The sequence below is a fragment of the Harpia harpyja genome, chromosome 8 (genome assembly GCF_026419915.1).
Source record: "Harpia harpyja isolate bHarHar1 chromosome 8, bHarHar1 primary haplotype, whole genome shotgun sequence".
NCBI classification, from domain to species: domain Eukaryota; kingdom Metazoa; phylum Chordata; class Aves; order Accipitriformes; family Accipitridae; genus Harpia; species Harpia harpyja.
Window position 1 is genome coordinate 33,012,915 of NC_068947.1, and position 288,358 is coordinate 33,301,272.

The 288,358-nt window shown below is 37.9% G+C and overlaps 1 long non-coding RNA gene across 1 annotated transcript; it reads right to left on the reverse strand.

Moving 5' to 3' along the window:
- Window positions 1–229,320: 229,320 nt before the first annotated feature.
- LOC128144774 (uncharacterized) lies at window positions 229,321–235,428 on the reverse strand. Its single transcript, XR_008236210.1, has 3 exons — window positions 235,349–235,428; window positions 235,087–235,233; window positions 229,321–229,392 (listed from the first exon to the last, which is right to left on the reverse strand). It is a non-coding gene; the product is annotated as an uncharacterized LOC128144774 (long non-coding RNA).
- Window positions 235,429–288,358: the final 52,930 nt, after the last annotated feature.

Below are 288,358 nucleotides of genomic sequence, written 5' to 3' on the forward strand. Positions count from 1 at the left end.
ATTTGCTAATACTTCAGCAACTTTCTCCCTCTCACTGGACCTTTATTTTTGAAATGTAAAATTTAAGAAGTTCCACATTTAGTCAATTTGGGAAGATGCATGACACTTGGTTTCCAGATATGGAAACGTATCTGAAAAAATATGACTGCTGTAACAATGTGATTTCATGTCATTTCAATTGTTTCTTAACAAAGAAAATATCTTTTTTTTGGGGGGGAGCCGAGAAAGAGTCTAAAAGGAAACTCATCCTTCTGACCCCAGTATCTATGAATTTTTGCCCTTTTCAATTTTTGGGTGGTTCAGATGGGAAATATCCCCAACTGGACCTACCACAGTAAATTTTCTAAAACTGTTAAGTTAAAACCAAGCCTGCTACACCCATTTTTATTCTGTAATGTTGTGCCTATAGGGACACTGGCACACAATTTTATCTGCAACATTATTTTTCTGGCATTTGTGACAAACTATAAACTACAGGACTGAATTTTTAAATTGAGTCTTTTCTCATTATGAATCAAGTGAAAGTAGGATTCTGCTATTGTAAACTAGCAGCAAACTTGCTCTTAAACCATATTTCTAGTGGCTCTCATTTTGTTGCAAACGTAAATTCAAAGAGATATATGTTTCCATCATCCCAATGCTACCACTGAATTAAAATATCAGCAATATCCATGAATTAAATGGGCCTCATCAACACGTTTTACAGCAGTTGAGATGTCATTTTATATTTTTGTTTACAAACAGCAATAAATATACTCATGTGTATTGATCTTTATTATCATTAAGATTTATCAAGCAGCACTTATGCTCCTGGCCTTGCACAAAAGTAAAAAAAAAAAAACCAACAAAAAACAACCAACCAAAAACCCATGAATCCTCCACATGCAGTTTCTACAATACCACCAATATATTTAAGATGTTGGAGTCCTGCATTTTTGCAAGGCATGTATCCAACTATGAATTCTTAGATGGGCATGAGTATGTCTGAGAACAAATTCAGCATTAAGGTACCACAGTATTGCTAGTGCCAAAGCTCCTGAAAGATACTATCTACCCAGCTACATGTATACACCTTTAAAGATTAGACATCAGACTACTGTAAAATGGCCTATCCTTAGGCAGGAGCAAGAAAATAAGGTTGCCCTTTACTCTTCTGTGGCTAGAAAGAAATAACAGAGAGAATTTGAAGGACTCAGTTCTAAGCTAGGACATGCTTAGACCATAGGTCTCTTTTCTGAAGGAAATTGGGACCAAGCGTCAGTGAACGCATCCCAGGAGGGAGATGCTCACTGAATGTTACAACACACAGTACTGACTTGTTACCTCAGAGCTGCATCAAATCGATGAGACAGCACACAAGCTGGACCTGAAGTAGAGGTTGTATAAGAACTGTCTGTGCAGGTACGTGTTCTTCAGAAGAGATGATAGAAGCAAGGCAGATTCAGGATTACTGTAGTACTTTCGAGAAACAAAATAGATTCTCTACCTAAAGATTAAAAGAAGAGCCAAGAAGCAGCCCAAATTGGAATGTAAACACATAGTCTGTTACTATATTTTATTTTTAATTCCTGTGGAACTTACTGATACCCACCTAGAAGTCTGGGAGCATTAAATTGAAGATCTATCTACATGTAAGAAAACTAAAGCCTTCACTCATCACCTGTCATCTGGATGAAGTTACACCTCAGAAAAGCAGTGGTTTTCAATAAGGCAAAGCTTTGGCTGAAGTTTGTTTTCCCAGATGTAGTGTAATCCTACTAATTTTAATGAGGCATGACATTCAAGTAACTAGAGGCAGAGTCTCATCATTAATTTCCGATTAGAACCACTTTATTCTTACTTTTAAGTATTTTATGTGGTGTTTCCTGTCCAAAACATTATACCAGCCCAAATTAAATTGGTTCAAGATTAATTTAGTTGAAGCGGTGCAAAACTCCTGTGTAGACATTCTTAAATTGTTTTAAACCTGAAACATCAACCTAGGTTAAATTGATTCCTCACAAGATTAAGCAAAATCAATATATCATCCATTTTTAACCTGTTTAAGACTATCCACTAAGTAAATTAGTTTTAAAAACCTAATAATTTAACAACATGTGCTGAGACTAGCGTTTATCATAATGATCACTATTGTCTTCTTGTTTCCTGGTAGTTGCCTGTGTGTCACCCCATGTCCATCTGCCACATTTCTTGTACGAACTGCCATCTCCTTTGAAACTTGTAACTCGGATCTTGTACACAATCTGGCATAATGGGGGTTCTGTCATTGAGAGGAACTCCCAGGTACAATCACGGTAATTGTAACATTAAAACAGTGCAAGTCTGGTTGCAAGTGTGGCCTTACTTTAAAACTACAGTCCTAAATACTGGATTTCCTGCATTTCACATTTTCTGTGCAGAAACATTAAACTTTCTTTCTACATTAAAAAAGGCCTGTTTAGACCAAAGAACATTTTGAATTGGTGGGAAGAGTAAAGTAAATTGCAATCTTCTTGTCAGGGTTTTTAAATTGCTGTCTCTAAACTACAAATCCATATATGGTGAAATTAAAAAGAAAAAAAAAAAGCGTGACAAGAATCAACATGAAGACTTAAGCTCCTAATGGATTAAAACAAATTACAAAAATAGGAGAAGCAAAAGTATCACCATTACCAAGTGCCTTATGTCCAGAGACAGTAAAATTACAAGTAACTAGCTGATTTGCAACTTCAAACAGAACAACATTTTCCCAAATAGGTGCAAGAAAGCATACTGTTTCTTTTAGTTGATTCTCAAGGTCTCATTCCTTGGCAAGTGAAAAACCACACCAGACAGCATGAACTGTGAAAAGGAATCATGTGAGTTTAACAGCTCCACTAAAGAAATATAAAATTGCTTTCTGGTTGCCACATTGTAGGTAATACATGGCACAAGCTTGAGAGGGGGAAAAAAATAATTAAATTCTTATGATAAAATCTAAATTTGATTTTACTATGGAATAAGCTGTGATTCAATTGCTCTACTCTTTAAAATACCACTGTAAGCAATGAGTTGTATCTTATTTATTTCATATTTTTGCAATCAAGAAGCGTTTTGAAGATATGCACCAGTAATTTTCAATATTGAATTAAGAAGCTCTTGTCTTTGATAGCCACATAATATGTGAAGGATACTGAATCCTTTTACAAGATTTATTCCAGTAAAACTTATCAGTCACCAAGAAATTCATACCATCAAAGATTTCTTTCGTGTTAAGATTTAAAGGCAACCAGCAACTTAAGGAAAAATGGCAGGACAGAAAAATATTAAACTACCATTTGAAATAGAAAGGTAGCAGGAAATGTTTTAGCAACTTGGTAAATGATGAGAAGAAGAGGAAAGCAGAATTTCCCAGTTAGGCAAATCTGTACTTCTTGTAAACATTATACAGACATTGCATTAAGATGTCTCCTGTCATAGCACAGAATGATTGATAACAGTTATTCAGGGTCCAGACAGCAATAGTATAGAGCAAAAAACATGGAGGGCGGGGGACGGGCAGAGGGCAGAAATCCTTTTAGATTGACCTTTAACTGATAAATTGATGATGTCCTCATTAGCAGCAACCCTGCTGCTTGCCCTCAATAAAAGATAATGTCCTGCTGTTAACACTATTCCCGTTTCTGTGATTTAACGCTACTATTACAGTGCAGATTCTATTTAAATGGATTAAGGTTTAAATTAAGATAAAATATTGTTGGGTCTGCAGTGTTTGTCTCTGAATCAAGCAGTGCGCTTTCATTGCCTGTGACTGGAAATGGGCAAGCTACAGGGGCATTTATCAGATGACATTAGCACCAAGGTTTTCACAAGGTAGTACCTATACAATACCCAATTTGTTTAGTATGCGCTCAGTAATATTTCACAGGCAGTTAGTCTGCTTATGATAAACTTTTTAATGCATAGTTACCTACAGTATCATCTTCCCTGAGGAAAAAACCTTTACTAGAATTCCAGTTTAGAATTCCAATTAGTATGCAATATTTGTGGGGTTCACAATGTAGCGAGATAACGAATCAGATTAACTGTTACATGCGACGGATGCACCATGCAATTTCACGTTTTGCATGGTTATCAGTGCCATCTACAATGCTAAAAATACAGAAGGAGTTATCATTACCTATCTATGACTTGATTTAGCAATGCTTTTCTTGGTTTCTGAAGAATCATTTTAAACAAAGAAGCCTAAGTCTTTCAGTTTGATCTCCAGATGTACTTACCTTTCAACACTGTATCCTGGGAGTCAATTTATATTTTCAAGATAAATGACAAAAGTTCTACAGAACAAATGTTTAGTGATCTCTCTCATTAAACGTAATTATAGAGTTATTTTAATTATTTAAATACAAGCTGACCCAGCTTCTAGGATCCTGTATTAACAGTATCTCTTAACATTCAGAAATTCTCTACATTAGTTTAAGTCTTCTAATACTGAAATAACGTAGAAACTATCAGTACAGAACAGAAAGCATTATTGTCACAGGAAACAGCAGCATGATTTTAAAAATCCAGTCTTCTATTTTTTCAATGCTCTTTGCTGTTTTCACTGGTTTATATGATCTACCACACAATCTACTACTCAGCTTTGATCACATGCACACCAACTAACTTGATGGATATAATCTCTTTCCACAAGACCTATGGTAAATATGGTTTAGAAGTTGAAACCCTCCCAACGGCAACCTTCCATCGCAGTGGCGTTTTTGAATATAAAAATCTGTTTCTAATTCAAGAAAATAAATATAAATTATTTTTGTTTTCAGCTAGGTGAAAGCAAGTGGACATTGTCCAGATCTCATGAAGACACAGTAGTATGGTCCCTGTGGGCACTAATCATCAGTGTGATCCTTTGTTGCTGCTGGGACCACCTGTGGAAATCACACCAGAGGCAGGTTTCCCCCTCGCCCTGCCCCACTCACTGGGTGGGGTGGGAGGTGGGAGCCAGGGGAGGGGGCTGGAGCAGCACAGCTCCAGCATCTTCCATCCTTAGAGCAGGGCTGCATGCAGGCACCAGCACACCCCTGCTCATGACCATACAGTGCTGACAGAGACCAGGCCAGCCACCCCCAGGCTTGGGTTGTGCGTGGGCTCCTCAGGTCCTGAGTCTCTCCAAATGGGGGACTCTCATTCCCCTCGGCTTTCTGCACGTACTGGAGGAAAGAGCAAGTGATTTCCACTCTGTGCCCAGGCTTGTTTTCTATAGCTTTATCAGCCCTCAGTCCCTCTGGTAATTAGCTCTCACATGTGCCCTTTCTCTTTCACTATGCTAAACAGGGCTTTAATCAAAAGGTTTGCTGTTTCATCCTGGATTCTTTTCAGGGAAAAAAAAAAAAAAATATTCACACACACAATTGCAAGAAGCAGCTGTCACTCTAGAGAGGTATGCAAGCAACATAAGGAGTGACTTGAATAACAATATCCAAAAGACTTGAATAATGTGCAATTATTCAAAGCAAACTTACAAATGGAAGTGATTTCATTTGAAAAATTCGGGGGGGTTACCTCTTACTGTAAATTAGTTTAAATAGTATCTGTGCTTTCTTCTAGTGGTTTGTATCTGACAGTAGAAAAGATTCCATGTCTGTTATCCTGGCAAAAAGCAGAGCTTGGATATGCTAGAATCACTTTGACAAGATTTTACAGGCTTCATAAACCCCATATCCAAAGTTTCTGAAACTTTGTTAAACTCCATTTTGCCGCTTTCTCAGGAGTGTCATATCCACATTAAATGGTCCAGTACTGCTACTAGAAGTGGAATAACTTTGTCAGGAGAAATGGCAACAACCTGTCCTTTGGTGCTGAAAACCTGAAACTCAGAATCTGCAAAACTTTAATTATCCAAAGTTATCATTAAATAGTCCTGGTTTAGTTTTGCAGTTGTTTTTATGAACTTTAAGTACACTTAGATGGGGACAGAATTATGTAAAATACTTTATTTTCATGTAATTCCATAGAAATGAGATTTTTAAAAAAATACTTCATGCTGATCACAGCTCTTAAAACTGCATATTCCATGTCATGTGTGTTCACGTTTAAAAAGACAAAAATATTTCTACTCAACATGCAGAACTTTGACTAACATATACCTTATTTTCCTTAAAATGCCTATTGTTTATATGTATAATTTTTTTGAAAAAAAATTTAAAATAAAGATGATTGTTTAATAAGCTATCCTTCGAAAAGATAATTCAGTGGATTATAAATGTACCTACAATTATTCAGTTATATACACGTGATTTCTTTCACACTATTTAACAGTAGGAGGTTATTTTGTAATTTTATGAACTTAGCAGGAATGAGAAAAAAATCTCTTTAATAATGTAGTTACTACCTCTGTCCTATTTCTGTAGGTATCCTTGTTATTTTTGTTCACAAAAAAACCCCTTAATATTTTGAAGTTACATCTTTATAGGAGCAACAGAACTGCATGGACAGAAGAACTGAAATGGAATATAAATGTCAAATACTATTACAAGTTAGAAATATAAAAGGTTGTGTAAAACAACTTTTCAGTGTTAACGTGAAGCCCAAGAGATATTTTAGGGTTGGTTTTTTTGTTTAAAGTTGATGAATATTGTCATTAGTGATAATTTTGGAATACTGCATTGAAAAATAACTAGTCTCCATTAAATTAATATTAATTTGTATCACTAGTCTTTTCAGGAAACATTACCGAGTTCAGCATGTGTTAGGGGGAATTAAAGAATATCTAAGCTGTTTTTATGATCATCAGAGCATGCCTTACATTAGATGTACCTCCTGGCTCTACAGAAATCACTGGCAAAACTCCCACCAACTCCAGTTGTGTTCATACCGTACAGTGCTTTATTTCCCTTACTGTTCTGATGTTGGCAGTCTCTCACTGAAAGTGTTACTCTTGTCCTTTCAAGCAGAGCTGGATGTAATCAGGATTTTCCTTAATATTTTGGTATTATTTTTTAACCCCATCAGCATGGGATGGGTTTCCAGTCTGTGGTTCACAATGTCATCTACCCACACTGAAACTCTAGAAGGCTTTTATCAGCACTTGAGTGTGATGCAGAATTATGGGTTGGGAGCATAGCATCAGAGCTACTAAAGGTCTTCAGATACTGTGATGCACTTTTTGTCAGGTATTTCACTGTTTTATGTTGTAAAGCAACAACATCCTCTACCAAGAACCCCACCGGATCATACCAGAAACCATGTAGCCATACATATATTTCTACCAGATTTGAAAATCCACGCTTCTAGTAAGGTGGGGTGATGCTGTATTAGCTTCGGGACATTACTCATTCATCAGCCCCAAGGCAGTGCCATCGTGGCAATGTCTTCAAGAAGACCTGTGGGCAGAGGAAGTGCAACGCCGCAAAACCATTCTTGCTCAGTTAAGGAGCTAATGTGCTGACAGCTGAAAAGAGAAGAGATGATCCAGTCACCATCTCTAGGAAAGGCAAAATTTTACAGGATTTGCTACAGGACAAGGAGCAGGCAGAAGTAGCTTACCTACATTTAGAGGGCTTTGTGGGGATGGAGGGGTTGGGATGTGGCAACATGCAAAAAAGGACAAACTTGTATCTCTGTGTCCATGTAAATTAAATATGCAAGAGCGAGGGAAGACAGGAAGATATATGACTTTTCAGTTCTTATACCTACATTCTGTGAAGATATTGTCCAGGAGCTCTTTGGCTTAAATATCAAACATACAGATGACAATAGCTCCCCTTTAAAATATTTTGGAGAAGAGCTCAAGAGGAATAAGAAGTTAAAATAACTTCTCAAACATCACAAAGCCGAATCTCCTGACAAAGAATGAAATTGCTCAAGTTTATAAGCCAATCCGTTTCTTAACAATAGTGTCAGATAATTTGGAGACTGAGAGCACACTGCTACGTTACAGAAAAGTAGCAAGATAAGGCAAACACGTTCTTACTGACATCCAGCAGCATGCGCCCAAATCATTACTGCATGCCCTTTGCACTGCCTGCAGACAGAATAAAACAGAAGAACACTGCAAAGCCATCTCAACAGAGAAAAACTTCACCCACACCCCCAAAATAGATCTCTTGGATCTCTTTTTCTCCCTGTTCAGATTTTTGTCCTGTTACAAACCACTTTGCCAATAAAAGGCCATATAACTACTATCTTAACTTCAACAAACCATGTTGATTACAGTGAGTAAAGAGTTAATCATAGATGTTTTCAGGCAATCAATCTCATTTTAGACCACAGGTTGGGGTTTTGGTTTTTTTTTTTTGTCTCCAAGTATTTGTTGCCAATAATGCAAAGGGAGTTGTGTGGCTTGGTTTTGTTGGGGTTTTGTTTCTTTTCACCTTCCTCTGCAAATAAGTGTCTTGAATCCTTTCTGGATTGCTCCAGTGGCATTAGTCATCTAATTCAGCTGTAGCACTTGAACTTCTAGTATGATGAATCCTTAAAAAACCCAACTTCATGCATATGCATGTATTTTGTATACAATACGTGGAAAACCAGCGGTATAATAATGCTGAAAAACAGGAATCAGTAGTTTATTCTTTGGACACAGAGTTCCACCTTCTAGTGAAAAAAAAATCACCTTATCTTTAGTTTTGGGGGTTTTGTTTTGCTTTTTTGTTTTGTTTTTTAAAACCACCAAAAAAAATGTCCTCAACTTGAGCAGGATCATGAGAGAGACATAGGGTCTTCTGAGAGGTAGTGTTACACAGGTGCAAGTAGGAGCTGAACAAGAAAGAGCAAGCATTTTTGGAGATGTAAAGGCGTTTGATTCTTTCTTTCAAGTTAGTCTTGAAGGTTTAATTCTGATACTGCATGAAGTGTTTCAAAGGTCACAACACTAAAAGCAAAACCAACAATCCATACGCAGCTTTTTCCTAATGCAGCAAAAGTCTCACCTATGATTCACACAGGCTTGTGAACACTTATGGAAAACCCCATGCCTCGTATATGAACACCTCCTGAGGGAAAATTAGTCATTTCACACAGCACTAATGATAGCTTGCCGGTGTTAAATTAATGGCATCCTTGGGGAAAAAGGTAATAACATTTTTTCTGATTAACCTAACTGGCTGCAGGACTCTGCTGTAGTTCTGTTCAAATTCATCAGCAAAACCATTTTTTGTACAGTGCCTTGAGTTGGAAATTTTGATTCTCAGAGCTGAGAGGGCAAATGGCAGTTTCTGGTGTTCTGCTGGTTTCTGTAATTACCTGTGATCACAAACTACATTTATTCTCATAAGATTTAGCTAAGATGTAAAATCCAATGATATTCCATAAATCCTCACAATAACTTTTTCCATCAATGAATCATTCACTTGGCCTTTTTAAGTCAATCATTCATCTCCAGTAGGAAAGACACTGTAGAAACCAAAGCTGAATTAGGAAACTGAAACATAAAGCAGTATGCGCAGGTTAGAACAATGCAGTTCTCCAGATAAAGACTTTATATGCTTATTCATTTAATATGCACTGCCTTACTGGCTACAGAGCATAACTTTACTTTGCCTCAAAAGATTTTGAGAGTCCTATAAGAAGAAACTGAATAAAAAAGAAAATCAGAGTGTGAACATTTTCTTTCAGAAAACTTTCTTCATTATACAGTAATAAGCTATTTATTGTGCACACTCTTTGAAAGGAGTAGGAAAAATATTCCTAAGGAATTCTGTGCAATATGATGCCAAAATTCAGTGGAAATGAAAGGAGAATATGCTACCAAAAAAGCCTAGGTTTTCAGAATACGGTAAGGACACATTTGTTCATTCTTGCGCTAAAGCATCTCTGTAGTACAGTTCTTTAACACTATGAACTAAATTTTGCATTGACTTATCAAGTGCTGTAATCTCTTAACTATAACATTCTGAAATTGTTGCATCACATGTTATCAAGAAACAGCAATGCTACCTTCCAGAAAAGAGAAGTGAAGATGAATCTTACAGCAAGGGTTAAATCCTGCTCATTTTTCTCCTGAGGACAGAGCCTCTGGGCCGCATCCTGATTCTTTTAGTTTGTGCTTGAGACTTCTTTAAGACTTTGCATATGCAAAGGTGAAATTAGAAGCCTCAGCAGTCAGCCCACTATATTTCAGTAATTGCTGTGATGGAACTAAGATGAGCAATGCTTAGTCTTCACTTGAAAGTTGAGGGGAAATTTACTTCCGTGAAATGCAGCACCACTGCCCAGGCTGGAACTTGTTGATAAGAGTCTCATGATGGTAAGAGTATCAGCTTTGTAGAGCAACATCAACTGTGGGAACAGAAATTAAACTAGAATGCTAATGCAAACTAACTCTGGAGAGGTGTACAAATTTAATTTTTTTATTAAGCTAATTCTCTACTAAAGCACCTTGCATTTTTCTTGGTAAGTCAATACAAGTCACTTCACATCCTATTACCCATGAGAACTTCAGAGAACTCCATTTAAAATTCATGGGAGACTACTATCTAATGATTCATTTCATTAATAACTCGTCTCCCTGGTTTCTAGGCCACAAATGCTCCAGACCCTGAAAGCTTATCCCTGTTGTTTGTAAGAACATTTTAATTGCCTCATTTTTGCAAACGTGGAAGGCTGGATTAGTCAATGAAATTCATGACAATAGTGGCAGAGAAAGCATTAAGCATATTCAAAGAGAATCCGCATGTACTGACAATACAGGATTGCTCCTGCAGCCATTGACAGGAAAGCAACCTCTATTTTAAACTATCATTTCACTTTTAAAATATATAGTAAGAAAGTTAGCAACAAAGATTTTACAGCTACTACTGTAAGAAAATGAGAACTGATAACTATTTAAAGCATGACAGAAAAAGAGGCTAGAGACAAAACCAACAAAACCAACAAAACCTTAACCATGAATTCTCAAAAGAACTTTTATTTCCTCTTTGTTATGTACTTCTAAAAGCAGAGCTTATGGTTAGCATGGAGACTATCTCAATTAATACCCAGTTCCTGATATACTTAAGACTGTTCCAAGTCACACCTTTCCATGTAAGAAGTTGATAGATCACAGTCACTGCACATACTTAATACCTTCAACAAGAAAGCCCCAAGTGCTTAACAGTGGGTCCTCCTGCCGACAGTCTCAGGAGGACCCCATGAAACACACTGTGTTCTTCAGACCCCCTCTGCAGGGAGTTCTGCATGTGGCCGCAGGAGTGACTCCTAACTGCAGAACTGGTTGGGGTTTGCAAGTACTTCCCACATGGCTCAGGCCAAGGTAAGGACATCCTTTTACTGGTGAATGTTTTAATTAACAAGTCAGACTTAACTACATGTTTAAAAACAGAATTACCACTAAAACTTGGCTTAGTGGAACATCTCCCATGTACATAGTCATTTCTATATGGAAGGTAGTTCTCCTGCTTTCTCTACCAGGAGGGACAGCACTCATTCAGTCTCAGTTTTTAAAAAAAACAGAGGTACAGAAAGCAAAGTTCAGTCATATTACTTCTGAGACAAGCTCATATCTGAGTTTCCACTGGAAGCCGGACACAGAATTGCTTTCTTTCCCCACTTAGTGGGACCCAAATCTCATGAGCTCATCTAGAGACTGCACATTTAGTATTTGTTAAGTCACAGTTTGCCAAGCTGCCAGAAGAACAGACAGATCTACCAGTGGCACCCAATGGAAATTTGGACACTGGCAAGGAGCCGCTCAGAGGTGGTATACCAAACATCCCTTCTATCCTTGTATTCATCTTAAAGAGGTGACAAGATCCATTTGAGGATACGGATAGCTTTATTGTCTTAGAAATTGAGTGAATAAGCAATGCTGTAAACTTTTCAAGTGGATGTTGTCTCAGGACGATGACTCCCAGGTCAGGATTAAGGTGAAACTACACCAGGGATCCTTTAACTCACAAAACTCAACTTTTACTTGCTCGCAACAAGAATTGGCATGCTCACCACCAAAACTAGTACGCTCACAACAAAAATTGGCATGAAACTATGTCAGTAAACTGTGTAACGTGTGCTAACCATGCATCACCAAACATATACTACAGGCCTTGCTTATCTGGGAATCAGTTCAGGGCAGACAATAAGGAGAGCCCTCCCGTTGGGTCAGGAGGTTCAGAGCAGGCCCCGCTGCTTTCCAGACTCCTTCTCAGCAAGGAGCCCGGGGGCAGCTGGGTCCACTCCTAGTCCCAGACTTGGTCAACGGCTTACGTCTAAAGGGATGAGGTGTAGGGATTATGGAAAAGGAAAAGGGAAAGAAGGAAAGAGAGAAGAGAAAGATGTCACCGGTCCTGGGTCCAGCGTTGGTCCAGTCAGCCGAGGGGTCCGGTTCCGGTGGGCTTGCGCACCTGGGGCTTCAGTTTGTGTCCTTTTATCATCCTTGCCCCTCCTTCGTGCGGGCATTAGGCTAATTAGGTGTCCTGAGCGGTTTGTGAGCCTTTGGGCTTGGGGGTCGCTTGGGGAGTAACTTCCCCTTCCCCGCACGGTGAGCTGCCCTGCTCAGCACATCAGAACAGGGAGCTGTGCACCCTCCTGCACACCCTCCCCCTCCTGGTGCTGATGGGCTTCTCTTCACCTGGGGTTCCTTGCTAGGCAGGGTTCCTTGTTATGCAGAATTAGTCATTAAGTAGAACTTGCCCCACCACAATGTTTGAGACATTAACTCTTTTAGTCTCTCACAGATGTAATTTAGATTTTCATTGGTGCTGAGCTGAGCTCCAGTACTTTGTATTTGGTCAGGAGTTAGATACGTTCTGCAGACTCTTTCTTCTCTCTCATTTCACAGAAGTTTCTGCAGAAGGTTATCTAACTGAGCATGTAAATTGTTGTTCAAGGAAAAGAAGCTGTAACATGTTACAGTTACATTTATGTTGTGAAAATAACCTGAATAAAAAGCCTTCCATAGTAAACATATTTGAATAACATGGAAACAGCATGAGGAGTATTCAGCTTCATCTTACATATTTAATTGAAGCTTCTCGTGATGCTTCTGTCCCCTATAGTAACTGAGCTAAAACTGAAGGAATTACTATGTTTCTAAACAAATCATTTTTGAAATAGGCAGTCTCATAACCAGAGGAGAGTCATTAAGTTGAAAATCCATGCTGAGCCGTAAAGTGCACTATATATTCCTTGATGTATTACCTGCAAAGTACTTATTAAAGCAAAGTATGGTAGAATATTCAATAAACTCTACATCCATAAAAATTACATTTTTCCACTAGTATTGAATGTTTAGAGACTTTTTCAAATGCGTTTAAAGAGTTTAATCTTAAAAAAAACAAAAACAAACCAGAAACCCAACCCAACCAACCAAAAAAACCCAACCACAGAATGTAACTATTTTTTAAAGGCAATACAAGTTTTGTGTTTTGGTTTTTTTCCCTCATGAAGAAAATAGAAAGCAGTGCTTTCCAGTACTACTTCACAGGAGCTGTTGTACTGTTTAACAGCAGGATCTTTATTATTAATTGATTTTTCATTTAATTAAGAAATATTGTTAAAGGACAATTGGTTTAGGTAAAATAAAGTAAGGTATAACATAAAGAGAATAAAGGAAAACAAAAAAACCCCTAAATTTTATTCTGGTTTCCATAGTTTGCACATCAAATATATTCTTCTAATTCATGAATCAAAAGAATCCCAAAACAATGTTACCTCACCTGGGATTGTTGAAAATATCAACAGAAACCTTTCCATTGTTATCTGCCACAAAGAAGAAAGTTTCTTTATTTTTCCCCCACCTTTGAGATGTGTCCACCTACTAATTGGAAAGTAACACTAATAAAGTTACAAGTCTTAGGTGTGCATTTCTCTTAAAACAAATAGAAATAGCAAAATTAATACATAACTGTAATACTTTCCCTAAACAAAAGATGCATTGTTCACTAACGCCTTTCAGGTAGGAAGAAACCAGTGGCTGTTATAATTCCCCCAAGTCCCAATACCTATTTGAGACTTCAAAGATTCTAAGTGATAGCTTGGAAACCACCTACTGTGCAAAGCATAAAACTATGTTTGTTTGTTTGTTGGGTTTTTTTTTTCCAAGTGTTAAAAACTTGTCTTAATCAAGAACTAAATATTTATTTTGTTAGAATCAATCTTTCTTATTTAATATGCTGTTGAAACATTCATCAGATCAGGCTAATAAATCCAAAGCTCAGTTTTGTGGAGGTTACAAATTCAGTTACTGTACTGGATGGAAGTAACCTTCCATCAGGCTAACAAGCACCAGGAATCGCTGCAAAATCTGATATCTGCAAGGGCTGAGTTCTGCGAGGAAGTTCTTCAAGAAGAAAGCAAGGAGGAATGGTAAAAAGAAAAAAAAAGTACAGTTTTTAATTTCTGTGTAACCTGTTCGATCACCAGAGATTATGATACCAACATGCTCTTCAAATCTTCAGAATACATGCAATACCCGGTAGTGATGCTTACTGCTTGACATAGTACTAGGAGTCCTAGGTGAATTTAGCCCTGCACTTTTTGAGTACTCCTACATGTAAATAAGACTATGAAGGTAACCTTTTAATTTTTAAAATTCTTTTTTCTTTAAGCTTATATCATAATTTTGTAATTATAGTCTTAATTTTCTCAATAAGCAAGAGACATGCTTAAATGCACCAGCTGATATAGCATTCATTACTTGTAATATTCTAAAAAGAAGAAAAAGCCCACCTATCTCTGTACAAGAGTTAAGATAAAAATACATATATTTATATATATAGGGATACAATGAATTAAGAAAGTGAAGTGTTAGAAACCCAAACCCAAGAGTTTAAATCTTGATTTGTCTTTAAAGTGGTTACATTTGAGTTATTTTACTTTTCTGCTTTAAGAAAACCCGTAAGACTGTCATCAAAGCTGGAGAGATAACTACATAAGATAATTTGAATGGTATCTTAGAAACATTCAATTATTTAATGAATTTAAATTTAATAAACAAAATTATTGTAGCCAATCTGTGCAGAACCTAAAACTGACCTTTTACTTGCAGCAGCAGACAGCACACAAAGAGCCACCTCTACACAAATAGCAGCAGCAAAAAGGCTTATGAGCCATTCCTCTTTATCCCCTTGTACCGGGGTCAGGAGCAGAGCATCAGTGCAGAAGCTCCTCCCTTTCACAGGTGTTCACTTTCACCTGAAATTTGCAGGGCACTTAATTTTGACTAACTTGCAGCCTTTTCCTTGACTCATTTTGTACTTTTGCCTGAGGTGAGGTGTCTAAACATGACTGTAATTTAGAATCTTTTATCTCCCAGAATTTAAGATGTATCAAGAGATACTAAAAAACAGTCAAATACACCATGCAAATAAAAGAAGTTGGGGGAGGAAGCAAAGAGACCAACTTGGCATTTCAGAGAATAGTTCTGATTTAGAGTATGGTGAAAAAACTAAGAACATTTTGTACCTAAATGTGTGCCTTTGTTTTGGAAAGGTGATATGGACTCGTAGAATTGACTTTTGCAAGCAATCCCTGGCTCAATCCTTAGTCTCCGTTGGTAGTCACCTTTTCCATGAACCCTATCTCTAAGCACAGAGGCCTGGGACACCGTGCTAGTGAAAGCTGATGCAAAGAAGGCCTGAGTACCTCAGCTTTTTCTGTGACCTCAGCCTTATCTGCGTCCCTTGCTACTAAATTACCTTCCACCCCCTCTCATTCAGCAATGGCCACACGTTTTTCTTGTTCAGCCTGTTACTATTAACGTGGCAGTAGGAGTTCTTTTTGTTGCCTTTAAGTCCCTTGACAAGTCTTAAGGTTAGCTGAGCTCTGGTTTTCCTAACACCATTTCTACACCCCCAGGCAATATTTTTAAATTCCTCCTCTGTAACCCAACCCTGTATCCACTTCAGTGTCTATGATTTTATTTTTTTTTTTTTTTTAACATCAGAGTTCTGTCACAAGCTTTAAAATGTGGATGTAGGAATATAGGGTTTTGCCTTCTAAAGAATCTTAGCCATGCTATTCACACAAATTAATATTTCAGTAAGCTTTTTGAAGTGTTATTCAGAAGTAACCAAATAATGCAAGCTCATGGAACTCAAAATAATTCTATCTTTACAGGAGTCTGGCTCTTATTCTTTGACACTTCATTGTGGGAAATGCCAATACTATAAAAGAGAAGAACAGTCTTTTGTATCTGCATCCTGGCTTTTGTTAGGAGGTCAAATCTATTTTAAGATAACTTGAATATTCAACAAAAACAAATACACCTTAAAAATAACTAACTAAATAAAATGAGCAGAAACACTCAAAATTATGTTAAGCTCATCTATACACGCTGGAATTCTTTTGCTGACGAAAGTTAATGCTAATTAAATAACAGTGAAGTAGCATTTATGAAGCCTAGAATATAATTTCCTTTGATTTGTACCAGCATCTTCAAATGATTACTACATCATAGCATTTTCAGAATAAATATCCACCTGTCTGTGGCTCCTGGTGCAACTTCCTGTACAAATTCTGATTACGTACAGTATAACAGTAGAGCTTTCTGGAGAGATGGCTCTGACCTATAAAATCTCCATATAAGATTTCAGTGGCAAGATTCGCATTGCCATGACTTTTACACCTGTGGTGATCATATTCATCTCACATGGCAGTAGTTCAGCATTTAAGAACTTTTGAGCAAACATCTGAGTAAAAGACCATGTAGCTCAAATCTCTTGAGAACATTGTCAAATAGAGGCAGATTAATTACGTAAAACCTTGTTGCAAGCCAAGCACTCTTTTTCAGTGAGCAGATCATGCACAAACCAGTAATGTAGCCAATACTTTTCAGACTGAAGGAGGTTGTTCAGAAATTTATTCTAATTATTCACTCTGTGCATTTTACATAAGATACTTGAAATATATGAATTTGCACATCTGACAAGATATTTGTTTAGTATTTTTTAAACAAGGTATTAGCAAATGATGAAGCAAATTAAATAACCCTCTAGTACACATTGTAATAAATATTTATTTCGGTTAAAATTATGAGGGGAATGACCATTTGTAAATGTTTTCAGAAATACCTGACTAGGTATTGTTATTCATAAACAGTAGTCATAAACAATAAATTCTCTGAACCGCAAACCACAGCAATTAGTGAAAATATTTATAAAAGACACTAAATTTTTGTTTTTCTAAGAGTAGAAGGAGAAGTATTAATTTGTTTTGAATACAGGATTATAAGCATGAGTGGTAAATAGACATGCAGACTGTCTCACACAAAATTCACCAAGCAATTTCAAAAATCATCTAATCTCTTCAGAATAAGTTTTACCTGGTGAAATTGTTCCTTGTTTAATAAAGTAAAACCTCCCTCATCATTTTAGCATGACCTAGTCATGTGTTATGGTAGAATTTGTGCTGAGATGCTCTCTGGATATTATCTGAGGGAGGAAAAGTCAAGGTCTACTTTTCAAGCTTCAGCAGCCAACAGAATTGTAAAAGTTGCAACTTTTACCTGTATCTCACCTACCCTGGTTCACTTACTGTATCACATTTCTTCAGTGCTCAGCTCTGAAGCTGATAAGGATTAAGCAATAAAGGAAAAATCTTTGGCCTCAGATAAAAAATGTTTAGTAATACACTGAGCAGACCTCATCTGTTAAGTCTGTATAAGTCAAACAACATCTATTTTTCCATCCATGCTCACTTCTAATTAAAGAAAGTCTCACCTTGTTCAAGTGTAGTGAATAAGAACTCAGAGCTGTTTGCTTCTTTGAAATCCCAGGTTACCACAGGTAAGGGACAAATCACACGATTAAAGTGTGTTAGATTGCAAAAACTAATTGGAAGATTCTGCCTTCTTTTATTGTGAATGTTAACAAGGGCAGAAGGAGAAGCGAACTAGAGAAAAATAGGTAAGAAGAACAGAGAAAACATAATGGCTTGTGTACAGCTCTTGTTTACTATTTGCAGTAACCCTGCAAATAACGGTGCTATGCAGGAGGAGACTTCAAAAATGCTAAGAATGAGACAGATGAAAAAGCAAAAAATCTTAACACAGTGGAATTAAATATTGTATTTTTGGGTGCATGTGTTTATGTGTTGTAAATAGCTCTTGCTTGGAGAATATCTTACACAGTCTGCAGAAAGACTGGCTTCTACTGAGAAATAGGTACACCTGTTCCCCATCAAATGTAACACTTAAAAGTTATTCACATTGTTTGCCTGTAGAAGGTGTAGGTAAGAGTTTATAGGGTTAAGGGAGACAGAGTGATTCAGAACACCTAAGGGAATTATCTTCACATCTCTGAACTGGTTGTATTAAAAGTAAAATTTAATTCCATACAGATAGGTGGTACAGCTCTGTCTGTGTCCCACAGTTGCACAAAACACGCTAATGGTTCATTTGGACTGGAGAGTCTTCAGATTGCTAGATGCTTTAAAAGATGCTTGTATCAGGTTCGCATGGCAAGGTTTTGGTAATGGGGGGGCTGCAGGGGTGACTTCTGAGAGAAGCTGCTGGAAGCTTCTCCTGTGTCTGATAGAGCCAATGCCAGCCAGCTCCAAGGTGGACCTGCCACTGGCCAAGGCCAAGCCCATCAGTGATGGTGGTGATAACACCTCTGGGATAACATATTTAAGGGGAAAAAGTTGTGGCAGCACAGAAACTGCAGCCGGAGAGAGGAGTGAGAACATGTGAGAGAACCAACCCTGCAGACCCCAAGGTCAGTGAAGAAGGAGGGGGAGGAGGTGCTCCAGGTGCCAGAGCAGAGATTCCCCTGCAGCCCGTGGGGAAGACCATGGTGAGGCAGGCTGTCCCCCTGCAGCCCATGGAGGACCCCACGCCAGAGCAGGTGGGCTCCCAAAGGAGGCTGTGACCCTGTGGGAAGCCCAGGCTGGAGCAGGCTCCTGGCAGGACCTGTGGCCCTGTGGAGAGAGAAGCCCACGCTGGAGCAGGTTTGCTGGCAGGACTTGTGACCCCGTGGGGGACCCACGCTGGAGCAGTGTGCTCCTGAAGGACTGCACCCTGTGGAAGGGACCCACGCTGGAGCAGTTTGTGAAGAACTGCAGCCCACAGGAAGGACTCACGTTGGAGAAGTTCGTGAAGGACTGTCTCCCATGTGAGGGACCCCACGCTGGAGCAGGGAAGAGTGTGAGAAGTCCTGCCCCTGAGGAGGAAGGAGCAGCAGAGGCAATGTGTGGTCAACAGACTGCAACCCCCATTCCCCTGGAGCGAGGTAGAGAAAATCAGGAGTAAAGATGAGCCCAGGAAGAAGGGAGGGGTCGGGTGAGCACCTGGTGTTGAGCCTGGGTCAACCCACCACAATGCTGTAACAGCTGCCTGTGAAAAAACTTTTATCTCCAGTTTCTCAAGCTACAGAATAAGTAACCAGCAAAGGTTTCAACAGAAGAAAAAATAAACATGCTTTTCTTTTAATTGTGGGTTGTGAAAAGAATATAAAGAATATAAAAAAATGAAAGAATGTAATCATTGTAGGCATGCCACTAGCAAAAAAATAATTCCTGTGCTAGGAATGGCATAAGGGTGTTCGGTGTTGTCAGTACCTGTGCAAATGCACAGCAGATTCAGGAACAGACCCAGTGGGGGTACGTGGGTCTCACTCTAGTGAAAACAAATTCACTACACATGTAAGAGAGCTTGTGTTCAACTTTTCAGCATTTACATTTACAATTACAGTGGCGTGGACATCACAGATACTGCATCTCTTGCACAGTAACTTTGGGAATCCTTTCAGACTGGCAGTTCAGTTTCCATCACTGAGAAGCAGATGCCTTAAAAAATGTTATTTCTCAATAAGTAAGAGGGACATAAATAAACCTTTACTCTTTCCATAGGAAACAAATAGTAATGTTATAGAACACCATAGTTACAGAAAAGATAATAAACTGAATGAAAATGAATTATTATAAGATGTATCTGAATTCTAGCAAATTCATAATTAGCACTTTCTCTGCCAAACCTAGAAAAAAATATGTATTTATTTTCAGATTGTGGAGCTGATGTGGAAAATTTCAAATGTACTTGTTTATTTATCAGTAATTTATAAGATCAAGGAACTGGAACTCCATCTGGGTTTGGAAAAAAAATCTGCCTTCATTATCAGAAGTTTCTTTTCTTAAATTATGGGTTAATTTTATAACATACTGTACATTAGAATGTATTGTATGTTAAGCAGAAAATTTTCTATCATCGTGCATATTTATATTCATTGTGTTTGTATTGGTGTGTTTATTTGTAATAGGGAGAAAGAATAATGGAATTATTTTAAATGCATTTTTGTCCCATATATTGAATGCAAAATATTTCATTGTTGTGCTTCAAGAGAATAACTTATTGTACACATTAATTTCAGTAGAGTCTGTCTTCATGCAAAACCACTTAAATATATCATAAATTAAAAAATAACAAAACTTATTTAAAGGTAAAAAGCTTAGAGCTGTTCTTGAAAGAGCAATGATTCTAAATTACTACTGTCAATCAAATGTGATTTCCATCACAAGATTAAATCTATACAAAAGATCCGAAAACATACTTCAGCTGCCAGTAAATGACCAATGAAAAGACAATATAAATGAGTCATCGAATTGTAAGAAAAAAACCAACGCACTGTGGGTGGCACTTTGTCTAACTCATAGATTCTTTTTTATTTTCTTTTTTTTTTCTTAATTAATTTCTTAAATGGAGGAGCTGACCATTCATTTAATCTACTTTTGCTGTAATGGGAAAGGTTTGGCTATTAGAACCCTTTGTCAAATAACAACCTTGAGATGAGACAGAGAGCTTTAATACTCTCAATATATTTGCTTAAGAGAAACACCATAATGGGATATGGGATAATCAGTGTAAAAAAAAAAAACAACAAACCAACCATAATTTTAGGTAAACACAAACCTAACTGTCCAAGAATATATTTTATGAGGCTAAAAGGCCATGTCCACATTAAAATCTCCTAAAGAACGTGAAGGTGTATTGTGATGTGTGAGGAAGAATTGATTTTCTTTTTGTAGTTGTATAACACAGAAGGCCAGTCAGATTATTCTCATTACCATAAAGTCAATAGGTCCTAGTTTTGGTCCAAGGCTAGTGCTAGAGAATACACAAATAGCTGCAGAGGGATGAGAAAGCAGGGGAGAATATTTCTGCTGAATAAGGTTTGCTTTAAATGAAATTGATATCTTCATTTTTCAAATTTATTTTTTGGATAAAGGTTCTTGGTGGTGGTGGTGGTAGTAGTACTAGTAGTAGTGTTAGATGGTTCCATCAAGACCTTGCCATGCTGTATTATGATTTCATGCAAAAAGAACAGGAACATTCATGGAAACTTGCTGATTAAGCACTTGATTATAAATTCCTGTTCCTACTAAAGTCATGAGATTTTTAGATCAACAGAGAACTGTTGAAGGTAGTGCATGCAATCGCTGAAGTGGAGAAGGAGGAGAGAGGAACAGGAAGAGGTTAGTCCCCATCTTAAGACTGTGGTGACTGAAAGGCAGAATTCCTGGGCAAAACTAGTCAAAATGAGAAAAGTAAACTGCAGAAATTTTGTGTATTTTTATTGTATTTAAAAAGCAAGAAGTAAAACAAAATTAGAGGGGGTTTATTTACATTTTAATAAGACAACATTGTCAAAAGCATTAATGTAAAAAAAGTAATTTTTTAAAATTCCGTTTGTGGGTTACTTAAGTAAAACCTGAAGTAATATGAATCACTTATTAAATAATCAGCAATAGTCCACCTTTTAAAATAGTCTCTTTGCAAATTTCTTGTAGATGGAACATTTAAAATTTGACCTCAGAAATTTGAGGTCAAGACACAATCTTGCTATTAATGCACTACACCCTGAAGACACCAGCATTGACTAAACTGTCACTGTGTTGGAGCCTGTCACTGTATTCTTGAAACTATCTTCCTCATGCTGACTTTCATAAGTTTTTGAGAGCACTCCTTTTATATGTAAAGTCAAGAAAAGCTATATATTCTTTATGTTACTGAAAAATCACAGCTGGTGAACCTCATGTTGGAGACCCAAATCGGAGGCAAGCAAAATGTGTTATAAGTTTTCAAAAAAATTTAATGAAATGTGTTTCACTTTACTCCTCTGTGAAAGACATACACTACCTAGCTCAAAGACATTACAAAACTTCATGTTATAAATATATACTACCATATATTTACATATATAGATGTAAAATATATACTATAGATATATATTTTACATAGGTGTGTTTTTTGTGTGTGCCTGTGTGTCTTCATGTGTATGCTTTGAAATACTCAACCCAAACTTCCCAACTGAATACAAAGTGCAGCTGGGCAACCAAACATTCCCTAACTATCAAAAAAATTTAAAATTGAGTAGAAAAAAATTTATTATGTGTTTAAGGCTTGAGCTTATCAATGTTATCAGTAAGTTAGAGCAAGATCATTCATGTTACAGTCTAATGTGTCTAGTGGAAGTCTAGCCATATGAAGCTATTTTTTGCTTGGGGTAAAATACCACCTATAGTTATAAAATCCAGGTTTTGAACCCTCTGTTGATTTCTGTCATCAGGTGGCCCTACTGAAATTAACCAGTCTGATCAGAAAGAATGCTACTGAACATCAGTCAAGGCTCACATGGTCTCAAAATACCTTTTAAAGAAGAACAAAGTAAGCTTTATATTTTCATGCATGAGTTAATAGTCAATGCTATTACATGTTGTTTTGCAATAGCATAATGATAACCTCAACCACTGAAAAAATATGAACAAAAAGAATATAATACAATTCTATTACAGAAAGGACAGGAGAAGATTATAATTGAACAGTAAAATAAAAAAAAATCAACAAACCCTGCTATAAGCATTTGAAAAGCTGCTAAACTGATAGGGATAACATTCTCAACAGTCTCCAAGGACGCAGAGATTGCAAGAGAGCTGCATTTTTTTTTTCAAAGAATGAAAAATCCCCAGACTTGCCCTAATGCCACAAATTATCTAATTAGTAAATCTCTTTTAAAACTGGGGGGGGGGGGGGGGAGGAGGGCAGAACCAAGAGTGCTTTGTATTGTTTATACAATAGCTATGGAAAGACAAATGAAAAATCCAATATATAGCCTTGTGACAAAAAAATTTAATGATTAGCAGCATTTACTATTGATGATACCCACTGCTTGCCTGGGCAATGGAAGTTGCAATTATATGACTAATTAGTTTTATAATACTGTCTTCACTGTCTCTTTCTCCTCATAGACCTTTTTCTCCAGAGTCAAAGAGCAGAAAATATTGTATATAATGTTTTAGCTATTGTATATAGTGCTATCGGCTAAAAAAATACAGGTTATGAGAGGTTTTTCATTGCTCCTCAGACAACAGAGATTAACTACAAGGTTCGCAGGTCACACACAATGCCTTCCAAATGTGTTATGGCTTTAATCCTTTCCCCCAGTGTCCCAAGGAGGAGGGTAAGAGATGTATAATGATACAGCTTGTTGCTCAGTTTATGTTTGAAAGTGTCTGATTGAATTCATAGTGTCACAGACTAGGTCAGCAATAATTAGCAGTATTTTCATAGAGCTCAGTACCAAACATGAAGAAATGGTCCTTGGAGCATCTCTGTTACGGGGGCACAAAGGGCATATACTGTGGTTATGCTTTCAGTGACATGTCATACGTACTGCAGACAGCAGAGATGTTTTTTGTTTTAGGGAAAACAAGGTAACAATTTACCAGGCAAGAAGATATTAACTACCATATAACAAGAAAATTATTTTTTTTTCCTCCATTATATTTAATTAAGCTAATTTAAAACCTATGCTGTAAGGGCATTGAATATGTTGTTATACTAAAAAAAAAAAAAAAGTAAAAAATCAAACCTGGATTGTGCTAGCTATATAATCTACAGAAACAAGTTAAATTAAATCTACACAAATGACAAACAGCAAATCTAAATGAGACTTTTAGGTCTGTAAGAAGTTCCATAGAAATAGAAGGCAATTACAGGCATCACAAACTACTTCAGAACAGCAGGAAATTAAATTTTACTTTGCTATTGGATTTTTGTATAAAAAGTGTCAGAATGTTCAAGCCTACTAGAAATGTTACATGGAAAGTAGATCTAGCAATGCAAAGTGAGATTCACGCAGCTTAACTGCACAGCATGGACCTGCTTACCTGCTATATTCTGAGGTCTGCTCTCATCATTCAAGATAAACAAAGGTTCATGTGTATATTTGATCCTCAGCTGATGCAAAGTGGAATAGCTCTGCTAGCTTCTGTGACACTATGATGATGTTTATAATCAAAGAATTATGACTCTATGCTTTTTACAACCTAGCATTTTTAAATACTAAATATGCTAGAAATCTCTTTAAAAAAGAAACTGCTTAGGTAAACCCACAGGCAATCAAAATACAAGAGCAACAAAAGTGATCTTGCAATAAGAATTTTCACAGATTTCCGTATCAATAAAATACTCATTCTGTAGTTGTTTCAGTTTTGTAATTGTTTTACATGAATACTCAAGCAAATTAGTTTATTCACAGGAATTCCAAGGAAACTTTATTACATTCGTCAAATACTAGGCAATTTTCACAGGCTGTTTTAAACATCTAAACGTGAGTATTTTTATCAGAAAGCTGAGATATCTGCTTATATGATAAGAAAAAAAGAGTTCCTTGCGCTAAATTCATTCAGCAGCACATCTCAGACACTGATTTTCAAACAAGGAGCTTGAAAGGCAGACATTGTCATACCAATTACTCACATAGAAAATTAAGCATAAAAGACATTGAAAAGCAAGAATTCTGCTTAACTTTCTCAGTTTTGAGTCACTGTCTTGACTTTGTCTCCACCACACCAAAGTAACTCCTGCTCCTCTCCTTGCTACTACATACCTCAGTCTCCCCTGGGAGCTCTCTGGGCAGGAGCCATTCGCCCCTTGCACAGCTACAGCACAGGGCTCTTTCCACTTCTGGCCTTTGCATTTGCACAGCAGGACCCTGAAGCCTTCTGGAAGCTAATGTAGTCAAGAAAAACAACAAAAACAATCACAGAAAAAGCACACAAACAAACAGAAACCCAAGGTCTACTTGGGAAATATTTAGTGGGATATTTTAGATTTAGCTCATCTTTCAAATTTGCAGTAGGGTAAGCAAACATTTCTTCCTGATTCCATGTGTTTTGTCCAGCTAGCTTGAATCACTTTTTTTGTGAATCATTTCAGTAAAACTTGAATTTGCAGCAAACCACCTTATGGACACTCTGGATTTTCACTTTGTAGATTTGGAGATTTTATCTTACCTGGGATGGTGTATTGTTGGCAAATTGAAACCGGGAATATAGTCTGTGTTCCTTCCAGACCTCCTCACCTTCTTTCTCCCAGCCAATCTCAGGTAACACTGTGTCCCAGTGAAAAAAAACCACAGTCTGTGTGCGTGGTGGCTCAATATAGAAACTTTCAGGACATCTGAACAGAAGAAAAAGGAAAGATCATGCTTTGGGCACTTTCAAAACATTCAAGTAAGCAAACATCACAACTTTCCGTTCCTCAAATATCAAAGTGAGCAAAATACTGAATTATATGCACTCCTGTTTTCCCAGAACTTTTAAAACACATTTATTGCTATTTCGTAATAGGAATAAAATTTTCCAAACAAAATTAAGGATTGAAACTCCGTGCTATGAATGACAGAAATGAATGACAGGCATCTTTCAACAATGACAGATAATCTGTGCTATAATTTAGAACAACAAATATGCCAAGAAAATCATGATCTGCTCAACTGACATTGATAATCAGGAAGAGAAGGAAAGATTGGAAAATGCATTATTTTCCATAAATTATTTGCTTAGCTCATGAGGAGAGAGACGTAACCATCACAGTGACCCTCTTGCATTGTAGTTCATGGATGACAGTTGCCATCATGCAGTATGCCAGAGTAGTAAAGAATTTGCCTAAAGTTCGTGTTACACTATTAAAAGAGTAAGACTAATAAATATTTATTATAATAAGTATTATCTAGTAATATTATTATAATAAATACAACACAATGACATTATCGGCTCGGCCACTTAAAAAAGTTCAGTTCACAATGGAAAATCATCCATGCCACAAAGTTTCTCTCTCCCTTGCTTTTGTAGCAGATTTTTAATAGTATTCTCTCAAGGATATACAAAATTTTCAGTTCATATAGTTGCATGTACCTGAACTGAAGAATATTAGTTGGATATAACAGAGCAATTTGGAGTCCTGCTGCCTTTTTACTTCCCAACATCTTCTGGTAAAAAGTCTTTATTCACTGGGCTTATTTACTCAGCACTTTTCAATTGCTTTGAAACAATGAAGTTTCTTTACATTTTGGTTTCAATTCTAGCAACATGAAAAACACTGAGATGATCATAAACTTTGAATTAAGTATTGATTACTATTGACATAAGGGAAGAAAGGCTAAATTTCATTTGCTGTAGCAAAAATTATCGAGGGAAAAAAAAGAAAAACAAAAAAGGAAAAAAAGATGATTTCCCAAAAGCCAAAAATTATTTAAGCTGCTGTTGATCTTATTGTCAAAGATTAATGAACAATGACAGTCTAAGAAAGCAAAAAAGCTAACATTAGCAAAAATCAGATTATTCTGTGGACTCTCTTTCACCCTCAATTGCTAATGGCTGTTGTGGGTGATGAAGGTCACTCTAACCTTATGTAAAAATGTTTTATTAACTTTAGCCTAGGACTATGGTATATTTTCTGCAGTCCTTTTTGTAACTGGATTATGTCTTTTTTTATATTTTTGAAAACAAGGCAAGGAACTGGTATTAGAGAATAGCTGTGACAAAGTGATCAGCTGTTGATAGGAGGAACAATAGAAAAAAAAAAAGTACTATTAATACACACAAAAGACCATTGAGATCTCTCCGTACAGGAACATTTCATATACCAACTGTGAATAAAGTATTCTGGATAAAGGACAGAATTTTTCTGCACTTGAATCTCTGTGGGATTTACAGCAGGACTTGCATTTTAAAATAACAATAGTAGAAAAGCCTTCTGTAAAGACAGAGTTTCCTTGATAACAAGTTGCTGCTCATCTGCCTTTTTGCATTAATGGTCAGCTACACCTACTTTCTTTAATAGTAATTTTAAATGGAAACTAGTGCCCTAATTGCTCCTGTGTTATTGTCTGCCTGAGAATGAAGGGTAAAGCGGCTGCAACTTTGATACTATGTTTTTCGCCAATGACATTTCCGTAACTCTTTACAAATTATTATTCAGGGATATCTGGTCTAATTTCTAATCTTTTCCTTTCTCCTCAAGGCTACCCTTGAATTATTTAAGTCCCAACGATAATTTCAAACTAGAGCATGATGCTATGTCATACCTCTAGTGCGAAGCAGGGAGCTTTACAAGAGTGCTGCTTCTGACAGTGCTAAATCTCACAGTTCACCCTCACTGCACCAACTGCTACCCTTTCCTACTGCGTTTCCCATTCTCCTTTTCTACTGCATCCCATGAGTTACTTCAAAGTAACTTAGAAGCTGCCTTCAAAATGAGATACTGAATGGTATCTTGATGTGCCTCCATGGTGGAATGGGACGTTACCATGCCTTTTTTCCACTAAGCTTCTCCTCAAAAATTGAAACATCTCCTTGAGCTTCTTCTCAAAGCAGATCTTACAAGGCATAAAGACTGTATATACTTTGACAGGACCAGCAATGGGTGAACATACATTAAGGGAGAGAAACTCAGGTGAAGACTGTAAAATTTAGGCTGCAATTCTTTGTACTTCTGGTCTACAGTGAAGTAAAAAAAAAAAAAATAAATTTTTTTTTGCACACAGAGTTTTCTGAATTCTACCCCAGAATATGATATGCAAAACTATTTTTCTATTTTAGTGTACCCTGTTTCACAAATTCTATATTCCAGTGTTTGGTCTTCCAGTATACTCTAAAGAAAAGTAAAATGGATATGGCTTACTTTTCTTTTTCCTTTTTGTAAAAACACAATTACCCATGCAAAATTCAACAAAATAAATAATATGAATTGAAGACAGGTAATGGAAGTTCTGCTTCATTATACTTGTGATAAATCATTACACTATAAAAATGAGGAAAAGTAAATTACATTTAAAAAATCAGGAGAATGAAGACACCAGTGATTTTAATCAATTTTTCAACTTTGCATGTCACTTTTAGACAATTCAAACTGTCAAGAATATCCCAATAAAGAAAACCTAAAATGGCAAATTACCTTCTAAGATGAAATTTTATTACTAAGAAACCATCATCACAAAATATTACTATCTGTTGTATTAAAAATTAATTAAGAAATGATTCATTTGTCGCAAGAGTAACACATGGTCAAAATCCACAATAAAATATAGCTTTAATTTATTACAGTTGAAATTAAAGATTTAGATTATACGATGGAATAAATAATGCTGGTGAATTAACTGTATGCAATTATCTGTTCAATTCTACATTGAAAGAGCTAAGAGGAATCAAGATCTTCAATATTAATCCAATTAAAAGCTTTTTATAAAATGATTAGCTGACCACAGATTTTAGCTTCAATTCCTCTGTCTTTAAAAAAAAAATATATATGCACAGTTCAAACTTGTGTGTGAGTATATAAACACACAGATATTCATATCTGTTTTCTTTTGCCTGTTTTGAGCTCTCCTTGGTGAAGGGAAGTTAACCTCAGAGTAAGCTGATTTTGATTATTCTTCAATGTATTTCATACAGTAGTGTTGCACAGTTCAAAACATCATTTGCTCTTCCAACGTTCTCTGTGCTACACATATCCATGAGAAGTAGAAACTCCAATAATGCTCAATATCACAGCTCCATTTAATGACTACCCTTTTTTGACATCTCACCAGTAGAGATTTATTTGACATGGGTCTAAAAACCTATGTTCATTAATTCCCAACACAACGGGAGGATTAACTTCTATTTGCTGATTTGTATGGATATATAACAGAAGACTGTAGAGGTAATGTAGATGTTGACCTGATTATATCTTCAGCTATTACAGCTCAGACATGAACTGTAACAAAAAAAAAACCCCAAACAAACAAACAAAAAGATCTGAAGCATTACTTAGACTGAGCTGCATAAAATGGAGTTGTATTTTATAAGCAAATACATAAATAAGTATTTAGTAAGAGTTTTCAGTCAACAAATAATTGTTAAAATGTTTAGCCCTTGAAATTGTCTAGGCTCTCCACAAATGATATGTCCTTCCTATTCTACACACAAGGGAAAAGAAAATTAATGGAAAGCTTTTATAACTATATAAGCTAGTTTGCAGATTAAAGACTTTTTAAATAATGGATACCTAAAACAAGGCATGAGGAGGTCAGCAGCTCTGTAATTGATTCAGTAACTTGGTATGGTGAAATAGAAGTATTTTAAAAACATTTGGCTAAATTTAGATATTAAAACAGCCACAGGGTAAACCAAACTATTCAGAGTTGAAATAAAGTACCAATTCTGAAAGGTACTTTTTCTTATTAACAGCACTCTATTAAGGCTAGTTTCCTGTACATTATACAAGAGGATTGAAATCAAGAGAAGCAGTCCCTGACACCTCTCAGCTGCTGCCACTTGCTCTTATGACCTTTCTACCCCACCCTTCTCATTTCAGCAAAAGTGTCTGGGTGGCCATGTGCCAATGTAAAGTGTATGCAAGTTAAAACTAGCCTGGGAATAAATAAATAGAAGAAATAAAAATCCAGATTGCTCTTTTCAGTAGCAACTAGTACTAGCTGAAGGTGCATGAAAGCATCCTGCATCCTTTACATCTTCTTTTTAAAATTATTTTTATTTGTTTGTTTTGGTATGTTCTTCTCATTGTTCATCTAAATGCTTAAATCCCAATTTAAGCAGATATGTAGCTGACAATTTATGAAATCACTTGTTCGTAAAAGCCACACTGAAATCACACACTATGATTCCAAATTTAAGTACTACTAAAAAAACAAACAAAACTTAACAAGGAAGTTTCTCACACAATTTTGATGTCTGCACAAAATGACTGGTAAATTTTTCTATTACCTAAGCAGGAAGAGAGCAGAATATAAATTAGGACTTAACTACAAAGCTGCAGCTGATCAGTACTTCTTCAAACCTAACCGAACAGTGCAAACTAAACAAACCACCTATTCCTGTTACTCAGCCCTTTCTTACCTTCTGAGTCAGAGAACAGTTGAAGATGTGTATTTCAATCTAAAAAACCAAAAAACAACAGCAAAAAAAATCAAAATATTCAACTAAATACAGAGTGGCACCTGCATAAAAATTAAAATGCAAGTTTCTGATTATTTATTTTAAAGCAGTAGTAGTTTTCAGACATACAGGTGAACTGATGTGGGGACTACACAGGTAGAAATATCTGGCATGTGAATGTGTATCTAAAGATCTTAAGAAAAACCTAGAAATCATTTATCATAAATGTAATAGTTGCAGTGCCAATTTTGATTACATAACATTAAGCAGAATTACGTGCATGAAAGGATGATTTTCTTTGTATACATTAAGATGAGATGTCTTCAGTGATCTTTTAAACTAATTGATGGGATAATTCTTTGTCCCTTGGGAAATAAGGTTTCATTTTTTAGTCATCTAATTGATCCTTCTCTTAGTCTGTCTAGAATAAAATTACCTAAAACTTGAATCCATTGAAGATACACCAGTGTGAGAATGGTGGAAATGAGAACAGCTTCATTCCTTTTAGCAACTATGCAGCCAGGTAGAAGTTTATGAATAAACATGGCTGCAGAAATGTTCAGATTATGCTAACACTACAGATGTGAATTTTTTAAAACCCAGTGGCACAAATTATAATAAAGAGGCACACCTGCCATTGATAGCATATTAGAGGGTCTTTTTTCTGTCTGTGCAGCAATTAAATCTCCAACTATTTAACACTTCTTCAGCAATAAGACCCCAAAGACATCAACTTGTATAGCTGTTCTCTGCATATAATGGCAACTTGGTTTAAGTACCTCTTGTTCATCTTGTAAAGAAGGTAGTGCACTTCACTTTAGTCTTTCTATAACCTCTTCCTAAAACTGTGGGCTCCCAGGAAGGAAAGTGAGGATTTTGCAGAATAATCTTACCTTGAGAAAATGGTTTCTTTTTAATTTAGATTAGAAACTCCTTCTCTTTTTGAACATGAAGGACACTAAATAAGCCTATAACATGTAATGTTTCAAAGCAAAACAATTATAGTATATGGGTTTAATGCTTTCTGAATTATTTTAAATTATCTCAGAAACTTAGGATATGATAACACTACTATAATCACTAGCTACTGAAAATTCAGTCAACATCAGGTTGTCCTCAAACAGACCAATGTTTTGTACCCAGAATAAATATTTCTTCTTAATGTTTAAATTATCTTCTGCGACTAAGTAAAGTACAAAACTATATCTTTGGTAAAACATTACAATATAGTTCCTAGGAATTTAAGTCACAATTATATACTATATTAACTTAGAAAATATGTTCTAAAATAAAGTAATTAATATTCAACTTTTTGTTTGTATTTAACTAAATTCATAACTCCAGTGTTTAATGGTGAACATACTCTGTGGAATAGCCATGAGATGAGACTCTGCTGATCCCATGCAATATTGCATTTATCTTTTTTTTGACCTTTGCAACTAAAGTCTTCCCCAATGGAGGTGTTGCTAGACTGGTGAAATGGCAGTTCATATACAGTTTTCCTCCTTTAAAACTGAATTACTACAGAACTTTAATTATATTGTAATAATGGGAGGGGGGGGATTATTAGTCCTCGAAGATGATCTGCTTTATCTTTCAATACAAGTACAAATACATATCTTCTTGGAGACAAGAGAGAATAGATGGATTTGAGAAACACTTCTCTGATCTGGCCATAGTGGATCAGAAATTGCATCCAAGCAGGAGCGAACAGTTTGAAACTAGAGTCCTCTGTGCACAGGTGTTCTGGAGAAAAGAGGAAACAACGTGCTGTGAAAGACTGTCTGAATGAGGGTGCTGAGGAGAGACTTACAGCTCTAGATTGGCAGTTCAAAACCATCCCCCACAAAACCTGTTACCTTGAATGACTTGATTCTGTAGCTTTGGTGGAACTCTTTCAGAGGACCTCACCATGGCAGAAAAAGCTGGTCTCCGTTCTTGTCCCTGTGGGAAGTAGGCTACAGAGGACAGGACTTGACTGTTCAGGGAAGGAGAAGGAAAAGAGGTTGATGATACATGTAGCAGAACACAGATGCTCTGGGATAGTGCTACCATGGTCCTACTTTTGTTTCCTCTTATTTTGACCCCAGTCAGGTAATTTTTTTCTTCCCCCTCTCCCCGGCCCAGTCAAGGGTTATACCTGAGAATTGGAAACAGGGGTGGTTCTGAGGGAGGACGGTGAACTGTACTGTCCGTGGCAAATGCGAGGATCACACGGATGTTGGCAGTTCAGTATTGGGTTCTGGCACCAAACGTCTGAGCAGATAACTTTGAGCTCAGCAGCGCGTGGATGGCCTAGCTCTGACACGAGAGCTGAAGGCTCTGAGGTGGGAAGAGATTTGGAGTGGATAGTTAGAAAGCGAATTACTCACAGGAAACATGTCTTGATTAGAACCAGACTGTAGTCAAGCCTTGGAGTGGGTGAGAGGAGGGCTGGGAGGGTCTCTGACTAGAACCTGGAAGGGTGAAAAGGAGTTTTTGAAAAGTATGACAGGGGATTGTGAGGATTAAGTAATTCTGCAGAGCTGTTAAGAGGGGCTTGAGCCTTTTTGGAGTGGCTAGAAAGCTCAGGGAGCTGCTATCAGGAAGGACAGGGGCAGCTGTTAGGAGTTACTGACCAACCCAGGAACCTTCATCCAGAACCTTGCTTGGGCTACATGCTGTCCCCTTCCACATCCTCATTTGCTGTCAGAAATGCAGTAACTGCCACATGATGAAGCCCTCACTGCTATTCCTTTAAAATTTGGTTTCTTAAACATTTATGCAATGACTAGGAAGTAGATTCACTATACCACTTTAAAAACTCGTCTCCAAACAAATATAGACTTAGTGTCACAAATCCAATGTTTTCTAAAATCACCATCCTCTTAATTGTCAAGGGCAGGAAGTAATTGTCACAATGATTCATCAAACTCATTTCATTTCAGGAATATTTTTAGGTGCTAGTGAGTTAAGTGATAAGGAATATATGTTGATATTATAGAAAGGTGAGATGTGAAGATTTGAGGCAGCTATTTAAAATCTGTGAGCTGGCCAGCACCTGTGTCATAGGCATATCTCCAAGCAAAAATAAGTGAAATAAGATTTACCAGATTTTGTTGTCAGTGGTGTTAGGTTTAGGGTTTACGTATGTGTGTCCATGTAAGACAGAAAGAGTCCTTGCCATTAATGGGCCGGGAACTGGCACTGGTCTGCCAATACAGACTACAGCTAGCTTTTTAAGGGTATAGTAGCCTGCAAATCCAAGAGTGACATTTTAGCCTCAGAAGCAAAATTTCACACTTTCATATATACATATGTAATCACACAAACAAGAATGTTTTATCTACTTGCTACTGTCCTCCCATTGACTTAATTTCATTTACAGTTGAAAATTGAAAAATATGCCAAGAAAAAAAACATACCTGCATTTTTAGTGTGTTTCTATCATACTTAGCAGAAGGCTCATAGAGGCATATTTTGCTCAAAGAAAGATAAGACTGTGGACATTTAAGCTAACCCAACTGTGTTTAATATTATTCAGGATCTAGTATGTAGTGTATAAATATTGGCTATCCATTGGATATGCATATTGAATGATCAAATTATCATAGAACTTGATTTTTTAAAAGGAAGGGAAAAATATGAATACAAGAAAGAAGGAAAACAGACACTGAAACAAAAGAAGTGAAAGAAGAAAGTGAAAAAACTGATGGGAAAGATTAGGAGAACCTTAAGGTGTGAGAAAAAAAATCTGCTTCCAATAAGGAAATCATGCTTCGTACTTTTGTGGTGTATTGATTTTCAAACCTCATTCCCAACAGAAAATTATTCTGATAAAGATTCTCTGTTCTACTCTTTGCATATGCTGTTACTGCTCCTTCTTAAAATAAACAGAAAACATGAAGTCATGTTACTGACTGTGAAAATATACTCTTCAAAAGATTAACCAAGCTGGTGGTTTTAGCAATCTAGTTGCATCATTTCTCCCATCCATATTTCTAGTCTTTTCTCTTGAACTATTTCAATGAACTGTTTCTCTTGTCTGCCTCCCTTTTCCCCCCCAAAAACCTGAAGCAATGGAAAACAAAAAATAAACAATTTTATCATCATCTTCTTCCTTTCACTTCATAAACATGACTTACACAGTTCCTCTGGGTTTTTTTCCTCATTAATGAATTGCCCAAAGTTAGGGGTTTTTTTCACTTTCCTGTAAAGAGAAAAATAAGTACACTTGTGTTACTGCAAGACAACATCACTGCTGAAGTGTTTCTGGAAGCACAGCCTGCACTAAGTTAAACCTGCAGCAGAATTCCCCTGGGAACAGGCTGCTCTCTAGAATTAATAAAAGCTCAGCCCCTGTTCTGTGGTCTACTACAGCCTTATTCAGAAGTAACATTTTGAATTCCTATTCACCATTTTGAAGCCTCAATCCAAGTCCACTTGAGCCAAATGGAATATTTCCTTTTATTCACTGGGCTTTAGCTCAGAAGCAAAAAGTTCCTTTTCAACACTGAATTTCCAGCTCTCTTAATACATTTTTCCAATACCAACAGCTTTTATACTTTCAGTAGAGATACAGCAGTTTCTTCTACTAATGCTGCTCCAGTAGAATTGCCTTTGACATGTCATCGTAAGGTACATATTGTAAATAGAAGAATTGGTAAACAAAGCCACGGCAAAGCTGTTTGATAGCATAAAATTTGCGCTAAGCTGTACATTTTGTACCAAGAAGCTTTACTATGGGAGTTGCAGCGCTCTAATTCAATTTGTGAGCATAATATTGAATATTAACATGAAGCTAAAGCATTGTTCTGGTGCATACTATAGTTTTACCATTCAAAAAGCTTCAAAACATGCAAGTTAAACCAAATCGAACTGTCATTTTAGAACATATAGCTGACTAATATCTATAATGAAATAAACTATATTAAATAAAAAGCACCCTTATTTCTCTATTGTCAACATTGAAATTAACTTGAGGGAAGCGAGCAATAGTATTTATATGCAGCTGTAGTAGGAATTTTACTTTACATTTGCATATTAAAAACTTGCATTCCAGCAAAGCAAATGGCTGATAAATTGCCTTACATGTAATTATTGAATATGCTTATGCATCTTAAAAGAATTCAGACAACTTTTAACATAAATCTGAAATTTCACCCAAGGATAATTTTTATACCCTTTAATTTTTTTAAGCATTTTTCTCAGAGAGATTTGTTAATGAATCTTGTCAAATGCTTTTAAATTAAAAAGTGTATGAAATTAAAATTTAACTTTTTTTCAGTCTGTTGCTCTTTTTCATTATTGACTGATATGACTTCAAAAATTGTTTAATTTTACACATTTTCAAGAATAGTGTTTCCTGAAAAGATCTGAAGTAGCAATATTTTTCCACCCAAGATTTCTAGTACTTTTCCTTGCCTTGTACACTGAAAGTTTGTGTTCTATACTATTTTTCAGCCTAGCCATGTACAGAGCTATGTTAGGACAGTATTTCTGGTATTACCAAGCAAACTTTACTACATATTATTTGCTATTTCTGAGAATCCAAACTGAAAACTTGATCTATCTGCTTGACTTCTCCTGCTAGATGAGAAAAAAGAAATACAGCAATGGCCATTTATAAGTTCAAACCAAAGATATACTTGGTGCCACAGCCTGTCTCCACATACTCACAACAGAGGCTCCTTTCCAGACATACTCCTCCAGACTGCATCTTCTTGCTTCAGAGTCCTCAGCTCAGCATTTTTGTTGCATTTTCCTTGATGGTCCCAAGGTCTTGCTTTGAAATTGACAGTGAATAATTTCCCTCCATTCACCTTCACCATCCCTCTCATGATTTTATAAACCAAGATGTCATATATCTGCCTTCATATGATTTATATGGAATTTTTATCACATTTTCTGTCATTTCCTTTTTTACAGCCAACAACATCCTAGTCAAAGTAGTCATGCCTCCTAGAGAAGCTGCTCCCTATCATTTGCCCTTACTAATGTAGCAGCTCAGAATGGGGAAATCAGAACTATGCAGAATGGCCAAAAGGTGGATGCACCATGGATTTATGTAGTACCCTAATGATGTCCTCATTTTTCCTCTATTCCTTTAAATCCTAGAAACCTGTGGTGGGTTGACCCTGGCTGGATGCCAGCTGCCCACCAAAGCCACTCTATCACTCCCCTCCTCAGCTGGACAGGGGAGAGAAAATATAACAAAGGGCTCATGGGTTGAGATAAGGACAGGGAGAGATCACTCACCAATTACCATCACGGGCAAAACAGACTCGACTTGGGGAAAATTCAGTTAATTTATTACCAATCATATCAGAGTAGGGTAAGGAGAAATAAAACCAAATCTTAAAAACAATTCCCCCCGCCCACCCCAGCTTAACGTTACTCCCTATTTCCTCTACCTCCCTCCAGGTAATGGGGGTTGGGGTTAGTTCATCACACGTCTCTGCTGCTCCTTCCTCCTCAGGGGCAGGACTCCTCACACTCTTCCCCTGCTCCAGCGTGGGGTCCCTCCCACAGGAGACAGTCCTTCATGAACTTCTCCAATGTGAGTCCTTCCCGCAGGCTGCAGTTCCTCGCAAACTTCCCTGGCATGGGTCCCCCACAGGGTCACAAGTCCTGCCAGCAAACCTGCTCCAGCGTGGGCTTCTGTCTCCACGGGGCCACAGGTCCTGCCAGGAGCCTGCTCCAGCATGGGCTGCCCACAGGGTCACAGCCTCCTTTGGGCACCCACCTGCTCTGGCGTGGGGTCCTCCATGAGCTGCAGGTGGATGTCTGCTCCACTATGGACCTCCGTGGGCTGCAAGGGGACAGCCTGCCTCACCATGGTCTTCCCCACGGGCTGCAGGGGAATCTCTGCTCCGGCGCCTGGAGCACCTCCTCTCCCTCTTTCTTCACTGACCTTGGGGTCTGCAGGGTTGGTTTTCTTACATGTTCTCACTCCTCTCTCCGGCTGCAGTTTCTGTGCTGCTGCAACTTTTTTCCCCTTCTTAAATGTGTTATCCCAGAGGCGTTATCACCACCATCACTGATGGGCTTGGCCTTGGCCAGCAGTGGGTCCATCTTGGAGCTGGTTGGCATTGGCTGTATTGGTCATGGGGGAAGTTTCTAGCAGCTTCTCACAGAAGCCACCCCTGTAGCCCCCTCCTGCTACCAAAACCTTGCTACGCAAACCCAATACAAAACTCCTAGCACTTAAGTGCGCTTTCTTGACGCTTACTGAGGGTACACATTCATCCTCTGGCTTACCTGAGCATTACTAAAGCTGCTACACATCTTCTTCATTATCACCTTTCCTTGTCCCAATCTCATTTAGTAAGTAGGTGGCAGCAGAACAAATAGTAGCTAGGTCTAGTACACAAAAACTAGATGTTGTTCTGATGTTGCTGAATAATGACTTGCCTTATGGGCAAAAATGTATACCAAAATGCACAATTCTTCGTATAAAGAACAACCTTTGAAAAACTGCCTCTGCTGTACTTACACAAGGCACACTTCATCTACCTCCATGAAGCTCAGCCAAAAATTCCTCACCAGAAATGATTTGCTCTTTCATGTATCCTCTCTACATGATGGAAATGCATGAGCTGTGAAAATTTTGCAACAGTTGACAAGCCTGGATGTGTCTTATTTTGATATTCATCCCAACAGAGTGACAGTATCTCAAAGCTGAGCCGATACCCTACACCTGGTATTAATCTCCACTGTAAAAAAATGAAACATTTATTCAGTTAGGAATTTAAGTAACTGGCCTATGTCATACCTAAGGAGACTGTACTGTTCTACATGTCTAAAATGGGGAAGGGAAAAAAATACAATAATCAAATTTGTCCCCTGAATTTTCTGAAATGGTGATTGAGGTTTTGCACGTACAGGCATTGCTTCTGATGAAAAGTTTTTAGGATGAAGTTCCTGTTGTATATCGTTGGTTTTTTTTTTTTCAATCCCTCACACTTCTGTGTCTCAGCTGATATTTTTTTCTGTGGCCTAAGGATGTCAAGAACTAATTTTTTTCACTTTCAGCATGACTACAAATCCTGTGACTTAAATACACAAAGCATGAATGGATTCTATTGACAGGGTCTAAACACAATGAGACAAATACAGACAGGCATATAAATTAATAAATACAGGGGAGGGACATTTTCAGGGACCTTATTAAATACTGAATAATGTTTTTAACTAAATGTCTCATACAACAGAATTATTTTGCTCTGAATGCAAACTAATCTTCAGAGGTATTTGTCAGGGTTTTTTTCTCTTTTTTTTTTTTTTTAACTTGTTAACTTGATATTTATTTAAGCTTTGATTCTTTTAGTTTTTGATTACATAGTCAAAACTGCTGGTGGTAGTAATTGCACATCCTTCCTTAGAGATCCCCAAGAAATCTCTAACCTCTTCTCTCTTTATTGAATGTTAAAAAGTTGTTGTCGGTATGGTAACTGATTTGCATTTCAGACATCTGTTTAAACCAGTGTCAAAATTACAAAATTTTATGATGTTGAAAACACACTCTTTTGGCTCCTTTGTTTGTGAGAAGCTGAAACTCAGCCACTTTAGGGTGGTAGCGTTTTCCATTGGTCACACATAAATTCATCTTCTAAAGGATGACTTTTACATCTTGATTGTTGAAAAGGATTTTTTTTTTTAATTTAGGTTCTTTCATAGGCTTTGTCTAGCCCAATCTGGTAAATGTGTCCAATACTCTATGCAAAAGCTAGTACATTCTCACACAAACAAATGCTTAGGTCATGGTTCATCTTGCAACCAAAAGCATAAAAGAAGTTTTTTTCCAATAATAAATAGTAATTCTAAGGCATAATTTTTCATGAATAGCTGCTCTCTGTAGAAGCTTTTGTGCTTGCAGAATCATTTTTAAAGAAAATAAAAGTGAACTAGATGGTGATTTGTTAACTTTGCTCATTTATTTCTTCTATTTTTCTGAGAAACTGGTTTTCATTCTTCTTGCAAACTGTCCCATGAACAGCAATAAGCTATCCTGTATTGCTCATCAGATTTAGTAACTTTCCCGACAGATAACTGGGAAAGTCCCCTCCCTTTTTAGAAGACCCCTCTACTCTCTAACAAAACCAGTCAATGCAACAACCATTCTCCTCTCCCCTATCATCAGAATATAGGGATGGCCATTCTGCTTCAGAACATCCTGCCCAGGACTCTTTTTTTCAATAATGGCAATAAATGTATGCTTAGCAAAAAGCAAATTAGGCTATTCTTTAGGTATTATTAATTATTATTATTAATTATTATCATCATCAATAATCAGTATTAGTATTAGGTATTTTTTTCTTGCCTCCAACTACTTTCAGGTCAGGAGCCTTATTAAAACTGTGTGAGAGACTGAAAGAGTTAGTGTCTCAAACTTTGTGGTGGGACAAGTTCTGCTTAAAGACAAACCCTGCACAGCAAGGAACCAAGGTGAAAAGCCCATCAGCTCAGACCTCAGCAACAGGAGGGGGAGGGCGTGCTGGAGGGCGCGCAGCTCCCTGTTCTGATAAGCTGTGCTGATACAAAGATCAAACAATGGCCACGTCTGCAGGGAAGGACAAGTTACTCCCCAAACGACCCCCAAGCCCAAAGGCTCACAAACTGCCTGACGAGTTTGGGTGCCCACCCGAAGGAGGGGCAAGGATGATAAAAGGACACAAACTGAAGCCCCGGGTGTGCAAGCCCACTGGGACTGGACCCCTCAGCTGACTGGACCAACGCTGGACCCCGGAACAGTGAAATCTTTCTTCCTTTTTCTCTCTCTGTCTTCTTCTCTCTTTCCTTTTCCTTTTCCACAATCCCTACACCTCATCCGTTTCAAGATATGAACTGTTGACCAAGTCTGAGACTAAGCGTAGATCCAGCCGCCCCTGTGCCCTTCTCTGAGGAGGAGTCTAGAAAGCAAGGGGGTCTGCTCTGAACCTCATGACTCAATGGGAGGGATCTCCTTATTCCCTGAATTGATGTATATGGTTACGCGGTTTACAGAAGTAGTCTTATGCCAATTCCTGTTGTGAGAAACCCTGTCACCTACTACGACACCTCCCCAGTTCAGTTTGCTTTTGTCATGAATAAAATCTTTAACTGCTTTTGTCATGAATAAAATCTTTAACTGATCGTTTGGTGTCATTTCACCTTAGTTTAGCTCGAGGGAATTTCAAATTAAAACACGACTCCCTGATCTGTCCAGTCTGGGTCGTGACAAACTGGCAAAGTTTATCTGTTTAGTTACTTGGGTAATGCCAGGTATTCTTTTCCTTTAATTCTAGTGGAAATCTGCCATACCAGTATTGTGTAATATTATCAAGTGTATTAATACAGCATTTGCATAAACTAGAAAGTTGCAGAACATAAGAAAGGTGCATTGCAGAGGAACAGCATGGACAAGGCACTGGTAATATGCTAAACTGGTCAAATATGTCTAACTATATTATTGTACATAGTCTAATAGCACATATTTCGTCTTAATTTTGGCAAACAAATCAGTTCTGTGTAGAACAACAGTGACAAGAATAAAAAAAAATGCAGTGGATGTTGACCTCTGGCTTATAATAGTTGTTTTGAATTAGTTAAGGTTCCTGTGGACAAAAACAGCACAGGCATGGATGTCATAACTCTTCCATGAAGCAATTTAGAGAAGTCTACAAATTATTGTAAGCAATATTAATTTTTTTCCATAAAAGGTGGAAATATTTATTTTACCTCATAACAAATCATTGTGTTTTCTTCAGCTGCAGCATCATAGAAATTATAATTCAAGATTTAATGCTCTGGCTAAACAGTGTATTCCTCACAAAGTCTGCCAAACGTTGGTGTTTCAATGATGTGAGAAATGTTTAAATTTCTGAATATGAAAACCAGTCCTAAATTTTGACATAAGAATTTTCAGTGTTTCTACATCTTGTTTCTTTAGAAATGAACAGTTTTTACATTCTGAATAGAGGTGACAAAAAGTAGCAACTGTACGCAGGACAGGTACAGCTTTGATTGGAAACGATGTCCAAATTAAACAGAACCAGTTTTTTAAGCTTCATTATAATCTCAATTAGGAACTGAATTTCTTTGTTTGTTTTGTGTCACCTAGAACTCATTCTAAGAGCTACAGCATTCTCAAAAAGCTGAAGACTATGCATTTCAAACATGATACTCAACAAAATAACAACCCCCCAAAATAACCCTCATTAAACCTTCCACTGTCACTGTTTTTTCATAAAATTAGATTCTTACTGACCTTACCATTCTTTCAAACAAATTATAAAATGTTGGCAAATTAATATCACTGAAGCTGAGCACTCTTTTTTCAGATAACAGGTATTCACAAGCAGGTTTTCCCCACAGTGGCCTGCTTGTCATGGATGAACACTGTCTCTGGAGGGAAAATTCAAGCCTCACGTTGGTTCAGATCTTGTTCCCTCTACTGAACTTTCCAAGAACAGTGCTCATAGGACATGGTTGTCATAGGACATGTATTCTGAATAGCTACCCACTGGGAAATACATCGTTGTCTTCTACTAACGCAGGGAATTTTCCTGTGCAAAGAACTTAATCACTAATTTATTGTAAATGCCCTAGAAATTATAGGCTTTCACACAAATGCTAATGAAAGTATGTGTCATAAGAATGAAAAGAAAACTGAGTCTCCTTATAAAAGAATGACATCATGTGCCATCCTCATCTCAGACAGTCAAGCACTGCTCCTGCAAAGTAACTCTATTAAAGACTAAGCTGTGCATGAGCTGTGTCACCACAGGGCAAGGTTTACATGGGCTTGTAATTCTGTAGAAAGATTTTTCTTAAACAGGATGAAAACATATTTGGAATCAACACCCACAAAACAGCAGTGTGATGCAGGAAGTACAGCAGAGAGGTGGTTTGCTGTCATTGCTTTCACAATTTCTTGCGGAGGAAGGACAGGACTGCTAACAAGCCCCCGTGTTTCTGGGGCAGGCATCAAACCCATGGGGAGGAGGGCATAGCACTGGAGTAGGGGATTGCCCCCTCTCTACAGCTGAGGAAATACAATTACCTCAGAATAGGGAAGAAGACACAATTACTGTATCAGCACTACCTCCAAAAAAGGGGCACCTTTTTGCCTAATGTAATGACATTTCTCAACATCTTGGGTACCATTTCTCATGGTTATTTTCACAGGCGACACTAACCTACAAACTCAAACTGAAGTTTTTTAGCAAACATTTTAGAGAACCTTTCAGCAAACTTCCCCTTCAAGAGATATAATACACCTTACCAATTAATTTATTGCTTTGAATATGTATAATTGCTTGCCTCCTTTATGCTGACTCCTCATAGTGAACGCTATTTATACAATGTATTTGTTTATGCAAATGAGAAGAAAGTGAACTTAATTAAATGTAAATCAAAACCACAAAGATAAAGCACAGTTCAGGTCTTTTTACAGAAATACGGAGGGCAGAAGCATAATGATGGCAGGGTTTATTGCTGTTTTTTTCTCTATAACTAATACCTTATTTCTGTAACATGAGTACGGGCTAGGGCAGTGCAAAGAAGTCAACATCCAGTGTCTGCATTTAGAGTACAATATTAAAATGAGAAAAAAAAATCAAGTAGTTCATGATTAGGATGAAGATGCAAGGTGTTTTTTCAGCTCTACTTTTGATTAAGAAAGATGATACCTATGTGACCAGAGGAAGGGGGGTGGGGGGTGGGTGGCGGGAGGGGCTGGAGCAAAAAGCTTATATTTACAGACTATATGTGACAACCAGATAATCATAGAATCATTTAGGTTGGAAAAAACCTTTCAGATCATCAAGTTCAACCATTAACCTAGCACTGCCAAGTCGACCACTAAACCATGTCCCTAAGCACCACATCTACACACCTTTTAAATACCTCCAGGGATGGTGACTCAACCACTTCCGCTGGGCAGCCTGTTCCAATGCTTGACAACCCTTTTGATGAAGAAATTTTTGCAAATATCCAATCTAAACCTTCCCTGGTGCAACTTGAGGCCGTTTCCTCCCATCCTCAAGTCTTTTTTTTTTTTTTTTTCCTCTGAGAGAGATCCTTTAAATCCATCAATAGTCTGACCCATTCATGCCACAAGAATTACCTGTAAGCCATACTTTATGGAAACAAGGAAAAGAAGAGCACAGCCTAACTAGAAAAAAGCAGAAGAAAACATTGTTGAGATCTCTATATTATTAACAAAGAATATTATGTACAGCAGCTAGGCCACAGCCAAAGTTCCTGCCTTGCTCACCTTCCACAAAGTCAAACATCTTATTGGAATGATTTTTCTCCAGTTGTTGTTGATCAGACATTTAAATGTGCATCCTGGAGAAAACTGATATTTTGACTTTCTTTTCATTTTAAAATCAGTAAGAAAAATATGGATTTTTTCTTCTTCTTTTTTTAATGAAACTGCCGATTCCATGGTTCTATTCTAGGCTGTAGTATGACTGGACCCCAGCTCCCAAGATTAACTGCAGAATAAATTTTTCAAGAAAATTATGATTTTGTGGAAATCGTAGTTCCATTCAAAAGCCAATGTGACAAAACCAGCTTTTGATGAGCTCTAAGAACCATTTCTTTTCAGCCTACTGTTTCTTTGTTCCTCCCTACTGTCTGTTCTGTGGAACCATGCCTGAAAGCTGTAATACACTTACCAGTCATACAATTTTAAATAGAGTTGTGCTATCTAACAGCTTTGTGAACTTGGAGGGTGTCCATGACTCCTGAGATAAGCAGTGCAAGAGACCTACTGTACCATTCTCTTTCTATGACTGTTATTTCTTATTAAGGTATATATTTGAAAAGAAAACTAATCTGATGTTATTTCTGGTACCTATTTCTGATATTAGTAACTCATATACCCACTAGTAATTTACAATTTTATTCTGTAGCATACAAACAAAAATTTGTCTTCTTAAAAAGGATTCTTAAGTTTTCTTATCTTTTTTGACTAAAAACTATAAGTAACCAAATCAGTCTTGTCAAGCATAGTGCATTTTACCTGTCACAGAGGGTGAATTTAATTGCTTTAATTAAGCTGGAGATCAAACACAGATCTGACCATATAAATGGAAACAACCCCATTGTTGTTAAAAATGACAAAGTGTGAAGGTCACAACTTACATATTAATATATTCTTCCATGTGACCTTCAGTTGTAAACAAAGAATATTAAATGCTCTTATTCATCTTCTGCTAATGAACATATATTACTCTGGAGTCTAATGAATAGATAAAACATCTCCGTTCATCAAATATTTATAAAAGTAATATTTTCTATGCTTACCAATTAAAAGGGTATTTTATTACACATTTAGAGCATGCCAGCTTCAAAATCCTTGGAGACTAGGTGCCTGAGAGTGCCAAGAAATGAAGACTAGTATTCAGCTCATTATCTTCACATGGCTATTTTCAATAAACAAATATGCAAATGTACTAAGAAAAATAATATTTGGCCAAGGGAATAACCAATGGGTTTACTTACTCCTTTTTCAATCACTGGTCTCGCAATAACTGATGATTTCAGTGTTCTCTGAACATGTGTAAATAGTAGCCCACATCAATGCTATATACAAAGAATTTTCTCCTACTGTCAACCCATTAAAGCCATCATCCAAATAAACATAATACAATACAATAATTTTGTTTGGTAAGTACGTACAAATATGTATGTACCTATAAGTAGTATTTAATATCATAAAAGCGTACTATATAATGTCTACATGGTATGTTTAGAAATATTCATGTGTATACACAGCTTGTATAGCCCGTCCTACTCACCCTTTGCACCTGACAAAAGTTAAATGTCTTAGGGACACAAGGGTTCACATCTCTACAGCAAGCTGAAATACTGATGGTAGGTGCTATCTATTCATACACACATACTAATACCAAAAAATGCAATAAATAGTCTGTGTGGTTCTTAGCTTTTGCAACCATGTCAGCTTTGGTTTTTGGATATGCCAGTAACTTATGCACAGATTTCAGCAACCAAATATTTTCTCTTCTGTTTTTGTTAGTTTGTATGAAAATAACTGTCACATAAATCACAATTTACTGATTCTTTAAAACTTTTAGATTACTAATAAATAGAGCAGAGAATATTTTATATGTGGAGTAAGTACTTTTCTTGGGAGAGGAAAGGCGACAAGCCTTTACAATTAGATTATCTTTAGTGAATGTCTAAGCAATAAATTTTGATAAACAACAGTTTAGACATCAATCTTGCTTCTTTCTGGTATCAGATGGTGGAAACTGCGTTTCCATAACGAGCGCATATCTAAAACACCCAAAACAGTCAACCTTAAGAATCTGTTAAAACTGACATATTGCTTTGGCTTTCTTGCATTAAGCTGGTAAGAGCAAACAAAGATTTATTGTGCAATTTACATGGGAAAAAAAAGGGTCAGTTTTTTCTCCAATGCAGGACACTGGTGCCCTCTGCTGTCAATTTCCTGAGTATCATGGGCTTGCTTTTTTTTCTCTCCAGTACCAGTCAAATTGGTTTCAAACTGCTATTAGTGTTTCACAATTACGCTTGGAAGCTATGGCGCAAATGTAAAAATAAGTGGTTTGTTTTTCCTTTTCAGCTTGTACTGCCTCTGTGAAGAAATAAATGTTCCAAAGAGCTTCATAATTTATCTACCCTCTGTAAATGGTTATCGAGCATTACATCCAAACATAATGCATAGCAAATAGCTAAACACGCTCTCTGGAATTTTTCTGTGTCCCCTGAGGTTTGTTCATAGCCTTAAGAAAGTAGTTGGTGGGGTGCAGGTTTGGAGCCTCTGTAAGGCCCTGTTCAAAACTTTCTCAATCCACAATCCTGAGAAGTCAATGAAAGCATTTCTAATGATTTTAACGTACTCTGGAGCTGCCTCAAAAGCCACTGCTGTCATGTGCTGCAAACTGTAGGGTGTCTGTCTGCCCATCTGCTTACCTAGGTAAGGTTATAAGAAAAACCCTTCAAATTTCAGGGCAGCCCCGATGCTGGCTAACTCCTTGGGAGGACTGGTGTAAAGCAAAAGGAAGGATGTGTGTAGGAGTGAATGAACAGTTTCATCCAGAAGGCTTTAACTTAAGAGAAAATTTAAGTAAACTACCACCTCTGCATCAAAATGCAGGGGTAGCGTACAGGCCGCGGTCTGCTACCTCCATAACAGTTTCTCTCTGATAACAAGGCTGATTATACATGGTACTCTGACAGGATGATGATGAATGTGGCAAAGACTGCCTATTCAGGTCCTGTTATCAGTAAAGTATGAAGAGTTAAGAAACAGGCACAAAGTTTTTGTTACTGCTGTGAAAGCAGCATGTTACATCTGGGAGCTGCTTGTCTGTGGTACAATGTTTCAATGACCTGAAAGTGCAGATAATTTCATTCTTGAAGTTATGCAAAGTGTGAGAATCAACAGGATGAGGTGGGTCCAGGAGTGCAGGTTTAAATTCTAGCTCAGGTGCATAATGGATGGAGATTTTTGAAAAATGGAAGAGATTGGCAGAGGAGATTTCTCCTCTATGAAATGCAAAACTGTATTATTCAAAGTGGTTTTGTTAGTTACTGTTCACCAGGTAGAGTTGTCCTACACTTTGTTTGACTAGAGGTAAAGACAGGTCCAGCAACCGAGAACAGCACGTCAGGGGCACTGAGAATTTTGGCTGTCAGAAGATATTAGCAGCCTACAGGCACAAAAAGGCAAAAAGGAATAACTTCCTTGAGTCATGAGTATGCACACTTCTTTATTACACAGCTGATTTTTTTTTTTTTTTATGTCTCAAAGAATAACAGTCTGGTTCTTTTGCTTAACTAGAGATAGGTGGAAGGAATAACAAATACAAAAATATTCTTTAATTTTTTAACATTTTTTACACATTTTCTTTTGGAAGTAGCACTTAAAGGCATTTCTGGGTTCAGATTTATTCTGAGATGTTTGCACAAGAAGCTTTCTTTTGGGCTGAATGCTGAGTGTCTTGGAGCGCTTCATACTATTCCATTTCTATTTTAGTATATTTATGATGAAAAAGCATTAAGTCTATTCAAGGTAAGCATCTACCTTTTACCACCTCACCTCATCAGAATCCCTACTTTTTCTGCAGAGTGCAAACATTTGCAGTATGTCTCTCCATATGAAGAGGCAAGGATCTTGAAATCAAAATGCATGATATAAGAGACAAACTAAATAATACCATCCTTGTATCTCAGCAAAACTAATTTAAATTTCCTAACATAGCAAAGCAGCTGTGAATTTACTGCCGGGAGGTACACTGTGGCACACTTAACACATTGCCAAACAGATGCCCCTATTTGGATCCTCAGGAGGCAGGAGTTGTTGTTTTTGTGCAACACATTGCTACCTTTGGTGCCCCAGAAAATTGTTATTGAGATCACTCTGCGTAATAGCCAAACTTGTCTAGGTATTCACACTAACAAGAGCTAGGAAATTTTAGATATTCTAGCCTGGAATACAGCTGCTTGCTTTTCTTAGCAGTCACCCTTTTTGTGAGGTCTTAATTCATCCCCAAAGTTGCTACTTACATCAGGATTTGCCATTCCTGAAACTTCAATTTGATTTCCTCCCAGTATCAGAACAGGCAGCCTCTTGAAATGTCTGTAACGCTTGCTGGGGTGACTAAAAATCATTTCACAGGTGTGGTATTTCCTGCTCTTTTTAGGTATTTCAGATGGGCTGGTGCTGGTAACCTCCAGAGCTAAAAGCATCTTTATGATGGAGGGGTGCTGGGGGGAGTTCTCACAGGTAGCTTCCCTGGAGCCTTTTTAAGAAGACCTCTGTGATCTCTCTTCAAAGAAAAGTTGGTTCTTACTCACAGTATGAGAAAGTGACAATTTTTTATTGCCAGGTCAATAAGAAAGGTAAGGTCCACTATCGCCTCTAACAGAAAGGTTCAGAGGAAACATAGTTCAATACAATGGACTTCCTCTGTAAACTCGGTAGGAGCATTTCGTGTCCTATTCAGTGAATTTATGAACAGTGTGACCAAATAAACCTGCAAGACACAGTTATTACTCCCTCATTGGTGTACTGTTATTCTTTATCGTATATATGCCCTACCCAGTATACTAGTCCATATTCGAAAAGAAAAGTAAGACTGTTAAATTAATCACTGTCCACCTTTGTCTGCATCATTTTTACATCTTTTTTCACAAAAAAATTCTTACCTTAAATACACCTTCCAGGTCTGTATATACAGTTCACATTTATTATTCAGAATCCTGCTTAACCATTATTGAGTGTTGGCTCATGTGGATTGAAATGTTTTGCTTTTACAGACTGAAATATGTTGCTTTGCACTATTCCTGTTCTCCAGAGCTACAGTTATTGGACATGGGGGTTTGTAGTTTGAACAAATTATTGACTCCTTTATTACTGCAGCATAAAATCTGTAACTACACTTTCCTTAATGCTCTCATGTCTCTCTCACTGCCCAAACTGCTAGAATACATCAGGCAATCCATGATGACAGAAAAAGAGGTATGTGAAGGACCAGAATTACAAATCTTATTAGGTGTCATATAGCTCAGGGACACAGCACAGTTTATACTTTCTTTCAAAACATAAAAGTCAAGATACAGTGTTTCAGCATTTCTAAATATAAAGTGCTCCAAAATGTTTTATAATTTTGTGATGTGTTGTTTCTTTTTTTTTTGGGGGGGGGGCAACATAATATAAGACAATTTCAGTCTGTTGAATCTTTAATAAGCAAGAAAGTCAGTCAATTTTGGATCATTACAAACAGAGAACCATTATGCACTTATGCAAGCCCAGATTGCATTCTTGTCCCCTAGCTCATTAAACTGATGGAAAATTAACCTATCCAAGGGAAAAAAAGAAAAAAAAAACAAGAAAAAAGAAAAAGCATTATTTTCTTCTGTACTAGCTTACATAGGGATCAGATAATAACTAGAATCAGTCTAAGACCAGAGGTGAGACCAGAGGGTGAAATGGTCTCTGTTAGTGTCAGCAAGCAGTTAGATCAGCTCATCTGTACTGTGAAACCTCATCTGGAAAAAAAAAAAAACAACACAAACCAAACAAAGAAACCCCCCAAAATGGAAAAAAAGCCCACCAAACCCTATTCTGCAAAGAAACAATGGGTAAGAAAGAAACTGAATTTCAAACTTTTCATTTCAATCTAACACGCCCAGCAGTTTCAGATCTTCTATATTTTATTAAAACTTCCTTTAGAGATCAAAAGCCCTTTCGTATGTCTTGCTGTTCTCACGTAAAAAAAAAAAAAAAAAAAGTCTAAGTCTGATCAGCAAGAAATCCATCGCATCCTTCAATTTATTCAAAATTTTCCTCCAGTGATGAAATTTCAACAATCACTTTTAGTGCCAAAGATTTTTAGGAAATGGACACTGGAGTTCCGTGGATTCTTACTTAATCAACACTGAGTAACACATATAGATAATTTACCCAGCCAAGTACAGCTATGCTGTGGGTGTTCCAAGTATGCATATTTACAATCAATCTATAGAGGGGAGAAGAACTGAAGAGTCATTTCAGAAACTTAATTTAAACAAATTTCCACAGTGTGAGTCACTGTGATACTTATTCCTCCTAGTGGTTGGCACTTATGTTTTGTTGTGTACATGTAGACATTTTTTAATTGCTGTTCACAACACTAAAAAATCTCTCCAGTCACACACAGCTCACCTGAACCTCTCTTCTGAACAGAGGAAGGTTAATCTGGTGAATGCTGCAGATCTGTTACTTCTTGAACCGCTGCTTGCATTAGCCGAATAGAGCTTTGAAAACACTGGAAGAATTATGATCTGGAAGAATTTTCATCATCATCTTCAGCATCCTTAAAGTGAAATAATTTTTTAGTTTAAAGTAGTAAACATCTCTAAAAAGCAAGGTCCTGTGGAAGTGCTATAAAGATTGCATAGCTGCAGCCCACTGCTAGATCATGGCTGAAAGTTTCTGAAATTGCACATTTAGCTTCGCAAGTGTTGAGCAAATGAGGTCAACATAGTATTCACTGATAAAAAAGCACACCTCACTTTTTGAGAAACTGATATACTTTGAGCAATGTTTGGTACAACCAGATTCATGTTGTATTATGCCAAACTTCATTCCTCAGGCAGAATGCCTCAAGTTGATAAGAAGTCCTTTTCTTGAATCCTATCAGTTTCTGGCTGCTTCAGATTTTATGGCAAACTCGAAATCTCCTACTGCAAGAAAATAAAATGGAGGTGGAAGATATATGAAACTGTAGGACTTAATCTAGTTCACTTCTGGAAGTTTAAATCAACTTCAGAACTTTAAAATTATTTCTTAAGAGAAACTATGTGGAATTTTCACCTATTATTCTTCTGGTTTGAGTTTAATGTAAACAGCAATTTAACTTTTGTAGCAATGGGAAACTAAGCAATAACTAATGATAACTAAAGTTAGCACTAAACCAAAAAGTTTCCATAGTAATATGAACACTGCAGGGGAATAAAAAAGATGTGAGGATATTCCTACAATTTACTGAATAGGCTTGGAGCATAAAAATGACAAAAACAATGATCAGAATAGCTGTAAGAATGTGAATTTTGAAGTGGAAAGAATATAAAATATCAAGTTCAGAGACCTGACTTTATTTACAAATCAGGGTTTGTAAACCCAGCATTAAATCCATGGGTACAAATCAGTTTGGAGGAATTTGATTTGACACCCTACAGCTGGGACAATGATGTAAGTGGTGAACACACACTGTATTGCATTGCAAACACAATTTGTCTTTTTTGAAACACACAGCCATGTTCAAATGTAATAAAGCCTACAGGGCCAGGTCTACTGAGATTTTAAAGAGCATGATACTTGCTATTACACTAATTTATACAAGCTCAAACTGAACTTCAGAGGAAGCTGTGGCTCAGAGGTAGCTCAGCAGGCTGTTTTTCCTCGTCAAATGCTTTTAGTTAACAATGGTGATTTGAAAATACCTAACTCATGGTACGAAAGGAAAGCTAACCCTTCTTTCAGAAGGAGCACATAAGTAATTGTACTATGTGTGGTATACCTATCTAAGACTGTTTATTTTGAAAGAAATTAGCTTTTCTCTAATTTTCTGAGATCAAGTAAGCAAAACCTCTAGCTAATGTTCCTCCTTTTCCTCAAGACTTTAATTCTTATGAAAATGAAATTATAGATACACGACTTAGTGACTAGAAAGCTAAATATACTTTCTAGTATGATTGTTTTTAAGGTTTGTTGCAACTGCTGCTGACACTAGATGAAAGAAAATTGCCTGCATGCATCATAGCCTACCCCAGTTCATCTCATAATCACCTTCAAGCAAGCAACTGAACATTTAATCCTAATAAACCGCTAGAGAGTGTGGTGGTAAAATCTTTTGGCTTCATTGCTCACAAGTGTTCTCTTGGCAGTAAAGCTATTTCTAGTTATCCTGCTGTGAAATGCATTGCTATTAAATCTTTCACATGAAAATCAGAGAAAAACAAAAAGAATGGTGATTATTTTTCTTTGATATTATTAAAGTTTTGAGTCGGTTATGACTTTTTCTTCTTCCTAGTTATCACTTACTGTAGTTACAAAAACTTTCTAATTTACAAAACAAATTAAAGCACTTAGCTACTTGCTCTGTCACAGTCCTCCTGAATGACCACCAACCACTCAGACAGCATGCCTTTGTCTCTCCTCTAGTGAAATGGTAATAATACTTCCTTCTCTCACAGAGCTGTTCCTTTACACTTATGCAGATAAAAACCCCCAAAACATAGATGCCTGCCTTTTCTGTTCTTTGTTGATTATCCGTATCTCCTTTTTACTGATTAAAATCCAGTTCAGATGTTCAAATCTAGCCAGTAATATGACCATATGGGACACAGGAGAAGCAATATTTCCAGGAGGTGTAAAACCCAGGCCATTTAAAGCCTTGTAGATCATGATGGATGGGCTTCACTGGGAAACTCATGGCCAACACGTACTGCAGATTTGGAACGCTGATTTCAGGTGCAAGGTACACTAAGTGAGTAGCGTATCTTCTACCAACTTTCACTTTCAGAGGAACAACTTCATTTTGCATTGTTCTAGTCCAGAGGTAATGGAAAGACTTGGCCAGTGGCGTGGCCTGCATCTAAAAGAAAAGGTTTTGCATTCCTAGACAGATACTGATACTAAAAGACCATAGGTCTCTGCTGTGATAGCATCATCATTAGTAGAAGTGGATTTAAAATTACTCTGGAACCACCTACAGCTGACAGATTTGCAGAAGAAGAGCAGTACTCCACAAGTATTCATAATGCCCCTCTAAGAATCACAGAAGCCTGCAGTCTGAAGGGACCTCTGGAGGTTACTACTTTGATCCCCTGCTCTGTGGAGGATCATCTAAACAAGGTTGCTCAGGGCTGTGTCCAATAGCATTTTTAGTATCTCCATGGATAGAGAACCTATAACTTCCCTAAGCAACCTGTTCCAGTGTTGATCACCCCTCAGGTTAAAAAAAAAAAAAAAAAAATTATTACATTGAATTGTAATTTCCTATATTGCCACTTGTGTTTGTTTATATCTGTGCATCTCTCTCCAACTCTGTCATCTCTGCACCCTCCCCACATTAGTTAGGTGGAGAGAGCAATACGGCCTCCCTCGAGTCTTCTCTTCCACAGGCTGACCAAACCCAGCTCTCAGGCTTTCCTCATACCTCCTGTGCTCCAGCCCCCTGACCATGTTGGTGGCTTGCCTGTCATGGCCCCTCTGCTTTTTAGCAAATTGAATGCTTCCCCAAATTTGATATGAGCCACAGGCTTGCTAAGAATGCAGTCTGTCCCATTACCCAGGTCATTAGGAATGAGTGGTACCTCCCTGTTAACCAGCCACTTAGTTGGACTTTGAGCCTCTAAGCCTGACAATCTAGCCAGTTTTCTACCCAGCTTGTCATTCACTCCTCCAGTCCACACCTCACTACTTTGGCTAGAAGGTGGGAGATAACAGAAGGAAAGAAAGAAACCACTGAGAACACAGAAGCCAGTGTCCCTGCCAGGGCCTGTAAAATGGCTGTGGATTAACAAACGTTGTTGTTTTAAACAAACATTCAGAGGTTCAGAAATTAATCTGAACTTTGGTCTAGTAGCAGAACAGAAAAGCAAAAATATCTCTTGATAGTTCTGTTATTTTCTGGTTCATTTGGGAGGGAAATACAGAAAGTCTCTCATTTGTTTTTTCCATTATTTCTACATCTGCAATATGATGCAGAGTCTCAGAAATCCGTGCAAAGATGCGTGATGTTTTATTAATCAGGATAGCAGAAATCCAAGGCACACAGAATCCCATGAAAAAGTTAACATTAAAACAGCACACCTTCAGAAAGAAAAACTTTGGGGTTTATTTTGATGTTCCAGATAAAGAGTTGTAAGTGGTCCATTTTTATCCAAACCGCTCCAAACATCACTGAAAAAAGCTGCTTGGACATAAGTATTTTATGACATGTCTACTTTAAGCTAGGAAGCGGAAAACCATTGAAATTTATCATTCTTTTCAAACTTTCAGTTTTAGTTATTTTATGTCCCAGGTTTCCAGTGTTCTGAAGTCTGCATGAATTTAATCACTTGTCAAAACTTCTCCTGAAAGTTTTGAAAAATGGTAAGATGCTGTAAGAGTTTGGCACTTCAGAAACTATGCAACTATCTTATACAATCTGACAATTTTCTAGCTCAAGCTTTCTGCTGAACACACAGATATAACAGACACTTCAGGAGAATATCTCTTGCTAAAAAAACCTGATTTGCCACAAATAGTAAATTTTGCTGAACAATTTCACTTTGATTCTCTTCTCAGCTGCTGCACTGTAAGTCAGAAACAAGCCCCCTAAAATTCCTGTCTTTCAGCAGTGAGAGGAGAATCAGGTCCAAACAGTAACTGGAGATTTTGCAAACACAAAATTAATTGCTGAAGTTAAAAAAAATTTAAAAATAAACAACAACAAAAAATCCACAACACATACTGCAGACAATGGAAGTTCTTCCATTATAAAATTTGGACTTGGCCTTATAAGAAAAATATAATTTGAGCAGAACCTTGTAAAAAGTAACAATGATGTTTTCTTACTTTTCGCATAATTGCTGAATATGTTTGGTTGTTCTTTTTCAAGAATGTTTGCAGAACAAAGACCATTACCAATACTAGCAAAAAATTGCATCTTCTCACACAGATTTTCCTTCCAGAAATGCCCCTGTATATAATTAGAAGGGGAAAATGGGGGAAGACAGGTCTACAGTAGAAGAGTGGATGTGCATGTTTGGAAAAGGCACATTATCCCTACCATCAGGGGAATCTAGGACATGTCAAAATCTAGAGCCTTTTGCTAAAATAAAGCAGTGTCTACTTGCAAGGTGGAAGCAGAACAAGGCAACCTAATCTACAGAGCCACTATTCAAAATGGCATAGAAGTTACTGTCAGAGACTAAGTGTGAGAGCTGACCCAAATTTGGAAAAGTATTGTCAAATTAACTTTAGCAATACAGATACAGTGATGGATTAATTTCCCAAATTGTGATTTCTTTTTGGAGGATCCTTTAGTAAGAAATGCATCTTAATAGCATGCAATGTAGAACAAATGACTGTGTTTGACAGGCATACAAACATAGACCCAATCTATTTGAGACCCATAGTAGATGAGGTGAAAATTAAGTCAATTTCACAGTATCTCTGCCTTATAAGACATTATGCTGTTACGTCAGTGCTATGTTAGCTTTATGTATTTCCTTCAGTACAGTTATATCAGAAGCAAAGCAGTGCAGCAGGACGCAGAGCCACTCTCTCAGGGTGTAGTTAGGCACTACAGCTGAGCTGATCTAGTGTCTTTTCACAGCCAGAACAGCAGGGCCCACTTCACCCTAGTCATCTCTTCCATCCTCCTCTCTTTCCCCATCCCTGACCGAATGCTTTCACCACTTCCTTGCATCAGCTGTAGTGTATGTCTAACACTGCAATAAAGTGGCTAAGCTGGAAGAAAAAAGCTAGTAGTATACTTCTAGGCAAACGAATCGAATCAGATCAGCTCTTGATGAAAAGCAGATGCATGCCACTGTGGGCACAAGGAGGAGAAGGGTGACTCAGGGGACAGGGATGAAATGAGACCATTGCTTTGAACCGCAGTGAGCTCAGGAATTGCAGCTGAAATTGCACCTCTGAATCAGAAACACCTAGTGTGTTTTTCTGACTCTTACAGGCTGAGCTGAAGGTGGGTGGTACTAATAGCTTGCTATAAAGACCAGCTCTGTAAATCCTGCTATGGGCATACTCTCACTCATATATCTGTTGTGAGTGCTTTAGATAATGATTTCTGTAACCAGTTATCCATGACACTGTATATTTGATATGTACTTAAAAGATATTGTTAAAAATCCGCTATCATATAAAGTAAATACTAAGCTCAGAGATTTATTGGATTTTTAAGTAGAATGAGTGTTAAATAGAGCTGCTTAAAAAGATCCCTCTGAAAGTGAATCTGCTGAAGAATTTTACTAACTCCAAGGGCCAAAGATCACAGGAATTGCATTTCCTAATGCCAGAATCCCTTTTTAAATATCTGCCCACCTACTCAGCTCCAGTCACATCTCGTTTATAGAATATTTAAGAAAAACAAGGTCCAGGAATATTCTGCAATTTTAAGTGTGCTTCAACAGGAAATACCTCTTCAAGATGACAATTTGCACATGAAAAGCATTTTAAAAAGCATTGGTAGCCATAGAAGGGCTTTCTTCCTCATGACTAATAAGAAAAATGACCACCATAAACTTGAAAACATCAAAAATTTGTGATATTCTGTGGAATTACAATGGCAATTTCCTCTTTCTTCCTTACAGAAATATAAATATTATCTTGGTATAATGATACTCATAGTAATCCATAAGACAATAAAAAGAAAAACAATGTATCTTACCTTTCACATGCTCCTTTTTCTTTCTTTCCTTCTTTTTCTTTTTTTTTTTTTCCTTAATTCCAGGGCAAGAACAATATCCAGTTAGGTACAGAAATAAGGTAGGGATAATGGAGGCAGAAGGAAGAGGAAGCAAGAAAGAGAAACAAGAAAATACTGAAAACACTGTCTGCAATTAATAAGGTGAGGGATGTACTGGTTATGAAATTATCCACAAAATGTTATAGCAATGAACTACATGAGGCATGAACTTGTATCTTGGGAGAGCTCCAAGCAACTAGTTTCAGTTTCTCTTTAACAGTATTCTCTTTAACAGACAATAACATGCCCAGCACTGCAGCCATTGCTAGACAAGACATTGCCAACTAGATAAACACACAGCAGGAAATAATTCAGCAATGGATGTTACTACAAATAAATTCCACAAATTGGTCTATCTGATAATTGTGACTGCTATTATTGACTTCTTCTGAGAGCATTTATGCCAAGGATCTTTGTTAGCAATAATTATTATTACTCTTTATTAAATGTCCTAAGGAGTTCTCAAAAACTCAAGATAATGGACATTCCTATCCTAAAGTGTCTCCAGACTAAAAGACCATTCTCAACAGACACAAAAAGACAATTCTGAGGGGTTGTTTGTTAGTCGTGACATATATTTTATCCTCATTTTCCTTCAGTCCTTCCCAGCGAGCAAAATGAGAAACACATAAGCAGAACTAAACAGGTAGTTCCTGGAGAACCAGAAATGATGCTTTTATACATCAAGAAGCAGCGACAGACAGAAAAAGGGATCAATAGAAAATAAACAAATCAGGAAAATTTACTGACTCTGGCATCACAGACAACCTGGAGAAATGTACTTAATCCTTCTCTCCCCACTCCCTTTTGTACATGGAAGAACCAGGATAGAAAGTAAAGCCTATTACTGTGTTACTTCGATATATATTTTACTCTTAACCCCGAAACATACCTGAAGTCTACAAAAGTGTTCAGATATCGTTTTTCAACTTTTGGCAGTTATTGGGACCTCCCAATAATTCTATCTCAGCATCTCAGAGAATTTAACCCTGTTTGCCCCAGCCTCCATATGTTACAGAGTTTGTTTAATAAGGGTGCTCTTGCTCACTAAAGCACCCACAGTCCTCCCAATCTACACAGGTCCACATGTTTGTAGGAAAAGACACAGGCTCTTACTGAGGAGTAGCAAGAGCATCAGTTGTTTAAACAGCTGTGTACCTTTCTTCTCAGACAGTGGAAAAGAAGTTTTAAAGACAGCTGTCAAAAAGACAAACGAAATTAAGCCAGATGAGAATTTATCTTTCTTTTCTAACAATTCCTTCTTATAAAAGCAGAACTTCCAGCTAGTTCCTTGAGGAGGAACTCCATGTGCAATACTGTTGTTAAGTATTCACTGTATGGATAAAATAGATTTATTCCAATCCTATTAAGTGAATTTATTTTAAACCAACAGGCAGCTAGATGGGACTCTCTCATATGATCTTATTCATCTTTGTATTGCATCCAAAATATATGCAGTGACTCTGTTTCCCCAAAAGGCTTTTTAATAGAGATGAGAATAATTAGAACTTTGGCTTTGCGTTCCTTAGTTTAAGCAAAAGGCTCCCATATGTAGAAATAAGAAAATATTAAGACCTCTATAAAAAGTAAATGCTTGATTATTTGATATAATTATTAAAATATATCAGCACTGGAAAAAATAACTTCAAAAACTTTATGGGGAATAATTTATTTTTTTGGAACTTGCAGAGAGAGGGGTTTTGGGGAGAAAAATTTTGTGATAAGTAGGTAGTGGGTAAAGACCACAGAAGGGGAAAAAAGATCGACTTGTAACGAATCAAAAATTGAAGGGGTAAGATTGTCAACAGGTTCAGATTCTTAAAGCTGTACACTTTGTGCCTAATTCAATTTTGGACTTCAGTCCTGAAGCCTTCACTCATGCTGGGCACAAAGATGCCTAAACCTTAAAAGTGACTTACAAATTTTATATTACATGAAACATTAGAAACTGAACAGTCCTGGCAACAGGATATGTAATCAATGATTTTTCCCTTCTTGGTTGAGTCCTTACCTAAAGGAGTTTGAGTTATTTTCCAAAGGTTGATGCTTCAGCTTCAGAGGGAAAGTAAGCACTATCCAGTGGAGATGCAGGTTCCTGAAAGATGAAGTCTTTGCCCCTTCCAGCTGGAAGAACAATTGACTCTCTTTTGGCTGCTATATGGAACAAAGACACAACTCGCCAATCCCTAGGGAAGGGCAATATTTCTAACACAGCCTGTTCCTCACCTTTTTATATGTGCTAGCACTAGAAGGCTATACAGTGAGGGACCACGCAAACTAGTGAATACAGAAATAATGGTGTCAGCACAGCGGTGTGATACACATACATCTGAATGGCCTGAACCTCAGCCAGCTTGCAGTTTAACTATATTTAGACAGCAGCTACACCGCAGCCATGCTCAGTGCTGTAGTTCTCCTTTCAAAATAGCAGGTGTCCTAATCGAGTTTTGCATCGTTGATCTCCCATTATGAACTTCATTAGTTCTCTCAGTGTTTAGCAGGGGAAAGATCTCCAACTCCATTCTGGGGCCAGGTATCTGAGCCTTTGCTTGGGTCACCCTGCAGTCATGGGAACATGGCTCATGTCAGACCAAGCCAACCCATATCTAGTCTGGCAAGTGCTTTGCAATAGCTGTCAGGTGGATGCTTTGTGAAGAGTTCAACAGGAGCATTTCACAGTGATATGATTCTAGATAAAACTATCTGAGGCTCAAGAACTTTCCTAAAAGACCACAATTCAGGAGTGCCGGAGATCATTCTTATTTAGCACCTCACTGAAGAACAGGATTTCCCTGAACTTCCATCATTCAATGTTACTCTCATACATAAAACACTTTTGCAAGTGAAGGAAACAGGAGCAAGATAAGTTACCATACCAGCTGATTAAAGAACTTTACAGGAGTCAGGCTTAATTGTTATTAACATCTGCATCAGCTTGTTTGAGACTAGTTCAAATTAATCTGTTTGAGGTGCAACCATATATTTGGATTATTGAACAAGGACTATTTGAAATCTGATATTAAGGCCAAACAAATTTTTTCTACTTCTTCCAGACCTTTGATGCAACTAGATTTTCAGAGCTTTCAGATATGTGAGACTTTAGCAGGTGTAAATGGGACAGGTAGACATTCAACTTGTTGGAAAATTGGGTTACTACAGTTTAGGTCAAAATCAGAAATGTGGATGACAGTGCGGAGTCAGGATTCTGTCCTTAGGACCTTCTTTTTTCTGCATACAGAAAATTGGTCAAGTTAACTTAGACCCTTCAGTTGTCCTACAGCATGGTCAGAGCAGATGTAAACTGTAGCAGTGACATTTTAGCCACTGCCTGTCTTAATGATTCTTAGCTAAAGAAAAAAGTTCTTGCGTCACCTCAGAGTAGATGTTTATCTGGTACAGGCTAGAGGTAGAGGTCATTTGAGAGTAACTCATAGCAGAAACATTTTCATCCTTCCTGTCACTCTTCTGCAATGTGTTTTTCCTTACACATACCTTAGAACAAATCACACATACAGGAGGGAAAAAGGAACAATAACAGTTGATATTGTCAGTAATGCAAAGTACAACTTAAGGTCATGGTAAGGAATACTAAGGTTTCTACTCAGTATCACACTTACCAATATGCTGAAATGCAGTTCTGGATGCTGACACTTTCATCAATCCTAAAAGGTAAAGTCATCAGTTATGATGAAGCAGCTCTGTTACTATCTGTTTAGCTTCTAACTCCTACAAACAAAATGGAATGAGTTACACTGACAAGGAAATGTCAGTATATCACTATTATGCAACATTTGCTGGCTATAAAACAAAACTGTAGGCAATCGTATGTTTTAGAAATCAATTTTCCTTATGTTGCATTTTATGTAATAAACAAGGAATATATCATAAGTACCACCTCACACATTGGTAACTGTTTCTCTATGGGGGATTCAATTTTCCATTTTATTTGTATATTAGTAGCAAACTGACAGTCCCTTGAGGGTATTCTACCCTGTCTCTCAGAGTGAAGAACATATTCCATATTTAAATAATACAATAGAGTAGTGAAATGCTTAAATAATACACACATATATACACACACACACGTATATATGAGAAAACAAGAAATATTCAAAATAAAGGATCTTTGGTACCTTTTAAGGAAGGGTCAGAAATATAGCCCCAAAATAGAAGGTACCACATTTCTCAGCAAGTGTATTCCCTGGTTCTGGACATACTATTGATTCTCAATTTTCTTAACAGCCTGTATATTTGTAACTGGTACTGCTAAGAAATTTGTCTCTTTCTCAACGCTACAAAACTACAACCTGGGACAGTCACCAGGGCATTGGGGAAGATCTTGGATTTCTCCAGGAAGATTCCAGGGGGAAAGAAAAGACACAGAGATAAGATTTTATGACCTGCATTTTACTGATCACGGATAAGTTTTCACTGACACTTGGGATTTACAGTCCTTATGATGTGCCCATCTCTTCCTGTGCACTTTCAAAGAAAAGGCGTTAGACCTATTTTACTATAGGTACAGTTGAAAGAGAACAGCTCTGAAACTATGAGTCATACCATGCATGATGTAAAAGTCATTCCCAGCTGAGTGACTCTCTTCTTATGTGGACACAAACATTCATATACTGTGCACATGAGTATGCCTATTTATTTTAATAAAAAATATTTAATGCAGTATATTCCCCCTTTTAAATTTTTCATTTTCAGGCTGTTCTTGTGGTTAGTGGAAACCACAATATGGTATCTAATTACATGGATATTCTTAAATAAGAAGTGTTTATGCTTTATTAAAATAAAAATAATTTAGAAGTATACAAAGAATTCCTTTTTCTTCCAATACACATGCACTTAAGAAAAGGAAATTTTCCAGTTCAGAGATCTTAATTCTGAAAATATATGAATGTTACATTGTTTAATGAAAGAAAGCATTATCCTAAAATAGTAGGATAATTGCCATGTTAGAAAATCTACCAGGCAAAAAACCTACTACTGAATGTAAAAGTCAGAATTTCATGCAGATTCTATGCAACAGATGGCTGAAACCCAGGCTAACTCTAACATAATTAGGAAAGGTGAGGATTTCAAAATCTTGCTAAATTGACTCTCTTTGCTTATGGTTGGATATATACCAATTCTGATACTTTGGGAAACTGATGAGCACCTCCTACAACTAAGGTCCTCAAAAGTGTTATTTTCTCTACTACTTCATAAGGAACTGAGTGCTTTAAAGGACTTCTAAGGTGCTAAGCCATTGGTTCTAAACAAATAATACAGTTCTACAGCAATCCCTGCAACAAGGTGTGTGGGTCAAGTGAGGGAGATGTTTCTGTGTGGGAGATCTAGGTGGACTGAGGTGTTTAAGGGATGAGAAGAGCTGGTTTCTGTGCAGGTTACTGAGTGCTCTTGGTAATACCACTGCTACTGTTTTTAGAGATGGCTCCATTTCTGCATATAGCAGGGAATGCTGCTGTGCTTGGGGCTGAGAGAATATAATTAAACACACTGATGTGCTCTAATGAGCTAATTCTTTGGGACCCTACCCCCACACAACGCATTTTTTTTTTTTTAATAGAACCACCCTTTTTAAGCAGAACTTGTTGGAAATATTGAATTACTTCTTCAAGTTTAGAAAAATGAAAATGAGGTTCATCTATGTGGAACTGACAGATAAATACAAATGAAGTCATCAAACTCAGTCTGTAAGCTTGGCCAACTATAGTCTGTCTGAATGTAAAGGTAAACTAAGGTTAATATTAATTAGAATGGGAAGAAAGCACTAAAAGAAAAAATATAGGAATGTATAATCCTATTTGGCTCACATATTACAGGTCATAAGATATGCTTTATTCTGTGTGTATTTTTTACTCTAATGATGGGGAAGGAAGGAAGATAGCAGGAAGTAGATAACAAACTGCAAATTAAAAAGGAAAATACATCTGAATATAGATGAAATATATCTGTAAAAACAAAGCAATAGCACCCAAGCCTCATTTATTTTGGAAAACACGTGTTTGCATCAAGAATATAATCTAAACAGTTTATTAGAATATGTATCTCTTTTCTGCAGCTGACTTTATCAAACTGCTTTAAATATTGTTTTCTGGAGGAATTTATGGTTAGATATGTTTTGACTCATTATTACTAGAAAAACGGAAAGAAAGTAATTGATTGTCAGAGTATTCAGGAAGTAATTTCTATTCTTATTAATACAAAAAGCTCAGGTTAAAAATAAAAAGATGAAACAGACTTTTTTTAAGCTGATAAATGATCTAAGTGAATCTGTAGTTGTTTTTGTATCATACAGTGTTTTGACAAATTATGATGCTTACAGACAAATAGAACATAGTTAATGGAAACTTTGTTATCAGAAAGGTGCAAGTAATCAATATATCACTTTAAAGGATAGTATTTCTTCAGACAACTTGTAATGGAGGCTCAATTACTAATTTTCATATGTTCTTACTAATGAACATATAGATGTATGAACATAATGTTAGCTCTGCTACTGATATTCATACTAATACCTACTATTCCTAGAGCATATTTTAAAAAATACCTCTTTGTATTTTGAAGCTTGTCAAAGACTGTGGTATTTGTTTTCCGCACCCCAGGCCACAAGCTTTTACTTCACTTTCATTCAAATATTGAGATATCCTTTTCACCATAAGTTTTATGAAGACAACTAACAAAGACTATAACCCCAGCCTTGACATTTTACAGTTAAAGCTAAAATGATCTAATGGCTAGTTGCCATTGAAAAGGTCCATTTTTGGCCTGGTATTTCTGTCATTTCCATTTCACCAGAGCTGGCCCCAGAATGACATGAGGCAGAGAATCAGTGCAGAGTGCACTTCTCATTTCTTTCATATAAAATTGATTTTTGTCTTGTTTAACTCTCTGGCTCGGTTCATCATGGAGTCAGAGAAGCACCAGCGGTGGTTCAAAGTGTTGTGGGCTGTAATGTGAAACCATACTCTAAATGACACTTATGGGCTTTAAAAAAAAAAAAAAAAAAGATAAAGAGATCAGTTTTAAACTAAGCCACATAAAGCAAAAGATATTACCAACAATTCTTCATGAAAGATACTTGAAATCAGATTCTTTAAGTCAAATATTTGTTCAACAACAATCAAAGGAGCAGAGGTGGTAAAAAAAAGTGTAACTTGCATAGAAAAAAAATTATCTTCTAAAACTGCATTACAGAATGGTTTCTCAAGCAATGTGCTTCTGGATTGTTCCATAAAAAGAGCTTTTTGTGACTGAATGAAATATATGCTACTCTATTTCTTTCTGCCCTTTATTTTCATCTTTACTGAAGTTTAAGTCCCAGTGAGTTATGTGTAGTTTTGTCTGAGTGAGAAATGCATGGTAACATAACCAGAAACAATTTAAACCTGATCCATTCTATTTAAAATCCTGTGTCAAGCCTGAGTTTACCTTTTGCCAGCTCCTTTCTGTTCCTGGCACACACCATATGTGTTCCATTATAATCATAATTTCAATCATGTTAGCATATGGAACAATTCAGTAGGGACAAAGGTTCATATGTGAAGCATATAAAGAAGGAAATATGTAGTAGTTGGCAGATTAAGTGAATTCAGCTGTGTATGCCAACAGTTTTCCAAGCCCCTCTTATCACTTTCTTAACTTTAAACTTAAACTTATTTATTACTTCAGAAATAATTTAAAATATTTTTTACTGGGAAGAATCTTTTAGAATATGTCCTCACTCAGCAGTCTGATGTGCACTATCATAAGCTTACCAAAGAAAACCATGTAATGTGAAATCGGTTGAACAAATCAAAATCCAATAAATGAATACAATTAACTGCAAATATAGGAATTTTCTGAGTTATTTTAATAAATCTTGCCATACTGCTGGCAAGAACTTTAAATCAGATTCAGCAGATTTAAACTGATGGAGTGGTTTTGACAGCAACAGCAGGGTTAAAGTATAAACCTGTAGTCACATAATAGATTTTGCATATAGAAAAATCACAAAGGTGGAAGACCGGTGGGAGGTGTGCACATGTTTCTTATTCAAGAGATTGCTTATTTTGTACGCACCATAAAAGTCACCTTAAGAGAGAAAAGGTGAGGAACTTACTGAAGGAAAGGAATGAGAAAAGACGTGGAGAGAGGTAAGGAAAAAAATGATACTGGATCCTATATTGTATTAAAAATGTAAATGATAGTTCATAAACAAACATCCATGTTTCTAATGAGGGTGGTTTTTTGTTTTATCATTCTAGGTTTATAATTACGTTGTTGTTAAACTGCCTTAACTTAGGTCCTTCCTGCTCAGTGGTTGCACCATGCATGGGCTGAAAACCACTGTTATGCATTTCTACATCTTTATTTTTAGGGTCTGCAGACCTGACTCCTCTCCACCATAAGATGGGCCCAGTCCCATTGGAATTGGATCAGAACCTCCCTCTCTTTCCAGCCTGAAAGATCATTACACATATAACTGTGTACCATTACCTTCCATCCTTTACTCTCAATCAGTTTAAGAAACTGATGTTTTAAGAAAGCCAAAAGCTGTTTTAGCAGCAAACTCTTTTATGGTTACCAAGGAAGGTTTTGAGTCTTTAATACAAAAATAGATTTTGAAAAGTCTTTTAGCCAAGCTGTGCTACATCTCAATGTATGTTGCTTCTTGCACCATGCGAGATAAGCTTTGGTTTTCTCCTTATGAATAAAAGCTTAGGACCAAGTTCATCCCAAGAGTAAGTCTCAGAAGAAACATGTAGCAAATGGTCTTCCTGTGTTCCAAGCCACATTTAGATGTTAAACCATGACAATGGTAAAAACTTCAGTTCTCAAAAGTGTTACCCAAACATAAAATATTTTCTTCAAAAATGGGAAGTCTGATACAGGTTAATGAGGTTGTAGAATTTACCAGTGTGAGGTTTGATTTTGTGCTTGCTTTTTAAAAACAAAACAAAACAAAACAAAACCCACAAAACCTTAAAGACTCAAGAGCATCAACAGTCTCCTAAAAGGGCTCTGTTTAATCTGTAATCAAAAATGAACTCACAACCTATTTATCTCATTTCAAGACACACAGACAAAAAAGTATCTGGCCGTTTTACTTTCTCAAGTGTTTCTCATCTGTTTCTTTGTCTGCAAATAAAAAGCTTTCTAGAATATTGTTTCCCTGCTAAGAACATATGTTTATGACTTCAGAATTGGATCAGATCTGAAAATCACTATGAATGTCGAAGTGGATTTTAATAGATCATTGAATACAGATATAATGCTCTTTTCTAGGATTTATTTCCATAGCAATAGTTCAATTCAGAAACAACATACCGCACTCAGTCTCTCTGTGTGTCTAGAGTCTATATTGTTCTTACTTAAATTAATTTTGAATTATTTCTTAGCCATTGCTTAGCCTGCCAGTGGGAAATAGAGTGTCCAGAAATTACCAGGGAAATTGTGACATCAGCTTTTGTATAAAATGCAGAGGCTGTCTAGTTCTCTTGCACTGTAAAGGAGATGTTGTTTTCTCTAATTCTTAGGAGGAACAAGAACTAAGAACTACACAAGAATTAGGTGGGAATTACACAAACACCTAAGGAGCTGGGACAGTCAGCTTCACACCCCACTGCCAGCTGTCCAGATCCACTACAGTGTGACAGTCTTCAGGAGTGTGCTACACATTTGTGTGCCCCCTGCCCACCAGCTGTGTATGACCAAACCAGCCAGGAACCAGACCGTGAAGACCCCCTTTGAAATACATTTTCAATTTGGGACTTTTAAGAAGAAATGTAGACCTCTCTCCTTCCTTTTCTTATCCTTTCTCCAATGCCGCATTTTGTTACAAGAGAAAGATTTCCAAATGCAGGAGTGAGCAGGAGATGCTAAACTCTTGATGGAAGTTAGGTAATGATGGTTTCCACTGCTGTTTTGAAGTGTTTTTGTCACACACCTTAGACTTTGGGCTTTCTTGGATTAAGACTGTTACTTCCCCAAAGGTATTTTTGGATACTGTAATGATCTGTAGCATCATTTCAAGTTTGAATGATGTATACAAAAAAACCCCAAACTCTCTTAAAGACATGGCAGCAACAGTTCACATTTGTCAGAGCTTGATTTTTGTTATAATATTCCCCGTGAATACATTGTAGGGTAAAGTCAGATTTAAGCAAGCCTGATTATACTCTCAGCTGGATAGATATGAACTAGGTTTGACCTGGAAGCCTTATAACTATACTAAGGCTACATTGCAGCTGAGCTGATATAACACAGAAAAGATGGGAAAGAATTGTATAACAGAAGATGTACCATTACAGTATGCAGTTACACAGCTATCCAGCATGGTCCATTTTGGATAATGTGTCTGGATGAGATTTCCAACTGCAGGCCAGTAGTTTCTCTAATAATATTTTGGAAGATTAGAAAAATTTTCTCCGTTACAGAACTGCTCAGAGAACAACGGAATATTATCTCTGACCTCAACTGTGCCTCAGAAATATACTTTTCTCCTTTTTACCTGGGCTTGCAAAGGAACGTATCTGGTACCACCTGTATTTGTCTCTCACAACATTTCAGCACAGACTAATTTTCCACAATAAACAAAATGCTTCTTTAAGGCTAGTTAATGCTTCTTCAAGGCTAGTTCCTCACCTGTTTAGGCAGCAAACAGCCAATTCTAGTCCTTAATTTATGGGGTGGGTTTGTTTGGGTTTTTTGCTAAACTAATGTTAAACAAAAATAAGTATTGTCCTAAACTGTTAGTTTGTAATCCAATGTGCATGATGGCACTTTCTGATTCAGTTTGTAGGAATCAAAGGATAGTAACATGTTAATGTACTGAATTAATCTTAATGTAGTAAACAGTTGCTGTTTTAATCCTTTCTTACAGACAAGTCTTGGATATTATGGAGCCTTCTTATATCATCAGAGAACAGTAGACAGTATGTGAGATTTGAATGAGACTTTTGAACAGATAGAGTATTTTGTTTTAAAGAAGGGCACTTTGAACACAGATCTAGTTTGAACTGTACCAGCTTCAAACAGATACAGTTTGTTGCAGTTTTTAATGAATACAGCAGTTATAGTCTCAGAAGATGACGCTATTCATCAACCTAGGAATACAAAAGCGTTGCAGCTGTTTAGAAAGGCAGAAGCAAAGCTTTTGGTATTTAGTATCCCTGGAGACTATGGAAACTGCAAGCTATATGTTCTGTTCCCACTGGAATATGGCCTTTTTTATTCTCCTTCCCAAACCACAGTGTGATATTGGTATGCATGCTGGTGTCTTACCAGAATACGGCTACATTTCAAGATCTAAGGAAGAAATCACCACAATAATTTATTGATTTATTTCATCATTGATGAAATAAATATTGATATATTTATTGATACATTGCATTGGCATGCCTCTAAAACAAAACAGCTACAGAGACATATATTTCGACACGGACTTTAGTTCATTGCAAACTTCATAAATGATTGGGCTTGCCCATTGATGGTGCTCAATGGATGTTCACAGCCATGGGAGCAGAGATTTAACACTGCAGAGCAGCTGGAATGCTAACACAGCAGTTGCTGATGCAGACAGGGGTACACTACAAAAAAACTGGCACATCTGATCCTAATTTGGAAGCAAACATAGGAACTTGAAAGTCAGAGCTACATCTACTAATGCATATTTCTGAACATGGCCAGTATCCAATATTTTAGTGGAAAAATAATCAGTAGTTCTGCAACATGACAGGTTTCTTCCTAAACTTATGGTAAAAAGCTGGTTTATGGCCTGAAGCACGAATATTGTCTCGCATAGAGTACTGTGCATCAGATGTAAGATGGACTATTCCATTTATCTATGTTATTATCAAACTCTTGATTGAGTCCTTTTCTTTAATTAGATTAATAATGAGGCAGGTTCAAATTTCAGAGCGTGCCCTTCACTTACCTCGTAGGCCAGTGAAAGCTGGGAAGCCCAAGACAGAGCCGTCGTCTGCTCCTCCTAAAGTCCACGAGTCACTTCAGAGACAAGAGGACAGTAGCAAGATGTTGGCAGAAAAAATAAAATGTCTTTTTTATCCCTATCTGAGAAACTATGTTTTTTGGAATACCATCCACTGAGCTTGTAAGAATTGGAAGACAAATAGAAGACAGATTTCAAAGGATGGTACGCACAGGCAAAGACCCAGCATGCAAGCAAAGACTGGATTTAAACAGATAAAAAAATCTGTTTGTTTGTCTCTTGATATTCCCACAGCCTATTTTTATTTTTATTTCTTTTCTGGGATATAACAGCTGCTTTCATGGTAGTTCTTTTTCTCTCCCTCCAGACTGCATTGCTGTCAGATGAACAATTACATTGTTTACTGGGTTTCATGTATGCCCATTATTATCCCACTGACTCTGTCTCCTGGCCTGCAATTATCTACCAGCTACAGCAATGGAGAGGAACACCCAAAAAGAGAACTGTGAAATTACACTACTCCTCAGCTAATACACAAAAACAGGAAAAGAAAAAATCTTCTTGTCCCCAAGCAGGAGAAAACAAAACCAACAGGCAATCGCACAACACCTATTCAAACACAGCACACACCAGGAAAATAAATTAATAAACAAATCCCAGTGCCAAGAGCTTGTGCCACTCTAATGGTAACAAAGAAGCTAATGTACATAATAATGAATGCTAAATCCCTTCCCCATTGTGTTTCAAAGAAGAGAACAAAAGTAACTTTACATACGTCAAGCACATCACTGGGAGAAATAACAGCAGCCTCAAATCATTCACTCCTCAAGAGACCGAACTTGTAAATTGGCCATCAGAAAGGCTAGAGTGGTGGAAAACACAGAAAAGAAGAAAAAGTTAAACCATCAGGGCCGAAAGATAGAAAAGTGTTACCATTTAATAAGCAACATCAGCAATTGCCACCATATAATGGTTAGAGTTATTGTACACATCCAAAAATATTTACCACTTCATATATTTTAAATCACAAACTGAAACACACTCAAATATGTACATAGCATTACTCTACTTATTAAAGTTGGGATCGTGCTATATTAACCTTATCAGTTTCAAGGAAGTTGTGTATTTCATTCTTGACAATGCCATTATAGGTATTTGTCTTTTGTCCTGCTGTGCCCTTGATGAATTCTGATGTTGCCTCTAACCTGTGTCAAGCTACAAGCTTACTAGCTGGGAGTACTTCTCCTCCCAGAACTACAGATACCTATCTCATCAGCATGAGTTATATGCATAGTTTAGGTAGAAATTAATTGCCAATATTCCTTTTTAAGAATAGCTTTCTTAATGTATTTTTACAGTGGTTATAATTTAGAAGTTTCTTCCACTAAAAAACCCCAACCAACCAACCAACCCACCCCCCCAGTTTGAAAGATACTTCCAGCACTTTCCAAATATTTATTTCCAGTGTTTAGTCGGGAAAACTACTGAAACTCACTGTTTTGCAAGACAGGAAGAACTGTCAAGGAAACATCTCTGTAGTTAAAAAAGGAAATAGTGTACTCTTCTATTAGCAATAACAACCACCAAACAAATAATGGAGTTGATGAATGAATAATGCAAAATGCTTTCTTTAAAATTAAAATTCATTCACCTAACCTAGGCTGAGTTAGGCATCTACCCTGAGTTTTCGGTGTCCTGTTTCACAAACACAGGATGTAACTGCCAGCACTTATACCCCAGAGAGCTTCTATCACTGGAGCACATGGAAAGGACATGAGGTTGCGTTATGAAACTGTCACAAGCAAGATACTGTATGTCACAGAAAACATGCTTTTCAGGTAAGCTGAATAGATGTAAAACCATTCTTCAAATTAATTCTTCAAAGTCTAGTTTTGTATTTGTCTAGTTTTTGTATTGCCCCTGGATGATGCATTGTTTTACCTTTGTAAAATCCTATCCCCAAAACAACATCAAATCTGACTTGCGAGAGCATGAAAATAACAATCTAGGCAACTAGTTTGGAGACTGCCACCCTTTGCAGCCTAATGCTCACTTAAACAACTATTTCTTAGTTATTGATACGTTCTCTCTGGAGCAAAACCAGTGATATTCAAGCTGCCCTTCCATTTTTATCAGTAAAAAACTAAAAGCGATTTACTTCTGAAAACTAATGTATTATATTATTCCACGCCCACGTTGCAAAACTTTGAAAGCTTGCATAAGAAAACTGAAGTTATTGGGTACTGAAAATCCAAACCTCATCTCTCCAACCAGTTAACAAGCCATTATCAGACATCAGTGAAACATCAGTCATATAAAACATGTGCTATAAACTTCATGAAAGGTGCACAAACATCAGCACTTGATAGCTTTATTCCTTTTCACAGCTCATAACATCTCTTCAGCTCAACAAGCCTCATGACTATCTACTAAAAGAATACCTGGGAGAGTCCGTATTGTGGCTTCTCACAGTGTGCATGGCAAGGCAAACCAGAGATTTCAGCTTGCATGGGAAACAAACTGCTTATATAGAGGGGAGAATACTCAGTTTAAGAACTAAACAAAAACCAACCAAACAAAAAAAAAAAGAAAACAAAAAGCAAAAGTGCTTATTCCCCAAATACCCACTAGTACTATCATTACAGTCTGGAATGACAGTTAGCTTGATTTCACACTAGAAGAAATGAGCCTTTGAATATGTGGGCAGATTTTGGGAAAGGAAATATCTCTTAAAGAGATGTTCTCCATCAATATATCTCCTTAAACTGCAGCTGAAGATAGATATTATGGATTTAATTCAACTTCTCAACAGCTAGAGAGTAAATGGGGTTATAAAGAGTTAATATACATAATTAGATCTTGCACAGACATTACAACATTTGTATTGGGTTTGCATGGCAAGGTTTTGGTAGCAGGAGGGCTTCAGGGGTGGTTTCTGTGGGAAGCTGCTGGAAGCTTCCCCTGTGTCTGATAGAGCCAATGCCAGCCAGCTCCAAGTCAGACCCGCTGCTGGCCAAGGCCAAGCCCATCAGTGATGGTGGTGATAACGCCTCTGGGATAACACATTTAAGAAGGGGAAAAAGGTGGTGCGCAACAGCAAACTGCAGCCGGAGAGAGGAGTGAGAACATGTAAGAAAACCAACCCTGCAGACCCCAAGGTCAGTGAAGAAGGAGGGAGAGGAGGTGCTCCAGGTGCCGGAGCAGAGATTCCCCTGCAGCCCGTGGGGAAGACCATGGTGAGGCAGGCTGTCCCCTTGCAGCCCATGGAGGACCACAGTGGAGCAGATATCCACCTGCAGCCTGTGGAGGACTCCACGCCAGAGCAGGTGGGTGCCCAAAGGAGGCTGTGACCCTGTGGGCAGCCCATGCTGGAGCAGGCTCCTGGCAGGACCTGTGGCCCCGTGGAGACAGAAGCCCACGCTGGAGCAGGTTTGCTGGCAGGACTTGTGACCCTGTGGGGGACCCACGCCAGGGAAGTTTGCGAGGAACTGCAGCCCGCGGGAAGGACTCACATTGGAGAAGTTCATGAAGGACTGTCTCCTGTGGGAGGGACCCCACGCTGGAGCAGGGGAAGAGTGTGAGGAGTCCTGCCCCTGAGGAGGAAGGAGCAGCAGAGACAACGTGTGATGAACTAACCCCAACCCCCATTACCTGGAGGGAGGTAGAGGAAATAGGGAGTAACGTTAAGCTGGGGTGGGCGGGGGGAATTGTTTTTAAGATTTGGTTTTATTTCTCCTTACCCTACTCTGATATGATTGGTAATAAATTAACTGAATTTTCCCCAAGTCGAGTCTGTTTTGCCCGTGATGGTAATTGGTGAGTGATCTCTCCCTGTCCTTATCTCAACCCATGAGCCCTTTGTTATATTTTCTCTCCCCTGTCCAGCTGAGGAGGGGAGTAATAGAGTGGCTTTGGTGGGCAGCTGGCATCCAGCCAGGGTCAACCCACCACAGCGTTCTTCCCTCTGCCTGCCCCTAACAATAATGCCTTCTCTTCCCCAAGGAAAACATAGACTTTTCTGAGGAAGGGGGTGCAAAAGGAATGAGAAGGGAAGGTAAAAATCTGTTTATTTCTTTTTCATGCACACATACACATTTAAAACACCTCACTTTTGAGTGTAGGAGGAGTGCTGGTCAGTAATAAAAATCACTTATTTTTCTTTCCCCCCAAAATGCAAAATGCTTTGGCTGTTGAGTTTTATTTTCTTTTAAATGAAAAGCTGGAACAAAGGTTGTTTAATTCTTCATTCATAAGAACCCTGAAGTAGTTCTAGACTATATCAGTAACCGCTATTGACATTTTTCCTGAACTGATCAACAGAGAAATAGTCAACAATGTTTAAATTTACAGAATTAATATCAAACTAACAGGTGGATAATGGCAAGTTCTTCCCTTCCAGGTATTCTTTCTAGTTGAAGATTTAGACTCAAATACCTGACATTCATTTACATTAATTTAATAGTCAGAAAGAAGTCTTGCAAAAATAATAATAAAAAAATTAATAGTTGCTTTGTATTTGAAGAGGGAAATCTCGTATCTGGAAGGACAATTATACAGTTCATAGAGCTCAATGATCACACCACACAAAAGGCATTATGTATTTTTCTCTGATATCTTTTTTCAGAGCAAAATCTACATTTGTTTCTGTGATACCTCATGATTTTTGAGAGGGATGGAATCATATAGTGTGACGGTTTGCTACACACCAGGAAAAAATCTTTTTGGACAATGCAAACAGTCACTGTCTTGAAAAGAACAGAGGTTCTGCCTGCACAGGAAATAAAATAAAACAATATTTATATTTGTCTCAATGCAAGATAGCTTTTTTCCCCATAACTACACTTTAAAATCCAAACAGTCTTCAATTCACTTATTGAGAAGGTGCAGAGGGAAGGATCTTATCATAGAATAACAAGCTGCTGCACCTCGTCTGTGCCACACTAACTGCCTTGTATATGCTCTTATCTTGTGGTAAATGTGAGTTCTATAATCCCTACTCTGAATTGCAGTTTTATAAATTTACATTGTATTTCCAAAGCCAACAATGTCTAACACTGGTAAGTATTTATTTTCTGACGTATTCTTATCATAAGTGTGGTAACAAATAACAAACTTAAATGCTGTTCAAATTGCTGCGAGATGAGAACAAGGATGGTTTTCTTCCTTGTTTTGGAAAATACCTGGTAGGGTGCTTTGATATCACCGCTTAAGGGTATTATTCATACTTGCAGCCTAAGACCTTTATGCATCATTGAGCAGACTTCATTTTAGCATCTGTTTCAAACCCAGAAAATATAGCAATAAGCCATGAGTGGTTTAATATATATATATTATTATTATTATTTGAGGTAATTTGTCATCATTCATGCTGAAGCTTTTCTAAAAAGGAAGAAAAGGACTTGAAACAGGTCATTTATTGTGGTGCAAGAAAAGCTATACAGGGCTTATTTTGATTTGTTTAGGTTAGTTGGCTGATGACAAAGCTCCTTGGGAATTAAAAAAAGTTGGCGGGTGACACACATGAGAGAACACCAGACAAATCTTGTTTAAAAGCCAAGGACAAAACATTTAGGTACTCTTCAGTTTGTATATATGAATTGTATCATTGGCACACACCCTGTTATCATGCCAACTAGAGCTTTAGAATACAAATTCTGAGCTCAGCTATTCAGAAAAGTAACTGAAGAAAATACAATCAGCGTCAAACCGAACATCTGAAATAATGAGACTAATTACTTCTTTCTGTAGGCCTAATTTATCAGTTCTGTCTGGTCATCTCAGGCTGCATCAGTTTACCTGCTGGGATACACTGAATTGTTGTGAGTAGTTCAGGTCCCACACTCATACCAAACAGGCACCTACTGAAACATGTTTGTCTGGAAGGAAACCACAGTTTCCACTCTACAGAAATCAAGCAATAGGATAAAAATTGAGGGTGACGATGGTGAGTAACCAAATCTCAATCCCAAAATGGGATTAGAAGAGAGTCATGTCTGCTAGTACAGATACAGTCTTTATTTCCAAGCTAGATAACAATTGAATAGGGATGATTTATGAATTTTCAGTCAACTACTGAACAGCTTTCAGAGGACAAAGTGGCTACGCTCCCAAGATTTTGTACTTTCCCTTAGTAATCAAACTTATTCATAAGCATATTTAAAGAAATATTGTTTGTTTCACTTAATGGTGTACTGATAATTATAAATACTACAAAGCTCAGCCTTCATAGGCTTCTAACTTGTGCTGTTAGCATGTAGGTACATCCATATGTCTCTCTCTCTATATGACTACATCCATATGCCAACTGTAGTACTAAAATTAAGACTTTAATGTCATAGCCAATTTAAAATCTCTTGGACACCTAGAATAAATCTACAGTGCTTACAAAAAAGTGTCAAGGAGTAAGTCTGAGCACTGGACTCATGACTGTCCATCTTGTTTAATCGTTAGCTCAATTCCTGACTCAGTTTTGGACTCCTCTAACTAACTCTAAGACAATTTCCTACAGAGAAAACTAGCCATAACTGTCTACAGCGAGCCAACCCATGCCATCTGGTTTCCAGCCTAGTAACTGGTCCTTGGCCCTCCTTTCCAAGACAGTGATTTAAAAAACCAAAACAAACAAAACCAAAAAAACCCCAAACAACTTTGCCCATGTGTGTGTTTACAAACACATGTGTAGTGTGTATATATATACATGCATTTTCCTGTCTTTCTATGTATATATATTTCAATTTTAAAATAAAAAGATAATGCCAGATTTACCTCTCTTATTTAGCAATAACCAGACCTGCCTACTGACTAATGCTGGATAAAGTAAAATTTCAATTTTTTTAAGACTCTGTCTTCTATTTAAATTGAGATTAAATAAAATGAAAATCCAACACATCTGGGAAAGAAAAAAACCCCACAACCAAACCCAACCTCACAGGATTTTTTCCCATCCTATTTATTTTTTTCTTTCAAAGGACTTTTTCTTCTTTCCATTTCTAACCTGCAGTAAATGCCATGCACCAAGATGTATAGTATTCATATATATGTGCCACTACTCCTAAGCACTTCAGGTGGGTGACATGTACCTCAAAATTAACACTGCAGGAAACACAACTTCTGCTCTTTTACTGGATCTGTTTGTGTGGCCACAAGCTGTCAGATATTTGCTTATAAAAATGATTGCTGCGTTCTGGAATTTTACTGTTTTCCCTCACAAAAAATCCACACCTTGGAGGATAAGAAAAATCAAATTTCTTTACTTCATTCTTTCTCTTTTTTTTTTTCCACCCCAGAAACACAAAAGCCAGGGGCAAAAAGAGCAATAGAAGGCACTAAAAATGTGTTCCATGTATATTTTTCCTGAGAAGACTAAATCAATGCTGAAGGAATGGTGCGTTTTTTAGTTTTGTTCCCCCCCTGGCCACCATTACATTTGTCTTTATCCATTTAGGGGAAAATTAAGAGGTGGGATCGTGTTATAAGATTTTTTTTTACACACACTGATGAGCAAACACAAGATTAGTAGAATGGCTGAAATATACCTCAGTTTAAGTGAAGTCTTTATTACAGAAAATCTAGTTAGTGGTGTTGTCTACTTCAGAATACACAGTCAGCTGAGGTCTCATTGTTAGATATGAATTAACACTATCAAAATTCTCTTTAATTGTGTGGTTCTGGTTGTATTGAAAAGGAGTAATGACCTTCAGCCCTGAGTTATGCCCACTGAGCATGGAGGTAGCACAACTGCATGAAGCCCTGGGTTGAAGTCTATTATTCTATGCAATAAGCATCACTTCTAGCAGCCTTACGAGAGGAACTGAGAAATTTCAATTTTATTTGGCCTTTATGTTTGAGAAAAAAAAAACCAAAACCAAACATGGGACTAAGTTATGAGATTTCTGTATAGTTTCAGTGATAGAATAAAAGTGTCATTCTCCTTCCATATGAAAGTTTCCAGGTTGACCTGGTACTTGGAATTTCTATAGGTATCATTCTTACAAGGGTATTAAATTTTGAAAGAGCAAAGGTATGGTAGAGGTGTACTGGACAAAAAAGTTGTTCTTTAACCCAGTATTTTTTCCTGTGTAAGGTTATCTTGATTTGTAAGGCTTTAAAGATCCTATCAGGAAATGGAACCTACACAGCATGGCATATCTGAACTGTTTTGAAAGCCATAGTTAATGATTATAGAACTAGCCCATGTAAAGGCCTACAAATACTTGTGCAAATAATTCACTAAACAATCAAAGACAAACAGCTGTGCAAAAACTGTGACCTCTCTGTGGCTTGTTTGCAAATGATAGAGAATTGTTTATTTAATCACGTTAAGTTCAGTCAGCTGAAATACCATTCAAATATCACCAAAGTCCCTCTGAAAAAACCCATACTGGAAGTCCTTACTGTGCCAATTATTTATAACACAATGGAAGTTGATGTACATGAATATGCTTACTTTAGTCATGTCATTTGATTCCATTAATTTTCAATAGGACTAGCCTAAGGATCAAAGTGATAAATATGAGAGTAGCATTTGCAAGACTGATGCTTCAGTAAGCAAGCTTTGGAAAAACTGCAAACCCATGCAATACACCAGTAAGGCTCCACCTGCCTGACTCCCGTGGGCCAGCTGTATGCTCCAGTGATTTTCCAAGGTGGATATGATGTTAACTACATGGCAGAGAGCATGCCGGGGTCATCACACAGAGAGGAGAGCAGTGATCCACGTCTTTGTTGTAGCAGAAAGAAAACAAAATAAGAAAAATGAAGTATCATGTCTATGTGAGTGCCCATTCTCACCTGTGACACAGTGCTTGGTGCATTATTCTGTATATTATTCTAGAGCTAATGGGGTTCTCTGAATCCTATTTGCAAATTAACTTTAAGAAAGAAGAATTGCAGGAGCCTGGGTATAGTCAGATGAGTGGGACAAACCAATACAGCATTCAGACAGCATTTTAGTGCTTGAATTTCATGCTTTTGAAGCTGTTAGACACCTGCTGCTGCATCAGCATTTTAAAATGCAAAGGGAAGGGAAATAACATTTTTTCTTCTTCTGGCAAGTGGCTGCTAATGTTGTTTACCTTAGTAGCAATTTCTCCATTTGCATCAGTAGGTAATTATTTGAGGAAACATCTTTCTCATCATTCTCTCCTTTTAAAGCCAAAGCAAGGCATTTACTTTTCAAACAGAAGACAAAATGTTGTGTCATGCAGTTTAGCTGTAAAGTCTTACAGAGAAATTAACTTGTATTAGAAGCAGGCCATTCAAGGCAGTTTTTGTTGGAAATGAACTTTGGAAAATAGCTGTACTGTAACTCAGTGGAGCTGTTTGTAAGAGATGGAAGAACTATGTTTTGATGTTTCTACTAACTGTGACGGAGGTAGTGGAAACATCCCAGATTCACATGTCTGCATGAGAACTGGTCCTAATGACAGCTACTGGGAGCATTCAGGAGGAATGTTTGTCCTTTCGAAGCCTCTGGAGACTCTTCTCTGACCGCTCATCCTGGTTAATGTCCTAACCACTATGCTTACTCCCTTATAATCTCTCCACGCAATTTCCCCCTAACAGCAGAAGGCAATACTGAAGAATATTGCAGTAGCTAAAGTAGCTGTGTTAGATCAGCAAAAGATATGTTACACAAAAGGCTGACCAACTCTTCCTTCTAGGAGGGTGCTTGCAGAGTGTCCTTATGCACTCCTGGCAGACGGGGGGGGCCTTTGTTCAGCTTGAAAATCTGGCCAGTACTTATTCACCTGGTAGTCAGGTGACTATCTGAATGTGAAATGCCATTAGGATTGTGGAAGTACAAGGATAAATTCAGCTATCTTTACAAGGAAAGGCTTACACAAGCAAAGCTGTTCTCTAACTTCTTCATTTACTAACAAACTACAAAGTTATTTCATTCTTCCACTAAAGTAGAAGTATCCCAGTTCTCTCAGTTTTAAAATTTTTTAAATAATTAAAAACAATAGAAGCAAATACTGAACATCGCCTTTTTGCTTTTGCTGGTAGAATGTCGTCATCTCTCTGTATGGCTCAACCTGCATTCCTGCCAAGACTTCTTTTGTTCCTAATTTACCTAGGACCTACCTACTTCTCATAGTGTTTAAAGATCAAAGGACCTTTGGAACGGAAGTAGCAATAATTTTTCAATTGAATTTGGGTGCATTTTGAAAGACTACCCTAATTTAAGCACTCTGTGCTATATTACAAGATAAATATAGTTCTCCATGAGAAGAGATGTAGGTCAATCAGTAACCTGCCCACATACAACATTTCACTCAAAAAAAAGAAAGAAAACAAGACAGAACACTAGTCTGGGTTTTAATTTCTCTGTAAATTGAAGAGTAAACAGAGACACACTGCCCTCCACTGCGCCTTTTGGCCTGTACTTTATGTGCAGGACCAAGTATCTTTGAGAGATGTGCCTAGGGATCTTGGTCAAGATTAGCACCCCTTCCTGATAGAGCTCCCCCCCCCCCCCGCCCTTTTACATAAGAAACAGTGTTTTCTCTTTGCAATTGAGACTGATAGATGTAGAGGAAAAAAAAGTAAATTAACTCTCTCCTTTACAGAGAGCGGAAACATAAGGAGAGTGATTTACTTCATATTCAGTATGACATTTGTACAGGAAGTAGAAAAAATCCACTGAGTTTCAATCCAGTGTTTTTAACATGAGACAATAAATTCCTGTTTGTGTAGGTTATATAAAAGTTTATGCACAGGCAGTTATATTATACATGAATTTCTCAATGTATCCAATGTGGTACGCATTACACATACCTATATATACACACAGAGCTCATTTTCCTGCACAAAAATATGCAGTCATATGCCTTCCTGTTAAAATCATGTGTATGATGTAGCAGCTACTTAAATTAATATTTCAAACCTTAAATATTTCAAATTCCAGACTGCTTCTTTCCAAGAGTGAGAAGAACTGAGCAAACTGCAAAAGCTGAATTTCATTACATCAAGAAATTCCAAAGATTTAGAGTACTTCAAGTGTGGTACCAAAATTTTAAAATTGCAAGGTTTTACAGCAATTAGCGTGATATTCAGCTGTGCTTAAAATACAGCAATGTAATTCAGGACACTCATCAATATGAAACTGAAAGCTAAAGTGTAAATGATGTTCCTCAATGAAATTTAATGGAAGGTAACCTTGCCTATTAACTCTTCTGAAAAGAAGAGATCTTTCTGCTATAACTACGGTTTCTTCAAGGTCTTTGGTATAATGCCTTGATTCAGAAAAAAAGAAACACATATAAAACTTGGCCACAACAGTACCGTAACCACTCCTGAAGTCTAAACTGTAAAAGTAAAAAAAACAACAACAAAGAAACCAAAAACCACAAACCAAACAGAAAACCCCAAACCAAAAACATATGCTGAAGGGAGCTTAAAGCATCCTGCAGAGTCCTGTTCATCAAGTTTAAGGGAAAAATGAGAAATGCTTCAGAGCTTAGCTACAAATCATCATTGGAATGAGATGGTAAAGTCAAGGAAAGAGTGTGCTAGACAAGATGCTAGGATCTTTAAAAAAGACTTAAGGTTTTCCTAAAAGACTGAAATTGAAAGGTCATGGTTATGACTTGTGAATCCTCTGGGTCTATTTTTATCTCACATTGTCTGTATTATCTTCAGTATTTCATAGCCTTTCTTACTGTGCTATAAGATAATGTTTAAAATCTCATGTTTCAGGTCTTCAGTTAGTTGATTATACTCTTTTCCTTCTGGTTGATCAGAAATGGTTTCAGTTAAACCAAAAAACCACCACCGCAACACTTGCCACTACAACAAGAGACTTTGGATGCCAGCTGGGTGTGAAATACCTGTATGACAAGTCAGTGCATTTAGTCTTCATTGATCATGAGATTTGGACCCAGGAGGAATCTCAACTCACGATGTAATGGTACAAATTTGAAAGGTGGAGTAGAATGAGGGAAAGTAAGAGGATAAAAAGGAAGATACTTCCATTATCAGTCATACTAATAAAGCCTTGCTGTTGCCAGATGTGACATCTGGTGCCATCTCAGCCTCAAAAATGGAAATGCATTAAACTGAAAAGAGTCACTTGGCTTGCATGAGCATAGTTTAAAGGGATATGGTATACATGATGTCAGATTAAATGACTGAAAGGTCCCTTAAGCCCTCTTAGGTCTTACATACAATTTGGGTATTGTAATAAATGTAACTGAAAAAAAATAATAAATCAAAGCCCAGTGCATCTTTAAACATTTTAAACACTTCAGGTTTGTGATTGACAGGCTTGCAACTGCCAACGATATTAAGAACTCAAGTAATATATTTCATTACATCTTTAAATTACACTCACGGATAAACCACATCTATAAAACTGATGAGTTAAATTATCAATTAATAGATTACCATCATACAAAAACTATAGAATTTGGATGTTAAATGTACTATAGCAGAAGGCTGTCACAGGACTAATGAGGGGTAACTGATTGAAACCATTTTGCAAGTCTTGGTTAACAGCTTTCCCTTCATATCTGTTTCAGGGCTAGACATCATGGATATACTGACTAGTCCTTTCCCCAAACTCCACAGCTCTCCGCATTGTGTAGTAAGTGTTAGAGATAACATTTAAAGATTCATTCATTAAGCTTTCTTCCTCCAAGGGATATAGGCAATTTTTGTAATCTCCCAGGAGAGTTTGGTGATGATAGTTTTTCAGTCTGTGATAAGGTAGGGTTAAACTGTTTTCCTCACTGCTGCTTTTCAGAGTGTATCTGCTTAAAGTGCGCAGTAATAGCTAAAGTGTTATATGACTCAGACTAGGAAGCAGGACCACAGACATACCCATCATTCTTAAGCCAAAGGCTGAGAGACAGAAGAATCAGATGTGTATTTTCCAGGGGATGCAGGAAAGAAGTCATGCTCAAAGTTTTTGTCTTCTAATTTTGCAGTGAAATTGCCTATGAAGATTCCCCCACAGTCTGTAAGTATGGACACTTGAAATTGCATGTCATTTAATTTGAAATGGGATGCAATTCATACCAGCAGATCCTGATTGTCAACAACTAGTGAAATGAGCTCTACATATTAATATGGGGGGGGGGGGGGGCGGCGAGCGGGCAATGAACGGGGTAAGAATTTACACTGTGACAAACAGCCAATAGGACTTGGTGTTCACAGTTTAGTGAAACTACTCAGAGATGCACAGCACAGGACAGTTTACCTATGACACCACTTGCTTTGGCTGTTCTACACAGAATAGAGGGATTTTTTTTAAAGCAAAAAAGCACATTTCAATTGGATTTAAGAGTGAATGTCAGTTACTGATTTTAAAAAAAATATGTAAAATAATATAGACTCCAGACAAAGTGATTTCTCAAAGTTTTGTTATTACCTTTGTTATCACAAACAGTTGTAGAGTCTAGGCAAAGCACCAGCCTTAAATGGCAACATGTAGTAGTAATTTTCCTATTGGAAAAGGGGAAATCTGTTTATTTGTCTTTCTATGAGTTTCCATTCTTCCTGTGAACATGGGGGAAATCAATCAAGTCCATAAAGCTCCCCATGTTCTTCACAAAATTAAGAAGTGAAGATATGACGTCAGCAGATGTACAAAATGGAACACTTTGTAAGAAGAAAACTAATAAAACTTAAGAAGTATAAACATGCTTTTAATTTCATAGATTTGGAAAAAAAAAATGAACATTGTACATTTTAGCACCAAGGAGGGAGATAAGATCAGTTTAGTAAATTAATTTTCTCTTTTTGTAGCAAAAAGAGCATAAACCCTGCTGAGAGCATTTGAGAGCTGATGTGATGGATCACAGTGCAGTAGCTTTATTATGATTGTATTATGCAAATGTTTTTATGTAGTCTTTTAAAATGTGTATGACAAACACGTTTTTGATGATTCACTGTACATAAAGACAGATTCTTGACTTCATGCAACCCCAATGACTTCTGCAAAGATATGTGCATCTATTAAGTAAATAAATAGATCCATTACAAAAAAATTACTATTTGTAAAAATGTAAGAAAAGGCGATCCAACAAAACAACAGTAGGTATTCTTGAACACTAATGACAGAGTTCATACTACCACTCCTCATTCTTATGTCTGCATAAATAAATACAAAACCAGTGGTACATAAAGCAGAAATAGGATCAGCCTCATACAAATCTCCAGAATTATCTTCATTTAGCATTGAAAAGTGGCTCAACACAGCCTCATGATCAGCAAAGCGCTTTTGAAAAATGAAACAGGTAACCTAGTCCAGAACACATTTTTCTCCCCCAGACCTGAGTACCCAATGTTGGGAAAAGAATAGTTAAACATGTTAGCACGTTCTGGGGACCCTACTGGGAAATAAAGTTGTATCAGTCCTAATTCTTATTATTCATTTTTCTTCTCCATCAACTAAGTTTAGGCATATCATATGTAGTCTCAAAACTCAGAGCACCTTAAACTTATTAGAGACACAAATCTGGAAGACGAACCCACAATCTCCTTGGTTAAAATCAAGGAAGAAGAACTCTGTGCTTGACTACTGAACATAGCTGATCAAAAGTTCCTCAAAATTTGAGGAGGTGTTGAAGATTAAAGTGCCAAAATTGAATGAAATATACTAAAGGAAACATACAGAAGGAAAAATACTAAAACATCTACAGAGTCGTCCAAGGAACTGGATGGAACAGAGGACTCGGCATTAATGCAATGACCTTGAGAGTGCTGAGGGTAGTAATGGGCAGTGGCTCTTGCAAGGACCTACACAAACACAAGTATCATATTTTTCACTTGCTCCCTGAACCCAAGCTATACCGTCACTTCAGCCCTTTAAATTATGAAGGGGAATATTATCTATGCTTCTTAGGTCCAACTCAGAAGTGACATTGCTCAATTCCCAGACATTTAGGAATCCATATCTGAACTGGAAGGGTGGAAAGAACATCATCATTAGTTAACATCCTTTAAAATTAGAAGTGCTGGCTAATATTAAAAGAACTGAATTTAGTGATACCTGTTCAAACTTCTGAGTATGGTGGGGGAAGAAAAACACAGAGACCTCATTTTCTCCAAATATCTGCTCTTATTCACAGTAGAGCTGGTAATGAATTTTCTGTCGCTATCAACCTGTAATAGATTTAAGTAGCTGAAAGGCTCCATATTCCATTACCAAGTCTTCCAGTCTCTTCTCAAAAGCAATCTGCCACATACTAAATTGAAAGTACTGTCTGATTTGCTGAGACATCAAAACTTTACAATTCCAAAGAGTTTTTAGAGTGACAGCTGTGATGAGCTGTTTGCTGCAGTGATACATTGCTGTAGAGGGGAGAGCAAGAAACAGGGAAAACAAGACAAAAAGAAGGTCACCAAGCCAGAAGCTAAAGGAATATTTAGAATAAGAGAGACTTGCTTTTAAACTTCGGTTTACTGACACCAACTGTGACAGCAAATATTTAACAAGACATACCCATGATGCAACTGGCAAGTCCTTCTATGCCCAAGCAGTGTATGCATAGGAGCGTGTTGCCCTAAGCTGTTACATATAATTTTGGCTGAAAACTATGATTTTCTGACCATTTGCTAAAGGAAACAAATGTATCTAAATTGCTGAATCTAAGGTATGCATTCAAATATCTCTACTGTTGTTTTCATAATCAGAGGTGGACATTTTAGAAAGTGAACATGTAAATAAATATAAAACCGATGCACCTACTTGCATTTCTAAGACATGTAATTGAAGTACAATAACACTAGACAGGATGTACAAAAGTACTAGACAGGATGGATTCTCAGTAGCAGAAAATGATCATCATGGGTCCTGGCAGCGGCAACATATTCAAACCCAGATTAGTGTTTGTTTATGTCTGAGCCACTTAGGCACATCCTACCATCAATTTTCTTCTTCTGTTCTCTTTGAAACCATGCCAAGTATCTGCAAGAGCTCACTAGACTATTTATCTTTAACAGGACTGCCAGTTCTAGTCCTTTCTTTGCAATCTCTCTTGTGTGGTGCCATTGCTCTGGGGACAGAGGTGTGTGTTGGGGTGGGGCGGGGGGGGAGACTTGCTTTTTCCTGTTGAGCAGACCATCTTTTTCCTTCCTCAAAGTGGCCTGTAGCCATTTATGCACGCATTTCATTGATCAGATAGGTCTTTCAGACCCAGTGGATGTCCTCTAACATTGTCTTGCCAGACTGTGACTATTTAAAAATCAAGTACTGAAGAGACAGAGAGATTATGCAGTTTATACAAGGTGACACATGGTGAATCTGTGCCACAGAGAGCGCTCAGGTCTTAGGCATTTCACCCTCAAGTGGTGTGTGTTCACACACAGCTTCTAGCTCTTACATAAAATGTAATTAAGCACATCCCACACTGAGTCTGAACTTTCCTTAAACTAAACCAGGAATTTCCAGCATCTTAATCCGGCTAAGCACTACCCTAGACACAGAACAGGAAAACAATCACTGAAGGGGATTTGGAGGCCAGCTGATCACACTGGGTGAAACAAAGACTGGTGCTTCAGTCAAAAGACATCTGGTGGTGTGGGATTTGTTTTGTTTGGGGGGGGGGGTTGTTTGTTTGTTTTTGTTGTTGTTGGTTTTTTTCCCCTCAATCTGGATTAACAGAAGTCATGGAATTAGTTTTATTATTTTAGGTGATGTTATCACAGAAACACAGCAAAAAGCCTCCATACAAACAGAATCAGAGAAGGCTATTTAAGACATAAGAGGAAAACATATTCAAAATGTGGGAGGCTTGATTAGCTAGTGAAGAAGCAAACTGAGCAAAGTGGGTTCTCTATGAAGGGCAGGAGTAGTCAGAGTATGGCTATTTAGTGAGATGTGTAGAAAGTAAGAAATAAGCTTCAGGGCACTAGAGGAAGCATTTTGTACAGGTACTTTAAAATCCCTAAGGATGAGATCAGGATTAGTTATACATCTTCAGTCTGTATATTTGTATATATACCCTAGTTTCTTCCTTTTCTCCTTTTTTGCTTTTCCCACTCCTTCAGATTAGTAAGGAACTTGGGTTTCTACCCAGCTTCAGTAGAATAAAGAACCCTAAAAATGTAGTACATTGTCTTTGTATTCAGTACACAGAGATATAAGTCTGGAAGAGCGAGAGTAAGAATCACTGTGATACTTAACTGGAAGAGACTTGCATGAAAGGACAACATTCGTCCCTGCAATGACTTTGATTTTGATAACATATGGCTAAACTTCAGTTTTGCAGCCTACAAATTTCTGCAATATTCTTGACATCCAAGAATAACTCTGCTGTCCCAGCAAGGTGGCGTGACAGTAACTGTGATGACTGGAATTGCTCTCCTCAGTCTGAGAGTGAGGTGCTTAGCATTTTCCAGAACCCAAGCCAGTTGCCCCTGTTGGATCCTGGACTCCCCACCCTTCACTAATTGCTCATTCATGACCAGTGTATCCATGATCCTTGCTGTCTTTGCTGTGTTTGGGACCACAGTGTCAGTAAGGGCATAAAAGGAGGCATTCCTGTCTGCATAAAGAGTGCTATACTCTATATCAGTTTTGTGTAGAGCTTTATGAACAAGTACCTCTCTCCATAGAAAACAGAAAGTGAGATTCTTTACTCCATTCTTACCACAAACAATACCTTCTTCTACCCTCTAAGTTGCAGTCTTTTTTTCCCCCAATCTTCTATTTTTCTTTTTTTAATTATTTTTCAAAATCTCCTCAGCATTTTAATAAAATATTATGCTGGATAAATAATTACCTCTTACACTGTAAGCTAGGGATAATTTTCCTGTTTTCATTCGGCTTCATAAAAATCAAAGAATGGGCACACATTCTTATAAAAGTGCCTCTGGAGGGAGACACAGCCCAAAAAGTAGCTTGTGCCTGACATAAGAATAGAATTAGTGTGTTCTCAAAAATCTGAGGATGTCTACTTTCAAACATGCATCAAAATATACACATTAGTCTAGTCTGGTGAGATGTGGCTGGGTCTGAAGTCTGCAAAATTCCTTTAACCCTTCAATTATCTTACACTTCATAAAACAATTTTGCTGCATTGAGTTATTTAAATGTTGCATTTAAAATAAGAATAATAATTAAAAATAACTACTTATTTTCTGAGTTCAAAATTAAATAAGCATTAACTAGAGTTACTGAAAATAATAAATCCTTTTTCTTCTTGAGATTACTAAAGTATTCTTTTAAGTTCATGTGAATATTAAATCACTCAGGATTAATCATCTGCATTTTGATGCTAATACACCACCCCTAACCTACAAGAGCTTTAAACACTGTATTACAAAATTTCATGTTATAAGAAGACATGCAGATTAAAAAAATACCAACCCTACAGCTGATTTAATGCATCAAGCAGAATCTCACTACAGGTTGAGAATTACAACAAACCGTAGCTAGGAAAAAATCCAGGAGGAAAATCTATAAATTGTGTTTTTACAGTATGAAGTTTTGCTGCAAAATGCAAGGTCTGACTCTGCTTTCATTAAAATCAATAAGAATTCTTTCCTACATATCTATAGATACAGGATAGTGGTTCTGCTACCTACATGCAAACACCCCCGCCCTGTGCTCCTAAAGAAAAAAAAAAATACTTTACAATATTTATCTTTTATACAGTTGGTGTAATAAGCCCATACCTCACAGTCCCTCTTTACTTTGGGGTGGGTTTTTTTTTGAAGATGGAAGGAGCATTTTGATGAAGTAGAATCTGGAACAAGTGAAATATGTTACAGAATACAATTGGAGAATGTATCGGTACTCTACTTGAGCATGATTTTGTTGTACAGTGTGCCAGTAGCCATTCCTAATTATTTTACTCACCAAATATCTAATTTATCATTTTCTTTGAGAAGCTCCATATTACAAATGACAGTGTGTGATGGGTTAACCCTGGCTGGATGCCAGGTGCCCACCAGAGCTGTTCTATCACTCCCCTTCCTTCTCAACTGGACAGGGGAGAGAAAATATAACAAAGAGCTTGTGGGTCGAGATAAGGATAGGAGAGATCACTCACCAATTACCGTCACGGGCAAAACAGACTCAGTTTGGGGAAAAATTAACTTGATTTATTACAAATCAACCGGAGTAGGGTAATGAGAAATAAACCCAAATCTCAGAACACCTTCCCTCCACCCCTCCCTTCTTCCCGGGCACAACTTCACTCCCGGATTCTCTACCACCCCCCCAGCGGCACAGGGGGACGGGGATGGGGTTTACGGTCAGTTCATCACACGTTATTTTCTGCCGCTTCATCCTCCTCAGGGGGAGGACTCATCACACTCTTCCCCTACTCCAGCGTGGGGTCCCACCCACGGGAGACAGTCCTCCACGAACTTCTCCAACGTGGGTCCTTCCCACGGGCTGCAGTTCTTCACGAACTGCTCCAGCATGGGTCCTTTCCACGGTGTGCAGTCCTTCAGGCACAGACTGCTCCAGCGTGAGCCCCCCACGGGGTCACAAGTCCTGCCAGAAAACCTGCTCCGTGGGCTCCTCTCTCCACAGATCCGCAGGTCCTGCCAGGAGCCTGCTCCAGCGCGGGGTTCCCACGGGGTCACAGCCTCCTTTGGGAACCCACCTGCTCCGGCGTGGGGTCCTCCACGGGCTGCAGGTGGATATCTGCTCCACCGTGGACCTCCATGGACTGCAGGGGGACAGCCTGCCTCACCATGGTCTTCACCACGGGCTGCAGGGGAATCTCTGCTCCGGCGCCTGGAGCATCTCCTCCCCCTCCTTCTTCACTGACCTTGGTGTCCGCAGGGTTGTTTCTCTCACATGTTCTCACTCCTCTCTCCGGCTGCCGAATACCGCCGTCCCAACTTTTTTTCCTTCTTAAAAATGTTATCACAGAGGCGTTACCACTATCGCTGATTGGCTCGGCCTTGGCCGGCGGCGGGTCTGTCTTAGAGCCGGCTGGTATGGGCTCTGTCGAACACAGAGGGAGCTTCCAGCAGCTTCTTACAGAAGCCACCCCTGTAACCCCACCCGCTACCAAAACCTTGCCACACAAAACCAATACACAGTGCTAGATGAACAATTCCTCTAACCTGTTATCCTATACTCCAAAGAAGCCAAACATAGCCCATATACCAGCCCATCCTATGAAGTCATGGTCACATGTTGACAGACTGTCTTCAGCAGAAGTACAGGCTAATGGAGCTCCTGCCTCCCACCATTCTTTACTACTCCAAATCTCAGCAAAATGCACTTTTGCTGCCACTTCCTGTGTCTGACACTAGGCACTTAACGTAAAGTGCTTTTTTGGCTTTTTTATTTATTTATTTCTTTATTTTCAGACAAGGAAGAAGCTAAGGTTTTTCCCCTTTTTTTAAGTTGGGAAGTTTCCCCGTCTCACATTCAAAATAAGCACCAGTCAATAGATACACTGGCACAACTGAGGCTATACTGTAGCTAATAAAAATGCTGCACCACCCTGCCCCAACACAACTTAGCAAAGCTCTTCATTCATTTGCACGTACTATTTGTATAACACATTTCCTGATGAATATAGGGAATTCTCAAGCTTAGAGATTGATTGATTTGCTATTCCCATCAATAGAATATTTACTAAACCCCCAATAATAACAATACAAACAGAGTGGCTACAAGGAGACATCTAGGGAGCAAGAAGAACAAGCAAGTATAAACAATGGTCTTTCTCTGACTAATAATTTCTCAGCCTCTGATCACATCTACTCTTCCACTAAGCTTATTGTGGTTCGTCTAAACCGTTTTTCTTCCAGGCATTTGTCCACTCTCCCCATGAGCCCTCATAAATGAATGACCTTCTTTTGTCAAGATCATCCACAAATCTATTGCTCATTGCATGCGGAACTACCTCCTCTTTGTCCTTCTGAATTTGGTTGCCACCGATTACCATATTGGAGAAAATGGGAGCATCAATCGCCACTCACCTTCTCCATGCCAGTAATGACTTTGTAGACAAGTATCATATCGCTTTGCTGGGCTGAAGAGTTACAGCTCATCCAAGCATTTCTCATAGGGAATTGCTCATCCTTCCTGTCCTCCACTGGACCTTCTAGAGTCACAGAATAATTTGGTTTGAAAAGGGCCTAATTAGTCAACCCTGCCCGCTCAAACCAGGTCTAACTAGATCAGGCTTCCCAGAAAATTTGTTGAATTTCCATTCTTGGAGGCAGTCAGGACTAGACTGGGCAAGTCCCTGAGCAACCTCAGTTTCCTTAGACCTGCTTTGGGCAGAGGATTGGACTAGAGACCTCTGGAGGTCCTTTCCAACACAAATTACTCTATGATTCTGATATATCTTTTTTGAGATGGTGAGACCAGACCCCCACACAATATTCAATATGGGAGCAAACCATCAATTTATACAGAAAGATAATTATATTTTTTTACTTGCCTCTAGTTCTTTTCTAATAATTTCTTTCATTAGATTTGTGGTTTTGGATTATGAGATCTGAGCTGATGTTTTTGTGGAATTTTCTATCATAGCCCCAAAACCTTGCTCCTGAGAAGCAACAGTCAGCTCAGAGCTCATCATTTTATATGTGAAGCTAGGATTATCTTTCCCCACATGCACCACTTCACAGTTACCTGCACTGTACTTTATGTGCAATCTTGTGACTAAACTGAAGCTAACAGAATTATGTATAGATTTAGGGTAACAACTGCAGCTATACTGACTATATACAACAAATCACATGTTTTTTCAGAAACAAATCCAGCAATTCATTTTTGGTGTGCCTTGGTAGTATACTGCATTCTCCTCACATTGTAACTTTCCCTTGGCTTGAAGTTCTGCAGTCACAAAAATTACGTATATTAAAAAAACACCACCAAAATCTAAAACATCACTCTGATACCTGAGTCACTAGGTCGGTTGCCTGCAACTTTCTCAGTCTTTTGTAGTGTTCCCTTAATGGGTTTTGGACATGTAAGAGGTCACTGTTTTGCTTGATTACCTTCATTTCTTTGTACTGTTTCCTACCATTAGCTCATACAGAATTTGCTAATCCACTCTGTATGACACCAGCCTCTTACTGATACAAAGTCATAGATGATCAGGCTTTTTTGCTATATTCGTTAGCATATATACTTTTAAATATAATCATAAGTCAGTACAGATTTTCGTAGGCATATACAAATTACTGATGTTCTCATAAACTTTATGTTGTGAAACAGAAAATCACTAGGGTTTCGGGGTTTTTTGGTTTGTTGTGGGGGTTTTTTTTGTTTGGGTTTTGGATTTTTGGTTTTGGGGGGGTTTTTTGGTTGGTTTTTTTGGGGTGTGTTTTTTGTTTTTTTTTTTTTCCCCCGAGATAACTGTTTAGAATTTTCCTAGTATAATCAAAACATCTTTGTCGTATACCATGAATGTATACAATGACAATTTCATAATTTTCCTATCTTGTTAGGAAGATAGAAAGCATATATTGACTGTAGGAGGAACAGGGAGAGATACACTACAGACAGGCAACATTTCCTCAGCAAAAATAACCTGAAAAGGAACAGTTTACAGAGTGACTCATTGCCTTTGAAAGAACTTATGTATTAACACTTTAATGTATGTAGTAAATTATCTCATCTAGGTTTGAGACTGAGCCCCCCTCTTTCCCCCCCAGGCAATCAATTCTCTGTATGCAAATAATTCCCATGTAATTTGGCCAATTTGATGCCATTAATTGCATTGAAGCGCAGTAGTAGAGAGAATAGTAAAATAAAGTTGCATTATCATGCAACCAAGATGCATAAAGATGTTTCCAAGAAATCTCTCTTGAGGTGGGCTCACCTTATCCGGCTGCCAAATGCCCACCCAGCTGCTCTCTCACTCTCCCTCCTCAAAAGGACAGGAGGAGAAAAATAAGATTGAAAAGCTTGTGGATTGAGATAGACTCAACTTGGGGGTTGTGGTCAGTCCATAACAGCTCCTCTCTGCAGTTCCTTCTTCCTTATACTTTTCCCCTGTTCCAGCATGGGTCCTTCCCACGGGCTGCAGTCCTTCAGGATAAACCTGCTTCTGAGTGGGCTCTCCATGGGCTACAGCTTTCTTCAGGATATGTCCACCTGCTCCAGCGCGCGGTCCTCCATGGGCTGCAGTGTGGATATCTACACCACCGAGGTCATCTCTACAGGCTGCAGGGAAATGCCTGTTCCAACATAGTCTTCTCCAGGGGCTGCAGGGGAACCCCTGCTCAGGTGCCTGGATCACTTCCCCCTCCTCCCGCTTCCCTCCCCTCGATGCTCCCAGGGCTGTTTCTCACACTTTTCACCTCACCACTGGGCAGCGTTTTACCTTTTCTTACACAGGCTTTCCCCACGGCTCTGCCATGGTGGCTGTGGGGCTGAGCCGTGCCCCGCGGTGGGTCGGTTGGAGCCGGCTGGAACCGGCTGTGTCCGGCTCGGGGCAGCCCCGGCCTCTCCTCACAGAGGCTGCCCCGCTGCCAACCCTGCCAGCGCCTGGGCAGCTACAGTCAAAACCTCAGATTTCCAGCTTTCTCAGAGCCTTAAAATCAACCTGGAACAACTCTTTTTTTAAAGTAGGTTTACTTTTTCAAACCAAGATGATGGAAAAGCCAGTACGTTCCTAACTCAGAAAGATATAATGCTCCCATTATAAGCAATAAAGACAAAACATTCCTGAGAACTCAACTCATTCACCCAGACAGGAAAGGTGTTCTCGTCCAATGTACCTGAATTTGTGCTATCATACAGAGGTGCCCTAGGGAATGACGAGATGAAAACACCACAGGCAAGGAGTTAGTGGAACATGTAATGACTCTCTCAGAACAAATACAGGCTTTGGAATAGGACTCCCATCCCATTAGCCTGCTCCTTTTTGTCAAAGGATTGAACGTTCCCAACCTCTGCCTGTGGCTGAGGCATACTGGGCGCAGGATCCACTGCAAAGCATGTCTGTGTGCTGCTTCCATGGTGTCTGTTGGGGTTTCTGGCTCCAAACAAAGACACAACAGCACGTTTGAGTTGGATATTCCTGGAAACTATTTTAATTTGCCCTTTTTGAAGAACCCAAGGAATGGGGACTGTGAGAAGTGCCACAGTCCTCTGGGCCAAACCAGTCATCAAAACAACCATTGTTCTCACCATGGGAGTGATGCTGATGTCCCATAGAATCCATACACCACAAAGAAATTCCCCTGCAAGGTACTGGTTCCCAGTCAATGTTCAAAGAGGCCATGATCACAAGAGCAAGTCAATGCAAGAAATAACTACATAGTTTTATTTAATACACAGCTCTGGGCTTCTTTTAAGAGGGATTCATATCCTGAATTCCTCTTCCAAAATGAAGGAATTCTGTGGAACTAGTCAGTCCTGAAAAACTGAAATGATGTGGGCGTTTTTAGGCAGCCATGAAATAAGCACTGCATGATTCTACCTGCTACAAGGCAAAGTGCTACTGATTCTTTACTGCCATGCTTTGTAAAGCAGGAGTAAAATACTAACCTTTTATGTAGTACTTGATTACACTTTCTTTGCAAAAAAGAAATGGCTTCATAACGTGCAAAGTTCCCCTCTCTCAAAAAAGGAATATCTAAGATCAAAGGGACTGATTCCTCACTATCTGTGTATAAATATTTAATCTGTTTATAGTAGCAGGGGGGAGGGGAATTCAAATCCCAAGACTAATGCATCAGCAGTAGGTTGCACAAACTCAGAGTAAGAAAATTACAAGGCAAAGAGCAGCAGAGAATCAGATCTATTCAGAGAAAAAAAAAAAAAAAACCACTAACCAGAACAAACAAAAAACCAACCCAAAACAAAACCAAAGAAAACCAAAGACACTCCTCCCCCACCCCAGTCCAAACAAACAGGGAAACTGAATTCTGACATTGTTCACAGCTTTACACTAGTAAACTTAGTGCAAATTGCCTGGTATCCTGCTTGGAAAGTAAAGACATCTCCTCCAAATGCTCTGTCTAGTGTTTTCCAATTACAGTTAACACACAGCTCCCGCAGGACCAGAAGTCCATGTGTAATACATAGAAGGAGGTTCAGAGATAAAACCTGCCACAGAGAACAATGTCCTTTTTCCTATTACAAGGGGTTTGCCAAGCAAGGATAACAGGTTCAGTCTCTGAAAAACATTGCTTTTCAAGAAAGTCACATTCACAAAAGGAAGAAGTAGGTAAATGCAAGCTACAGTCAACAGTCAAATATCCTAGGGAAATTTTCCTAGTGTCACCACCTATCAGCACACCTGCTGCAGAGCAGCACCCTCAAATCTGTAACGTGGGGCACACACCAAACCAAGCAGGTCTTACTCAAGACCAAGCCACTGGCCAAGACCATGTCCTATTGACAAAAATCTGTCCACAAGCTTTCGGTAAATGTACTAAATTAGGCTCTCACAGCTTAATTTACATGGATTTCATATGATCTTCCACTAATATGAACAAATGAGAAACAACTAACTGTGTCATGGAGCCAGAAGGTTAAAATCAGCCAAGAAAGAAGGTTAACATAGTGATACTTGTACTAACCAGCATGGCTTCAGTTTGTTAAACAGTAGGACACTTTTCTGCACGTTTGCTCCAGATCAATAACAAGGTGTTTTGGAGGAGGCCCAGTGTACATTCATCAGTTGTTGAATAGCCACGTGAAGCTATGCAGATATATAATTGATAGTGGTAGAGAAGCCTTTGTAGGAAAGAGTTACTGTGCTCTGATCTGTGACACCCCCCCCCCCCCCCCGCTGTTGCAACCTTCACAGCATAACATCTGCAGGTTTTTTTTGTTACATGGAATTATTAAGAATGAATATTAAAGGCCTTGTTTAGACAAGGATCTTAATGATGTACTGGAGATTACGTAAGTATGTATCATTAAACTCGTATCCTAATCACAGTGTAGTCAAAATATATATACGGGCAGGAAGGGAGGAAGGACAGCAAACAGGAGAATCCGGGAAAGAAACGTACAAGAATCATAGCAATGCAATGGCTCTGCAGGAAATACAATTTCCTACTCTAAGGCTCTACTTTTTAGGCTAAAAGAATTTCACCAGTGAGACTACAGCTCTGAGAAATTCAACAAATCTTTAAGAACTTGTGTTAATTTTTTTTATTCCTTTGATCATCTCTGGAAATACTTGCTATTGCAAAAGCCACACTGAATCTTCTGACTCTAATATAACTCAATATTTACTCTGTGTCTATACACATTACCAAATGTGCCTGCAATAACTTCTGAAGTTATTTTATTGTTTCTAAATCTTTATTTGCATTTCCTATTCAGTATATGAAATCCAACTTTTCTCTTCCTACTCTGACCTTATCCTATCACCAAATACATCAGCTGACAGATGAAACCCTCATACACGTTCCTTGTGCAGGAACAGAAGTCTGGCGGTTATTGTGAGAGGAATTCAATATCTACGGGGAATGAAGATTTCAAAAGGATGAATGAGAATTTGTACCTCAAATTGCGTTTTCTATTAAATACTGAATTCTCTAAAAATAGAACGACCCAGAATATAAGACAACCTCTGATTTTTGTGTGCGTGTATTGTACTGCATGAAGCTTACTTCTTGCCTCCTCTCCCCACCCCCCGCCCCACTCCTCACTCATCTACCCCCTACACATTGCATCCTTCAGTCAAGTTTTCCATGTCACATTTCTTGACCTTTCCTCCCTCCTATTACACATCTCCACTCATCTCACTTTTGGATAAAATGTATTCTCTCTTGTACCTAACCTATGTATTTAAACTGTAGGGCGTTAGCCCCCCTACTCCTGCTAATTTTCTGAATGTGTTGTTTAGGATGTGCTGGAATCATTGCCTATGACTGGCGAAAGCCTTGTTAGCTGGCTTTCCTGAGCATGAACCAGCATCTCCCAAATCATCTTTTCCTGACTCTTTTGGCAAAGTATGATTTTTTTTTTTTTTTAAACCATGTTTAAAATACATGAGGCAAGAAAGGGGAAAACAAACTGAACCAAAGAAAAGTTTCTTTATACTTAGATAAAGTAAGCTGGAGAAAGGACTGAAGTCCACTGCCTTATATGTCCCGTGGCAATTTGGTAAAAGAATCTGCTCCGTTGTTCTGCTTCTCTCATTAATCATATCACAATAGAACTTTGGTAGGAGGAGTGAAGTAGTCCTGTCTCAGACTGTTACCCTGTTGAATAGGGTTTTTGAACTCGATGGGAGACCAGCATGCTAGGAAGCATGGTATTTGATAAATACTAGCTACTTAGTACAGTCAGATGTCTCGACTTACCAGTACTATATGTGACCTGAACCTGACAGATTTGGACCACTGCTAAAGACCAAAGTTACTTAATACCTAAAGAGGAATGAACACAGCCTTTAGCCATTACCATAACAGGGAACATCAGAATTGTCTTTTAGCTTTAGACCAAGCATGCATGGTTGCATATCAACAAGAGCATGGCTATGCCTACATGGCATGAGTCTGTTGCATGTAGACCATAATGTCTTGTAGTGGCAGTGTTCACAGTAAGAAAAAGCATGCTCTGAGCTGTCAGCCTAAAAGGGGTGATACCACATGCTTCATAGGGTATATAGGTTGCCAAGCTCTTGGTGGGCAGTAAGGACAGCCTGTTCTACTCAGAGAAAGTGGCAGATCATTGCCTGCTCTCTCTGAAGCGGAGCTCACTGTGCAATGCTGGTGTGGTTTAGAGACCTCTGGATACAGACAGCAGCTGACCTGTTTCAGATTCCAAATTATATCAAGTTAAACAGCAGCAGAGAAAAACATCCATTTGTGAACCACATCCTTTAAGAGCCTAGGTCTTGCTGGAAGAGTTTCAGTCCCTCTGAAAACAGTTTTCTAATGATTTTACCCTCCTTGTTTTCTATCGGACAGTTTTATTGGAGTGCAGTGAGAAGTTATCTTTTCTTAGTCACAAATGTAGGCCTTAATTTTCAGTTGACTGGGCAAAGAGGTTGGCCTCACTGGAGGGCTGCGGATCTCCAACAGCTCAGGCTGTAGCTGGCAGCTCTAACATTTACAGGCTTTAAGGTTTTGTAGAAACTGCATTCGTCTCTGCAGATCCGTGTCTGTTCAGATTGATAATAATGAGAATGCTTAGGGTTATTACAATCTCTAAATAATATATCAGTTCTGGCTAACACATAGCTTCACTGTAGTCTAATAGCTATTTATTAACATAACTAAAATAAATTAGGAGGTAGCTTATTCATGCACTCAGAAAAAAAGAGCAGTTAAGATGAGAAAGATGAATGGAATTTATGATTTACCTATTTTGTTGAGGGATAAACAGATACGTCATCACAATTAATGTGTCTGTTACTAATTAAAAACAATGTTTGCAATGATCATTTCTGATGTAATTTTACATTTCGGTGGCTCTCAAATCTGTGAGCTAATTTTTGCTTTCCTTGCTTTTCTCTCCTCCTCCTTTATGTTTATGATTCCTATCATCATCATTACCATTAGCTATTTCCCATGTAGCACTACTTTGTACAGTACAGGGACTTATTTTTAAAAAGCACTTTATTATATAATACTCTATCTTATATTACTCTACATAGTAATTTCACTCACCAGTACCAAAAGCTACACAGCATGAAAAAAGGAAAACAGTGAATTAAGGCATTTTCTGGGTCTGTCTGAAGAAGTAGAAGCATTAGGATGGACGAAAAAAAAGTTAAAGACACAGATTAAGGACAAAAGACATACTTTCAGATGCACTGCTGCATAGCAAATCACAAAGAATAAATAGCAAATGTGGGAGTAGGTCTTTAACAAGTGTAATATGTAATTGACATCAGACCAATTATGACAAATCACCCAAGCTGACAATTTGCTCCCCGTAAATTTCTGTAATTTACACTACCTCCTGTACCAAAAAGCCTTCAGTTTTGCTTATTCAAAGGTTGATCTGAAGGTCTGTGGTATCAAGAGGCACTGAACTGGAGATTAGCAGTCCTCATCAGTATGGAGTGTCTTATTAAATAACATTAGTCCTACTTAGACTCCAGATTTTCTTGGGAGACGATGTCAGAAGCATAAAAGCAAGAAAACCATTAGGGCAAAATCTTCTGGGAAAAGGGAATTGCTATTGAACTCTCAAAGAAACATCAAGGTGGGAAGAAAGCTGACGGTTCCAGGAAATTTTCCAATCAGATTTTTTTCAATAGAACTTGACGGCAAATGGATTTTGTCTACATCTGGTTGATTGTCAGTTCAACCTATGGAACAAATTGTAACTTATAGACGACTGATGCAAAGCATGTGAAAATTACCAGGCCTGTTTCTGTTGATTTTAATTGGCTTGGATCAACTTTTAAAAGCTCAGCGATACTTCCCAGCTGACAAGCAAATGGTGCATTACCCTTCACCAACCACAGCCTATCTCCCTGTTTAGCCTTCTCTTTTTATTTTACAGTAAAAGATTTTCGGTGTTGACAGTCAAGACAACAAAGCTCTCATTACACTGGAGAGTTGGGAGAGAGGAAACTCCTTTACACAGCTCTGCCATTCAATCTCTTTAGTGATATACATAACAGCTTTGCTAACATCCTTGTTGGGTAGAAACTTTACTGTGTATATCTGCAAAGGGAATATTGTAATGTCTGAAATTGTATAAAAACAAATCTCACGGACCTTGTTCAGTTCTCATCGTTACTTGACAAATCGGCTAGTTGCAGATAATATTAACACTTAAAAGATGAATCTGGACCTAATTCAACCTGTTCCTGCTTGCATACCTTTTCAAGACATGAGGCTGGACTGGGTGACGTAACAGCAAATAACATTTGCCTAAAAGCAGTGCTTGCTGTAAGAAGTCATCAACAAGGAGAAAGAAAGGGAAGTAACAGTAAGATGTAGCATATTAAAAAATAATAATAATAAAAAAAATCGACACCTCCAACCTGGGTGGGTGGCAGAAAAATAAAAAAAATAATTAAAAAAAAAAAGAAATCAGGCTTCAGACCTCTGAACGTCCTGCTCAGAGAGAATAGGGACAGCCAGCAGAGAAGCTGATTTTGCAGATTTGATATAAACATAGTTAGAGGAGGTCAGAAAGAAAGGAAACACTGAGAAAGTAATCTTTGGAGGGAATTGACCCGAGAAGCCTACCAATGATGGATTATTGCTAGTGGTCAATAAGGATGGGTAGTAACTCCCTTACCTTACTTGGAATTCAGATTAAGCTGGAGGAAATAACTCCCTTCTGCTTTCCTGATGAGGGAATATGACTATCTGTTACAGGACATTGTTTCACAATGGATTGTTTCTTGCAGCGAGAAGCTAGCCTGTGATAAAACCAACCAACCCACCATATTTTCCCTTTAGAAAAAGACTCACCGTCTTTGTCAACTCTTCTATATTTATATTTTCCACAATTAAAATTATATGCCAAGTCTTATAGCATATTTGTACAGGAAGCTTGAAGCTAAGGCAATGGCACTCCAGTAACATAAATAACTTTAACATCCATTTTTTCGGTTGTAAAGAGTTTTCTCCAGTAAAAAAAAAAAAAAAAAAAAAAAAAAAAGAATGGAGGACACCAAGTCTCTCTGGAGCAATGGTGAGTTTGAGATTCAAAAGAATAACATCCCTGGGACTGCAGGCTGTCGGGAAAAACATGAATATACCATCTCCTGAGAAATACAGTAACCTCAGCCTGCCAAGGTTCTGTCTTCTTTTTCTGGCCCTTAGAGCCCTTTGATTTTTTATTTTTATATTCATTTAAATCTCCCATGCTTCCCTTTCAAACATTTTTTTTAATAAAACTTTCCAATTCTCTGAGTTTTCCAAGTGCTCTGAACTTTGGCTTATATTATAATGGAAGTACTGCCCGAACACTGAACTCCAGCAGTCTGAAGGGTGACTAGGATAAATATGGAACTTAATGGTGGATAACTGACTTTGATGCAGTTTCATCAATCAGACAGAGATAAACTGCTTTCTCCCCTTGCAGTAACCCTTTTTAAGAAAAATGTATTGATTTTTTTTTCATCAGATAGACATATTAACTAGCAAGACACACAATGCATTCTTCTGTCTGCACAGACATTTTGAGCACCGATTGATTTTTTTTTGCTCTACGGGAAAACAGTCACTATTCAGTGATAAACTAAAAAAAAAAAAAAAAAAAAAGTGCACTTCCTCTTGCTCTGCTGCCAGAGGCACAGAATTAACATTCATAAAACTTAATTTATGAAAGATAACAAAAAGAATACTTTTTCCCCCCCTCCGTAAACCTTTTGATTTGTGACCACAGGAACTCATGGTAGGAGACTAGATACATTTGTAAAATTAAGAGACGTATATTTGATTGCTGTAATCTACCATTAATGAGTTTATCTGTACAGTAATTGGGCAATACAGCCAACTCAGATCCCTTTTGATTGATCATTAAAGATCCCATGGCACTCTTCACAAGCGTAGAGTTATCCTCCCTGTCCATGCCAAATTCAATCACAAGTGATAATTTTCTTCTGCTTATCTATGTTTTCCCTGCAGTTTTATCTGGATAAGACTTTGCTTTTCATTTCCTGCGCAAAAATTGTTGTATAATGTTTCTGTATGCTATTAGAGAGATGCAGTTTTCCACCCAGAAGATTACAGTATCAGATGAAATGATTTTTGTATTACGGATATGACAAAGTGTTATCATAGTCCTTTGAAAGTCCATGGTACTTAGCTGTATGAGAGTAGGCCTATTTAGTAGACTGGGTTCTCAGCTGACAAGTGAGGCTATGATAGGACAACTGCTTTTTCCTGTTTTGATGACTCCAATTTAGAAACTTTGTCACTAATAGCAGAATTTGACCTGCAGAATCAGCATCGCTTGAGAAGGTGCTTAAGCAGAGAGGGAAAAAAAAAAAAAAAAAAAAAAAAAAAGACTACACTGGAACTGCAGTGCTGCCAGATGATCTGAGTATCATGGATACATGATTTTTTTCTTTTTTTTAATGCACCTGTACACATCCAAAAAGATATCCTTATACAGACTTTTACAAGTCTAATACAGAATGACAATTGTGTCTTTAGAAGAAAAGTTAATCATGTTGGGTAATAAAATTCTAGTCAATGCAATGCTAGTTTCTAGTGCATGCCATGTGGCCTTCAGGAAGGAAAGACTGGAAACAGGACTCTAGTCCTGACTCACAATACAGCCTGGTTGTTGAGAAGTTCTTGACTTCAGTACAGCCTCATAAACCATATAGTCTAAACCACAGTAGATTCTGGTAACTGACCTGGTAACAAGGTTGTAACTGACTAAAATTTTTTTTTTTTTTTTTTTGCCTGGCTACCTACCCATTGAAAGAAGGCAGAAGTTTTAAGTTCTGTTTTTAAATAAGATAGCCTCATGTAATTCCTGAAGTAGTATGACACACCCTATGGTGTGGTTGGTAACCTTTTCTGTTTCTTTTCCTTTGCAAGGCAAGAATCTTTTGCTAAAAGCATGTCTATATTATGAAAAACTAGTCTATTTAGAACATTTTTTATTCCATGTTTTCAGGATCTTTTGTTTTGTTTTCTTCAGGGCAAATTATCCCCAAAACTTCTATCAGGTCTTTTTTTCTTCAAGGAATTTTCACTGAGTACCACCTTATTAATTAAAATATCTCTAAAAATGTACAGTTTTTGTCTTGAGTGGTTGCCATGGTGCTACAGCAATGTGTCTTAGATTAACATACCAAAACCTCATCCTAGTCATGAAATGGCACCCCATGAATAGTTATACAAGACAGCTGTGCAGGCAGTGCAGAAACTAAGAACAGGAACAGGTTGTATTAGCACTTCCACCACAGAAATTCTGCCAAGCTGCGTGACAATTTAAGGGCCAGATTCTCAACAGCAGCCCTTGAAGAACAGGAAGATACAGGATGCTGAAGAAGAAAGGGAATACAACAAAGCAGAGGTGGTGTTGTGGTTTCTCACTTCTTTTGTATTACTGGGAAGGGAGGCAGGTTCAAAGACCAGGCTCATAAGACTAAGCAAGCCCAAGGGTTGTTTGACAAGCTCCTCAGCATTATTAAAACTTGCTTTGTACTATATTTATCCCCCTATGTACTTCCCACCCTAACTCATCAGCTGCTTTTGTACAAGCAACACAAGTTACAATAGCAAGCTTTGCCAGATGCACTTGAATCAAGTGTCAGAAGATGGAGAGGCAGAAAGAAGGGGAGCCTTCTCAGAACACCTTCAACCTGCTAGGAAGATTTAGAGAGCCATAGTCCCCTTTTTCATTAAATCAACTTTTCCCCAAGTCATTGCACAGTAAATCAAATATTTGTAGCACAGAGCCACTTTGCAACCTAAATGGAGATTTAGTAATAATTTAAGAGGTGAATACTGAAAGTGTATTTCAGAGAATCAGAAAAATAGCTTAGTACCCTAGCACTGCAGAGATCAACTTAAGATGCATCTTTGGAACTTACATACCACATGTGATTAGACCCCAAGTCAGAAAAAGTTAAGAAAGTAGAGTTTTCTCACAACTTTTTTGCTTTCTTTTACAGGCAGGATAACATAAAGGAAACAAGTCTTTTATAAGAACAAAATTGAAAGAGTTTTGATTAGAAAAAAAGTCATAAATTCAAGTCTGCTCATACCTCAGTGGATTATTCAACTTTAATCAGGATATTATTTAAGTCATTAGCAAGACAAATGTTCTGATTAACATGGAAAATAGCTTATGTTTATACAATAAAGTTTTAATACTGAAGGTTCTTAGAAATAAAATACCTGAAAGACATTTTCCCAAGTGGGTATTTATTTTGTTGGAGTGTGACCAGAGTTTTCCAATTTCTTGAAGATCATACAAGTTTAATCAGCTCCTGACTTTATTAGAAAGCAATGAGATCATGACATTTCAAATCTTAAGCTAAAACTGTATATTTTTTTTGCAAATTAAACAAAGAATTCTCAGTCTCAAATTTTAATCTCCAAACAGTGATTTACATCAAATGATGCCCAATTCTTTCGGTATTCAGCCCATAACAAACTGGTAAAAATTTAATAAGTGAGATTTAAGCTCTGGGGTATTGCTTCATAGCAAACCATATTAAAAAAAAAAAACAAACCAAAAACATTAGCCATGCATTTAGACTTTGAAATAGACAGTTTCTGAAGTAAATACCCAAAGGTCTTTTTCTACTGTATATTATTCTAGTCAGGGGGGAGTTTAGGGTTTCTTTATGGTCATACCTCCACCCCACCTCACCCCCAGGAGGGTACTTTCTGTACTTCAAAATTTTTTAACTGTAGTTCAAACTACAGTTTTGCTTTAATGAAGCTCTAACACCTGTATACAGTTTATACTACACTGTTTTAAGTTACATCTCATCTAAATGTCTCAGCACAGAGTGTGGTGATAGTCTCAAAATATTGAAACTTGAAACTTATTGAAATTGATGGAAACAGACTCTCAGGTGGCACATACCATCCTAAAGACATGGTGCCCCAGGTGAGTATTACAAAATTATTTTCTTGCTGCTCATTAATAAAACTACTTTCAGGAAACAAGGTCTTAAAAAAAAAAAAAAATCTACCAGAAACATTCCCCTCCTTGCCCCCCCCCCCCCCCCCTTATTCATGCCTAGAGGAAATAAAATAAAATAAATAAAAAAAAAAAGAAATATAGCAACTAGATTACTTAAATCTTCCCAGGACTATAAATTATAGGGATCACATTATCATTCCGTGATACATACCGGATTATAGTAACCCATTCTGTTGACTATAAGTTAAGAACTTCTGTCCTGTCCCTTCCCTTCCTCTATTTGGTTCCAAAGGGGAGTCTCCAGATGATCTCATACACACAGGACAGACTCTTCATGATATGACAAAATTAGTGCTTGATTTCTCAGTTAAAGTGAAAGCTGTATTTGATCAAAATAATATTAGGTATATTTTTAATGAAGTTAAATAACTCATAGCCACTAGAAAAAACACAGAAAAAAAATCTTAGGCATATTGAAAAGTTGTACGTGCAGTGTAATAGCTGCTCTTTACTTTAGGATTTTCAGAGTCTGTTTCTGAATCTAGCAAGTTCATTCAGCATAACTTTCTCTGTATAAATAAAGGGCCTAAGCTCCAGACATGGAGGTGTTAGAAAGGGGATGTATTTTTGCAGTAAGTTTCCAGCAGGAAACATGCCTGGCTCAGAGGAAGTTCCTCTCCAACATACTCATGCATCTGCCCATATGCTGCGCTGGTGAGACTGGATGCTGGCTACATCTCTGGGGGCTGATCACAGGGAATCTGGTTTTTAGAAGTAAAAGCTAATACTAAAAGTTTAGATGGGTTAATTTTATTTTTTTCACATATACACAAACACATAAAGACATTGTGCTGGTGTACACACTCACCCTTTGCATATTTGCAAATTCATTGGGGGGAAAAAAAATGTTTTGTCCCAACTTGTTAATAGGGTATAAACATACCCTGTCTGGTTCAGGATGTCCATGAAACACAGTTTGCTGGATTCAGGAAGGGCATCTGAGCAGAAATGTCATTATATGATTGCTCCATTCTTACTTAAGCCTGGTTTTCATCATTGCTGGGTAAAGGGTGCTGGGCTGGATGGACTTTTGCCCAACCTGGGGTTTTTATTCTTCTGTTAGAGCTGGTGCTAGTCCCTCAAAGCAGGCCAGAGCTGCCCTGGGTTATGGTAGGGCAGGGACAAGCATGGGCTGCTTCTATAGATCAGTGATTTGTAAATGCCTTTTTTGTACATCACTTTTTTCAGAGGGAAAATAAAAAAGCTTTAAAAAAAGGCATGTCTCTGACCCAGATATGTTGAAAATCATGTTAGCTGATACTATATGACTCTAGGAATCATTCCTAGACTTTAATGCCACCTGTGGACACCAGATCTGGCATGTTGTTTAACCTAATTTGTTTAACTGTTTATATTGAGATAAACTGGGGAAGTCAGCTCTAGAATAGTGTTGTAGCATGAATTCAGTAATGTTCATAAAACGCAGAGTGATCGCTATGTCATATACATATATAAGCACAGTAGTAGGAAGAATATTCACTAGAAATCTTGACTAATGGAGTAACAGTTATATTTCTTGGTACATTACTGATTAAACTTCAGTAAGTGTTCCTCTAAAAAAAAAAAAAAAACAAACCACAACAATTACCATTGCATTTATTCATCGTCATTTTATTAATACTGAAATAAGTGATTTCTTGAGATGCCTCATAAATTATTAACTAGAATAATTTCTCAGTTTCATTCACTTTTGTTAATAAGGGTGATAAAGAAAGATCAGCCAAGATTCACACCCTGTATTTCCTACTCAGTAGGTCTTAAGTACATTTTTCTCTATGGATTGACTGAGGTGGAGAAAGGTAATTAGGTGTCTCATTCAAAAATCATATATCTGGGGAATAGTTAAGCTTGGATATATACTGTGGGATCTTGTGGCTCAAGAATGTTGGGAGGTTTTGTTATTGGGTGTTTTGTTTTGGGCGTTTTTTTGTTTGTTTGGATTAAAAAACAAAAACAAAAACCTGTGCACAAGATTATGTAATTTCTTTATTTGCTCTGTCTCTTTGGCCTCTGCAGTAGCTCGATAAAAAGCATTAATGTGTGAAAGTAAACAAGACAAATTTACGCACACAGCCCTTCCTACTTGTTCTGCAGTGCTCTGACGTATTGCACATATCAACAGAAAGGCTTTATATAGTTCACTAATTGTGTTTTTACTTAGGATCATCATTACTATTTATATTGTATCAACAATGGCTAGCAAAACCCACCTGTGGAGTCCATTCTGTTAGTTACTGTACTAGCAGTATTGGCTTAGGCAGCATTTTGCATTTAAGCAGAGTCAAATAAATGATGCTGAGAGTGAAGTTGTCCAGCTCCTTACAAATGAGACCTAGTTATGCCTATTACTTTCTACCTTTAAAACCAGCTTTTGTGCCTAGGGAGCTGGTTTTATTTGAATTCACTGAGACAGAAGTGGTTAACTTTCCAATTCACTTTTGAAGGCAGATATTGAATGCCCTTTAAATGCTACCCTTGCTGTCATGTACACATTATGAGAGGATTAATGCTTAAAATTCACCTGTTCATCTACACAGTCAATGCCTACAATAGCACCTACAACAGTCTGTGTAGCCGGCTAACATCATTGATACTTTGACATTCTAGTGGAATTTTCCCCACTTCTAATGTATAAACTATACTAAGCTCTTTTAGATGTTAATAAAGAAGATATAAGGAAGCAGAAACAATAGAATAAGTTACTTAAAAACCTGTAATTCAAGACTGCTTTCAAAAATCAGAGTTTTGTTTATATACTTATTTAGGAAAATAAATACTCTGAAATACTTCCATACTCTGGTATGCAATTCTGACATGCTAGCAACTTATAGCATAACACCATCTGTTCAACATTTGTTTCTTTTTTTTCTTGAAAAGAGAGAAAAAAACCTGACACATGAAATTTTTATATTGTTGTGTTACTCTGTAGGAGAATATAAGTATTGGATTTTCTTTTTTTAATGTTCTGAAATGCAGTTCATCAGACCAGAATCCAAACACTTGTCAGAAAGGATAGCTTTTGCATGTTTTTATCTGGGAAGCACTGAAGCTATTGATTTTTAAATTTAAGAGTCTTGTCTTTTTGGGGGCACACTTAAAAGGGTATCAAGACTGCTGGAACTTACAAGGCTCAGTTTAAGCAGAGAGTAAGTTGAAATAATATAGTAATTATATTTAATTGTAGAAAACCATAATTTCAGAACCTGCTATGCATAAATCACATTTCATATCTACAAGAAAAAAACCAGTCTCAAATTCACAAGAGTCTAATTCACCAGTTCCACTGTGATTCTTCCTTAAATTATTAAAGTGTTCAACAGAGACAAGTAGAGGGAAGGAATGTTTCTTGTATTTATGCCTCAAAACCCTTCAGAAGATTCAGCAGAATTGTCATATAACCCACACCTATGAACTATATTACATACAAGCCTGCAGTTTACGTAACCTCAGCCTGCAGTGCCCGGATTTAACACACTGAGGATGCAGCGTTTAGGCTAGGGAGGGAGTCTAAGGGAAGTGATAAGCTCCCTTAAGCACTAGTGTGGCAGAGGACCAGGAGCTGGTAATTGAAGCGAATACATAAAAGCAATCATGAAAAGATTATTGAAATGTTATAAAGGCTGTGCTAGAGGCCACAACACATTTTAAAAAATGAATTTGTTAAAACCAATATTACTCGGGCTATTTACAGAAAAACATACTGATCAATAAGCCAGTGATTCAAATATTTGATTCTTTCTGCAGAATTTTTATGAGGGGGTGAATACCTCTTTGAGAGATTTTTAAGATGCTCAGAACACCTTCCCTCACTCTGAGAGCCCAGGACCTCTGTATTACAGGTGGGTTTTTCTTCCCCCCCAGTAACATCTTCTAATTGCCAGTCATGAGTTCCCATTCACAGCAGTGGGTTAATGCCATGCGTACCCCAGTGCAGCAACTGTTAAGTATTTCCTGGTAATCACTAGACACTTTTTCGTGGTTCCACTTAAATAAGATCATCTTTAGAAACCTTCTTACACAAGAACAATCTACCTGAGGAGTTCAACCCAAGATTAACATTTAGCCACGAATATTAACCATTAAACTAGGTCTGAGAAGATGAGATAAAATCTTCTGTTTGTAGTGAAAGGAAAGTCAGTAAGAGGTCAGATTTACACTACCTCTTGGCTGGCTCGCCCCTCTCAATCAATCATGAGAAATTAAATGAAGTCTCACTGAAAAAGAGTCAATCTACATGATGTTATGCTTGCAAAATGATAGATTTGCAAAACTATAAATTTGCAAACTAGCTATTTGGCTGGAAGGGGAAAAAATGTTGAATAAACTACACCAGGGAGTTTTGCTACTCAGGTACACCACACTTGGAATTAATTGCCAAAGTAGCATTTAATACAGCAAAATCAGCACTTCTGCACTGGTGCAAATCTGTGGCATAGTTATCTGCAGAACCAACCAGGAATTTTAATTCTTTCCTTCAACAAAAGCAACTTCAAAAAGTGTTTCAAATGAGGAAGCATCATAAAGTCAGTCTGCTTTCCTACTAACAAACTGGAAAATTCCAGTTCATTTGTATGGGAGTCAGCAGTGCCTATCTAAGGTTCAAATCAATTTCTGTGGGTAAAGAGAATTTCCCTGGCACATCAGATCCCCTTTATTATTCTAATCAGTTTCAGCTGCAACAGACTTGAAACAATACCAATTTCTGAAGAATCCAAGCATGAGAATTAGACATCTGGCAATGAGTATTTAAGTGACATACACCACTCTTCCCCAGAAATGTCTGAAGAAAACCAGCCCAGCAAGGGAAGAAAAGGTTATTAATTCTTGTTTTTAAGGTTGTGTAATTGTTCAACGTGGTATGAATTAATACATATTAAAAAAAAGTAAATCCTCATAATGCTAAAAGGGCTTGACAGTGGAATTTGACTTAGGACTAAACCATTTGGGGGTTGAATAATATGTTTTGTCAAAAAATGTCAAAAAGTGATTGCTCAATGTCAGACCTGGCAATATATTATTTACTTAATACTTGCAACACATTATTCAGCCAGACACAGAGCTGTTGAACAGTGGAAGAAAAAACCCCAATGGTTTCTAAATGTATTTTTTTAATGAAAACCAACAACACAATTCATAACATATTCAGCAAATACTGTCTAACCAGCTTTCCTACACGTGCAGATACCTATGCTTTCTATTTCCTAATAAGAATCCTTACAAACCAACTTCTCATTTAATCAGTCAGATTACTTAATATCAAAAAAATATTAATTTGTGTATTACATTTTGAAAAAAGAAAAAAAAAAAACCCCAAACCAAAAAACCACACCAAACAAACCCAACAAAAAAACCAAACCAACCAACAAAACCAAACACAAACCACAGAAGCAAAATGGAACTTTTTGACTGCTTAGGGGAGAGCCAAATCTAAACTGAGAAAACCTTAATGGTGTGCCAGCACTGTTAACAATAGTCAAAACACTGGTGTGTTAGCAACACTATTTAACCACAAATCCAGACCAACACAACACCATTCAGGCTGCTATGAACAAAGCTGGCTTGCGCTTGGCCACAGAGAGAGTTCTTTGCTTATGTATTTGAATCCAGCTATCTCCTGATAAAGATTAAGGCTAGTGCAAAACCCATGCTAACATATTAAAACAAATATCACAACAATAAGAGGCAAATAACAAGGTTAAAATGCTGAGCGTCTGTTGACCTCACAACTCTGACTTTTAACAAACCACCTGATGGTTTTATAAAGCTCAGGACTGCAAAGGAAACATTTAGAGAAATCAAACAGTACACAGAAAATCTGGAATCAATCAAAACCTCAAAATCTTTAGACTTACATTTTTCTTTCTGCAGGACAACTCCAGCCCTACTTAGTCCTTATTTTGTCATTTTAGCAGCAGGGACAAGAATTAAAACTCACTCAAGCAGTTTGAAACCCCAGGTGATATCAGGACTTACGTTACTGCTGGAAAGATGCCTTTGAGCTTCACCTCCACCACAGGTGTGCTGAGCACTGCTTTGATGCAGATGATTTCAATAATATTCTGACCTGAATATAGTCTACGGGACTTTTACCACTGATTTCAGCAGAGCCAGGATTTCATGTAGTGAGTTAGTATAACTTAGATTAGTCTTGTAACTTACACAGAAGCTGATTCAAAATACAGTGAAGTCAAAGGGAGCTGCATTGAATCAAGTTTAATTCAATTACTTAATTGTCTTTAATAGTATTTAATTAATTTTAATGAAAGCTAATCACACTTCCAAGGTTTTTCTAAGAGGCAAAACCTATTTCACTCTAAATGCTGTATTATGCTAAGTTTGATGATATTATGAGATAGCTTTTAGCTCTTTGTGTATAAGTTTATGGTAAGGTGTTAGTTTTTTTAAAGAGTACTTTCATTTTTCCATGAATAAAAGGAAAAAAAACCCACCAAACCTAATTACTAAGTTCTAGACACTTAGTTGGGTTAAGTGGGTAGGATTTCCAAGACGTCTGGCTTCCCATAGTGACTAAGGCAGCTGAAGCACAAACACTTCTAAACAATCTTACACTATTTGCCCATTGGATGTCCCTTATAGGTCTAATATTCATTTCATTACAGTTCAGCAGATCAGCAGCAATTAGCTACCTCACATGTGGGTGGACAATCCAGTTTTCAGTTACTGGACATTAGAATAGATATTGTATTGTTCTAACTTCTCTATTGTATTCGTGTGCATAGCAACATTTTTTTTTCCTTCTTTCTTTTCTTTTTAGACCCACTATATATTAAACCTTTTGGTTAATCATGTCAGAAAACAGAATATTCTAAAGGTTTTCTGAAAATATATTTATTTATTATACTGTTACAGAAATCATGCTATAAACTAACAGAGATTAAAGCTTCTCATTTAAAAACACCTGATACTAAAATACTCCAGCTAAAAAGAAAATAATTTGAAGCTGTGTTCCACAGAAAAGGCTAATACTGGAGAATGTGACTTAGCTCCTATGAGCAACTTAGTAAGGGTGTTTAAGAGACAACAGCTTAATATCACTGGTAGATATCACTGGTCTCTTCTGTCAGGTGGCTGGAGATAGGGCAAGAGGAAATGGCCTCAAGTTGTGGCAGGGGAGGTTTAGGTTGGATATGAGGAAAAATTTCTTTGCTGAAAGGGTTGTCAGGTATTGGACCAGGCTGTCCAGGGAAGTGGTTGAGTCACCATCCCTGGAGGTATTCAAAAAGCAAGTGGATAGGGTACTCCAGGGCATGGTTTAGGGGGCATGGTTAATGGTTGGACTCGATGATCTTGAAGGTCTTTTCCAACCAAAATGATTCTATGATTCTATGATTCTATTCTACATAGTAAGAACAGAATGCTCTCCCAGATCAGAAATACCCTTCTATTGATTTCTATGCCTCTTCCCATGCAAGTCCAGAATCTGACTTTGCCATTAGTCCTTCAGGACTGGGGATGTCAAAGTACAAGTATTGTCTTAGTGTACAGACTTCTGCTTTCCCTCCTCCCTGTGTATTCATACACTAAGCACAAGAGACATCAATCATTTCTTGAGGTTTCATGGATGTGCTGCACTGTAAGTGTTAAGCAATAATAAAGATGGTAATATCAGCTATGTACACTTTAAACATCCACCATACAATTAATTCAGAAAGTAAATAAAGCCGTATAAATTAAAATAAGCTTTTATGATTAATAAAACATGCAAATATGGTAATCTTATTAGTGTGGTGAAAGGCAGAATTTAAATTTCACAGAGAATGAAATCAGAGAGATTTATTTTCAGATTGAAAGTAAACGAATGGGTTTGATTTTTCTCTGCTTATCTAAATTGAAGTTTCTCCTCCTGAACTGTGCAAAAATTAGTTAACATCTGAATCAGCAAACTTATAGAACTCGTTGTTATCTTCCAGGCCCTGAAAATGTTCTGGCTGATGGTCCTTGGGCATTTTTGCTTGCTTTCAGCATTTAAGATGTTTTTCACTGTTTCAAGAGGTTATTCATCCCTCCAGAGAGGCCTGTTCTGATCTTTGTCACTACAGGATTTTAATTCCTGTTTGAAGACCAATTGGCCCAGGAAGTTGGTGTCAAAAGGAATGGATAAAAGTCTTATGCAGTCTCATTTGGGGAGACCTGTGTCAGAAGAATGGGAAGAGACTGAGCATCTCTAGGCGTTGTTTTCTTCAACTCACAAAAGTTAGCATCCGGTAGCAGGAAGGAAAATACTTCATTTGCTGCTACAACGTATCCAATAAATGTATTTCTAGCGTGAGCCACTAATTTCCTTGTAGAAAAGCACTGAAAAGTCAGACAGCTTCCAAACAGAAAAATGCTTCAGGAATCCCTTTAGGATAGAAAAATCCCCAAAGCTGGATGGTTACTTTTTACAAAGCTTCATTTGCCTGACGTTGAAAAAGGCAAAAATTAGGCCAAATTTATCACTATTAAATAACATACCTATGTTATGAATTAACTTTGGCTATTTTACTAGCCCAGACACAATAAGTCATGGGAATCTCTACTGAGTTTAAAGAATATTATCTTTTTATCATATTTTCTTTTAATATATTTAAGAAATAGCAATGCGTTTATTTCATTTTTTTAAACAAAGATCAAAATACTATTCAGTCTATAGAAAAATAATTATTATTGTAAAGATGTAAAGTAAATAGTGTATTTTTAACATTTCTGCATTCACATGTTCACATTCATTAGAAGAAGCTTCTCAGCTTTTGTAATATATAACAGGAAGAATCAGTAGGGGATAGCACTTGCTAAAGCAGGCTTGTCTTTGAAGTTCAAAATAACTTGATAATTTGGGTGAATGATTTTATTTTATTCACAAAAAAAAGTGAGTTTAAAATAATATTCAAAATACATAATTTTAAAAATGGGTGGGAAAAGTTAAAACACTCTCGCATGAAGTACATGCAATATTTTGTCATGTACATTAACAATTATATAATTACAGTCTTAATATGGTAAAAAGGATTTAGTAAGAACATGATCAAATCCAATTAAAATTGTGGCAAGTTAAGGGCAATCATGTGTCTAAGTACTTTCCTGAGTTTGTAACTAATGTAACGCATATTAGCTTGTGCTCCTTGCATTTACTTATTGCCTTTTATTAATGTGTTAATAGGTTTCTATTAATATAAATGAAAGATGGATAGGAACATTCCCATCAATAATTAAATGGAAAGTACAATAATTCACAGTACTTTAGGTTTAAAAATTTATCATTTATATCTTAAAAATTTATTTATAAACATTTTCATAATGTGCAAGCATAAAATGGATTCTCCCATTAATTATATCCCAGTAATGAAGCAGACATGAAAAATATTATTGATATTATCCAAGTGAGTATGCAATGTTTCTTGAAAGATTTACTTTGGTAAGGCCTGCCACAGACTTCACATGTGATCTTTATACTGTAATTAGATCCAAATCTCAGAAATTACTCAGGCAGCTAGCTGTCAGTAAAATCAATGTGAGACAGTTGCCTAAAAAAGGAGCTGAAAGTTTAAATACCATCATGTCTCTGACCCTTACCTCTATGAGAAAGTTCATCTAAAAATTACACATTCAGTTTAATCTAATTAAAGGCTCCCTTTTTAGTCAGAATAAAAAGATAGATGAAAAGGCTACCTCGTTGGAATTTCTATCCATTGACCCCAGGGGAAAAAAATACTTAATTAGCCCATTATTTTTTAATGTTTTTGGTTAAAGGTGAGATGAATCTCACCCTCAGTGCTTTATTTTTCTACCTTTAACCAGGGATAGTAAGACAGGGCTTTTGTGTCCTGTGGTCAGGTGTGGAGAAATCCTTGCCTGAGCAGAGGAGGGGTCAGTCTGCCTATGCTGCTGATATTGATCGAGGGGCAGAGTGTCACTTCCCTACCTCACAGCAGTAGTTTTCACTACAGATGGAGATGTGTTTAGAAAATATGTGATGTTCATATACATTCTCACATGCTAAAAGCAGAAAAGGTTTTATCCAGCACTTGCATTTTCCAGGATTCCCAAACCACTTCATGAAAAAAATTTTCTAGGATATTCCACCTGTGGAGGACACAGATGAAAACATTGGTCTCCAGACTATTAAATGGGGAAGATCCAGTTTCTCCCTCCAGGCATTCTCTCTGGTCCTGAGTTCATGCCCAAGAAGGAGTCAGAGTAAAGGGAGCGTGATCCCTATAAAAGCTGTGACTCCTTATAACACTGTGCTTATGGGAAGCAGGTGCTGTGATTGTTCTTAGCGGATCCTGTACCAATTTGCTCCTTCATGAGTCTTTTCCTTAAAAATGTTTTTCTTCTAAATTCTGGTTAGCTTCCAGTTCCTAGGATCTCCAAACCTACAGGTGCAACAATGCGAAATCTGATTAGATATTAGGAATGAGGAAGATTAAACACTGCAGCAGGTTGCCCAGGATGGTTATGGAACCTCCGTCCTGGGAAAAATTCAGTACTTATCTGGGTATGACTCTGAGCTACCTGATATGACTTGATATTTGCTTCTAAATTCAAAGCTAGCTTTGCCTTGAGTGGGAGCTAGAGCCAGGTGACCTCCAAAAATCCCTTCAACCTATGTTGTTTTAGGATTCTATGTTTCTTTGTCAACTGTTAGTCTGTTATCCAACACAGATCACTTTTTAATTGATAAGTTAAAAAATGATGAAAGCTGTTGACCTTTGAAATCACTCCATAATCAAATAACATTAAGAACATCACTGCTTGACTCTAGTACACATAAACCTTAACTCATACATAGCTATGGCTGTGTTTCAGGAAGGAGCATGCAGTTTCTTCTTTCTCCTGATCCCCGTACATTTTTGCATTCAGCTGATCCCTCTGGTGACTCAGAGTAGCATAGGATTTCTGACAGCTATCCAGTGAGATATTTCAGAATCTCTTCTAATTTCTTTATTTCAAACATATCAAAACAATTGTGTTTTTTTCTCTCGTACAAACCAAAGAATTCCCAGCACCTTAACCTCTTGTAGAATAAAGTGCACCATTTGATTTGAAGATGTATTGTAGGAATTTGGGAAGAGTTTTATCTTTTTTTTTTTTTAAGATACTTTCAGAGTAAGACTTCCCCCTGCCCTGCCCTGTCATGGCTAGCAGAACATGTAAAGTGAATCTAAAATAGACTTTAATTTTACAAAGATAGAGCAATTGCATTTCAGGGACTGCCAATTTTAAATCTCCTCAGTGCCTCCAGTCCTTCAGGTATTTGGGGATTCTGAAGTTTTCAGAGGTTAATGATTAGAAATATTAATAGGCTTTAAAGGAGATTTTATTTCATATGAAATTGTTGCTAAATTGAAACAATCTGCAAGTCTCAAATTGAATTAAAAAAAAAAAAAGCTCACATTCTACTTTGCAAATTCAGTACACAGCCAAAAAGAACTGAATTTAATCCAAGAAAATAGAGATCTGTTTTACTTTGAACACTGATTAAAGTTCAATTTAAAATATCAAGGATTTTATTCCTGTTCATTAAATAATGACAAAGAAATGCTAACTTTTGTGATTGCTGTTTTGATTATGTTTCAAATACATGGCCGGTTGAGCTTGAGATGCTTGCCCTCCCTTTTTAGCATTATATTTAAGAATTGAAAGCTGACCAAAATCAAAACAAACTTGGTCTTTTTTTTTTTCCTCCATCATATACATTTGGGTGTTCTTATAGCAGCATGGTTCTAAGCCAAATGTGATGGAGTCCTTATTGAATCAATCCCTGTTGAAGAGCCCCTTTCACTTTCTGTTGTCCTTGTAGATCACATTTCATTTCCTTCCTTCAGCAGTTTGAAGGTCACCAGTGCAAAGTGATGATTCCAGAGACAAAATTGTTTGAAAGCAAGTTCTGATAGGGATTTACCCAAAGAAATATGTGTTTTCCCTCTACAAAACACTTGAGATGCTATTGAGACTCACTAGTATAGAACTGAATAACTAAGAAAAATGAGATTGAAAATTAGGAGTTCTTTAAAAAGGACCAAATTAGATGCCTATTAAGCCACAATTCAAAGAAAAATACAATAGCCAAGACTAAAATTCCACCTTCATTTCACAGGAGAACTCAGAAATAGAGAGTAACAAAGAATAAATGAAAAAAAAAGCAGGACCTAGCATTTTATTTATATTGATTTTTGCCTAGGAAGTACCTAACTAGGCTAAGGAAAATCAAAAGCACAGAAAAATACACTACTGGCAGGATAAGGACTTAAGAAGGAGAGTTATTCTCACAATTGTTTGTTGTACAGACCCATAGCTAGATGCAAATAAAAACATTTTCAACGGGGACACCAGAATGATAGGCATTGTTAATAAATATATCTTTTCTGTACTCCTAATCACTGAGGATGATTTAATACTTCCAGCTCATTAGTAACCTAAGAGAATGTTAAATAATATGTATAAGGCAAAAAAAAAAATTTTGTATACACAAATATTTTAATCAGCAAATATAAATAATTTAATCCCCAAAGACATAAAAGTACCATCTAAGGTATCTGTTTATCTCTCAGAAATATTAGAGAAATTTCTGAAATTTGGAACAATGTCTTTAATGCTATTCAAAAGAGGCAAGAAGGATGATTTTCTTACTATAAAAGAAAACATTGATATTTGATTAATCTGATTAATTCCAACCATGAACTTGAGAAGATTTTTTGTTATGTTGCATTTTTTGGCAAAGTTAACATGAAGGATAATACAATTTTCTGTCTCTCTACTTCTTGTTCTCACTTATTTTTTTCTTTCTATTTCTTTAACCCCTCCTCCTTTCACTTGTTTGTGAGGCTGCTCCTTGTGAACTTTATCACTGATATAAACGAAGTTTAGAAATATTTCCAATTTTTTGGAAACCAGCATGTCATGAAAAACACAATCTCAATGTCACTTGACGCTCCATTTAGCAGCACCAAGGGATTAATATAGCATTAAAGTCCATGTTAAAGAATTAAGAATTGACTGACAGATCATGCAAAAATCTTTTAAATGGATAAATCAAAAAGCCTTCTTTCCCTCTCCACATTTTTAGGTGAGCTTTGTGCATCTGATATCTTTTTCTTCCTTTGGTGCTCTAGATGTATAAGATTAATAACCAATAAAAGCTGTCTGTAAGACAGGTAAATTGGAAATAATTAAGAGGATATGGCAGGTAGACAGTATGTAGCTTCATACGGAGATAGATGCTATCCTGGGAAGCAATTACCCTGGAAAGGATTTAAGGGCTGTGAGGGTTAGGCAGTAACTAACAAGAGTCCCCAGTGGAATAAGGTTGCACAAATGGCTAGAGATGGATGGATACACAAACTGAGTAATGAGAGGGATGAAGGAATGATTTCACCACAGTCTGTGGCATCAGTAGGACAAGTAATGTAACAATACACACCACTCTCTGATCCCCGTAAATAGTGACTATTGAGTAACAACCATAAGAACAATTCAGGGCCTGGGGAAAAAAGTCTGTTTAATGATTGACTGGAAGACTTCAGTCTGAAAATTTCTAACAAAAAAATAATGGTAACATTATTGTGTAAGTATCTGCACACATGCACACGCAGAGACAAAATTAATGGATATTAATGAACTCTTTAACATACACAACAAATGTGATTTATAAATTATGAACTAAAATAAATAACAGTGATGATAAATGTTGTGGTTTAACCCCAGCTGGCAACTAAGCCCCACACAGTTGCTTGCTCACTCCCGTCTCAGTGGGATGGGGGAGAGAATTGGAAGAGTAAAAGTGAGAAAACTCATAGGCTGAGATAAAAACAGTTTAAGAGGTAAAGCAAAAGCTGCACATGCAAGCAAAGCAAACCAAGGAATTCATTCACCACTTCCCATGGGCAGGCAGGTGTTCAGCCATCTCCAGGAAAGCAGGGCTCCATCACATGTAACGGTTACTTGGGAAGACAAAACACCATCACTCCAAATGTCTCCCCCTTCCTTCTTCTTCCCCCAGCTTGTTATTGCTGAGCATGACGTCATATGGTCTGGAAAATCCCTTTGGTCAGTTGGGATCAGCTGTCCCAGCTGTGTCCACTCCCAGCTTCTTGTGCCCCCCCAGCCTACTCGCTGGTGGGGTGCGGTGAGAAGCAGAAAAGGCCTTGACTCTGTGTAAGCACTGCTCAGCAGTAAATAAAGCATCCCTATGTTATCAACACTGTTTTCAGCACATATCCAAAACATAGCCCCATACTGGCTACTATGAAGAAATTTAACTCTGTCCCAGCCAAAACCAGCACAGTAACTAACCAGTGAAAGCCTGGAGCCTTCATCTTTCAATAGCTTCATAATCAGACAGGGCCCTCCTGAACTGTAGACTTCAATAAAACATATACTATTGGATTTCACATAAAGCTGACATTCAATGGCCTAAGCACACAAGAGTAAGAGAAAAGCAGTCCACATCGTCTCATGTTCTTTTCTGTCCTTAACCACTATGAAGCTGAACACCATTACACATTCAGAAGATTTTAGCGGTTAACATAGACTTTCTCAGAAAATGCCTGCCTTAAAAAAAAAGGGTAAAACATGCACCATAGTTAAGTGAATAATAGTGTGAGGTAGTATGAGGCTTATGATGACGGGCCTAACAGGTATTTTCTGGGGAAAGGGTAGGCATCAGTGAAAAATATGTGTTAATAAATGTGCAAAACTCTTCAGCAGTGAGGGATGTGATCCACTGGGAGGGCAATTTCCTTGTCAGAGTTCCCCGGTGCCAGAGGAGGTTGGTGCTGCACAGGACTCCATGCCACCTCTTGCCTACCTTAGGGAAGGAGGATCCCTAGGCTTTGTGCTCCTCCCACGCCAGCTGCCTCCCACTGGCACTCACAAAACATATAAGGAAAACACGTCTCCAAGAATTTAATGCTACGTTTCAGTTTTAAACTGACAAATATTTCATTTTCATATGTATTGGAAGTCAAGTTCAAAGAATCTGCAGATACTAACCTCACCCATCTTGGAACATAAAACTACCTTTAAACCATTATTTAGGAAGAAGTCTCCTCTTTTCCCTATATTTCTCTTGGCTTTTCCCAAAGAAGCTCAAAACCTTCTCTGGCATTATAAGCTGAGATGCAGCCTGTTGTTGCCCTGATAAGGAGGCCTGGTAGAATGGCATTCTGAGCCAAGCTTTGAACCTGATTGATGAACAACGTTGATTTAAAAATAATTCCTACTGCTTTTTTTGCTGCACATTTTAAGTGGTACTTTTCATTCAGATAATTTCCATGATCTTGTTTGTGCTGCAGTTCGGGGAGCAGTTTTTTGACATGTGAAATGGGTGGGCACTGCATTGAAGGGGAAGGAAGAGCAGCCTGGCATGGAGTGGAGAGCTGCAGAGGGCTTCCTAGGTCGGTCTTCCTGCTGAAATCGCCTACTAAGGAACGATTGCCTCACAAGTGGAGAAAAAAGTGAATTAATTGATACCTGCTGTAAGGCCTATCTAAAAAGCCACTGCTCAGTGATTCCATTATTTTCCCAACGAAACCAACTGGTAGCAATGCGGCTAAAATGTTCACTGTAAAAATGTTATGGAGTTCTAGTCTTTGAGATATGGAACAATTCATGAAAGGAGGTGCAGTAATACCTAAAGGCCAGGATCAAGGCATATATAAATCATGCAAAAGAAAGGTAAACATGGCTATGGGTTTTTAGATTTCTTTCTCTGTCCTTTCTCTTAATATCTTTTTCAGAGATTATTTAGAATTTAGGCTTTTGCGTCCACATTCCACCTTTCCCTGAATTAGCATTAGTGTTGTGCTTCACAACTACCACTAAGTTTCTATTGCCCTTTCTCTGACTGTACATCTATTGTTGTGCTCTTTGGCAAGCACAACAGAAATTGTTATCAAAACTCTTCTCCTCTATTACACATGGAGCACTCATATGAATGTTATCTTTTGCTTGATCTACAGAAAGTTATTCAGCCTCTAGACAGAGACAAAACAGAACAGAAAATGGTCTGCTAAATTATGAGAGAGACATTTCCCTTCTCCCTACTAGTCTACAGCTCTAGAATATAACCACACCTTTGTCCTTGAAACCAGTGTTGCTGTCCCTACACAGAAGGAGTCAGACCCCTTTTCCAAGGCGACAGGAAAACTGGTGTGAGTTAGGCAGTACATTTGGATTATGTAGTTTCCCCTTTCCAGCTGCACTGTACCCAGTCTGTTCACTACAGCAGCCAAGATGAATTACTGAAGAGTAGCACCAGACACCACTGCCTTGCTCCAGCTCTGGCACTCACAAGTCTTTCCTCACTAACCAGGCAGAAATCTACCTAGTTATGCCACTAAGTAAATTTTCCAATGGGCTAACTAAATTAGTTCATAGAGAGGTCCTATGAGCATGAGAACCAGTCCAGTGTAATTGTCACCTGTGCATAGTCGGGATGAACGGTGGCCTAACCAGGACCCTCCATTCCAGCAGCAACAAGAGGAAAATTGTCACCCTGCATCTCAATGAATTATATCCCAAACAAGATTGATTTAAACACAATTCCAACTTCCCTTGGTTCTTTGCTGCAATTTTAAGTGGTATTTTTATTCAGATCATTTCAGTGATCTGAAACTATCACTGAATCATGATGGGAGTGGTGTAAGCAGATCTCATTCCCTGCTGCTCTTGTCTGTGCCCTTGTCATCATCACATCAATTAAACAAATACAACCGCTTGTTCAGCCACAAAATGAGAAATGGACCTGGATTAAAGATAATCCAGCATAAATTTAGAAAATTGTTGCTATCATCGATTCTTTTCTTTGGTAGGGAAGAGGAGTGTGACTCATAAAGGGTCTGTAATAAAATGAAAACAAAGGTGTTTAAAATAGATTTGCATCACTGTAGCCCTTTTAATATCTCTTACACTTAAACTTGACTCTTAGTGGACTGATCCCAATGGTTTCAGAGACATTTGGGGCGGAAAGGGAGGTAGAGGTATCCAAAGCTGAATTTTTGTCATGTCAACAATAAGAAGATTAGACCTTAAAGCAAGGGTTTTGATCCTGCTGTAATATGCAGTAAAATTTACCTTAAAGTTAGTTCTCTCCTGAAGTCACAGAGATGGAGACAAGAAATATACCCAAGTCAGATTCCTTAAAAATAACACAACATTCACATCATGTGTTGTTTTGTTAATTAATAAATAACATAAATAAAAACCTTTGGTTGACTTCTGATAACCAGAGATTAATGGCCAAAGTAGCTTTCAGCATATCAATCCATGATTAAAAAAATTAGAAAAATAAACATGGAGCCAGCACTGTTTTAATTAATTCTGGCAGCAATTTTTCCAATTTCTGGTTGTAACTGGAGTATGTGTGCATGTGGATGTGGGTATCTGTGTGTATGAGAAGGAGAATCTAAGATACAGTCACTTTACATTACCCTGTGAGCTGTGAAACAATATTTCCTGCTGAGGCTTAGTGCTTTATGCCTCTAGCAGATCTCCAAGAGCTCAATATACCAAGATGACACTAACTGACCAAAGGACAGGTCTTATCAGCCACCCATTCATTTTCCAATTGCTACTTCCTACCTTCAATTGATTAAAAAAAGCTAAAGTTTTATCTTAAAATTACTGTTAATTTACCTTGCTTAGAACAAGTGGGAACCAAAAAACCTGATGGTCACATCAGTAACCCTGTGATTCAGCTGATTGTTAAAGAAAAAAAAAATGTGTTTTGCTTCGTCTGAACAGTCAAAATAATGAAAGACAGTTATAAAGACTGACAGATAAAAACAATAAATTGTGGAAGTAATAAAATTGTCACAAGGGAAAGACGAGAAGGAAGATTTAATGAGACAGAATGGACAAGCAAGTAAATTATTTATTTGAAGTCTCCATTCAGACATGACATGCTTCACTATCTTTCATTAAGCCTTGAACCCATGTATAAGCTTGACCTGCTGCAGTAGATGTCCTCACTGTTCTGTTTTCTTCCCTAAATGCATGACATTTATTGCAGACTACTCATGAGCAGTTGTTTTACTGATAATTTATTGTCTTCATAGTGTTGGCCAATACTGATAGACTCAGCCCATGCCGAACAGATGATTAACTGGTGAAAAACCTCTCTATAAAGAATGATAAAGGGATTTTTTTCCTGCATAGAGATCAGAGGTCTTCAAACAGCACAGTTCAGCTGATGAGCATACAGTCAGAAGATATGAAACTAGATTTCAACTATTTTCACCCAAATTATTTATTCTTGGGTAAAAATATATCCATCTGGATTTGATGGGCCAAATACATGCCAGCAGCTCCAAGAGCATAGGCAAGCATATAAATGGTTTATACTTGAGTTACTGAGAAGTCACAGAATATACATGTTCTTGGCCTTCTGGGATGGCAAGATGGATAGAGATTGATACTGTAGATGTAATGAAAGCAGTGGTCTTCTGGCTCTGTTTCCATTTCATTTGGTTCAGATACCTGACGGGCAACCTTTCATTAGCAGAAGGCTGGAGTGCTCAGCTAGGCTTTAGTATGTTCTTTTGACTGAAGAACTAACTCATTCACTGTCTTAGATTTCGAAGCACTAGCATGCTTTTTTTTCATCTAGCCTACTGGGGTATGAGAAAGAAAAGGTGGCAAATTATTTTACAGGCAGGAAATCATTTAAATGAGCTATAACTTATTGCATGCTGAGTGTTTCAGTCACCTAGATTGAGGGGACAAGCCAGAGAGAAATTTGCCGCTTCATTCTGTTTCATTTGATGATTGCCTGACTTTTCTTTCTAGCTCCGGGAGCTACATCCGTGAGACATTTTGCCAGTGGTTTGAAGGATGGTTGGGAGCATGAAATCTACTGAGTAGACTGAATCCCCATTTCCAGGATTTCATGGAAAACTAGTGACCATTTTATTTCTGCAGTGCCTCTTGTCACAATGACTTTGCCTAGAACACCTTTATGAATTAAAGCAATTCTAAGCAATTTCCTTAGCCCAGAAGCATGGTGATCTGCCAACACAGAATACTTCACAAATTTTACATAGCATGTTGCTAGTCTTCAGTGAACCAACTCTCAAATCAATTACGTCTGCTGGCAAGGAAGCCTTAAACGCTCTAAATAATTTAAAGTGCAAACTGTGTGGCATACAATTCCTTTCATCAGCAGCAAGATTGATTTCTCCTTGTAGTATCTCTGCCCTACAGAAATGGCCTTTTTTAGTTAAGTTTTCAAAGTTATCACAATAAAGCAGTAAAGTCTGCAGTATGTAACACAAGTTACATCTGTTCTTCTCAGATCGGTTAGACAGTGATTAGTCAAAGTAAAAAATTACTGAAAAGGCAGCATTAAACACTCTTTTCCATTCTCCATTATAGACTTGCAAGAGCAGTTTGTAGAAAATACTTTATTTTAAACATTGATAAAGTTTAGCACTTATTCAGAAGGAAATTCAGAAGGAAAAGTAGATTATTTCAGAGTACATGTAGCGCTTATTCACAATAAATTAATTGCATTTCATTTTGTTAATATGCTTGCTCAAATATCCTAAGCAAAGTTGATATGCCAAACAGATCTATATGGGTCAGCTATATAGATATGCCTTTTCTGAACTTATGGGAGGACTGTGAGCTCTTTACCTGAACCCAGCAGCCAGTAAGCTTAGGATGGTTTTACTTTTAATGGTTATGAAAACATTCTCCATTCCCCTTTCTCCTTCCCAAATCTATATATCAGAAAACACCTCAAACTAAGAATGCCTATGCCAGTGTGGTTTCCCCATGGCTTTACTTGGTGCTTGAGTGTGAGGAAGGAAAATTCCAGAGGTACTAGGGGTTTATATAGCATATGCTTTAGATCAAAGTCAACTTTCTGTGGCTACTTTGACAACATACTGCCCTAGTAGGGAATCTGCTTCCTACAACTAATCTAAGCAGATTTGAGGAAAAATCATTCTTCTTTGACATGTACTGAAAAAAAGTGCTGGTTTTTTTTTTTAAACCCATAAAAATTAAACTAGCTTTTCAGTTATAGAATATGCAATTGGTTTCAGCAAATAAAAGACACATTTGAAAAAGAAAAAAAAAAAAGAATAGTTTACCCACTTAGCTTTAGGATTACAGTCAAGGGCACTCTAATAAAGTACACATTTCTCTGCTTATGGAATAGCCTTTTAAAGCTGAATGGTGAATATGTTTTACAAATACGACCTGGGAGTTCAGAAAGAAATAGATTTCATTAAAATTGAATCTGTATGGCTACCTATTCCATTACTAGATCAGAAGGCCTGATATTGTGTATGCATAGATTTTTTTAAAAATTAGGGGGTTTTTTGCAAACCTTGCAGATGTAAAAGGAAGTCCTTGGACAAAGTCAGGCAGGAATTTTAGCAGAGAGAACCTCATTTGCGCTATGTATAGTGGTCTTTATTTTTAGATCAGTTTGCCTGCAGAATACCATAATTAGAATCAAACCTGAGGTATCCCATTGTAGATGACAATCTTTCCATTGACTTCAATCTTTGAATCAGGACCTTTTTCAGTAACTTAACAGTAGTTCAAAAGAATAAAAACCTGAATGTTTAAAAAACCAACCCAAACCAAAAGGGGTTATTCAGTCACTTTTGCCAGGCCTTCTATTTTATTTTCCTACTTGCCTTCTGTTCGATCTTACGTTTTTCAGATGCCATGCTGCAGCATCCACAGTACCCTTTTAGGCTTAAAACACCTGAACAATGAAATGAGAAAGAACAAAGCTGATTTCTTTTTCTGTATGTACTGACATAAAAGTCTTCTGTCCTTGATTGAAAGTCCAAAATCAAACCCTATATGAAAGCCAAATAATGAAATATTTAGGAATTACACAAAAAAGAAAATTCAAGTACAAGCCAATGCTTCCATACAACCATGTATATGAAAGTCATGCTGCATGTCTTCCAGCTCACCTCACTGGGTCAGCTGAAGCATGTTGTCTGAAGACCTGTGACCTCTGTTTATTCACCATAACTACACAGACCTTCCCTTCATCATTCTGCATAAAGGGCCAAAACAGAGCATTGTTCAACAGCAGAAAAGATGACACTCTACATGCCTGCAGTTTTGACTTTCGCATAGATATACAGACTGCCTAGATCAATGCTCTGCTATGCTGCCACAGCAAACCTAGTGTAAGTTAGAATCAGACTTCATATTCAAATATAATTTTAGCCATATGTGTCCTTGGGATTGCAGAAGGAGGAGTTATTCACATTTGGCTCAAAGGTAGAGCCTCATAAAATTATTGCTACTGTCTTTTGTTTTTCTGAGAGAAGGAAGAGGGCAAACCCATAAAATGAGCCAGCTGGGCTTCCTGCCCAGTCCTGGGTACCCTGTTTTAAATAAAATACCTGTCAGCATCTTTCTCAGTGTGAAAGGGGACTTCGCTATCTGAAAGATGACTGCATGTTTGCAGCGCGCTCATCATCTAAGTCTGAGAAGCTTATTAATTTCAGTGGATTTTCATTAAAATCAGGACCATTTCAATCCTGTCCCAGAGGGGTTGATAGATCCATAGCTGTTTCCAGAAACTGGTTTTCAAATGTTTGTTAGTGCAAAGATTGTGATCTTGGAAAAGGCTGCAATGGAACAATCCTAGTTTTAGAGAGGAAAAAAAAAACCCTTTGGAAGGAGTTTAGTTTATTTAAGTTTTTTGTTCTAGTATCATAAACACATTATTTTTTTTTCCTTTACTCTCATTATTGTCTTAATTCCTTTATTTATTTTTCTCATTCAAAGCAAATTTTCTTTCTGCTTAGAAAGCATAGCCAGAAATTAGTATAATAGTAAGTCATGCATCTGGAAGGCATAACTCTACCTGTATTAGCCAAGAATGTCTCTGAAATTAACCAATATAATTTGTAGTTCATGGACAATACCTCTTTACCTCTAGTTCACAGTTGAGTCCTCTGAGAGAAGAATTACCTCTGGTAGAGAAAAAAACACCAATACACTTGTAAGCTACAGTTTTTTACATCCCTGGTCTCTTCACTGCTTATCACAAGATGAATACTTTAAATTTTAGCACAATAAGAGAAATGCCCTTGCTGTTTTGGTTTACTCTATTGTTTAATGAGATTTCAATAACCAAGCAGAATTTGAGTTGTCTGATGGGAAACCAAAGAATGCCTTACAGCAGCTGGATTAGATGTTCATTAGAAAGCAGTCTTCTCAGGACGATACACAAGCATTTATTTGTTCAAGGAGTATCTTTCAGATGAGCTATAAAATGACTTGAAAAACTGGCTATCAGAGGTTTTGCAGGTGACAGACGGTCTTAGTCTCTACTGGCGAAAGGCAAAGAAAAGCAAGCATTCTGCTATTGGAGAGGAAGAGGGAAGATGGCACTCTCGTGCAAAAGCTATCTGCTTGGGTTTGTTTGTGGGTTTGTTTTGTGGGGGTTTTTTTTATTGCTTGCTGACAGATTCAAGAAGTTAAAAAACTTTTTGATTGCATTTTGAGACTTATTTAAATATATACTTACTGAGACAAAGGCTGTTCAAATGAAAATACTTTAAAAAATTAATGCCTTATTCCAAGTACCTAATTGCTCTAAGGCAAAATACATTATTTTTAGCCATTTTTATAGAAATACAGTAATTCTGAGAGACTCAATGGGACAATTTAAGTGCAAATTTTGCTCTTCTTGCCATGTACAGAATTTTGCTGTGAAGAAACTCAGATTTAGCTAAATAGGATTTTTTAAAAAGGTACTTAAATTCTTCAGGTGATAAGAATAGCTTCTAGTTGATTTTTTTAGAACAAAAAGGTGCCAAAAATCCTGTAGTGGACAATTGAACTAGAAGGGGAAAACTTCTTCTTGGTTTTCATTTAGTCACTATCTTCTTAGACAGAGTTAAAGTTACCCACTTTCAATCATTGCTAGCATAAATGTTTCCCATATCCATGCAAATGCCCTCTTCCTCTGACTCTCACTAAGCTTCTGTAATTAACTTTCTCTCACAGCAGCAAATTTGACAGACTAATTAAATGTTTTGCAAAACATATCTTTTTTCCAATTTGAATTGTGTTGTGTTTCAGTTTCATTGACTATACTGACAGTGTGTAAAGCAGCATTTGATTTATCTTCTTTATCTCATCCTCCTTTAAATTTATATTCATACAAAGCCTGACTTACCCACCAGTTGCATTAATTAGCAGGAACTGCATTTTCAAAATCATATAGATTAAACTTTCTCAAAATGCACAATGGGTTTAGAAAGTCTTACTTGCAAATTGTCTTTTGTTTTGTTTCATCCTCATAAGCAGCTTTCTGGAGGTTTTAGCTCCTGAGACACAATCATAAGAATCACAATCCATAGGAAGAAGATAGTGCATTATGTCATCAACTTTTACAAACACATGGTTGCTCAAAATGCCAGTTTTCAGTCAAATTCTTCTGCTTGTTTGCTTTCACCGTAAATAGTATTGCTGTTTATACTCCTATAACCATAATACACATGACTAAGGCAGCAAATACTGTTCTCTTAATCTACTTTTCTGCTAATAAACAAAAACATCTATGTTTCTTTTAGAATCTACTGCTTAACTACATGGTATACACATTACTGAGAGCCCTTCTCACACTTAACAATGCAGGAAATATGTCAGGTGCAGCAGTCAACAGGGGAAACAAAATGCTGATTTGAAGAAGTAAAGCCAAAAGAAAATAAACTGTTGTGTAAATTATTAATCATTTGCTTCAGAGCTTTGCTGTTTTTACACATATAGACTATGGTTTTCTCACTGGGGATTCACCTGAGGTTGTCAGAAGAAGCCTATAAATCCAAACTGACAAAATATGTGTGATCTGACCTCAGGTGTATTAGTAAAATTAGATTTCATGGGGATAAGTTCCCCTTTAAATGGGAACTGTCTATATCTTTTAAGTCAATAAACTCCCTCAGGCTAACACTACCTTTCCTGCTCAACCTTCAATTCTTCACTTGAACTTCAGAGACAAGGGATGTGAATTACTGCTCAGAGGAATAATGATTATTCACCACAACCATCTTTCCTAAAAAACAAGTTGTCTCACTGGACAGGACATAAATATTGATAAAAGCCATCATTGCAGGAATCAGTGGCAAGATCAGAGAAGTGAGAAGTATCCACAGCCTCTGTAGTAGAGCTTGCCTAAGGGGAAATGATACTACCTTGGCCATGATGAATCTGTGTATCTATGATAAAGGTAGAAAGTAAATCTCAGTATTCAAAAAGGGAGTAAACTACAAAGGTTATTGATATTGTCTGGTGTAATTTGCATTTGTGGGGCACCCATTTACTTTACCACATGCTCCATTTTAGAAGTAAAATGGAGTTTTAAACAAACAGAAAAATCAACAACCCTTTCATTCAGCTGGTTGGAGGGGAAGGAGGACTTCCACTTGAAAGGCTAGACTGCGTTTAAATCGCATGTCTAATCATGCACCTTACAGCTAGGTTTAGCACAGCAAGGCACACATTGCACCTTGCACAGATTGCAGCAGAAGGACCATAAATAAGTGGCTGCCCATTGCCCTTCATCTCCTCCCATCACATTCTCATGTTTCCTTCTATGGGCTCTGGATCCCAGGAAAAATTTGGAGCCTTCTCAAGCTGAAATACAAGTAAGAAATTCCCTCAACTCACCTCTGCACCGAATATCTCCTCCCCCCTCTCCTCCTCAAAATGCTCGCTAATACAACGATAGGCCAGAGACTCTTACAGGTTTCCCCGTAGGAAAACAAAACACTCCAGCAGGAGCTGTTACTGAATACCTAACACTCTGATTGACAAAATATTCTTCAGGGAAGTGGAAGACCCAAGTTTAAATCTTCTCTCTTTTATCTGATCAAGGTATTTAATCCCAAACTTTGTAACCTGAACAAGTTCTGGGACTGAATCTTCCCCTTTCTACACCTGGAGCTGTGTGATGTAGTGTATAACTGATACAACTCTGAATAATTTTGGAAAAAATGAAACACTGGTTATCAAAAAATTTACAATTAAAAAAATTTCTACCTCTAATCACAGAATTAGGATCATGTTATGTATAAATGCTATTGTCTAACTCCATTAGCCCCACAGACTAATAATTTATTGTGAAAAATATCTTTTTCAAGGCTCATTCTTTGCTAAATCTGTAGAAATAAATGGCAAATTGTGTCTTCATGCCATTACTAGGACAGAAAAAGGCTGGATTTTTCTGTCCTCTCCACACTGAGCTGCATACGCTGGATGCTATGCTGGTTTGGAAAGTGAAATTTAAAAAGTAATAAATACTGTTGTATGTTCTGGGTAGCTCTACAGGGAGGAGGGATTCCAACAGAGATGACATCAGAGAGTTATGAGCATCTCTAAGCATCAGAAATTTATTCTAACAAGAGTAAAAGTACCATGAAACAGGACAGTAATGACACTGTGTCAGCTGTGTGAAGTTACTGGAAAACATGGGATGCTTGCGGTTTTGTTGCTCCATGGAATAATCTTCCTGTCCTAAATTTTGTTCTGAAAATCCCATAATTTTTTTCAGCTTCTTCTAAAGACTAGACAACCTTTTGTCAATTGGAATATCATTTCATTACCAGGAGTTCAGAGGGGAAGAAGGGGGAGGGACTGCCCTCCCTTAAATGAGTTTGGCATGGGTGGGGAATACTAAATTACAGGGTGTTTTGAAATGAAAAGAAAAAAATTCTAGAGCAGAATATGGGAGACCTTCAGAGCCTGTAAAACCACTGGAGCAGGAATTAGAGGTTTGATAAAACTAGCATATCATTTACTTCATTAACTTAACATTTTGCAGTACAAAGGGATTAATGACTAACAGTAAAAAGCATCTCAAAAGGCCTGGCAATATGAAATTATATAATGATATGGGTATATAGGAGTAAAATGCTATTGGAGTCATGATTTATACAGATTTTGGTTTTGCATAGGCAAAATGTTTCATATATATTGGAGTTCACGTATAAACTGGGACAACATGCCACATAAAGCTCTTATAGGGACAGAGTTTCAATAAATGCTTCCTTGTCTTTAGTTTGTTACTGTACCATGACTCAACACATACAGATGACTTACAAAAGCCAGATATATAGTAGAAGAAGGGTGAATGAGCACACACAAAAAATTTATCATGCATAAACATAATTTAAGGAACTTAAAAAAGCCACAGGTATCATAATTGCAGTATGCAGTAAGCCAGGTCTGAGTATTGGAATCACCAATTATTTTGATTTTTGTTCCTAATTATTTTCAAATGCTCCTTAATCATTCTGAAACAAAAATATATAAAGGTAATTACTTTACATATAACAGCAATAGTATAAATACCTGGATTTGGTCCAAAGTGATATTCAATTCAACAGAAGAAATCTGTACAAGAATTTTCTTTATTTCTGAAGCCCTAATCCCAGCTCTTGGGGCTAATACTCTTGGTGTTTCTGTATTCCAGACATTGCAGACACTCTAGCAAATGACCCACTGATAGGAACTTCTCTGTGTTTGTATCCTTCTACCATTACTAACTTAGGGAAAATATTAAAGCAGATGTTAAAATTTTACTTTTAAAATTAATTTTTATTCTGTATACAAAGGAGTAAAAATAAAGTTTGGGAACAACAACAACAATAAATTAAATGTTGGAGTTTCCCACAGGACAAAAATTCTGAATTTCACTCAGAAATGCAGGTATTTCCAATAGTGCACAAGACCCTCATCCAACCTGTTGCAGTTGACTTCCTAAGACAGAAAGGTTGGACTAGATGACTTCCAGAGGTCTCTTCCAACCTTTTTAAAAAATTATTATTCTATATCATAAATATAAGAAATACAAGCAGAAATGTTTGCACAAAATGGTTGTCAGCAGAGAGCCACAGTAAAATCTATTACGTAAGTATTTTTTCTGTGACATACCTTTCTCCATTTACCTTTAAAAACTTTCCATAGACAGAATCAAAGGGTTTAGATTGTGGACCATAGTTTACCTATGTTTTATTTAGGAGATCTCTCCCTATTTGCCACTTGGAGACCAAAGTAGCAAAAACAAGTGTTAGAAGAAAAATGGAAGAATGAGAGCTAAGACCTACTACTGAGAAAGTAGATTTGAACAGATGAATCTGATAAAGAAGATACTAAAGTTAAGCTGAGATACACTTCAAAAGCAAAGACAAATTTTAAAGACTGTGAAAAAAAGGACTGAGTAGAAATTATTAAAATGTATTAAAAAAATAATGCGTTTTGGATGGGTTTAAAGGAAGTGAGATGGGAGCAAAATGGTATCAAGGCATGAGACAATAACATTTTTCTGAAACAATTTATGATTACCTATTCTTTTCTCCTTCCAGTTGTCTTTTTGATTTGTTGTGAAATGTTGAATATTGTGTAGACAATTAAGCTTTTTGATGAATCCCTCACTTCGGTAGTTAAAATATAGTCCTACCTTTCCAAGTTTATAATGGGCAATGATATCTTTTTTTTTCTTCTCATTTTTATTATCTTTTATATGAAACTGTAATAATTTTAGTGTACCAGATGCACTTGCATTTCCATAATAGTTTTGCAGATGTTAATGCTAGGTGTAATATAAACCAAAACATAGATTCAATACACGGGGATGGATCAGCTGTCTACTCTATTTACTTATATATGCAGTTGCTGTAAGCATAAAAGAGAGTTTGATCCAAATGTTTTACATTTGCATTGAATTTTCTATAAATTCGCACAAACACACTCATTGACCTACCTGGGTTTATTTCTTGTTAATATATGGTTACTATTTCTTAATCCATTTACTATTTTAAATGAGGAAACTTTATTGGGGTTTCTTGCAGTTCTCGTCTCCTAGCAACAGAATTTCTTCTTAAATTGACTCTTGCCATTTTCTGTGGATTGTGTAAAGCTCATGTAGCCTTTTTACAGCATTCCAATATATCTTAGCACTAACTCAATTTGTATGTTTGAATTTTTATAAAAAGATTAATTTAGTTCCTGAATTGGCCAAGTGACTATAACATTAGGTGTAATAAAAACTTAGCTCTTTACTACATTAGCATTTCAATAATCTATTTAAATCAAGAAGTGAGAAAAGAAGGTATTCCTTTGAAAATTTACTAAAAAAATTTTGGCAATATGTTTTTAAGCATGTTTCTGAATACCTATTTACAGGATGGTAGAAATTATTGTTTCTCTGCAGTTTCACACAAGGTCAGGTCATCTTAACTTAAGACCCTAATTCTTGGTCTAGAATAACATCTTGCTAATATATCAACATATATACCACTATGCTTACAAATGCTGCAAGAAACATGCTGTTCCGAGAAGAGCCTTGGAAGTCCCTGCTGGCAGTCGTTGTGGAGCAACTTGACAGACATCTCTGTCTGGAACAATCCCAAAGATGTACTGTGTGGGCTAAGTAGAGCTCTGCTCGCTTGCTGCATAAAGTCAAAATCATATGTTTAGAGTGAAATAAAATTACAGGAAACTAAGATGATGAGCCTCTGACAATAAACTATGGATTTAGTATACAGAAATTTGTAACCTATGCTATGGTACAGTAAATTCCAACAGGTACTCACTGACAGTAAGAGGTTAAAGAGTTAAACACAAGGTGTTACTGAGTTCAAGCTAAAAGTTATATTGGGCCCCGCTCCGCCTTCACCCTGCATGAGACCCTCTGAGACATGACACAGTACTAATTTTCTTTTTTAACTGATACTTGTGTAAAAAAAAAAAACCACAAAAGGCTGTGTGCTCAAGCACCAACCTTTGGAAACACACTTCCTGTGAGTGTTAAAAACAAGATTTAAAAAACGTAGTCATCCAGTAGATTTACAAAATATGCAATAATTAAGTGACACTTGAGCTACATGCAAGCAAATCTGTATATTCCTAATTGATTTTCTTTTAAAATATGTCCTAAGTTTTTTTTTCTATTGACACTCTTTGGCCTGATAAAATATATTACTTCTATTTAATTTAATTACATTTTAACTGTGCTTAATATGAATGCTTGTTTTGCATTAAACATATCCTTAGGCCATCAGTACAACAACAGTAATGTTAGACCACTTCTGACAAATTCCATCCAATAACTTACAAAACCTAAATTGACAAATAATCTTGATATTCAGCTTTGCACTATTGTACCAAAATAAGTTTCACACAGCCTCAGCCCATAAAATGAATTGAGAATTCTTCAGGATCAACCTGATATACAAAAAGGCCCAGGGACAGTTCCAGTAGACAAATACATTGGTACTCCTCTCTGTCTTCATTTCCCCATCATGGTCTTCTCCCCGTACAAGATAAGAAGGACTACCAAGAGAAGGGCACCTTTTATTCTTGGGGTCACTTGGCGCAAGGCTGCCCTTGTGAAGGAGTTGACACAAATCACCTAGAGGATCTGTGTATCACTTTGTTGAAGCTGAGAATGTGTGAAAACAAACACCATATATTTAATGCACTAAAAGGAAGAAGAGCCATCGTACACTTGGTGATTGTTGTGTGTTGGTGTTCTATCACTATCAAGTCTTGCTACTTGATGATGTGACAGTGTCATCTATTGTAGTACTGAGCTTTGCATTCTGCTCAAGCTATATGACCCTTTAAACAGTAATGGAACTAGTTAATTGAAGTAATTAATTTCAGAAAGACAGAGAGAGCGAGCCTTTCCCAGCTAACATGCAGGTTTACAGACAGAGCTGTTAGCTGTCATTTGGAAAAGATGGAATTCTTGTGGAGTAAAGATTAAATCAAACAGCTTAAGGTGACTTTTCCTCTAAGAGGCATTGTCATTCTTCCAGAGGCTCCTGTTTGCTTTAACTTCTGCACAAAATGCAAATGGTTTCATTTTATCTACTTGGGAGACCCCTCAGTTCACACATATGTGCCCATAAAATTGCTTTTGGTGACTTGTGTGAGCTTCCCCCATTGCATATATCAGCATTTAATATCTGCTTGTTAAGGGAAAAAAAAAAAAGACACACACACACAAAAGAAAATAAGAAGAGCATAAAGAACAGAAAGAATAAAGGCTGGATTAAAAATGAGTTACAAGAATATCTGTCTTTCACATTACATCTTTCACAAGACTCTACCTTTTCTTCCATGCAACTCTGAAAGTAAATCCAAAACAATGACAAGCATTAGAGATCATATTGGCTACAAAGTTCCTGATAGCTAGACAGTTTTAAACAACAAGCTGCTAAGTGCTTTGTCCTGTGCCTCCAACCTGAGGAGCAGACTGAAGACGATATGGTTCCAGTTTTGACATATGGCTGTGTTTACAAATGGATTCAGAGGTGTAGAAAGGAAAGAAAATTCAGGAGATGTTTCTGGGCACTTGTTGCATATGAAGCCAGTTCTTTCATCCACATATTCAGGGCATCTGTCTTATTCTGTGTGAGTCTCCTTGAAAGGAAACATTAAGGATTTTGACAGAAAAACTGAAAAGAATGGGGTAAAAGAAAATAGAGCAGATTTCTTAAAATATAATTTAGGTGTTGACCAATGGACTTTGTTCTCATTTTTCTTCTACCTTCAGTACTAACACACACACACATGCAATATAATGTAGATATTTATCCATGTTATAGCTGGATGGTTTTGCATCAGTGTGATCCTCCAACCTGTGGTAAAAACAATTGGAAAACATTAATTCAAATCTATTTCAATTTGCAGGATTTATTGCCATCATATATAAGCAACAAAATGTGTACATAAGCTGTCAGCCTAAAATATAGTATGGAGACTGCACTTCATCAAATACATGTGCCTTACATGTCACGTGTCATAGTTTGTTTGATTTTGTCCATTTTCCTTGCTGATGGGCAATACAGATAGATTACCCCACAGGTGCTAGCATAACCCATGGAGTCACAAGGGAAGGAAAATAAAAGTGCGCAGATGCTTTCTTTGGCCCTAACAGTGTATATAACTAGTAACAGAGCCAATATGGGAAAGAAAGTGCTTTAAAACTTTAATATGACAACCATTATTACTTACCCTATATTCACTTAGAAGTATCTTCCATATTTTCAGGGACGGGTCAATACCTAATACTTTTGCTTCAAAGTAGTCTTTACTCTCAATTTACTCTCAGACTAGTGACTAGAGGCCATTTCCTTAGGTTACATTTTTTCTAGTACAGGTAAATGGCGTGGTTGTATTCTTTGTGAGCAAAAGTGGTGAGCAAATACAGGATTTCTCATGAATAATCTTGTGGTTAAAAAACTAAACAAATGAGTGCTTCAAATGTATTTATAACCCACTTGCATTCACTAAGCTTTCTGCACCATATGCTTTTCTGAATTAATGTGCTCAGAATACACTGATGATTCAATTCGATTGATTGGAGTTTGAAAAAGCCTAGACAAATGGTATCCATTGCAAAACTCTTTCTGAATCCCAAATAGTCTGGAGCTGGGCAACACTGTTCTGGGTGGAACTGGGGCCTACTTAAAAATTCCATAAAACTGAATAGCCTTGGATCTTTCCTGAAAAAACTCTTTTCTGCCAGATCATCAACAGAGGAGACTGGGCTGGGGTTTTTTTTGTTTGTTTTGTTTTATTGTGTTGGGTTTTGTTCTTTTTTAAAATTTAATGTAAAGTGCTCTCCAATTTAAATATTTCCTATAAACATACCTGTTTTTGCAAAGACTGTATGTTGGTTCTTCATCAGTGTCACAGTTTAACCCCAGCTAGCAACTAAGCACCACACACCCACTCGCTCACTTCCCCCCCACCCAGTGGGATGGGGAAGAGAATTGGGAAAAAAATGGAAAACTTGTGGGTTGAGGTAAAGACAGTTTAATAGAACAGAAAGGAAGAAAATAATGATAATGATAATGATAATGATAATGATAATGATAATGATAATGATAATAATAATAATATGACAACAATAATAAAAAAAGAATTGGAATATACAAAACAAGTGGCACACAATGCAATTGCTCACCACTCGCTGACCGATGCCCAGTTAGTTCCCGAGCAGCGATCCCCTCCCAGGCCAACTCCCTCCAGTTTACATTCTGGGCATGATGTCACATGGTATGGAATACCCTTTTGGTCAGTTTGGGTCAGCTGTCCTGACTGTGTCCCCTCCCAACTTCTTGTGCCCCTCCAGCCTTCTTGCTGGCTGGGCATGAGAAGCTGAAAAGTCCTTGGCTTAGTCTAAACACTACTTAGCAACAACTGAAAATATCAGTGTGTTATCAACATTCTTCTCATCCTAAATCCAAAACATAACACTATAGCAGCTACTAGAAAGAAAACTAACTCTATCCCAGCTGAAACCAGGACAGTCAGCAACCTGGCCAGTGGGACAGACTGTGCCTTAGCAACCTCGCTAAAGAGAGATGAACAAACTAGGCAGAGTCCAGCCAAAAGCCACGGCAATGGCTCTAGGGCACATGATGGATATGCTGACTTTGCTTAGTATGAGGAAGGAAAGGCTAATGGGGTACTGCTGCAGTCTCTCACCACCCAAGGGATGTTTGTTATGGAGAAGATAGAGCCAGACTCTTCTCAGAGGTGTGCAGCAAAAGGGTGACAGGCCCAAGTATGCAGTGACATTGTGTAAGAAGACAATTGTCCCCATCAGCTGTGGCAGAGCAATGGAACAGGCTGGCCAGAGAAGCTGTGGGTTCTCCATCCCTGGAGATTTTCACAACTCAGCTGGACAAGGCTTTGACCACTTTCTCTAACTTCAGTGTTGGATATAAATTTGAAGTTGGCCATGTTCTGAGGAGGAGGCTCGACCAAATGACCTCCAGAGGCCCCCTCCAAACTCAATTATGCAACAATTCTGTTGAAAGTGTTTAAATTTAGAGCACAGTCTTTTGGCGTGTGGTAAGTTAGACAGATCAGGGATTTGAATTTCATTTCACATATGCCAGATAACAACCCTGCACCACTGAGAACAGAGTTGTTCAAGGTAATTATATGTTAATGAATTTTTAACCACTGTGAACTATCCAGTTTAACTGCTTAGCCTGGAAAAATCAACAAGTGAGTTTAGTAATTTTTCTTTTTATTTTCTGCTCAGCAAATTAAAGTAGGGCTTTTTAGCCTTTTTTAAATTTCTTTTTCTAAGAAGACTAACCAAAGCACTCACAAAGTTCATCTCTTCTGAATCTGACTGGAACTTCAAAGTCCAGTCACATTAGACCTTTAGCTTTTAGGTCTTTCCTTTTGCAAGAACAACAATATTTGCAACTTGATGGCAATGCAACCAAACCCTACCTTTTCACTGTGGGAACACAGCTGCTAATATCTTTAGTGTAGACACAACCTGAATGCCTACTGAATGAGAAGATGTCAATAGAGTTTTATGAACATTAGATTGAACCGGCAAACACTTAGGTTCATGATTAGAGTTTCTGAAATGGGAGTAGCATCATAGTGTTACATCTGAGTATTCCCAACAGACATGGTTGAAAAAGTGCATATGTTTTCCAGTGCTGAACCTCAGGTTGCAGTCTTTACTGGTTACTGATTGTCTCTTTGCCAACCAAATTCTTCATCCATAAAAAATACTGATAAATTAAATTGTGACAGAAGGAGGCAGGAAAGTGAATTAATAAAAGTTCACGCTTCAAAATATAAAAATACTGGGTTTATATATTTATATTTATACTGTTATAAATTATACTTGTTTATAAATACCTGTAATACTTACAGATATTATTACAATGACAGATACAATGATATAACTATTACTATAATATTTATAAATAATGTTTATATATTTATATTATTTAACACTATGGAAGTAATTATGGTAGCTCTATGTTTGCAACACTTGCACTTCCAGCAAAGATGATGATGGAAGGATAGGAATGCACTTGCAAATGCTATTGCAAATGCACAATTTACAGGAGGATTTTATATTCTCCTTGCTAAATGTGCCTGAAAATAGGCATGCTACTGCCTTTCCACTCTGTGGATTTCAAAAGAGGTTTGGATTTTTCTTTTTATTGTCTTTATATGAAAGGAACGTGTAAAAGATAACAGGGATTATGATCAAAAGGAGAGTTGTGGGTTTTTTTCTCAACAATAGCAATCACCTTCTATTGCAAAGCAGATGACTGCTTTATAAGTCTTTCAGCTGTTAAAAACTTGGATTATGCCATGAAGGCTCTGTTTCTAAGCCTTGTTTTTGCTAGTTCATTTCATCATAGCATGCCTCAAACAAAACACATATTGCATATTTAGAAAAAAAAAGACCAACACCAGTCCCTGAATCAAAGGGAAACATTTGTGGAGATTCAAAGGACTTGATGATTGCTTCTATTATCTACTGTTTGCCATCTTGGTTAATTGGTTGAGACACAGGAGAGAAATGGATTGGCAGGTTATCTTTTCTGCATAGGGCCAAAAAGTACTGAAGGGCTCTATATAATCTGAATTAGACCCCAGGGCTCTGATCCATCAAGTTAGGTGACACCACCATTTTGTGCTGAAAGCTGCGTTTGTAGCTCAGATTGCTGTTATTCTGAGAAATTACAGGCATATAAAAAGGCAAGCATATTGAAATAATTTTCAAGTGTCTATTATATGTCATTAATGTGTGATTAAACAGTATCTAATGTTTGCCCACCTCTTCTCTTCCTCCTTAACTTAGTTGGGCTTAGAGACTACCAGCTGAGCTCAGAGGGTCAGTGATATAGGCAGAGGTGGAGTAGCACGCTGGGCTAGATTCTGCTGAGGATATGATATTCAGTGTAAATTTATTGCAAGTTACTCTTCTTCCAAGAGTCTCTTACTTTAGTATTGTCTTTTTAGGATGTTGAATTTCCTCCATATGTCTTATTAGAATCCCAAGGGTTTGTTTTCTAGTCCTTCAGTAATTTGGTAATTCTGTTTTAAAAGGCAGTTTTAAATTCTTATCTTTAGTAGATTTTCCACATAAAAATTATCTGTGTCTATTTTTCTTTTGGAATGTCTATTTTCTAAATAAACCTGGTACTCATTTATATTTAATCAAAACATTTTTTTCTTTTTTGTCATTATTTTGCGTTGGTTTCCACTATGAGTTTTAGCCGGCCTAATTAGAGATTATCAGTCTACATGATTTTCTCCATTTCATCCCTTCCCTTCCTACCTTTCTATGGTCTTTCAAACATAACTACAAGTGATATATGCTGAGTTTATCCATTACATTTCTTGAAGACCAGCTTCTGCCAGCCTTAGTTCCAATGGAGAACATTCTCTTACAGGAGGACTCAGGGGAATATGTGTGTGTGAGTAACTGTGAACCTTTCAGGCCCTCTGGTAAGCAATCTAGTCCTTAATCTGTTTGCTAATTCCCTTAGTTATCATTACAGATTCCTTGGTTTTACAGACGTCTCAGACTGCTGTAATCTCATGTACCACAGATACAGAAATACTGTTTTGTAATTGCTCAGATATGAATTTAATAGTTCCTTCATATTTTGCCTTCCCCACTAGATGTAAGAGGCTGATAATTCTTACAAAGTTTAAATCTATTTCAGAAGCAATTTATTTCAGTAGACTTTAGTTCTTTATTTATTAGTCCCCAGCAGTTTAAGATTTAGAAGCTGAAAGTGCACTTTCTATAAAAATGGAAGATAGATATCTATAATACATCACAACATAGCCATTAATAAAACAAGTATGTGTATTCACACATACAAAATACCCCTCTAAATTTTATTTGTTTTATATACACAAATGATACACATGCACAGACCTGTTATACTGCTATATAAGACTGTCACAAAAATCTAAGTATGTATCAATATGATATATTAAAGTAGATCATTGGTATTTACTGAATTTATCCTTGCCTGGTTAAAATCAAATCATTCACCTTCTCTGGCTTAATTTTATATTATTGTTGCCTTTGACAATGATAGAAATATGCACAGAAAATTCCTTTGTAAGGAAAGATTTCAAAAAACCCAGAGTATATAAATTAACCATGAAATACAGTTCTGTCTCCTATAACATCTTGTCTTTGCATAGAAAAGGGGAGACAGCCTGCATCAGCACTTTGCATAGTTAGGGGAAAGCCGCTCCAGAGCTAAAGTTCAGTTTCATATATCTAACTGCACAAACCAAATGTGGGATTCATATACTAGCAAACAATGATGCTTCACACAATCTTGAAGCAAATTGTAATGATAGGCTTTGTCTGCTGCAACTTCATCATTATTTTTGGATTTGACTGGGCTGTGTAAACATCATTCAATTGTACTTCCATAAACTAGTTTCTCTCTTCACACGTTTGAGTAATTATAATCTATAAGCATTTCCATTGTACCATGGTTTGAAAACTGTCCATATTCTTGCTATTATTTTTAAACAATATTTTTTTTACAATTTTCAAAGCTAAAGTTCAAACACTTAGGTGATATCTCTGAAGAGAAAGACACACAAAACCCCCGAAACACCTAGAACCATGCTTGTATGCATCACTTCTGAAACTTCTTACTTAAGCACTAAGTTTCAGTAAATCTGTATCTTGCTACAAATGTATTCCCTAAACATAGGCTTACAAGACTGGTCACCCTTCTCTAAACAAGAAATATTTATTCATAAAGGAAGTATGTATTTATTTGTTCTTTTTAGATAACAAGTATGGAAAATACAGGCAATCAGAACACTTCTCTAATTGTGTATTAGGATACTGTTGTAACTTCAAGCTTGTATCCAGACAGCAGCTATCAGCTGAAATACCATACTCTAAAAATAGCTATCACTGAAGGAATCACTCTTGGGGATCTTCAAATCAAAGAAACTGAAATGTGTTAGTACATAAAAGGGAAAAATCCATAATGATAGAGAGATCATGCACTGAGTCCACAGCCATCCCTGTTCTAGCACTGAGTTCTTGTTCTAGATAAGTTTTGGGGACAATATGAAGACATCATCTTTTGAAGGAGCTATAACAGTACTTAAGGTTATACAATTTGTAAAATTATTGAACTGTTTACAGATTTCCATTTTCAAATGTTTGTCTTTCTTTTAAAGTCCCTGCATAACTTCTCCATGCCTTTATTTCTTTTCAAAAGGTCTGAAGTCTGCTATCTCACCTACTGACACTATCTGGCTTTTCATCAGAGCAAGGACACAGATGCAAATATTCACATGTAATTATTAATTCTGGATGTCTTAATTTTCCATACTCTATATGAAAAGCCATAATGGGACCTGATTTCTTTCAGAAGATTCTGGTTGTCTGTCTTCTAAAAGTCAATTTCTTTTAATATACCTCAGAGATCCCCAAATTGAGGCATTTAAATCTCTTATTTCTTTTTGAGGTTCTCAGCCTAGAGACTCCTCGTGTCTCTAAACTTCATATTTGCGTCTGTCCACCCAAATTCACAACCAAGTTTCAAACTGGATATGGTATTCTACTTCAATGTCTGTTCTTATCCTTAATTAAATAACTGCTGCATAACATTGGTTCAAAGTGAAGATATATATTTCTTTTCTCTGCATTGCAAAATTTTTCTGCAATTTAAAGTTTAAAAGGGGTTTGAACTTGTCAGTTCAGAGGTGACATAGAAGAACAAATAGTATTTCCAGATTGCTGATATTAACACCTGCTGAAAAAGAGTGAGGAAAAATTTTGCATCTGTGTAAAAACTGCTTGCATAGTAGTATATAACTGAAGGGGGGGAGGGGAATCAAATCCCAACAGGTCAAAGTAGAATTTTTGTTGTGTTTAAGGAAGGAGTTCAGTTTCAAATAGGAAAATATCTAACTCTAGCCTGAAAAAAACCTATAGAACTAAAATGAATCTTTTCATTGATTTCTTTGACTGCAAATCAGGTGAGAAAGGGAAGAACCAGTGCCTTGAATATACTTAATTTATGAGAAATTTGGCCTCTATTATTTTCAAGTGATGTTAATCCAGGCAGTTCCCTCGTCCACGAGCTTACCTTCCATCTAATTTAATTATCTAGTACCACTTCTAGTCACTACTTACTATAATTAGGATAATTAAGAAAAGAATAACTTGAGAGAGAGACTGATGTTCCTCACAGAAACTGTTGTATTTTTGTCCCCTAAAGAGACTCAAGAATGTTAGGGGTTTTTTGTTTAGTTGGGTTTTTTTGCAGATCCAATTTATGTACCACCAATGTGTATACAACTACAATAATTGATTCCTGTATTGCCTGCTAGGTTGTTCAGTTAGGTTCTCTTCTCCCATTTTGATTGACTGAATGAATGAAAAAAACATGGAGTACCTCTTTACAGAGATAATGAAAAAAATACAATGATACACACTTGTTTCTTCTTTACAAAAAGAGTTGTATATACATCAGGTCTTGTAAATGCATTTGTATACAGCCCCAGATACATTTATTAAAGAAAAAAACCACTCACGGTATTTTTGAGCTTAACAATGACACAAATCCCAAATACATGGTATATTTCAACAATGTAATATTAAGAAATTGCTCACCTTCCAGCCTTATGTTTCAGGTAGTATTTTGGTAGAAGCAGCCACCAGACAAAGGCTTATGAAAACCTTGCCCTGGTCTCCTTCCCCCCCCCCCCCCCATATTTACTTTTCTTAGCATTTTGAGGGTCCTACTCAGCTATGGTTATTGCGCTCATTTGTTCTTGCTCCCAGGTTTTGATAGCACATCTTTACTTAGCAGATAGAAATTATGTAGTTCTGGGCTTTTGTGCTCCACTGTGCCAAACAAAGTGAAATAAAGTAAAGAGGGTCCACCACTTGGTGAGTCTGGCAGTCTTTCAGGGATCTAGTGTTGCAAGATTATTTTGGTATCTGTCTTCTAAAATGATTTTTCTTCCCTTTTGTCTATCTTGAAGCGTGACTGGGGCAATACTTGATGTGCATTTTCTCCCAAATTTTCACCTACTGCATTTCATGAAGAGGTTTTTGAGAATTACAAAAACAGTAGAATTCATGAGTAAAGGGAAAGAAGAATTCATCTGAGCATTTTACTTATAAGCAATGATGACTTAAAAGAAATTTGCTTTACAATAGTCATAAAATTAGCACAACACAATTTGGCATTCATTTGGAATGCTACGGGAGAGTATGATAAGTAAGACTTGAGGCACATTTGCAGAGGTCTATTTATTACCTGTATATAATCAGGTTTGTCTCTAGCCTATGCTACCAAATTTTTTCTCTCTTGACTGCAAAGAACCTGATCTGAAATCCATCCAAAGTCTCTGATTTCACACAAATGTGTTAATTTAGTAAATGAAAGCAATAATATACTTGGTCAATTGCTAGTCTTATCTATTTTCTGAAAAAATTAGCCAATCTATTTATCATGTATATTGGCCTAAACTTCTGTCTGGTGATTTCTGTGATTTGATAACTTATTCTGCAAATCTCATTCAGTTTAATAGGAGGCAGTAACTTCTCTACCAGATGGACTGGAATATTAGAGAGGGAAATCTGGACTATTATGTTAGCCACAGAATGAACATTTCCTGAAGAACAATTATATGTAATTCCTGATAAAGGCTTATAATAGCAGGCTAAAGTCTGTCTATATGTATGGTGCCATCTTTACCTCTAAGAAGTTGAATCACAAAGATTCATTCTTTAAATATGATTAGATTTATAAATGGTCTGGCCTGTTTTTTCTTCTCAGTAACTTACACTGCAAATATGAAAATGCAAATGTCATAGTCTCGAAGTACATCAATTGTTGTGAAGTAATGAAATCACTAGATTACTCAGCATTCACAGTAAAGATTTTTGTCAAATAATCCAACGTCTGTGTGATTTCCTCTCTCAACAAGTTAATTTCTTTTTTTTTTTTTAATTTATGGACAAACCTTCATTATTTAAGAGGTGTGAAGGAAATAATTTTTTATCAGAAAATATTGTAAAAAATATTTAAAACTCTAGGTCCTTTTCATATAAACCTTAAAAGCATATATTATGCTCGTCCTATATTACATCATAAATTAATACTTTACATAATTATTTTCATGTAATAATTTCAAAATAACACACACAGAAGACCCTTTCTTCATACCATCCAACAAATTGCAGGTCAAATTATTACATCCAAGTTTAAATTTTTTTTCTTATATTATTTTAAAAAGAAAAAAATTATCTTATCTTTATTTATATAATTCTTATTAATGTACACTTACTAGTATAAAACATACGAAACTCAAACATGATTGATTACTTACATATCTCTGAAGACAAAGCAGATGCTTAGCTGTGGTAAATTATTCCTGTAAGTCTTGATAACCTTCCATTGACTTCCATGGGTATTGCATCAGCCCTTAAATGAGTGAAAAGAGAAAAATTTATGGCTCCCACAACAATAACCTCAAGGTTATGTGTGATTAGTTGTACTGAACATACTTATAAAAAGGAATATTCTATTAATCCTTTTTCTCCCTTCAAAAAAAGGAAACAAGCAGAAAAAAATTTACTTTTAAACAATTTGTTTAACATTGTTAAAGTGTTATCAAGATCACAACAAAATTTAAGAACTGTGGCTTTAGGCCACATATTGGATTTACAATACAGGATGATCCTTATAGATGGACACATGTGCACAGAACAGTGTAAGGGATATAGTTCTTTGAACAGAAGTGTTTGTAAGGATGTTGTTCCTTGTTTTTCTCTTTCCATAATAATTTTTTTCCTGTCAGAAATTGGTGTTTTATTTTCATTGAGGAGTCAACCTTCATATATATATGCTACCTGATACTACTGCTACCTAAGAGAACTGTTTCCTTTGGTCTTTTTAATGAAGTGTTTAATAAGAGAAATAACACTTTAGTTTGTTTATTTGGGCTTTAAAATATATGTCTAAAAGTAAAATTTCCTTCCAGTTTTATAGCTATTATTCACACAGCAGACATGTTGAGCCCAAACTCTCTCTTTCTGGGAGGTTCCCCATTGTCATGAGGTGTTCTCACTCTCTCCTAAGTCCTTATAACCTTTAATAAAGCTAAGTAATTTACTAAAGATTCCAGATCTGTTAACCAATGATCCATGTTCTTTGCTTTAATTAAAATTTCTGACAAAGTTTATTGGAGAAATATATTGTTAAAGTAAAGGAAAATTTCCATTGTGGAACAGCTACCCAGCTTGATAAATCACATTATAAGAAGATTCCCCTGATACTGCAGGTGTAAATATGCATATGGCAGTGATTTACCAGTATTTGTGTTCCAACTGGGAAAGTAAACAAATGTTACTGGATTTCTTCTTTCTCAAGTGTTCTGTTTAGTGGTTAGGAGACCGGCAGTTTAACATGAATTTTTTCTTCCTTTCCCCCCCAGTAGTCTTCAAATGTGGGGTTTCATATTGATGTGAACCAGTGTAGAAATTTTCAAGAAAAGACAGGCACTCTAGAAACTAGCTTAAGGCAAGTACGAAGGGCAACACACTAGTGAGACACTCATCTTCGTACCTGAGGTGGTACAGCACCATATAGAGAACTTAGCTGCTTTCCAGAGCGGGACTAGAAATTCACAGCTGAAGCATTGCCACTGCTGATCAATTATTATCATTTTCCTACTTAGTACTATCAACCTTGCCCAACCTCCTACTCAGCTAATTGTACTGATGCTTCCAAAATTATTGCAGTCAAAATGATCGAAGTTGAGTTTAACTAGACTACATTTGCAACCCTAAAGCATTTTGCTGGGCCTGGGCTTGAAAGGGTTTCATTGAGGTTGTTAGCTGATAAGGATACTAACCTCTAGCAGGGAGAAAAGATAAACCATGATGGGTAGGCTGCAGATTGATGTCTTCATTCACCATAGCAAGATCTGGAAGAAAAATTGTGGCAGCAATAACTGAAGACTCCATGCCCAAGAGAGAAAAGTGTTATTTAATATGAGAGTTACATCACAGACACTAAAAGATGCTCTGTAGCTAAGAGGTAGGAATCTGATTTGGGTATGGAAGATACTGATTCAACCTTCACATCTTTTCTTTCTCATTTTGACCAGCTAAGTTCCTCTAAATCATGTTTTTTACTTTTTCTTAATGAAATTTCCTTTGGAAACAAAGTTTAAAAAAAAAAAAAAGGCAGCTTTAGTGTGTCTTTTGACCAGAAAGATGCTCAGGTGTTAATGGAACCCACACATAGGAATGTAAAGAATTTCCTAGCTTTGGCTCTCTACAGTTACTGTAGAACATACTGACTCTTGGAACCTGGCTTATTTATGACAGAAAATCTTCAAGATTAATAAAAGATTAATCAAAGGTACCTTTATATCAAAGATTTCTCCTGTGTTCTTTAAGTTTTGAATCAGACATTAAGTCTAAAATATTTAAGTGTCTTTTTGGATAATTTCTCAAGCAACTTTCATTACCTTCAAGTGAATATCTAACAAAAAATATTTTATAACATTAATTCAGGAATAACTTACATTGACGTGGTTTACAAAACATAAAGCTGTGAATACATGCTTTTTAATCAAAGGATCAAATGAGGTCATGTCATGCTTAGTGGAATCTGGTACTGGGGGAGTACTTGTTCTGTACTATAGGATGGATTCAAATGAAAAATGTCAGCTATAAGTACTATGTACTGATTTTTTTTCTATATTATTGCTTTGAATTTTGTCCCTTTTGCTGATGAGCTGCAGGTACATCTGACTGGCGTGGGGTCCTCTGATCTTTTACCAGGATGTGCAAGACAGAGCAAGGACTGGACACCTAAAGAGGACAGAGTGGCAGGGCTCAGGAAAGGAAGCATGCCAGGAAAGGTGTTTTGCAACAGAAAACCTAGAGTATACTTAACAAATTGAAGACATCCAGAGACACTGAGTATAAATTTCTATATATGCGTCTCTTTGGGTCCAAACAAATGAACTTCTGTCAACTACAGTCCCTAGAAAGTGGCCTTACAGAAAATGCTTTCTTTGAAGTGACTATACATAAAATGATCCCTGTGCATCTCAAATTGAATCAGTAAAGCAGCCTCAGAGAAAGAGCCCTTTTTATCAATTCTCAGAATTTATAGGTGTGAAGTGCTACCAGTGAGTTTTGAGACTAAGCCCATAGGGTAATATGGGTTTAGCTGAAAAAGCCTTGGAAGGAGACTTTCAGGGGCCTTCAAAACAAAAGTTCTTGTTTCGGTTTCATCGAATGACTTGAGTGCTATGTATCAGAGCATTGCTCAAACACCAGCATCAAGGTAAATAAAGTGTGTTCTCTCTCACTGTCTCTGTCTTCTGCTGAAGTCCGTAGGCATTATAGGTATCCAAGCCTTTCACTGTGACAAATAAAACCAAGCATCAGTCACTAAAAGATCATTAGAAAACAGGTAGCTCCTGCAAGTCCATCTCACAAAAATAATTTTTCTGAGTAACGGTTTTACTTTGAAGAGCGGCCAAGAAGTGAATGCAGGGCTAATTGGTTGCAATGATAATTGCCAGCAAAGTAGATTTGTTAGTAAATACTCATGCATTCCAGAGGAGCTAGTCTGCTGCTCGAGCGTGGAAAATCTATACACATAACTCCTCTTTATGCTACATCTTAAATATATTATGACTGATCTTCAGTTTTAATGATATTTGTGAAATGGCAGAGATGGCACAGAGTAGCAATAATGCAATAAAATACCTCTGTGATATTCATTTACTATCTACAAGAGGGGATATATGCAGTGTTTCATCTTACCATGAGTTTTATGCAAAGTTAACTTTTAATTCCTAAAGCAAAGCAAATACATTAGAGGGGATAGTAGCTGCTGGCAAAACAGCTCTTCCCTAACAGTTCTTTATAATAATATGAAATTTCATCTCTTACCATTGTTAAGTGGGCAATTGCCAAACACGACCCTTACGCTTTTTTTATGTTGCTGTGACTGAGAAAGATACTAACTTTAGGTGTAAAGTGAGATAATTATCTTTCACAGCTCTGAACAGAGGTGAATCCGTAGCAGTGTCCTTTACAAGGTACAGCAGGAAGAGACGTCATCTGGGTAGACTGTCTATGTTTAGTGTGAAGTGAGGAAGGAAACTTCTTGTCATCACACTCAGAAGCCAAACAAAATCAAATCTAACTGGTAAATATTAGTATTTAAAACTGAGATTTCCTAAAAAAAAAAATTGAAATCAAGATTTTTTCAGCAGATCCCTTTTTCCACAGCTTCATATGACTTTTAGTTCTCCAGAGCAGCCAGGCTGATGGGCAGTCTTTTATTAATACATGAGACTGATATTTTCAGAGGATTTCTTTGCACATAGGTTGACTGAACATGTTCTGAAATTTTCTGTCAGCTGCTCAGGAATGCAGAATGACGTCACCCTGGCCTATGAAGTCCCTGTGCAAACTGAGTTTCTTTGGTTAAATCTTGAAATTATTCCTTAAGCAGAAAGATGAACTGTACTATTGTGGTGGGCTGACCCTGGCTGAGTGCCAGATGGCCCCCCCCCAAAGCCGCTCTATCACTCGCCCACCTCAGCTGGACAGGGGAGAGAAAATATAACAAAGGGCTCGTGGCTTGAGATAAGGACAGGGAGAGATCACTCACCAATTACCATCACGGGCAAAACAGACTCAACTTGGGGAAAATTAATTTATTGCCAATCAACCAGAGTAGGGTAATGAGAAATAAAACCAAACCTCAAAACACCTTCCCTCCACCCCTCCCTTCTTCCGGGCACAGCTTCACTCCCGGATTCTCTACCTACCCCCTCCCAGCGGCGCAGGGGGACAGGGAATGGGGTTTATGGTCAGTTCATCATGCATTGTCTCTGCTGCTCCTTCCTCCTCAGGGGCAGGACTCCTCACTCTTCCCCTGCTCCAGCGTGGGGTCCCTCCCACAGGAGACAGTCCTCCATGAAATTCTCCAATGTGAGTCCTTCCCGCAGGCTGCAGTTCTTCACAAACTGCTCCAGCGTGGATCCCTTCCACGGGGTGCAGTCCTTCAGGAACAGACTGCTCCAGCGTGGGTCCCCTGTGGGGTCAAAAGTTCTGACAGAAAACCTGCTCCAGCCTGGGCTCCTCTCTCCATGGGTCCACAGGTCCTGCCAGGAGCCTGCTCCAGCATGGGCTTCCCACAGGGTTACAGCCTCCTTTGGGCACCCACCTGCTCTGGCGTGGGGTCCTCCACGGGCTGCAGGTGGATATCTGCTCCACCGTGGGCCTCCATGGGCTGCAGGGGGACAGCCTGCCTCACCATGGTCTTCCCCACGGGCTGTAGGGGAATCTCTGCTCCGGTGCCTGGAGCACCTCCTCCCTCTCCTTCTTTACTGACCTTGGGGTCTGCAGGGTTGGTTCTCTCACATGTTCTCACTCCTCTCTCCGGCTGCAGTTTCTGTTCTACTGCAATTTTTTTTCCCTTCTTAAATATGTTATCCCAGAGGTGTTATCACCACTGTCGCTGATGGGCTCAGCCTTGGCCAGCGGCAGGTCCATCTTGGAGCTGGCTGGCATTGGCTCTGTCAGACATAGGGGAAGCTTCTAGCAGATTCTTACAGAAGCCACCCCTGTAACCCCCCAGCTACCAAAACCTTGCCACACAAACCTAATACAGCTATATTCAAACTGAATGCTCTGCTTATCATATTTCAGAAGGGTTTTAAAATTTTTTATAATGAACAATTAGGAAATCATATAATCCATTTTCTAATCGCTTTTTACATGTGACATAGATGTGTGGGAGAAAGGTGGCATGTACTCAGATGTTGCCTTAGGTTAAATATCATTTGAAATGGAATTACTGATGCTTAAGGTGGAATATTAATGGCATTCAGACCTTTAGGATAATGCATGAACATTAATACCATGCAGGCTTGCAAGATCATTAGGACTTACTGCATTAAGGGAAAACCCACAAAACCCTACTCATTCAAGAGCTCAGTGGCCACCAATTTATTCCTCTTACCTTAAACTACAGTCTGTTTGGAGAAAGAAAAGCAGTGGAGGAAAAGATTTGTTTGTGGAAAACCATGTACTCAAAAGCTAAATAACATACAAAGTCATTTGAAAGATTCTCTCAATCTAATTTCCTCTGTTTCCATACATCAAAAGTAGATTACAGTTTTAAGATGCATGCTACAATTACTCACAGAGCTTATCTGTAAATGAAATTCAAGAACATGACGTGAACATAACGTGCTGCCAGAAGACACCGAGAAGCAGCTAATCTGCCTCATATCACACTTTCTGTCACTGTTTCCATTCATAAGAGGGACTGCACTTTCTTGAAGATGTGTTGTGAGCACAGTCACGCTTTCACTGTGATCCTTGACAAGATCTCCCCCACCTCAGTGTAAAGCTTCACATTTACGTTAACTATTATCTTCTGTGTTAGAAGTAAAATAAACCAAAATAAAGCCTGTCTGGAAAATATTTTTCTTTGCAGCTTTTATCAGAAAGGTATTGCATGTAAATGCACATCCTCAAATCCTTTGTTATCCATAAAAATACATTGTGAAATCATTAAGCAAATGGTACCATATTTACTCCTCATGTTAAATACAAACACTACCAAGAGCATTATAAAGAAATTTTTCCAGATGCATTTTCACAGAAAATTGAAGAGGGGAGCACAGACTGCGATAGCATACCTGCGTTTGCACACTAAATAGGAGATAAAAAAGAATGGCAGAGACCTGAGCTTTAGTATGTTTGAGGATCTTAAGTACTTTGAATTTCCCGGAGAATTTGCATTGTTCAGTACAACAACTGAAAACCGAAGCTAGTGCCATTTCACTGCAGTTATTATCTATGGTACCGAGTCAATGATTAGGCTTTGATAGTACACTACCACAGGGTACAGTTACACACCTCTGTGTTTTGCTGTTTATAAATGTATAATATGGTGTACACATGTATATATAGATACATATATGTATACGTACATATATGTTTATGTATATGCAGGACTTTCTTGCTTGTCAGTGCCTTCTGAAATGCTTAACTGCATTTTCTTTAAATGCTGTCATCAGAATGGAGCCCTTCTGGAACAAAATGGAGAGAAAAAGTGTTCAAACGAGCTCCTTTCCAACAATTCTAGTTTAAGGGGATTCCAGCCTCCACAAGTATTCTGCTGGTCTCAGGGAAATGGTCTGTTACAATACAACCCAGGAAACATTATTTAGGAAATCACAGAAATATGTCACTACCAGCAACTCCAGTCCAAGGACAACAAATAGCCAAACTTCAGTGATGCAATGTATTCTCAACAAACCAGCTGGCATGTTTGATTTCTCTTTCTAGCATATTTCAGGTGTGCAATTATTTAACAGGAGCAAAACCACAGCAGAAATGGCAAATGATACAGATCATACCAACTTTTTAAACTTCCATAATATATTTTTATGTAATAAATGCCAAATAACCAAACTAAAGCAAGGTAAGTATCTGCATTATATCTTGCATGATGAACTACTCAGAGATTTTTTTTTTTTAAAGAATTATATCTAACTATTTTTGATAATGAATATTCCACCATCAGTATCATATCTAAGGACCTCTGTATCTCCATTGCTGTCACATAATACTAAAGCTAGAAAATGTTGTTCTTGGTATCTGGAGAAGTAACAAAAGGCTAACTGAATTTTTTTTGAAGGAAAACTCTGGTGCAGAAGAGAACTGAATTAAAGTCTTTTAAGCCCCACACCAGCACTCATTAGACTAATCTTGCTCATTTGGTAGGGACTGGCTGTTCTCAGGTATTGTAAAAGTTCAGGAAGGATTGAGGTTGGATTACTTAACATTTAGTTTGCACCAGCTTTTAGAAAATGAAATTATTAGAAAATACATTGTTACAGTGCATATATACACAACTATTCAAAGCTTACTCTAACAAACTTTGCATATAAAGAAAAATCGGCAACAGTTTTCCACAACTTTTGAGCATACATTAGAAGTTGCCGTGAAGTAAGTACTGCATTCTACATTTGTTGATATGTTTCTCCTGCAAATAGTAATCTGGAAGAATTAAATTTTCATGTTATTTTTCCCTCCGCATTTTAAGATTTCTGCTGACAACCATGGTGATTGCCAGTATGATGTTTTGCAGCAGTCTGAAGACACCTACTCTCTGTAATTTGCTCTATTGTAATTATTATTATTACTAGAAGTTTCTTTTTAATGAAATTACAGGATATAAGTCATGGTAGCTTGATGAATCATCACAGGAAATTTTAAAACATTTCTTCTGTACCCAGCTGTTACATGACAAGCAATCCCAGAAAGATCCCAAACTAGATCTCTGTGAACAGTGCAGTATGATTTGTGTATTGAAATACATCCTGAGATTTTCATGCAGCCAGCTTTTTTACCTCCTGATTTTTTTCTCAGTCATATGTTTCTGGTCAGGACTTGCATGAGTTTTTGAGAAATGTTCTTATTGTTTTGTCCATTGCAGAGAGCAACCATTGATTATCTGATTCATACATGTTCACACCTGTTTCATAAAAGCAGCTAATTAAAGCCTCAGCTGTCCTCCCCTGTTCTCAAAGGCTAATAATCTATTCACAGGAAGAAAGTGATGGGAAGAAGCAGAGAAAAGTTCTTTGGCAATTTCGACTTCTTTGGTAAAAATAAGCCGGTTTATTCTTTGCTTGTTCCACCCTCCCTCACCTCAACATTAGTTTGGGGAGAGGAGAAAGAGGAACCCTGCAAGCTGCAAAAGCACATCTGAGGTTGGGGAGTGTAGAGTAAATGGTTTCTGAATCAGTGAGGTTGTGGAAAAGCCAAATTAATTAATTTGAATCTTCAGGTTTTGGAAAACAAAAATGGAAAAAGTATTCCCATACCATCAGAGAGAAAGGTTGAGAGAGCTTCTCATATGTGTCGAGAATATCACCTAACTCAACAGGCATGATTTAATAAAAAGTGTTTCTTTATATATCATCTTCTTATACAGCAGCTACTTCTGATGTTCAAATAAATTAATTTGCTTTTCAGGAATGTTAATATGGATTTTTAAAATATATATTTCTTTCCATTTACTTCCTGCTCTTCATTCTGGTTTTGATTGTTATGTGTATTTGTGGTACTACAAGTAGGCTATAGCAAAAAGTTTTACCTAAGTGGAAAAGTTGCAATTCTTCCCTCCTACTAAAGCTCACAGCACTTCTTTAGGCAGGAACTTGGATAACTTTTTTTTTTTTTTTTAAACAGTGAAAAATTAATCATATAAAATAAACAGTCAGTAAATTGTCTTGCCTATTTCAAATACAAACTGCAACAACCAGCCCTGCACCAAAAGTGAATTCTACCCTGCCTTCTCCAAATTAAAAACATCTACTTCAAGTTCATTCTTTTTGTTCTCCAATTTTGTAACAGGGCATTAAAAGGGAATTATTCCCTTCAAGATCATGAACTCCTCTGTCAAAGTGTCAGATCAGACTATTTAAGTAATCTTATTCTAACAGTGCAAATTTATTGTTTCAACAGTTCATTTTGGTTTTTATACATTGAATTACTTCAGGTATTGTAATGGTCTTTCATCACTTGGGCATGCCAAGTTAAACAATACTAAGAGAAGAGTGTGCCCTTCAGACAGCAGTCCAAAACTAGTGCAAAGCAATACCCCCTTTATGGAGGAGCCTTCTGCTCTGGCACATTCTTTTCGCATGCAGCATTCATTTCACCTTTAGGTTTACTGGTTGTATGGGACACTGCAAGTATAGAATGCCTCAAAATACATTGTTCACAGTCTTCCCAAGCAAGAATCAGCCTTGAGTGATTTCCACTTTCTTTGGAATATGCTACTGATTGTGGTAGAAGGGTTTCTGATTTCAATTGTCTCTTCTGAGGAGAACTTATGTCATGTTTTTTGACTAAGGATTACTGGCTCAAACTGCTTGACATAATGGTCATTTCTATACAGATCATGGTATTTTAATTGCCAGGGCATGAGGCACTTTAGTATAGATGAGTATAATTCATCTTGACTAGTCTCTCAGCTATTCCTCTAAATTGCCTCTAATTTTCTTAGAGTTAATTGTGTAGAAGTATGATGTAAATTCAGTTGTTTTTGTCATAGCTCGCCATTGCTGGAAATCCTCCAATGGCTGACAAGTGGTTTTAATGAAGCACCTGACCTTTCACTAAGTCATCTCCAAGCTTGTTAGCTTTCATGCTAATGACAGAGTTTGAATAGATATTGTGTTATGCGTTCAGGGGCACATGCACACACAGTGCTACATGAAAAAAACCCATCACCGAGCTTATCATTTAAAGCATTCCTTAGCTGGCAAGATGCAGAACTATGGTTTCAAGGCAACCTTATTTAATGTACAGATAGAAAAAGAGGTGAATTACAATTTAATTACTGTATTAATCTCCATTTTTTCCTAGAGGAACCAAAGGCTTTTTCTCATAACAGTATTTTTATTGTATCCCACAATTACTGTGTGTTACTCAACACGATATATTTTCCCTATTTGTTGTGGTTTAACCCAGGTAAGCAGCTAAGCATCACACAACCACTTGCTCACACCCCCCACAGTGAGATGGAGAAAGAGAATCAGAAAGGTAAAAGTGTGAAAACTCATGGATTGAGAGAAAGACAGTTTAATAAGTAAAGCAAAAGCCGTGCACACAAGCAAAGCAAACCAAGGAATTCGTTCACCACTTCCCATAGGCAGGCAGGTGTTCAGCTGTCTCCAGGAAAGCAGGGCTCCATCATGCACAATGGTTACTTGGGAAGATAAACACCATCACTCCAAATGTCCCCCCACTTCCTCCTTCTCCCCCAGCTTGTTATTGCTGAGAATGATGCCATATGATCTAGGACATCCCTTTGGTCGGTTGGGGTCAGCTGTCCCAGCTGTGTCCCCTCCCAACCCCTTGCACACCCCCAGCCTACTCGCTGGTGGGGTGGGGTGAGAAGCAGAAAAGGCCTTGGCTCTGTGTAAGCACTGCTCAGCAATAGCTAAAACATTGCTGTGTTATCAACATTGCTTTCAGCACAAATCCCAAACATAGCCCCATGCTGGCTACTATGAAGAAAATTAAATCTATCCCTGCCAAAATCCATATAATGCCCTTATTTGAAAACAGAACTATAAATTTCCTTGTAGAATTTTAGTATTTTTAGTACTATAAAATGAGGGTTCACTTTATTTGCACGATATTTCCAAAACATGAGTGTTGGTTTTTTCAATGTATTTTTCAGATCAGAAATTGAGAGAAAGTTCAATGATTTACTATCTCGAGATCAGATTTTTTAGGATTTTTTTTTTCTTGCAAAGTAGGAAGCAGGGTAAAAATTTGCTTTCAAATACTCACTGAATTTATTAGCACATCTATAGGTTGGCCTCTGAAGTATTGAAATGGTGTTCAAATAAAAAAACAGCTACTACTCATTGAATATTTACAAACTACAGACAGACTCAGATGAGTTAACTAGAAGCATATAAATTACGTCTTTGTTTCAATCCCTATCTGTGGCACCCCTAACCTACCTTGGTTCCTATGTCTGGCTCTGTAGAAGGCCACAGTACTAATGCCATGCTCACAGAGCAGCTGAGCTCTTTTGGTTGAGGTTTTCTTGGAAGACTTCAGCCTGAGGCAGATCAATGTAGGAAATTTAAGGAGCGAACAGAGGGCTCTTATTTTACAAAGTGTTAGTGAGGTAGCATTAACAGCCACACATAATTAAAAGTCAACATTTTTTTTGGCTTTCTGTGTTTAATTACTTCTCTTTTCTGTTCTGTACCATAGAGCAGCTTGTCTCAACAGACAGGGGATGATATCTTTGAAACTACCTGGATTATTTCAAAGTTCTATTAATTTCCTTTTGCAAAAGCTATCAGATTTTCACTATTCTCTTTCTTAATCAGTTAGTTATAAAGCTAACCTAGACAGTAAAAAGTGATAAAGGGTTATGAGAGTCACATAATCCAGGTAGTTCAAAATCTTTTCTATTAAAAGGCTTTTAGCTACAATATTTCTGTAATTTCAAAATGCAACTATTAAAATGTTTTTCTAGATTTGATTTTTTTTCCCTGAAAAGTCACACAAACAGGAATTTATGGCATAGACAAAATGATGGCCTTACTTAATTTTATTCTATGTTATAATTTCTAAAGTAAAAATTAATTGCACAGAAATTTTAAATAGACTTTAAGTGTACATTATAATGAGCAAAAATGATCTACAGATAAAATCTGACTATTTCTTTGATTTGGAGCTTCAGGTATACTCACTGAGACAAGAAAAATTCCTGATTAAATAAGGCCAAAGCTAATTTAGTTCAGACATTTTCAAAATCAGAAGGAGAACCAAACGTTTATGTGTGACCATCCTGAACTTCCTGGCAATCCAAACTGTCTTAACTGAATGGGGGAAAAAAAAAATATCTTCAAAGGAACAAACACAAGGAAAACCCTATTAATTAAAAAAACAGAACTGGAAGGACAGTTTTCAAACTATCACCTTGGTTAATATGAGTTTCAAAATGTTCCTAAAATATCCCATTGTTAAATAAACAAAACCCTGGTTTTTATATTTTTTATTTATTCATTTACATTTAGCTTTAGATGTCATGATCTTAATGAAATTATTAAATTAGGAAAGTGTCTAACATGAATCATGGAGGTTTTTTATTTTCATTTCATGATTTCACTTTTCTAGGATGGGTCAGGTTAAAGAAAAATCAATTAAATAAATAAATATATCAATTAATGCTCACATTTTGCCACTCCATCTAGAACTACCTTTGAAATAGGCAAAATGAAAGGTGTGATCCTGATGAATGAGAAAAACTTGCATCAATATTTCACAACTTGTCAGCCCGTTATAGTCATTGACAAATGAAAGATTTAGTATAATGTTCTTCTAAAGTAAACTCTGTATAACACATGTTTTTCCTCCTGATATGACAGAGTATTAAAATGTCTAGTGTGTGTCATGGTATTCTTCAGTCCTCATAAGCTGAATATGTCAGAAATAACATGGACAGAAGGTACTTAAACAGAAGGGCCACAGGCAGCCAGTATGCCCAGTGGATTGCACATCTGAGCCGCATCCGTACCCAGGCTTACACTTGGCTATGACACCAGCCTGCTCTGGGACTTTGGGCTATTCAACCTCATCTCTTTTTTTTTTTTTTTCACTTATGTAATTGTTCTTGTCTACTTATATTGTAAAGGTTCTTTGGCCTAGACTGTCACTTATGGCATTTCTACACTACTAAAATTAGGAGAACACAAGTAAATATCTATGCCACTGTGCAATACTAAAATGCATATGATACCTCAGAAGACATATAACTCATTTCTATAGTTGTTGAATCACAAAATCTGAAAATAAATTGCAAGATCACTAAAATTATTTTTCCCAGTTGTGTGCCATCATCCTCAAAAAATGTATATGATGCATGCCTACGGTGGCACTCTAAACCACATTTTTATTTCAGTAGTTCTTAATGATCATTTAAACTTGATTTACCATATAAGCATGTAATGTGCCATTTACAGAAGTAATATATTTCCCACTAAACTTGGTTAAACTCCTTTTGAGTATAATAGAAACTGAAGAAACATGGCACCTTCTAATTATGCAGCACTTTGCTAGCCTGAAACCTAGAATAACCTTAGCAAGTCTCTATGATTATATGTGTTCTGCTGGGAGGGAATGAACATTGTGAAATGGAAGTTTTTGAAGTCTGTCTTATTTTTTATGGTGTTACTTGAACCAGACATATAAAATATAAGTATATAATAGTAATAATTTTTAGAACCACCAAAATATATTGTGCCTATATATATATATATATAAAAAAACCCATAAGGTTAAAAAAATCATTTAATTTATACTTATATGTATGTGCATTCTTACACACACACACTGCTATACACAGACACACATAAATATAAATATAAATAAAATATAAATATAAATAAATATAAAATCCAAGTAGTAAACATACAATTAATTTACATTTTCCTCTCTTAAGAGTAGGGTTGCTCATCTCACAAATCATATTTCTGTGGGAAATGAAAGGTGTACTGCTGCCAGCATTTTGTAAGAAATAATGACACACTTTACTACCTGTAAGTGCTGACTGAGTGCTTCTGCTTTTCCTTCCCAAGGTGACTGTAACACAGATTGATGAAAGATTCGGCAGGACTACAAAGGTTAAAGATGCAGACCCGAAGCTAGAAGGCAGCCCTGACACTGATGGAATACAGTACAATGAGAATGCCCACATTATTGTCCTATCCTCTGATAACCAGTGTAATATGAAAACTGACTACAGGAAAAGGGAACAAATTAAATCCATTAATCAAGCATATCTGTGCTAAACAGTTGCTCTAAAGAGATGAACAAATGAAAAATTTACTGTTTGTTTCTATGCTTGCTAGCACTGGAGAAGAAAATTAATTATAAGGCTGTGGCTAAACTATTAGTTAAGTTTTTTCTTGAGAAAACTATTTATTGCTTTGTCAAAGAACAAATGAACCTCATTAGTGAGATTAGTTTCAGCTGATCATTTTGCATTAGGACAGTCTAATAATATCCCTTTAAAGATACATTGAAGGAAATAACTTCAAAGAACCAGAGTCCATTTTGTACCTCTTACTGTATTAGACTTAAATCAGAAATGTATGATTTGTCACCCAGCTAAAAACCAGCTCCATTTTATTCATAGTGCTTGGGTAAAGTGGCTGTTAAGTTGCCTGTAGTCAGCTCTTTGTCAGGAATTCACAAAGGGGTCTCTCTAGTCAAGGGGTTTCACAATTCACTCACAAAACTCCACTCTTGATGTGCATTATCTGAAACCTAGCTCATTCTTAAAACAAAACAAACCCCCTAAATAGGGATTTATTTCTTTTTAAATAAAATGAAATGACAGTCTGATTGAAACTCAATGAAATTCTTCCAAAAGCTTCTCTTGATAAAGGGAAGCGAGATATATGGAAGTTCTCTAATCTACAGAGCAAAGAGTACAGGCTGTTTTCCTATATTGCTCTGTCATCCTGCTTGAAACTATTATTAAAGTAGTCACAGCCTTTTGGAAAGCAAGCAAGCTAGCTCTCTATGAACTGTAAGCCTTCATAGCAAATTATTACCTGCAGAAGGTCAGAGAAGTTATGTATCTACCAGCAGAAATGGATGAGGGCTTGCAGTACAGCATTTATGCTGAAGTTTCTAATCTCTTTTTCAAAAAAGGAAGTTCTTCATGGTGAAAGCCTCTGGCTTGCAATGGGCTCTGCTGCAGTGCTGGGTTTCTCATGATGCAAATGCCTCCCATGGGGAATCGAACTGAAATCATGGAGATAAAACAGTCAGACATCAAACAGTAATTAGCTTGTCACTACTCAATTGACCTGATTCCCACTGGAACTCTAGAGGCAAAGAAGTAGCTGTCAAACATCATAGCTAATGAAGTCTGCTTCCATTGCTTTTATATCTCATGAGTACCAGCCTTGGTGGGTAAACCTATGGGAAGAGCTTACAAAGCTCTTGGTGCATTTGAGAAGTGCTTTCTCCCATATAGGGTTCTCATGTCTCATACTGCAGTAGCAATCCGCTATTATTCTTCACATTTGCAGCACTGATATCATGTATTTTCCTGCCCAACAATTTATTTTCATAAACCTTGAATAAAACTGTATTTTGCCTGTGTCCTCTGCTGGAACGGACCAACAGATTAAAATGTTACTGAGGGGAAGTAGGAGAAGGAGTTATAACAACACGTGGAAACACATAGATATGCCCAAATCCATGGACCTGACTTTCTTAGAAGCCCAACTAAGAGTTGCCATATCCCATTATTACTCATCTCCTGATCCACCCAGCAGCACAATTTGGATTCTTGACTGCTGAAAAACCAATATTTAAAGATGAATTTTGTGCAACTATGAATGGTTTCCTTTATGTTTCGCAGCTCCCCGTCTGTCCCCCCCCGCCAAAAAAAAAGAAAAAAGACCTGTTAGCAGATTAAAGCATTTCATTTGTAATATAGTTTGTTTAACTATTAAAAAAATCTGGAGCAGGACTGAAAATCTGACCCAGTTTCTCCATTATCTTCTGTCGAAGTGATTTAGCCGGCTTTCTCTTTCTCGAGTACACTGTGAAATGCAACAGAATTTAATCCAACAAAAGCAGCTGCAAAGAGATCCCTGATGGCCACTCTTGAAATTTAACTTGAATTGCAAAAATGCATTTAGTACAATAGGGACTGGTGATTCCTAGGGGTAATGTTCAAAACTACCTTGAAGAGTTAACTGTAGACCTCACACCCGTATCCTATGTCCAGGCATTCCTGCAATTTAAACAAGACAACCTGTCTTTATATTGTTTTTTAACTCCATTTAACTCCATTTTGGTAACAAATCCATCCAACCTTAAGCTATTTTAGCAGGAAAGAATGTATCCAATAGTATGGTGTTTCAGTGTTTGCCTTTCATAATCCAGCTATGTGGTAGGTGTCCAGAGGTTATCGTTAACCATATTTCTCTTTTCGGTATATGACAGGATAAAATCTTTGACATTATGTCCTTAGCCGGAGGTGGCTGCATTAGCCTGTATTCCCCTTAGTAACATTTGACAGATTGAAGTGTGAATGGCAATATCTGGAAGGTAAAGTGGCATGGGCAAAAAGGCCCATGATTCAAAACCTCCCTTCTTGTTTTTCCATTGCTGGAGCACTTAGACAGCCTTAGTAAGAATTTAAGTCATCCTTTGTGGAAACAGCACTTTAAAGGTTATCCGGAAGAGCCTTCTCTTTTACTGCGGTAAATCTTCTGTGAATAAGAGGCAACTGGCTACCATAAAAAGACAGTATTTTCTGCAGTCTGTACAGTCTCTGATGTGGCCTATAGCTGCACTCATGATTTTGAACGATAAAAGTAGCTTCTACTTTTTGCATGAAGGATGTGTGGTATGTTGTATAGATGATGCAAAAAATAAATGGAGATGGCATGTAATAAAACTATCTGAAATATCTATTTACTGTGAGAGAACTTTACAAGTCAAGGTAGGTGAATAAAGAAACATAATATTAGCAACAGTAAGTATTTGTAAAACACTGGAAATAATAATTTGGACTACTGATGTTTAGCCACAAATGATAAAAAGCATGTTTGGATTCCCTTCTAAATGATACGGGAAGGGGGGATGTCTCTAAGTAAATGAACTAGAAAATGGATAGTGGATGCTGTTCCAGCTACAGCATTTCATAGAGTTGAGCAGCAGCAAATGATGGATTCACAGATTATCATAGAGCTGAATAGAATCAAGTGATGGATTCACAGAATATATATGTATATATTAATAAAATGGAAATAACATGTTATTTACTCAGATTTCATATTCGAAGTAAGAGATTAATGAAAAATTGAGAGCCTGCAAGCATAGGATATTTGAATTTTGAAGAATCACAATAGATTACCAAAATAACTTAGGGTTGTTTTAAGACAAATTCCAAATTAACCTTCCACTGACAGTGCTGTTGTCTGTGATATGAAAGGTTGGAGTTAGTGGTCTGAAATAGGCAAATCTTGAAACTCAGTGTCTCATTTTAGAAGGTAATTCTTTCATTGTTTGTGTGGGATGAAGAATTTTCTTCTGTTATTTTTGGATGAAATGCTTCAAAAAGTCTCTTTTTTTTCAAGGCAGAATAAGAGGAAAAATTTAGATTTTTTTTTTTTTAATGCATTCAAAAACTATTTCTTGATGGATCTTTTTTATAGGCTGGATTTACAGATGATTTACAGCATGCTAGATTAGACTTTGGACTTCCTGGAACATTTGAATTTTTGTCCCTTGCCTTACCAAACTAATCTATTGTAGTCTCATTTCAGAAAATTATGTTGACATGAACTCTTTTTACAGGTTTGTTCACTGAAAACTCAAGTGTTTATTTTATATTTTTTCCAGATATAATTTGTTCTGGTAGAATGAACTCTTTTGAGGCTTTCTTCATAGCTTTCAAGATAATTTTATATTTCTTAATGTGTTACTCTGATGTCTAGTGGGTTTAGCTGCCTGCTAGATATGGAGTTTTCAAAAAATCATTTATGACTAAATTTTTGAGACTATCATCTGATAATGTGCTTGTATTAGTATTTCGTCAGAAAGTTCAAGTGACACCTAGAAGCATAATCAGTCTGAATTCAGAGATGCATCATGTGGCAACTCAGCCTCCTCCTTCCCCAAATATCCAAACCTAATCAGTTTTTAATCTTCAAAAATTTCAGATTGCATTAAGCAGTTAGAATAGAAAAAGCTAAAATCCTTCAATAAGGTCTCCGGAGACTTCATCTCCCCTGAAGAAGGGGAAGATTTTATTGCAAGGGCCACAGCGGTGTTTCTGGACCTTCCTAGCACCACTGCATGCCTCTGTACAGACACAGTAGGAAGATTTCTCCTCTTTATGCTCTCAGAGCTCTCAAGAAACTCTGTGAGACCCAGGCTTTGGTCATATGAACTGAACTAATTACCTTAAACTGCAAACACACTGTGACTCCTTGCAAACTCTCATTCCTGCCAAGATCAAGTTCAAGCTTCTTCCCCAGTCAAGACTTTTGACCACTAAACTGTTCTTTGTTTGTTATGAACAAATTAACTTTTCTGTCTTCAAGACTCATTAACTTTTATTCCTTCAGAAACAGCTAATCCCTAACGGTGCTGACCTACCATATTTCTTACCTTATTAAACTCATGTATCTCAGTGAGTCCTGAAAGCTGAATTCCTTTCAAGTATCAGCCATTTATTAATAATCTTCTGTACCACATAAGTAGTTTGCTTACTTAATATATTTAATTCCAGTTTTGACCAGTGAAGGCATTTCTCCTTGCAGTGTTAAACCTAGAGTAGAGAAACACAAGAAAATATGAAAAACAGAAATTACTTTCTTGGGTCTCATAAATGATTCTATTCTAGTTTGTTCAACAATTTTAGACAGTTTTTATCCAGCTTGTTTATTATTTTAATAATATAAGAAGCTGTTTCTCATACATTAAACGTTAATTTCTAAGGAAAAAGTAATGTTAATATATGCTAATCTTCAATATTAAAATAATTTGCAGCTGATGTTATCAAATGTATGATAATTTCAAAGACCATCTGAAGTTCCAAATTCTCCAGCTATTAAGCCAAACCCAAAATCTAGAGGCATGTCAAAAAGGTTTTTGTTAACCAGATTCATTACATATGAAGGAGATGATAGATAACAGATAAAAAGAGCAAAACAAAACCAGATTTTTTTTTTCTCTTAAAACTTCATGTTAGAAAGTACAGTTCCATATCTGATGAGAAATGAATAGAATTCAGAAAGAAAAGTCAAGTAAAATTTCTCTTCATTTCTATCAATATTTGTTACACTTTAAAGAGTTTCTCTTACAAACAGAAGCTTTGTTCTCTGGTTAAGCTAAATTACCAGGGACAAGTATTTGATTGCAGTTGCTCCCATTTGAAATGACTCAGGAGATTTTAATGAGATAGAATAACAATAGCAAAGATTAGAGTATTACAGTTTAAGTCAGTATATGTCATGAGGATTTACATTGAAGCAACTTAAATCAGGTTGTGGCCACTGATGATCTAGTCAAAACCTAAATAAAACAAACAAACCTAAACCAAAAAAACCCACAAACAAACATTTGTAAAAGGAAGTCTTTTAAAAAGAAAGGAAAGTTACTCTTGCGGAATTTCTATTACCTTAAAGAACCTCCAAAATATATCTGATTCTACCTAGTCATAAGGCCCACTTTTGTAATTTCTACCTACTTGTTGAGCTCCAATTCAACTGATTCAATAACTTTCATTTAACAACAGTATTAAGAAACAAGTGTAAGCAAAAGAGAGGTGGTTGGGGGCTAAATTTCCGATCACCAGACAGGTTTCAGATATACCTGCTTCTCCCATCTGTCATCTATCACCTATTCATATCGCCAGGTTGCATTGTTCCGTACTAAAATTGAGTGAATCTGCAACAAAGTAAAAATAATTTTACCTATGTCTCTGAGATGAATGGAAACTAGCAGGAGCTCAGCGTTTTGAAAACTTGGACAGGTGCTTAACTACAAGTGTGGGCTTGTTTCTGAAAATCTTAATCACAGGATTTATTTCTCTGCTGTAACATGTAATAGAATAAATGAGATTATGAAAACCATAAACTATTTCATTTTCACTTGGTCGGATTTCTAGACAGGTAAAATAAAGACAAATGTTCTCCAAGTCTGGCTTCTCATTTTGATATTCTTATTACAAATAATATAAATTGTATAAGAAGCCGTCCCTCAGATCCGAGGGAAAGGGCTTTCACATAAGGATTTGCAAATTTATGATTATCATTGTTGCCTTGTGTGTATTTGGAATGGTAGAATTTCAAAGTTGTTTTTTTTTTTTTTTTACTGGAGATAAAGATCCTCTATTTCCCTATGGGATTACTAATTCCTTTTCAAAGTTCACCAGCCAGAACACCCTACCAAGTGGATGTTACTCCATATATAACCCACAGCCTCTTACTGTTGCAAAATCAGTTAGTAACAGTTTTGACAGCTTTTCCACATTTCTTTTTATCTGACATCTTTCAAACACTACATCTTGTCATGTTAGACTACCATAGTATAGTTGGTTTAGCTACTACATCGACAGTGATATCATTCAGGACACAGTCAAGACTTGTATCTGCTTTCTGCTGTATTATGTACCTTACTCTGTCTAATAATTCAAAGCCCCATAATTTATAAAGTCCTTCAGAACGGACAAGACGGTTCCTGAAAGCATGCTGCATCTTGTAAGGCTTCTTATGAATTTCTCAATTACCTGTCTGCTCACTACATCATTTTCCCTTTAACAGTTGGTCTGTGTTTTATGTTGATAAGCCATGATCTTGTACTAAAGGGTCCCAATGAGCATTATGCTTATGTGGCCATCTCCTTATTCAATAGAGTCAATATCTTCATTAAGAGAACTGCATTCATAAGCACAGTAGAGGCCACTGAAAACTGATTATCCCTGCAAAAAGGGGTCTACAGAGTTTGAGGGGACCTACAGGGAAATCAAGGAAGCACAATTACAGTATATTGTACCTTGCAGAAGAGAATATTGCAAACCTCTGCAGGAACCCCTTAGAAAAGTGAAGTGCTGAGAGGAAATAGATGATAAAAAATGGTGTTTTGACATGGGCCCTAAGACTTGCCCCTTTTTTAAAAAAAAAAAGAAACAAAACCAAAACCTTCTATGGAAAAACACTTTTTAAAGTAAATTTGTGTGTGAAACGAATGAAATGTTCAGATAAAGGTGTGAAATAGAAACTCTAAGACACTTGATTAGAGGTTCTTTAAAAGAATACAGTATTCCAATACTATCTAGTAAGTTGACAAAAAGATAAATGGAACTTGTCATCCCTTCATTTAAAGCATTATTAATGATTTAGGTTGACAAAATTGTAAAATAATGCAATTCAAAGTTCAGATATAAGAGAAAAAAATAATTTGAAATTACACTGCACAATAATAGAATAAAATGCATAGAAATAACTACCCTACATTTGGAAGCAGTAATTTATCATTTTCACAGCATGTTTAGTTTTGTCCTTTTACCAGTTGATGTACCCTCCCTGAAGTAAGTAAGGAACAGAAGTTTTCCCTTGGAGGAAACAAAACAAACCAAAAACCCCCAATACTTTAACTGTGTTGAACTGTAAAGGATTTACCCTGAATGCATAAATGCCTTCCTGGATCATTTCAAGAATAAAGACTTCATATGTACATGTATTTATACAGGCCTTGGGAGCTGTTTAAAAGTCTGTAAGACTGTTCCACAAATGTTGATCAAGCAGATGTTGCCTGGTGTGCAGAGAAAATGTGGGATGGCCGCCTGACACCAAAAGGCTGAATGGGATCCAATAATGAACTTCTGTCATGGCAGCAAGGAAGGAGGTGAGATGGTATCTAATCTGAAGACAGTAAGCAAATGTAAACAAAGAAATTTGACAACTACTTCTAATGTTGTGTCCTGGGTTCAGCTGGGATATTTTTACAGGAACCTGGGAGGTGGGGGGGCATAGCCGGGGCAGCTGACCTGAACTAGCCAAGGAGCTATTCCATAAAGTGTGACATCATGCTCAGTATATAAATGGGGAGTGGGCTGGGGGGAGCTCTCTCGACTTTTGGTGGGGGAAGTGGCGGAGCGTTGGGTTCCGGGTGGTGAGCAGTTGCACTGTGCATCACTCTTTTTGTATATTCTTTCATTAGTACCGTTGTTGTTGTTGTTGTAACTTCTCTTCTTGTGTTGTCCCAGTAAACTGCCCTCATCTCAACCCTTGAGGTTCCGTGGGTTTTTTTTTTTGTTTTCTCTCCTCCGTCTCCTCCCTATCCCACCGGAGGGGGGCGGGAGGAATGAGCGAGTGGCTGCGTGGTCCTTTGTCACCGGCTGGGCTGAAACCACGACATGTTGTCGCAATCAGACACAAGTAAATGAGAAGTATTACATACACAAATACCTCATTGTTCTAAGAAACCATTTCTGTGTAAAGCAAACAAGCAATGACACCAGAATGCTTGCAAAATGAAGGACTGTCACACAGGCTTCTTGAAAGTATGGCCATGGACAATGGCCTATGGCTGTAAATACAGGTGGCTACTTATTGATCCACCTGGACACAAGACTTAGGGCACAACAAAACCAATGAAAAAATAAGGCTGTATATATGGCTTAATTTGTTCTGAAGAATACTGAGCAACACAGAAAAGTTGAGAAAAATCTCTTGTCAGAGAAAACTTGAATCTTGAGGGCTAATTAGGAACAGCAAGAACTTCTGCTCAAATTGCCTATTACGTGAAAGAGCAGAGTTGCATATCAACCTATGAAACCTGTGCATATCTAAGAGTATAGACTGGGTGGTCTTTAGACTGAATGCAGAATGAAAACAGTTGGTTGGGCTGGCACCTTGCTTCACCATCTGGCATGCAGAATTGATTACTCTGATACCACATAGTACTATGTATGTAAGTACTACTTTGGTTGTCAGTAAAGGAGAATTACATTTTTATTGCTTGTGTTTGGTCTGATACCCTGCCCTTGAAGCTTGGTATTCATTGTAGATGCAACAGTGAATCATCTGTAGCCAGCAATACAAATGAGACTATTGTTTCTCGCTCATACCAATGGAAGTTGGGAGTCTTTATCTCCAGCTTTTGATTCATAGATAGAGACAAAAGATATTGTGAATTTAATACGGCAGATAATGAAAACAGAACAGCACTACATCAGTGCTGACTTTCATTGGATATTTTACTGCAATCTCTACCTCTTACATTTCTAACTTTTCAAACAAATTAAATCAGTTCCTCATTTTGAATACCAGTTGGATTTTAACAGTTAAAAGATGACATGATGTTCTTATATTCTGAATAACTCTAAGACCCTCTTGCTCCAAGTATTATTTCTATAACTGTAATTGCTTGAGGAACATAACTTCCATTAGAAATAGGTAAGAGTTTGTGTAACTGCATCCTGGATTAATGCTCCTTAATGCTGGAAGGCAGCTATGGCTGCCTCATCTCTGATTCACATTGAGTCACTGCACCTTCTCATGGTTTCAAAGTCAAAACCTCCCAGCCTAGATGTGAGATATATTTAATCTTCAAACGAGCTTCAGAACAGCCAGTCTCTCTTCTGTCTTTATCAGCATGAGCTCAGTGACACCAGGCTCTTCATCAACATTGACACTGTCTTCTGAGTGAATCTCTAAGAAGTGAAATGAAGGGAACTTAAAATAAAATATGCCTACCTGGGTAAGTGGCAAGAACATGAAGATTAGGGAACAGCATGCTGCTTTGTTAGTCTCATCTATTTTGGATTAGGCAAAATAGAATTGGTGGAAGTCATTTTTCTGTAGAATATTGTGTAGAATCATGCCAAGGCTATAAGGCCTTTGGTCTGTGTCCTGACACTGAAGAACTCTTCTTTACTGTACGTTTTCCACTGTTCGCGCCCATAATAAAAAATGCCCTACAAGGAATTTGAACATATGTCCTGCTAAGATTATTTTACAGAAAATGTGTTTTAAGATAAAGGAGTATTTTCATCCTAATTGCTTTGAATGAACTCCATTCCAAATCTAACTTAACGTTTCTTCTAATCCTGAGTGATGTCTTTGATGATACTTTTCTCTCTCTTAAAAAGGGAGGAATATCTGTAAATATTTGAAGTAATTGTGTTCTCCCATTGTTAATCACTCCAGAAATTTCCAATAGCTTTATTTTCTTTTGTTTTCTAAAGTTAATTGACCTTTTCATACTAATGAATTAAGAAATAGGTAAAGACAGAAAATGGTTTTGAAGTGAAGGAAAAAGTAGATTTTACACAATAGCAGTTTTAGAACTGAAGTCCCTTCATTTCCCTGCTTTTGCCGGCATAACTACTCCCCATGCCACATAGAAATGTGTGAGGATGTCCTCCAGGTCCCATGCCGGAGGCTCCTCAGCCTCTGCATCCTGTTGCTTACTCCTGCCATAAAAACAACTCAATTATTGCACCACTACTCCAGTGTCACTTGAAATTACTTTGATAATGTGAGATCCACAACACCTTCTCCCCAAGAACCTGCAAAAAACAGTGGGTACCCAAAGAGACGACAGATAAAACTAATTCCCAAGCACCAGTATTAGCATGCATTCGTACTGGAGCGAGATTAGGTTTTGTATAAATAATGCTCCCCTTTTATATTATGGAAAGGTGGAGATTCGTCAAGGAAGTCCAAGAAAGTACTTACGTAAGGATGAGATTTTGGAAGTCATAATTTTGCAAGACCAAACTGCTTATCTGTTAAGATCACAAATCTTTGCAATCAGAATAAGGAGGAAATAAAACAACAATTTATTTTTGCATAGTTATTTTATAAATTTGAGATCAGATACTGGAAGAACTGCAGGATTCTTTCATGAGAGATGTAGCAAAACCTTGAAATTTTTGTTTTTAAAACCTCTTTTTCCTTTATGAGAAGTTAGAGTGTCATTCGTTTCCTAAGACTCAAAGAAAGTTGGGGTTTTTTTTCTGTCCTATATACCAGCAAAAAGTTGGAGCTAATCAGCAGGGACAAACTAGGTATATCTTTCCTGCCATCCTTCATTTTCTTCAGCTTTGTATTCTCACACGTATACATACCTAGATTTATATAAAATCTTGGAGATCTGCAGTGCTGAGTTACAAATCATGTGGGTAGAAGTGAAATATTCTCCCTTCTCATCTATAAAAGCCAACTTGCTAGGCTTCATATTTAGAAATGTATGGGCAGAAAGAGGACACCTGCTGTCGCTGTGGCTTAAAATGTACATTTTTAACTAAAACTTGTTTGGAACTCGGATATGGGTTGCCATTTGAAATGTCGGTGTGTAACTATTTACTATGATCTATTTTACTACAATATAAAGACTAGACTTTTAACGCATGTAGGCATAATATTGCTTGTGTAAAGAGGAGATAGGTATGTAACATTACCTAGAATTCAATGTGCATTATACTGCCCTTTGCTAAAACCCCACATACATTCTCTTTTGAAGAATAAGCTAGAATTTGTTCATCTTACAACCATACGAAACATCAGTAATAATCCAACAAGCAAAATCCAGTGTTAGCCTATGTAAAATCCTTTACACAGAAAAAACACATAGAATTTTATTACAAAATTTCTTAGCAAATATGCATTTAATAGTCCCAGAATATTGCAAACAGTATTTGAAGTATAACCTTTAAATTAAACCTACTAGATAATAAGGCTGCTTTATCCACAACTTTCTCATTCAGCTTTGTCCTGTCCTTTCTTTTAAACCTCAGATTAAAGCATTTAGCTGCTGGCTATATTTAAGCTCTAAAGCTTTCTACCTTGTAACAGTGACAAAAACTCCCATCTCTGTCAAAGAAATGTTCTGATGGGCTGAACAATATTCCAGCGATGGGTCTCGACAACATCTCAAACTACACCTGAAGTGACATATTGCACTTCATTGCAGATGCTTGTCTTGGTTCTCTTGAATGAAACTGCACAATTTCCCAGAGGCAGAGGAACAACATATTTGGGGGAAGGAGGCTGGTTTGGTTTTAATTCATTATTCTGTTACTTTTTAACCTTCTGAGAGCTAGCTAGTCATTTAATGTCACCAAGCTCAAAGATGAACATTTTCAGTGCTGTGCCTTCACCCAGGTTTCTTTTCAAGAAAAAAAACAATGTAAAAAGAAGCACTGCTTAGTGGATTAATAGCTTCAAAAGACATATGTGAAAAGGGGTGACAGAAAGTGAACTTTGACAGCAAAGATTAACACTACTGTCCTGAAATGTTCTCTCTTGTTCTATATAATAGTTACAGTCAGTCATACTTAAAGTGCTCGGTATGTATGTTCATTTTTTTTTTTGTACCATGTGTTGAGCACAATAGTCATACTCTTGAAAGGGGTGAATGGTGAGGAAAGGGCCAACAGGGGAAACAATGCGGTGGATGCTAAAAAGCTACACAACACCAAGGGAAAACAGAACAAGTTCACAAAAGTGGAAGACCACAATAAATTATTAAATATACACTTACACGCAGACATCCCTGGGTCAGACAGTCCCTGAGCAGCAAATCGGTGGAGACTGGGAGAGCGTTCTGGGATGTATCACTGTGTGCCTGCTCTTTTCTTGCCATCATCCCTAGGCAGCATATTTGGTCATTTTCTGAGATAGGATACAGGACTAACAGGATTCATCTAATGGATAATAATATTAGAGCTCAAAAACATTCTCAACTATGGCCAGTTTTATTTCATATATACACTCAGGCTTTTACAGAACATTACCCCATTTGTTTTAGGACCACTAATGAAGTACACCTTGTTCTTCATCTTTTCTGTAGCTTTATCTTCCCTCAAAACCAGCTTCAGAAAGGAATTGGTATAGTGAGCTAAAGAAAACCCACCAGACTGCAAGCTCTAAGTAATTTAAAGAACAAAGCCTTACAGTTCCAATGAAGTTCTCAGAACTAAAACAAAAATCATAATCAATGTCACAAAACACTAGAGTTTTCTCCCTTAACCTATATCGGGAAGGAGCAATAAAAAGAGTTCTTGGCAGAACAGTTGATATAATTCTATGGATATTTTTCTTAACAATACTGAAAATTTAAATAATTTTTTGGACAATTAAGATTTGAGTAATAATCCACAGAATGGGTCTTCAAATACCCATGGAGTACCAGTGCATAAGCCCAGAGTGATAGTTGCAGTAACTAAATGAGAATGTATTTTATGGGTCACATAGATGACAGAGTTGTCACTTCTTACAGAGTAACATTATTGATATAATAATTGCTATACTACCTTAATTCCATATTTAATTTCAAACATTTAGGTTTAAACATTTAAATTTCTTATTCTAATAACTTGTATAATGGGCCATCAGTATCCTTGATAATTATTCCTATTAAGGTGAGTTCCAAAGGTCTGCCTAGCCTATCACCCCAGGTGGGTGGTCAGCAGAGGATGCCTGGAGAAGCATTCAAGGACAGAGCACTCAAATTATGCTGGATTCTCTGGCAGATTCCAATTTTCTATAGCTTATGGACTTGCGGAGATGGATTAAATATTAAATACCAATATTTAATCTTTATGAATATCTTTGTGTTTAAAATAGTTATACTAAGTAGCCCTTGATTGCTTTTCCTTTCATCGATGTTTGTGATCATTTTAGAACCAGTCGAATGCCACAACATCCTATGGCGACGTGATGCACTCTTTACCTACCCGTTATGTGAATAAGCATCCACTTTGTTCCATTTAACAATCACTTCCTCCTTTTTTTTATGAGAAACATCATTCATTTTCTTCATTGCAGTCCTGATTTTACAGTCTTCTACGATATCTCCCCTTCAGTGCTCTCTCTTTGAGTCTGAAGAGTCCTTGTCTATAAAATTATTCTTCATACAGAAACCATTCCATAACTCCATTTCCCTTCTATCTTTTCTAGTTCTACTATTCCATTTTTAGATAAATGACCTTGACAGCAAAAGATAATCTTATGGATAAGGTATTAGACTAGGGTCCTGGAAAAAGGGATTATATTCCTGTTTGTGTCACAGATCTTATGCATTATTCAGTCTTCTTGTCTGCTTAATTTTGAGTAACCATTCACTGCTAAGTGAAAATATTCTTCAGAAACAGAGAACATTTCTGCTTCCAGCATGTAGAATATAACCACTACAGGATAATTTGATTTGAAATTAATACTTAAATAACACTATGGCATGGGGTTAACTTGGGTCTTTTTTAAATTAATTGAGACCCTCACATCTTTGGATCAGACCCCTAAAGAGTCTCAGAGGTATTTCTGGGTACCTCATTTCTCCAGTGTTCATCTCAAAAAAGCTTTAGAAAAAGGACCACTTTACAATGGGTTTGTACTTAGCCCAGAAAATCAGGCATCCCAATTCACTCACACATTTATGGCTATTGACTCCTTTGTTTAACCTGCAGTTGAGGCCACTGTGCCAGACATTGCAGAATGCTGGTGACAATACTGTACCTTCAGAAGGAGCTGTACTTCAGCGTCTCTGTGTCTCTTTTTTTTTAACAGCAGCTTTTCAGAAGCTGAGTTTCCAAACTATAAATAACTCCAAACTATGAGCAAACCTGTGATAAAAATTCAATTGTCTGGGTGATTATGTAAGTTAAAACAAACTCATCTTCCATTTAGGTCGTATATACCTGGGTAGTATAAAGATGTATAAACCAGACAAGCAAACAAACAGTTCTCAGCTTCCATGTTGCAGGTGAATTGCTTTATAAATGAGAAGAACCAATTGATTTCACCGAATAGAAGCACTGTTTAATAATTTATTTTATAACCTAAAAATGGGTAATGTTGAGAAATCTAGAGAGAACATTGGATTTTCTTTTTGTAAATGCGTGATGATTTCTCCAGTGATATCCACTGATTTCTGATGTTCTATCATCCAAATGACATCTATTGCATCACCTTTCATTGCAGACCTGTCATTTATAAAAAATACAAGGCTTTTTTTTTTTCTATCCTAGATTTATTTCTATTAAGTAAAGAGAGAAGCTTCAGCAAGAGCTCATGTGGCATGATGCCAGAAAGGTAAACAAGGAGGATGTCAAACTAAATGAAAGAGCAGTTGAACTCCAAACCCCATATTAATACATTGCTTTCTAATAAGTGGATAATATCTCTGAATTTCTGTGCCTTGCCACAAAGCCTTAGGCATCTCAGCTGGAGTCCAACAAGCCCTAAGGCCTTACTCACACTCACAGATCCAAACTTAATTTACGTACAAAACAGAGACTAAAAAAAATCCACTGTAGGAATCAAAAACTTTTTATAAATTTTGTGGGGGATTTGCAATATTTTCCAAAGTACAATGTTCGGTGTAGTTAGTAAAGGCAGGGAAATACTATAAAACTTATTTCTCTCTCTTTCTTAAGCATTTATTCACATGTACATTCAAATATGCTGTGGCATAATATCAGAACATGTCCTAAATATTTAATAGCTACTTATTTTATTGGGAAAAAGAATTCCAGAATCAATTAAAAAAAAATTAAAAAAAAAAAATCAATGAAATAAATACATAAGATAGGATTATATTCAGTTGGTTTCTCTGTGGCTGTATAATTTGAAAGTTTTGTTTTGTCTTGCTCAATGCACAGAAAATGTTTTCAGGTTTCCCCATGCAAGCTAGCACATTGAGTCAGAGGTCCCACTGTCAGGTCCAGCCCGTCCTTTACTGATGACAAGAAAACAAAACAGGAATTCCATTTGCACTAAGTGATTTCCTGGGTCACTGCAAAGAGACATACTACCTTTCCCAGCAGGTTTCAACAAAATACCCCAGGTACTTCTTTGTGGGAGGAGGTAAGGTGCAACCAGGCTTTTTCCCCAGTATGATCAGCAAGTCAGCTTTATCCATGGCAGCAACACAATGTTAATACACCACAAGCTGCCAGTATTTTGGGCATCAGATTATATAGACAAGAAAGAAAAGGAAAACCGCATAGTAACATCTTCCAAGGATGACTGCCTTCCTCACATACTCACTCCAACCTCACATCAGAGTGCCATAGTTTAACCTTTCTATTTTCCTAGCTTGCATTTAATTTGATTTTCCACTTAGGGAATGACTGCACTTAATCGATCCATGTAAGCCCATCTCAGTGGAAGAAGTGAAGCCTCCAAAATTCATCAGGGAAAAGCTAATAAACTTATTAGACCCAAGCATTTCCCAGACATAGCCCAGTAAAGTTTATTTCATTTTTAAATGAAAGATACTGAAGCAAGGACTATTTCAGGGAAGACATAAATAAATAAAATACTGTGGATGACTGGTTACAGAACTATAGAAAATAAAAAAAAAAGCTTGGGTATAGTCTTATATAAGGTAAAAGCTTGTGATGCAGCATGCATTACAAATGAACTGCACTAAGAGAATAATATTGTTATCCATTCATTTTATGTAACAAAACAAAACATACCCTATAAAAGAATAACTACTGGCAAAATTCCAATATTTTCCATGACTTATTCCAAGATGACCCAGAAAGTGAAGTTTTCAAGATAACTTCATTTGCAAATGTTGCAGACATTATTTACTATTTCCAGGTATATTATTAACAACATCATAAGTATCAGTAACAGGCATATTTGTTGTTACATCTGATTTTTTTCCAGACTTTTGCTTTTGAAAACACATGTGTTTAGGCATAGAAAAGGTACTTTTAAGAAGGAATCTTCCTGAATTAATATGCATGGTCTATATTTGCAGAAACAATGTTTAAGCAATTCCATCACACTTCCAAATTCTGCTTGAAAACAATCTTATTCAAATTAAACTTTGTTTTGTCCACACTATTGTTCCATGTGTCCACATATCAGAAGTCTTGGAGATTTTTTCCTTTTACAAAAGAAAATGTAAAGCTTGTGTATATCTTTCTTTCACTATGACTGCACAAACACAGAGGTTTTCAGCTAGCTGAAGTTTTGCCCTGCAAGATTCTGCACAAAGAGCTGTGCATCATGTTTTCTAACAACATCATTCAATAAGAAACTTTTAATCAAAATTACTTTGTTCCATGATGGTTGTATTTTATGATTTTAACTGATCAGTACAAACGGACCTGCTCTGCTTCCAAACCAAATTCACAGACAGCATGAACACTCTTAAAAGTCCTTCAAGAAAGCAGACAAAGATTGTGTGATAAAAACCTAAACTGGGAAAACCTCTCACCCTTGCTAAGGCATACTTGCTTTGCACAGGATTTTGTTCTTCGCTAGTTGCCAGACTCTAATAAGCAGTTAAGTTGATCTGCCTCTCCTCAAATCCTTGAGTCTTCACAGCCTACAAAATATAACTTGCTTTGCAATAAACAGAAGACCCTGGGGTTAGCTGTGTTAAGAACCTACTTTATAGGGGATCTTCAAGTAAACTCAGATACCATCTCAATTGCTTTACGAATCTTTTCAAAGGTTTCTAGCCTTTTTCCTATTAAACCATACAGCTGGCTCACAAACCAAAATTCTAATTCTGGCATCCATCTGGATGCTGTAGCTCATGTACCGTGCTGTGGATTCCCTTCCTTACCTGCAGCTGGAGCTCAGTACATCTGTCAGTGCGCCACGTCTGCTTGTTCATGAGTGGAACTTTCAAAGCCACTGTCCAGATCACCTGCTGTTCTCACCTGCTACTGAGTATCCATTATTATTCATTATCTATATTAAGACCAATATTATTAATGGAGTCAATAATAATATCAATGACAGTAAGTTGAGACAAGGGGAGTCAAAAGAATCTCAGTAGATATAATAAAGGGGGATGAACGATGATGTTTAACACTTACATTGTTGAAATTAGCTGAGGCAAAGACAGTCCCTGATAAGAAGAACTGGCCCCAAGAACCAGCCAATGAGGCAGAGACAGTTCCTGATAAGAAGCAGGAGCTGGTCCCAAGAACCAGCCAAGACTGGTCTTGCGGCTTGGCTGAATACCAAGAAAACACTGAGCCTGCGCAAGAAAAGACGTTACTAGCGGTGACGAAGAGGAGTCATCTATCTTCAACTCTGCAACCACCAGATGACCACCATAAGGAGGCACTGCGCAAGCGCAGTTGAGAGGAGACTATGGAAATGACTTCTTGGAGCTAATTTTAATATGAAGCAGGGATAGGTCATGCATACATATAGGCGTATTGTGAAACTCTATGTATATGTAACACTTGATTGTATAAATTTAAAGCAAGCTGCCGAGTCAGGCGCGCATGACTTTGGTGGGACTACCCCCCTGTGCTGCCCAGCGTTGAATGAACATACCTACTTTACAATCTTACTGATTGTGAAGTCTGTTTTCCGCACGTCAAAGTCTAGAGATGCAACATCTCTATAGATTATTTTTTGCATGTCTTTCATTTGCTCTATAAGTGCAGCATCATCTTCTGGGTACCACTTACCTTTCATTTTGTCTCTCTATTTAGATGAACACCTTGAAAATTCATCAGTCTTGTTTATATCTTAATTGCTCTCCTCTGATTATTGTTGCACTTAAGTCGCTTCCAATGTCTTCCTAATTTAAAACAAAGAAATTTTTCATTTCCCTTTCAATTTCAAAACTTAAATTTATACTTAGACATTAGAATCATGGCCATGTGGATAACCAGAGAAGCACAACAAAATTTTTGGCTGTATCCATTGACTGTTGATGTCTGGTATCAAAAAAGTTTGGGATCTTTGTAGCAAGTGATGATTTATTAAACTCTCTATTTTCATTTATCTGCCAGTGGAAACACTTACTGAATTAGCGTGAACAGTCTAGTTCCTGGATATGATCTTAATGAGGATCGATGGTCATAATCAGGAACAACAGAATCAAAACCTACTCATGTACAAACAACTAAACCCTTTCCCAGGCTGACGAATAAATATAACTTTCCTGAAAGATTTACTTACTTATCAGATCACTTATGCTGAAATTTCTGTGATAAAATAGAGATGTGACATATGTCCTAGACCAAACTGCATGAATAATTATTTGTGTCGCAGTTCAATAGTTTAAAATATATATTCTGTTCATGGGATACATAATATTAACATATTTGTGAGTTCATCATATACTAGAGTCAGGCTTCATACAATTATTTAAACACGGAGACATGAGTTGATAAAATTGTATGGTGGGGGCCCTATACAAAAGCGACTGAGGTTACAAGCAAAATTTGATGGAACTTTGGATTAGACTGTATGAGACCAGATCTCAGTACTTACCAGAAGAAAGTCAGTCTTCCTCCTTTCCCCTTCTTTGTGTAAAGGAAAGACATTAAAATAAATTTATATATTTTCACATTTGCAATACTAATAGACTAGGATATTGCCATGAATGTGTCTTGTCTCTGCAATTTCCAGGTAAATTATTTACCTATTCAGACTGTTGTATATGTTTGTTTATACATATAAATATTGGTTTGACATCTCTTATTTTAGCTTCCCAGTTTGCAGCTCTTCACTTGTACAGTGTGAGGACTTTGCGCCTTTAATTGGCTCAGCCTCTGATTCAATATTTGCTTGTGTTAGCTCTGTGGAAACAAGGTATTGCAATGCTTCACTTTTATCTGTAGAATTTATTTTTTTCTGTAACAGTTTTGGTCCTTTTGAGGTTCTACAAAGGAGTTTCATCACCTTTTTTTTTACAGTGCACAGGACTGAAATATCTATGGAAGATCTAATAATGAGATAAGTTTGCTATTATACTTATTTTTCACCTTGAAAGATACATTAGCTGAAAGTACGTTTCTAACTAGGAACACAGTGTGAATAAATACATAGTGTGTTATTCCCCATTAAAAGGGCACTGACAGTTATGTATTCTGTATGCACATATATCTACATATAAAGCACTTATATCTATTTTTAGGTTCTCTAGATTACCAGATTTACTCACCCCCAATCCAGCCTAAATTTATTGTATTCAGAGTATCATAAACCTGCTACCACAGGCACAGAAACCTGTTTTTGGCAAAAAGGATTATGTCCACATTAACAAGTAATTTGGCACAGATCAAAGCACCTGGTGTTGAGACTCTTCAAATCTTCATTGTATAAGGCTTGCAGAATTGACCTTAAGAGCAGTTTAGCCATGCAGCCACTCCACCTTCCCACCAGCTGGGCCAAAAATCAGCCTTACACTTAACTTGTACTCCAAGGCTTGCTGAGGTTATTCCACGATCCATCCTTCCCCACCGGCAGGCACCTCTGCAGAGATCTTCAGGAAGCACCACACTGTGCTTTTCTTTAGCTCAAGTAAATGACCTTAACACACCACTGCTCCCCTCATACCACCATTGCTTGTGTAAGGCCTGAGCCAAAGCACGTCTTTTTCTCAGGAGCTAACACAGTAGCTGCAACTTTCCAAAGGACACAGTGGTACCTGTTGCCTGTCCCTCCTCACAACATCGCCTTTGGACATTATTGACCACCATGGACTGCAGGTGGAGTCGTAGATAGGAGGCTGCAGTAGCTATGGCAGAGGGACACCTGGAATGGACTGAAGTCTATAATTTGGGACTTTCTTTTCCTTTAAGACAAAAAAGGACCAAATGCCTCTGGGAGTCCTTCCCACTGCGGCTGCTTTGACCAAAGTTGAGCAGAAGGTTGTGGGCTTGGGGCAGGACTACATCACCTTTGGCACGTGGGAATGATAACCCATCAATGCAAACCTTCTGGGACAAAGAGGTACATGAAATTTCTTTGTCTTTATCTGTGCTGTGCCTTCATCAGTCTTTCACAAGGTGTCAGGAAGTGGCTGCTGGAGGGACCAGCAGCCTGCTTCTGGCCAGCCCTGAGGCTGGAATCCCACAGCAATGATGGGGTTCTTCAGGAGCTGGGAGTTCAGACATGCAGCTGGCTTGCTGCTGCACTGATGTCTGAAGAGCATTTCAAAGTCTCCCCAGTAGCCGCACATCTTCTAAACCACCCCAGGCTCTTCAAGAATTTTATGCTATTTTTCTTGAACGTAAAGCAGCATTACTTGTTAGTCTTCCCACACCCAGCAGCATCATGCAGTCTGCACCCTCTGGGTGAGCCCCTGGTTTACCCTGTTGCTTGAGCAATGCATGGACCTCCAGCAGCACAGAATTTGGAAAGATTAGGAAAATTCCTCAGGTGCACTGGTTGTTCCTCTCTGAATCTTCTGAGAGGTGAAGAAGGGCTACAATCAACACAATTGATAAGAGTTTATTAGTAAGACTACTTTCCCTATAATTCACTTCCTTCTATAACAGAATTTGTTTTAGACTAGATATTAGTATAACTAGATATTAGTATTACACAAACACACACATAGCAAGGTGTAGGCTGTACTTTAGCAACTTTGGCTATGTGACAAAATGTCATCAAAACATGACTGATGAATAGCTAATAGATGCACTGAAGGTGAATTCTAATTTCTATCCAGAAATTCAGTTTATAAACTGTCCCAAAAGAAAAATTTGCTCTTTGAAACATATAAGTGTCAAATTTAATGAATGGTCTCTTAACTTTCATAATACTTCCTGAAAACTAGATTAAGGTATAGTAGAAAACCCTGCAAGAATCAGTGAAAGTATAATAATTAATAGTGGAAATATTACAAAGTCCAATCAAATACCCTTCTAAAAATACTCTCTTTGCATCATTAACCTTGTCAGTCATTCCTTTAAATAAATCCTTATTTAAAAATAATAATAAGAAGGAAATGTACAAGTGTGTACTCCTGGAGTGACTTCATAAATTGATTAATTTTTGAAACATTTGACTCTGATTAATGAGAACAAGACAGCTGAAATATGTGAACTGAAGATATAAATACACTCTACCTATTTGTACTGCCATTTTTCAAGCTGTCTTTTCTGAGGATTGTTTAAAATTAAATACCTTATACCTTGCATGGAATCTGGCAACTCAAGGATTTTTTTTTTTTTAAATCATAATGACAAGACCTTTTATTATTGCTTTTCTGAAAATAAAGGAATTGTTGAATCTATAGCTCTAATTTATCCCACATCACATGTATAGTAGTACATATGTGAAAGTATAAAATTATTTCAGCACCACCTGACTAACACTGGTGTAGATCTTGAACCTACAATGACCCACCAAAGGTGAATCCCTCCATTTGTACTCAAAGGGAGCTGAACTCTGTTCAAGGACTCCACTGGGGCACCAAAAGAACATGAAGTTCCTTCACCCTCAGCTCATTATAGTGCAAGGGTATTAGCTATACTACACATTTCTATACTACTGTCAGTGTGCGAGAGAACGACAGATTCCAAGAACCACATCAAAAGATGTAAAAAGAAGCTAGCATATGCAGTTAAAAAGGTAGAGGTGACTCAGTTTCCAAGGGTTTACTTTAAATATTTAAAGACTGTTCTGACTCTGGAAAATATTTAATATTTAAAAATAAAGTAATCTTTTTTTCTGTATGTGTGGTGTGTTGAATCTGGCTGAGTGCCAGGTGCCCACAAAGCCGCTCTATCACTCCCCGCCTCAGCTGGACAGGGGAGAGAAAATATAACAAAAGGCTCGTGCGTCAAGATAAGGACAGGGAGAAATCACTCACCAATTACCATCATAGGCAAAACACACTTGACTTGGGGAAAATTAACTTTGTTTACTACCAGATGACCTAAGTATGGTAATAAGAAATAAAACCAAATCTTAAAACACCTTCCCCCCACCCATCCCTTCTTCCTGGGCTTAACTTTACTGCCTCTTGGCATATTACTTTTTTGTTGTTGTTCTGAAGGCGATATATCAGGACTAAATCTACAATCATATTCCATAAAACCTACAAATAGAATTATTCTTATTGGTGACACAGATGGCAAAAATAAATCTATATTGAAATTGATGGCAGTTTTGTGTACATGAAAGCTACAAGATATAGGTGCTTATAATTATAATCTTGAAACCTAATTTCATTTTCTGTGTCTTTGTAAGGAATTCAAAGTCCTTTGGAAGGCATTTGGTATTTAAATTCCAAGGGCTGCCCAAATCCAGTAGCTGAAGCTGAAACTTGAGATGAAAAAAGAAGTGAAAGATTTTCTGAGAGAAAAGTAGTTTGTGCTTCAGCCTTAAATGATCCTGATATCTGATACAATGGAAAAGCTGAAGAAGAGATTAGCCATTTGAAAAATGACCATTTCGGAGCTGTTCATTGATTTCTTAAAGGTCTATTCACTAAAAATACATTTAAAGCATAAATGGCAAAGATCCTACTGGTAGGTCATTACTTGGATTCAAACTGCTTGTAATCTGATGCCTCAAAACAGTAAGAAATATTGCTACCCTAGTAACGAGTTAGCATTTGCTATGATTGTGTGTGCCAGCTTGTGACGACACATGCAGGCAAAGAGGTGCTACTAAGAGAATTCAGTATAACTGCATGTATATAAGTCTAAAATTATGTTACACTTTACAATAATTTTAATATTGCTGAGGATGCCTGGTGGATAGTAGCTGAGGTTTTTATTTTACAGAAAGATAATGCTCTATGCAGCAGAAGTAAGGAAGCATCCAAAGGTCCAGCAATTAGGGCTGCATGCTCCATGCCAGTGCTGGATTCTGTGGCATGGGAAAGAAAATATGGTAAAGGGAGAAGAGACAACAATTTATTTAAAGCAAATTACTGACTTCTGGTATATCTGGATTGCTACATTATTATATCAGGATCAGATTATTATTTTGTGGTCAGCTGCTATTCAGAATACTTGATATGTTGAAGACAGATGAGGTCCTAGAAGACGAGGAATAGGAAGTATAGTGACATTCTTTTAGAAAGGACAAAAAAGAAAAAAAGAAACAAAATATGGGCCAGAGAATTAAGAACAGACAGCTTAACTTCACTCCTTAGGAAAGTTCTGGGATAAATAACCAAACAAAGTACACAAAACTTAGAAGATTACAAGAAAACAAATAACAGCTGTCAAGAGCAAAGAATGTCAAATCTTTCCAGAATCTTTTTAAAACAAGTTAAGACGTGCAGGGGTAAAGGGGAAAAAAACCCCAAACCATAAAATCAAACAGCAGGGATGGGATTCAGCTGCTTAAATATAATATTCATTACCATGAAGGCATCCAAGACAACCATACTTGGCTGGCAGATATGACTTACAACCCAGGGGAGATCTGCTGTCTTCTGGCTGACAGTTGGAGGCCAGGCAGGATATTTTATGTTGCCTAAATTGTTACTGGACATCTATGCATAGGGAACTGAATTAATCTCAAATGTTGTATGCCTTGACTTTCAATACAGATTTCTAGGAAATAGGTTCTAGGTGAAAACCTGATAGAGTGGAGGCAAAAATGGCCTTATGGCTATATTTGGAGAACAGTTATCTACAGGCATTGCCTAACCAGAAGCATTGAATCAAAAGGGGTCCCAGAGGGCTTTGTCATTGACCTGATTATGTGTAAGATTATCCAAGTCAGTAACAGATAAACCAAATGGAATTTCTCAAAGCTTTGTGTTATTTGCAAACATGCCAGGTGATACTTCCCTTCTATTCAGCACACCTGGAGTACTGTGTCCAATGCTGGGCTCACCAGTACAAGAGAGAGAGGGAGCTACTGGACAGAGTCCAGAGAACGGCTACAAAGAAAGTTAAGGGACTGGAGCATCTCTCCTATGAGGAAAGGCTGAGAGATCCAGGACTCTCAGCCTAGAGAAGGGTCAGGGGGAATCTCATTTGTGGCACTACTGGTATTGACCAAGTTCCATCTTGCAAGGACTTCAAAGTGATAAATATAGCAAATTATTCCCAAAATTACTACGCAGCCTGTGAGGACAATTAATTTTTCTGAGAAATTACAAGGTAGTTAATTAATCTGAGTTAAAGTTAATTAAAATTTTACTACTTTAAGAAAAGTCTTGGTCCATTTAGCATATGTTAGTCTTTTTCCACTAATGACCTCAAAAAGAAAATATTATACATTCTTGAAGTTTATTTTTAAAAGCTGTTGAAGTCCTGTATATAATCCTCCACTCCAGAAAATTAAGTTAAGTTTATTATCTGTTATTATTAGTTAATTTTACTTAAACAGAGTAAGACTAAATACTGCTAAGTTGTTGTGACATCAGAGCTATTAGTCAACCAAATTTGCGTGCAAAATTTCTGGTGTTTGTAATATATCAAGAGGCTGAGGGAGACTGGCTAAATGCATTAGAAATGTAATGCAGGATGTACTCAGCTCCATTCACATGGAACTTAAAAATTACATGGCTACATACTACCTGGGCAACAGTTCCTGAAAGACTCCCTTTCAAACCATTCCCTCTGCTGGAGGAAGCAGCACTATCAAGAAAAATGTAATCATACATGCCCATAGAGCTTGTAGAAATTGTGACTCAGAGATTGAGCTCTCCCTTTTGCCCTTATAAAGCACGTTGATGTCACTAATGTTTCAAATTAAGGATCTTATGCACCATCAACATGCTTTGTCTGTTTAGCAGTGCTGAGGAGAGGCAAAACACCCATATAATCCAGCTTAACTGGCTGGCACGGTCTACTTGCTTTAGTGTGTAGGTGAATCTGCTCTTAAAGTTGAAAGAAAATATGATTTAAGATACTAGGATAAATCAGAACTGGTAGAGAAACATTACATTATTCTTGGGCATTATTAGTATAAAAATTTTGAAAGAATTTAAATAGAGAAAACCACTAGGCAAACATAATCCTCTAGAGTATTTAGGATATGAAATAGTTCTTCAACCACAAAAATGTCAAAAGGATGTCGTAATCCTCCTGAAATAATTATTATAAAACAAAAATACCTCTAAACTTCACACAAAGCAATGTTAACCCTCATGTGTAGTCCTACCATGACAGAAATATTTTGAGAAAATGGGAAGGTGGTAATAAATCAAGTTAATTCTAGAACATTCTTTTTAAAAAACAGTATTTGGATACCTGAGAGATGCCAATCATCTGGCACCCTAACTGTCATGGTTTAACCCCAGCCAACAACTAAGCATCATGCAGCTGATGGCTCACTTCCCCCACCGTGGGATAGGGGAGAGAATCAGAAGAGTAAAAGGGAGAAAACTCATGGGTTGAGATAAAGATACTTTAATAAGTAAAGCAAAAGCCACGCGCACAACCAAAGCAAACCAAGGAATTCATTCCCTACTTCCCATCGGCAGGCAGCTGTTCAGCCACCTCCAGGAAAGCAGGGCTTCATCATGCGTAACGGTTACTTGGGAAGACAAACGCCATCACTGCAAACGTCCTCCTCTTCCTTCTTCTTCCCCCAGCTTTATGTGCTGAGCATGACGTCATATGGTCTGGAAAATCCCTTTGGTCAGTTGGGGTCAGCTGTCCCAGCTGTGTCCCCTCCCAAACCTCTTGTGCACCCCCAGCCCACTCGCTGGTGGGGTGGGGTGAGAAGCAGAAAAGGCCTTGACTCTGTGTAAGCACTGCTCAGCAGTAAATAAAGCATCCCTGTGTTATCAACACTGTTTTCAGCACAAATCCAAAACATAGCACCATACAAGCTGCTGTGAAGAAAATTAACTCTATCCCAGCCACAACCAGCACACAAACGTATGCTACAACTTCAGGAATACAGACCTATTTTTTGTAAATATTTATGTGCATAATACATAGACTTAAAAATACTATTTCTGAGAAAACTATGAATAAACATATTCTGGCATTTCCAACAAAGCCTTCAACATCCTTTCTTATTTTATCTTAAGTCACCTTTATCCTTTCTTATTCCATCAGTTTACTTAAAGTATTGGAATACACTGAAGGAAAAACTGTAATTTAAATTGCACAATAGAAGTGGAAAGAGGGGGTTTTTATTTTGCTTTGGGTTTAGATTTTCAGGTTTAGTTTATAGGACAGGAAACCAGAGAGAAGCTTGTCTGAAACGTGTGTATGTGTATGTATATGTTTTGGTTGTTGGTGTGTTGGGTTTTTTTTCCAGAGTAGACTGGATTTATTTGAAATATACAAGCCAAAAGTCAGTACTTTCAAAGATATCTGGGTAACTTAGAGGAGAAAGTTAGACCAATGGCCACCAAAATTTAGGCCTGTAATTTTCTCAGGTACTTTTTAACAAGTTATAGTATTGTGCTGTGTTAGGTCTTAGGACATCAAAACATAAAACTGATTCACAGTCTTTGCTACTAAAAAAAAGAGTGTTAATGTACTAAATTAATAGAATTGAAAATTGGTTTAGAAGTACAATCACAGATAATGCTCATCCTTCATGAGAATGCAAAAACCACCATGGCATTTGACATTTTGGCTAAAATAGTCTTTTGCTGAAGAAATGGCTAACCGTAGTTAATTAGGGTCAGTGACTGCAGACAAACATAACAGAAATTGCTTCAAGTGTGCTCCTAATTTCTCCAGTTCCTGGCACTGGCAGGAACTTCCCCTTCCATCTCCAGGGCACCTTGCACACCCGTGCCTGCCCTGGCAATGGGACCAGACTGTCCCACCAATCCCAGACGAGCCATTTTGAACAATGATTCAGGGGGCTGAGTAGAAGTACTAACTGAAGACTTCACCATGTTCCAACCTTAAAGACTTCCAAAGCAATATGACACTTTTAGACAAAACATTACACAGAAGATAATTACTATTATTGATAATGATCTCACTCACACACTCAAGGACCTGCAGTTGAGTGTTGGTAAGCCAGACTGAATTCCAAGGCTATAGGAATAGGTATAAACTAGCTCGGAAAGTTCAGTGTAAACATCAGTTCAAGGTCTAAAGTGTTTATGACTTGAAACAAGCTTAGCTAATGGCTAATCAATGGGCTGCATCCTGAGAGACAGTGTTTTTACCAGGATATGCATAATAGTAAACCTGTTATGCAGTCTTAGGGGAAAAAAAAAGAGGTTAAAATATATAGTCTAAAATGATAAACCAGATCTAAACAGCACAGTAATTTAGAGAAAAAGATCTCTCTCTTCAACAGGGGGAAGTATTTTCCTGCATGCATCATCACAGAATGAATCTTTACCCTTCCCTATTAATAAAGCAGAAAAATAATAATTAAAAAAAATTGTTTGTGACCCATATTTAGGCTATGTAAACTTAATGTCTAAAGCAATATGAGTTATTTTCTGCTTGCTGTATTTAGTAATATGTTTAGAAATACATAAGAATGACTTAATGAAACTCAAGCTTATTGAATGACATGTTTTGAAGCAGCTCACCAAATGCATATGAAGTTACAACAGTGTAGCTTATTCTGCTTTATATAGCAAAAGTTGGTTCTTTTGGTCTTTTGATGGATGCAGTAGATAAAGTTAAAAGCAAGAATCAGAAGACAGGAATTAGAAATGATACAGGCAAGGTGAATTTGCATATCAACTTGAGAATACAGATGGAAATGAAGGTGTATTTAATCAGGCACTTTATATTAGCATTATTGATTACCTAAAGGGTTCTGGCTGTCACAGGCAAATGTCAGATGCTCTAATTAGATTACTGTACAACTTCTATATGAATTAATTGCACAGGGGATTGCATATAAAACAAATGTAGTCTTTGTTTTTCACGCTTCTTTTTTTTTCCTCAACAGATCTTTTACATCTTCTGGACGATGACACCATGAAATGCAGTTTCTGAATGCAGATTTGTTTTGGGATGTTCAATAATTTTATGTATGCAGACAGTGTGATTCCTATCTCTGGTTTACCAATGGGTCTATAAAGCCTCACAGAAAGATTAATTACAGCTCACATCAATTTTGGCCTCTAGATGTCATGTAAAGAACATAACACCAAAGAGGAAGCAGAAGAATTTTGATTATGTCCATCAGAGAAAAAAGAGAATAACAGATAGGTAGTGGAATTTTAAAAAGGGTCGGGTTTACTGTTTTCCTCTTTTTAAATAACTGAAGTTCTTAAAATTAAATGGGAAGTAGGAAGAAATAAGTTCAATGGAAGAAATGTTACTGATTGAAGAACTACTATAAATCAGCAAGATTTGAGAAAATAATAAAAAACATTCAAGAACTCACAGATGTCATATAACTGATATTCAAGGTTTAAAGTGGTACAGAAAATATAATAGCTGTCAAGGATGCAATAGAAATATAATTATATACCTGACCTTTTGCATCAAACTCTGCCTGCAGTTCCAAGCATTTCTCAAAATACTTTTGGTAACACTCTTAAAAACAATTTTCCAAACATTGTGTTTGCAGTTTTAAAATGCACAGTGCAAACACCATAAAAGCACTTAACTCCATGACAGCACTTATCCAAGGTTCTTAAATTGCATTAGTCATGCAAGTACCATATAAAATAAATAAATAGAATTATATTCATTTTTGCAGGTCAGTGAATAGAAAGAAAAAGTTATTGATACGCAGGTCCAAACTCTAATTCCAAATTGATAGCAAGGCCAGAAGAGGAACCTCAAAATCTTTTTCCCACTGACTTGAACATTCATTATCAAATATAAATAGAAAATGTGACAGGAAATCAATTTAGATTCTGTAAGGGATCTTGCATGTAGGGATTCTAAGAGATCATGTTTTTCTCTGTCGCAAAACGCTTTGGAAAACTGCAGATGCCTGCAGACTTAGATGCCACCAGTGGACATCTTCTCGTCTTTATGCAGGCACTGTCCATCCTAACAACAGAAAATACCTATGTTAAGCAGAGACCCAAAGAAAGTGTCCATCCTAAAGGCTGAGTCCTGTACAGCACATGTAAGACAAGCCAGTAGAGTAAAGCTGACCTTATCCTTTAGTCCACAAACCTGATATTTATAAGCTATGCAATCCTAGGGTTCTCCATTGCTTCTCCACTCTGTGGCTCTATCAGCCATAAATCTCTAAACCTGAAGTCCAGCAGCCTGTGCCTTTTCCTGTCTTACATAATTCTCTGAAGTTTATCACCAGGACTATCAAACTGCCAACACCAAAATTTCACCTCACAGCTTCTATTCCCACTTCCAAGCGCAGAAGCACAGAATAAGCTAGGATCCAGCTTGTGCCAGTTGTTCGCCTCTTGGTTATGGTTATTTCAAAATGACACCAGAAGTTACAATAAAATGCTACTTAGAGTATGATAGTACTTTCATACTGCTCTAAGTGTCCATTTTTATTTTCCTCTTTCCTCCCACTAAAACATTTTTTTTTCCTTTTGAGAGAATAAATGCATTAATCAAAAATAGCTGCAACAGACTGACCGTGATGATCACACCAAATAGATATAATCCTTTAAGTGTGCCTTTTCCAGGACTTAAAGAATAATGAGATTAGACTCCACTTACAACCAATACATTCTGCTTGAAATTTCTAAGTGCCTCAAATGCATAAATACACTCAGCCTTGATACACAACATCAAGTATCTTTAATCAATCTTTGGTATGTTTACACACTTGTAGCTTTATTTCACTTCTATTAACAGTAAAGAGTGGAAGAGAAGCATTTCAATATAAGGTAACTCTTACCTAATTGGACCCTGTTCCTCACCTTGTCTTTTTGCTATGTTATTCTCTGATTCTGAGGAACATTAAATGTTAAGTAAAAAACACCTTTAAGGAAATTACCTCCAGCTTCAGCTTCTCGCAGTTGTGCCCCAGCTGGGTCAGCCACTTTCCAGTGCAAACTCCCAGTAGGAGTCAAGAGTGCAGTTTCAAGCTTTTCTTTACCACACAAACAAAAAATTGTGATTGGTTTTGTTCTCATGCAGACCATTTCTGCACCATAACAGAAATCTCATTTCTCAATTTCTGTGTATGTAACGGTGTATAGAAAGAAGTTGCCCCAGTCCATTAAACAAACACGATATGAACTAGCTTATAACAAAATGTAAATGAAATTCTATATGACAAAACAGTAACACTTCTGCAAATGCATGGGTTAAATAGTAACAGCTCGAGGTCTTTTGGGGTCAAAACCGCCTGCTCAGGTTGGCATGCTGGGAAGTCTCAGGTTTCTGCTAAACTGGTCTTTGGCACATCACATCTTTGTAGGCTGAGTTCAGAAGCTTTGCAATAATAGTTTACGAGGGCAAAGGATTCTCTACAAGCACAAAAAGTATGGGGAAAAAAAATGAAAGGATTAAGCAGGAAATTATTTTAAAAGTGTGGGTTTTCTCTTGTAAAAGATTCTAACCTTCAGAAGGAAATAGTTTCTAGAAAATTAAACAGTGAAATACAAATGTTTTTTTAAAACCAGTTAATATTTTGTGTCTTGAAATTAATTAAATTAAAATATATTTCAGGCATACAAAGTGCCTTTTACTCAATTTAATCACTGGTTAATTTGATCCTTCATTTAATTTGATCAAAACCCCAGGAATCAAATCAGCTGTATTAAAAATAGCAAAACTTTCACTCCTTATTTTGATTAATTTTGATCGCCTTAGGCAAGTAATATCATATAATTCAATCACTGGTTATAGAACATTGCCATTTTAATTAATTATGAAAATGAAAAAAATTGAGTGAGAACAGAGATAAAAGCCCAAGGAAGAAAATGTATTTATAACAAAAGGACAATTACAACTCAATGTTGTGTTATTAAGACATTGTTACTAAAATATTAGTTCTACCATTTGTCATTGTAACCCACTTGCTTTTTGTTCAAGCCCAATACACAACTTCACCTATGACTATACTGTAAGCATAGGATGATCAAAATTCAATAAAAAGAAGTGCCACCTCTTGAGATTTTCTCGCAAGGAGAAGCCACTCATACAATGATATGCAGCATTTTAGCCTTCTAGGGAATTTCAGTCCTGCCTTGAGGCAAATCTCCTCGGACAGGCTGTTGTCACCGATTCCCTACCTCTTCAGGAAAAATTTGCTGTCAGAACTGGCTCAGGAAGCAAATGAAATTATTTAAAGAAATCTGAGGAGAGAAGAGGGGGAAGAAAGTATCCAGCAGGTCTTTTCATTACTTTCCATCCCTCTTGCTCTATTCTCCTTCTCACCACCCATAGTGTCTGGTTGGAGAAGCAAAAGAGGTAATTCTGGTGACTCAGAAGAGAAAGGCAGATTCCCTGAAGAAGGGTTGAGGCTGGTAGCACTCAGAATAATGTAAAAGACTGCTGCCATAATTAATTGCTGGTCAAGCAGACTAATATTATGTAGACAAGTAATTCTGTAACTTCTTTTCATAAATATGGCAGGAATGCCAAAATAAGTGATGCGCACAAATAATTCCAGATCCAGGGAACCAAGATAATGATAATAATAACAACAACCACCACGACCAGAATGTAGGGGGGGGGAGCGGGGAATGTAAAAAAAAAAAATTGGGGAGATCTTGTTTCCTGTTTGTTCTCTTGTTTTTCTTTTTTCTTTGTTTGTTTGCTTTTTAGGATTAATAACCTTGACTCACCAGTCCATGAATATGAATACATTTCTTCAAAACTAGTGGAAATCCAAGACAGAATTTATCAACTCCCAGTTAGGCACCAGTCAAATTTTTAGAGTTTAACATTTTGCAAATTAAGATCTGTTGAGATCTGGGCTTGAGGGGAATTATGCATGACTCCCAGCTCCTCCAGATTTTATTGATACACATGATACTAAGAATAATGAAAGGATCCTCAGTGCATTAAGGCTCCAATCAGTACCAACATGCAAAGTGTTTTGAAGTGACTTACCAAAACATTGAAATATTTTTTCCACCCATTTTACATCATTTTTTGACTCATAACCAGTACCCCATTTTCTTGAATAAACTGAGTTACAACTCCCATGCGGCATAGGTGTAATGGTAGTAAAAAATTTTTAGAGTGGTTTTAGGTAGAAAAAGACCCAGACCAACAGAGAATAAAGAAGTTCCCATTATTCATTTTCCTGAGAAAAGGAAATACTCTGGAAACATCTCTTCAGGCTCAATAAACCAATGTAAACCCACAAGATTTCATAGCTAATTATTTTTTCTTTCTTTTATTCTGAATTTTTATTCCATTGCTTAATCCAGATTGCAATGCAAAAAAATTCTGAATTATTGACCTATCGCTCAGAATTTCTGAACCATATAAAGGCCTGGCCAGGCAGCAGTGATCAAACATATGTAGTAGTAGCAGATTCTACCACATAATGTACTTTTTGCGACTGGCTGAAAAAAAATTCTTTCACGTTAAATACACGTATTTAACTTTTACTTCATTTTATTCGAGTTACCATGGTCATGACAGTATATTTTCTTGTTTAGCCATGCCAGCTACTCCCTGTACCTCCTCAGAAAGCTCCTACTTGTTGAGATTGTTCTCTTTCCACATTCCCATCCCAACACTTCGTATTTAAGATATTTTTTTTTCCAGCACAAGAACCATCATTCTGAGGACTGACTGTGCTAGGTTTTCTGCTGTTGATCTTTCTCATAACCTAAATGTTACTCGGTTGTTGAACTAAATTGCTGAAAGGTTCCTACAAAGGAAACAATCCTTCTTAGTGACCTTACAAATTAATTCTGTGTATTCCGGCATTTTAAATGAAAAGCTTTGATAGCACGGGGAAATTCTCTCAAGAAGTCAGTCTATACATCCAATTCCATCTATTCTGAATTGTGCAGCTTTACCTGTATTTGCTCTGTACTTCCCTTAGGCTCAGAGCTATTCTCCAGCACAGCGTACACTGCATTCCAGCCAGTAAAATTAGTAATTGTTCAGACAGGCAGGAGATGATTTTTACAGACAATCTATATTGAAAGGCAATTTCAGGCCCTAAATTTCATTTAGAAAAAAACAACATAAAATGCTCAAACAACATTACCAAGCTTTTGCAGTACTTTCTTTTTGTGTTTGGTTTTTTTTTTTTTTTTTTAATGTGACATCTATAAAGATAACTAAGACAACAATGATTTAGTCTTTTTTTTTTTTTCCAGTAAATAACCTTTCAAAAGTAGGAGAACATAGACTGTGATTAAGAACAGGTTTGTGAGTATAAAAGACAGTCTAAAAGAGAGAAGTAACGCTGGAACACAACTTCGCAAGGTTTTGAAAAATAAAGGAAAATAATACATTTATGTCAAGATTTTTTCCTGATTTCTGCATGTTTTCTCCCACCAGCAGATACTGTTATAAAGAAAATGGAATAAACTTATCTCCTTTCTTCTTTCCTATAACGTGCCCTGTTTCCTGCCTTAAGGAACTGTGATATTTTTAGTTTTCCATGTTTAAAAACAAACTGTTGAAATTGATTCTTTGGTGAAAACATGGCATAATTTTCATTTTAAGAATTTTTAAAGTTGTGAAAATGCAACAAAATATGGATTTAAATAATTTTCAAATGGACTTTTAGTACTCTTCAAATTTAATTATTCTAAGAACAGTATCACTATATTAAAACCTAATTACCTTATACTCTTTCTGGCTTCATGACAATGTTCATAAAATGCTTAATATTCATGTAACATGCTACCTCACCCTGTAATATCACCATATTTATGGAAAGAAATTGTAATCCTCTTTACTGGCTCAGGTTAATTCCAATAAAATATTAAATCCATTTTCTAATCTAAATGAGTTCATTAGGAGAGGCATGGTACTGAGAATACCAAACTCTCTACAGAGTTCAGCTTCATTACATTTCAGCACTGTGCATTTCCAGAGCTGTTGTACTACATTTATGAGGATTTATCTGTACTGTTCCAAAAACATTCATCCTAATTCTAGTCCTTCTATGCATGCTAATCATGAATATGTTAAGTGGAAATACTAAGCTAGCAGCCAATCTCATCCCTAGATGGGTTCAAGTTATGATTACAGAAGCAAATTTGCCATAAGCACTCGTAAAGCAGTGCCAGAGAAGAGGAAATGAAGGTTTGGAGATTCTCCCACCCTCACCCCACCCCTTTTTTTCCTCCCCCACCCCGTTTTTTTTTTGTCTCTTTAGTATAGTGGAGGAAAAGGATCTTTGATAAGGAGGAGAAATGTCAGAAGACACTTAGAGGGCTATTTCCAGCCTGATGTAAACTATTTACCTTGCATTAAACCTTTAAACATTATGTGTGGAACAATTCTAAACAATATAAACCAAACTCCTTTGGGTTGAGTCCTGGCATCTTCCTTAAGTTGAAGGGCACCTCTCCACAAAAATAATCCCACTGATCCTGAGAACTGCTGGTGAAGTACAGCTAGCTCAAACTTCAGAGTGTAAGTGAAACTGTTATTTTTGTTAAACTAAAAAGCAGTGGACAAGATTATTTTTACCCTGGCTTCTACAGCATCGCCACCAGGAGTAACTCTCTCAGATAAAATCTGTATTTTTAAGGAAGAAATCATAAACTAAAATGCAGACAACACAAGCTAATGTCAAATTATTTATATCCAAGTGCCATGTATTATATGTATTAACTGCCCATCAGTAGAAAAGGATGACCTTTTTCTTCAAACCTTTTCCTTTTCTCTTCAGAAGAACTAAAGCATGATTGCTTTGCACAGTAAATTTTGTTTGATCCATGTCATATACCACCAGCAAGGCACTGAAGCCTTTAATGGCAATACATATATAGAGATACACAACATGGACAATAACACAGGTCAGTAGGTACCTTTTTGATCTAAATGTGGCAGCTCTGTCCTGAATTGCTAGAGCACATCTATTCTCGAGGAGAGCAGCACTCTTTTCTTTTAAACTCATCGCCAGAGTTAAGAGAAGCAAAAGGAAATAAATTAGCTCTGTCCTTTACCTTTGAAGAATGGATGTGGGTGGCTGGTAGTCTGAAGGACATCCACAACGAGTAGCTTGGCCAACTTTAGGTGACTGGCCGCTGGTTGTCACTGTTGCTCCACAAAAGAGGAGCTGCAGGGGAGCACTTTCAAAAGTAGTCCTCGCAGCCCAAAGTGGTTGATCCCTTTACGTGGGCTGAGGTAAAGGCATCCACTGAATTTTAATAGCTTTCAAAGCTGGATTGGTTTGTTAGAAAACAGCAGCTTGTCAAAGACAAAGAGATCAGATAATGGGAAGCTGTATAGTGTTACGACAAAAAACACAGCAGGGATGAATATACACAGAAGGAAATTAAACAGAAGTGCTAAAAAAACCAAATCACATTTTAATTGCAACTTGTTAATTCCCTTCTAAAGTCCAGTATGCAATTAAAGATGTTATTTTATACTGATTTAATGGCCAGTCATTCAAAACCTCCTAAATACAGTGCTACTCACCCCAAATATTTCTCCTCGCTTCACAGTTGTTCTTAGTCTCTTTCTATAATCCCTGCATATTATGGAGCTGAACTCCAACTATGCAACCCTCAGTGCTTCTCTGAGTAGTGTCAGAGGGAAAGTTGCTTAAATTAGAGTATCCACAGACTCCAGTTACTAACACAAACCACCCAGCGGTGCTATTCATAGTGGCAAGCAGTGAGTTAATACAGTTTGCAAGAACAACTCATTAGTATGTAATTGCCACAGAACCAGACCAAATTAGTTGTGAAGCTGGTCTTCCACTTGTTCCCTAAATTCTTCCGAATAACTTTTCTTCCAGAGATAGACAGATGACCAATTATTTTATTTAGGTGGAAAATATTATTTTTAAAGTCAGTGGGACAAGTTTGCAGGGATTCTTAGCAATATGTCCCACTTTATCCTGTTTAAGAATTTTATTCTGCCTCTAATAGAGGGATGTTACACCACAGAAATGGCTGTTTCACAACAATTTGCTTTGAATTTTCACTTTAAACAGAGCATTTAATCAAGGAGCATTGATTAGCCTGCATTTTTAAAGAATATTCTTGAAAATATGAACACAATATTTTACCAAAAGTAAAGAGCATTCATTAACACTCACATCCCCCTCTAAATAGCAGTGCCTGCTTAATTAGAAGGAATATACATTTCGCTGTGGTATGTTTATATTTCATTTTAGTAACCCATTAACAGATAACTAATAGTGACATATCAAATATACTTCATGGGTATTTCCAATGTTGTCCAGTAACATGTATCTTCAGATAGCTCCTCCATGCAGTTCATTTTGCTCAATTTTTTTACAGTTTTCTCTAACTTTTAAAATAATCTGTACTAATTTCCTTCACACACTGTATATTTCTACAAGGCCAGACAATTTCAGTGACTGCTATTTCCGCTTGTAGTGATAAGCATCCATTAAATGTACAAAACCTCCCAAGTTCTCAATGTTAAAACATGATTTCTTTGAGCTCAAAAGGTCACAAAGCACGAAATCAATTAAAAAAACCCAGAAGGCTGAAAACAAATGTGGTAAGTGATGTAATTCCCACAATGACTGAGAAAAGAAAGACTAGGAAAGACTGTGACTAAGCTTTCTGTCCCATCACACACCAATTTCTGCCCTAAGACAAAATGTCAGCTGCAGTTTGTCACAGGAGCTGGGCTCCCCAAGCAATCCAGCCGTGGTACATGAGTTAGTGGCTTGTTAAAAAGAAACCTTTGATTGTATAGTGCTGTGGAATAATTTTTGTGTTCATTTAAGAGGAGCTCATAATCTGCCCAGCATATAGGATGGGGGTTCCCTTTCTGCCTTTCTGTTCTGTGCCCTGCCTCTATGATTTTTAATACTTCATTCCTGTTTTCTGAAGCACAAAAGAGTCAGCGGAGCTGCAGAGGAGTATCAAATTTTGCAGTGGCTTTCAAATATGTCTGAGTACCCAACAGAGTATATTAAGGAGATTATTCAATTATTGCATAAATTGGAGTCTTCTTTTGCAGCCTACTGTGATCTTAGAATCTCCATTCCTTAAATTAAAAAAATCCTAAAAAGGTATTTTATTTGTAAGTGTAGGAATAGGGGGAAAATTACTTCAACTCCAGAAAGCTATTTTAAAACCCTTTGTAAAGTATGTGAATTACAGGTTATTCACAACCTGATTACTTTTCACTACATTCAATAGTAGTTAGCTGTCTTATGACACTATGGGGTTTCTAAAAATGTCGTCTTCTATTTTCAGAGAGGGAGACAGAATTTCTATAATCAATCTTCTTACTGTGATACTTTAAGAAAGAAAGAAGCTACTGCATAGAGATGAATCAACTTTTATACGTTTATTTGGAGGGACTCTCAGTAGGGGTTTATAAACACCTTGCCCAGCAGCTCCCTGAGGAGAAGGTACATCAAAACCAAGCTGTGACATCAAATTGAGAGAGAAATCCACACCGAGGCGGATTTCAGAGCTGCAGAACTCCTGCCCAACAGGGAAGTGATGAAGGGCTGCAGAGTCCACTCAGGTTCCAAGCCTTGAAGCTAGGCTGCCTGTCTGGGGGGAGACAAAGGAATTTTGCTGTCCAGACACCAGAAGCAAACGCCCTTGAGACAAAAAAGCTGCTGTAGTCATATTATTGTGGGTGTAGAGATGCTTTTCATTCTCAGTGTTTAAGGATTTCAGTGACATGAATGACACGAATTAGTGCTTGGTGTTTTGGCTTGGCTTGTTTATCCTTTTCAAGAGAATATAGAAAGGAGAAAAAAAAAAGCCCCGGAACACTAAGTGCCACTTTAGTTTAGGCTAGGCCGCCTTTGACATTTTTGTCCAGGGATACACAGACCTTGATTTTATTAAATGTGGCTACTGATTTCCAGAGGCTGATTAATGACTAGCTCTTTTGTAAGATCTTCTTTTAAAGCAAACATGTATCAAATCTTAAACCCTACTTCAGTGAAGCCATTAAGCAAATGCTTAACTATTTCACTGTATCAGGAGCAGAGCTGGACAACTGATATATGTAAGCTAAAACCCACATGGCAATTCAAGTATGAGGTGAAAATGAGCACAAAAGCTTTTCTTAATAGGACTTTTTTTGAAGAACTTCTGCTTTAAAAGAACCGTTTAAAAATTATAGCTAGCAGACAATCATTTCTATTCAGAAAAAATCTGCAGTCAAAAATAACCATTAAAACCAGTTAAGATTAATCACAATCTTTTTATCAGTTCAGTATTGACACTGATTTCCCAAACTGCTGATCTCCTCCCTCACCCCAAACATTTGGCAACACATCGCATACTGCTATATACAGTGACAAAGCAAGACTCCCATGACCCTAAGCATATACTGGTCTTGCACGCATATCTTCAGGTGCATGCCACCACTCCTCCTGCCAGCAGACTCTCCTGCATCATCAGACATGCACTTGTTTGCATGTTTCTGCTCTCAGAGCACCCACAAAATGAGAGGACAAGGAGGGTATTTAAACCTTCGCCTAGCTTCTGGCAAAGTGACTTACAGACCCTAGCAAAAGAAAAAAATCTTCCTGTGGTTACTCTTTCTGTTTCTCTTCTCTCTAAAACATACAAGTAATTTCAAAGATTCAGGTCACTATTGAGGGTGTTTAGACACTCTTTTGCATTTCTACTACAGTAATTCCTCTGTATAGTGTTGAATTGTAAGAGAAAAGACCTTTCATCTTTAACTCTAGATGTTAGAGCAGAAGAAAGAACAAAAGAAAAAAAAAGAAAAAAGATGGTGCTTCTGTTATTTTGCTTATCCAGAGCCTGCCAACCAGACAGACCCAGAGTATCAAAGCTTTTAGCTTTTTTTTTTTGTAGCTGAAAACTACCAGCTTCTTAAAAGCATTTGACCTGGGGAGAAGACATTTCAGTCAGCTTATGGTACCTACAGAATCCAGCCAGAATAAGTTGAGCAACCAAAATGTGAGTGAAGAAATCAGTAGAGCAGGAGAGTGAGGGAGGAGGGTAGGTACAGATGGAGTAAGAGACTGCCTAGCACAAAAAGAGGCATATATTTCAACCTGGCAGGAATGATTTCTTAAATAGGACTAATCAGTTAAGCTATCAATTAAAGATGAGGCTTGACTGCAGTCACTTATGAGAAAAAACAAGGTATCTTTATGAGTTGTCAGTATATTACTATTTATTTTCCATGCACAAAAAAAATCTGACACATAGTCCCAAACAGCACAAGAGGGAATAAAGGAGAAACAGACTCTATGTAGATGTAGGACTGTACAAAAGGGATGTAAATGAGGTAGAAAAAGGTACTGATGGCTGGCACCTGCATATCTCATTATGCACTTGTTTTTTCTAAAACTTTATTCAAGAACAGAAGCACCACTGCAAAGTTCTTGGGGGAAAAATAACAACAACCCAACAATAAATGCTGCATGATTTTCTGCATCAAATCAATCTGTTTTGGAAGGTTGCAGTCAGGTTAACCACCGCTCCTACTCGATCTTCTCAAAGCTAAAATATGCATAAACAGTGAAGGCACAGAAGAAACCATCATTAAGATGGTCACAGAACTACTCTTTCCAATGCATTCACTGATGTGAGAGGAAAAATACATAATCAAAGAGGGGGGAAAAGCGGCACAGACAGTGTCAGCCAGGTTTAACTCTAAGCAACAGAGGACCTTAATGCTGTTCTAATTTTCTAGATTTACTTCCTTAATATTTTGTTGTAATTCATAGTGACTTCTGAGATATAATGGTTAGATTTACACCACTCTATCACACTTTTCATCAAATCCATTAGAAATAGTTATCTGAAACAAGGACAGATAGTAAAAGCAGGTAGTCACATAATTGCCTTCACTATTTTCTAAAAACAGCTGTTTTTCAAGATTCTTCCTTCTCTATTTATTAGGTACACACAAGCAAGCATAACAATAACATTTTTATAGAGTATTGTATGATTTAACTTCAGTGACACTCATTGGAACTTGTGGATTCTTGGGTATACTAAATGCTATTGAAATTACCTTGTTTAGATATTTATCAAAATTTACTTGTAATTATTACTTATTTTGGGCTTGTTTGGTTTTGGTTTTTTGGTTTGTTTTTTTTTTTAATCCTTGTTCACCATAAGATATCAAATGCACTGAACTATGCTTTTGGAAATTCACGTGAGATTACATTTCTCCTATTAATATACATTTCCCTAATTTTTCAGGTAAATGTATATTTTATACACATAATTGACATTAAAGTCTTTCAAAAGGACCAAAGAAACACAAGATCTTATTGTGAGGTGATTGTTTTTCACCAGGACCTTACCAGACTCCACTGAAAGGTAATGTTACTTTTGATATTGTCTACAAAGTTGGCATTTACCAGCTACAGCATTAAAAAGAACCCCAAGGCAATGTCCCACCCCTATGCCTGCTTACGTACCAGCTGAGAATTGTACTCCTATATTAAATTAAGTCATGAATAATTCCCATCCACATGGGATTAACACTGAAGGAAATTCCAGAGGGACCCAGCCCAGAGGGCCAGAAATAAAAGGAAACTCTTAAGCAGGCAGAGCAGAAATGCAGACTGCAGTGGCATTACCAGAGTCTTTCCTTGCTGAACAAACCTTAAACATCTGCCTCTTTGATGCTGGACCCAGGACGGTCACAAGGTGTAAAGCATCTAGGAAGGTGGCATTATACAAAAGATGCATCGCTCTGATCAAATTGCATCCTTTAAAATGCATGATTTAAAATGACATGTATCTAATTATATTATAATGTACAACAAATTACTTAATAAATAAGATATAAAATATTAAAAAATAGGTGAGGAGGATAGGACATATTAGCTAAACCCCTCACATCTGAGAAATACAGTAACATAAAAATGTAAAGTCTTTTCAACACACAAAAGTTATAAAAAAGGGAGAGGACAGGAAAGTGAGTGAAATTCCACAACGTAATTGTAAATTGTATAACTGTGAGAGGAAATCAGAAGCTAATACTTCAATTATTCTTTATGACTCTATCTAGACTTAGGAGCAATATTCTTCTTGAAATAGTTTGCATGGACTTTAAAGGCAACATTGCCCAAGGAATACAAGACTTGGTCTGGAAGTTGATTGTGATAATGCTTCAGCCTTTCCCTGCCACATGGCCTTGGCAAGTCACTGCACCTCAGAGCATTTCTGGCTCCAGACCCCTTTTTGTCTGCCATGTACAAAACAAGCTCTTCAGACACACAGTGCTTAAGAGCCATTACGAACACAAGTCCAGAAACCAATCTCAGCTTCTTTTCATAGGTGCTGCAATAATGTTAAATCCAAAAGCAAGTGAAAAAGAAATATTCTTTTTGCCTATTGTTCAGCAGTACTCTGAGGCTTTGCAGTTAAGATTTGAGACTCAAAAAAGCAAACTAGTCTAGCAAAGTCTTCCAGTTATTGATCTTCAACAATTCTAGCTACACACAGTTTATTACAAAAATGAATTATATAAACCCATCAGCTCATATTTATTTTCATGATGATTTTTTTAAAGTGATTGACACTGAAATAACAGAATGAATTTGAAACATTAACCTTCCTAAAGTACTAGTCTCCTGTAGAAAAACCCCAACCTGTATATAGTGTATTACACAAGCATCACAGTGATATATCTTACTATGCAAAAAGATACATACCAGAAAAAGCTAGAAAAAGCTAGACAAAAATGTAACCTGACTATTTTCTCAGACTGAACTCGTAAGCTTTTTGCTAAAAATCAGAAGGCAGACTTAGTGGCAAGCTTCTGAAAACTTGCACAGCTCTGATAAGAAAGGACATCTCTCATAAATATTCATTAAAAATTACCTTTTCTGGATCATGAATTTTTCAAACAGACACTGGTTTGACCTCTGCAAGGAACAAAACCCAGCCCATAGCAGAAAGTCTCCATTTTCTGAAAAAAAAAAAAAAAAAAAAAAAAAAAAAATTGGTTTTTCTGGGTGAGCATCTACTTTGTACACTACAGGAGGCTCTGCATCAATTACCTTTGTAATCCAAGCATCCAAGCATTAATATTAAATTCAAATTACAGTCTTTAAATTCTGAAGTGTTACCTTCTTATTTTCTTGAAAAATTGATTGTGAGGCAAGACAATGATTTGCATTTTAAACAATTTTCTAAACTAGCATCACCATTCCTCACACATCTTTCAGTTCAGTTCAAACAAGACAGTTGTAATTGGTAATCTTAAAACACTTCATTAACATCCCCTGAGCTGGGAAGACTGGAATATGTTTGTAGGTCTTCTCAAGCTGCTTTGTCCTGCTAGCTGCCTGGAAACTGGGGATTCCCTTTGCATTAGTGTTACCACACCGGATAAAATATGTAGCTTATTCAGTGCCATCATCAGCTGGCAAGAGAAGTATAAATGGGTGCTGTGACAGCTGGAACCCACGTGCGCTGTGCTGAAGAAACCCTTGCTGGGTATACTCTCTCCCTAAGGACTGTTTCACAGAGGCATTTCCATCTAACTTTTGCTAATTGCTGGTAAAGGCTTGTGATACCCATTTTAAGCAACCTTAGGTTTTAAACCATCATCATAATGTTGGCAGCTTCAGCTTTTTGCTGATCACACTTACCCTAAGATCTACTTGATGCACAGATGAAAAATACCATCAGCCAATGCAGACAGAAAAAGTAGGCTTTATATCTCAACCCCATACACACAGGAGTGGCTCAGAGAGAAACAGTGAACTACCCCATACAACTGTATTTCAACTTTGCCAGTACAGAAGAGAGAAACACCATGCTTTGTGTGGCCTGCCATATAAGCATCATCATAATTTCTCCTTAGAATCTCATGATTTTAGGGTTACTTGAACACTAAGGATAGAAATGAGAGATTTCCTTGTATTATTTCTCTTAGTTATAGGAATCTGTGTAGGAGATGGGTTAAGCAAAAGATACAGATCATTTTTTTCAGATGCTCTATTCAATTTCTCCTCCCCCCAGCTTCTATGCAGGCAAACCTTATAAATGGAGATCTAAATGTAACAGAACTGTAGCTAACAGGGAAAAAATTAGGAGGCTGGAAACTTAAGATTTTGGCATGCTTTCATAAAATTTGGCTTAGCACACCATTCTCAAACGAGATAATTCATTTAAGCAAAATTGCATGATTTATTGCTTATGATGAACATAAAATCCTTCTAGTGCAGAAACTTAACGGGACATGCTAGCAGGGTTTAAACTGTGCATTCATAGAACTTCAGCAACAAAAAAATTATATGGGAAGAGAATGAATTCTATCTCTGCTAGCACAGTAGGGACAGACATCTGGCTGCACAAGCATACTAAAACCTAGGCACAGTAACAGCTACATTCTAGCAAATGCTTGATAATGTTCAGCATGGAAGGGGAATTTTAGAAACTTTGATCTTTCTTACTTAACTCTTTGTTTTTACACGCATTTCTTTAATTTGTCTATGACAGAAAAAATATGTACACTTTGAATGCTGAAGCAGACTGGTTTGTGTGGTATAGAAGACAGAAATCTGTCAGGGACTTTTATTACATTTTACATTTCAGTGCTTATGTGGAGAGAGAGAGAGAAAAAGGAAGTGAAGCAAACTGGTTGCCAAAGATTCAAGATGTGGCAAATAATATATGCTTCCCCTTTCAAAGGCAAGGTGCATATACACATATAGGCTATTCATTATGAACAACAGAATTGCTATTTGCCTGTTTCAAATGGAATCCAAATGTGCCAAGCACAGCAAGAATACTGAGAGCAAAGAGTGCTTAATATTCTAGCCCAGCTCACTGAAAAAAGCACTGAATTGACAGAGCAGTGTTCTGTAGAGCAACATGATGTGTCTGCTTTAAATGGAGAATAATGGATTTAAGTTTAGTGTAGAACTAAAGGGCTCAATTACTATTCATGAATTCTGAAATGTTCTACTACAGAAACTCCTTTTGCATGAAATGTTCATCAGAGTCAATGTGTGGAACTACAAAAAGTAAACCTTGCCCCCTCGCACAATACGGTACTTACCTAGATTTGTGCATTTACTAAGAGCATTGCTGTGGCATTTATCTAAAACCACCTAGACTACAGAACAAACTATTTAAAATAAATATGCTTCAGAAGATTGTTGTAGGGAAGCTGCTCTACTAGTGCCATTTTCTGTTGCTTTTAGACAACTGCTTTACTGTTTGCCTAGCCTAAGATCGGCCCAATGCTTCAGGAAAATCGTTTTCATAAAGTCTGAAGGTAGCCTTTTGGCCAGAAAAGCGAGAAGGCTAATTTGCAAGCCCTTTGAAGGGTTTCTGTAACACGGCTGCATTTTTGTCAGAAATTGTATTAACCCTGAAATTGCATTAACCCTGAAATTGCAGAAGTTCCAGAAATTGTTTTGTGTCCTTTCTGTAATTATTCAAAAACTTAGTCCTCATTCAGCAGAAAGTCAGAACTAGCACTTGCATCCTGTACAACACAGCATTTCACTTGAAAGAGACTTTATCCCTAAACTCAAAAGCCTCATCAGCTTCTACAGTTTTATTCTGTAAAATTTTTATACAATATGGGTTTTGATCAGTTGCTAAAATGTAAGCAGAGAATTGTCTTCTACCTTGTGTTGTCTATGCAGGCATGTACGATGTCTCATGGTATTACTCTTGAAATTTAAGCGCATGACTGTTCAGATATGGTTGCCCTTTGCAGTTTGCAGTACCCATTTTAATTAGGGCTAATCACAGAGAAAATTTTTACTCAGAATGAGAAAAAGGTAGTGCAACATATCTTTAATATTAGAAGTTATTTGTATATCCCTTCTAATTATGTTCAAGTAATAGTCTCCCTTAAAAATTCATATATCTTGTATTATTTCTTTGTAACTTAGGGCCAAATTAATCATCTATCTGCTTGGAAAACATCTGCCATTCAATATTTATTAGCATATAAAGGATGGTAATTCTTCAAACATTTGTGTTTCCTGCATTATAATTGAGATTAGTACAGGGGTTTGGGGGGTATTTTGGTTTTTGTTTTGTTTTGTTTTGTTTTTCCCCAAAACACTATCTTTTAAATAGTTGAAAGTTTTGTTTGTTTTCTGGGTGTACAGATGACTGTCAGTCCTGAAGGCATCTTCCAGGGGCTTTGTGTTAACAAGCTACTTCTGTTTGCATATTCCATCCCTCAAAGTAGCACATGCATAATTTTATCATCATTGTGTGCCATCTGGAGTATGTTGATTGAACTGCAGTTTTAAAATTAGGTCTAAGGAGTATTTTGGTTGCTTGTATCTGGGAGTATTATATATTTCAAGGCCTCTTTCTCATACAGTGTGTGAAGTTTGGTCAGGACTTTGCCAGCATTTGCATTAGAGTATGAACTTCATTGTGGAAATCTGGCTTTTTTACCCTGTCTGCTGTCCTCTTCCTCCACAGTGAGCTAGAATCCAGTAGAGATGAAAAACAAATCTTATGCCTATCACAGAGATGATGTCCCTAAATTTTCGTGATTGCTTAACCAAGTAGCACAAGCTATGAACAAAAGAGGTTGTGTTTGCTGCTTTACGCTTCCAGATCTGAAGAAGTAAAGGGAAAGTGAAGTAACAAACCACCTACAAAGAAAATGTAGTAAACTGATGACACTCATCCAGGGTCATTTGACAAAGAAACTTGAAAGCTATGCGAGTTCCCTTTTAAGTTTTAAGCCATATTTTGAGGAAGAAGGCCAAGAGCAGGTCTGGAAAGAGAAATAACTACAGGAGCAGAGATGTCTTTACTAATTGAAAGTTCATCTGAAGAAGGAAACTTCACAGGAATAAAGGCTTCCACTGCCAGGGAAATGCCACAGGGAACGAATCCCTGACTCCTTAAGAAGCCACAGCCTAAGGCCAAAGAATAGAAAGAGCAGATGCTCATGATATGCAGTCGTTCTTTAACTGAGATCTGCATTTCCTAGCACTAAAAAGGAGCTCTTTTGTTTTGTTTTGTTCTTTTACATATTAAAAACTATAGGTGTCTTTATTTGGTTCACAACCATATATTCGTAAAAGGTGAAACTGCAATGCATCTGCATTGCTGGCACACTAGACAAGGTTGAGTTGAAGCCTTTGATGGATCTGGGTATCTATGGGAGCTGGATACAAGATCTTGTTTTCCTAATGGGCTCACTCACCCAGGCTGGTGGGAGCCAAGCTTAGAAATCTTGTGAGGGTGTCTTCCTAGCTGAACTTCTGCAAGGCCATGTGGCAAAATGGTTCAACTAAAATTTTAATTTTTAGTGAGGTTAAATTTCAAAATGCATCCATTGCAGTTGATCAGACAAAAGGCAGAAAGTCAGACTGGTTATACTTAGTTACTTCAGTAGCTAAGAAAACATGATTTAGAGAAGGCAGTTTTTGCCATCACAATGTAGAACTGAATAGGGATCACTGTGTTACCTTACTTAAATTCTTTAATGCATCTTGGTTAGACAGTGACAAAGACTAGACTCAGACAATTTATTTTACGCAATCTAATGTCACTGGGACTACAGTTGAGATTACTTTAGGTAGCAAATTTTATCAGGGTTCATCCAATTGAAACAGTATAGATTAACTCTGTTGCCATAGAAACACATGATTTTGGCATAGCAAACACAAGAACAGTACATCTAGCCTGGTATTTCACTTCTAACTAAGGACTATCATCTGATTCTTCAAGGGATGATTAGAATAAAACACATATCATATGCACCTTTCCATAAATCTGAAACTATTAAAACACGGCATTCTTGGAGTTACCTAAAACTGGTGCAAAATTACTTCATACTATTCTATCCACACAGAAAAGCACAAAAATTGCAATCATAAAATGTATGCGAGTAAATTAACTTCCTGTAAGATAAGACTTCTGATCTCTCCTTTTTCCTGACAGCTAGTTGTCCATATTTATTTGGAGAACTTTCAGACATCTTCAAGTACATTTTATAAATACAAGTCAACCTACCTGCAAACAGCATAAAGTTAAATTACATGTTAAATAATGTTAGTAGCTGAACCATTCTTCTCTCATATGTCTTTAAAACTTGAAGTGGTGTTTTTGAGCTTGCTGATTTCCTACAATTTAATTTATTTTACATCATTATTCTAATAGGTATGTCTAAGAAGTTTCCTTTCTTGACCACAAAGTATTATTCCATCTTTCCACATGTAGGCAAGACACACACAGAAACTCACAGATGTTTAAACCAGAAGGAACCATTTTGGGAATGTGGTTTGACATTATGTGCAACAGAAGCAATGCCACTTATTTCAGCCATTCCTGTGTCAAGTTCAGCTCATGGCTGAACTACACTGTATCTTTCAGACAGACACCCACTCTAGATTTACAGGCTCTGTGTCAAAGAGGAGTTATCACATATGTTCTTAATCTGTTCCAGTGGTTAATCACTATAACTGTAAACATTTTGAGTCTTACTATTAGTTTCAACTTAGCTGCCTAGTTTTCAGCCACTGCAAGTTTTTATGTCTTCAACTACTAAATCTCAGAGATGCATAACATTGGGCATCTTCTTCACAGGTTACTGACTCAGAACAACTTTTTATTACCATTTTTTCCAAATAAATAAACATACTTAGCATGTTACTAAGTATATGCATAAAGATTAAGCTAGTTTAGTTTTTCACTCTCCAGATTGTCATTTTAGATTGCAAGCAAAATTTGTACATATACACATTAGAAAGAATGAGATACTGGTAACAGTAACTCAGTGGAACTGGTTTCTACATTTTATCTCTGGAACATATTCACATTAAGGAGACAGTCATTCTAATGAGAAATGTAACTTGGAAACTGCAAAATATTAAGACAATTTTCACTGAACTAAATGTACTCTTTCACCTTATATTAGATGTCGCTTTCTTTTCCCCTTGGGCAAACCACACCAGTATTAAACACAGATGGAAGCTCACAAGTGATCAGAATCCCACCATCTCTATTTTTCTGTGCAGTCTGTTATTACTGTTCTTATACAGCAGCTCTGGTTAGAAAGCTCACGTATATTAATTATACTGTATTTCTCATTGCAAGTACAGAAAACTTTAGGCAGAGAAAATGTTTTAAAATGTACTATACTTTTTAAGCAAGATGACTCATGTATGTAACTAAACACATCAGTTCCACCTGAAGTCAGTGATTCTTATTAAGCATGTGTTCTGTTTAGTTCTATTGGTATTTGGGGTCTGGAACAAATGATAACTGCTCAGTGAAAAATATATCAAAGACCTTTAAGATGTATTCTGCTTTAGTAGGAGACTGGAAATGTACATTTTTTTAGGAGGGCAGATACATGGCTTTTTGATAGGATAAGATCTCTTTATTCTAATGAATAATTATTATTATCTTGAACATTTTTTTCTTAATATTGTAGGCTCCCTATAAAGTCTTTTTCTTTCATGCCCCCCAAATATTTCCACAATAAGTAGTATTGTGGTGGGCTGACCTTGGCCAAGTGCCAGATGCCCACTCAGCTGCTCTCTCATTCACTCTCAACAGGACAGAAGGAGAAAGTAAGACAGAAAAGCTCATGGGACAAGACAGACAGGGAGATCACTTACCAGTTTCCATCATGGGCAAAACAGACTTGACTTGGGGAAAATTAATTTAATTTACTCCCAATTAAAAAAGATTTGGGTAATGAGAAATAAAGACAAAAAATTAAAATAACACCTTCCCACCCTTGCCCAGGCTGAAGTTCACTGCTTCATTCCCCATTCCTCTACTTCCCCCAACCCGAGCAGAGCAGGGGATGGGGAATGGAGGCTGTGGTCAGTCCACAAGAGCTCCTCTCTACCGTTCCTTCTCCCTCACACTTTTTCCCTGCTTCAGCACGTGAGTGCCTAATGACAGGTGGCAGAGCCTTGATGTTTTTTCTCTGTTGGTTTTAAACATAGTTTCTAGTGAAAATCTGCATATAAAGACATATTTTTAAGACTGTTCTCTTCCTCATTCTGCTTTCTACTCATGAGCAGGGTGACTACTTCACATCTGCTTGGGATCAGAGAATGAAAGAGGATGGATGGAAGGAGGCTGAGGGTTGATAAGACTGGGGACATTAGAGACCAGGTTCCATAACACTCTTGTCACCAATTCACGGTTTTGCTATGAGTTTATCCTGTGGTATATGCATTATGGTTAAGCTGTAACATATATGTATTGTGAAACTTCAGTTTTGACTACAGGATCAGAATGTCTTTTCGTTTTTAAAGATTACCAGCCTGTAGGAAGAAGCTTAAAACTGTTCAGTTGTTTTCTAATAATTAAAAAAAAAAGGTAAGAAAACCCACAGATTTAATTCATTTTTTAAATTTTATGATGAATTTATTTTACGATTAAAATTATGATTTTACAATTTGGCAATGGTTTTTGAAGTTCCGCATGTGCTATCCAAGAATTCTTCTTCCTGTCTGAAATCAGTGGGTAGACTACCCTCTCACATACACTTTTAAATGTCTGAAACTTATTCCTTCACATCAGTAGAATTAGTCATGTACACAAAGAAATTTAGATCTGTATAAGGCAACATTTTCTTACTTGGTGTCACTCCATTTTAAGTCAAAGGGCATTTTTCCCTCGATCAAATATGAGAATGCTTGTGTCACTGCTTTATTTCCATTCAGTTATTAGAAATGGCACTTAGAGCTATATATTCTGTCAATTCTAGGCACTTGAACTCAACTACTTTTGCTTTTAAGAATATTCATGTTGGTGTTCAGGAGATTGTAACTTGTATTTATACACAATACCCACTTCTAAAAAGTAAACCTCAATAAATTTCCACAGTAGAAAATGTCCCATTTAGTACCTTTTTTTTTTTCACTTTTCTTTCTCCAGATAAAATGTGGTACTGGTAGTTTGTAAGTTGACCAAAAGGTGAACACTTCTTTTCATACCTTCCTTTCTGTGAAACATCATCCATGCTAGATAGCAGTAAAAGCTGCTGTTCAAGAAGAAAGGCATGAATTGTACTAGTGATGAACAAACCCCAAAGGGTAAGCTTGCTTTGGATGGCTTCCAGAAGTTTGGATCTTGACACAAAATATTTAAGCACTTCAATTTTACTGTGGCATTCTAGAAATTTCAGACACAGTTGTTCTCATCAGATACTTAATATTGCCTGTTCTAAGTCAAACTGAGTATGCCACCAGAACAGCAACACTATTTCTTCAGTTCTTGCTTCTTAACATGGCCAGGGGTCCTATTTGTGTACTTTTGCCAACCAGCAGGAGCTCAGCCTTGTTCCGATTTGGTTTCAACTAGCTGTTCTTCATCTGCTAACAGAGATGAGGCAGTGCCTGGGTTAGGTTGGCAACAATAATATTTTCCTACACTGCAAAGGATAAGCGGAGAAAATTACATCTGCACATTGCTGATGTCAAAGTTCAGAATATCTCACCAGCTCCTACAGATCTATTAAATGCTGCTAAGAACAGAACAGAAAAATAATCCTTACAGAGCTTTGAAAATGGAAGTACTCATAGTTTTGTTTGTTTTAATTGTACCTGTTAGGCAAAGGAAAATAGACTGGTTTAGTGACGGTCTCTCTGTCTTGCAGTCTCCATCAGATAGGACATTATGTCACTGCGGGCAATGGCAAAAGCAAGGGACAGGTCCAAGCTGATTTGAATGGAGACCTGCCCTCCATTTATTAGCAGCAAGCAACCAACCCTAAGTACTACTAAACCTGATGCAAATCCATGACTTCCAGCTTGTGTCAAGTCCCGGATGTTGGCTTCATCTGAGATGCTGTAAGCAGTTGCTCTTTTGCTTCTCAGTGAAGTGGACCATTTGATCCTGGATCGGAGTCAGACATAGGAGGTGAAATCTCTGCACTTCATAGGAATTAAAATGTCATTGTGATGTGCAATATTGGCATTATCATCTCCAATTGCTTTGATGCTGGGAGACTTGAGACTCCAAGATGCGTATCATGAATTCTTCAGCTAAGCAACTGACCTCTGCTGAGTCAGGCAGTGGCCAACCCATTCCTAGAAGCACTCTTTAGAGCATCCTACTGTTCAGTTGGTTTGAATGAGATCAAAGAATTGTGACAGGTAATGTGTCTGCACCATGTGGATTAAGATACCCTTCTAAACACGAAAGAAGAGAATTCATGGCAGCATTCTTCAAAGATCTGGGCTAGAGGCACAATGTCATAGGACACTGAAACAGTTTCATATCTCATCATGACTCCTCTTAATCTCTCCCTTCATAAAGACTACAGGCATAATTTTTCCTTTCCTCACAGTTATAACACCTGCAACAATTTGTCATCCTAATGACAATATCCTTCTACGTTTCTGCAATATAGTGCCCAAAACACATAATTGCTTTAGAGGTGTTTTCACGATTATTTTTTTTATTTTCAGGGGAGAGAGAAAAAAATAAATCTTTATTTTCTTCTACATGTTTAGACCAGAACAGTTTCACTTTTTTCTCATTTTTTTCTCAAATTTTCTGGACTTTTTTTAACCATTGCCTTTTTAAATCAGACACACTCAAAATACAAAAAAAAAATAGACTTAAGTTTGATCAATTTCAGATTTAAAAATAACCTGATGCTAGACAAATTTTAGAGCAGACCTGTCAGAATGTTACGCATGCATGTTTCTTTAGATCGTATACGTTCTGCCTTCACATGCGTTTACCTATCTCACAATTGCGTGCCATCTAGATATGCTGCATCCTTCAATTCAGCAAGGCATCTTTTAAACTAGATTGAACTAAATTCTTCATGACCATTCATTTGCTATTACCTTCAAGCATGCTACCCACTGGCATGACACTTTTTAAATCTTGGAAGCTAACCCAGCTAATATATATTTGAGAATTTGACAAAAAAATACCATAGCTATTGTATTCTAATGACAGGACAAAACTAATTACTTTGACACAGAAAAGTCTTTCACCAAAAGGTAAGAAAGGACTGCTTAAAAACCAAACAAGCAAAGCAGACACCTACAAAGTGGATCGTATCACCACTTAACCATTGGAACTGTGAGAAGTTAAATGATTTATACTTACAAAATATTATGTCCTTGTAGACAGCTCAGTAGTTTGCAACAGGCATTCCTCTAGTTTGTTTTTCACTCCGCTTTGAACAGAAAAGGTCTGTTAAGCATTAGCAAAACCAATTCATTTCTTCTAAGGGTTTCTACTGTTTTATTCCTCATTCTCCACTGCAGCAGTGGGTCCCCAGTGGACCTGCACAGGTGGGCATCTCTCAGCCTGACGGCTTCTTAAATCAGTCCTCACTGGCAAAGGGACAACTGACAAGAAAAACACAGTAATAGTAGGAAGCCTACTACGCTAGGAGTTGGAACACAACCTACTAGCAAGGGTTGGAACAGGTGACCTCCAGATTTCCCTTCCAACCTGAATCTTGCTGCCTTTCTTGGAATGATGTTTTCCAGCAGAGCACCTCCACCAGTCAGGGGCAGATGCAGCTGCAACCATCCAGGCACCTCCGAACACAATCAGTTCCAGAAAGCGTCCAGGCTCTGTCTAAATACGAAGATGTCCCTAATGCTGCTGCTGGTAGTAGCACTTAAAAGAATGAAGAGGGATTTTTGAAGGGGCATTCTGCCTCATTCTACTGTTCCTGTTAGGCTCAGGACATGTTATCACCAAAACTGCCGCAGTCAACTTCAGTAGGCTTAAAAGAGATTTATAATTTGTTAAAGGTATCCCATTTTGCCACTGATTTTCTCACTACTCACTCACACATTTGACCACCGCAGTCTGTGAGTCTAAGTATTTAAAGGCTTATGTAAATATGTTTGCTTTTTAATAGCCATGTAGGTATATGACTGTCAGCTTCATGCTCTCTTGCTGTCACTTACCATAGTTACAGAAAGTGCGATGTGTAAATTTTGTAAGAAACCTTTATACACAGGAATAAATCCCTTTCTCTCCTCACTGTTTCCCAACCCCTTCTCCATATACAGTGAATTGGAGATACTCAAAAGCTGTCTGAACATGGTCCTGGGCAGCTGGCTGTAGGTGGCCCTGCCTGAGCAGGGTGGGGTGGACCTGATGACCTCCGGAGGTCCCGTCCAGCCTCAATCAGTCTGTGATTCTGTGAATTTGGAGCCATGACACTTTACATCTGGTGAGGACTTGTGCCATAGGACTTTCAGACTGTGTTGAGATATGCTGGTTTCCACCCCCCTGAAAGGTGAAAACACTGAACAAACGAGTTGTCGTGGTTTAACCCCAGCCAGCAACTAAACACCACGCAGCCGCTCACTCACTCCCCCCCACCCAGTGGGATGGGGGAGAAAATCAGGAAAAAAAAAGCAAACCCCGTGGGTTGAGATAAGAACGGTTTAATAGAACAGAAAAAAGAAGAAACTAATAATGATAATGATAACACTAATAAAATGACAACAGAAATAATGAAAGGATTGGAATGTACAAATGATGCGCAGTGCAATTGCTCACCACCCGCCGACCGACACCCCGCCAGTCCCCGAGCGGCCAATCCCTGCCCCCACTTCCCCGTTCCTATACTAGATGGGACGTCACATGGTATAGAATACACCGTTGGCCAGTTTGGGTCAGCTGCCCTGGCTGTGTCCTGTGCCAACTTCTTGTGCCCCTCCAGCTTTCTCACTGGCTGGGCATGAGAAGCTGAAAAATCCTTGACATTAGTCTAAACACTACTGAGCAACAAGTGAAAACATCAGTGTTATCAACATTCTTCACATACTGAACTCAAAACACAGCACTGTAACAGCTACTAGGAAGACAGTTAACTGTATCCCAGCTGAAACCAGGACACGAGTTTAGCAATATAATTAGACACCTCCTGTAAGTTTGAACACCCAGGAACATAAAGTACTGCAGTCTAAATACCTGTAAACTCATAGAGAGAGCTAAAACGCTGTTACTTAAGTCAACATGCAGAAAACATAGTGCATTTCCCAGCAGGAGAAATTGCTTATAAAGACTTATATTTGTTAAAATTGCTTCAAGCATTCTCTGAGAATCATAAAAAAGCATAGAAGTGACATTTCACTGGATTCTGTCCATATAACTCTGTATTGATCCTGGTTAATCTTTAGATGTTACCCTTCTTTCGAGGTCACAAACTTAACAGTGATATCTACGTTGCTTATATGGTAGTAAAGTATTAGAATCCATGTAACTTCACTGGGGTTTTTAAAGAATATTGCACTTTGCCATGGCATGAGCCAATTACCATACTTGACAGACTATTTTGGAAATGTTTGGGTTGATTTTTCATTTCAGTCTGGAACGTGAATACAGCCGATTTATGTACACAAGAATTACTGCAAAAGAAAATTCTGACATTTTTTTCAAAGCTTCTTCCTTCTGGAAGGAAACATTTTGTGTGACAATTCTATCATTTCATTTTACAAGAAACATCTGGAGAAATTATTTTTAATCTATGTGAAATCATATAGCTAGTGTTGTGAAGATAAAAAAAAACCCCTATAGTTCTTTATTTCCAAAGAAACCACCTTTGTCACTGATGTGCTTCACGGCACAACTGACAAAACTCAGGAAAAAGAGACATAATGGCAGATATTCTCAGTCCGTTTAAAAACAAACACACACATCCAACCTTGTATGAAAGCACTTTTGCCCTTGCAACACCTCATTTTAGACAATAATACTTGTACATTTTCTTCACATTAAAGAAAAAAGAAAACATGCTTAGTAAATTTAAACACTTAAGTCTCAATTTGATCTCCTTCATGTGTCCTTCCCCTATGCAATATTTATTTTCAGTCTTTGCTGTTGTCCTGGTTTCAGCTGGGATAGAGTTAATTGTCTTCCTAGTAGCTGGTACAGTGCTATGTTTTGGGTTCAGGATGAGAAGAATGTTGATAACACACTGATGTTTCCACTTGCTGCTAAGTAATGTTTAGACTAAGTCAAGGATTTTTCAGCTTCTCATGCCCAGCCAGCAAGAAGCCTGGAGGGACACAAGAAGTTGGGAGGGGATACAGCCAGGACAGCTGACCCAAACTGGCCCAAAGGGTATTCCATACCATGTGACATCATGCCCAGCATATAAACTGGGGTGAGTTGGCCAGGGTGGGGCAGATCGTTGTTTGGGAACCAACTGGGCATCAGTAAGCGAGTGGTGAGCAATTGCATTGTGCGTCACTTGTTTTGTATATTCCAATTCTTTTATTACTATTATTGTAATTTCATTATTGTTATTATTACCATCATCATTATTATTTTCTTCCTTTCTGTCCTATTAAAATGTCTTTATCTCAACCCACAAGTTTTACTTTTTTCCAATTCTCTTCCCCATCCCACTGGGGGGGGGCGCGGGGAGCAGCTGTGTGGTGCTTAGTTGCCAGCTGGGGTCAAACTATGACAGATATGCAGCTCTGACTTACCTGTTGAGGTAGGCAAAAAAGGATTCACAAAAATATTTGTGGCTTCTCATGCTGGTCCTTCAGTAGTCCTAGTATAAAATGCATTAGTTCTCCATGACAAACTCCATCTCTGTTATTTTAAACAGCATCCCGAAATCTTCACCAGGAACTAGAGGGGGAAGAAGCACCCAAGGAAGGTTATATTTTAGAATGAGAATACACTCAAGCTGAGAGTCCAAGCGCTTTTGGACCTCTTCCCACAATGACATCTTCTCAATGGAGGAATCAAAATAAATTTTTTTAGGCTAAGATGAGGACGATTCCATAGAAACTATTCTAACAATGTGATTGTGGCTTTCTATTCTCTTGGTTTCCTACAGCAGTATCCCAAATGAACTATTATTGAATGACAAAAATGTAATTAAAGTCCAGAAGACTTGTGTGCTTTATCTGAAATCTTGATGGAAATATAAATTTAAGGACATTTTGCAGGTTCTCTCTTTTATTTCACACAGTATTTCTCTCAAAGGGTGCTTGTTACAGCAGTGCTTCCCGTTCTGGCCCCACATCCCTGAGCAACTCATCAGTGGTCCTTCAGGGATCAATAGAAGACTTTTACTTAACTGTGAAACTGAGCCACCGTTTACAAAGAGGGGTCCTTGCAGGACAGTGGAGGTTGTTTCCAGGGAGTTTTAAAGTGGAAAGAAGGAAATCAATATGTAGTTTTAAAAATAACTCTGTTCAGAGAAGAGAGGAAACAGTCATATAATGGGACATTTTATAATTGTTTACTGTGTGTGTTACAGTATCAGGCAGCAAGCATAGGGTTTTCTATGCCACGCATTAAGCAGAAGGCATTTTCCCAATGGAAAATATGCCAACAACTGATATATTAATTTTTAGCATGTTTCAGAAACAGCAATAATTTTAAAGAAAGAAAGAAGTATTTAAGAAAAATTGGAAAGAAATGCTAAAAGGCATGTAATTATCAGCTCCAGTTTCAAACATTGCTCCTTCTAATGAGTTATCTCATTTTAACAGCAGAGGACAGCCTCACAAGTTTACATTAAGTGGTTTGTATTTACCTTAACTGGTTTGTAGAGTCACATTGTAACCAGCCATTCAGCCTGGAGGCAGGTATCTCCTACAGTGGGGGAACAGCAGCAGTTAGCACCAGGTTTCCATAGATTGATCAGCTGTCACCTGGTTGTGTGAATTTTGAAAAGTACTTAATGCTTCACAGCTCTCATTTTGGAAAATCAAGTAATCTCTGTTTCCAATTCCCTATCCTCCTGAAATCTAAAAATCCATTGCTAGATGCCCAATCAGCCCCCAAATTCTTTTGAGAATCTGCCCAGAGTATTGCTCAGGTTACAGTAGTATACCTGAAACCTGTTACACAGACATGAATAGGCAGAGCCTTTATTAAAAAACTGATTTATTTTTGAGATCTTGGCATAGGTTAGTGCTGGCAGGGAAAAGAGGATCAAATATCTTAAACCAGATGGTCAGTGGGAGCTTCTGTTACAAAGATCCTTGCAATGACATCTTCAGCTAGGTTGGGTGAGACCCACTGAACTGCTGCTCTGCTTGGCTCCGATAATCCAGCTGGCCCATGGTCTTAATGTAACCACTCTGGCACATGCATAATCCATTGCAAATGGCTACTTTAAACTGCATTAAAAACACCTCCCAAGTATATTCCATAAAAAAGACTGTCCTCCGTGACCTTTTCTGCCTCTGCAGGAACAGTTTCTATTGACTATCTGGAAGTGTCTTTTCTCTGTACAATTTCATCAATTTTGCAGCTGGAACCCCCTGGGGGAGTGTCTGGAAGGAAGGTACAGATTCTCCACTACAGATGTTGATCACCACATTCAAGGACACAAATTGGTCCATGCACAGCATATCCAAAGAAATTTTTTATTTGTTTGGATTTTTTTTCAGAAATCTTTATTAAATTTATGTAATTAAAAAATTTATCAAAACATCATCAGAATACAGCTGATAAAAAGCACCTGTATCTGAGAAACCAAAATATTTCTGCAGTACAGACTGCACCACAAAATGCAGCAGTTACCCACAGAGCACAAGAGAAACTTTCTCCCATTGCCAATTTCATTTTATACTACCTTCTATTTTTTTCACCCTTTAAAAACTTTTAGCCTCTTTGTCATTGAAGAAGAACACAATGTCCTCAAAATAAAAGCCCTGCAAAATAGCATCAATGTTAATATTTAACAAAAACCACACATTCCTAGTTGTAGGGTTTTTCTCTTTTCTTCTTTGCTTTAACAATCAGTAAAATGTTAGTTTAAAAAAACAACCACCAAACCAACTGAAACAAACACAAATCAGGGAAGAATGGGAGAAAAAAAAATTGCTTTAATATAAACAAACAAAAAAATCCTGAGTAAAAATTTCTAAAATACCAAAGTGTCTTAGAAGCTTCATTCGATTTTCAAAAGACACAAAGTAGTAGTAGTAACCTAGGACTTCCAGTGAATTTAAGGAAGCACATTTAGACAGACATGTACAAACTCCTCTACTGACGCCCCGCACTAACTAGCTGCAGATCACCTCATTCTAGAAGTTACACACCTGCATTAATATTTTGTTTAGGGAGAGCTAAGGTACCATGATAGAGCAATTGGATGGTTTCTAGTTTGGACATTGCTTGCATTCAGCCACAGGAGATGAAGATCGCCTGCACAAGAGCAGACACACTTCATGCATTTTGGGAACAGTCATGCCTAAGGCTGAAGTCAGTAGGCTTCAAGCCTCTAAACTGGGATGTGTTTCCATAAGCGGTTTATGCTAATCCAGGTCCATGCTGCTGGTGAAAGGGACGGTTCAAAGCTTTCCCCTGGGTATGTTCCTGCCCTTTCCACTTTGGTCAGCGCTACTTGTGTGCAGCCATGTGGTGGGCTGGACCAAACAAAAATACCCACCTATGGATCCCACACTGCTTAAACCAATGATCTAGTGGGCTTTGGGACACAACTATGAAAGAGGCATAAATATGCTGCTTTTTTTTTTTTTTTTTTTTTAACAGAACACCACGTCTATGTTTCAGATACCAGAACATGAGAAAGGAAATAGACAGGAAAGGTTTTCCTTTACCTTGGCAATCAAACTATGCAGTTGCAGAACAAATCCATACTTTCAACTACTATGAAAACCACCAGCATATCATGGTTAACCTGGTTGTACAGCTAATTGGCTTTAAGAGACTGGGAAGGCTAGTTTGAGAGGGCTGCTGCTGTCACTGATGGATTTTAGCAGTCTGACAGAGACAAGCTTCTGCACCGTTTGCAACTTGTCACCTGTGTGTTAAGCATTGCAATAATTGCCTGTTTTGCCTGTTCTAAATTTGTATATATTGTTAAAAGAGTGACTGAGTCATGTGGACCTCTCTGGTGGAAAGAAACCACAGAGCCTCCTACAAGTGCTGGAAGAAGGGAGCAAGTACAGGGAGAAGAAGAATGATGTTGACATTTAGAAAATGCTGGGAGAACGGGGTGCAAAAAGCCTACTGTTAGAAAGAACTTCTTGGTCTCCCAGATGGAGCTGTGTAGGGTTTGTTACAATTCAAAGTCAGCTAAAATCCAGCCTGGATACACAAACCTTTCTGCAAGTACACTGAGGTTGGGGAAAAAGTTGGTTATAAAGCCTTTACTCTCCTTTTCTGCCTAACCTAACTTGTCTGGCTTTCTCTCTTTAAAAAGTTAAACCAACTAGTTTATAGTCTAAAACCCCATGAATTCTCTTTAATGTAAAAATCTTTTGATCTTCCTTGGGAAGCTTACTGTCAGAAAAAAAAAGGTCTAGACAGTTCTGCCTGCTGGTTTGGGGCCTCATCATAGTTATCTCCTTCCTGTATTACCAGGCACCTACCAGTTGTAAGTGGTGACCCTCTGTCCCTACAGACCCTGTCAGGGTACATCTGGTATAAGGAAGGAGCAGAAGAACAAATCTAAAAACAGAACAAAAGAGAAAGATGAAGAGTGAAGGGAATATGGATCTATGCAATCTAGGAAGCACAGCAGACAACTGGACAAAATTAACATAAGAGCTTTGTCTCCTTATGAAGTCAGGTGGAGATACACTAAAGAAAACTGTCTTTTCTTAACATAGCCTTTCAGATACTCAGAGCTGTTTACCAGTTTATAGATAAATTAGTCGAAAACAATTATCAGTCTAGCCTATAAAATTTGAAAATATTGCTCTCTGAGAAAGAGTTATTTTGGAAAGTGAAGAATTTAATCTGAGAACACCAGGAGAGGAAGAAACTTGAGGAAGAATTTCGTGAAGCCCTTTCAACAAACCTGAAATCCAGTCCAAGTCCTGTTGAATTAGAGAGGTTATGAAATCATAACCTGAGGTCAAACAGTAACGGCATTACAAATCAAGATCTGAGAAAAAGAGTGCTAGGAGATCTTAACTAAGATTAATGAAATTATTAAACAATTAATTAATTAATAAAGGAAGGCAGTATCATAAAGAATAGAATGAAAACAGATGGACAGAAACTGATGGCCCTGGTTAGTAAACATCAGGGCTTATGGAACAGGAAAAAGGAAAACAGAGTTGAAGGCTAAAAAGAGGTGTCTGCAAAATAGTACTGGAATGAGTTGATATATGAGTTGATGAAAGGTTACTCAAATTCTTGATGAGGAAATAAACCCTGAGCAGCACTCTATGCTTGGACGGGGTTGTTATACTTGAAATGAAAACATTTTGCAGAAGCCTGCAGTCAAAGATTTGAAACTACCTAAAGAGAAACAAAATATGTATCGTATGCACAGTCAACAAAGAACAAAATTTGTTTATGGGAACTGTTCAAGAGAAAGCCACATTCAGAAGCTGTGTTTACCTCCTTGAATATGAAAAAGCTTTATGACTTACAATTTAGACACTGATACATAAGTTAATATGATCTCCTGTATTTCATTAAAAGGTTTTGATAGAAAAAGAGTCATACTGAACATGGAGAGATAAAACTCAGATCGTGCAGTGGGGAAAACACTCTTACTGTGAGTGAACACGAGCTAGTTGCAAAACAAAATCTTTAAAAAGTGGTTTGCATTGTTTCAGGAAATAGTATCTCTCCTTGGATTGAAAACATGGCAGACTCTACAGCTCATTGAAAGAAATGCTTTGGAAGAAAAGGGGCAGGCAATGAAGATTTTAAAAGTAACTAAAAAGAATGCAAAACTACAGAAAGGCACAGAAATAGTTACCAAACAGGCAAAGGACAGGAAGATTAAAAAAAATAATAGTCGCAATAAAAAAGAGTAGCAAAGACAAGAGCAGAAAGCGATGCTGTGTGTGAATACACTCAAAGGCAATTTAGATCAATGGTCATAAGAGTCCCTTATGTGTTCAATCTTCTCTTATGAGACAGTGAGTAGGTTCAGGTTCAATGTTATTCTCCTTGTTACCCAGAAGATGAAGTATTTCAAAATACAAGTCTCTAGCATGTGAGATCACGCAAAACATCAAAGTATATTGGAGTTGGCGCCTTGGCTGGGGTAAGAACAGGCAGTGGACTACAACTGGTATTTTTAAATTCAAGCTTCATCTACATAAACTCTACAAGCCTGTATGAACTAGTATCAGTGTGGCAAGGCTCAGACTTTTGTTTGGCACCATAAAATTGGCATCCTCAAAATGAGAACACTGAATAACTTCTCAATATTGAATAATTAATTATTCAATAGAAGGCTTAAAGGGAGACTGCCTGATTATATAAGAGCTTATATTGTATTTTTAGAAAGAGCAGGGAAAAAGTACTATTGATATCTGGCCACCTGATCTAGCTTTTGCAGACACGAGAGACTGCATGTGATACTATTCAGAACAACTGAAGCTGAAATGGCAGGAAAGACTAAATTTTTTTATGCTGCTCCTGACTTCTGCACAGTGAAGAGAAACCACTTTCAGATTCTTCCAGAAATGAAGATGGAAAAAGAAATGGACATTCAGAATTTAAGATCTGACACAGAGCAGGCAGGGGAGGAGATGCTGCAGGAAACAGCCAGGAGAGCGCTAAACCCCCTGAGGTACCTCGGGTGCTGCAAGACAGGGAGAGCTCACAGGCTGCCTGTGACGCCTTGACATGAGGCTCAGAGTGCCAGTGTCGGCTTGCTTTTCTCTTCTGTTTGCCGCCTTGAGACACGGTCTCCCACGTGCCTAACCCCACCTGCCGAAGGTCAGGCAGTCCCGCTCTGCCTCCCTCCAGCTCCCGCTTCTGACTGCTCCCCTGCTTTGCCTCATGTGCAGAAACAGGGTTTTCTCCAGGGAGGCAGGTCAGCACAGTAATCTGGCAGAAAACATGTCGCTTTAGCGGGTTTGCTTTCCACCGTGCCAATGAGCCAGCTGAGCAATCCCAGGCTTGCAGAGCCTCCCTTACAACTTAGTTAACCTAATTCATTCATTAAAGACCCACCTTATTAGTTCTGACAAAAGGTACCCTGAGAAGATTCAACGATGTACAACAGTGCATTTTAGCACAGTCTTCGTACGCTGGCATATGCCCTATCAGTTTTGTACTCAGACTACATCACTGGAATAACTATAGCAAGATCTGTATCTAGAGTGGGGAAAAAAGACATAGTCTCCTGCCAAGAAGGGAGTGGGGGGGGTGGGAGAGGGAGAAAGAAATTTAAAAAAACCCAAACTACCAGGAATCACAAATCTGTTGCCTAAAATGTCAAGCACTCATTCCAACAGCTGAGATTTTTTTAAAGGGTTCTGCACTGGCCTAACTTTTTTCCTCATTAAAATCTCACATTGGGATATTTCATGGATAAAACTTACCCTTGCACAAGAAAATGTGAGCTGTAATAGATAAGTGGCATATTTATTTTGGAGAAGTTGAGAATAAGCATACCAATTCACTGCTTATTAGAAATTGGTTTATCCAAGGCCTGGTCACCTAAGCAACTTAATTATGCTATGCATGCAATCTCCTTCCACTGAATGCTCAATATTGATCATTTTATGTGACTGCTATATACAGAGACATAGACGACGTCTGGTGTCTGAATGCGTGCCATGTCTTTCTAAGATAGATGAGGTTTACTATTATTCTATGCAGAGAGTAAAAAAATTTGTAACTCAAACTCTCTGATTTACCATTGTGATCTTGTATACTTTCTTCCCAATGGCTATGTACAGAATATAATTACAACCCATCTTTTTTTTTTTTTTTTTTTCCTGCTAGGAAAAATGCAATTTGGCTGAAGCTAAATGTTTTGTGAAAATTAATCAATTTCAATTAAACATTTGCTAGGATGAATTCTTACATGCAGAAGCCTTGGACAGAGAGCTAGGAAAGGACAGGTGTCCTGGTTTCAGCTGGGATAGAGTTAATTGTCTTCCTAGTAGCTGGTACAGTGCTATGTTTTGAGTTCAGTATGCGAAGAATGTTGATAACACTGATGTTTTCAGTTGTTGCTAAGTAGTGTTTAGTCTAAAGTCAAGGATTTTTCAGCTTCTCATGCCCAGCCAGCGAGAAAGCTGGAGAGGCACAAGAAGTTGGCACAGGACACAGCCAGGGCACCTGACCCAAACTGGCCAGTGGGGTATTCCATACCATGTGACGTCCCATCTAGTATAGGAACTGGAGGGAGTGGGGGCTGGGGATGGCCGCTCGGGGACTAGCTGGGTGTCAGTCGGCGGGTGGTGAGCAATTGCACTGCGCATCATTTGTACATTCCAATCCTTTTATTATTGCTGGTGTAATTTTATTAGTGTTATCATCATCATTATTAGTTTCTTCTTTTCTGTTCTATTAAACCGTTCTCATCTCAACCCACGAGTTTTACTTCGTTTCCTGATTTTCTCCCCCATCCCACTGGGGGGGGGGGGGGAAGTGAGCGGCTGCGTGGTGCTTAGCTGCTGGCTGGGGTTAAACCACGACAACAGGTTGCGGAAAGAATCTCTCAGATCCAAAATAACAACTGCTTGAATCAGAATGGGCAAAGATTAATAAAACCTCTCTGCTCCAAAAGAGGCAAAGCAAAAAATCTGGTTCAGCCATTCTCACTCCGTGCATTAAATACTCAGTAGTAGACAGTCTGAAGTCTTTCTTCATAGAATCATAGAATCATAGAATCATTTCGGTTGGAAAAGACCTTCAAGATCATCAAGTCCAACCATTAACCATGCCCCCTAAACCATGCCCTGGAGTACCCTGTCCACTCGCTTTTTGAATACCTCCAGGGATGGTGACTCAACCACTTCCCTGGGCAGCCCATTCCAATGTTTGACAACCCTCTCAGTAAAAAAATTTTTCCTAATATCTAACCTAAATCTCCCTTGCCTCAACTTGAGGCCATTTCCTCTTGTCCTATCTCCAGACACCTGACAGAAGAGACCAACACCCACCTCACTACAACCCCCTTTCAGGTAGTTGTAGAGAGCGATAAGGTCTCCCCTCAGCCTCCTCTTTTCTAGACTGAACAACCCCAGATCCCTCAGCTGCTCCTCATAAGACTTGTGCTCCAGGCCCCTCACCAACTTGGTTGCCCTTCTCTGGACACGCTCCAGCACCTCAATGTCTTTCCTGTAGTGAGGGGCCCAAAACTGAACACAGTACTCGAGGTGCGGCCTCACCAGTGCCGAGTACAGGGGAACAATCACCTCCCTGCTCCTGCTGGCCACACTGTTCCTGATACAGGCCAGGATGCGATTGGCCTTCTTGGCCACCTGGGCACACTGCTGGCTCATATTCAGCCGGCTGTCAACCAGCACCCCCAGGTCTTTCTCTGCCGGGCAGCTTTCCAGCCACTCTTCCCCAAGCCTGTAGTGCTGCATGGGGTTGCCGTGACCGAAGTGCAGGACCTGGCACTTGGCCGTGTTAAACTTCATACAATTGGCCTCAGCCCATCGATCCAGCCTGTCCAGATCTCTTTGTAGAGCCTCCCTACCCTCAAGCAGATCGACCCTGCCTCCCAACTTGGTGTCGTCTGCAAACTTGCTGAGGGTGCACTCAATCCCCTCATCCAAATCATCAATAAAGATATTAAACAGAATAGGGCCCAACACCGAGCCCTGGGGAACACCACTCGTGACCCGCCGCCAGCTGGATTTCACCCCATTCACCACGACCCTCTGGGCTCGTCCATCCAGCCAGTTTTTCACCAGTGAAGAGTGCACTTATCCAGGCCACAAGATGCCAGCTTCTCCAGGAGTATGCCATGAGAGACAGTATCAAAGGCCTTGCTGAAGTCTAGGAAAATAACATCGACAGCCTTTCCCTCATCCACTAGGTGGGTCACCTGGTCATAGAAGGAGATCAGGTTGGTCAAGCAGGACCTGCCTTTCGTAAACCCATGCTGACTGGGCCTGATCCCCCTCTTATCCTGGAGCTGCCGTGTGAGTGCTCTCAAGACAAACCATTCCATAATCTTTCCCGGTACCGAGGTCAGGCTGACAGGCCTGTAGTTCCCCGGATCCTCCCTCTGACCCTTCTTATAAATGGGAGTCACACTGGCAAGCCTCCAGTCCTCTGGGACCTCCCCTGTTGACCAGGAACGCTGATAGATGATGGAGAGTGGCTTCCTCTGTGAAAACCTAGTCTCACATTCATTTTACTGCAAAATGAAACAGGCTTCAAACTTTCAATGTTTCACAGAACGGATTTGCTTTTCCACTTTAACAGTGCCTTACTTAGGCAGTTGGCCAGCTTTTTGTCACCACACAACCAATGTCTTATTTAAGAAAATCCTTTCTACTGTATGCTAATTGGAAAGATGTAGCCCATACTAAACCTCCTTCAAGTCAGACAACAAAAGCAATGAGTACAATGCACGGTTACATTTCTGCTTGCAGTGGCTTCCTTAATATTTTACTTATTTAAATAAATGACCATTCAAAGAATAATGATGAACTTAGATAAGCAAAGGAGCCTCAGGAAGGATAGACAGAATAGTGAATCAACGAGGTGGGACAGATATCTTTTCCAGTGAGCTAACATATAGGTATATCTTCCTTTTTAAGATGCAAAGGTCCCATTCTGTACTGCTTAAACTGTGCTGTGTAGACCTAGCCACCAGGTCAGATAAAAAGCTTATTGGCATCAGTCCACTGCTGGTACGACCGTGGCTAAAGTACTGTATTGTCTCAAGCTAGGAACCCCAACCTAGAAATGCCAATATTCCTGATAACTTCTATTAACTCTTGCTCTGTACACATTTACAGTAAATTCTAGTTCTTAACACAATGATGATTTTAAAAGAAAAGATAACTGAATCTAAATCAATGCTTTCCTTAACTCAGTCTTTTTAAGTGTTTATCGGAAAAGTAGCGTTTTAGTTGACTTTTCTTTTTTTGAAAACTACTGCGTTACCCTAATAGCTGTAATGTTCATGCGATTAAAAGGATCTATTAAAAGGTTCAAATGTTTAGTACAATAATTTCTGTAATAGTATATCTTAAAAAAGAAAGAAAGAAAAAATAGAAATGAATAATTTTACTTCTTTTTTAAGGTCATAGCTAGCACTGCTAAGCTAATGGCCTAGTCCAATATGAGTGCTGGGGAGGGGGGGCTGCGAAAAAGGGAAGGAACCACCTACAAGAATGCTTATTAAAATGTGAAAACAATTGATCGTGCCCTTTCATTGGGTGCACTTTAGCAAACTTCTGCATTTCACCTTCACTCCTAGGCCAGACAAAGTATGAATTTGCAGCATAACTGATTACCTGGTTGATCACACAGTATATGAAACTGTAAAATCCACGTGGTTGTACGCTTTAAACGGCACAGGATGCAGCTACTTGCATAATTCCTCATTGTGCCAGTTTAGCGCGCTGTAGCCCAGACAATCGGTGCACACTGTGCTATTCACCCTGTATCACTTACTTGCATGCTTCAAATACACTCACACATGTACACGGCTACGTACAGAGATATGCTCACACAGTTCCTCAAATGATGCAAAAAGGCACTGCTTAATCATTCTTGCTGAAAGGAAAGGAAAGGAAAGGAAAGGAAAGGAAAGGAAAGGAAAGGAAAGGAAAGGAAAGGAAAGGAAAGGAAAGGAAAGGAAAGGAAAGGAAAGGAAAGGAAAGGAAAGGAAAGGAAAGGAAAGGAAAGGAAAGGAAAGGAAAGGAAAGGAAAGGAAAGGAAAGGAAAGGAAAGGAAAGGAAAGGAAAGGAAAGGAGAAAAGAAAAGTAAAGAAAAGAAAGGAAAAGAGAAAAGAGAAGTCGTCGAAGAGGCATATACATGAACCTGAAAGCACCCCTCCCGTGCTCCCGTGCGCTGCGGGGAGCACCGCCCTCCCCCTGGGCCTGGGGCGGGAGCCTGCCCCTGCCCTGCCCCCCTCACCCAGCCCCGCCCCACGCCCCGCCCCAGTGCCCCCTCGAGGTGGTGGCAGCGCCCTGCGCCCCCGCCGCCGCCTCTGCAGCGCTCGCCCTCGCCTTGCTTGCCCTCCTGCCCCATCCCTTCGGTTACTCAGGCACGTCATGCACGCCCCTGTCTGGAACACAAGGCGGGCAGCACAGCCCCTTTCTTCAGCAGGCTGTTCACCTGCGACCACCCCTTTTATCCTAAATCAAGACACGTAACCTACGTGAGACCAATGCCTATCCAATGTGTTCCCACCACAGGCTGAGATGTTTCATTCTTTCTTCTGCATCACACTGGTGCTCTGGAATGATGTTTCCCATTTCTGGGTGCTGCGCTGCTCTGCTCTGATGAGATGCAGTAATCACCAAGTGAGGCACGTATGTGCTGTGTCCTGATTGAAGGAGTAGAAACATTAGCAAAGGTTACGGTCGTAACATCCATCTGGGGAACAGGCGAGGAGGGTCGTGCACAAAGTACAAATAAAACATCATAATAGGTTCATACTAAGTGAAACCTAATCTAAGGCGCACATGGTTTAGCGTTCTGTCTCGGGATAGGCCAAGGGAAAGTATCCAGAGAAAGCAAAAATGAAACAATTGCATAGCAATACCTACCGAAAATAGGAGGGCGTGTTGCAGATTGGGTTACAAATGTGTTCCTCCTCTACCTTCCCCTCTCTCACATTGCTTGTTTGGAACCAGGTATCTATTGACTTAATTTTATGTCCCCATGTTATCACACTGAAAAGGATGGCAAGCAATTGGTTTTTACTGATCTTCTCCCAGCCATTCATCAGTCTGCACATCTCTGCTATATTCTGGCAGGTCTTTCATTGTATGCTTTTCAGAAAGAAGGAAAGTTGCTCTTTCACACCATCTGATGGAGTTCCACAAATAATCAGGAGTCTAAGCATGACCTTTAATAGCAACATCCTAATGAGCTCCACACTTCCCAAAAGTGGGTCAAAGCTCCTCAATACTTTTCTGAAGGGGTCCTAAGCTTTAGCCAAGATAAATCACACAAATACGTTGACAAGATGTACACTGAATGCAAGTTTCTCAATTTTCAGGGAAAAAACCCACTACTGAACAGTGGTTGAGCAGCACAATAATGTCTTTGGAGAAATAAATATTCTAAGTCATCTAAATAACCACATCTATTTGTTAAAATTAGGAAACTTAAAGAAAGAATGGAAATTTAATCAAAAGCAACAGCCTGGCAAGTATTAATAGAGGTTGAATTTCCAAGATGCAAAAAAGTCTGTTCCAGTCAACAGTATGTCATAAAAAATGACTGAAGAAGTCAAAATATTGCTGAAAGCTGCCTGGTTTTCCTGACGTTGTGGGAGTAGTAAGCAAGTGATTAAACCTAGTTTCCCAAAGGTGTAGACTTTCACCTTTCTCTGATATTGGTAGGATCTAGGCATCTAAATATGTATATAGATCTGTTTATAAGTGTTTTTTTAATATTTTAAAAAAAATAAAATAAGCCCTCAATTGGTTTTCAGAGGGCTTAGAGGCTCCCTTACCTGCTAGTTAGCAATACTCTCTCATTTCCCTATAAACAGAAAGATACAGTGGTGTCTTAGTTTCAGCTGGGATAGAGTTAACTGTCTTTCTAGTAGCTGGTACAGTGCTGTGTTTTGAGTTCAGTATGTGAAGAATGTTGATAACACTGATGTTTTCAGTTGTTGCTCAGTAGTGTTTAGACTAAAGTCAAGGATTTTTCAGCTTCTCATGCCCAGCCAGTGAGAAAGCTGGAGGGGCACAAGAAGTTGGCACAGGACACAGCCAGGGCACCTGACCCAAACTGGCCAACGGTGTATTCCATACCATGTGACGTCCCATCTAGTATAGGAACGGGGAAGTGGGGGCAGGGATTGGCCGCTCGGGGACTGGCGGGGTGTCGGTCGGCGGGTGGTGAGCAATTGCACTGCGCATCATTTGTACATTCCAATCCTTTCATTATTTCTGTTGTCATTTTATTAGTGTTATCATTATCATTATTAGTTTCTTCTTTTTTCTGTTCTATTAAACCGTTCTTATCTCAACCCACGGGGTTTGCTTTTTTTTTCCTGATTTTCTCCCCCATCCCACTGGGTGGGGGGGAGTGAGTGAGCGGCTGCGTGGTGTTTAGTTGCTGGCTGGGGTTAAACCACGACAAGTGGTCTTATACAGTAGTTTATTTTACCTTTGGGACATAAAAACCCTTTTGCTTAACAGAGTTATAAAGCCATCAAGAGATCTAAACTGATTGGCAAAGATATCAATGTTTTTTCTGTCCCCAGTGGGTGATAACAGGGCATCGAAATAAGAGCAAAATGGCATGATAATGGAAATTAAATGCCAGCAAGAGCATTTTTAGGGGACATTGCTATTCGCCCTGAGTAGGAATTAAAAAAGAACATGCTGCCTTTCCTAAAATTATTAACCACAATGCGTTACTGTATACAAAGTAAGACAGTCATGGTAGGAATTATCCTCTCTGTAACCAAACAGATCATCTGGTCAGGGCTTTCCTTCCTTGCTAGCTCTAGTTTACACCACTGAAATCACGAGATTCAAAACCTTATCTCTAGGATGCCAAGGCAGTAGAATTGCAACCAAGCACAGCTCAGTGTTTGCTCCTTCTGGATACAGACATGCCAGTCACCTGGTAACTCCATTCGCAACCTGCTCCAGAACAAGCACAAACTGCACTGTAATACTAGATTATGATTTCATGAGATAGCGGGTTCACCATCCTGTAATACTAAAAATCCTTGAAGCATTGATAGTAAAATACTGGCATATTCTAATGTGTATGGCTTTGTGGATAAACAATATTATATTCTTTATATGTGTATTGGGTTTGCATGGCAAGGTTTTGGTAGTGGGGGGGCTACAGGGGTGGCTTCTGTGAGAAGATGCCGGAAGCTTCCCCTGTGTCCGACAGAGCCAATGCCAGCTGGCTCCAAGTCAGACCCGCTGCTGGCCAAGGCCAAGCCCATCAGTGACAGTGATAAGGTATTTAAGAAGGGGAAAAAACCTGCACAACAGCAACCGCAGACGAAGAGAGGAGTGAGAACATGTGAGAGAACCAACCCTGCAGACCCCAAGGTCAGTGAAGAAGGAGGGGGAGGAGGTGCTCCAGGTGCTGGAGCAGAGATTCCCCTGCAGCCCATGGGGAAGACCATGGTGAGGCAGGCTGTTCCCCTGCAGCCCATGGAGGTCCATGGTGGAGCAGATATCTACCTGCAGCCCAGGAAGGACCCCACGCCGGAGCAGGTGGGTGCCCGAAGGAGGCTGTGACCCTGTGGGCAGCCCATGCTAGAGCAGGCTCCTGGCAGGCCCTGTGGCCCCATGGAGAGAGGAGCCCAGGCTGGAGCAGGTTTGCTGGCAGGACTTGTGACCCCGTGGGGGACCCACGCTGGAGCAGTCTGTGCCTGAAGGACTGCCCCATGGAAGGGACCCATGCTGGAGCAGTTCATGGAGAACTGCAGCCCATGGGAAGGACCCACGCTGGAGAAGTTCATGGAGGACTGTCTCCCGTGGGAGGGACCCCACGCTGGAGCAGGGGAAGAGTGTGAGGAGTCCTCCCCCTGAGGAGGAAGGAGCGGCAGAGACAATGTGTGATGAACTGACCCCAACCCCCATTCCCTGTCCCCCTGTGCCGCTGTGGGCGGGTAGGTAGGGAACTCGGGAGTGAAGCTGTGCCTGGGAAGAAGGGAGGGGTGGGGGGAAAGTGTTTTGAAGTTTGGTTTTATTTCTCGTTACCCTACTCTGATTTGATTGGTAATAAGTTAACTTAATTTTCCCCGAGTCGAGTCTTTTCTGCTTATGATGGTAATTGGTGGGTGATCTCTCCCTGTCCTTATCTTGACCCACGAGCTCTTTGTTATATTTTCTCTCCCCTGTCCAGCTGAGATGGGGGAGTGATAGAGAGGCTTTGGTGGGCACCTGGTGTCCAGCCAGGGTCAACTCACCATAATACAACATAGACGAGTTATTCACAAAAATAAATATCTCATTACTGTAAAATGCTGAACACCTCCATCACAAACCTGTCACAAGTAGGGTTTCAGAAAAGGAGACAGGGGTAATGGCAGGCAGCTGTAACTCTCCAGTATTGAATTCCATTCAGGGACAGAAAAATCATCATTTAATGCCTATTTCTCTATGGTATGCAAAACATAAAAAATGAACCTAACAATAATGGTAATACAACACACAAGAACTTACAGTACTATAAATTAGAGCTTTAGATAAATGTTATGTGAGTGACTGCTCAAAGAGTAGTAATTCTCAATGTTATTTCTAAGCAATGCAGTTTCAGTACTGACCCAAGTGATCTGGTTCTTACCTACTACAGTGCACAAAAACCTTTTGTGGAAGATCTATATCCAAATTCTTCACAGGCCCCTACTGCGCTAAAACTCTCTTTCTCAAGAGATTACTCAGCTCATGATGGATGACAAAAAAGGTATGGATTTCTCCCTAAGCTTCTCTTCAAACCATGGGCTGTCAATCACTGAGGGAAAAAGCAAGGGAGGGAGGGAGGTGGAGAAGGGGAGAAAAGGCATGCACATTCACACACACGAAGGAGCTAGAAGGCATTCCTTGTGACGGATACATAAGACACTGCTTTCTGAAATCAAATCTCCAAATTCACCCTGCCCCTTTTCATCTTTCATTTGCGTACTGTTTGTCATATTCTGTTTTCCCATCTGGTGGCAGCTGTGTACGTCTAATGAATCCTCAAAAACTTTCAACTTTGTATCCTTCTTTGGTTCCTTAGTTCATTTACTTTTAACTTCTTAAAAGCTTTTCTCAAAAGCAGTTGCTTAGGTGAGGTTTCCACTTTGCAGGTGTAAGGCAGGTATTACTGCTACTCTCTGTGTTACTTGCCCCATTCTAAACCCCATCTTTATAGCTTTCACATTACAGTAATAGGCATACACTGTATGGAATAATATTCACAAATGACCCCATTGTTCAGTATGCTGCATCCCATACATTTACTTATGGCAATAAATCCAATCGCATTACTTCAGCTAAGGCAGATTTATACCTGCTTCCTATCAGTCAATGCATTGACTTTAAAATTTTGTTCTGAGTTTTTCATTACCTGTCTGAGACGTCCCTTTCATACCTATCAAAATTGGTCTCCATTTATACATACCCTCAGTCCTTACTTTCTAATAATAAATCTCAAATTCATCAGCCCCCTTGCCAGGTATCTCATCCATGAGTAGCAGAGCATTCACCTGTTATGCCCCTGAGCTGTGGAATTCCCTGAACTGAAGTCTCATCTCCAAATCCCCTGAGCTTTTCTAATCCCTCTTTGATTTGCACTTATTAAAAATTACTTTTAATATTTGATCCACTACTGACACATGCTGTAGGCTTTACTGACATAAAAATACTTCTATTTTCTTTACAGAGGATGCACTGACAATGTCAAGACTAGAAATGCCTTTTTATTGGCTTTCCATATAGATTGAAAGACTTGCCTTTCTTTGTCTTTCATTTCTGGGGTTAAGCGTCAGTTCATCTGCTTAGGCTGTGGTGTCCAGACCCCAACTCTGTGAAAAAAGTAAAAATTCCTATTGTTATTAGTAACATATCATGAATAAAATGCAGAGTACTGAGTAGGCACATCATAAAAATCTCCTAATTTGTAGTAGAGGCCCTTTACAAAACATTAGCTAAATAAAACTTGATATCCTTATGGCTTAATTGGGCGCTATGCTCAAGGAAACTGAAGCAGAGAGTCAAAAACCACACCAGAGCATTAGCAAAGGGACTCAGGCATTCCAGCATCCAAACCCTGGACTGGGACAGGACAAGGTCTCTTTGTCAGCAGCAGGTACGTCCCTGTCTTTCCCACCCACACTCGGTCTGCATTTTATCACTTGCGGAAAGACATGTTTTATTACAGGAACCCACATGTTATTTCAGTACTCTGAGGTGAAGCAAAAGCAGCTCTGAAGTGTATTAGGATGGTAACTCCTGAGGGCAGGTGTAATCTTGACTCAGGATCTGCATCCAGGTGACCTAAGCTTCATCTCACCCCTTCAAGGTGAAGTAAGTGATAGCTCTGAAAACCCAGTGCAAGCAAGAGCTGAATAGAAAACACGTTTGTACTTTTCTTTGGGTTTTTTTAATCCTTTCAGATATGTCTGATTCCATATATATATATGTGTGTGTATATATATGTGTGTATATATATATACACACACAATTACAAACTTGGGATAAACTTGTGCTGTATCACAGAAAGCTAAAAGCCTATTTAAGAATGGCTTGCAGAAGGCAGTTAGTAGGATGTTGTCTGAACAGTTTGGGTAAAGCCAGTGGGGATCAAGGGCAAAGGTTAATATCAGAGGGCGACACTGTATAAAATTTCACAGCAGGTAAAGCTCGGAAGGGCATATTTGTGGGAAGTGCGTATGAGAGGGGGATTTATTTTCTGATCATGTGAAATGGCTGCACTTCCAATTATTTCTATTCCCTGACTGAGTTTAATAGAAGTCCTTAGTAAACTCTGAGTTTGAGTGATTTCTCAGGCCTTGCACATCTTACTGAAACCCATGCAACAGGGCATTTCTCAGCTCCAGCTACTCTCTGAGCGCACACTTGGCATCCCCTCTCCAGCATCCCACAGCCAGGCCGTGGGAAAAATTGCCCAGTGGCGCTTGTTGCTGTATTAATAGAAATACTGAATAGCACTGGGCCAAGAGAAACCCAGACAGAATGAACCAGCAAATGATGATGATTTCTCTACATTTACATCCCCCTCCAGTTAAACAGTTTATAACACAGCATAACAGGGTACATGTATTTCTCCTTGCTGATTGAGTTCCAGGTCAGCTTTTCTGTGTTTTGGCCTGAGATTAGTATCAGGTTGCCAACTTGACTTACGGCAATACATTTACTCCCATAAATTATTGGTGCATTGAATTTGCTTTAGTGCTCTGGAACTTCTTCATTGTTCTACGGTTTCTTTAAAATCAGCATTAATGGTTCAGAGAGTTTCTCAGTAAACTCTTTTAATACCCTTGGGTGCAAGTTATCTGGCCCTGTAAATTCAAAAAACTGTTTAGCTCCAACAGTTGCTGTTTAAGGATCTCCCAGTTTATTGATCAAATAGAAAGTAGTCCTTATCACTGTCAGATATGAGTATATCATGTTGGTTCTTTCCAAATCAGAACAGAAATATTTAATGGGTTCTTTTGCCTTTTCTGCAACGTGGTTGACAACAGCTTTACCATCCTTGTCTAGTATCAGCTTTGCACCACTATTAGCATTCCATGTTTCTGCTGCACTGAAAGAATTTCCTCCTCTTTGTTCCAGATTGTTATGCTCTCTTTAACTTTTCCACATGTATCTGTAATTCCTAATTAGCAATGTACATTCCTCCAACAGCTTCCCAGCTTTCCAAATGTTTTACACTAGTTTTAATGAGGAATGTTGTTCCCTTCAACTGATGAAGATTTCTTAGACCATTTTGGAAATGTAATTTTCTTTTGTAACTTTACAAAAGAAAAAAATTAAACCTTAACTACTGTTGTCCACACTACAGTTCTGAAGCAAGCCTATTACTGGTTGAAGCCATAGCCTTTTTGTGCTTAATGAATAGAAATATATATATATTTATTTTCATTCAGTAATCGATTTTCACTTCAATAAGAATTTCATATTTTACTTACATCATAATGTATAAACATTTCAAGCTGAGACTGAGTGCTGGTCTGAACACTTTTTCTGTGAAAAGGGTTTATCTATGGGAATTGTTTTTATACTAAATGTAAAAGTTTTAAGGAAAAAAATGCCTTCTGTGGAGTATTTTTAGTTAGAAAATTAAATGGCTTTATTATATTAGTTTGTTACAAAATTACTGAAATTCAAATAAACAAACTCCTCTTTAACAAGGATGAAGCATGTTAATAATTCTTGCTTTTCCCCCCCTGCCCCAAACCTAACAGAGGGTTTTTTTACCTTGCTGGAGAACAAGGTTAAAGATCTGAGAGTTCCCGGTGTCTGCTCTGAAAGCATTGTCAGGAAGGACAGATCCAGCCCGAAGGGCTAGGTAGGTCCCTGTCCCAGCCGCAGCAGCTCTCCCACCCAGCACCTGAATGTGCAACTGACGGGAACAGTGTGCTTTTAGCTTTCTGAGGCTATTGGGTCACACCCCACTTTACTCAGGTTTGGGAGAATGCTGGCAAACACAGCTGGCTAGAGGCAGGAGTCCGTATGACAGAGGCCAGACAGGATTTTAATCAAAGTGGGACTCCTTCATACTGCACTGGCTTTTCCTCTGCCTCCCCTTCAGTCTACTCTCTGTTTCGTTTCATTTTGCTTTCCACTAAACTTACTCCTTTCTGCCTAAACTTTCCTAAAATGCCTCGAATTCAGTAACCATCACGCTGCTCATTGCTTTGGCAAGACACTCTCTCCTTTTTCTGTTGTGTTTATTTAAAATATATGGTGAGGAGCTGCCTCTGTCCTATCACATGTAACAAAGGTAGGCCGTGTTCTTGTTTTCTTTTCAGCACTTCATGCAAAAGTGAATTTGAAGTGGTACTATAGAAGGGAAAAGAGGCAACAGATCTATTTGTCTCCTTTTTTTTGGTGAAAGACAGGAAAGCATAGCTCAGGTTTGCATCACTCTTCACAAAGGCCTGTTGAAAAGACTCCTTTACACGTTGAGCTGGAGTACCTGCTTTAAACTGGCGATTGCAAGGTGTCATCAGAAGACAACTTCTTACTGTGGTCTTAATTTCCCACAGCACCAGTCTACTTGCTGCATCAGGGAATGCAAGAGGGAACACCCCTGATGCTGGGTGCCCAGGGGCAGCATGCCACCCCTCAGGGTTTCATATGCTAAATGCCCACCACTGTGAGTTATGGTGTTTCAGGGATCTAGCTACTTATGCTGGGGACAGTAGGCAAGGGACAACAACATTTAGGGCTTTGAACTTACTATTTAAGAAACAGAAGGAGGGAAACTGTCTGTTTAGTTTAAGTTTCTGGATGGAGAAGCTCCTCCAACCATGACAGGCAGCTCAGGAGTACATACACAAGTGGCTGTTTAAAAATTTAACAAGTAGGCAGAGGAGGCTGCTGTAATAGGATGATCAAAGGCAAGAGTCAGCATCTTGACAGTGAATAAGTGGCAATAGCTACGATAGGGTTGGACTCTAAAGGACCTGGAAGGCAAAAGCAGTTATTTCTGATGCAGCATAGAAAAAGGAAAGATGCAAGAGAGGGATAATGAAAGAAAGTGATCCTTTCAGCACTATCCTCCACAGCTACAAGTGGAGCAGAATGCTATTTGTCAAGGCCAGAGTGAGGGATGTTGCTGTAGCTGAGACAGAGGAGAGGCCGAATGAGTCGGATATAAAATCTTCTGTATGGAAAGCCTTTCAGAAGTGCTAAAGAAGGAGAATCTGTGAGGCTGAGACCTTGTGCCGAAGCCTCTCTAGTCAAAGCGAGCAGACCATGGACCTGGCTGATGGGTAGGGGTGGGGGCAGCAGGTGGGAGCTCTTCTAGCAGTACTGAGCTTGCCTGATGGCTACCTGCCTGAATGCAGGTGACAAAGGCAGGGAGAGATGTGGGCTTGAGGAAAATGTGTTACTAATTCAATGAGAGAAAGAGGGAACTAATTAATGTTTGCAGAAAGCATTACCTAGAGTTAAACAGGAGGAGGAAGACATAAGAGCTTTTGGTAACCAGCTGAAGAAAGCAGGAAGGGTGCAGCAGGGTTAGGTCTCTTGTTGGTTATTTTAATGCTGAGTATTCAAAGCCCAGTCACTTCAATTACTTCATTCCTCTGGCTGATCCCTCACCTGCTACAAGGGATTGCAACAGAATAGTCATCTTGGGGTGGGGACCACCAAGGTTGTCTTATGCCAAACTTAAGTGGGGCTGCCGGAGCAGCAGGGAAACAAAACACTGCCAGTAAGAAGTCCATCACCTGTACTTATTTGGCACAAGCAATTACCATAGCTTAGCAAAAACAGTCTGCAGGTTGGAGACAATCTGGGAATCCCCTCTGAAAAGTAAACTATTGCCTTTTCTTTTTAATACACCATTTTAATTTTTCTAATCTTCTGCTTAGTCATTCTAAAAAATTCCTCTTCCATTTAGCTATACAACACATGGCACAGTGGGAGTACTCTGTGGTTACAGACTAATTCTAAAACCAACTTAAATCAATGTGAATGTAATTTACCATGTATATGCTCTAATTTTCCTGTGTCAGTTGTACCCTTTATTACAATCAGGGAAGGATACAGTAGTTCCCTATTTTTCCACACATTACAATTTTAAAATAGCATTGTTATCCTCTAAATATGTATTACAAATAGTTATGATTCTTACAGAAAACTAATCCACTTAGAACCCTAAGATCCATCCTGTGAACATACTAAGCTTAACCTTGCTTAAGTTTTTGGGTCTAGAAGTTCTTGCTTGTAATTATTGCAAAACATTACAGTGTCAAGAGGGAAGATGAGGAGAATAATTCTGTTTATACTTTGAAAGAAAGAGTCAGAGGACGATCTATTGAGAACAGAGGCAAGAAAGCCAGCAAAAGTACAAATCCCAGGACAAGTATGGATGACAGAATCAGGGAAAATTAGCAGCTCAGGAAAGGTGACTTTGGCTAGGAAACAAAAATAAAAGGCTTGGAAATCATTGGGAAAAGTAGATTACCAGGGACTGAAGTTAAATTTTAGAAAATCTGGAATGGAAACACAGTTGATACTCTCCAGGAAGAGGCAAACGGGACACTAGCACTTAGAGTGGGAAGAAATGAACCAAAGGAGAGTGAGCATGAAACACTGATGAAGGAAGCCAGAATGGTTTCAAACAGTCTCAGCCAAACCACCAAAAAACAGCAGAGAACAAACCAGAAATATCAATATCTACAGCAGGGAGGAGAGAAACCTGCAGGGGAAGGAAAGATAAACTGGGAAAGTTACTTCTGTCAGTCTTTCCATGGAATAAATTTTCAAGAAACTTTGCAGAGACAGATGAAATGAGAGGGGAGGAGAAAAGTTTTAAGATGTTACCTGTGGACTGCCATCTGACCACCAAGTTAGAAATGTTGTTAGAAAAAAAATAGAAATGTGAGAAAACAATGTGACATTGGAAGAGCAGTGTTACCTGCGGTTGCTATCGAACCAGACAGTACTTTATTATTTTAATAATTTCACTGTCAGTTTCCCTGAAAATATTAGCAAATTTAACCTCCAAATTACCAAATACTTACAGAAAGAGATGGCAAGTTGTAGAAGAAAATCTGGACTGAAAATGACCTTCTGCTCTTCTGCATAGAGATACAATGTGATCCTAGGATACTTCTACAATTTCCCAAATCCGGTTGCTGCTTCACTTCATAATTTCCACCCATTTTTACCTGCATTAAAATCACAGTTAAAGTCAGCTTGAAGATAGAAGCACTATATTCATCTCTCTTCTCAAATTTATACAATATTCTTAGAAAGGAAATCCCCAAACCCTGATCTGTCTACCTTAGCTTTTGCTGCCTCTTCTGTCCCTCAGGAACAGGCTGAGTGCCAGGTCCTGTTGGATAATAAGCAGGTAGGACTAGGACTTATTTTCATATATGTAGTTCCTTCTTATCAATTACTGACAACTTGATGTCTGTCTTACATTATGTCTGTCATCATCCAAGAGTATTTCACAAGGGCATTAAAGTGAGTATTATCTCCCAAGTCTCTAGCAATATTGTTTGTTCATAGAAAGATGCTGCTGAGGAAAAGAGAATAAAGAGGTAAGTTTAAATCTAATAGAAAAACTACATAACTGGGAAAACCCTATGTATTATCCCTTCAAATAACTATGAGAACTTTCTGAGGTAAGACAAAAGCCAAATGCCTGGGTCACTGTGCTCGTAATCATTACATCAGAAATTAATTTGCACATAGTCCAATTGCACTTGAACAAAAAAAGTTTATCCAAACAGGTAAGACTGATGTGTATAAAAGTTCCCCAATGCTACAAAATCCATTTTTTAGAGGCCCAAACTGTAAAGTGACTGATGTTGTATTACCAGTCTCAATGACAGGTGATCTGAATCCTGCACAGGATCTCAGTAGCATTATTCTTGTGAGCAAAACAAAATTTGGGAAAGGCATAAGTCATGCTAGCAATTAGTAAACTATCAAAATAACATTCAACTCAACAAATATGACTCTAAAAAATTCATAATTGGTAAAATGTAACAATAAAATCCTAATTTAAAATATACATTCATAGTTTTAATGTATCAGAATGAAGTCTCAGATTTTATGTATCCTGAGTTGTAAATTTTTTGGATGTTCTATCAAAGTGAGCATGTGAACTCTATACACAGAAGACAACAATGAGAAAAGACTGGGCCAAATTTATCTCCTCTTGTAGCTTCACTGAAGCCTATGAGATGCACAGAAGGTCAGTGAAGTTCCCTACAATTGAAAAGAGCAACCCATATAGATCTGCTTGCAATATTGGAGCCAGCTAGAACTGTTTCTGTAGGTGGAGGTTTTGATTTGATCAACTGTCAAAAGCAACAAGTAGAAAGTAGCTGTAGCTAAAATAAAGTTACATGCATTATTTCACATAAGGCCATATACATTACTGGAGGGAGGGCAAAATTACTTCCTTTCTCTTTAGGCTAGGTTTCAAACAGCAAAACCAAGAAAAATCGCCACAAAAGCCCTCTCTACTTTATCTAGTTTCACTTGTATGAACTATCTATCTGATGCAGAAAGTGAAAGTGATTGTACTTTCTTTTTATGAAATGAGTTTGATTTAAAGTAAATCATCATTAGGATACAGAATTTCAGTTAAGTTACAAGTAAAAGTTTAGTTAAGACAGGAAAAGCTTTTCCTTGAATACTGACAGAAAACCTGAGAGTGTTTCAGTACCAGGCACCATTACAGAAAAGCAAAAGAATGTATAGAAATTAAATGGGACAGTTGTCTCAAGAGCCTTTGCATTAATTTTACTGTTAGGTCATCCTTTTCCCTACCAATTCCAAGAACTGTTACAGAGCAAAGCTGCGTGGGATGCAGAGGAAGAGTTTCTTACCTTTGCTTTGGGATGTTAACAAAACAGTTTGTAATGGAAAACACTGAACAAGAATTTCATAGACAAACATTCCAAGATGACCTGTGACCAGAGCTCACTGCAGCGTTTAGATCCAGGTTCTAAACATTTTTACCCTCCCAGTTCAGAGCAGAAATCTGAACATGCTCATCTCAGATGCAAACTCTAACCAGCACGAGATCTGTATAAAGCAGGGGAAAACAGAAGAGGAGAAAAAAAAATATTCTCTCTCTATTGCAGCTTCTCTCTACTCAGCATATTGTGCCAGCACCTCTAAAAGCAAAACTTACAAAAGCCAACCTTCCTCGTTCAGGTATACATGCTCATAAGCACATTAAACAACGGTAAGTCCAGCCTTTTGATCACAGGTCACCACAAAGTGCATGCCAACAAACTTCCCCTTCTGTAGTGCATAATAGTATGCCATTCTTTAAACTTTTCAAATGTTTTTCAGAAGTTGCCAGCCAGAAACAAAACCGGAGGAGAGAGCAGTATGCTCTTTTAACCAGGAACATCCTACTGTCCCTGGTTAGGCATGTGCTTATAAACAGAGCTGTTTCTTTGCTCAGATACAGGCAGTGCATGGCATGCAGAAATATGTTCCATGCATTTCATTAGTGTCGTGTCTAGCAGCAAAATTTTCCCCTAGATACAGACATTTGATCTGACTTGCAGGCATGCACATATAAAGACAGCTTCATCAGTCCAAGTATGCTGCTACATACAAAGGTCTGAGATTATATCTTCAGACATCGCTGAAAACAGCAGAAAAATGGTACTGGAGTAATAGCACATGATTGAAGAGGTCATCCAATTTGAATACACTGGCTATGCCACCCAGAGTCACTTATATAAAGCACAGGAAGCATTTCCCACAAACTAGTTTTCAAAAAAAGCCTGTGGCCCAGGATCAAGCAAACAAACAAAACAAGTCATAGTGGGCACTTGAGAAAGCATGAAGAAATGGTATTAAGAAGCTATTTAAACAGAAAGAGAGATTTTGTGTGATTCACGCAAAATTTAAAAAATGGAAGATTCCAATAATTAAGTTTTACAGAGGTGTAAGGGGCACAACTTTGACAGAAATTATTTCCAGTTCCCCGTATCTTCTCTTCCTGAGAAAATGCTGATGTTTTAATGCCCAGAAAGACAGCAAGTTTTTTGTTTCACTGAAAGAAAGTGGTAGGTGAAATGAAGCACAGCGAGGAGCAGCTATTTCCAGTTCCAGCACTGAGAGTACCAGTGCAATACTGCTGTCCTTTGCCCTTATTCTCAGAGAAAGCCCCTTGATCACAGCCATCTACAGCATTAGTTCATGGAGTTGAAAACAAGCAAAGAAATCCAGGACATTTAAGGAGCAAAGAGTAGGTTACAGAGAAGTTAGAGAAATTTTTGAGCCGATCCTTTAGTATCAAGCAGTAATAACATTTCCTCATCTCCGAGTGATGGTACTTCTCTGCATAACAAGTGGTACAATAAAGAACAGGCAGCCAGCGTGTGTCAGAGCAGAGAAATGCCTTCAGAGTTTATGTTCACACACAAGAGATGAGGAAAAGCTTGGGTCACACACACTAGATCCAGGCATTTAAGATGATGCTTGTTCATCAAACAATTTGAATAATGCTTCTTTTGACATGTAGATTGCTTCTTGAAAAAGAGCTGCCATATCCTTTTTTTCTTCTTTTCACACCACTAGAAGTGGAAAAGCAATTTCATATCTGATTTTCTATTGAATTCTTTTCTTAGTTTAGTTACAGCAGGCAAAAAGATAAAGCACTGAATTATCCAACTCCTCATTGCTTATCATTTTGTAAGGAAAAGTTTGTTTCTCGAGCTACCGCAGCCCATCCTCTTTTCTGAAGAAATACTGGCTTCTTTGGGGCTCCTTTTTCCCTCTTGTTCCTTTCTCTTCACATGAAAAAGACCCTGACAACAAAGGTGCAGGCAAACAAGCATTTTCACATCTATAAATGTAGTCAGAAAATAGCACATTTCTCTATAAGAAGATACTGAAAAACACTGCTTACGTGTATACAGAATGATATGATTAATAAAAGACAACATACCTGACTTTTCAAATTTCTTTACTAATAAAGATGGGTGCTCTGCTTTGTTTTCACATGAACACGTCTCCTGAAAGTTACATCTTTAAAATATGTCCATAAATCACCATCAGGAGCTGAAGTACCTGCCCTTTGTCATTTCTAGGGAAGAACCTCTAGCTGAAAGAAACAAACAAAAAAATCTTGACAAGAAAATGATTGTTGGAAAGTTGATTTCCTTCTAGCTATTTCAGTAAGTTATCTGGAGAGACAAAGACCTCTTTGCATTAAATATAATGTGTTTTGTGCAAAGAACTTGAAAGAACCTTATGTTAGAAGTCCGTATACATTGTACAACATCTGACCTACAGAAACAGAAGGGAAAGGAAAAAAATGCCTTATAAATAATCACGAAGTTTAAGGCCACATCTTTGAAACATTGGAGGGAAAACACTGATTGCTTACATAAGAATCTGGCTAGTCTATAAACTTCAAAAGTATTGTTTCTTATATTACTTACAACTATAAAATGAAAAGCTGTAGCTGAGGGTTTTTACAGGAAGCTAGAAGAGTTGCTGAAGTTTAAATGGCCTTAAGCTCAATTAGATGCTTTGGAAAACTCCTGGTTTGATATGGTTGCTTCACACTAGCTTATCAAACTAACTGTTACCAAGGTTTAGCTAATTACTAGTTGTGTACTTATTTTTGTGCCGCTCGGGTAGCTTTCGCAATTGTTGAAATTAGGCCAACTTCCCTTGCTTGAAAAGTCTGAAATAATAAAACCAAACTCTACCAAGTATGAACCTCAATGTCAAGCTGTGAATTTATAGTTGTGTAAAGTGAAAACAACTAGGACCACTACTTGAACTGCCTAGGGCAATAGGGGAAGGGAAAAAAAAAAATTAACTAGAGCAAATAAGAAAATCACAATGAATCCCATAAGGAACAGATTAAAATTATTTTAGATTGTTCTTCTTCACCTAGGGACCACAGTCCATCACCACCAAGAGGCTTTCTGTGCCAGACAACCCGCGTGCTTTCCCATGCACTGCTGCCGGGACCTCCTGCAGTTCTGGAACCTCCTGCAGTTCTGCCACATTCCCCTGTGCCCATGGACATCCCCCTGCCCGAGCAGCCCAGCACACAGACTCTCCCTGCATACTGGAGCTGCGGGCAGGGCAAGAGGCAGAACTTGGTATCCCCAGTGCCGCCGTGCGTGCTGTTTGGCCAGCCAAGCTGAACAGGTAGCCACAGAGCTCTCAGCGCAGCATTTCTGCACATAAATCGCAGGCTCTCTTCTCTGCTCAGGAGGTTTCGACAACGGGCACAGGAACCTGGTATTCTCAGAAGTGCTGCCTTTGTGTAAAGATCGGTCACAAGCGGAAGGGTGGAGGGACTGACAGAACAAATGCATACATTTTGTTGCCATGAGGAAAAAGGCTTTAGAAGGGGAGAAGAAATTATCAAGTTTCTTGCATTCTTCAGTGTTATAATACATTTTTGTCCACTCTCAGCTATCAGTTCATTATTTCAGTTCCAGTGCTACCTGCCATGTTATTCAAGTACCATACAGTAAATTTGTGCTAGGCAGCTTCCCTCCTTTCTGCTATTCATATTTCCTAAGGAGACAGTGCAGTTCTTACAAGACAAGGCATTTAATTCTCAGCCCTGCCATGGGCTCCCAGTGTGACCAGAGACAGGCCACTTAACCTTTCTGTGCTTTGGTTTCCCCACCTCTAAAAAGGGAAGAATAACAATGCATTTCTTACCTTTTATTCATTTTGTCTGTTTAGACTGTATGCTCTTTTAGGGTGGAGGTTATCTGCACTAAGTTACAGTACTGCAGTATTTATCAGTATAAAGATATCAGTTTGCTGGTGTAAAATGGTTCAGAATTTTTATTTTCATAGATGAATTGAAGTTCATCACTATCTGAGCAAGTGCAAAATGTTCAAATGCTTTCTTAAAAAGCAAGTAAATTGCTCCACACTGCCTATGCTTACAGATACTCTGCTGTCAGCCTCTAACAGTGGTGTTTAAGTAGTGCTGTGCCTGGATTCCTGATTTCTGACAGCTGAGAATCCTACAGCTGGAGAGGCGATTAGGGACTGCCTTGTCTACGAATTCCCCAGCTTGCTTGTTCGGCACATTGTTAATGTCATTTTAATGTAGACTTGCCACTGTTACGTTCTTGCTTGATGCAGTGGTGGTAATATGCAGAGTAGCCGTAAGAATCACAATATTCCTTGTTTCAGCCCAGAATGTGTGACAATTTGGGGGCTTAAACTGTTAGACTGCTAACACTTGAATCCAGCCAGCTACTTTTGTATTACAAAAAAAGAAAATGAAAAAGTGTGTGTACCAGCTTGCTAAGATTCCTGACTCCCTATTAACACACACCTAGATTCAGAGACCTTCCACCTTCAGCAAGAGAATTTGTGACTTTTTTTTAAGGGGGGGGGGGGATGGACACAGTAGTCTATATTGAGACTTGGCGTGGAAAATGGTAGAATTGCCTGGTAACCTTGTGGCAATGGAAAAGCATTTATCTTTTATGCTATCATCGTGCAGTCATGTCTACAGGCTTTACTTAAGAGGCCACAGACACTGTGGTTTTGTTCTCCCCTGTGTGAGACCCTACCCCTCCAAGACAGCATAGGACACCCATACCTGGCCTTGAAACCCATTTTAAAGAGTTCAGCAAGGCTGATTCACCCTTCCTGGTAAATTTATACCAAGACCTTGGGGAAGACAAGGGGAGAAAGTGAGTATGAGGGGCTGTGATGAAGAAACATGACTCATCCAACTACCAGTACTGTTGAATTATTAATGCGCTTTCTAACAAAGGCTATAACATGGATGGCAAGAGCATTAGCAATTAGATATGTCACCACTACAAAAAATACTTTTTCCCCTATTCTCAAGGCAGCTGGGACTTTCTTACAGTTGGACTTTTAAAAAAGTTCTCAGCCTGTACTGAGCTCTTTTCCTGATTTTTTTTTTTTTTTAGTGTCACACTCAAGATTTATTCAACATACAAATTTACTAGTACAATCTGAATTTTGTGCCCAAGATTGTGACTTACATTTGCAGAAATAGCAAAGTTCCAAATCACAGGGACAATACAGAAACCATTTTAGAAGATTTAACTCAATACTGTATACTGCTGGTGGCCCAGGTTTCTAGGAAGTCAGGAGGCTGAAGGTTCATAACTCCATTCAGCAACAGAAGGCTGCCTTTGAAGAGCAAGTAGGAAAACGTATATTTTAAGAATTTCAAATCCCAGCTTTCTTTTTAATCAGCCAAGAGTGTTGTATTTTTCCTTTAATTCTGTCCTCTGTCAGCTCTGAGTAGCTTCTTTCAGAACTGAGCAGACCTGATTAAGTGACAGAGGTAGAGCAGAGGTTCTCGTGATATTCACAAATATTCACAAAAATCAGAGGCTTAGAGCTGGGTTTTAATTCACACTCAATGATTTTAAATATTATTCATCCTGATTTATAAGTGAAAGTGGGTTTGTATCAAGTTTGCTACCATTCATATTTTTCAATGTAAAGCAGTCATAGCAAAAGGTGATTTGGAATCAGCTGGACTGCAAAAAACCTAAACAAATCTGCTCTAATATTAAAAAACTTCATTTTAGTTCAATGAAAATATTTATTTGTATTTTATATAGAGATGCCTGGTTAGATTGACCTATTCAAATTTTTACCTGCTTCTTTGATCAAAGATCAATGATGCCACTACCAAAGGAAATAGTTTGGATTTTTTTGATCAAAAATAATCAGTATTAATAAGCATTATGGTTTGATATAGTAATAATAGTTTTACAGTTTTACATGCAAACAGAGGTTCATTATTTGCTACAAAGCTGAAAAAAAGCAAAATTTTTGTAGAGTGAGATCACACACACACATTCACACGTGAAATATTTCCATCCAAAAGACCTGTTAGTGTTTGTGAGGATGTTATCCTGAAGTCCTGCCTCTTCAGGGCATCCTGGAAGCTGGGAACTCCCTCCTTAACAGAGAACAGTTCCTTTTCTCTTAACAGGGAAAATGAATGAGCCTGCAGTTTTCTTCTCAATGCAAACAGCAGTGTTAGTGTTATGTTACTTCAGGCATAATTGCTAAACTAGTCCTGTGGTCCATAATCACCAGAACCACAACCAAAATCATTTGCTATCAAAACAAAACAAGAAAAACAACAAACAGAAGGCAAACATGTATTTCTAAATATTTCATTGTAACCACAAATTATCAGAGGAAAACTGTCAAGGCAAGAAGCAGCAGAGAAAAGCTGTTCATTTAGTAAACAACTGTAGATGGTAAAATGTAATTATCACAAAAGCAAACTTTACTAAGGGGATAACTGTGAGTCTGTTAGAGTAAAAGGTCTCTTTACATTTTTAATCTGACAGGCTGAGAGTTCTCTGGAGAAAATAATTCTTAATAAAACCACAGGTGCAGGAGGTTCTTCTTAGCCCTCGTTCTCCATTGTGCCTCTCGTAACAAGCTTACAAAGTAAATTACACTTACTTGTTTGCAGTAGTGCCCACATGTGGAAGATGAACAAAAGCCTTGCTCAGTATTCATTGGCAAAATAATATAATCGGGTTTTAGAAAATAAATGATTCTTGACTCACAGGCTGAACTACTAATCTGGATTCCAATCCTTCTTCCAGCCTTTGAAAACCGTGATAACTCTTTAAATTCACTTTTAGGCATGAAGTAAAAGTGGCCAAGAGGAGTAATAAAAACCAAGTTCATTCCATGACCAACTTTCTAACCTTAAGCATACAGCTATGATACAACTAGATATGGAGGGTAACAGAAGTACCACCTCTTTAAGAGCAACCATACACACACATGTAGGCATAGTTTCTGCCTACATTTTCCCTTGAGAGTAATTTTCTCAGAAGTATTTTTAATACTGTAGATAAATTTATTGCTACATTTTAAAGGGGAAACATAGTCTTCAGTTTCTACATTTTTATTTAAATATGGCCATCTCCATCTTTGCCATGCTGCTTACAAAACTGTTATTGTGAGCTTTATTGGCTTTATTACTAATCAGTTGCCAAAAACATACTATATACAAAATTTGGACTGTGAAAAAGATATCCTAGCATGGGACTGGTGAACAAGAATTTCTAGCCAGGGTTCTCTTAGCTTCTGTCACCCGCATGGGTACGGACCTGTACTGAAAACAATGGGGAGACTCTCACACAAATGTCAAGGATCAGAGCTGGAGATTGCAAAGGGACAAAAAATAAGGTTGATAAGAAATGTTAAAGATGCTTATTTGTTTTCAGCTTACTAAAAAGAATCCAAATGCAGCCCGTTAGGACTAGGAGGTTTGGAACAACCAGAAGCCATCTGTACTTCCACTTGCTTCCCTCCCACGGGAATAATTCTGTAAATACCTGCTATGCATGTCTAAGTCCAGTCAGGTTTTTGAAGGTCCAAAAGGTCTTCTGAGAAAGGCTTGGAATTGTTTCATCAGTTTAGCCTGTTCGTTTGGGAACAGGCAGTTTGATGCTCTGAACATCCGCATTCATCTCTTGCTTTCCCAGTCCCCAAGGACCAGAAATGCGTTGAACCAAGAAATTAGTGATGTTGCCTGTGTAGTTTATTTAAAGACCAACCCGCTCTTGGCAAGTGACCTTAGCTCAGTAACAAATGTTTGATTAATAAATCTGGTGACATTGCTTCACATTTCTTGCTTGATTCAACTGCTTTTTTTCAGGCAAAGCTCCCACTGAAGTTAAATGGAGTTATGCTCTGGTAAAGATGGTTGCTCTTAATTTAGCAGCTCTTCCTTTGTCTGTGGATTAGTGATTTGTTTGTGGCATTTTAATCACCTTTTCTGATACAATTAAGGAGCCACCATTGTCTTAAGTTTCAGGGCCATAACACCCTATTGATTTTGAAGCAAACTCCCCATTACTTTCAATAGGAAGCTCTACCTTTAAAAGAAAAAAAAGAAAAAAAAAAATCAATGGCATATTATGGCCCTTAGAAGGTAGATAGGATGGGAGAAATAATTTGAAGATGTTTCAGGCATTACAAAGGGATTTTGTTTCAAAACATGAGGAAATAAGATTACTGCCTTGTCCGAATTTTCCTATTGATTTCCAGGCACAAAAAATGTATAAAGAACAAATATACAATGTTCATATCTGTCTGAGGGAAAGATAGTAAAACAGGTTGAAGTTATAGTGCTAACCATGTCCAATGCACAACTATAACGGCAGCTGTATGCTGGTGAGCTTTGCAAGGGCAGAGAGTGACTGTAGTTCCCTCCAGATGAGTTATTGCACAGCAAGACTTGGACAGAGAAAATATCTTTCTTCTAACCCATAACCACTGGGATTTTAAAGTTTGCTGGTTTGTTTTTTGTTTGCTTTTTTGGGGGGGGGGGTCTTTTAAAATGGAAATAAATTGCTATTAGTGCACAACATTTAGGTCTAGAATACAGTTTTTTAGCAAAACCAGAAAAAACAAAATCCTAACAAATATAGAGGAAACCTTCAACTTGTATTACTGTAAGATTTTTCCAAAGGAAAGAATAAAAAAGTACTACACTGAAAAAATCTTGCATGCTCTTTCTGCAATTTCATCTCTTGTTGGTCCTGTGAGGACATTATAATGAGGAGCTACAAGACTCCAGCAGAGACTGGTTCTCTTCTCCAACAGCGTCTCTGAACCTCTCTCTCTCAAAGCCCAACAAAACTTTATGGTGCATTAGCCTGTCAAATAAAATCTCTAATATACGCTCTTCAATTCCTCGTTCATGTGGTGTTTAGCTTCACTACAAAATAACTGTCCTCATTGGGTTATTCTTCACGTTAGTGCAGGTAATTTATTGTGATCGCTAGCACTGTAAAACTATCGGAGCCAAATGGATGATAGCTATCTATCCCACCCAGGAATAGCAGACTCGTATCTATCCAAGTGTGGAGAACAAGGAGAGGCAGCCTGGGTCCACCTGCAGCCAGCCGTGCGTGTTGTATCAAATAGCGGTTAGACTCATTAGTAAGCCCCTGTTGATACCTTCTTCCTCCATTTGCTGCTATTTCCACTCTAACAAAGACTCAAAGAGGGGGTACACTTGAGCACTACGTAAGTCCTTTGCACAGCCTACAGCCTGAACGAGCACATTTAATCCCTTGCGTACAGACTGAGGTCAGGCCGTCAAACTACAGCTGTATCTCTAAAGCTGAAAATTTCAGTTGCAACTGTCTGAAATGAAGAATTGAGGTCTCTAGATGGGACTATAATAGACACACTCTGTATATTGACATAGGTAGGTCCGTAACATATGCTCAGCAGTAGGTTGCATGTTACCTCTGACAATGTCAAACAGTATTATTCTCTCCACTTCCCTTTCTTTATTTGTGCTTGGATAGAAGATATTTGATCTTCCTTCCTTAGGTAGATCAAATTCACATTCAAATTACAGCAAGAGAGGAGAGATGTATTCCTTTCCTGTCCTGGTGCGGTAGTAGCAGTCAGAACTTGGAAGGAAAAGATTCCAGTCCCTGAAGAGTTTTCTAAGGATCTCGCAACTTTGCTCCCCTCGCCTCACCCCTGCAATCAACTGCAAAAAACTTAAAATTGTGTGAACTGTACAAAGGAAATGAAAAAATTAAATAAAGGTATTAGAAGTTTGGTCATTTGGTAGGGTTTTTTTTTCCTTTTCATTTATCCAAAAATGTAGTGAAACAAAAAATGAATCTAAATGAACAACTGATTGCTCAAAATGAAAGCTCTGTGCAATCAACTCCACCCCATGAAAATACTTGAGCACCCCTGTGAGTCCCTGTGATGATTTCTTTCCCAGTCCCAAGGGAGAAAATCACTGCATTCAATATGGCACTTTCTCCCCCTTCTATCCAGCTGCTGTGACTCTCCTAGCTGCCCAGCAAGGGCACCCCCCCACACACACACACTTCCATGGGACAGCTTCCCTAAGAAAACATACAACTCCCAAAATGGGGGAGAGAGAGAGGGAAATTACTTTTCTAACACAATAGTGATGAAGCTACCTTTACAGACCTTTCTTCAAATGCTATGTGCTGACTATTCAAGGAGAAAAATAAAAATGATTGAGATGTTATTTTGTCTCAAAGTGAGGCTGAAAATGCAGTAACATCTCCAATAAAACTCTCAAGGGGATTTTCAGCTTGCGGTCCTAGCACATATTCATGATCAATGAATAATCCATAGATTCTAAGGTCTGTACAAATTCATGCACATGCTACTCCAGGACTAGTCAAAAAATAAAGAAAGAAGCTGTCACAATCTATTAGCTTATGGATGAGCTTTTGAACGAGCTTTTAATGACAGATATACAAAACAGATTATAATAGTTCTGAAAATGAAGGTTAGTCAGAGAAGTAAAGGGAATTCACACAATATACATTTTAAGACTCTTTTTGCATTTACCTGAGAGACTCAAATGGCTCCTGCAGAGCAATTATGTCAATCCAGAAACATAGTACATTTCAGGACAATTCTGTTCTAAGAAAAAACACATGTAAATATTCAGAACATTCCTCACACCATGAGACCCCAATTCAGAATTCAAACCAAATGCATTGCACCCAGAGACTGGCCTTTCCTGCAGCTCTACAACCAGCTGAAAGCCAATTATAATGTGTGATCCTATGGAAAGATGAAACTTTTTTTTGTTATTCAAAACAGAATTCCTCTGGAACTGTGGCTGTAAAGTGACCCCTTGAATTTCTTCAAATTTTAAATGCATCTCCTTCCTTGAGTAGTAGTGTTTAGTATTTAATAAGAGGGAGAAAAGGTAATTCCACTTTCAAAAATATTCCTGGTACAGATGTTGAATTTCAAAGCACTCTACTTGTTTCTGCTGTTATCTCAGAGTGCGAATGTCACAGAATAATTCTGCTGTTATTTCTCCATGTTATTTCTTGAGTTAAAAGACCTGACTGCTATACATTCCAAGGTTGCTGATTTCCTGTGCAATTCTGCTTTCAAGCTTACATAATTTATACCACTTTGTCTGCCACCTTCATACCCAGCTGTCGTCTTCTTAAATATTAAAGTAATATATGCAACTTTTAGGCATGCTTTATACTTAAAACAATATCATATAGCACACAAAGTCCTTGTGTTGTCAAAGGACTACAAATCACAGACCAGCTTTTGTTCTTATTTCAGTTCTGTTTGGCTCGAAGCTAAAGTACCCTGGCATATATTCTATTGTATTGTTTGCATTTGAAAATCATAGAGAAGCATTATCAAATGTCTCTGTAATCATACAAGATGATCTAACTGAAAGAAAGATCATACCAGGTATTGTCAGAAGCAAAGGACACGTTAGTGAAACCTGATAAAACAAACAAAAGAGGCAGCAAATGAATCAGAAGAATTACCCCATCATACAGTGCCTGTCACTGAACTAAGGTTACACAGCAACAACAAAACTGTCTTCAAATAATCCACCTAGGTAACATCATTGATTCTTCAGTTCAAAAAGATGCTGCTCTTTTGGGACTAGATATAAACGCTGGTGTTCAGAGCATCAAAACTGTTTTCTCCAGAAAAGAGCAGTCAGGTGGATGAAACAATTCTGAGACCTTCTCTCAAAAGACCTTTTGGCCCATTAAGGAGCCAGATGGTATTTGCTGTGCAGCGCGGGGATTTGCAAAGGAGGCTCCCTTGGGGCTGAAACGGCAGCAGCTTTTGACTCATGCTAGCCGTGGCCGTCGGCCTGGCCACCTGGGTGCAGGGCAGAATAAGGAAGCTTTGCAGTGGAGGAGGTTACCTGGCACCAAAGACAGACAAGGCAACAAAGAGGTGCTTGCGACCAGAAAAAGAAACTACATAAAATGAGGTCCCGCTTTCAAGGGAGCGCTGGCAGCTCTCTTGCTCTTCTCGAGGTTCTAGACATTTTAAACAGGCTCTGGCAGAAGAATGATAGATATTGGGTTTACTCTCCTGTACAATATATGATAGATTTTCCTAGAATGCACATAGCCACAAATAACAAGTGAAGCTTACCGTTTCTCAGGCCTCACGTGAGAATCCCTCCAACTCTTCTGAAAGATGGCGTAGTGCTGCACACGTGGATCACCTGAGTAGATTTCTTTGTTGTTTGTTATAGGAGAGAGTCCTTTTCAGTCTGTTTCTCTGCAGTTCAAATAACTCAGAAGACAAAGTTGCAAGCAGATGTTGACTTACACGACTGTCTATTCCTTGCTTTTATTTCTGGTTATTTGTTGTTATGTTTTATGCCTGTTTACCTGTTAATTAGGAAAAACTGCAATCAAATCTTACAAAGTTTGTGAAGAATTGAACCCTAACTAAACAAAACTACTCTAGTCAAAGTCTAAAAAAGAAGCACCTCAACAATTTAAACATCAGTATGTATCAATAACTTGTAAAAGATGGAAAAAGCTGACTTTCCATACAGAGACTCCTATGGCAAGAATCAAATGAATTTTTAATAGCTTCATTCCCCTTCCTTGGGTGTACAGTGTCTAGCCATTGCTGTGCAAATACACGGTAATGGAAATATAGATAGGTGGTATAAACAAGATGCTCTTTAAGACACGAAGGGCATTTATTTTTATTCTGCATTGGTAGTGCGACAGAATAAACATCTCCTCATAATGAAAATTATTTTTATGACAAGAGGGAGAAGGGGCAGAAAAAATTAACTATTTTTCTTCAGCACGAAACAAGTTTTCACCTGGAACACCCATGTTCCCTGACACAAAAGAACACTGAGTATTAATTCTGAAATGGCATTCAGACTTTATTATGGCATAGCTTAATTTTCTAATAGGAATGGATTGCATTCTGAGTCTGCAAAGCTGCACATTAAATTAGCTGCTTCTTTTAAAATAAGCTTTAAAAGAAGTGAAGAAAATCACACATTTTCAAATGTTAACTATGTCTTAAAAGAGAGGCTGCACAGAACTGTACCTTTGGGTAGAGTTGCTGTGGTAAGGCTATTTCTCACAATTATACAGTATCATGCAAACCCCTGGGGATACCGATTCTATTATATTTTATTGTTCCTGAGTCCAGTGAAATTCTTTGAAGAGACTATTTTACCAATCAAGCTAACAGCAATTCTGAAAATGTTGTAGTAATCTGTAGTCTTTATTAAGTATGCATTTGCTGACTAAACAAATGACTCTTGTTTATTTCCGTAAGATAATAGCTCTGATGCTATATTTGTCTGCAAGTCTATTGCATGATTTGCTGCCACAAAGAAATAAGAGTTTTGGCAATGAACAAGATCCAACTGCAGAACCAAACCTTAATTTCACAGAACCCACCTGATCGCACCCATAAAATGGCTATATTTTGCTGTTCTTTATTAACATCACTGAACATTTAAGTCTATTAAGATGCATTTCATTACCTCTGCCAAATGCAAATGACTTTCAACCTTTTCAGAGCAGTAAGATTTATTGTACAGTTTAAAGAATGATTGTGCCTTCTTTCTTATACAAACAGGATTTTTTTTCATGAGTACGTTCCCAGCAATTTAGTAGCTATAATTCAGCGGGCTTGATATACCCCTGTAAACATTTGCGAAGGAATTTGAGTAACAGCCCTGGCACTTCTACTTTGATTTACTGAGAGATACTTGCAGGAATGCTGCCACGAATCACATTGTAGTTAACATTGTTAACTAGTGAAGTAACTGAACAGTTAAAAATACCATACAGTGCAGAGAGTAACTCGGTCTATATCTCCTGTTACAAGTAAGGATGTTGTTTCATGATAGGACACGGAATGAGAGTTATGGCAAAAGGTAATTTTTACGAGCACATTTTCATCCCCACCCTTCGATGATTATACATCACAGAAAATAGGTTATAGATTTCATAAACTTAGTGTAAACGTATGAATATACCCTTACAAATGTAGATCAGAGAGGACATTAAAGTTCTAACCCAAGTTCAGAATGCATAGAAGTTTTTGTAGGACTTTAGGCTTAGAGGTTTTTTTCTCCATTTGAGTGGAATATAGTCTCTGCTATTAAGGCATCAAAACATCCCTCAAATCACAGCAAACAACATAATACTACAATTGCTTCTTCTATTCATCATCTTCTGTTCCTTTTACCTACCACCACCCTGATATGATGGCAAGCACAATGCTACAGTCACTGCTTCTTCCATCCATCAACCTCTGTTCCTTGTCCTTCCCCTCATTATGACAGATTGAAAACAACTCTAGTAAGTGCAGCTGACAGGGGAAGCACATATGCAGTAAGTCCACCCCACTACACTAGTAATTACTATATAGAGATGAAGGCAACATAGCTACTCAGGTCCAAGCACTGATGAAGTTGTTCCCCAGTCACTGGCGGGGCAGCAGAGTAGCAAACTAATCCACAGTAATACAACAATAAAGTATAAAAATAGATTATGACACTGATTCAAACTCATTGGTGCAGCATTTATTTTTTCTGCGTATAGGTACCCAAAATGATCTCAAGCCTTTAGTAATACTTCCCCAAAAAGGAAATTCTTTTGACATAAAATTATGGCGCAGAACTGGAGTGCCCAATTATATAATTTTCCAAACTACACATTTTTATTTTTGTCATCCTCAAATCTGAACATAAGTAAAGATTTCTGGAACAGGCAGGCTTTTAAAATTAGTAAGGTTGTGCCTGTATCAGAAAAGAATCCTTTTGGCTTATAAGTCTCTCTGATTGGACGTGAAACAGTAATCTGAAGTCAGTAGGTACCTGGAAGTATTTCTACTTTTCAACAGCCTACAGAAGTTGTTACTGGTATCCTGAAAGAAATACGCTTTGCCAGCCTAGAGGACAGGCTGTGTAATATCATCCCTATAACTCTGAAACTCTGCTTTAAGGTCCAAGCATAGGAATTAGTTGAAACTAATTGGAAGAAGGAAAGATGCATTGGGTAATAAAATGAAGTTAGAGCAATATATGAGCACCAGGAAGACTGTAATTACTCAGCATTGCTTTGAGAAAAATCTCTGCCTTCATTTTCAAATACCAACTGTCTAGAATTGTGGCAAAATTACCCTTGAAAATAAATCTGATTACCAACTTAAAATATATCTCTGTATTAGGAAGGCTGTAGACTTGTAAGGCATAAAATTTTAACACATGAAAGTTAGGTGTATTAACAGTTAGTCAGAAATTATTTCCCTAAATGACTCTCCCAGCCTCAGCCTACCTTCTCCTAGAGAAAGACCTTTAGCTAATCCTTTTCACAGTAATGAGGTCTCTGGGACAAAAGCCTATTGCTTAATTTGGGACACAAATGACAGTGTAAACCTGTCTCATTTTCAGAAGGATCCAGGAGTGCCAGGGCATCAAACAGGAGCCTGGCTTCCCTCCACCCAAACCAAGGGTGAGGCTACTCCTTTTTCAGAGCCTTCACCCTCACTGCCAGATGGCTTCATCCTTGGTAGCTGTCTGGAAATCTGGTAGTTAAATGGGTCCTGAGCAGCATTAAACCGGGCCATGGTTGGGGGCACAGAAGGACCTCGCAGACCAGCTCCAGAGCCTTCCTTGTGCTCTGCCTTTGGGCTGCAGATAAAAGCATCAGTTGGCAGGGAATATTGGAAGTCCATGAGAACTCACTGGAAGGAAACATCTTCTTCCACTGATAGGAAAGATCTCATGTGCTGCAATAATCTGACTTCCAGAGAGGTGAAGTCCATACTGGTATGACTGAGTCACCAGTACCTCGTTATCCTACCTCTGTGAAGATCAGTCACTGAGCCTTTCTGCCAATCCCACAGCCACACCTGCCAATGTGATTTGGAGCAGAGACTTCAAGACATGCTTCTGATAAGTTCCAGCCAGAACGTAAATGCCTTTTAACTTGGGCCACTTGTGCAGTTCTGTAAATCCTTATTGTACCTTTGACTTTTTTAACGAATTCTGAAAATACATGGATAGCATTACTGTATTCTCTCACATAACCAGATAGATTGCTTTTCAAAACTACAGTGATTGTCAGGACAGAATTAATATGTGGTACATAGTTATGTGTCTTAATATATGGCAACTTTGGTTAGGAAAATTTTGATTTGTTGAAGGGACAAAAACCTGTGAACTCTTTCTTCGGAGAGTGGTGAACAACACTATGCTTTTCACTTGTATTTGGAATCTTTTAGCCAAAACACCTTCACAATTTTTAGAAGGAAAACCCACATAACTCACTCTCTCTGCAACGCATTCCATTACTGGACCAGAATGCAATAATTACTAGGTGCTCTACATCTGGGAACAATTACAGGAATAGACATTTTGGGTAAACCTGCTGTCCTGGTTTCAGCTGGGATAGAGTTAACTGTCTTCCTAGTAGCTGGTACAGTGCTATGTTTTGAGTTCTGTATGCAAAGAATGTTGATAACACGCTGATGTTTTCAGTTGCTGCTAAGTAGTGTTTAGTCTAAAGTCAAGGATTTTTCAGCTTCTCATGCCCAGCCAGCAAGAAAGCTGGAGGGGCACAAGAAGTTGGCACAGGACACAGCCAGGGCACCTGACCCAAACTGGCCAACGGTGTATTCCATACCATGTGACGTCCCATCTAGTATAGGAACTGGGAGGTGGGGGCTGGGGATGGCCGCTCGGGGACTAGCTGGGTGTTGGTCAGCGGGTGGTGAGCAATTGCACTGCGCATCATTTGTACATTCCAATCCTTTTATTATTGCTGTTGTCATTTTATTAGTGTTATCATTATCATTATTAGTTTCTTCTTTTTTCTGTTCTATTAAACCGTTCTTATCTCAACCCACGAGTTTTACTTCTTTTCCCGATCTTCTCCCCCATCCCACTGGGTGGGGGGGGAGTGAGTGAGCGGCTGCGTGGTGCTTAGTTGCTGGCTGGGGTTAAACCACGACACCTACTAAGGAAAATGTCTACACTAGAGAATTCCACACAAGAGCTTTAATTGCATTTCTGGCCACATTCCTTCATGGTCTGGCTTTAACCTGAAAGTGAGATTCTTTCCTGGAGTTAATATCTAGCTTGTTTTCTTTTTTGCTAATGACAGATGGTTCTTTGTTGTTGTGCTTGTTTTCCATGCTTCATATATAAAGCATATTTTACATAGCAGATTAAACAAGAAAATAAGAAATACACATTTTTACAATGTGATATCAAAAGCTTTGGCGAATCCCTTCTTTTATTTTGTAGGATTCCAGGACAAAATGAATTTTAGTGAAAGAATTTTGAGCACTTAATCTTGCTGAAAAGAAAAACCTTACATGCAATTTGAAAGTAGACATGAAAACATATAATAGATTTTTCCCCTGGTGCTATTTGAGGGACTACTATCCTGGCTATTCAAACTATTATTCTGGTTTTGTAACCCTATCTGCCCGTAATCTATAAATGTGTACAGTACTATTTATAATAAAATAGTCCATGACCACTTAATATATAAGCACTTTTTCAACTTGAAGTCTGTATGCACTAGACATCACCAAAAAAAAGGAGGAAACTGAATGAAAATTGCAAGTTCAACATCACTTCACAAGGTTTCCTAAGTCATGTAATTACATCAGAGAACACTGAGCTAAAGCTACAGTAGCTTTTATTATTTCTGTCATAGAAGCACTCGACTCAAGTGGTCCTTTACCCTGCAATCCCTTCCTACATGCATATTATTCAAGTTCAATAACTAATTTTGCAAGAATAGTACAGAAGCTTTCAGATATCTGCTTAAAGTCATTACACTTTTGCAGAGTAGACATCATGTTGTTATTTTTTAAATAAAAATCATGGCCATGATCAAAGGGAAAGTTTTATACTAAGCCCCCAAGGCAGATTTAAGGGTTGACTCCAGATTGATGTCATTCCCTGCGAATTTACCAACCTTTATTAAAAGGAACCATTAAGTCCAAGTTCAGAAAAGACTTTCAATTTCTACCTCACATACAATCTGAATGCAAAAAGTGCATTAGTGAAACAATATTTTACACTGCATGATCTTCAAAATCTGAATTTAATATTTAAAAAGTACTGGTTAACCTTAGATATAGCTTTTAAATTCTCAGCAACAGAACTGGCCAGTAGGTATCAATGCATACTGCCAGATGGAGATTTTTACATTTCTGCATAAAAGCACTGGAAAGATGTGAAGTTTTCCATGCAAGCTGTTCCACATGCTGACTCCAGCATAGAGTTTTACTGAGACAAATGTAAAAGGTTATGAAAATGAGGTGCTTGAATCCCTTGAAGGAGGCCTGAGTTATTTTGGAGACCTGCAATATGCCAGGGGTATAATGTTTCACCCTCAGAAAAATGGGGCATAAATCCTTCTTTTCTTGAACATCATGAGGACATTTGGCTGGATCAGAGTATATGAGTATATGAGTTGAACTGCTGCATGCTGACAAAAGCCTAAGAATCCAAAGCAAGTTTTTACAACTTGAAGCCCTGTACATGCATTTGTTAGCATGTTAAATTATCTATTTTTATAAACATCATAGCACTGGTCCTAGGTCTCCACAAAAAAAAAAAGGAAAAGAAAAAGTCCTATTTGTGAATTATATATATGCCATCATCTCCCTTTTTGCACATTCAGTAATATCAAATTACCAAAATACAAACAAATGACATACAGTATTTCATGTCAAATAATGGATTAGAATCATCCTTATATTACAGCCTTAATTCTCCTGGCACACTAAACTCAGAAATAGAACTACCCAAACCCTATAACACTGGCTGCTATTCAAAAACATGCAAATCAGATACTGCCTTCTCAATCCAGTGAGCATATCTTGCTACCCATTTAAACGATTGCACAACAGGTACTACAATGGTGAATTTGGGGTGGCAAAACAAAGTTGTACCTTTAAAATTGTATTTATATACTTGATCTTGGAAAAAATATAAGAATGCAACAGGCACCTCAATAGATACACTTTTGTGTAATGTGAGGTAGACATCAAGTTGACTTAATCTCTCTTGCCCTTGACTAGATTACAACCCCTTGCAGGATTAAATGGTGTTAATGAGCCTTGGACTATATTCAGAAAGCTAGGCCTTGCAGAAAAAGGGAGCTTCAGTTCAGCCAAACACTTCATTATGAGGGTGTAACAAAGTACAGAATGTGAGTGTATTTGGGGGAACAGAGTGGTAGCTAATGAGCTTCTTCAGAACCAACAGGCTGACACAACAATGCCACATGTTTAGTGCTCTTGCCAGCCAGAAGGCAGCTAGATTGACCAGGGACCAGAGGAGACGGGGGGGAAAGGGAAGGAGAAGGGAAGTAAAGAGTAATTTCCTAGTAAAGCATTGAAAAGACAGACATTGCTATCTTGTACCTGCCTTGAATATAGGAAATACAGTTTTTAGCTTGCAGCTGCTAAATTTAGTTCACTGCCATTTCACTTTCATAAGAGAAAAAAATTAAAATGAGTTCCTGAAAAGAATCATGCAGGACTTCTCATGGTTTTGCGGGTTTGTTTGGGGGGGAGGGGAGGGGGGTGTGTTGTTTTTGGTTGGTTCTTTTTGGTTTTGGTTTTTATTTTTACATAGACCAATTAGCCTCAATCTAGTCTGATGAGCTCATATGAAACAATAAATAAAACTCCTACCTTTTCCAACTCACTTCTATCCAAGCGAATTGGATAGTTTAACTCAAAAACACTAAAGGAAACAAAGATCCAAAGTAGCCATGATCCAATGAATATGTCTTTTGTATTAAAGCATTTTGTATTGGGGTACCATACAAGCTAAAAACTTACAATAATCTGCTGTACTAAAGAAAATTAGGAAGAAAAATAGGATGACAATATAATGCAACAATCCATGGACATTTTTAACTCTTCTTAAGGCAGTGGTTGTTACACTTTTTTCTTATGCCATGTTCTGTTCTGTTTCTACCCACCCATTGGAGAGCTGCTGTCATGAGCTACATATTCCTCCCCGGTGAGTGGTGTCTGGGGCCCACCAGCCCTGGCCATGCCAGGCAAGGATGGCATACTGATGGGACTTCATCAGCTTCTGGAGCTTAATGTTCCTTGTCTTGTCCTTCTGTCTTCAGATAGATAGTTGTGCTCTGACCATGTCAATGCTGCCACTGCTGCCACACTGTTGGAAGATCCTGAAAGGTAAAGTCATGAGGTCTGTCTGCTTCTGCTTTGTATTGCACATGTACCTGCCACCAAAGATCTACTAGCTCTACTTCCCCATCTAACCCTGGTCAATCCACATCAACAAATCCCTAATCAGCAGGTCCTCAGCAAAACAAAGAGACAGGATGGAATTTCTTGTCATTTCAAAGCTGCCAACCTAAAATTTAATTTAGGAATGTCATCAGCATGTTATCTGAAGCTGCTTTAGAAGGATTCAGCAGTACTGATTGATCCTGATCCAGGCCCATTTCTGATCTGCCTGGACTTCATAGTTACATAAAAGAAAGAAATTTTTCTCTCCAGTAAAGGATTACGTTGTCAAAGGAGTAGAAACTAAGCCCTGCCACCTTCTCTGAGGGGCAGGTTCAAGCCTAAGACCATGGTCTCAAGCAGGAAACCCCCCAATGTCTTCTAATTTCTCACTGGGTTCCTGGGCTGAAATTGCTTGTGCTTTCCTCAGCTTGGGAAACTTCCCTCACCACTGTTCTCAGTACAACTCGGCCTCTTTACACTCTCCAGAAGAGCCTGTAGCCTCCCCAGCTACCTGAGCTGCAGTTTTCGTGGCAGCTGCTTTCGAGGTGGGAGTCTCATGGAAGCTGAGGGACACAATTCTCCCCTTCATGAGCTGGTACAGCCAATGGTTAGTGAATTCATTTTCCAATTAAGCTGTTTGAGACCAATGGTAGAGCCAACCAGCTTGCCTGTCTCAGGCTCCCACAGGAGAGGTAAAGACTGCTTTTCTGTCCCTATCTTACCCTAAAGAATGCTAGGCTAGGTTGCTTTTATAATGAAAATGCTCCTCCCCCCCCCCCCCCCGCAATGATTTTAAAATTACATTAAATTATAACACATGTAGGCTAGGATGCTTTAAGAAAAGGGCTTACAGGTACCTGTTCCTGTTATTGATGTCCAGAATAAACCTTCAACCAATGAAAAAGTGCTTGCTTTTCCTTTTTCATTAAAAATTGTGGAATAAAGAGACTGATCTACTTTATTCCTCTAGACAGTCTTTAAAGTACGGCTGTCTAGCTTGTAGCAAAAGAAAAGCTTAGCATATGGTGATTTTTATCCCTGAGAAGACTCCTTCCCCGCTGTTTGAAGATTCTTTTTTCCTTCCCCCCAAAAAACAACATTTGATAGCTGTCTAATTCCTGACTGAACTGCACACAGTTGCCTCACACCATACAGTGTGTGACCCAGATACATAGCTTACTGCTTTGCAAAGCACATTCTCCTGCACTGACAGATAAATCAGTTTCTTGTGGCTGCTTAAAAATAGCAGCTATAGCTGTTGGAGAAGTTCTTTGCAAGTGCAGACGAAACATGAAATTGTGAGAGTAATCCACCACGCTCTCGACAAACCAAAGGAGAGCCTGATGCACATGCTATCACCAGCCCCCACACGCAACCCCACTGGCATAGCAACAAAGCTGGAAAATCCTCGAGGTACGGCGAAGGCTGCCAGCAGTGCTAATGTGATTAGTTAAGGGGATCTGCTTGTTTTCCTCACGTGGAATGTGAAGCGCTAGTATCGTTCAACTTGGGCACTCCTCTTAACTGGGTCATCTCTGCTGTAGGCCCTAAGTAGACATAAAAGACTTCAATCCATGCTAATGCTGTCAAAGCTAGCCTGATAATCTTGCCACTTTTCCTCAGGTGTCAGCATAATTGGGCTTGGCCAAGAGGTAACTCAGCTACTTGTGTTTATGCCGTGCTTTTGACTGAGGGTGCTTGATGCATTTCGCTCTCATGTCATGTTCCATTACAGACGAGCCCCTGAAGTAGACCTGAATAGATAAAAAAGGCTTGCCCAAATGGTATGTTTTTCCCCATACTGAGAACATTAAAGACTGAACAGAATGATACATAAGTAAGAAGAGAGTCTCCTTTTACCTAACCTGACTTAATACAAGATTTCTTCTCAGATGTTCCCCCAAACCTTTTGGGACAGGAAGCTCTAAAATATAAGCAACATTATAAAATAACTAGTGGTAGTAGTGGTGGCTTTACAAACTACTGGAATAAGATGATCTCAATTGCAATCCTTCACCTAGTCAAAATACTGTCTCTATCTGTAAAATGAGTATTGACTGCTTTTGGGGTGAGGTGTTTTGGTTTGGTTTTTTTTCAGACGACTGGGGAAGTCATTAAAAAATGAAAGCTGGTGATGGTGACTGCCTAATCTTTGTTACATATCCTCCCTTCTGATATGAAAATAATTTTTGGTCGTGCATTTTGTGTACTGTAAGGCCCGTGATGGATGTCTTTAAAGCCCAATATGGGCCTCAAGTGAAAAACGCGAGCTGTGCAAAAAAACACCTTCAGAAAGGTGAATTAATCCACTGCAGTAATTAGATTAGTAAGGTCTATGAGAAGGTAAGCCATTCTTGGTAAGTGTTTAATCACTCAGGATGAGTAGGAAGTATGTGCACATATAAGCACTAAAAAACCCCAATACTGTGGTGATTGATTCACCTGAAAATACCCTATTACAATCAGACTATCTACCCATTCAATATGATAGGTATGTTTTCTAAATTCCAGCATATTTTCCTTGAAGCCTGTCAGATCTTGAATATTCACAGTAAGCTAGTCAGGGTGAGCTAAAGGCAGCAAGAAGAAAACGAAACTCCTTTGACAGGTTAGGTTTTGAGGCACATGCTACAGACAGGAGGTCAAGTTCTGATCAGAATAATCTATTCCAACCTTAAAAGCCTTTGGAACAATGTGAAAATACTAGTATGCCTAGATTTTTCTCCACACTGCATACTGTCCAGAATGAAAATTTTAAAATGGGTCTCTGTCCATTATGAGCAAGATTTTTTTTACCACTTGCCTGTCCCAGTCATTTTTAAATAAAAATTTAATTCAAAGTTGAATAAAAATAAGTAAGTATAACCCTTTTTACTTCATACAACAGCAAAAAGTAAATATTCTTTCAGTTACAGCACACTAGATAGTATGACAAATGACAAAAGAAATGAAGGGTTTTTTCCTGCTGCTTTTCATCAAAGACACCATTGGTTTTTTAAAACGCTTTGTATCTTTAACACACTGCATAATGTTATCCCCACTTTACTCTTACTAGGGAGATCAGCCAGCAGAACTCATTTCCCCAGGGTTACTACTTCTAGTGGCTTGTCCTCCAAATCAACAAGAAACAAGCCAGCTCTTGTCTGGAAGCCACAGTGGTGTGGAGTTCAATCCAAATGGAAATGCAGTGTTTCTCATCCAGCTTGTGGCTGGGTCAGCCCTGAATTCACGCACTTGTGAAGCTTCCAGATCCCAGCTGATCATCTCAGACTGTGAGCTGAACAGAGGTGTGACTCTGTCACAGGAATACTAACTCACTCAAAATGATGCTCAAGTTATACAGAAGCTGCATATTTGTGAGTCAGCTCTGCTCGCTGGGAACTGGCATGCTGAGATGGCTTCACAAATACTCCTTTTGGCAGCTCTAGCCTTAAAACTCTCCCTCCCTTGTATTTCCTATATCATTCATGCTCCAGTAGTACCACCCATGTCAGTAATCAGTAGGGTTTGTGGGCGCTGTGCGGTAAGCCTCCAATTAAACTGATACTACTATTGCAACACTAGTGCAAAGGTGGCCTTAGTGGTATCCAAGCAATAAACCAGAAAGGAGGAAGAGTAATTGCCAAAATTAATCGCTGTTAAAAAAAAGGGAGGAGGGGGGTGGATAAAAGTGTGCTCACTCCTCCTATACTGCAAATATACTGTTAGCAGCTAACTTTAACCCCTTTCAGAGCTGCCTCTGAATTCAATAAAAGCAGGTGCAGACCCTTTGAATGCAGGCTAATCACTTCCACAATGAGGATCATCATTTCCAGTATCATTATCAGGACAATTAACGGGAACACCATGGTTGCCAGCATTTTTCACTTCATTTGTGGCAGCATCCTTGGCACAGTGCTGCTGAAGCTAGTTCCTCAACTAGATCAATGCAGGATGGTTATCTGCTCTCAGCTGACAGATTTACCTTTAACTTGCCACTAACTGACCACCAGGCATCAAGCCAGCTGCAGATTGTCCATCTTTGAAAAGCAAAACGAAACAAAAATACCAACCATTTCATTCAAGATTGCTCCCATACAGGATCATTAAGCTACAAGAATGTCTTTTGTTTCATATATTGTATGTACAAAATCTAAGAGGACTCTTTTATTGGAATTTTTCTGCTACTTTTGATGAACTGCCAGAACCTAGATGCAGAAAGCAGAATGGGCAAAAAGCAGAATGGGTAATAAGTAGCAGTAATTCACAGTTCTGTAAGTATCTTACACTCAACACTCATGAACCTACAAAATATTAATAAAAGAAAACCTCAGCGTTTTACTAAATGATATGAAGAATCCCTTCAATAAAATGTACTGTCACTATTGACTTCATATCAGCATCTAGCTTTTAGCTAATATATGCTTCATTGATAAGATTTAGTTGTTTTCCTGTAAAAGGCAATATTTTTTAATGAAGCCTCACAGTATCTTTTTGGAATCAATAAGTATTCACATTTTACTTAAGATGAAAAAACAGGGCACAAAGTTTCTGTAATTCACTGACTTGTCCTTTATTAACCCGTGGCATGGTTACAAGAACACTATCATACTCTATCAATAATCCTCAAAGCTTTCTATTCTACTAACCATTTTCATGCAAATTTAGAGCACATCAGGAAAGATAGAGGAGACAGCATTCAAAAAACTTCAACACATGGGTGAAGTGAGAGACTTAGTTTGGAACCATCTCCCTTGATGTTCTCTGATGACTCAGAAAGTTGCCAGAGTTTTAGAAAGGCAAGAAGCTCTTGCACTTAAATAGGAGGTACTTACATTTTGATTATTCTAAAAGAAAAAAAAAAGGGGGGGGGGGAAATGCTATGCTGCTTGGCACTGTGGTAGATGGTTTATATAGTAACTCATTATAGGTGTGTAGAAAATCCCCAAATCTTAAAACCTGTGACAACTTAGGTTAATTTTGTCTTGGGGATTCATATGTAGTAGAAAACCTAGTAGCTGTATCAGTCAGTTTAAAACAAATCTTAAGAAGTCATAATTTTTTTTATTTTTCTGCAGCTCTGGAAATGCACATTAACTGCACAACTCCATCATTACTGCAAAATTTTAATCTCATTCGTATATTCTGGTTCTCCAATGCTAAACATGCCTCTAGCAAAGCAGATCTCAACTTATTAGCACAGATTTTAATCATTTCTCTTTCCCTTTTCTCTCTCATTTTATTTTTTTATATTATCCCTTTTCAAGGGCTTTCTTTTTTGGTTAGACATTAGATTTAACTTGATGCAGTACATAAAAACCTGCATTATATCAACTGGCAATGAATACATTTAACTTAAAAATTTATTTCTTTACTAGCCATGTATTCTTCCCCAGTCACACTCCAAGGTTTATTGTAATACATCTGGCTAGACAATCGTGGTTTATTTTTCACTAAAAATATGGATTCTTGCTGACAGCAAAATTTTATTGCAGAGGTATTGGAAAGTAATATCTGTTCACTATAACAAGCTCCCCTGAATCCATGCTATCAACCAGAAAGCTGTTATGGGCCTTTTGTTTTGTCTTCCCCCCGCCCCCCCCCCCTCTCTCTTAAGCAAGTGTAATTGGAGCAGGAGCAAAAAGGCGTCCTTGAAGGACAGATCTTGAATGGTCAGCCTTCAAAAGTGTTAAGCAGTATACATTGCCTGTTCAGATGCTAGCAGTCAGTACACCTCAATTCCTTCTTATATGAGAAGACGGCCTGTCTCACATTTCAACTGCATTTTGACAGCTGGAGTTTCCTTTCAGGTCTCTGAAATGAGAATATTTCCTGACCTGATACACCTGTTCCCATTAACAAAAAAAAAACCAAACATGTGAGCAAGGAATTCTTCTTTACTAAGACAACTCATCCTGAGCTCAGAAAACATGGGCTACATCTTTTGAACAGGGCTGAATACAGCTTCCTTGAAGTAAGCACCAAATCTCAGAGAAATACACTGGTCCAAATACTTACTTATCCACAGCAGGTTTGCTAAGAGAGAGATATTTATATTCCTTATTGAGCATATTGAAATGTAGGAATACATATTGATGTGAACTACCACCACGGTAAGAGCTGGAGAGCAAAAGAAAGAGTGAGCAAGCTCAGCCAGGGACGGGGTACCAAGTACACCCTCTCACTGACTCTAATATAATTGTGGTGGTACTTAAAAGAGCAAAGACAGCAGCAGAAATATTTAATACATTACTAGAAAGGGGAAATTTTGTCATAAGCAATTTTTTTGCCATAGCTGTTTAACTTCCCCTAACATTGACAAGATAAATTTGCCCCAAGATCCTCTGAAGAGTCAATCTTTGCCCTTAATTACACTTTGTATTTCAGGTAGGTTTTTTCCAACAAGAAGAGATAAAAGTAGAAAAAGTCACTTCAGAAAAATAAAACCATAAAATTTTGTACTTTACAATTCCTTAATTATATTAACATAAGGAAGAGAGAAACTTTCATCATCAACAGAGCTGGAAAGCAAACAAAATTTAAACAAACAAACAAAACATGAACATTTCCAGTATGAAGACTACACACATGTTGCTTTGAATCACACTGAGCTCTTCTTCCTCTGTTCTCCATTTTTATTTTGCTCTTTTTAATTTTTTTATATGAACAGTTTTTCCATGTGAGATAGTCATAGCATCCATACTTCTACTAAAGTAGAAGATGCCTGTGAACACATAAAGCATGGTCAGGGAAAAATCTAAGAAGGTTCAAATAATTTTTTTAGACCTTTAAATTATTCTCATTAGTAGTATTTTAAGGCTCAGAGACAAATCTGCTTCTAGAATTCCTCTGCCCATTGGCAGGGCTGATAGGTGTTGAATTTTAATGATATTTCAATGACTTGAAATTTTCCTATGCTGTTCTTTTTGTCATATTGAACCATTTTTATTTCCATTGTATCTTTTAAATGTATGAGATTACTATAATAGACAATAGCTGCTTCTTAGTCATAACAGACAGTTTATCAGCAAATTGACAGGTTACAATCCTGCCCACTCAAAGTGGGTGACGGTGGCACCGACTGTAGTGAAAGTTTAGTATATATCTCTGTAGTGTGCCAAATGATCAAAACATGAAGGAGCATTACTGGGCAGAAAGTTACCTGCTTGGCATCCCCTATTCATAAGCAGTGCTGAAGAGATTCCTGTACTCTATTCCTTCATGTACCAAAAATATTCATGTACTTTTTAAAATGTTAGCAAGTATGAAAGTCATCATTCCCTTTTCACACTCTCCTAGGAATAAGAACAACTTAAGTGATGCCTGCACTCCAGTCAACAAATCAGTCACTAGGCCATTGGCAGGGGCCAGTGGGCTCAGTTCTTCATGGCCCCCAGACACCCATCTGACCTTTATAGGCATGCTGAAACAGATCCATAGATCTATTTGGGCACTTACTTCCTAATGATTATTATAAAATGGGATAACTCAACTGTTTTGTTTAGCTCATAGGTTGTTCAGAAATGGCCTGAATCTTCATGCACTATCCAACACCTACTGTAACTGAACTCATCATTGTCAAGGCCTTCTGTCACCATCCAAATAGAAATTAAATAACCACACCTGGCAGAACAAGCTTGGATTCAGTTGCCACAGCTGGAGTGATTCTGGCCCTCCATGTTTAGCAGCACTTCAGCTCACCATACTGTAACTATTCAGTCTTCTCTTCCTTGAGACCATCTCTCTTTGCTTTGTCTCTCACCTTGGTGGTCTTAGTTGGTTGTTCTCAACCCATTTAATCTTCTACCCAGGAAAGGCTTAGGAACACATAACAGAGGCTGTTCCAGCAGTAGGAGTCTTCTCAGATATTTTGGTCAGAGGTGGTTTATTAAAATTCAAAAAGTCCAGATATTCTGCAAATGGATTCAGTAGTGCCTGAGGATGTGTTATATAATAATGATTTAAGGCATGTTTGCATACTCATGCAACACACATATGCATGTCACAGAGAAAACTTTCTTCAAAGCAACATAGCTGTGACAAGTTGATCACGACAACTGAAGAGTTAGAGAGGAAGACAGGAAGCTCTAAAGAATGAAATACCATCTTTCAAGTGGCTGTGTACTTTGCCTTAAAAATTATCGTTGCATAACAGCTATGCATCCTTGTGTGTCTAGATACAGAATCTCTTTTTCCTCAGTTACTGATGTTGATCAGATGGGCTATAAAAGCAAATTTTCAGGTGTTCTTCATATGCATGTATCATCTTGAATGCATGCCCGGCCATTAATTGCTTCAGAATTGCAGGACTTTCCTTCTTATATACATGGTCAGTATAGCAAAGACAAGAACTAACTATGAAGAGCATCCTATTTATCAGATATTATGTCAGGAGAGGTAATGAATCCAGAGCAACACTGATGGATTTCTCAAAGCCTTCAGAAGCATCAACCATGTAGAGTCCGTGATCTGGACCCACAAAGTGGAAATAACAATAAAATGTGAACAGAAACCCACTTTGAAGTTGAAGTTGACATGGAGAATGTTAGTTGTCAGCCACCTTAAGTTTAATTCCTATCTATGTGTTCTCTTATGAGCAACTGTCCTCCAGATGGGAAGCTTCAGCATCAAGTTTTGTTGGGACTATTTCAAATGCACTATGTATGCACTGAATCATAATCATGTTTCAGTCGGACAAATGTTTAAGAACACATTTGAAATAAAAGTAAAAGCAAGATAAATTTTTGCTCTAAGGAATAAACAGTACGACAAGAAAAAATAGCCCAATTCCTATTTGAAACTAAAAGGAAATTCACCAACTATTAACATGAAAAAGCTATATATATTGAAAAGTCAAGTTATTTTATTATAAGATATGATAACGGCAAAATGATTCATGTATCACCCTGAGTTAAGCCTATTATTCTTTATAGCTGAAAATACAGATCATTTCCACATTAGAGGTCTAAAAATCTAGAGGAATGTCACCTGACATCCTCATCCCCATTTATGCAATTTTGCTTAGGAATTTTGTAATGAACTTCTAATTTACATCAAACGGAAATAGCTAAAATGCCAAAGATCTGTTTTAATACATATTTTAGCCTGTGCAAATCTGGAGGGTAAGTGTACTATATAACAAGTATCAGAACAATCAAACTAAACCCAGAATACCTGCTGTAAGATAGCCAACACAGGAAGTGACATTGGCCCTTTTCTCTCATGCTGCTCTGCTCTGTAATCAAAGGGGGCAGAACACAGGATTGCCAGTTCTTCCAGATTCAGAATGCTGGCCGATAAAGCAGCACCACATTCAGGGAGTCTACCCCTAACCCAGGATCTATTTATCAATACAAATACTCTATATTTTTTAATTGTAAATATCTATTTTAAAACTTTTTTAGAATGGGTCTGAGCTTCTGCTATAATATACCTTGAGCAGCCACTCTAATGTAGAATAAATTTAAGGCACTGGAAGCATAGATCTTATACATTGGTCTGGATCTACCTGTTAGAGAAAAGGGAATTTCCAAAACATCCCTGCAAATACAGCTTGAAAATCAGTCTGATAAATCTATCCTCCATGAATGCTAGCTAGTACCAACAGGACAGGGAGCAATGAATTATTTTAAACTTAATCCTAAATGCTGTTGACTAAATATGGATTCCAAAGTGGACTGTAAAAAGTGGTAATTTATCTTTAAGTTGCTTAAGAGATGCTGAGTTTCAGATACCAAAATAAAATTGCCTGAGAGTTTCTTGCTGATACTGTACATATTCCAGATTATGACAAAAAAAGCCTCACCCTTATCTACCAGATTTATTAAATCGAACATCGATCTATGCTCAGACATTTAAGGGATTGCCTCCAAGCCTTATGAAAAAAAGGTATTTGTTTCTTAAGAGCAGACTGTCTGTACAGAATGCAACAGACTCTGACAGCAATAGTATCAGGCAAAAGGATGCACTTCATGCCACCACACAGCTGGAACAGTATATAGTGCCTCTCCAGTTCTAAAGGCAGTATCCGTATTGCCCAAAGGTCCAGGCTCTTCTGAGGAGCAGCTCTCCTATTCCTTCATCATCTCATATCTTTCAATACAAGTCTGTCTAAAAGCCTCAAGGCTTGCAGTCTTAGTGGAGGCTGCAAAAGTGGAGCAGAAAAACATTCAAATGCATTTTTAAATACCAAGAAGTGCTTCATGGGGAAAAAGTGCACATGAAAAATAATTTGCAGCCTGTCTGCTCTCAGCATTCTTTTTCTAACTTTTCTCTTAAATACAATAGTGACAATAGACTGACTCTAGAGGATTAAAAAGAGAAAAGAAATAAAGCTGGTATGACTTTAATGTCATAGCTGTTTGAAACATTCATTTTTTCATAGATGGCAAGGAGTTGCTGTTAATAATTTTATGACACTGTTAATACCTTACATTAAATTTGACCTGAATTACTAAATCAATGCTCTTTAAAATCAGGGTTATGCCTTGATCTCATACCATATGAAGTCACGTGTCTAATTTCATGGCGGTGAGTCATCCCGTCTTATTCAGTGAGGCTATGTCCATAAAGAGCACTGCAGCAGTACGTTAGAGACACCTGAGCTCATTGCAGGCACAGTATACACCTGCGCAGAGCTCTTGCATTTCAAAAGCATTGCAGCTGTGTTAGGAAGGGATCACACTTTGCTGAACTGATGTACTGTTTCTGGTTCTAAAAACAAAATATTCAATACTACTGCAAGGATCTGATGCAGTTTGCTGGGCTATATACTAAGGCATCCAAATAAAACAAATCTGACGTTCACAACCTCGTTTAAAGGCCTTGTCTGCAGTGGAAAACTACATCATGCTAGAATATGGCTTGAGGAGTACTAGGAATTAGGAGAGTTTTAAATGCACCATATCAAGAAGGACTGATAAATTTAGCAGTATGTCATATAGTCATGGTTAATTCAAGCTTTAGTCTTTGCTAACTCTGAGCAGAATCTCTTTGAAGAGATGGCTTTTTTTCAAAAGAAAGGAGCTTACTGTCTTAAGTAATGACTAATCCAAAGTACATTCCTAGCAAAAACAAATGAGGACTTGTATAGGTCCTTAGGTCAGAGCACACTGTAGTCTTCACCATAATATTTACTTCAACCTAATACTAAAATGCCAGCCTTTACTAAGATTTCTACTGTGTTACTTACTACATTATATAATACCTATAAAAGCTTTTTTTTTTTTTTCCCTATTGTGAGTTTGCTGTGTGTGTGCAGTCACATCTACTACTACCTTCATTACTTAACCTGAGTGGGTGCTCCAGCGTGATGTGATTTTTACTAAAGGGCCAGGATTGGGCAGGTCACCCGCACTCTGCTAACTCCTCCAGCTCCCTGATGAATGCAGGGAGAGAAGCCTCTGCAAAGGCAAGTAATTACAGAGCTGCATAAAGCTCTGTATGGGGTTGTACACTCCTTACCATCCACAAGGCACAGAAGCTAAGAAAAAGAATGATTCCAAGTAAGAAAGAATAGCCCAAGCTAACAAACAAAAAAAATCCTTTCAAGTTTTAGCCCCATTTAGTCATTCTGCATGTAAGACTCTCTGTAGATCTAGTACCTATAATGTCAGCTTTAGGGGTATTTTGTATTCAGCCTTCCAGAGTATGACAGTGTGTAGTGATTTATATGTAGATTCCACAGCAGTGAAAATCAGGACAAGAGCTACTATTCAGACCTTTGACGGAAGCCAGCCAAATGCAATTATAAATGGAATTAGGAAGAGTCATCTACTTCTGCCCATCTATTCTGAGATTGGGAAAAAAGTGGTAAGGAAGATAACAAGCATGCTGAGAATCTCTGTCAGGCATTTCTACAAATCTTTTACTCTGCACTCTTTTTTTAAAAAGGTTTTCTTTCAATACTGCCTGCCTGAAAGAACAAATCTTTTCTATCTTCCTTTTAAAAAACAACAGTGTATAGTTAGGTCCTAAAGGGGTAGAAAAGTCAAAGCATAAATTATAGAGAAATGAACTATTTACTACAATGTAGTAATTAGAAGGCTGAGGTTTCTCCTTGTTGCCACTCTGTGCACATATGATGAACCCAAATGAACAGCCTATATTTTCAAACACCACACAAAGTGAATTTCCAGCAGGGCTACAAAAAGATTGGGAAAAATCACCTTGCAAGACAGTTCATTTTATTTTTAAAAGCTCACCAAGGTCACAAGCCCAAGGAAAGCTTAATTAAAGTCGATGGAAGATGCAGAAGTGAGGCAGAAAGAATAAGATGGCAAGAAAAATCATTTTTTAAAACATATTAGATTATGTGAAGCCAGAGAGGCTTGACACCATCGATTTCAGAAATGGGTTAAAGATAAGGAACCAAGTATTGTAGGAATCACAATGAGGCAAAGCGGGCTGGGAACATGTGCTACACACATCCACTTTCTAATTCCAAGAGATACAATGAAGACTTAAGGGTGCCTAAACCCAATAGGCTTTCATTAGGAGCCACATACTTAAGTCCTGGGGCTCCAGTGGAAAAAACCAACAGACCAGTCATGTTACTGAGCAAACATTTTAGGCTTTCCTCTTGTTATTTGTTATATTGTTAATTGCTAGCAAAAATCACAATATTTTTCCCCCCGGACACCATGCTACCTCATTGTTTTACACACCCCACTCAACCCCCCTGCCATTAGTCTTGGAAAAGATGTAATCATAGTTATTTCCTGTCCAAGAAGACAAACATAGCTTTCCAGCAAGCCGAGAAGCTGCCTCAGGAAAGAATAGAAAATGAAACAACCCACAAGCTGAACTAGCACTTATTATGTGTAAAAGTATTGGCAACACATGATACTTTCATGAAGCTTCTCCTCATCATCATTGTTCAACAACCAAAAAAACCCCTCCACAGGTAACATGGGGTTACGTTTGAAGCAGTCTGCATCTTAAACTGACTCGGATGACATAAGGTCACTGCTCAAAGGTGTAATCCCTGTCAACAGAGCAATTTTCATTATCTGGGTGAAGATTTTGCATCTTAACCTCTAAGACACTCGACCCCTCTCAGCACTCATTGCTCACTAGTGCCTTCTGCTGCAGTTAGCAACACAACAGAGGGACAAAAGCTGGGTTAAATATAAAGAATGGAAACACCTCACATGCTGGCTACCAGCTATAGTTAGCAAGGCCAATTACAAACTTTGGAAACCAACTTAAAGGAAAGCTTTCTAAGGGTTTGTGCAGAAACACAGAGGTGTCTGTGAGCCCATGCACCACTGAATTCAAAGGCTAGGTGCATTGGTAGAATGAAGACGGGGAAGGGTCCTCATCCAAGGAACTCCCCAGAATTTCCTAGGAAGTTTTCAGACAAAAGATGAATAGGATTATTCCCTTGCTTTTTAAATAGAAAAACACTGATTGCTCTTTTTGACAAAGCGTTTGAAAATGCAGTTCAGTATTTTATAATGCAGAGCTAGAGACTCTTGAGGAAGCAGAGGAGCTGTCTGATTCCAGCATGTTAACTGCTTTTTAGCTTGAGGCTGTGCTGGCTAGAGGAATATTAGATTTGCAGTCAATTTTACTAGCCCCTCTGTTGTTTTCCAGATGTGCATATTGAATATTAGTTTCAAACAGTAATAGTTAATCTCAATAACGTATAAGTAGTTAAGAATTACACAGACATTTAATTATTAAAAAAACAAACATGGATGAGTTAAAGGGCTGTACACATACCAAAATCTACCACACTTTGTACCAACTTTGTACCAATCTACCAAAATGTACCAGCACTACAACACTTCCTTAGTGTTTCTTCCCTTCAGGAGAATGCAACGCTTGCTTGATAGCCAGATGAAATACGACAATGAAGAAATTACATCCACCTGAAAATACTGGAGGACTCTGAAGTGACCTGATTGCTCTTAGAATTATGTGTCTGATTATTAGCCAAGGAAAGAATTTAGCCAAATACCAATATTGTAGTAGGTTCAGTACTACTACATTGATGAAACACATTCTCACTGTTAATTTGGCCACACTGTCTTCTCATGTTCACCAGCAGTCAAGATATTCTCATTACTGCTGAAGGAAGCCACTACCTCTTAAAAAGCATGTGAACTATACATTTGCTACTGCCATTTGTCCCGTATACAAGCTATGTAGAGCAACAATTAAGTAAATGAATTGTTCATGAACATACTTTTATTTTTATGAATCTGACTGCAGCCTGTAATTATTTGGAGACCTTATGTCAGCAACATTTGGCCTATGACATGCTTGAAAATTGTGTTTAAGGAATTAATATTGCTGTTTGTAGTAGGTCACCTTGGAATATGTTTCTGCTCTTCCCTTTCTTGATGTTACACTTCATGATATTTAAGTACATTCATGGAAGAGAGTAAAGCAAAGGCAATTAAGGGAAGCCAGGTTAATGGATTAAAAAGTTTGAGGCGTTTGGGTTTTTCTTTTTAAGATAATCCAAAACTATGTCTTTCTGGGCCCCTTAAATACCTCTGGCCAGATGTTTTGGATTATTCTAAGAAAGTTAGCTGCAATCCTTAATGTTCAGACTTTCTCTCACTGCAAGGATATGGGGCTGTGTCACTTGGGGTCCAGCCTACTCCAAAAGTTTCAGCTTCAGCTGATGTGGGCTGGGCGATGAGGTGCCTGGCCACCCAGATATACCTCTTGGTATGGCACAGCAATGCCTTTGGCAATTCCTGGCCTGGCCACACATTCATGGCCCCATCATGAGTCTCAGCACCGTAAGGTAACTTTTAATGGGGGGACCTGGTAAGCTGACTGGAGCTATCTAACACCCTGTCCAAGAGGACTCTATGCTTAATGCAAGCTTGCTTGCCGCTGTGGCTCAGGGAGCTGCTTGACCCAGACTGCAGTCTGAGGGCAGAATTGCCCTCCTCACAGACTCCTCTGTCAGCATGGTGCAGCAGCTCTTTACTTTCATATAAACAGCATGCATGAATATTTTGGTCTTCAGAGTCCTACTCTTCACCACTCTACACCAGAACTGCTGGGACAAACTAGCAGATTGACTGTGTGCCCAGTCCTCCCTGAGAAACTAAAGGAAAGTACCCAGAGGCATTACAAGAATAATATCTTCTTGCTGAACCTCTGGAAGAGTGTATTCCAGTGAAGTTTTGCTTGGTTCAAAGGAGGACTCTTTCTCTTGGTACATCTTCCTTATTCATTGGCAGATACTCACACAAGTGACAGAAAACAGCAAAGGCAGGGGGATGTGCAAGAAGAGGGAGGAAATTTCTTTAAACAGGACCTCCTGGATCTTGTTTAGCTATTCAAGGACAAGATTCAAATTGTTATCAACACCACGTCCTTCTCAGCCCATCAAGATAGTTCTAATTGGGAAGAAGCGTATAATGGATAGACAGAAAGAAAGAAAGATGGTATAGAAAAACCACTATGAAGATAGATCAACAGTCACCCTAGGGAAGGGTATAAAAGAATTTTTACAATGGGACTGTTAAATAGCTGATCTAGATAGAGTTTTCGATAATCATTATTCCAAAAAACCCAGAATACTACAGATGTCTCATTATTGAGATATTGAATTGCTATATGGAGATATGTAATGGTGGTAGTTGGGACAGCAAGGGACTGGGTTTCATAGAGTCATTTAGGTTGGAAAAGACCTTTAAGATCATTGACTTCAACCATTAACCTAGCACTGCCAAGTCCACCACTAAACCATGTCCCTAAGCACCACATCTACACACCTTTTAAATACTTCCAGGGATGGTGACTCCACCACTTCCCTGGGCAGCCTGGTCCAGTGCTTGACAACCCTTTTGGTGAAGAAATTTTTCCTAATATCATGGCCCATTCCTACTCTGAGTTATACCTAGGGAAGAGAGAGGGAGCAGGGGAAGAGAAAGAAAAGTGCCTTCTGACAAATTTAATTGGAAACCCCAAAATCTATTACTTTTACTTTTACCTGAAATGGATTTGGTATACTATGAAACAGATTTCAGCTTACAACCTAAAAATCTATTTCTCATAAACTTTTGTACAAATAAAATTTCACTCACATGAATACAAATATTTGTGAATAGATGAACATAAAAAGCAAGAAAACATGGTCAGCTGTTTCACTTTTCAAATCATTCGAAATATTTGTGATTTATTTTTTCTATTATTTGCCCAGCTTTAAGGCGAACTTAAAGCCTAACTATTCACAGCCTTTAGGGGAAAACACAAAGATTTCTGTTCCAGGTAGGGTACAGCAATACTCTGTCTACTTCACAACAAAGAAGTTTTACCATTTAGTTTGTTGAGTTCTGTAATCCCTTACTAGACTCTAAATACTGCAGCTTCATTAAAAGACAACCTTTTAAAGATGCCTTATTTTTCCTTCTCAATATTAAGCTGGCACAGTGCATAGACAACTGTGGCTTATGTTTTTCATAGGACACTGTTTAAAACCTCCCTTGTCAGGCTCAGGCAGTTCTCACAATACTCCATAATGTGAAAATTTGCCACTGGGCACTGCCCTTATAACCATAATTCTTAACAGTGCTGATTAAATGAGAGGGAAAAGCCACTTCTACTTTGTCTTTCGTTTTGATAGGGTAATGGATACAGTGTAATCTTAGTGAAAACCAGAGATGCAAAGCACGGTTTGATCTTGAAAGTCATTTCAGTGCTGGAAATGGATGATTTTTGGAATAATGCCCAGTGAACTGCAACTTTCACAAAGTCAAGAGACTGTCCTATTAAATCTAAAAGGTTGGTTTGGCTGGTATACAATAGATATTAAACTCAAAGTACAAAAGTCAGATTGATTTATTGAGACATTTATCTGCTGGAATGATAGTCCACCTTTCACTCTGTTCTGCTGAACTACCATGCTCCTAATCAGATCTTTATACTTATGGAGGTATATGAGTGACACAAGGCAAGTGTCAACCCAGACACCCTAAGGCACATGGCAGAATTATTATCACTTATTTTTCCCCATTTAGGAACTAAAAGTGCATATAGTGTTTAAACATGTGACAGGAATATTCTTTTCTTTCCAGGACTGACTTTTGTGCTGCATGACCCATTCCTCTCTCTGCTGTGAAGTTTCCTGCTCTGTTATCCATGGTGAATTATGGGGAAGAAGGTAGAACATGATCTAAAATCTACCAGAACCCAAGATACACTTCCATCAACAGAGGAAAGGAGTTGCTATGAAGCAAGTCACCCATTTTTTGAGCATTTGCGCAGGACTTCGCCCATTATTAGGAACCCCATCAAGGATGTTGTTTCATTGTGTCCTGATGCCTAACTCTAAAGAGACTTCTGTGGCCCCAGATAGAAGTTTGCACTCCACAACATCCTAACCCTCCTCTGAGGAAAGAAGCCAGATGTACACCAACCCCTTTCTCCCCTTAGCCCTCCTGTTTCTGTAGAAAAGAAATCTTGCAAACTGGACAAGAGCCACATAAGAGCTGAGCTGGTGACAGAGAGCCCAGGTTGCACTGTGGAGTGCGCTGAAAGGTCATATCTGACAAAAATTATTGGACTCGGTCTTCTCCTCTCCACCAGGCACAAAGACATGCAATTACTCCTCCTAGGCTAGCATCTCACAGAAACAATTGTTGCAGAGCCAGGTATTGCCCTTACTTGGTAGTCAGCAGAGAATACGAAGCCATCTGATTTCACAGATACTGAAGGTGTCACCTGGTCATCTCCATCCTCATTTTCCTTCAGTCTCAGATTGAAAATGAGAAGGAAACTGAAAGAGGAAATTAGCCCTTAGGTCACAAGTATGAACATGTGAATGGGATCTGTGTCACCAGTGCAAACAGCTTATTTCTGCTCTTCCTTAAAGGCAGTCAAGAAAAGTAGTGTCAGATTCCTAAACCTTGTTCTTAGTTTTAATGAGCAAGAGAGAATAACACTGAAAGGACTTGTACGTTTCAAGTTGCAATACATCAGGCTGTCAAAAACATTGGAATGCTACATACCCTAATCTTTTTTCACTCACCATAGCACAGTCAGTACAATTATCTTGTTGAAGTAAATTGGGAAAAAAAGTATCAAGTGTAAATTAGTGTATAAAAGCTATAAAATCTGCATTGCAGGTTGTCCCATTTCCTATTAAAATTAAATAAAGGAATATTATGAAAGAATTAAATAAGAAAGTGATTTTTTAACAAGCCTATTTCTCCTTTCCACAGCATTGCAAGTACTTTTGGTGCACATTCATGACATAATCTGTAATACTATCAGTGACAAGGAAAAAAAAATATTAAAACTGGATGAGACCTGTAATTTTAGAACCAATACATAACAGAAAACAAATCTGAAGGAAAATGCCATGGATAGTGATTGTTTGCTTGCAAAAGATGTGAAGGTCAGGAGAAACACTGGATGAAATTTAAAAGATAAGAATACATACTGGGAGAAAATAAAAAATTGCTATTCATGCAGATACCTTTCTCAGTAAGCATAAGATTTTCTTTGCATTTCTGAAGTGCTAAGTGTACTCGTCACTAAAAAGAATTACTGGTAAATAATTTGAAAAACCTTACCTCTTTTCAGGTCCCTGGTGTTTATGACACTTTTCAAAACTGCCAGGCTGAATTCATCTACCTCCACCTGCTCACAGAAGCTCAAGACCCACATGCAGTGCTTAGATACTCCATCGCCAAGACCACTCTATCATATTAGAAGTACAAACCTAAAGGGACATGGACAAATACAGAAATAAATGGGTAAGACCCTAATTGGTCTTGTCATTATTAAGAGGAGGAAAGTGAGAAGAAAATATTAGAAAAGCAGGTTGAGATGACATATTTGAAACTTTTTCTAAAATTAGTTGATTGTGAAAAAATAGGCAGTCTTTTGTCAACAATGAAACCTTATTTTGGAAGCTGTGAGGTGTGTGTGTCCATGTCCTAAATATAATGAAGTTCACAGTTTCACAGTTGGGCTCTTAGGCGCTGTTGTAATACATTACACAGTTTTTTTGGTTGGTTGGTTGTTTTTTTTTTTTTCCCAAATCAGTAATTCAGTCCTAACACTTACTTCCACCAAGGTGATCACAAGAATTATCCCTAAATTCAGATGTCCAGAGCAGAGTTTGTATCTCAGATAAGTTTCGGATTTTGTTTTAATTTTGCTCCTGAAGGACTTTGCAGTGAGCAATGAATGCTGGTCTGCTAGTGATTTTCCATGGCTGCAGTCTGTTGCAGCTCTGGAACAGATGAAACCTCTGCTGTGACTCAGTAAATATCTCTAAACATATTACTCTTAACTGTTGGTTTGCTTTGGAGTCTGGTTCTACTTTTAGTCAATCCAGTAGATTGCTAGCGAATCCACATTAACTAATGCTATTGTAAAAACTTGTCTTCTGACAGTGCTTTCGCAGCTATAGTGATTTAAAGATGCAAGCCAGATGAAGTTTTTAGAATTGATGTTATCTTTTATTGGGCCAATATTAATCTACATGCCATTATTTCCACCAGCACCATTTATCCATAAAGAAGCTGGCGCTAGATTTGGATTAACAACTTGGTGCTTCTCCTTCTCAGTGTAAAATCAGAGGACTTTCCCTTGGGTAAATCACATACATTTTTTTTTCCTAGAAGTTGAACAAAACTATCAGACACTATCATCTACAAACACAAGCATTAGCTGAATGCAACGTAGACGTGCTCATACCTACCCTAAACTGTGAGGCAGCTTCATGCTGTGGTGCAGTCCACAGTCCCAGTGCCCTCCGCTCTCCAGCCACCAACCTGGCAGGAGATCCCCCAGCTGCCTGCCAGTGCCATGACCTTGCCTGGCTTCATCACCACAAAAATGCATGGAGCATAGGAAGACTCATGCCAAAGTCTCATCCTTAGGTAGGCTTGGTGTGTAGCTGAGGCACATAACTCAGGAGCACAGGACTTCTTGATGCCACATTGTAGATAATCTTCACTTTCCTTGTGTATCTGTTTCCAGACTGAGTTGAAGGAGTATTGTTTCCCAACTAGGTGGGCAAGTGTTTATGTGGATTAATTATGCACAGAGAGGCACTTATGTACTATGGTAATGGAACCCATACAAGACCTAAACCCAGTTGCTTCTGTAATTAAATCATCCATCTCAGGAGAATCAATAAAAAACTGCAAACGGACACTTTTCAAAATGCAGAAAAATTAAGTGGTAGATAAATGTTTAAAAAATGCACAGGTTAAATGAGTTTTCCTTTAATAGGCTGAATACCTTGGTCTTAAAAAAAACCCCAAACCATAAAAGCTGAAGTTATTCACTTAGTATGCACTTGGTCTATTCTAGCTGACTTAGAATATGAAGTTTAGGGATTTAAAAACAGATTTGAATGGGTCTTTTAAATTATTATTTGTCAGTTGTCTTCCATCCTATGAAAGCCCACAAACAGATGAATGATAATTAGCCATTTCATATTTGGACTGGTTGGTGCATTATTCACATGTGTATAAAATTTAACAAGCCTCTGTTGCTGTTCTTATCCTCTTAAGAAGTCTAAAATGGCTTTAGTTAGTTCACTCTGGCACCCTCCTACTTGAAAATATCTTTTTCAATTAGATAAGGCTTCTTTGTTTCTATGCAATCACACCACTGTGCAGATTAGGAAAGGCATTTGATTATATTGGAGAACCCTGCACAAGGGGCTGCCTTCAACATCAACATTTAATCGATTTTATAAACACAAACAATGAAGCCCTTGAAAAGCAAATTCATACCGAAGTGAAGCTAAGCCTTTTCTGTACATCCCTCAACTCCGGCATTCAATTCCAACTAAGAAAGATCATATTCTTCATGAAGTATTTTTCTCCTCTCTTTTTTGGTGATTAGCTATAGAATGCAGTAAAGTGCCTGATGTACCACATTAAGAAGGATGCTAAGCGGTTTACAAGTCTCAGTAATTAATGACTATTTTTATCAAAAAGAATATAGACTACTTTCTTATATCTATCTGAAACTCAATATAAGCCTCTATAAGCCTCCAGGCTGCATAATTGGTGCAATAGAGCTGAAAATGAGATGGAGGATATAATACAGCTCAAGTAATCCTGCCTTTAGCTGAAATGGAACAGTGGAGGCTCTGAGCATCCAGAAATGTTGTTTCCACTAAGATTTAAAGCCAGCCAGCTGTTGGCTGCTGCAGTGAAAATTGTAGCGTTATTTACTTTCTTTAGTATATTTCAAATATTTAAAGTAACATAACCATATTTATGGCCATTTTTTCATCCCTGGCAACTTCAGCAATGTATACTTTCACATTTTTCTTGTTAGGGGACAAATGAGTGTATATTCTTCGTAAAAGTTTCAATTCAAGCACTCTGAAAATTACCTCAGGTTACAACATCCTGGAAATGAAGAAATTGGTTTTGCCTTCTCTATGCAGTAGCTGTAAGAAATAAAATCTTTTTTAAAATCATAATGGGTTTATAAAGGGTTTAGAGAACAGGAGGGAACATTGAAAAGGTTTACGCAGTGGTGACATTTTAAGATTGAAAGAGAGTGCTTGTTATACAGAGACCTGATGAAATCTGTCAGGTTGGGATTTACTGTTCAGCACATTTACCTCACATGTAAAAAAAGGAAAGAAGTTTAAAAAACCAAAATACCACTCCCCGCACCTCCCCCCTCAATCTCACCTTCTCTTTTCTTTACAGTTTGCATTGCAGACAAGATTGGAACAGACTGATGACAATAATGACAAAATCATTAGTCTACTTTCTTGTATTTCTTTACATCACTTATTAGTAAACGGTACATATAGTCTATTGTATCTCCTTTCTCTGTGAAAGCATTGGAAACAATTCCTAAATGCAGTGTTCTGGCTGAAATACAGACATTCTGTTAAGTTTTCCTTGATTTTTTTTTTTTCTCCCCCAGGGAAATCTGGGGGGGGGTTAAGTTATAACGGATGAAGTGCAGTCTATAGCCTATGCTTTTGGATAAGGATTGTCTTTTTTTTAATTGTGTGCAAGGAGCCTAGTGGAGTAGAGCCCTGGGGCACCACTGTAAAACAATCATTAAATAACATTAAGCCTATGGCAAGGGAGAAGGAATCAGCATAATCATTGTACATCTTTCCTCCGAGATCCATCCTGAGCCTAGAGTCTAGTTCTTGGTCTGCTGGAAATGCCATCTTGTGATTACAACAGAAAAATCCTGTTAATGTTTCTGCCATTGCCACAGTCCTACTGCGTTTATCCTTGCAACAGATACATTACCAGATTCTGCTTCATCATCTGCATCACTAAAATAAGAACACCAATATTCTATCTCAGGGATATGTTGTGTGCTCTCATTAGCGATAGTCATGCATTTTGACACTGCTGGACTGAAAATGATGTGGAACCACAGAACATTGTTATTACTGTTTAATAATGTTGAACAATACTTAGGAGCTTCTTTAGCATCCTGACTCCCGCTCAGAAAGTGCAAACACCTCTCAGAACAGATGACTGGTAGGCAATCATTAGGCAGTGTGCTTCATCCAAAAGGGCTGTGTAAATAACCTCTCCTAACACTTTGGTCACAGTAGGCCTTCTTTGCTTCTAAGGGAACTGCTCTCATGCTACAAACCTTCCTCCATGATCACTTACACATTGAACTTTCGTCCCTGGACAAGACAGTGGGACTGTGACCAGAGACTGCTGGAAGGAGAAGCTGAGAGCTGGTGGTACCTGGTCAGTCACAGTCACTTCCACGACATAGACTCAATTCATAAAGAAATGGGTTTCAGGTAACTGAGACCTTGAGAAGAGGACAATTCACCCTACAAGAGAACATACATCTCTGCCAGTGCTTTTAACCCAAGCATGGATGGATTAATAAAAACACATTGATCCCAAAGACTGAAATTCTGTATTTTGCTGATTTTGGCCTAGGCAAAGCATCACTCAGACTGACAAGAATTTAGTTTCAAATCTGCAAAGATGGTGAGACATCCTGACCTCTGTGGATGGACAGAAGGGTCTTCCCTTGGTATCTGAACATGCTTCCTCTCACGGCACAGCATGGACCTCAAAAGGAAACCTACGCCCTGTATTCATCTCTTCTGTGTACTGCAACTTTTATGTATTATTTTACCTTTATGGGTTACACTGCCAAAGAATTACTAGGTATTATGCAAAGGGATAATACAGAATGTTATGCTAAAAACTGTTTTATCACTTACATTAAGTCAGTGTTACCAAATATATTTTGGTATTCATTGTGGCATAGAGAAACGCTTCTCCTTTCCATGTTAAATTTTTACATTTTTCCCAGCATCAGATTTGAACTGCTTTGCCTGACTGGTTTCTTCAAACCCCAGGTGAACTAGGAGTGGGGGAAACTTTGTTAAGCTGGAGATTTTGTGAACCTCACATTATTTTCTTTGGTTCACAAATCCCATTTGACCATATGAAGCATTTCCTCCAGGAATTTAAGACCACTCTGAGAAGTGACTCTACTTGTAATACAGGCTTGTGAGCTACAGAAAGTTTTGATGATGTTTCTGGAGCTATAGGTGTTCAAGGGAACAGCAGTTCAGTTGAAAGGAACATAGTTTTGCCACAGAAAACCTTCAGTTAAAAAAAATAAAGTGAGGAAACAGGACTGAACATTCCTGTCTAATGAAAAAAGTGATAGAGCCGTCCTTATGAGGACCATGTTCTCTATTCATGTCTTGAAATAACTTGTCAAAATTTTGATTTTATTATTAAAGTCTCCTCTAATATGCTTTATGTCTTTCTATGTTTCAAATTTGCATATTTGAATACTCTCCTTATCTTTCTACTACAATCTCTTTCTCTGGACTTCTTATCAACATTATCTTCTCAGTATCACACAATTTATTTTTCTATTATTTCCTTCTCAATATTTTCCCTTTGTTTCCTTACCATATTGATCTATTTTTAAGAACAGACTCTTTTATTCTCAGAAGGTGAATCCAGCAGTGTACACATTAGAATTCAGTTTTCAAAATCAATCCACAGGGGAAAGAAACACAAAAACCTTTAGCACTGCCATACTATTCTCCCTTCCCTGCAAGAAAAGCTCAAGGTGACAATATTGTTGTCTGGTTATATATACACAGAGTTACTGGCTTTTAACATGTCCTACACCTTTATGTGGAATGCTGGATGGCATACAGAGAGATTGCTCATTACACCCAAAGTTTAACAGACTCCTGTTGCAGGAAAAATGTTCTGTTAAAAACATTTTTTAAAGTTTACTTTACAGAATGAAGTCTTGCAGGTAAATGCAGAGTTTCTAAACCTCAATAATATGGAATCACGCACTAGGTTATCAATTTCTTAATGTTATGGAAACATTAATGTTGGAAATTGTGCCACCTGCCCACAAGATGATATGTACCTGCAGTTTTTGAAGCAAACTGCTTGCAGACCTGCATCGCCAAAGATGTATTTGACACATCAGGGTGGAGCTAGGGAGAAGGAAAAAAAAAAAAAAAAAAAAGTTATCTGCAATCAGGAAATAATTATGGAAGGATATTTATTATATATTATATAATATATTATTAAAGCCGTAGAATTGGTATCTGCTGAGCCTATGGGTAGATTAGATGCTATATAAACTGTACAATGGTGGTAGTCCAGGCAGCGTGTGAAAAATCTAAGTCAGTGTGGGAAGCTGATCCAAGAGGCTCATGGGAAAACGATGAATTTGTTTTCCCATAAGATTTTCAGGCCCAGCTTGGTGCATTCAGTCTCCTGGAATCCCACAAACTTCCTCTGTCATACTGAAGGACAACAAGGTCTCACACTGCATGCAGAAGCTTAGGAGAAGCATTTACATCTCAACTAGTTTGACCTCGATATGTCCATAGTATAAAACCTGACCTGCGGCAATGGCAGCCCAGGTCTGCCTTCAGAAACCAGCCATCTCCCCTTGACAGGTGTGGTGTTTGGCAGTGGCAAAGGCAGGGGACTGACAGCTCTGCTACCCCTCCCCAGGGAATCGGCGGTGCCACACATAGCAGGGGTGATACACAAACCAGTGGGGAGCTAATGCACACTGCCAAGAAAGAGGGCAACTTCTTTTACTTCAGTGAGGCTGCAGCCTCACTGGCCAAGGGAAGGAAAAATGCCGAGATGTTTCTGCTGTTTCCCACATGAAAGTTATTTACGTATTTTTGCCAGCCGAGCGCTACATATATGTATGCGTGTATATGCATATATATACACACGCATATAAAAAGAGGCGTTGTGCACCTGTGTGGGTGCATCTGCACAGGAGAACGGCTGGGAGCATTGCCAGGTGCAGCATGGCTGGGGGCCGGCTCTGCCACCACAGCACCACACAGTACAGGAAAGGCCATTTAAACTCAGGCGCTGTTGTCACATTGGCATGGCAATACAGCACCTGGGGCGTCTCTAGGGACCGCCATGTTGCTCTGGAAGGACATCCTGTGACAGCCAGGCTCGGCTCTGCCCCCCCCTCGGTGCACTGCCCTGCAGCAGAGCCCTGTACTTACCTTCAGCAACTCGGGCATCGAGATGCTCTCTTTGTTTTTGTGGTAGTGCTCAAGAAGGGCACTTCTGTACAGCCTGAACTGGACGCAGTAACTTCTGCTTTGGTGTCTGGGATTTCAAACAGAAGGCAACAGAGCTGTGATCAGGGAGAGGGAGGAATCGGGGAGCGGGTAACAGAGTAATCCCCTCGCGAAAGAAAAAGGGCACTGACCTCTCCTCTCCTCTCCCAGCCAGTGCTGTAAGGAGGCTGGTCACGCTTAACGTGGCTGCTGAACAACAGGCCTGCTTACCATCTGCATGCTGACAGGAAAAAAAGTAAGCCCCAAAAAGTAAACAACCAATATTTATTTGTGTAATTAAAGGAGACTAAAACACGATAGAAATATCCAATCTCCACAAGAAATCCCGTAACCAATTTCCAACATGATTAAACTCGCATTGTTGCAAAATGAAACAATCTAATCAACAGTCTGTGTTCTAATTATGTCTACCTGATCTTGAAATATTTCTGAGCTTGTTTATATCCCCAGGCCTTTTTATCTTGACGTATTGTAAAATCATTTCTAAAATGAATCAAGTAATGTGGTTTTTTTTCCGTGGCAGGTACAGCGTTGTGAGCGTAGGGAGGTTCAGAGACCACTGCTATGAAACGATGATTGAAAATCTCAGGCAAGTGGGGGGAGCAATGGAGAAGGAAATGAAAGTGCTCAAGGGGAAGAAACATACCTAGTGCTGGAAATGGAAGAAAAATACACTGTATACAAATGAGGGTATAGCAGACTAACAGGGTGAGAAGAAACTATACAGTGCAGGAAAAGAAGGGAGAGCAGAAAGATGAAGGCAGGGCCATCAGAGGCACCTAGAAGTAGGATGGAGGTAGTGGAGAGAATTCAAGGCTCTCTTTAAATTACCATCAATTAAGTTTCAAAAATTCACATTTCTATCTCTTTCTCACATTTTATTCATTTAAGCGTTTCCTCAGACCTGATCTTTGCTCTCATAACCATAGGAGTTCAAACTGTTAATGATGGTTGGTCGAGGGCGAGATGGATGAGAGGTGATATATGAACATAGCTAAATAGTTAATATTGTAAAACACAGATTAAGTTACCTCCAAACGGTAGACAAGGACATAGACTTTGGAGAGTGGAAAAACTGTGTCTTCCTATTTCGCTGTACAGCAAAGTGCATTACAAGGTTTTGATGATGATACTGGCTTCTAGATGCTACTGCAACATATAGAATTAACAAGCATGGCATGGCAGTGGGAAAAGACAACATGCTTTAAATTTGAAAGACTAGAGTTTGGAGCCTTAATACTTCAGCAGACTAACCACACAAACGATGAAGAGGGAAAAAGAAATGCAAACTTTCAAGGTTTTATTTTCCATTATAAATTCTTATAAAACCCAAACTACTTAAAAAACATTTTCCCACACACATACACATTTTAATTCCAAGGTTATGATTTAAATCAAGCCTGCTTCCTGGAGTGCTGAAAATCAAAAGGACCTCTAGCACACAGGCAGAGTCCCAATTAGAAAAGCTCCAGACAAAGCACTGCACACTGCTGCCCCTCATTTCTCTAATAATAGGGACTTACCTCAGGTAAGAAAATGGATAGTTGCTTTTAATCAATATGACAACAGCAAGACCATTTGGACAGGGGAAAAGGCAGAGGAGATACCTTTCAACTGACAAATAAGCAATTTTCTGCGCTTCTAGTGAAGGCAAAGATTACTACATTTTTTTAACATTCATAAACACTTCAGAGCTTCATTGTGAAACACAAGCTCCCCTGTTCTCTTGTTTCTGTGGGTACCCAGAAGTAGATACTGCAGGACAAGATACAAGAATTCCTTGTTTAATATATGTGGAATAAAATTCACTGCATGAAAGCTTTTTACTCCTCATCTTTTTAGTTTTAGATCCTTGAGATTTAACGCCTTTCCCATTGTTAGTCACCATTAATGATAGCAACTCTTTATTATTGACATCAATACCTGAGAGGGTCGTCTGCCCTCACTGAGAAGCAGCAGGGTTCTGAAATTTCAGCAGGCTTCCTCTGAAGCACATCTAGGGCAAAAATGCATTCAAAGAGGAAGCAGCTGGAAAAATGAAGAGAGAAAAAAATATTATTTTGATAATGACCTCTATATTGGGATTAAAAAAAAAAAAACACAAAAAAGAAAAGAAAAAAGAAGAAGAAAAAAAACCAACAGCAGCTCTATGAGCTGTCACCAGGAAATATCATGGATGCAGCTCCAGAACTACAAGAGAGGAAAAGCCCAGCTCAGACTTTCACGTTTACTTTGCAGAAGCCAGAAGCATGCAGTAAGATTAAAACAACTTTTTGTGCAGACTAATTGGCTTTGTTGAGAACCCACTGTGTGACACACGTCCCACAGGAGATTTTCCCAAGGTCTAAAGGGCCTTGGGTGCATGATCCAAGGGCAAAGGCAGGAAGGGGCTTGGAGAACAATTTGTTACAGGGGAATGCCAGCAGGGATCAGACTAGGATGCTCTCCTCAACAGGTAAGAGACAGAAGGAAAATGAGAGTAAAACAAAAACAGTGGAATAAAAACTTTGTCTGGGTTAAAAAATAAACAAACCACAGTTTTAGAACAAGGCTAGCAATTTCCAGAAGTACTTACACAACCTAAATGGCGTTCGTTCAAGTATACCGGTGGCTATAATACAACACAGAGATACTCAGGCTACCTTTATACTAGGGCAGGCCTGATTATAGGTAAAAACCTAACTGTGGCTGCACAGACCTCAGCATCTAATCACTTATCTTTTTTTCCTCACCTCTTCTCCTCTGACTGCAATGTATATATTACTTGAAGTGCTCAAATCTCATTTATTTGTGTACTCCATCTTTAAGAAGCTTTCTGAGCTTATGAGGCTTTGCTGTTTCTCCAAACAGAGAGACAGATAAACAGGCTGATTATAAACTTCCAAATATGCAAAAAGTTCGTGTAGTTGCTGATGATTTATATGTTGTTTGATCTTTTATAGGTCATCTTAGAAGTTAACATTTAAATTATTTCAGAAATTCCGACTCTTAAATTGGCTGTTTCAATAACATTATTGCTGCTGACTCCCTCGAGTGCTTGTGCTCACAGTTTCCTGATTTTAATTATTAATCCACCACCGCATGTTGCGTTTCTCTGTAGCAACAGAAAGGTTAATATTCATAACCAATTTTTTAGGTTATTTTTAAAGGTAGGTGAGGAGCAGCGCAAGGGAAGATGGAGGAGGGAATCAAGTTTTAATTACTTGTTAGTATCGCTGTCTAGGTTGTGGAGCTGATTGCAGCTCTGCTCCTTCCCAGGCTCTTTAAGTGCACATCCAGACGTGCAATTCCACCGGAGGCTGAGCACCGGTCCCTGCCTCTCTGAAATTACCTCTGTGCCTGCTGCTTTCGGGAACCTGTGACCAGCAGCTTTTGTAATACTCCTCTGCTGAAGTAATAAATGAAGCAAGATATTAGAGAATCATCCATAAAAAAGAAAGGCTGTACACACATGTAATCTAATTTAATCTTGTGCTTCATTACAATACAAATAAGGCAGACTGGCTTCTTTCTTCAGTTAGGAAGGACCAAACCCAACTTCCACTCTCATAAAGTCACAGAGCTTGCTGGAGACCTGAGCTGCTCTCTGCTTTATTCCTCAGGGTCTCTCAGACTGATTTTTCTCCTGAGGGAAATCTAGACTTAAACAACCACCACCATTTCTTCCCTGCTGCCTATTTCTGATTCTCCAGAAAGTGTGAAAGACTTTTTTTTTTTTTTTTTTTTTTTTTTTTTGCTACAAAGCCACACTGAGAAATCTTCCTTTATCTCAGCTAGGACTTCCATCATAGACTCTACATTTATTATCAGAATGTAATATTTAGCCCTTTCTCAATAACAGATGTACTCAACTACATCATTTATAGTGAAGTCAAAGTGAGAAAGGAAAGAGGAAATGGAGAAAATCCTTTCACTAGTAATCTTTCCACCAGTTTTTTCTTCAGGAAAAGGTAAAAGCAGTTCACATAATTAGTCACATCTAGAACTTGAATCAAAGCTCAGAGTTGCCTGAGACAGATCTCTGCGTGTCCCTGTACAACCTCTCTGTGTTCAAATGGAGAGGTTCCTGCTGGGACTTCACTTCCATTCTACTCTGAAAATAAGGATGTAAATGGACCAAACTTGTACCTTCCTGTTTTTTAAATGAACAAAGGAAGTTCAAAGACACACAGTTTTGTGCCATTTTAAATCCTCATCCCACTCAAAACAAGACCAGAGGCCACCTGCTTCCACTTCCCATTCTCTCTCCTCCTCTTGCTCTCAGAAATGCACCAACAGAAGCTATGGGGTATAAAGTCAAGTTTTGCCTAGGCAACTGAGTTGAGAAAACTGTAAACTAAAAGGTATTGCAGCAGATATTTATGGAAGACAGAAGAGGATACGTACTATAATATTATTTTTCCTCATCATACCCAAAGGTTCAGAATCCATCTTTCTATTAAAAAAGCACTGGATCACAAGCATTATTCAATTCAAATTCAAAATTTAATGTTTACGTGGCGCTCCTGCTGTATTCAATCATGCAAAATGCATTCTAAAGCCCATTCTCCCAGGTTTTAAAGTGATATGACTACAGCCCTGCCACACAAATAAAACGCCCTTTGCATTATCACCTTGACAAGAACGCCACATGAAGAAAAAGCAAGCTAAGGATTACAGATCTTTCTGGTGGAGGAAAAGAAGAAGTTTTTATTATCTTGTAAGATTGTTACAGAATTTCTTTCTACAGAATGAACCTCATGAACACTATTACTGCTACTCCCTTTTTTTAAATTTATTTTATTTTTCAAGCAGAAGTTTCTTTGCTTTCAAAATTATAAAGCTTTGTTTCACTACTTGTTAAGATACAGGCAGGCCCTAGGAACAAAAATCATTACTGTGCACTCACTTCTCATGTTTTAGATAGTTTCAATCGTCTATATTCACAAGAGGACATTTACCTATGGCTTTGTTTCATTTATTTTTCTTCCCTGTAAAGGTGATGCAAATATTTATTATGCAGCACCATTTGAAAATCCTTTTTTATGTTCTACATCAAAAAGATGAAGTGAATGAAAACTGAAAGTCTTGCTATATACACGCAAGATAAAATTTCTAACCTGTAAAGTGCAAGTCCATTTTAAATTGTTTTTTTCAAATCAGAAAAAATTATGAAACTAACCTCAGCTTATTCCCTTTCACCAGTCAAAACATGCACACATGCCCATAGTTTCACGCAGAAAGTTGAGTTTTAACTAAGATTACGTACAGTTAAGACAAAATACTTAGAGAGATACTATTGTGATGTTTCTCCGAAGACCCTGAAGTGTTCTTTCTGCTCTCTCAAAGACCTCTAGATGGCATACTTTGGTAAACTTTTATGATTACACGCATTTTGGCCTCAGTACAGTTTACGGTGTTTTCACCAATGTTTTTGAATTAATCTACTGTAATGACTGTCAGTTTAATGAGTTATTAAAAGATATTCATGCTTTTGTAGTGCAAAGTGTAGCAAAAATAGAATAAATAACATTTCATTTATTACAAAACTTCCTAGAATAAAATATATTTCTCTGTCTGAACAGCACTGCAGGCTCTAGGGGAAATAAAAGCAACAGTATTTTCAAGCAATAAAATATTTTCTGGAGCAGGACATGTGCCTGCAAAAATTATAGTAACCTATCTTCCTCCTGAAGACAGTAAAG